Source organism: Hyperolius riggenbachi, chromosome 10 (assembly GCF_040937935.1).
Source record: "Hyperolius riggenbachi isolate aHypRig1 chromosome 10, aHypRig1.pri, whole genome shotgun sequence".
NCBI lineage: Eukaryota > Metazoa > Chordata > Amphibia > Anura > Hyperoliidae > Hyperolius > Hyperolius riggenbachi.
The window spans coordinates 81,902,163-82,152,481 of NC_090655.1; the positions used below are offsets into that span (position 1 = coordinate 81,902,163).

Here is a 250,319-nt window from a genome sequence, read left to right on the forward strand (position 1 = left end):
AGCTCTGAGCTATATAGCTCAGAGCTCTGTGGTCCGTGCAGGATGGTATGTCCCGCCGGCTCTCGCTGCCCTCCCCGCCTCTCCCACGTCACCTATATACATGCTGGCACCCATGGGTGCCAGCATGTATATGGGTGACAGGTGTGGGCAGAGTGGACGGCGGGAGCCGGCGGGGACTTCGCGTAAGTGTATGCGGCGGCCGGCGGGTGAGCGGCGAGTGACGTCGGGTGCGGTGGAGTTACAAAGTAACAAAGTTGTTACATTGTAACAACTTTGTTACATTGTAACTGATTAGCCAATTTCCGAGGATATTGCGTGGGAACTGGCTTTTAAAGGGACAGGTAAGTATTAATGGTTAATTAAGAATATTAAAGGACTTTTTTCGTGGTTATGTTTTTTTGTTCAATTAAAATACTTTTTCTAAGTGTTTGTGTGTTTATTTACTTTTAACTCTTAAAGGAAATGGGTAAGGCTCATTTCTCCTGGGAGGGGGGGTGGGCATCTGGGGGACCCCTTTTTAAAGGGGACTCCCAGATGCCACCATGACCCCCCCCCCCCCAGGAAATCGCGGCCTCCACCTCCACCGCCCATCGGAGGTGGAGAAGAGCCCCTTGTCCTTGGATTGGACAAGGGCTCGGAGGGGGAGGGGAAAGCTTGGCTGCCCCTCCCCTTCCGAGACCCCCCAATCCATGGACCATGCGGGCTGGTATAGTCAGGGTGCGGAGCCCCACGCGGCCAGTGCTCCGCATTCTGGCTATCCCAGCCTGCATGGGGGACAAGGGGTTAAAGAGGTCTGGGAGGGGGGACCCCACGTCGTTTTTTTTTATATTTCCCACACTCAGAACGAAGTAAGTAAAACTCTTCCCACTTGGTGGAATCTATGAAAATAAAACACTATTGTTACCTGTGCAAAAAAAACTGACATTTTCCGCATTTAAAAGACATTTTTGCCCTTGAAACTTAAAAATCGATTTTCTCAAAAACTATAAGGTCTTTTTGAAAAAAAAAAAAGTCCTCTTATTCCCACTGATCCCCTTAATATACCCTGGGAATTTGGTGTTCCTAAATTTTAAGCAGGCTTTGCTATTAACCATTAAAGTCGGCGGGTTTTTAAATGTATATATTTTTCCTTTGAAACTTTAACATCGATTTTCTCAAAAACTATAAGGTCTTTTTGAAAAAAAATGTTTTCCTCTTATTCCTTCTGATCTCCTTAATATATTCTCCAAATTTGAGGCTCTTAGCACTTAAGGGGGCTTTGCTATTAACCCTTAAAGTCGGCAGCTTTTTTATATTATACGGGAGCGTAATATTACGCGATTACGGCAGACTGTGTAATTTCAATAGGAGTTTACTGTCTTACGCGTAATTTGTTACGCGTAATAACGTAACCTACGGTCTACGCGTAATTAATTACGTGTCATACCGTAACCTTACACGTAACACTTATGGTGCATTTGTAGTGAATTACGATGCGTAATTACGCTACTGCGTAATTTCGGCCCAGCACTGGTGTTTTTCTCCCTCATTGTAATCTATTAATAATTACAAACCCTTATTTGAAAAAACAACAGTAATACACCCTCGTGGCAACATATTTCAAAAGCAAGGTAACAATAATTTATGACCTATACTTTTATTTATTTTTTTGGGATGTAGGACTGAGTTTTTCCCTTCCTATTTTTTTATGTGACAGGGGTCCGAGCTGAAAGACACATCAAAATTTATTCCACACCTCATTTTGATTACGTTAAGTCACCTATACGTCATTTGATAACAAACTTGATGCACAGCATTCCATTATTTTCAGGCCAAGTTCACACTGTATTTTGGTGTCAGCGGTGCGGCACGCTCACCGCACCATCAAAAACAGGCCTTCAGGAAATACTGCGTTACTAAACGGTGTTCCCCTTCTGGCTTCTGGCCAAACAGGAAGTACAGTACGGTGTTGGGGAAGGTAGCAGGCACCTCATGGGAGGGTAGGTGGCACAGTATGGTTCAGGAGGAGGGTAGCGGGCACCTCATGGGAAGGGTAGGTGGCTCAGTATGGTTCAGGAGGAGGGTAGCGGGCACCTCATGGGAAGGGTACGTGGCTCAGTATGGTTCAGGAGGAGGGTAGCGGGCACCTCATGGGAGGGTAGGTGGCACAGTATGGTTCAGGAGGAGGGTAGTGGGCACCTCATGGGAAGGGTAGGTGGCTCAGTATGGTGTAGGGGAGAAGGTAGGTGGCACAGGATGGTGTAGAGGGAGGATAGCTCTCCTTGGTGGTTTTGTGGCTCTACTTCCCTTGCTCTTGCTGTTGGTCCCCCTTTACACTTCCATTGATATGCCTGGGGGTTATGAGTATTAATTGGTATTTATATAATGCTGACATCTTCCACAACGCTTTAAATAGAACATAGTCTTGTTACTAATGACTTCAAAAAGGTTTGGAACCACGGACATAGATGGTTGAAGTGTTTTTATTTTTAAAAAACAACAACATTAGTAATAAACAAAAAACACAAACATCTTGGCAAACAAATTGGCCATGGTTAAGGCAACCATATATCTAGCGATGATGAGCCGACCAAAATACAAATCTCTCTGTAACCGAATTTTATTAGAGAGAGATTGATCAGCTAGCCATACACTGAGGCCAATCACCGGTCAATTTCATGCTGCAATGCCACTGTAACATTGCTGAAATTGATCACGAATTGGCCTTGTGACACCGCATCTGGCCACCTCGCTTGTGATACTATATCCCCCATAATGTTAAAGGTCCCCCACCCCATTGCAAGTTATACATTACCTCTCCGCCGCTTGTCCTCTGCTGGCTCCTGGCTTCCTCCATTCTCCGTACACACATGCTCCACGTGGTTGCCTAGTAACATGCCCGCGTGTGTGAAGTCTGACATCACACGCGCGTCCTTACTAGGCAACCACGTGGGTCGCAAGTGTCAGGAGAACGGAGCCAGTGGAGGATACGGACAGGTAATGTGTCACTTGCACTGGGCAGTGGGGGAACATTTAACACTAGGGGAGAATACGCCAGTCGCATTGTCAGTCGTGCATGCACTTGTCGCCACAGATTTTTATCCAATTCGATTATAATAATATAATTGGATAGTCGATCATCCACCAAGTCATTTGATGTATGGTTACCTTTACTGCACTTGTGCACAAAGCATTGCTACAGGTGGTGATAAGTGTATTCCACATTCGAATTACAAGACTTCAAAGGAACAATTACAGTGTTCTCATAACTATTGTTTTTGAAAGTATTTAGAGGTTGCAAGTACTGTCTAGCCAGCAATTACATTTTCACACACCTTTGGAGCCTCAATGAACATTGTACACACAAAAAACAATTGTTATGAAAATGCTAGAACCGATAACAAGTAGCCATTGTTTTGTGGCCTTTTGAAGGGACAAGTAACCTGTTTGCAACATTAGAATATGTCTGACAGCGTACTCAGGGTATGTGTACAAACACCAGCTGAGAGCACTACAACAACTGTGGAATAACTACTTGTTATGGTCAAGAGGGAAAACCAAAAGGGGAACGACTTGGAATGGTCGGGGAGAACAGAAGCGGAACGCCGTGGCTGTGACCATGGATGCAACAGGATCCCCTCCGTTGCAGATGCCCATCTTGCCAGGTCGTCATCGCCTGTGCAAGCACGTGTCCGTGTCACTCACAATTGCGCTCGCATAATCTGGAATTATCTGCGCAGGTGAAGAACTACTGCACCTGCACAGAACACTCTAGAATATGATGAGTGCAATGGTGAGGTGGGCATCTACTTAAAGCCAATGGGAACCGGGGATTAAGGGTGGCCACTGACGATCCAATCTTTTTCATCCAATCTTACCAAATCTATGTAGAGTGGGGCCGAACCTCCGATTTTAGGTTCGCGAACCTGGTTCGCAAACTTCCGCGTAAGGTTCGGTTCGCGTAAAAGTTCGCGAACCGCAATAGACTTCAATGGGGATGCGAACTTTGAAAAAAAAAATTATGCTGGCCACAAAAGTGATGGAAAAGATGTTTCAAGGGGTCTAACACCTGGACCCCCAGGTGGAGGAGTGGGATACATGCCAAAAGTCCCCGGGAAAAATCTGGATTTGACGTTTTAAGGGCAGAAATCACATTGAATGCTAAATGACAGGCCTAAAGTGCTTTAAAACATCTTGCATGTGTATACATCAATCAGGTAGTGTAGTTAAGGTACTGCTTCACACTGACACACCAAACTCACCGTGTAACGCACCGCAAACAGCTGTTTGTGTAGTGACGGCCGTGCTGGACTGGTGCGCACCATGGCGAGAGTACAGTGGCGGGTTCACTGAACAGGTATACAGTGGCGGGTTCACTGAACAGAACAGGTATACAGTGGCGGGTTCACTGAACAGAACAGGTATGCAGTGGCGGGTTCACAGAACAGGTATGCAGTGGCAGGTTCACTGAACAGGTATGCAGTGGTGGGTTCACTGAACAGGTATGCAGTGGTGGGTTCACAGTACAGGTATGCAGTGGTGGGTTCACAGAACAGGTATGCAGCCAGGAACAAGCTAAGCCTAACTAATCTTTCCCTATGAGAGACAGTCTGCAGCAGCTCGCCCTACTCTCACTAACGCAGGCACACGAGTGAGCGTAATGGCCGCCGCTGCCTGCCTTTTATTAGGGGGGGAGTGGCTCCAGGGGCTAGTGTAGCCTAATTGGCTACACTGGGCCTGCTGACTGTGATGTAGAGGGTCAAAGTTGACCCTCATGGTGCATTATGGGGCGAACCGAACGTCCGCAAAAGTTCGCCTGCGGGACCCGAACACGAACCACTGAAGTTTGCATGGAGCCGTTCGCAGGCGAACCGTTCGGCCCAACTCTAAATCTATGTAGTAGAAGAGTAAACTGAGTGATTATACTTGAACAGATACTATAGGCAGGCCCTTCTATTACATAGAAATGGTAAGATTGGATGAAAAAGATTGGATGGTTAGTGGTCACCCTAAAATACAAAGCCGGATACTTACCCCAGGAGAGGGAAGGCTCTGTGTCCTAATGAGCTTTCCCTCTCCTCTCCCGGTCCTCTCGTTCAGGCGGCAGCTCCTCCATTCATTCAAATCCCCTGCTGCACGGGACTTCAGAAGTCTTCAGGAGCCGAGTCCTCCCGAAGACAGGCGGCTCCAAACTGCGCACACACGAGTGCGCGTGAGCAGCCGTTCGCGCATGCGCAGTGTAGAGAGGCCCATCTTCAAGAGCACTCAGGCTCCCAAAGGCTTTTCGAAGGCTCCGTTCCAAACAAAAACACAGCCGATTAAAAATCGCAAATTGGAATTGGATGTAAAACCACATCAAAATCGCAATCGCATAAAGTGTGCAAGAGGACAGAGCCAAAAAGATGAGAAACTTAGTAAGATGGCATGTACGATGAGCTGTCCAGATGCCCACCGCTCTCCCGTTCTCCTCCTTTGCCTGATAAATTAACACCGGCAACCTCTTCTGGGTCGCCGGAGCCGGGCAGCACCACACCTACGCTGGACAGGCTGCGTACACCCGACAGCACTCAAACCCAACTGGGAACTCTCTGCGCATGACATCAAGATGACATCATGTGCAGTGCACTCCTGGCCGCAATTGCGTGCTGTATGATGCGCACAGGTGGGCCAGGGTAGGCGCGGTGCTGCCCATCTTCAGCGAGCCGGGGGGAACTTAGCCGGCAAAGGAGGGGAACGGGGGGAGCGGTGGTTATCAGGAAAGCTCATTGTACATGCCTGTCCCCCCACATTTCTAATAAGCGAGTCGGCTCCGGTATCCTTTATGGTGATTTGCTCTTGGAATTCACCCTGACTGCACAGAAAACAATACTTTACTCTGTGACTGGACACATACTTAAACTCCATGGTAACAGGTCATCGGGACAGATAGTGTCAAGATAATAATAATATATATGGCGCTATATAAATACTAAATAACGATAATATATCCCAACTAAAAAGCGTCTTTGCTCCTGGTAGTTATGTCACATAAAATAGGTCTCTCCTGTAAAAAAAAAAAAAAAATAGACCCCATTCACAGCACGGAAGTGCTGCGGATTAATTACCATTGGAGGGCAGCTCTGCAGAAGCACAGTCTGAGCTGTGCTATGTCTGATTGTGCTGCCTTCTCTCTGTGGAATGAGGAAGTGTTCGCTGCAGAATGAGGAAGTCATGTCTGTCATGGAGGGCAGCTTTGAGGCAGCGTAATCAGACATTACAGCGGCCGCTGCCACTCTGCTTGAGGGTGGGGGGAGCGAGTTCCCCTCCATGTTCGTGTGCGCTCTCTGCCGCTCCTCCCCCCCGGAAAAAAAATAAAATTAAAAAAAAAATGTAAAAGAAAATATATATATATATATATATATATATATATATATATATATATATAAATAAATCAACTATAGGTGGCCGACACCCCCCCCCCCCCGAGGACCCGCCCATGGCACCGGCCCACGGGTGCCTCTTAATAGATACGGCACTGTATGACAAGATTAGCTGTATGCTTGTTTCTGGTGTTTTCAGACATTACAGTAGATCAGCAGGACTGCCAGGCAATTGCTTAACAGGAAATAAATATGGATATTCTTCTCACTTCGGCAGTCCTTTAAAAGGAACCTGGTATGAGAGGAATATGAAAAATACAATATTTATTGCCTTTTAATCACTTAAGGACCACGGGCTTAAATCCCCCTAGTGACCAGGCTATTTTTAAAATTAGGCATGTCAGCCATGTCACACGGCTGTCCCCAGTACAGTGCTGCCGTAAATCGCAGTGCTGTACACAGTAAATAGACGGTGGTTTCGCCGTCTAACAGTCTCCTAGCATCAATCGTCGCTGGGAGACTGATGACAGAGCGGAGCAGAGATGATCTTCTGCAAATCCCTGCCCCAGGACTTTACGCCGATCAGCGTTAGACGGTCCTGGGGCTGCTGCCGCGTCCACGCCCATTGGCATGACGCGGACGCCAAAAGTTAAACAACACCAGTTGCCTAGCTGTCCTGCTGATCCTCTGCCTCTAATACTTTTAGCCATAGACCCTGATCAAGGGTTTCAGGCGTGTGATTCAGACACTACTGCAGCCAGTTGCACTGCCAGGCAACTGGTATTGTTTAAAAGGAAACAACTAGGGTGTAGTAGTCAGTAGTGCCAGACATTATGTGGTGGGCAGTTTTAGGCACAAAGGAGTATAAAGCAATCAGAGATGAAAAACTAACTATAACAAGTAGCTTGTCTATATATCTTATCTAAAGTTTAGATAGTTTACACAGCAAATCTAGCTGCAAACAGCTTTAATAGAATATGATTATTTCTTCCTGTGATACAATGACGGCAGCCATGTTGTTTGTAAACATTACACAGAGGCAGGCTTATCTGCATCTTGAGCACTCAGCCTGTAAAAAAAATTTAATCCTCCCCTCTGCCTCTGAAATCTCTGGCTAGTAATACCTCCCCCTCCTCCTGCCCAGACTGAGCTCCCATGAGCCCTTGCTACTGTTTTAAAATGCCTTGGCTCTCTGAAAACCTGTGGGCGTGGCTTGTTTAGTTTACAGGAGTTTATAGGGAATTAGAGTATTAAAACAAAAACAAAAAAAGTATTTGGCTTGAGGAATGACCTATATAAAATAGGAAAGGAACACAATTATGCAATGAGTAAAAGTTCATCTCGGATCCACTTTAAGTGAGCATGGGTGCTGAGTGGTGCATGGTGATATATATATTTTTTACTAGTGGTAAACACACTTTTTGGGCTCATTCACAACAACTAGGGGTCCAAGAATAGTTCCTGAATTATACCATCGACACTCCTATGTAATAAGTTTTGTTATCACGTTTTCTAAAATACCATCAAGGCATGTAAGCCAAAGTCAATTGAAGTTACTGTACCTACACTAACAGTATCCTGTGTATTTACTTAGCATATAAGACACACAGCTACACACATTGCAGGGATGTTTGAGTTGGACTGAAGTTCGGTTTCACAGCTGTGCTTCCCAAAGACACAAGACAACAATGGTATTTACATGTGCTGAATATAACCTGAACTTTGCTATCTACTGAATAACGAGAGGTGAAAATATACTTAGACTCTAGATTTTTTTTTTAGTTTTTTTGTGAGACCATACATTGTCATAAAAAAATAAAATTATTTTCCCAGAACCCCTATTATTTCTCACATGTTCCATTGCATTGCATTCCATTCCACATTCCACTGGATGGGTCCACAATTCGTTGACGAAGAAGTGTCTGGCGAGTGATTCACACTAGTCCATTGTTCATCCAATCTGCTGCTGCCTCCTTCGTCGTCGTCATCATCACCTATTAGGTCCTCTGCACTCACCACCTCTGGGCTCGGGAACAAGCGCCCGTATATAACGCAAGGCTCCAGCAGAAACATGGGGCTACATTGGAGTGTAAGAGATTAATAGGAATCAGACCTACTAACAGGGTGGATCTCATAAGTCCATCACTGAACAAATGACAAGACAAATAACATTTACATTGCGCTTTTCTCCTGGCGGACTCAAAGCGCCTCAAACGAGAATCCTCCCTGGTGCTAGGGAGGGCTCCCATTGGTCTTTTGAAATCCAACGATAGTCTGAAGCTTCTGCTGGGTTAACAGGGCCGGCACTTCCATAGAGGCAAAGGAAAAAATTGCCCCAGGGCCTGTGCGGCCCTCCAAGGTGCCCCTCCAGCTATGGTGACCCATGAGGGTGGGGATGCTGTGTGTTTACTCTGTTGGAAAAGGAGGAGGTGAATAATGGGAATTTCAAAAATGATTTTTAGGGGACATATAAAAGTCACCTGATAATATTGTGCGACAGGGGAAGGATTGGATCCTGCCTGGCAGCTGGCTCGGGGGCCCTAAGGGTGCTTTGGTTGGAAGGGGGTATCAGGCTGGCCGCCCAAGTTACTTTTGCCCCAGGTCCTCATTGTAGCAGGAACCAGCCCTGTTGGTTAATATATACCGGCACTTGTCCATGAGCCCAGCAGCGATGTCAGTGTGTGTGGAGGACAAAACACACCTCCAGAGTCCAGAACCGCTGGAATGCAATAATGTGTCGGCTTGTTAAATATACAGAGCCACAATAATCCAACATGCATAGACAGTTTTGGATTGGTTGATCCTCATCAGTGCATGGCATGGATTCATGTGACATATCATTGCATTCCAGCAATTCAGGTGTGTTTAGCTGTCAGGGACAACAATGGATGATTTGCATATTCAGTAGTGATGCACTGGGAAACACCTCGGAGCTAAAGGTGGCCATACACTGATAGATTTGCAGCAGATTTAACCATCAGATAGATTACTGTCAGATGCCTGTCAGGTCGAATCTGACAGGAATCTATCTGATTTGTGCCACACACTAGGAACAGATTTCCAATAGATTTCAGAATTAAATCTATTGGAAATCTATAAAAAAAAAAAAAATAGATCTAAGGGCATTACTGAACCATTAGATCCAATGCAGCTATGGGCCATCGATCTGCTGCCGACCTAGATTTTCCATCCTGTCAGATCAAATTGATCGAAATTGGCCATTCGACCGTGCATCGATTTTTGATCGATTCGATCGAATACTGAAATCGACCAGTGTATGGGCCCCTTAACCCCAACCTGAATAATTGCAGATACTTTCTGTTTTAAGGCAAACTTGTTTTTCATAGCATTTTAGTAAGGGCCACACTTAAAAAGCGGTAAAATCACTGTACACTTTTTGGTCCATTGTAGCACCTTACACATTCCTGGGCGTTCTGGTTCACCATGAGCTTGCTGGGTACTCTGTACTCAAGTCCTACCCCATAGAGCCAAATTAATCCATGCCATGGACTGATGAGGACCAACCAGTCTGAAACAGTCTGTATACATGTTATTATTGTGGCTCTGTACATTAACTTAACATGCTGACACTACATTGCATTCCAGCGGATCTGGAGGTTTAGCTTCCAGGGACAACAATGGATGATTTGCATATGCAGCAGTGATGCATCATAGGAGACATCTCAGATGTCACTCCAACCTGAATAATTGCAAATACTTTCTGTTTTAACTACTTGCCGACCGCTCCACGGTCGCACCGATTGGCATGAACGCTGCGGCAGCCCCAGGACCGCTCCACGCATATTGGGGTGAACGGCTGTCAATGGGGCTAGCAGGAGATCGTGCGCGCAGCTCCGCCTTCAGTCTCCCAGCGGTGATTGCTGCTCGGAGACTGTTAGACGTCTAGTCAGGCTGTACAGTGCTGTGATCGAAGGCAGCGCTGTACTGGGGACAGCTGTGTGACAAGGCTGTCCCCTCTGTAGTGCAGGAAGTGATCGGCTGTCATAGACTGAAGCCTATGACAGCTGATCACGGGGATTGGCTGGCGGGGGGAGGGAGGGCGGGCTGGTAAAAAAAAAATGTAAAATTAAAAACAGTCAAATTTATTAACAAAATAAATATTTACACACAAAAAAAATAAACAATGGGGGAGCGATCAGACCCCACCAACACACAGCTGTTGGTGGGGAGAAAAGAGGGGAGGGGGAATCACTTGTGTGCTGAGTTGTGCGGCCCTGCAGCAAGGCCTTAAAGCTGCAGTGACCTATTTACAGAAAAAATGGCCTGGTTTTTAAAGGGGTTTAACACTGCGGTCCTCAAATGGTTAAGAAGGCAAACTTTTGTTTTTCAAGGGGTAAAGTTTGTGAATAATAGCTTTACACTTACATTGTAACTCCAGTAATTGTTGGATTGTTTTATTAAATATTTGCTGGATTGGTTTATTAAATATTACACAATGCAAGACGCAGAAATCACATCTACGGTTATTTATCACTGTATGAATGTAAAACATTGCATGTACATGTACAAAACCCATTAGTGCTGCACAAGAGGGATGATCAATGAGATGCAAATATTTCCGAGTTCAGGCAGATTTATATACATTTTTATGCAAATATATGCAGTTTGAAAATGGACCAATCAATTTAAACCTGGGTGGGACTTGATTGGTCCATTTTCAAGCTGCATTTATTTGCATACACATTTACATAAATCTGCATGAACTCGGAGGCGCTCAAACCTATTGCTATTTTTGCCTGAGGCAGTGGGGTCACACCCACGAAACGCGTCACATTTGTGGAGTTGAATAAATTTGTCAATTCTGTTTTATCGAGACTCGAGTGAGTTTTCTTTTTTTGTAAGAGGGAGGTAAGTCCACCCTAACATCCCCCTCTGCTTTTAAGCGGTTTTTAAAACGTTTGACTCTACTCTGGCGCCTCTGTATGCCGAGTTTTTGCTGATCTTCTAGTCCACCCTGGGTGGAGGGGTGCATCCCCATAGTGTAATGGTTAAGGGCTCAGCCTCTGACACAGGAGACCTGGGTTCGAACCTCGGCTCTGCCTGTTCAGTAAGCCAGCACCTATTCAGTAGGAGACCTTTGGCAAGTCTCCCTAACACTGCTACTGCCTATAGAACATGTCCTAGTGGCTGCAGCTTTGGCGCTTTGAGTCCGCCAGGAGAAAAGCGCGATATAAATGTTCTGTTTGTTTTGTTTGTTACTATCTACAAAGAGTGACTTATTTGAAAGTGGTTGCCTATGGATAACCCGTGTTTGTGAGTATATACACATAAAATTGTATTGAACGCTTCATTTTACCTGACAATACGGCACCATATTGGGCTCTCGATTCTCTCCCTGTTTTTAAGCATCGGAATTATATGCATGTCATTGATCATGCCTACAGCACAAACCATTCTGAAATTGAAGGTTGTTAAAATTACTTTTTCAGTTCAGTTTCCAGTTCAGTTATAACTGTCTAAAAATCAAACTACGCTCGACTTAAACCATGAAAATAGTATAAGGTTTGGTAAACAGCATCTGACATATTTCTTATATCGGTTTGTGTGACTTGTTTAAAGTATCTGCACAATTCAGAAATTAAAGTGAATCTGTAGTGAATATAAAAATAAAAAAACAGATACTCACCTAAGGAGAGGGAAGGCTCTGGGTCCTATAGAGCCTTCCTGTTCTCCTCACAGTCCCTGCGTCTCCCACAGGCTTCACCACTTGGGCTCTTGAAGATGGGCGGCTCTGGAGTGTACGAGAGAGGACGCTCACGCATGCGCAATATGGAGCGGCCCGTCTTCGAAAGCCCGAGAGCTTACGAAGACTCCCCGAAGCCCACCCAACGTGGAAGAGAGCAGCCTCCAACCGACCGGTTGGACACTGCTAACCTGGGAGCCTGCGGGGGAATGCGAGGAGACCGGGAAGACTCTATAGGACCCAGAGCCTTCCTTCTCCTTAGGGGAGTCTCTAGGGCTAATGAGAACTACTTGATCACTATATACATATATCTAAGGTGCCCATACATCTAGCGACTTGGTGGCTGATCGACTATCCGATTCGATAATAAAAGCAGTGCCGCCAAGTGCATGCCCGATTGACAATGCGATCAGTTTCGGCCGAGCATGTAGATCGGAAAAGCTAAATGTCGGGCCATAGTGGTCGATCTGGTGTGCAGTGCTAACGGCGAGCAATATGGTGATAAGCCCCAAAACCCCCAATGCTGTCCCCTCCTAATGTCCAATGTGTCCCCATTGCCCAGTACAGTATACATTACCTGTCTGCATCCGTCGCTGGCTCCAGGCTCCATCCTCCATCCATACACGCACCTCACATGGTTGTCGGTGTAAACATAGGCGTGGGTGTACACGCACCATTTTACTCCAGCAACCACGTTGGGCGCATGTATGGACGGAGGATAAAGAACAGAGACCGGAGCCAGCGGCAGACATGGACAAGTAATATATTCTGCACAGGGCAATGGGGGGATGGGGGCTCAGCAGCAGGTCAGTGAGGCGGCGTATGCGGCATCACAAGGCCGATTCCAAATTAATTTCAGCATGACATTGATCGGGAATCGGCCTGCGTTGTATGAGCAACCAACATATCTCTCTCTAGTAGATTGGATTAGAGAGAGATTTGTCTCTTGGTCGAATCTGCCCAACATCGCTAGATGTATGGCTACCTTTACAGTATGCAGGGCTGACTGTACCAATATAGATGCTGATTGCAGGAATGCAGTACTTAGAACTGTAATTTATAGCAGCTTCCGTGGGTCCCTTAAGGGATTTATCCCTCTTCATCCTTCCAAAACAAACAGCCTGTCCTCTGCTCACCCACTGATTTTAATCATAAGCTTTTTGAAAACATGTATAATTTTGATATTTTTGCAGCCACCAGAAGATACGAAATAAAATGACTCATGTTCAGAATTTTAATAAGACGTTACTTTCCTTGGGACTGGAGTAGCAGAACCACAGATCATTAAAAATCAAATAATTAGTTCAACATTAATTATCCCATTGTCAGGCTGCTCTTTAACATGTTGTGTAATCAGCCCCATTGTACTTCTTTTATCAGAGATGTATTATTTACAAGTCATCTGATAAGGAAGCTAATTAAAAAGAGACACTGTTCTTTGTCTGCTCTGATATCACTATAATAGCGAAAAGGCAAACAAAGCATGGATACTCACTAATTAACAATATGTGTGCAGAACAAGGAGCCAGCAGAAACAGAAACTGATGTAGGTTATGTCAAAATGGAAGGGAGGAGGGGAGAGAGTGTATTCATGGAGAGAAATTGGAGCAACACTAAAGGCGGACATACATCAGGTGACTTGGCAGTCGATCGTCCATCCGATTCGACTATTATAAGCGCAATCGGATGAAAAGCGGTGCTGCCAAGTGCATGCCCGAAAGACAACGTTACTAATTTCGAACTGAAATTGGTTGCATTAATCAGCTAGACATGCTGCAAGATGTAGGGCCGACTTGTTAGATCGGGTGTCTGGTGGTAAGAGCAAGCTATATTGGGACGAGCGACAACTATAATATTTAAAGTGCCCTCTATACATTACCTGATCGAGACCTCCGCTAGTCCTCCACTTGCTCCATCGTTGAGCGCTCCCCATTCAACTGAACGGGCACTGCCAGTACCGTCATTTCCCACAGTTTGCACAAGCACTGCATTTTTATCCCTATTTTTCACATCGTTTGAGCCAGTGGCTTCCAAGGTTGCTTACCGCCAAGACTTCATGTCACTCCACGGTCGTGAAAAACACCAAAATCTGCCAAATTCTTTGCAGCACGCTTGCAGCCTTAACAACCTTTTTTTTCAATATGGCTGTTGGGATCTATTGAGTAATAATCTGTCAACTGTGCACTTTTTTATGCTGAATATTTCAATAAAATAAGTTTTTTTGTTGTTGTTTTTTTATTGTTCACTGGTCCCAGATGTCCATTGCAGCAATGCACCATCAATTCTGCTACCAGTGCCCCTAAAAACTTTAAACACCCTCTTTTTGAGAACTAATTATGGTTTGGCTGCTGTATTACAAATAACAAGCAGTCCTTGTTACAAAAAAAAAAAACAAAAAAAAAAAAAACCCCAAAGTCCCCCTGCGCCCAAAGTACCAGCTGAAGCTCATAAATCAACAAGTTAACATGGGCGCAAATGGCGACACACAATTTTACTGCTTCATCCTGAAACATCAGTGCTGCAGTAGTGCAATAAACTTGAATAATTGTATATATACCTGGCCAACAAGGGCAAAAAGGAATGATTTGCTAGCTCTGCCACCTGTCCACCATAACCTACCTGGGTACCATCTCAATAAAGTCTGTGACCACCGCTCTGCCTGATATAACAATAAATGTTAATGACACTCCTCCAACTTCAGTTCCCAAAGCATGGTGCTTAGGGGCTTTCTCTCTTTTATTCCTCACATTCACTCCCTAACTAGCGTCTGTCAGCTCCAACTTAAAAATATATTTTACATCCAATCTTTTCTCTCTTAGGACAATACTAAAATGTTAGTTCATGCTCTTAGAATATCTCATCGGGACTAATGTTAAATAATACTTTGTGGACTACCAACTAACAGACTAGCACAGCCAGGGCCGGAGCTACCATAGAGAAAAATAGGCAACTGCCCCAGGGCCCCAGAGCCTGTAGGGGCCCCCAAGGTGTCCTTCCCCATCTTAACTGTTGCTCCCCAGGGACTCTGCAGAGTCTGTTAAGTTGGGAGGTGATTGGGGGAGGTTCAGCAGCCAGCTCAGGGGCCCAGGAGGAAAATTTGGCTGTAACAAAGAGCCTCTAATGACGTTTTTTGGTCGGGGGGTGTCTGTTGGGGGGCCCCCAGGCTGTTTTTGCCCTAGGGCCCAATTGTTACTTGAACCGGCCCTGAGCACAGCTTCAATCTGTACTGAACTCAGCTGCTTGTCTCATTCATCTTTCCTCTGCTGCTCCTCTCTGTCAATCTCTTCATTGGCTACCAATTAACCAGAGGATACATTTCAAACTCTTAACTCCAATTTACAAAGCTCTCCACTATCTCTATCCTGCACATTTCCACACTAGATTTCAGATACCAACCCAATCACAAACCTCAGATCTGTACGTCTTTCTTTTGTCCTCTAGAATTACCTCCTCCATATTCACGATTTCACACATGCTTCACCCCTCATCGGGAATGCCCTTCCACAACACATCCACAATTCTCCAACCTTTGATAACTTTAAATGTGTCCTCAAAACTTGCTTTTTCCAACAAGAATACGCTCTACCTTATGCTGGGAATACACGTTATGTTTTTCGCGTTCGATTCTCCGCGCAATTAGCCATTCGATTCTCTGCTCGATTCTGTTATCTTCGTTTTTCTTATCTTTTTTCCATTCACTTCTATGAGAAATGGAGCGGATTAGAATCGAGCGGAGAATCAGACATGTCGGAATTTTATCATCAAAGGCATCTATCGGAACGATTCATCATGAAAAACATAACGTGTATTCCCAGCATTAGGCCATTACCCGTTTCACCTCTGGCCAAGTTGCACTCCTACTAGATAACCTAAAAACACATTGGCCTCAATTCACTAAGCTTATCTCCTGTCTTTAATAACGTTTCTAGAGTTGTTACCATGGTGATAAGGCATGTAGTATTCAGGCAACATTTTACCTCAGGCAAACCTTAAGGCCCATACACACGTCTGATTTTTTGGAACGACGGGTCGTTTGAACGTCCCGTCGTTGGGGCGGATCGCTCAAACTCAGTCTTATCACGCGAACGACAGTCTGTACACACGCCCGATTTTGCGGGCGGACGACTGAACGACGGGACGTTCAAACGACCAGTCGTTCCAAAAAAATCAGACGTGTGTATGGACCTTTAAAGTTAACTCTTCTGTCTTTAAGTTAACTCTCCAATCTTTAAAATAACTCCAGAGTTAAAGACAAGTTGTTAATTAACTGCGTATGAAAATAACTACAGAGGAGGTAAATTAACTATAGAGGAGGTAAAATAACTACAGAGGAGGTAATGTAAGGAATGAAGAGATAAGATAACTCTCTCACTGTGTGGAGGTAAGTTTTCTCTTGCCTTATCTCCAGCATGATCTTAGTGTATTGAGGCCAATGGCTTCAATTCATCAAAGGGTGTTCGATAACAAAATCCCAGTCCTTAAAATACCGCATTCGGTATTTTACACTTCACTGTGCGAATTCATCAATATTTTCCCATGTGTGGTAGAGGTTCGTTAAGTTACCGAAGTACTACGGCTTCAGTTCATCAAAGGCTGTTCCATAACAGCAGAGTGGTGCAGAGCAGCTTGGAATGTCTCTGTGTTGTTACAAGCTGATAACAATAGAAGGCATCCAGACATCCCTTTACTTGTAAACGTGTTATATTTACTGTTACTTATACTGCCTCTGCTGCTCTGAATCTGTCCATCAGTGTTTCTTAACATTTTACTTATTTGCCATAACGTAGATAAACTTCCTGGAGACATTACAAATGCCATGCTTGGTGATTTCACCGCTTGCATCTTTGCATATTCAAACAGGGACTCAAAGGGTTACACCACCGAAGGGTATCTGGGGATATCTTTTGTCCCGTTTTCTCTGCTCACTGCCTGGGGGGTCTGGAAGCTTGTGTGGAGAAGCCTGTGACCTATCAGTGGCACTTGCAGGAGAACAGGGGCTGATTCTCTTGGCTGCCTGCTCCTGCTAATCATGAAAACATTCACACAGAAGGCTTTCGAAGCCTGTAAGGACAGGGGAGAGCTGGAGATAATCACCGAATGTGTTAGCGAATGTGGTAACCTTGATGAATTAACATTTACTGACATTTGCTGACATGTGTTGAGCACATGTCAGTAATTTATCTCATTGCTCTGTCATTTCAGCTTCTCATTCGGTAACTGCTTTGATGAATTAACATTTTCGAAAGTGCTCCGTTAAGTCAGCTGTTTTCAGCATTACCGAATGTGGTAATGCTTGATGAATTGAAGCCATTGTCTCTAGGTATGATTATTACTACCCCACCTCTAGTCTCCCCCGCCCCTTCAGATTGTAAGCTTGCAAGGGCAGCGCTCTCACCTCTTTGTATTTTGAAATGTGTTATACATTTTGTTCATTATTACTTTTATCACTGTAATTAAGAATTTGGTATCTTGTGCCAATTCTGTATTTTATATATTGGTGTATTCCATTGTCTGTATTATTATGTACCCCATGTTTGTTACTTTGTACAGTGCCATTGAATATGTTAGCACTTTGTAACATGTACCCAGCTTTATTATTATTGATTTACTGTATAGTGTACAGTATGTGATAAGCAGACAATTTGTGCCTTTGTACTCTAGTTCAGCGTTCCCCAACCCTTTCCTCAAGGCCCACCAACAGTGCATGTTTTGTGGATCGTCCGTTCTTCCGTTGAGTGCCACACATTGTCCCTCCTCCCTGTTGCCCAGGGGATCAAGTTCCGATCCCAGTGGGCAATAGTCCTTGTATGTGCGGGGCACGCCTTAACAGGGGACAAAAGTTGACCTTTACTTTACTTATTTCAGCCCCCTGTAGTCTTTGAAGCCTCTGGGTCCTCTCCGTTGTGCCACTATCACCCTAATAAAAGTTTCGGACCCGGTTTAGTCGCATACAACACATGCCCTGTCCGGCCATGTGCCTCCTCAATTGCGCTCCCATCATCAGGAGCATTTTGCGCATGCACGGTTACAAGCCTTTACAAACTGTGATTGCCCCCGGCTAGCGGACAACTATGCCAGGTCAGAGACTTATTAGGCTGACAGTGATTCAACAGAGAGGCATAACCTACTTCTAACACTAACCTACCACTATTTAAGCCTAAACTACCCCTCCCTACTCCTAACACTATGCCCCACCACCACCAGACACACACACCAACAGCTAACACTTGCACCTGATAACTTACCCCAAATGCTGCTATCTACGCCACTTTTGGTCCCTTTACAACTCCGACTATACTCATCACCTCCCAAGCAAAAATTGACCACTGGGCACTGCTATAGCTGCAGTTAGTATTGTGGTTTATACAGTGCCCAAATTTCCTAGTGGCCGCAGTCGTCCAAATTTCCCACTTCCCCACCTTCAAATTATTGTTTTACTCCTTGCAGTAACATGCATGCAAAACCACCACCCAACACAAATACTGACCATGCACATCCATAAATGTAAAATAAATGCTTAAATGACATGCAAATTTGTGCAAGGAAGTTCACCATCCTCTCCGTTCTTCAGCCGTGTGCACCCCGCGCCCGGGAACATTCTGGGCCTGCAAGGGCACAAGGGCAGAGGGGGGGGGGGGGGGGGGGGAGGGGGAGTGCGCGCACGGTCAAGCTGCGCATGTGCAGAAGAGCGCGGCTGCCTGGATTACTGGGGAGCATAGTGGCAGAACTGAAAAGTTGGCGGGGGAACCCACGGTCTTTATGGGGCTGGAGGGTAAGTATAAACATAGTTATAAGAGCTCAGTACTATGCTGGGAACAAACAATGCAATTTCCGATTGAGAAAGGGATCGATTTTGCAAAGTTATCATAAAATCAATCCCTTCATCGATTGGGAGCAGTTTGGACATGTACACACGCTACAACTTCCTGTCTGATCACCCGTCGATTGGACGGGATATTGCATCATGTGTTTCCAATCCCAGCATTAAGGTCCGTACACGCGTCGGACTGGAGGCAACGACGGGTCCGTCGTCACCTCCCGCCGGGTGGGCATTCCAACGACAGTCCGGCGTGTGTACGCACTGTCGGCGGACTGATACGGCTGCTTCTGAGCGATCCGCCCACCCGTCGTTGCCTCCAGTCTGGCGTGTGTACGGACCTTTAGAGGCAGAGGATCAGCAGGCCAGCCAGGCAATCTGCATTATTTGAAAAAGCAAACAAACATGTATCCGTATCCCTCTCATCTCGGATTCCCTTTAAGGATGAGTAAATTCACTTATTTTTTAATGTATTCCATTACATATGAAAGTAAATGAAAACATAACAGCACACTCAAACTCAGACAAATTTTATTTTAATTTTTATTAGGCTCAATTGCAAAAAAATGTCACTTTTTTGCATCTCGTACTTAACAAGTAAACTGCGGTGTTAGTATGAATTACAAAATTCAAGCAGTTGCAAAAGCTCGGCACAAAGGATGAGAATCATTGGGAAGAGCTTTGTACGTCTCTTCAGCACACTACAGTAAGATAAAAACAAGAAGAATAATACTCCGGTATGAGGAAGAGAAAGTATTTGCAGGAGAAAAACTGCTCAAAACAAAGGACTTGCGGCTGTTCCAAGATGCAGGGAGGTGCGTAAGGATGGGGACATGCGAAAGGCTTTGGACCCGATCCAATTGACTATCTCCTAATTTTTCTCCAAGGAGATAATTTTCCATCATTGTCTAAAATATTTTTCAGCAAAAAGGTAAAAAAGTATTGTGAAAATAATTCTGAGTATTTTCTTGCTTGCAAGGCATTGTATTGATAAAACATAAAAATATCACCCAGGAGAAAACTCAGGAGAAAAAGTGAGTTGGGCTCTGTGTCATTTATAAATAACAAACCTTTTACTTTAAAATGCACCTGAGATGTAAAGTAAATACAATATATATATATATATATATATATATATATATATATATATATACACACACACACACACACACACACACACACACACACACACACTGGGATGCGAAAGTTTGGCCAACCTTGTTAATCGTCATGATTTTCCTGTATAAATCGTTGGTTGTTACTATAAAAAATGTCAGTTTAATATAATCATACAGGAGACGCACACAGTGATATTTGAGAAGTGAAATGAAGTTTATTGGATTTACAGAAAGTGTGCAATAATGGTTTAAACAAAATTAGGCAGGTGCATAAATTTGTTGATTGGAAAACTTTTAGAACTAGTTATTCGAACTCAAATTGGCTGGTAAGCCCAGTGACCCCTGACCTACATACACAGGTGAATCCAGTTATGAGAAAGAGTATTTCCAATTGTTAGTTCCCCTCCTCTTTTAATTTTCTCTGAAGAGTAGCAACTTGGGGATCTCAACACAACTCTCAAATGACCTGAAGACAAAGATTGTTCACCATCATGGTTTAAGGGAAGGATACAGAAAGTTTTCTCAGAGATTTCAGCTGTCTGTTTCCATAGTTAGGAACATATTGAGGAAATAGAAGACTACAGGCTCAGTTCAAGTTAATGTTCGAAGTGGCAGACCAAGAAAAATCTCAGTAAGACAGAAGCGACGAATGGTGAGAACAGTCAGAGTAAACCCACAGACCAGCAACAAAGACCTACAACATCATCTTGCTGCAGATGGAGTCACTGTGCATCGTTCAACCATTTGGCTCACTTTACACAAGGAGATACTGTATGCGAGAGTGATGCAGAGGAAGCCTTTTCTCCGCCCACAGCATAAACAGAGCTGCTTGAGGTATGCTAAAGCACATTTGGACAAGCCAGCTTCATTTTGGAATAAGGTGCTGTAGACTGATTCAACTAAAATTGAGTTATTTTCACATAACAAGGGGTGTTAAAAAGAACATCGCATTCCAAGAAAAACACCTGCTACCTACAGTAAAATATGGTGGTTACATCATGCTGTGGGGCTGTGTGGCCAGTGCAGGGACTGGGAATCTTGTTAAAGTTGAGGGACACATGGATTCCACTCAGTATCAGCAGATTCTGGAGACCAATGTCTAGGAATCAGTGACAAAGCTGAAGCTGTGCCGGGGCTGGATCTTTCAACAAGACAACGACCCTAAAGACTGCTCAAAATCCACTAAGGCATTCATGCAGAGAAACAAGTACAACATTCTGGAATGGCCATCTCAGTCCCCAGACCTGACTATAATTGAAAATCTGTGGTGTGAGTTAAAGAGAGCTGTCCATGCTCGGAAGCCATCAAACATGAATTTAGAAATGTTTTGTAAAGAGGAATGGTCCAAAATACCTTCAACCAGAATCCAGACTCTCATTGGAACCTACAGGAAGCGTTTAGAGGCTGTAATTTCTGCAAAAGGAGGATCTACTAAATATTGATTTCAAATTTTTTTTGTGGTGCCCAAATTTATGCACCTGCCTAATTTTGTTTAAACAGTTATTACACACTTTCTGTAAATCTCATAAACTTTATTTCACTTCTCAAATATCACTGCATGTCTCCTATGTGATATATTTAACTGACATTTTTTATCATAACAACCAACTGAAATTTATACAGGAACATCATGACGATTAAACAAGGTTGCACAAACTTTCGCATCCCACTATATTCATACCTGGGGCTTCCTCCAGCCCCATTCAGGCTCATCAGTCCCTCGTCGTCTTCCCAGGCCACCTGGATCATCCGCAATTTGGCCTGGTAGTTCTGACAGTCGGCACAGGCACAGTCTGCGTGGGTGGCGGGGAAGTAATGTATTAATTCAGGGGCACATTTAAACTGGGGGAACAGCGGTCACTGTATAATTAACACAGGTGCAGTTTTAAAGAGAACCTGTAACAAAAAAAGTTCCCCTGGGAGGTACTCTCCTCGGGAGAGGGAAGCCTCAGGGCCCCAATGAGGCTTCCCCCACTCCTGTAGCTGCAGGCAGTCCAGCGCTGGCTCCCCCGAAGTGTCCCGGAATCCTCCCTCGACAAGCCTGACAAGCGCTGATTTATGTACCTTTCCTGGCTCCAGCGGGGGCGCTGTTGCAGCTCTCCGCATGGAGATAGGCGAAAATAGCCGATCTCTGTAAGGTCCGCTCTACTGCTCAGGCGCAGGAGACTTGAGCCTGCGCAGTAGAGCGGTCCAACAGCGATCGGCTATCTCCGCCTATCTTCGAGCGGAGAGCTGATACTGTGCCTGCGCTGGACCCTTGAAGGTAAATATTTACATCCCCGCTGTTTGGGGAGCTTTATCTCCGCCGCCGTGGGACCGAGGAGGACGAGGGAAGCCTCAATAGGATCCGGAGGCTTCCCCCACCCGAGGTAAGTACCCCCCCGGGGAGGTTTTTTTCATTACAGGTTTTTTTTAAAGACCACCTGCCAGAACAATTTGTTAGTTAGCCCCCATTTTAGGCACCTGAATGGGGCTAATTAGTCAAGAGAATTTTCTTCTCATTTGAGAGAGATATTCTCCTAATGTACATTTCTGCTAACCCAGGAAGGAAAAGAAATTGAGTTTATTAAAAACAACAATTGCTAATCAGTTACCTTGCAGCAGGTTCACTGAAAGGCAGCTGGAGGATTTGACCGGGTTAACAGAATTCCATCTGTGAGTCATTCGAATCTTGGCTCTTCCTGTTCAATAAGCCAGCACCTATTCAGTAAGGAGACCTTGGGCAAGACTCCCTAACACTGCTACTGCCCATAGAGCGCACCCTAGTGGCTGCAGCACTGGCGCCTTGAGTCTGCCAGGCTCAACATAATGTTCTTGTCATTGGAGATCTATAGGTTTTAGGGCCATATTTCCCATGAATATTTCTGTAAAAAATCCAACTCTTATGCTTGATAAGCAGACTGGACCCCCCGCTTCTTAGAATTCATTCTTGACCATTCCAGCACTGCTACAGCACTCAAACTTGAAGTGAAAAAAAAAAAAAAAATTATGAGATAGTGAATTGTATGTGTAGTACATCTAAGAAATAGAACAATAGTATTAAAGATATTTCTCATACGGTTTTCCAGTACTTGAAGCGCTTCTCTGAGTTCTAAACTGGGTCGAATACAGTCCTGATTTCTGAAGCACTTAGGGCTCATTCACACTAGGAATCGCAAAAACACTAGCGTGACGCGCTAGAGTTTTGCTCGAGTGATTTTACCACGATTAGCGCGGCAAAAATCACTGGACACCTAAACTATTTCAGAGCGATCGCAGTCATCGCTTTATAAGGAATGTACCGCAATCGCTCCAAAAATTCTGCAGGTAAAGTGTTTGCAATTGGTGCTAATCACAAAACGCCCACAATCGGCGCCAATCGTGGCAGTGAGAACACTGTCACAGGGTAGAATAGCACTAGCGCTTTTAAAAACCAATCGCCCACAGCCAAGAAACATTGCGAGACCGCTTGAGATGAGATAAGGTTTTACTGCAGGAAAGTTCAAAAGGTCATTTCTGCTTTGTTTTATGGTTTAAATACAGAAACTGCAACTGTGACAGTATGATGAATTGTTATAAAAAAAAACCCATATAACTAAAAGTACAAATATGAGACTATTTTCTTTGCTACCTATGTTCTATTCATTATCCGCACTACACACACAATTCATTATATCATGTTTTTTTTTTCGATTAAATTTTGCTTTAAGAAAAGAAAAAAATCCCTTGGATCCTCTATAAATATTACATTTGCTGCGAGCACATTTTTTTTTACCACAATGCATATTTATGTACACCACAAATGTATCTTTTATATACATGGCCATAAAATGAACATCACACGCAGTTTGACTGCAGAAGGAAGCATAATCTTCGTATACAGCCAGCAGGCACTTTGGTTTATTCAGGTGGTGAGACAATGTCAGTGAACACTACAGAAAATGTCAGTGAAACAGGCTTAATATAGGCCACACGTATAAATGACACCCGTCAGTGTATGAATGTGCCGCCAGCCATGGCACCTGTCACTGGGGAAGGAATCACTAAAACAGCAGCAGAGTGTTTTAAAGCTTTCTCTGCATCTTGGAAGAAGAGCTTATTCCCAGGATGACCTTGCTCTGGGCACATCTGTATAATGACAGGTCTATTTGAAGTGGGCTGTTTTGAAACATGGAGCAATATTCAAAATAAACAAGCAACGTCCCAGCTGTAATGAGCTCAATGAGAGAACTGACCACAATAACACAGATTTACCATTCAGGACTGGCATTACTTTGGCCGGGATCACCCTTGTTATATGTGCCTGCATTTTTATACACGACAGAACATATCAATGAGCCGTTCACATTGTGCGTATTTTATATTTACACGTTGCTGCTGTTACCTGCACGCTGCATGCGTTCTGCACAAAATGCATTCCCATGGTGATGCGAATGTACTGCACACGGAAAAACACAAGCATGCACACAAAAAAATGAACAAAAGCAAAAAACAAAAACCTATTCTTTAAATATGTATACACTTTGCAGAGCGCAAAATTGAGCTCTGCCTATATGGTTAAAGCTGTAGGATTAGCCATACTATGCCAGGGGAAAAAAAACACATATATAAGTAGATAAATACTTGATCTACTTACATAACACATGTATTGTACTGTCCACATTTTGATTTCAGTGAATTTCATATAGTAAATGAAGAGAATTCTGTTCCTGGTGGGAACCATGTCTTTTGCCCACAGTTTGAGGCCAAATACTGATGTCATTTCTGCCCTCAACGGTTTTTCTTTTCCTTTTCGCCTCCAATCGCCGAGTCACCTCAGCCTTGCTTGTAAACACAAGTGAGGATCGTGTTTCAGATAGGCAGCTAGACAGGGAAATAAATGGAAGAGGAGGAATATATTATAGATAAAAAGAACCCCCAGGATGCAACTGTTTGGCACTGACTATTAAAGGGCCAGTGCCCCTAAGGTATGTGATAACTCCAAACCATAACAGCAGAAAAAGTTTTGAATGCAGGATTAGCATCTTTATCACTTAATACACTCAGACCAATTACTGTTGAAATTTGATTTTTATGGTGACGATCCCGCTTTAAGCTGGAGTTTAAAGCTGCCTGTTTGCACTTTCTTTTGTGTACATGTAAAAAAGTTGCTGCGTTTATTTGAGTTCCAGGGAAAACCATTAATAGAATATCGGTAAAATTACAGATATTCTACTATTGGTCAATGCAGAATATCAGTACTTTTATTGATATTTTACTATCGCTAAGCCTAACCCTTTTCACCCTATTCACCCTCCCTCTATTGACACATAAATCTAACCAACCCCCTGCAGCTAAGTCCGCGATATCAGCTCTGGATACAATAACTAATAACCTCCCTCCACCGATATCCATGCTACCTAAAGAGAATATTTATTGAGCGTCTCTAGTGCCCAAATTACCCCCTTTGCACTGATTTAACCGCAATGATTGCACCACAGGCACCTAAATTACCTGCTTTGTTTTCTTTTATACCTGTGGTTCCACTTAAAGCGGAATATAACCCTGCATTTCAACTTTGCTCTAAAACATTATTAACAGTATATTATATGCAACCAGCATTTTTTTTTTTTTACTAGACCAGCATTGGAAGGGTTACACAGGGCTTTAAAGTTCCTTTAGATTTCTGCAGACGCATCCGAAGCTGAAATAGATACATTTTGTTTACATAATGTATCTAAGTGTTGAATGTGACTCATCTCTCTCACTGAGAAGGAGCTTGGACGACAGCCAAAGAGTGTGTAACTGTTTATCAATAGATACATGTAACTAAATAGAATGTATCTATCTGAACTTCTGCATATCTCTCCAGGAGCTTTAAACCTCTGTGTTTAACCCTTCCAATGCTGGTCTAGTAAAAAAAAATGCTTTTTGCATATAATATGCTGTAAATAATATTTTAGAGCAAAGTTGAAATGCAGGGTTATATTCCGCTTTAAGAGCCTTCAAATTTTATCAGTCTTGCATCTCTTCTGAGCTTGTAAAGATGTGTACATACACACAAATACAGTTGCCCACAGGGATTGAAATTGAAGTCTACACAGATGCCTGTAGGTTGAGAGGCACATTTATACTATGGAGAGGGGTGGTCAAAGATGCGCGGAGCACAAATTAGTAGCACAGTGTGGGAGGAGCAAGGAGGAGAACAATGGACTAATCTGACGAGATGATCCAGCACTTTGGATCTCTCAGTAACACATGCTGTTGCACATACTAGAATTTCCTTCTACGGTGGCCCCGAGAGGCCACTTCAGTGAAGAACTATCTAGTGCGCATACAATGCTTCACAATGGCATGAAACCTGGTGGTTCTGGGCAGAAGCATATTGTACATTGCTCCTAGACATACTGAAAGGCTGAATTTCCTGAGATAAAACAAGTATCTGTTCAGGTCGCCCAATCCCTGTTAACTTTTGTGAATAAGTGAAATACTGAAAAGTGGTCTAAACCTTATTTTGCATTTAGAGATAACCACTGACTGCTCTTTCCATAAACAGGCCCATTCATATAAGGGTAACACCCACTCCATTACAGTAATATGGGATGCTGGGCCTTTCATGTGCATGTTTACCACTGCTAGAAATGGACTTGCGGGAGCAACCACTAGTGGTTATAGAATTGCTATTACTAAGAGCAAGCTAATGTATTTATATCCTTCACACCTGTAATTAGAAGCAATAGGGGGTTCTGACATGTTTGTTTTATTCTGTAAGATTCAGCGGTTAATAATTCTACCTGCAATTAAGAAATTCTGAGAAGCAGCTATTGACTTGCAAACATCCCCTTGTGTATTTATGACTTTGGTAGGCATAATAAACTGTAAACCCTCTCAGGTGAATTTCTGGGACCCATACTGGGCAAATTTACACCCTCCCCCCCGCACAGCAATTTTGCTTTCATCCCCCAACCCACCACACACTGTCAAGGGTCAAGTCTACTGGCAGGCCGGATGCGATAGGTAGCTCCTACCAACAGCAGATAGGGATAGGAAGACTTTAGTGCTCAGTAGGTAGTCATAGGTATATTGTGGTGGCCGGCAGGAAGTGATAGGTGGATTGTGGTGGCCGGCAGGAAGTGATAGGTGGATTGTGGTGGCCGGCAGGAAGTGATAGGTGGATTGTGGTGGCCGGCAGGAAGTGATAGGTGGATTGTGGTGGCCGGCAGGTAGTGATAGGTGGAATGTAGCGACCAGCAGGTAGTGATAGATGGATTGTAATGGCTGGCAGGTAGTGATAGGTGGATTGTGGTGGTCGGCAGGTAGTGATAGGTGGATTGTGGTGGCCGGCAGGTAGTGATAGGTAGATTGTGGTGGTGGGCAGGTAGTGATAGGTGGATTGTAGTGGCCAGCAGGTAGTGATAGGTGGATTGCGGTGGTGGGCAGGTAGTAATAGGTGGATTGTGGTGGCCGGCAGGTAGTGATAGGTGGATAGTCTAGGCAAAAAGAGAATGCAGCAGGCTGGGCACATCCATATAAAATGCCTGTTTATTGAAAAAAACTTTAAAAACATACAGCAGTACACAGCAGAGACTGCATATGGAAAGAGAGTGCACAAGCAGCACAGAGGTGGACAGCCATTTCGCACCCCAGCTAAGGGTGCGAAACAGCTGTCTACCTCTGTGCTGCTTGTGCACTCTCTTTCCATAAGCAGTCTCTGCTGTGTACTGCTGTATGCTTTTAAAGTTTTTTCAATAAAAAGGCGTTTTATATGGATGTGCCCAGCCTGCTGCATTCTCTTTTTGCCTCGTCAAGATGTCTTCCCTTAGGCTTTGAGCACTGCATTGAGCCTAAAAGGTGGGTCTTGTGCACCTCATCTACCTACAATATCAGTGATAGGTGGATTAAAGTGACCAGCAGGTAGTGATAAGTGGAGGGTACTGGCCAGCAGGTAGTGATAGGTGGATTGCAATGGCCAGCAGGTACTGAAAGAGGTGACTTACAGAGATGACAGCAGAAGGGGTGATAACTAAGCGGCAATGACAGCAGAAAGGGGTGATGAGCAGCGGTAAGCAGCAATGAGCAGTGACGAAAGCGACAAGGCGCAACAAGGAGTGATGACAGCAGCAAGGGGCGACGAGTAGTGATGACAGGGTGGGTGGGGTTTAACTTACCCATCTCGCCGCTTTAGCCAATGCACTCCTCGGCTAAGGCGGGGCAGCATGGGTAATTTACCCCCCTCCTGCCACAGGCAGAGCTGCCTAATTTAAATTTTGATTTCGAGTAGCTACAAACTCATAGCTACTTGTAGTGCACATCACTAGTGACCAGAAGCCAAGGCAGCCCTGTGTACATCTGAAAAATGTGTCCAGTAATTTGGGTGCCAAGTAACGCCAATAGTGGAATATTCTACTATCGTCTTCCCTAACCTATCCCTTATACTAACCCTCCCATACCTGCGCCACTAAATCCCACCCCCTACCTACTCCTAACACTAGCCTTTTCCCTACCTACGCCTAACACTAACTGACAGCAGACATACTGCCAGCCGATGTGGGGTATCCTCACCCAGTAGGGGATGGCTACTTCAAAACTGTCATAAAGCAGCCAATAAGTCCAGAATTTATTCTCTTTTGTACAACAGTATGTGAACAACATCCAGACCAAAACAGGTTTGTACACAAATGTGCAAAAGTACAGCATCCATTAAATACAATAAGATTTCCAACTGGTCACTTGCTTCAGTCTTCTTAGCATCAAGCTTTGTATGTTAGCACAATGGGTTCTATTGTTCGTGTATTATATAATACTAGTTTGTATGCCCCTTCCATTAATGGGCGCTAGGTGTGCACCACCTGCATGTGCAGCCCCGGTCCCTGCACATGCGTACTATGATGCAAGGCAGAACACATGGATGCAGGTGGATGAATACACCAGCAGTTTTCTTGTATAGGATAAAAGAAATGTATACATACATGAAAGTGTTATAAACATAAACCTGTCACATTGGTAAAGTTCTGTTCATCTGGAAGAAATATACATTTTACATGTATGCATTTTAAATTTTACAATCTTTTGCAATAGCAGTACTTTAAAGGACCACTATTGCAAAAATCGTAAAATACTAAATAGATGTAAATAAAAAGTACATGTCCTCCAGAGGAAAATGTGGCATAAGTTACTTTTATCCTATGTTGCTGTCACTTACAGTAGGTAGTAGAAATCAGACAAAACTGACAGGTTTTGGGCTAGTTCATCTCTTCATGGGGGATTCCCAGCATGGCCTTTATTCTTTATTAAGACACTCCATAAAAGGATTTATACAAAGATGCTGGCCAGCCTCCCTGCTCACTTTTTTGGCAGTTGGACAGAGCAACTACCATTCAATAATAAAGAAAACCGTGAGAACCCCCCATGAGGAGAGATGGGCTAGTCCAAAACCTGTTGGTTCTATTCAGATTTCTACTACCTACTGTAAGTGACAGCAACATAGGAGAAAAGTAATTTATGGCTTATTTTCCTCTGGAAGACACATACTTCTTAAAACTAAAATACATTTAAATACATAAAATAAGATTTTGGAGATAGTGGTCCTTTAACAGTCTATTATGGATGTTAGTATCTACAGAGCTTCATGCTGATCAGGGTGGAAGGACTGAGCAGGCATATGGAGGTTGCTGAGTAAGACATGCAGATATCTTCTTTTCCAGGTTAACACAGAAAAGGCAACATTTTTTTCATAAACCATATTTATACATAATGGATTTAAAGTAAGTTATATAAAATGCACATAACAACTGTGCCTGAACTTAGAATTAAAGCCAAATAACCATACCAAAAAAAAAAAAAAAAACACCACGCAATAGCAGAAAAAGTAAAAAGCTTCAATGCGAATAGTCTAAGTATTAATTCATCAGCTGCGTTCTCCACCCCGCGGCACGCTCCACCGCCAGCAGTGGCTGTACAAGCATCAAAAGGCATAAATTCTATTTGAACGTAAGCTCAAAGTTTGAGTAGGTACAGTGAAAATAAAGTTCAGAACACAAAACCCTGACAGTAAGAAAAGGAAAAAAAAAAACAATACAAATAATAAATGGCAGACAAAATATCAGAAAACCTCAACACTATGAAAACCCCCCAAAAAGAAAAATAAGGATACAAAGTTGGAAGGTTCATTAGTAAACAGAATACATTGTGCAAGTTTCTGCAAGTGTAAAAAGATAGACCAGCTTTCCTACTACTGTATTACTTTGGTACAGTGTTTGTAAGACAAATACAGCAGACTTTTAGGGCCTGTACACACTGAAAATCGCCAAGCGCAATTGCAAAGTGATTATATAAGCGCACACGGTGCAATTATAAAATCCCATGCTTACGTTTTTGTGATTGGTTTGGATTTTTCAATGCCCTTTTCTTGTGACTGGTGATTGGCTAACGGTCCTTCAACAGGAAGTTGCAAGGTGTCCTGGGAATTGACCTTGAAAAAATGCAATGCAATTGCATCGCCTTTTTTTTTGCATGAGACTTTTCAAGTGCAACGCTTAAAAAGCGCTGCAGTCACTGCAATTGAGATTTTCTAGAATTGCATTGCACCACTGTACAGTTCATCACGTTTTTCATTATTTTTTAAAAAAAAGCTTTGCGATTGAAAAAACACATGTGATTATAAAAACACAACCGAGCCAGTGTGTACAGATCGTAAGGCTTCTGAACATGAACCTATTTAATGTAATCTTCCACTAAAAACGCTTGTAGGGAAAGCCTACTCTGTTGTCACCAGCTACCTTTTATTTGAGAAATAACCCACGTTTCAGAATAGTTATACCCCAAAATAAGTTAATTGTTTATCTCAGTAATAAAAAAAAAATACTTTTTTTACCACTCTTTCTGCCTTTACTTTCAAGTAAAAACCAACTGACGTTTCCTGCTAGATCAGATACTGTAAAGTTCAGCTAGCAAAATAAGCAACTTTGAAAATAACATGACTTGCCGAGTTCATTATACTTGCGCCTGCTCTTGGAGTATTATCATAGTCAGCAGGAAACTAGCCGTCTTAGAATTAGAGACAGACACTCCAACAGAGTCAGAGATCCCCTTTATGCCCCCCCCCAATATGCATGCCCCTTCCAGCAGGTAAACTACTCTGAGCAGGCTGCCAACGTCTTTTTATGATTTGTAAACAGCTATAGTCACAGATGAATGCTGCAGTTTCACTGTAGACATGAAAGGGATTCAAATATACATTACACTAAAGGGAGTTTTAAAGTACTCCTGTACTGCAATTTTATGACCTGTTAAACAAAAAAAACCCACAGCATAACTCACTTACTCCGGGTTCCCTACGCTGTTTTTTCTGCCCTGTCAGCTCTCCCGTTCCACTGCTGGCATTTTCACCGCTATGGTGCTGACCCAGAGATAACCCGGAAGTACTTCCATAGCTGTAAAAATGCCAGCAGTTACAAGAGGACACGGAAGTGGAATGGGAAAGCTGACGGGGCGGAAAAGACAGTAAAGGGAACCTGGAGTAGGTGAGTTATGCTATGTTTTTTTTTTAAACAACTCATAAAATTACAGCGGTACAAATGGGTGTGATCGGGGCATTCCTACAGAGGATAACTGCTATTTCCTCCCCACCCATATTCAATGTTCTAGTCAGTTGAAGATTTCGGGGGCCTAGTTCAGGGTCCCCTGGGGGGCACCGGACTGAGAGGATGGTGCAGGGACATACGACAGCACCATTTACAAAACAACACCTACAGCAATCAAACGCCCTCTCAGTTCAGGGGTACGTTGAGGCAGCTTCTAGGTAATTCTGATCTCACGTTTACTTGTTGTAATACATGTAGGGTCTTCATTACAGAGACGGTAAAGCAGGCACAGAAAGACTTTACAAGTGGCCTCACTGCTTTCTATAGATCAGCAGACATGTGCAGCTTATATCTCTATTAGAAATACCAATTATACAATTATATAGAGACAATCTAGCAGACCTGGTACAATTGAGCAAGGAAGCCCCGTTGCACATGCAGATGTAGTGTTAATTGCAAAGGGCAACTCTACAGAAAGCATTTAAACATTGTCTTCTCAGTTACTGCTACCTCTACCCATTATTGCCCGTTCCATTGTGTCAGCCCCAAAGTTTCAGTAGGAAATATTACAATTCAAGTGGTACAAGCAGGCACAAGAGATGGGCATAGGAAGGTTCAGTGTGGCAGATTTTCACATCAGGCCTATAAAAGTCCAGTTAATCTTGCCCTGTTGATGCCTGGGCAATGTATACCCACATCTAAAAATCTTTAGGCCTCAATGGTCGTCTCCTTTAATAACTATAAAATACTTTAAAAATGAACAGAAGTAGAGTACATTTTGAAGTTAGTACACTGTACAAAAACTCAGTGGTGGATTTTGATGTAAAAACCACGTTATTGCTGTAGCTTTAGTAAGGCATTTAAATATGTGAAACCTACCCATTGTTCATGTAAGAAAATACTTCTCATATAAAATGGTATAAAATAAACCTAGAAGAGGTCGTGTGCGGTTTCATACCTCCCACATTAGCCTATAGCTACTCTTAGATCAGGCTAGTGGCCCAAACTCTTACAAAAGTTAGGAAGTTTAAGAGACAGCTTGTCATGTATTGGAGGAGAAGGCTAGGTAGATCCAATAAACGGGTGCAGTTTGGGAAACATCCCTGAGAGCATAAACAGAGGCATCATATCCATTCACTGGAACGCTGGTGGTGGTTCTGAAATGTACGATATCTCAATACATCACACACAAAGTTACTGCAGCCAGGTCAGGTGCTCCTGAAGAACCAATCAAAAGTAAAGAGGCGGCCTCTTCTTGACTTTTTGCTTTAGAGATCCATATCGTATCTGAAAAACAAGTTTATAAAAGTATATAGTTTAAAACCTTTGCACTGTCTTGTTCACAGAGAGAAATAGATGCACAGTAATAAGGTAGTGTCGATAAAAAGCATACAGTACAGAACACCGACCTCCAGGTCATATAAATTAATTGTTATTGTCACCAAAAAGGTGTGTGTGTGGGGGGGGGGGGGGGGGGGGGGAATTAGAATTTATGTTGTTAAGAGTTAATTTGCATCTTTTTGAGATCTTGTGTCACTTTTCTGAGAGTTGGTGTCAGTGTGTAGATTAACAACCATTGCAGGGAGAGCGGGTAAGCCATCCCCTGTTAGAGGACAATAAAGACTACATTAACTAGTACCTCGATTACACTGGAGTTACTCTTTAACCTCCTGAGCGTTATGCTGCTCAGGAGGTTTTGCTTGCTGAGTCCCCCAGTCTAAAATGAATAGCTTTAATGGCTTTATTGTACGTTAACTAGCACTAGGCTAGCTTGTTTAGGTCACCGGCACCCCTAGATGACCCGCAATCCCGCCGTTATATACATTACCCAGCCTGGTTCCAACGATCGGCACAGCCTCCCCGGACAGCTCTTCTCTTCTCTATGGGGAGGATCGCACATGGCGTCATGACGTCATGTGTGATCCTCCCCATAGAGACCGGAGCTGTGAGGGGAGGCTGCACCGATTGCTGGAACCAGGCTGGGTAATGTATATAACGGCTGGATTGCAGGGATCGCGGGTCATCTAGGGGTGCCGGAGACCTAAACAAGCTAGCCTAGTGCTAGTTAACTTACAATAAAGCCATTAAAGCTATTCATTTTAGACTGGAGCACACCTGAGGCTAGCAATACCCCTGAAGCGGCATGCCCGACACAGTGTCGGGCATACCGCTCAGGAGGTTAAGGCAGTGTTCCCCAACGCTGTCCTCAAGGCCCAACAACAGTGCATGTTTTGTGGAAATCCACAGAGGTAGTTAATCAGCTCTGCTGAGACACTAATTACCTCACCTGTGAATGTTTGTGGTTTTCTGCAAAGCATGCACTGGTGGTGGGCCTTGAGGACAGGGTTGGGGAAATCTGCTTTAAAGGATACCTGAGGTGAACTCCTTTGTACAAATGGAGGGCGCAGGCATGCATGTGCAGGAGTCTTCATGCCCACCACTGCCCCTATTTATCTCTGTCCCCCTCCGTTCTCATGTAAAAGCTCCCGTGAATGTGCCAAGTCGGCCAGGTCACGCACTACTGCGCAAGCCCTGGCTTGGCGTCACTAGATTTGATTGCGCACTATGTAACCACTCATGGCCGGGAATGAGTCCAAGTGCACACGCCATCTAACTAGCGCTTGCACAATAGTGCATGACCTGGCCTCTACTTTTCAGTAAATTTAATACAGAAATAAAGGGAAAGTGTTTCCAGGCATTTTCCATTTTTACTGCCTCTGACTGAAGCCAATCCTGATGTAATTTCCTCCCTTACTCTTTTTTTTTTCCACCCAGAAACATATCAAGCTTGCTTTGTAAACACATGTAAGCACAGCATAGATCGTATTTCAGCAGCTTCTGTAAAAGTTTGAGGTGCATTTCCCTTCTCAGCCTCCTGTCATACTGAACTGTCCTCAGCCAATCACTGAGGAGGAGGAGGAATGTGTGAGGGGAGATAACCAGCTTCCCTCTCCCTGGCAATGTACCAGAACAGAGCCAGGCTGACTGAGATAAGATTCATTACAGCGACACATTTATGACTATATTGGAATGCTTGCAATGCAGGGACAGGTTGCAGGCTGCATAATAAACACAGAGCAGCGGGTAAATGGAATGTGATTTTGTGGCCGACAATCCCACTTTAAGAATATTACTGCTTAATTTCATGTCTGACAGTCACAGGGTCAAAAAGGACTGAATGCAGCACATCTTTCCAATGAGAACACGGACAGCAGAAAAAACTGCACAGAAATTCTAACCTTTCCACCCTCTGTCAAAAACGTACAATAAAAGTTTCGGCTGGAGTTACACTTAAACAGCCCATCAGAAAACAGTACAGTACTTAAACAGCTGACAAGAAACCTGCTAACAAGCAGTCCCAGAATTACACACTGCGATCAGTTATGCCTGACAGGTACATCTGAAGGTAAAACAGCAAGTTTGCCTGGGGATCGCCTCTAGACATCTGACGGACCCATTATCCTAGCAAGTCCTGTATAATTATAATGCCAGTTTCCAGGCATATACAGTGAGGCCAATGCTAGACCTCAGCCGAAGACATATTCTGTCAATTACTAGAAAGTGAATCTTACCATGTAATTATCACTAACAGCTTAAGAATACCCCAAAACTAGGTTAGCGGTAGCTGTGAAATTGACAAAAAAAAAAAGGTACAGAAAGGGAACAAAGGGTCGAAAGCAAATATAATGATGTTTGTTCCATTTCCTCCCCGACAACAGCTTGCCAGAAGCCTTCCCAGAAAAGGCAATAGAATTGTGATAACCTGAGACTGGCTGGAGTGCATCTTCAATATATTGCTGTGAATCATCCCTGCCTCTGCTTTCTGGCAGAGGACCTACTCCTCTATGAACATTTGGAGGAGAAACAGAGAGAGGGGAGAGGGAGTGCAGTTCACTTGGAGTTTAATAAAACACATACTCTATCTGTATCTGCATTGTGCTGTTTAGTGCAAACCACTGCCAAAAGAAACAGAGTTTATCAATGTACTGCATATACAATGCGCGGCTAGCTTTAAAGGACTGGATTAGATCCCCATCGCTTGCGCCCACCCACACCCAACGTGAAGGTCGTGGTGATCGAGAGGTTGAGCAATCCGAAGAAATCTTCTGATTAGAGAGAGAGAGATCAATTACTTTTACACACTGCACACATACTTTCAGTAGATTTCAGCAGGAAATGCAATGGCTGCATGGGTTTCCTAAAAACTCCTACAAGCCAACACGTATTGGTAGTGTAATTGTATTCCCCAAGCTGGATCTAGGCACTTATAGGGAAATTGTATTATGTCTGTGATAGGGAGGGATATTACATTGTAAACCCCTTTTAGGGACAGTTAGTCATTCTGTCTGCTCAGTAAAGAGCTACAGAAAATGTCAGCACTATAGTATACAACATACAGTACAGTATAAATACATAATTATAATAGAAATGGAGGAGCAGCTAATTGTAGTACAATCAAAAATGGGAACTGCAGTGACCAATAGTGATCATTTGTTGTTGTGGGGGTTATTAGCTGGCGGGAGGAGGTTTGATAGTTGAATGCAGTTAGAATTCAGAGAAGGCAGTGGCGAGAACAAACAAACAAACACAGAACATTTATATCGCTCTTCTCCTGGCAGACTCAAAGCGCCACAGCTGCAGCCACTAGGACGCGCTCTATAGGCAGTAGCAGTGTTAGGGAGACTTGCCCAAGGTCTCCTACTGAATAGGTGCTGGCTTACTGAACAGGCAGAGCCGAGATTCTAACCCTGGTCTACTGTGTCAGAGGCTGTGCCATTACACTATCCAGCCCCCAGCTGGAAGACCCAGATTGCAGAGAAGACATGGGAGGCAGTGGCAGCAGAGAGAAGACCCAGAATGCAGAGAAGACATGGGAGGCAGTGGCAGCAGAGGGAAGACCCAGAACGCAGAGAAGACATGGGAAGCAGTGGCAGCAGAGGGAAGACCCAGAGTGCAAAAAAGACATGGGAGGCAGTGGCAGCAGAGGGAAGACCCAGAGTGCAAAAAAGACATGGGAGGCAGTGGCAGCAGAGGGAAACCCCAGAGTGCAAAAAAGACATGGGAGGCAGTGGCAGCAGAGGGAATACCCAGAATGCAGAGAAGACATGGGAGGCAGTGGCAGCAGAGAGAAGACCTAGAATGCAGAGAAGACTTGGGAGGCAGTGGCAGCAGAGGGAAGACCCAGAATGCAGAGAAGACATGGGAGGGAGTGGCAGCAGAGAGAAGACCCAGAACGCAGAAAAGACATGGGAGGCAGTGGCAGCAGAGGGTAAAACCCAGAATGCAAAAAAGACATGGGAGGCAGTGGCAGCAGAGAGAAGACCCAGAATGCAAAGAAGACATGGGAGGCAGTGGCAGCAGAGAGAAGACCCAGAATGCAGAAAAGACATGGGAGGCCGTTGCAGCAGAGAGAAGACCCAGAATACAGAGAAGACATGGGAGGCAGTGGCAGCAGAGAAGACCCAGAATGCAGAGAAGACATGGGAGGCAGTGGCAGCAGAGAGAAGACTGAGAATGCAGAGAAGACATGAGAGGCAATGGCAGCAGAGAGAAGATCCAGAATGCAGAGAACACTTGGCTGTATAGAAAAGCCTAGCAACAGGAATGCTGGATTGGTAGCTATACCAACCTCATCCAGCACACTCTAAACTTTTAGTACTCTGCATTAAAGTGAACCGAGCACCTTTTTTTCACTCAGGACATTTCTATAGCACATGAAAAATGTATGCCGACTATCTGTTTTATTATTAAAATAAACTTTAATTTTACCTTGTATTTTACATTCAAAGTTGTTAAATTGGCCTGTTTGAGCAGACCTGCCGACCGTCCCCATCTGCAGAAAGTTCAGTAACCTCTAATTGTTTTATTGAGCTAATTACCAAGAGGTAAACCATGCCTTTCATCAGCAAAGAGGGTGAATAATTAGGAGTGTGTTTTCAAAGCATGAAAATTAGCTCAATAAATTGGTAATTAGCTCAATAAAACAATTAGAGGTTCCTGAACTTTCTGCAGATGGGGACGGTCGGCAGGTCTGCTCAAACAGGCCAATTTAACAACTTTGAATGTAAAATACAAGGTAAAATTAAAGTTTATTTTAATAATGAAACAGATAGTCGGCATATATTTTTCATGTGCTATAGAAATGTCCTGAGTGAAAAAAAGGTGCTCGGTTCACTTTAAGGAAGGGAGATATGGGGAGTCTCCAGAGAGCACTGTGGCAGGACCAGAAGGAGTATGGAGGGGGAAGCACTCTGCTATGCAATGTTGACAGAGGGACAGGGGCCACAACTTACTAAGCAGAAGACACCAGTGGCTGGAGGTTCACCGAGACCAATGACCATAATATAACTGAGGTTTAAAACAATGCTAATTTACACTTCAGTATACATAGTATGTGTATTTCAATTATGTACTAAAAAGGCGTTTTCAGAATTTGAATTTAACATTAAAAATAATTGCCTGGAATACCTCTTTACGGCCTTTGATGCCCTTTACGGATCTCATGCTCTGTGACCTCCGCAGTCCTTTCTGTGTGTACATTTCATCTTCTGAATGCAGCTCTTCCATGTCCTCATCTGTTTTGTCATCTCCAGCCTCTTTCTTTAATGAGCTGAGCCCTGTGTAAACACAAAGAGAAACAAAACACTGCATAAAAGAGACAAGACGCCCTCCCCAGCACACAGGCTAAACTAATGATACTAATGATTACACACCAAGCATTAATCAATACAGGCGGGCTGGAGAGGGCAGGTTCTGAAGCGGCAATCAAGGGTGAAAGGAACCGCTGAGAACAGCAGAGGCGTAATGGAAGAAATGGCAACGTCGCCGCACTTCAGATCCATTCCGAACAACAAATGACCCCCACCAAGGCCTCAAACCAACCAGAGGAAAAACAAAATCGATACCCGTTGCATATTCTGTCCCCAAAGCACACAGAGTTTTAGTATTCATTCTGGTAATAGGAGCCTAGGCATCGAGTCAATAATGGGGAAAATAACAGTCTGTTAGTGAGAACATATTGTTTTTTTTCTTAATGCTGCCATCATTATCCTGTAAGGTTTGTAACTATTCACATTTTGGAATGCTTTTGGGCTCCATTACTGCAGTCAATGCACAAATATCATCCAATCATAAGAGATCCGGCAAATTTGTCCTGAACTTTAAAGCAGGGATCTCACTTGCCATACAATTGCATGCCTTTTTCTCAACGAAAAAATGCGCATAATGCTATATATAGCAACAAGCGCTGAGATAACTACAATACGGGAGTCAGCCCTGACCAGTAGACTTGAATTGGGAAAAGTATACAGTTAAAGGTACACAGTGCTCTCCTCCATGTTACCTCCTCCAAATTTGGGCTTCAGGCCCTCTTCTGTGTTCCAACAGGTTTTCAAGACTCTGAATATTCAGCACCCTGTTAGGCTTTGAGGTGGTTTGTGTTTTATTAAATTTACATTCATTTTGCATAACATGAATAAAACACAAGTCATCAAGAGTTAATTTCTGCATTACAGAAGCCACAGCATCTATACAGACACTGGCCGTTGCAGCTAGTGACCAGAAAGCGTCTGGTTGCTATAGCCACAGCAGCCATTATTTGTATAGATGCCAGCTTTGAAATGGAAAAAAAGAACTGCTGCTGACTTATGGATTGATATCTCAAATGTTTCTCGCCTAGGTTTATACTCAAGTCAAACTTTTATTGTAACGTCTCTAGGAAAAATAAGTTTTTATTTAAGTATATATGGTAAGGACAGAGCCACAGATTATACTATACATACTGAAGTTGACAGATCAATATCTTAATCAGGGGATAAAATCAATACTGAAATACGGACCAGGGCCCCCGTCAAGGCATTTTAAAGAGGAGCTGTTAGGTATAAGGTCTCAGAGAAAATAAACACATATATCAGTAGCTAAAGATTGGCTGTACTTACATTACATATGCATTTCACTGTCCACGTTTGGATTTCACAGAATTTTTATACAGTATATGCAGAGATTGATGCTCCTGACAGCTCATGGCAGGCTCCATGTTTTTCTGTCAAATGTGTCGTCATGTCCTGCCTGCTTCCTGATCACAGATAAGCTCCTACTTGAACAACACAGTGTGCAGTGAATATTAATGAGCCATGTGGCTAGGAACAATAGCTGACTCCTGCAGTGTACTCTTCCCGCAGAGATTTATCAGTGCTACGCGCTGGACTGATTAGAAGCTCCTGTAACGTCTCATTAGCAGCCGAGGGGAGGGCCCCAGAATGCTTTGCAGTTTAGTATGCGGCTTGCGTCCTTATGGGTCTATAACAGCCTTTAAGATAAGCACACATCAAAGGTAACTGAGATTTTTATCTTCACTAATGGCTTTTGGGCTTCCTTCTAAACTGTTTAACACAGGAGAATAGAGGTTTAAATTAGCTTCTGCAGCCTGACAGTTACTCTTTAAAGAGAAGCTTTTGTGAAGGTGGGTGGGGGGGAGGGGGGGGTTTGATCCACAATCAGCCTGCACATCATCATCTTTACTACTGGCAGACATGAAAAAAAAAAAAGACAGCACCAACTGCCATTATCTATAACTGCACCCCCTAACAATGTGAAACACTAAAGTTTATTTTTATACAGACCTACATATGCACAGAGGGAGATACTGGTTACTTGGCAGTTGGAAACAGCTGTTATTTCCCACAATGCAATAAGGCTCACAGACAGGAAACTGTCAAGACCTAGGTTCTGAGATCACATTCTGGGAGGGCTTTCACAACAATATCAGCCATACAGACCCTCCTGAGGACCAATACAAGAAAAGTAAAGATTTCTCATGGGAAAGGGGGTACCCGCTACCGATAGGGATGACGTTCAATCCTTGGTTACAGTTTTTCTTTAAAGAGACACTGAAGCGAAAAAAAAAATATGATATTATTATTTGTATGTGTAGTACAGCTAAGAAATAAAACATTAAGATCAGATACATCAGTCTAATTGTTTCCAGTACAGGAAGAGTTAAGAAACTCCAGTTGTTATCTCTATACAAAAAAGCCATTAATCTCTACGACTTTCAAAGTCGTGGAGAGGGCTGTTTTCTGACTTTTATTATCTCAACTGTTCCTGGACTATTTACTTTTTCTCTGCTAGAGGAGAGGTCATTACTTCACAGACTGCTCTGAAAGACTCATTTTGAATGCTGAGTGTTGTGTAATGTGCACATATTATAGAATGATGCAATGTTAGAAAACACACTATATACCTGAAAATAAAAATATGAGAATATTTTCTTTGCTGCTAATCTTCTAGTAATTATTCATAGTACACAACCAATTCATTATATCATATATTTTTTTTCGCTTTAGTGTCTCTTTAAGTATGTAATATAACCATATATAGCATATTAAAAACCATAAACAGGATTTCCTACATATAATATTATTGTGGGTTGGTTTAGTTTAGCACTTACATAATGTAGGATTTTTGGGTGGATATTAACACACTGTGTGACGACATTATGGACAGAGCTTGATATGAGGACAGCTGCTTCAGTGCTCTATATTTCATCTTAATATGGAAAGTACACTCTGTAGCCACTCATGGCAAGGACAGATAAGTTAAACAGAGCGCTTTTCTACTCATTCCATATATGTAGAGACATTGTTATGGAAGGATACAGGAGGACATTAATAAAGAAAGGACTGGTATGCTGTATTTGGACATCCCATACAGAAGTGACTAGACAACCTGAAAGGAGAGACGCACAAAGCCCTGCTGGACAATTATTAGCTTTGTGCAGGATAAACATGCTTTCACGGGGAAGCTTCTTGTTGAACTTGGAATAGAGTAAATTATAAAAGGAAGATGAAACACTGCTGAAAGCCAAGACTAATATAAGCCTTAGAGCAGTAAAGGGAGTATGTGGCTTAAACATTTCTACAAGTGTGTTGTACAGTTTACATTAACCATTACCCTTCTGTATAAGCTTCATCTGCTAACACTTCATTCTGCAAGAAGAGATGGCAGATTCACAATGCTGAAAACACTTTGCAAGAAGAGCATTCTTCATTGTTACGTGTGCATGGCCTGCAGTGCCGGTTCTAGACATTTTGCTGCCTGAGGCAAACTTGCCCCCCCCCCCCCCCCCCATGACCACACAGCACCCAACAATATACTCAGCTTCATTTAATGTTCTCACATGACATGCTGCAGCTCAACATAATAGCACACTGGCTGGCTGTGAGTCTATGACAAACAAACCGCTCACCCTCAGCCAGTCGGCCATCCTCCATTCCTCCTCAGTCAGGACAGCAGTGCAACCTCCTCCTTTCTGCTGTGCAAGTAAAAAAAAACACTGCTGCTCTCCTGCCTCTCCCCTCCCCACTCCTCACTCACTGTCAGACCTCTCACACAGCACAACAAGCTGCTTTTCCCCAATGATGACCTCTTCACCTCGCTTGCATTCCTCTTGCTTCTCCGCCTACTCTGACTGTATGCTGTTAGTGTAAACACACAGTACAAACATGCTGCCCCTGTAATATCTGCGCCTGATGCAAACGTTTCACCTTGCTTCATGAGGGAACCGGCCCTGATAGCTCATCACTACTATGGTCTGAGCTAAGCAGAGACTGACAGCTCTAGTACAAAGTGCCTACTCCAACAACTGTCTATATTATTATGTATTTACAGTTGTGCTTGTAAGTTTAACACCTTGACAGAATGTATGATGTCTTAAAGTGACACTGAAGCAAAAAAAAAACAAAAACGTATGATATAATTGTATGTGTAACCTGGATAAAACTGAGCACATTTTCCCGCCCCGCTCTGCACCACCTCTCCCAGATATTCACGTCACTATCAACAGCACTACCACCTGCCCTACCTCCCAGGCCCGCTGCCTGGGCTGGGCGTCACCCTAGACTCTGCCCTCTCCTTCACCCCCCCACATCCAAATTGTTACCAGAACCTGCAATTTCCACCTTTGCAACGTCTCCAAAATCCGCCCCTTTCTGACCCCGGACACTACCAAGCTTCTCATCTATGCACTCATCTCCCACCTTGACTACGGCAATGCCGTACTATCTGGCCTCTCCTTAAAACGCATTGAACCCCTTCAATCAGTCATGAATGCAGCAGCTAGACTGATCCATCTTTCCCACCGCTCTGCTTCCACATCTCCACTCTGCGAAGCCCTACACTGGCTCCCTATCAGCTTCAGGATCAGTTTTAAGGTTTTGTGCCTTACCTACAAATCTGTACACAAGACCTGCCCAACCTACATTTCTGAGCTCATCAACAGATATATACCTGCCCACCTCCTCCGGTCCTCCAATGATCTCCGCTTGACCTACCCACGCATTTCTCATTCCCATGCACGCTTACAAGACTTCTCAAGAGCTGCCTCCACCCTATGGAACTCCCTTCCACTCCCCCTCAGACTCACTTCTTCCTTCAACACCTTCAAGCAAGCCCTCAAAACAAATTTCTTTAACCTCTAGTTGACCGTGTCACGCCGATGGGCCCAGGACCGCCTAACGCCGATCGGCGTAAAGTCCTGGGGCACTGTTTTGCAGGAGATCACGCGCATCTCCTGCTTGGCTCCGCCTTCAGTCTCCGAGCGGCGCGTGCCACTCGGGAGACTGTTAGACGGCGTAATCGCCGTCATTATGTATAGCGTTGCGATCAGCAGCAGCGCTGTACTGGGGACAGCTGTGTGACACGGCTGTCCCCTCCTCAGACACAGAGGTGATCGGCTGTCATAGGCTGAAGCCTATGACAGCTGATCACGGGGATTGGCAGGTGGGGGGAGGGGGGGGTTTACAGTGAAATAAAAAAAAAACAACACACACTTTATCTAAAAAAACAAACAAACAAACAAACAAACATTGGGGGGGGGGGGGGCAATCAGACCCCACCAACAGAGAGCTCTGTTGGTGGGGAGAAAAGGGGGGGGGGGAATAACTTTTGTGCCTTGTTGTGCGGCCCTGCAGCTTGGCCTTAAAGCTGCAGTGGCCAATTTAATGAAAAATTGCCTGGTCTTTACGGGGGTTTAACACTGCGGCCCTCAAGAGGTTAAAATGGCCTACCCCACATCTACCACACTAACTCTCTGTCAATCACCTTTTCCACAGTCCTACCTTATGTTCCCCCCCCCACCCCACCCTTTAGATTGTAAGCCTTGGCAGGGCCTTCCCCCTCCCTTATGCTGAATACACATGGTGCGTTTGCGCACTCGATTTCCCACTCGATTCCCATCGATTCGTTTATTTCCAACATGTTTTATTTGGATTTCGATGGATCGCTAGGTCGATTCGCAAGCAAAGTATGCCAAATTGGCCTAACGATCCATCGAAATCCAAATCGGACATGTTGGAAATAAACGAATCGACGGGAATCGAGCGGGAAATCGAGTGCGCGAACGCACTGTGTGTAACACATTTTGTACAGATCACCTGGCAGAACTAAAGAGGTCACCACCAGTGATCAATTTCAGAATGTAAATCAGGGAGAGAACTGATTTTACAATGGACAAACACTGACTAAATAACGTATAAATGAATATTGTAGACAATAAGCAATTTTATTCATTATGACATTTTCACTACCGTTGCTCTTTAAGTCTATGATAGGAACATAAAACTATGGCTACGGAAGGGTTTAGATTGTAAGCTCCTCTGCAGGACAGTTAGTGACATGACTATGTACTCTGTAAAGTGCTGGGGAAGATGGCAGAACTTTATAAATGCACATTAACAATAGTAATACAAAGCATATATTTCACATAACATGTAAAAGTATGGTGCATATTGTAAAATATGTAAATGAGGTATTTCAGAAACAGACAAAAAAACTAATGTGCTTTAAAACCCACAAATAATTTGGAGAGCTTTAGATTGTAAGCTCCCAAGGGCAGGGCTCTCTCCCCCTTTTGTGTCTTGGAAATAATTATACATTTTATTCATCATGTCACTTTATCACCGTCATTACCAATTCTGTAATTTGTATAGATTCTGTATTTTGTCACCAATTACGTATTTTGTATATTGGTGTATTCCATTTGTCTGCATTATTATGCACCCCATGGTAATTTCTTACGTTGTACAGCGCCACTGAATATGTTGGTGCTTTATAAAACAATAATAATAATACTCTATGCAAGAAGAAAAAGTGGTCCTTATTCCTTCAGCAGGGGTTGGGAAAAGAATAGTAATTCAGCCAAGACCCACAAGGTGGCGCAAGCGGCATGCCATGCTCTCCTGCATACTGCCGCCTTCCCTCAGCACAACCATCTGGGTTATATTATATTCTACTTCCTGCCTCTATTCAAAACAAACCATTCTACATCACATCCATGAACACGCAGATTATTATGAAATGTCCTAAATTATTTGGATTACAATAGCCATATGAATCGCTTTACTTGACGAAACAGCCGTTCCAGCGGCGAGTTCAGGGATTACTTTAGCTGATTTTTTTCTATAACTAAACAGCAATTTACTGGGTAATTCTGCCCACAAGGACTAAAAAACCCAAAATGTAAGAATCTGCTTTATTTTATTTCAGCTCCAGATTCCCTCCAGCGACCTCTCCTGCAGGGACGCGGCTGTCTGCAAAAGGCTGCCATTAAAATTCCTGCTAGGCTATTGCAGAGCATTCTGCATTGCAGTCATGTCTGCACAGTGCTGATCCATTTCCAGCCAGCCTTCTCCCAAATCTTTTTATCTTCTATCCCCCCCCCCCTTCCTCCCTCTTTTTTTCCCCTGCATGCTTATGAATTCACATCTCTTACATTGTATTCTATCAATGTGAAGCCTGCTAGATAGGCTAGTCAAGTGTCTAGGGAAAAACAGCAATATATTAGCCAGGCACTTCACAAATCACATTGAGACTAACACAGTTTCATTATATTTATTTAATAAAGAGGAGACAGTAGTTTGTTAGGGGTTTTTCAAGGGCACTTTAATATAAAGGGCAGATCTGTAGATCGGAATATGAAGGCTGAGGTGTGATAATTACATAACAAAGTTCTACAATGCTAAATTCAATCAGTTTCCAGTCTCTGTATGCTGGGGCCCAGAGGTATATCTCCAAGACTGCAAAGCCGGGCCCACAGGTATATCTCCAAGACTGCAAAGCCAGGCCCATAATAGTTCAGTGTTGGCACTTCGAAAATCATCAATTGAAGATATTTTGATGGAATTTGGGAGCTATGGTATAATACCCATCTAAACCCCAAATTAATTGAGTCATCAGTTAGTTGCTGTGTTATTGAACTCATGTGCATAAGCCACGCTGGGAATCATACAAGGCCGTGCCCTACTTATTTCAACACATTTGGTGGCTTTATCCATTGTGCACAGATCTCTGGGTCATGTGACAGACCCTTCCAAAGGTAATTTCACTGGAACAGCTTCATCAAATATGACAATTGTGTGAGTGATGGCATAGTCCCCAATTTGCACTTACTAACAACCAAAACTTCCAGAGTGTAAACTCAGGTTTTGGCCCTTTAGTAGCCCATTTATTTAGAGGCTTGAAAGTGCTCCAGGCCAATTTATTTTAGCACATTTTTAATTTATTTGTAGATTTTCTTGCTACTAAATAATATTGCTATAATGTGTATTTATGGCCACTTGTCACTAGGGGGCAGTGCGAGACAATAAGAGGACTTATGTATTCAGTTTCTGTATTTTCTGCTAGCAGAGAGAGATCAAAGCATTTCAAGAATTTACAGCACAAACAGTTCTAAAGAGGTCAAAAGCAGTGCATTTCTCTCAAACAAGATAGCTCTATTGAATCTGCTATTGGGTTAAATAGATTGAAGCAGCACTGCTTGAGTTGGGTGCCAGGTAGTCATTTAAATTATCAATGTTTATCAATACACTACCCGGGAAACCCATTCTCAATTGAAACCTCACTTCTAAGTGCCAAACCCCCTAGCTAAACACAACTAATGCCTACTCCCCCCCTGCAAGGACTTAAACCAACCACCACCACCTAATGCTTAACTCTAACCCACCCTTCTCTGAGGAAACCTGAACCTCCTAATCTCGGGACCAAAACGCCCGCTAATTGTAGCCAATCATCTAAAAGCATTCATTCCTATGTAGTAGCCAACTGGATACCACCTGCATCAGGCACCCAACTCGCTGCTTGGGCAGTGGGTTATCGACATTTAACACGGACGTCCATTAGCCGATCCCAAAGCCCAAATGACCTGATCAGTTTAAATAGTGCTATATAAAATGCACATAAACCGGAAACAGCCTGGACTGGGCTTCTAAAATGTGATACATTAAGAAAGGTTCTGCTTTTCTTCACTAAGATGGACTGTTTTCTTTAAACGACTTTAGCTCTGCTGTGAGCCTGGCTAGTGAAAAGCATTGCTGTGGACTCAGTACACTGATCTGTTTATCTTTCCTCTCTTGGAGTCCAGTATAAATATATATCATGCAGATCTTACTGAAGTCAGATGGATACATTTCACAGGACTGTCCTCGCCAGAAAACATACAGTGAACAAAGTGTAGCATCCTACAGCTACTGCATAGACAAGGCTGCGATAGGATTATGTCCGCACTCACCTTGGCCCTCCGCATTGCTCTTGGACTTCCTTTGTTTCTCCGGTAACGAAGGATAGACTCGATCCCCTGCAGACTCACCCCCTTGAATTTCCGTCAAGTCGTGCATGCTGAAGCTTCGTAAGCGCTCTGAAATGGCCCCCTGGCCCTGGGCAAACACACAGGCAAAATTAAAAACCTTATTACAGCAAACCAATGTCATCTGAACAGCATATTTGGCAACAACGAACAAAATGGAAAGAAACAAGATGGACCATGAAAAAAAATGTCCCAACAGCCAGGCAGATTGTTTCTGTTTCATAGTACAGTTTATTCCTGGCACTTGGAAGCGATAGTAAACAAGAGGGAGGAGGTGCAGTTCTACTGCGGTAATGGAAATTAGGACTGAATTCAGCTGAATCTGCATCCATCATGGACTTCCTGAGTAGTTTACCACCAGTGATTAATGCAGTGCTGATCACAGACACACAGAAGCCACACGGGATTAGCACCTACATCCCTCATCTTACACACCTAAATATGACAGGAAGGAATGACCTCTAGTGTTGTGGAAACTAAGTGTCCATTTTGTGGAGTAATGGAAAAGCAGGATACACTACAACATGCTGACAGCCAAGCCTACACTGAGCAAACCTAGGAAAGCTCCCACACTGCCATGGTATCATCAGGGGAGTATCTGGGTAATATGGCGCATAAACACTGAAACTGTGTCTCCCTGGTCCCTTAGATATTAGAATTAAGAAGCCATGTGCCTCCCAATTTAATAAACTTGTCATTAGTCCAGATAAAATAATTAAATATTACCATGCCTCCAAATAAAGGAATCAAGTAGTCACATGCCTCCTGATAAAATAATTAAGTAGTCAGGTGTCTCACGATAAAAAAATTAAATAGCCAGGTGCGTCAACACAGGATAATTAAATAGCCAAGTACACCCTATATACATAAATTAAGTAGCCAACAAAATGAATCTGATCTGAGTGACAGGGAGGCACAGGGGCAGGTATGGTAAAACAGCACGGGGCAGGTGTGGCGGTGCAGCACAGGAGCAGACATGGCGCCCACGGCCTGAGCCTTGCCTGCACCCCTCTAGATACGCCACTGGGTATCATCCCTTTCCTTCCTGATTTAGACCGCTATCTTTGGTGCTTAAGACAGAAGTGGATAGTTTTAGGCTCCTGTCACACTATGGCGTCATGTTGCAGTACTCACTCCCGCCGCTCCCACATCGCAGTGACCATTAATGTCAATGAGACAGGCAACAGTACCCGCAATGCGACAGAAGTGCTTCTGACGACACAGACTCAAGTTCAGTCAGAAAGAAATACATAAGAGGGGAAAAAAACACTTGCTTAAAATCAGTGTAGCTGTCATCTAAATAAGCTTCCTGACATATTTCCTGAGTAATCAGTTTTTTTTTTTAATGATTTATTTTCTCAAAAATTGTAATAGTGTGGCTGGTCTACTGCAGCGAAGGAGACATTCTTGAATGAGACTGCAATAAATTGTGCATGTTTGCCAAAGCTAATAAAGTCTATGGCCTCAATTCACTAAGATCATGCTGGAGAAGGGAAGAGAGTTCCTTAAGTTACCTCCTCTGTAGTTAATTTACCTCCTCTGTAGTTAATTTACCTCCTCTGTAGTTAATTTACCTCCTCTGTAGTTATTTTTACATGCAGTTAATTAACAGCCTGTCTTTAACTCTGGAGTTATTTTAAGGATTGAAGAGTTAACTTAAAGACAGAAGAGTTAAATTTAGGTTTGTCTGAGGTAAAATGTTTCTTGAATACTACATGCCTTATCACCATGGTAACAACTCTAGAAGAGTTATTAAATACAGGAGATAATCTTAGTGAATTGAGGCCTATGTCAGCTCACATATGTGAACTTCAGTGGACTCCAGGTAAGAAAAGGAAAGCCAAATATATTCTAATTTCACATATTCATAGGAGACATTGGAGTAAATTCACAAGAGAATGATAAACGTAAGTGCACAATAAGTTTAGCTGGATCTATACAATTTAGGCAGAGTGTTACACAGATTGCGAAAAGGGAAAACAGAATGATGTTTTTCTATGGGCCTTGATACATATCCATATTTACTAAGTCTGGGGTTGTCCATGACTTGTCCACAATGTGTAAACTCATACTGCATTATTGTTTCAGACAGTGGTTGTGTTGCCATTCATCCAATAGAATGACATGCATCTCCAGAGCAGTAGAGGGTACATACATGGAAAAAAGGCGCCTGAAAAAAAAAAGGGCACAGAAAACTGCGGCTAGTGAAATATCGCTAAAGTTAGCTATATTCTACTGCTGGATTTTGATAGTAAAATATCAGTAATTGTTAGCGATATTTTACGATGGCTAAACCTAACTCTACTCTCACACAGAACCCTGCCCTAGTGGTGCCTAACCCGAAGATCCCCCCCTCCGGTTGGTGGCTAACCCTTAGACCCCTTCCTGGTGGTGCCTAACCCTAAGACTTCCTCCCTCCACTCTGGAGGTGCACGACCCTAAACCTAATCCCCCCTGGTGGAGCCTAACGCTATACCCCCCTTCTAAAGTTGCCTCACAGTTCTCAGGTCATCTCCTTCCCAAGCCATGTAACGGGTTTGTACATTTCTTGTTGAATTTTTGTTTTCATGTTACATTACAAGAAAACAGCCGGTCAATCATACGCCATGGCATGGGGTAGCGTTAGGACAAATACAACACTGCTGGAGTTACCAAGAGGTAAAGCTTCCAGAAACATACTTTTTTGTCAAAATAACAACAGCTGTTCTAGGTTATGGCTTTCATTATTATCTACAGTTAGGGCCCTTTCACACCAGAGGGCTTTTTTGGCGTTTTAACGCCACAGCCGAAGTTGGCGTTTTCCTAGGTAAAATGAAAGTCCATAGACTTTAATTTTACCTTTCACACTTAATAACGCTGCGTTTTGGAGCATTGCGTTTTGAAGCTCCCAGGAGCTTTTTTAGGGCTGACCGCTGCGTTTCTCAATACAATTGATACTAATGTATTGGCGTTAAAACGCCTTAAAAACGCTTTGAAAACGCCTTAAAAACGCCAGCAGCCAAAACGCAGCGTTTTAGCCTTTTACTGCTGCCTGTAGTGTGAAAGAGCCCTCAGTCAATAAGGGTATCTAAAGCTACTTGAGTTATCCTGACAAAAAATAGGTTTCTGTGTTTTTCACAACACTAGACCACATGTTACATGCACCATCCCCTGTAGCTGTGAGGTCAATTTAGAATGGAATGTCCCTTCAAAAAGAACTTTACTGAAAGTAATAATGAAGAAAACTGCTTATATTTTTATATTAATGTATACATGATTTAGCGATATACGATTTAGTCAATTGTAAAATACTATATTCTGATTTACATTCTTAAATATTTCTGTAATGCCAACATCTCTATTGCTGGCAAGGCGAATTACTGTGCAAAGTCCCCCCCCCCCCCTCTGTGTGTAGTGAGTAGAAACATCACTTGATCTCCCAGAGTGCTCTGGGGCAGAAGACTATGTGACATCATAGCCTAGGATAAACATCACTGGGAGGGTGGGGTTACAAATTCAATGCTAAAACCAGGGTACTTAGCATAAACATGGGTATCCTAAATCATTTTTTCTGATCTGCCAGGAGTCATTACTGGGTACCAAAATAAACATTTTCTCGACTCATCAAAACAGATCCTTAGTTTTCGAAAACAATAATATAAACATAATAAATGAGTGAATGAACGCTCAGAAAGTGAACTCAAATGCTCTCCTAATAAATGTTTAGTCTGCTGATGCATGGGCTTATGTGATCCATCTGCTGGCTTTACGAGTAAGCTCTTTGCATTAAGCTTTGGGAATGAAAAAAGGTTTCAATTGAAGTAAAATAAAGACAAACAAACGAAAAACAAATAAAAAACCAGTGGCGTATTGCAGGATAGATGTGCAGAATGACCAATATGACACCATCTTTCCATCAATCACCGCAAATACTTTCCATTTTAAGAAAAAATACTTTTGTATCCCATGCATTTTAGTAAGAGGTCTTTTTGGTCCATTGTAGCCCCTTACACACGCCTAGGAGTTCTGGTTCCCCATGAGCTTGCTGGGTTCTCTGGGTGTTTTTAGTCCTACCCCATAGAGCCGCATTAATCCATGCTGTGCACTGAGGATCAATCAATCAGAAACAGTCTGTATGCATGCTGGATTATTATGCTTCTGTAACATTAACAAGCTGACACATCATTTCAATCCAGCGGATCTGGAGGTGTGGCTGGCTTGCAGGGACAACAATGGATAATTTGCATATTCAGCAGTGATGCTCTGGAAGACATTATATGCTCACTCCAACCTGAATTATCGCAAATAATTTCTGTTTTAAAGGGACTCAGAGCTCAAATAAACAAACAATTTATACATACCTGGGGCTTCCTCCAGCCCCATTTGCTTGGATCGCTCCCACGCTGCCGTCCTCCGTTGCCCCCAGCTTCGGGAATCGGGACCTGTCACTGACGTCAGTCGTGGCCAGCTACGCTGGAGAGGTGCGCCCTCTACGTATCTCTCCAGCGACTGCTGGAGAGATACGCAAATAGTGCACTTCTCTTACGCTAGACTGGCTCAGATTGGCTGGAGGAAGCCCCAGGTATGTATGAATCTTTGATCTCTGGTACACTTTAATGAGTTCTGGTTCACCATGAGCTTGCTAGGTTCTCTGTAACTCCATCAATCTCAAAAACATTATAATGTCAAAATGTAACTACTTTTGTTAAATCCCTTTAGAGAGAGGGAATGATCTTGTACAACGTAAAAACCAATCAGCCCTGCACAATGCATATTTATAGAGACCGCCTGTGCTACACGGAACAGAGCAGGTTATTCATAATACAATATACTGTAGATTACATAAAAACATGATATGAGAAAGACTTTGGGTCTAGACAGTTCGTCTATCAATGTAAATGGCAGAAACGGGGAAGCTAGCAACAAAAGTATGAGATCATATATACATCGAGAAGAGGGCCTCCTAGAAAAAGATTGCCTCTAAGGTCTTGTTTTACTTACTGTATAAAATCATTAAACAACAGGCTTGTAGTGTGTAATTCTTTTGTAACATCAGCTGGGCAATATGTGACACACACAGCATACTTTACTTTAAGGCTAGTTATACACCAGGACGTTGCGTTTAGGGGACGTTATAGGGCACATAACGTGCCCCTAACGCAACGCCTGGTGCTCTCTGGTGTGGACGTCGGAGTGAGCCGCGTTGTGCAGCTCACTCTGGCGTCCGTGATGCGTACTCTTTGACGCATGCGGCATCACTTGGTCCCGCCCGGCCAATCGCCGCACAGAGCGGCCGCTCCAGGAAGTAAACACTGCACGTCACTGAGTGCAGTGAATATTAATTATCCATGTGCCCAGCCGCTCTCCCCTCCTCCCCAACATGACTGAGCATGTGCAAACAGTCTAATGCGGCTTAGCCGCGGAGAACGCACAGCATGCAGCACTTTGCTGCGTTACGATGTAACGCAACGTGGGCAGTGTGAACAGCCCACTTGTGTTACATTGCTGTGCATTGGGGGAGCGTTACAGGCTGCACTAACGTGCGCCTGTAACGTCCTTGTGTGCAAGAAGCCTAAGGGTACATATTGTACTTTAATAACGTTTAGAACTAATATAGTTTTTTTTATTCTACTATTACAATACCAAATATGAAATATTACAAATGCAAAATTCATATCCCTGTACATTTTGAGCGGCATCTTCTGGCTTTACTAGTCAGTTTTGGGAAAGTAAAAAAAAAAAAGTCCTTAGTTTTCTACTGTGTGGTAAAAGGTACCAGCATATAGCACCAAAGCATGGTGCACAACTTCAATTTCGATTGGCCAAATGAGTGGCAAATATGAGGGTCAACAGATATTGAATACTATGAACAGATTATGTAGGTAAACTCTCATACTACATGGAGGTAGTAAAATTGGTCAGTGATTGGCCACAAGTGAGCTGCGGTGGAGAGACAGCGGCGAGATCGTCGGGAGCAGCAAAAGCAGCGAGAACGCGCGGCGCCTGTTTGAAATCTACGCCCTGGCAGCCAGGTAGCCATCAAAACAGGGCGTAGATTTCAATCATTAAGATCCTAAAGTAGTTAATGGTAAAAATCAATCTTATTGGCTAAGGGAACATACAGTGGCTTGCAAAAGTATTTGGCCCCCTTGAAGTTTTCCACATTTTGTCATATTACTGCCACAAACATGAATCAATTTTATTGGAATTGCCGTGAAAGACCAATACAAAGTGGTGTACATGTGAGAAGTGGAACGAAAATCATACATGATTCCAAACATTAAAAAAAAAAATAACTGCAAAGTGGGGTGTGCGTAATTATTCAGCCCCCTGAGTCAATACTTTGTAGAACCACCTTTTGCTACAATTACAGCTGCCAGTCTTTTAGGGTCTGTCTCTACCAGCTTTGCATATCTAGAGACTGAAATCCTTGCCCATTCTTCTCTGCAAAACAGCTCCAGCTCAGATTAGAATGGACAGCGTTTGTGAACAGCAATTTTCAGATCTTGCCACAGATTCTTGATTGGATTTAGATCTGGACTTTGACTGGGCCATTCTAACACATGGATAGGTTTTGTTTTAAACCATTCCATTGTTGCCTGGCTTTATGTTTAGGGTTGTTGTCCTGCTGGAAGGTGAAACTCCGCCTCAGTCTCAAGTCTTTTGCAAACTCCAAGAGGTTTTCTTCCAAGATTGCCCTGTATTTGGCTGCATCCATCTTCCCATCAACTCTGACCAGCTTCCCTGTCCCTACTGAAGAGAAGCACCCCCAGAGCATGATGCTGCCACCACCATATTTGACAGTGGGGATGGTGTGTTTAGAGTGATGTTCAGTGTTCGTTTTCCACCACACATAGCATTTTGCATTTTGGCCAAAAAGTTTCATTTTGATCTCATCTGACCAGAGCATCTTCTTCCACATGTTTGCTGTGTCCCCCAGATGGCTTGTGGCAAACTGCAAACGGGACTTCTTATGCTGTTCTGTTAACAATGGCTTTCTTCTTGCCACTCTTCCATAAAGGCCAACTTTGTGCAGTGCACGACTAATAGTTGTCCTATGGACAGAGTCTCCCACCTGAGCGGTAGATCTCTGCAGCTCGTCCAGAGTCACCATGGGCCTCTTGACTGCACTTCTGATCAGCGCTCTCCTTTTTCGGCCTGCGAGTTTAGGTGGACGGCCTTGTCTTGGTAGGTTTACAGTTGTGCCATACTCCTTCCATTTCTGAATGATCGCTTGAACAGTGCTCCGTGGGATGATCAAGGCTTTGGAAATCTTTTTGTAGCCTAAGCCTGCTTTAACCCTCTGGGCGATAATCCCAAGCTGAGCTCAGGGTAAACAGTCGCAGAGGATTTCTCAGGCCCTGGTGGGCCGATTTGCATAATTTTTTTTTTGTTGCAAAGTGCTAGCTGCGTGTATACACCGATCGCCGCAGCTCCGCGCTGATTCGCCGCTACTCGCCGTGCCGCACCGCCCCCCACACCCAGACCCCGTGCGCAGCCTGGCCAATCAGTGCCACGCAGCGCTGAGGGGTGGATTGGGACTCCCTCTGACGTCACAACGTCGTTGACGCCGATGACGTCATCTCGATCGTCGCCATGGCGACGGGGGAAGCCAAACAGGAAATCCCGTTCTGAACGGGATTTCCTGTTTGCTCTGATTGCTGGAGGCGATCGGAGGGGGTGGGGGGATGCCGCTGCACAGCGGCTATCATGTAGCTAGCGCTAGGCTAGCTAAATGATTAAAAAAAAATTAAAAAAACAGTGCTGCGCCGCCCCCTGGCGATATTATTCTATCGCCCAGGAGGTTAAATTTCTCAATAACTTTATCCCTGACCTGTCTGGTGTGTTCATTGGACTTCACGGTGTTGTTGCTCCCAATATTCTCTTAGACAACCTCTGAGGCCGTCACAGAGCAGCTGTATTTGTACTGACATTAGATTACACACATGTGCACTCTATTTAGTCATTAGCACTCATCAGGCAATGTCTATGTGCAACTGACTGCTCTCAGCCCAAAGGAATGCTGAATAGTTATGCACACCCCACTAACCTGCAGTTATTTGTAAAAAAATGTTTGGAATCATGTATGATTTTCGTTCCACTTCTCACGTGTACACCACTTTGTATTGGTCTTTCACGTGGAATTCCAATAAATTTAATTCATGTTTGTGGCAGTAATGTGACAAAATGTGGAAAACTTCAAGGGGGCCGAATACTTTTGCAAGCCACTGTATATTACCTTTCACCAATTAAAGCTGCAGCGTTCGTGCTGGAGGTTTGCACAGGAGCGAGCCCAATTGTGTACAGTAGTGCTTCAGCTACAAGACTTATATCTACGTCCTTGTGGCTTAGATGAAGTCAGAGGACGTAGCTATACTATAGTGGTGGATAAAGTTAAATTAGATTTAAATTTTATACATAAAATTGTAAAGAGTCATTTCACCAACAAATACCATAATTTTTTTTTTTAATTTTTTTTTTAGAATGGTTTGTTTAGCCCTGTCTATGCTGGCTGGAAGTTCATTCTCTTTGGAATTTATTCAATTCACAATTTCTGTTTTGCTACATTCAGAATATAAAAGGCAAACAGAATATATTATTGAAACTGGTTATAGTTAGAATACAAAAACATCCGCTCATTGTAATATCCACAAGTGTGTAATGTTACGCTTTGTAAAATTTAGGAACGATTGAACACAGCGTGGAAATGTCAGGAAATTATCTTGTTTTTTACATATCCAGATCTGATCCCTGGGCTCAGCAAAACAACAAAGGTAGCATCCACTTCCTCTGCATAGCGGTGCCTGACATGACCCTAATCTGCAGTGACATCCCTTTCATTCATCGGACTGCTCAGCATTATAAGCAGGTGAACTTCTCAGTGTTACATTACCAGCAGGGCCGGTTCTAATCATAATAGGGCCCCTGGGCAAATTTAACCTCAGGGCCCCAAACAAATACTCCCACAACCATAAAACCAGCATTAGGGGCCCTTTGTTGCAGCCAGATTTTCCCTCAGGGCCCCTGAGCAAGCTGCTCCCCCTCCAATCACCGCCTCAACTTAACTGTGCTCCATCAGAAGCCTGCGGGAGGACTGGCATCTCTGTACTGCGCACTACGGAGTCGCCTGTCTGCAGGAGCACTCCCGCTTTCAAAGCCTCCCGTAGTGGAAGTAAGCAGTCTTCAACCCATTGGCCGGTGACTGCTAACAGGGAGACAGCGCTGGTACTAGGGGGCTGTAGGAGGAACGGGAAGGACCCAGAGCCTTCCCGCTCCTTGGGTGAGTATCTGTTTTTTTTTAAAACAGGTTTCAGGTTCACTTTAAATTGCTTTGATAATTGCAAGACCCAGGATTGCAATTACTCATGGGGGGTCCGGTCCAACAACTTACATTAGCGCAGCGCTTTTAGAATCGCCGGCGATTGTGGTGATTCCACAGTGCGATAAAAAGCACTCTAGTGGGCCATAGCCCTCACTGTAGTCACAAAACATTATACAGAATTTAGTGTAATCAGTGTTGTATACAGCGGACTTGTGAAAACATCGCCTGCACAGTGAAGATGTCTCTATACTAGTCATACATCTCAATCAGTGGTATATCAGTGGAAAACCACAAAGGGAGAAATAATAGAGACCTTGATAGTGTAGTATGTTAGCACCAGATAGTGTGTCTCATAAATAACGTAAGAAAGGTACTCACAAAGGTGGGTTATCACTAAGGCAACCGGCAGGTGAGGAGTTAAAAAAGTTGCTCTCTGTAGAGAGGACAAAGCACAGGGGGTAATAACCATCCACCAGTGTGGAGGTGCTTTGGCTGGCTCAGATTTGGTACTCCAGTTATAACCCGATGAAGCCGGTATAGACCCATGAAATGCGTTGCATTTTGGAGTTACGAATAAAAGATTTTTCTACTCACAACTGACTAAGTTGAGTCTGCTTGGGGAGATAAGTCAACGACTACCTCCCTTTTTAAACTGTTCTTAATATATTTTACTCTAATCTGGTGCCCCTATTCAAATATTAGTCAAGTGGCATACGTATGTAAATCTATGGCCACTTTTCTATGCAATATGTAAATGAATTAAAAAAAAAAAAAAAAAAGGGTTTCTGCTTTAGGTCTCTAAAAGAAGAAAGGTTTATTGTTCATCGTGTTCCCACTTAACATGCGATAAAGGCTCCAGATTACACAGTGGCATTGAACAAATACATACTAATGGAAACTTGGCGTTCTCTTAGTTACTATAGCTGTGAATAAGCTGTAATTGCTTTCTCCTTCTCACGGCCAGGAAATATCCTGAGCTCACTGTACTCAGCCTTATTACCGGCCTGAATTCGCTTGCATGTCCCAGTCTTCCTCAATGAGCTATATGATAGGTAACGCAGGGCGCTAGGCACAAACAAATTAAGCTAAATTATTCATTTGCAGTCATGACAGCTACAAAATTTAAGCAGCATGGCACAGTCTATAGAGTGACAGATGCGTCAGGAGGAAAGGTGGGGGGTCTGGAATATAGCTAAGTGATGCCAGGGACCGCAGGGAGTTAGGAACGTTTGACTTTCACAGAACCAATCAAGAAGTGCAGAGTAAATTTCAGAGAGGGCCTCAGAGAGCGGTTTGTTCTTCCTGCGTACTGCTGTCGCCATTGGCAAGACACACAAGTGAATCTAAGTCCATCACTTCTGGAAGTAATGCAAATAGCAGAGGGTTTCCTGCATACTCATTATTACTTTGTCACTGGGCAGTGTGAGAATCCGCTCAGCTGCCTGCGCAGGCAGGCAGCCTTTTGACCATTGTTTAGGTTTGCTTGCTGCAGGACTCTGGAAAGGAGACCTTCTGTCAGTTGTGCAGCTTGTGTTGCTGAGGGATTTGCATACATTAGTCATGCAAATCCGTTACCTGCCTTCTTTTGATGACTGGCACTATAAAAGCATTCTGCTCCCAGAATGCTTGGCTGGACATTTCCCTTCCATGGTCTGTTCCTGATGGACACTGCTGGAGTGTCAGCCATTGCTATCTAGTATAGTTAATTCCTGGGGGTTGCTTTAGGCTCCCCTTCTAGTCCAGTCAGGTTGTATTATCTGTTTTGCCTGTTCCGTCTGTCTTGTGTTTGGATCGTACAAGCCCTAGCGTTAGCGGCTGTGGATCCTTCTGATTGAGTCTGGAGTGTAGGTTGGAACAGCGGTTGTTTCTGCCTACCTCATCTGTTCTGTCTGCCGTGTGTTTGGATCGCACTCGCCCTAGCGCTAGTGCTGGGGATCCTTCTGTTCTGTCTCCTGGGATCGCGCTAGCCACTTTTCGCTAGCGCTGGGGATCCTTCTGTTCTGTCTCCTGGGATCGCGCTAGCCACTTTTCGCTAGCGCTGGGGATCCTTCTGTTCTGTCTTCTGGGATCGCGCTAGCCACTTTTCGCTAGCGCTGGGGATCCTTCTGTTCTGCTACTCTGTCTCCTGGGATCGCGCTAGCTACTTTTCGCTAGCGCTGGGGATCCTTCTGTTCTGTCTTCTGGGATCGCGCTAGCCACTTTTCGCTAGCGCTGGGGATCCTTCTGTCGCTTGTCCCTGTTTTCGTGTGTCTGTCTTGTCTGCTGCGCTTGCTGGAGGCTCAGTGAGGTAACCGTTAAGCAAGCGCTCGCGTCCTCTGTTTCATGTTTGTCTGTTAATGGTTAGTTAGGCGTGCTTGTCTCTATTGTGCTTATCACGTGGAGACCGCGCATAACCGCGTGCACTGTTGCGAATGAGTGCGGTGTTCGCGGTTAGCTAGCGTTTGTTATTTTCCGTATTTCCTTATTGTATTTGCTGTGCCTTTGCTACTCTCGTGCTCCGCTTTGCTGTACCTTGTGTCACGTCTGGTGATCGCACCTCTCGCGATCGCGTTCCTGCTTCTTATCTGCTGTGGTGTGTGCACAGTCGCGGGTTGGCGACTAATTTTATGCACACACACACAATCTGTCTCTGTGCTCACTCTCAATCGCTTCTCTTGCGATTGCGTTTCTTCCCTTCGTACAATTCCTGTCTGGCGTGTGTGGTAGGGCAGAGGAGCTGTTCCTCTGCACTCCACAGCTCCACCTGCCGACAGGAATTTCCCTTTGCAGGTGCATAGCACCTAGCCTGGGTGTCCTCAATTATACGCTTGTGGAGGAAATCCGCCGCGTCAGCGCACGTCTGGTGCGCTGACCACGGAGACGATTCCGCAATCGTTACAGAATGTCCAGCCAAACCAAAATTCCCAGGGCAGAGGGAACCTTCGATTTTGTTCAGATGTCATTGCCTGAGGCAAAGGCATATGTGGATCCTATTATAGGGAGGATCGCACACTACATTAAAGCAGTTAAAAAGTCTGTCCTCGTTCCTGACCCCAACCCATATGGAGATTACCTAGATACTGGGTTGTTTGAACCTCATGGGAGATTGGGGCCTTGTTGGAAGAGTTTGATTTCGATTGGAAAGCCTTTTGCGATTTTTATATCGCAAAGAGCGCGGATGACCTGAATGATTGTCTCGACTCTATGTACCTTTTGATCGATTCTGATGAATGTGATGAGTGTGATGTGGATCTGGTGATTTATGTGTGGCAGACTATTTTGGACGAATTGCACACACACCAACCAATTATTTCCAATAAAGAGACACCAATGTCACATGATTATTCCTGTCTTTCTGGGGTAAAGCAAGTGAGTTTGGACACTGTGCGACCTGAAATGAATGGGTGTGCCTCGACTGTGGACACCTGCGTGAATTCTGATGGAGTTTCTCCCGTTTGTTTAGAGGTTAAATCTGTGCGATCTGATGCCGGTTTCTCAGATGTTCCTGTCGATTGTGATCGGCGTGAGTGTGTCAGGTTTGTCAATGATTTGTGTGATCCCTTGTCATGTAAAAACAGATCTTCTCTCAGTACTACTTTAAGATCCTCCATCTATGATCTTGCTATGGGGAAAATTCCCAAACTATGCAGTTTCAAGAGTAAAATTAATATGATTCCTCATGTTGTTGTCACAACTTCCCCTAACATGGTTCAGTATAACAAAAGTTTGCTTTCCTAAAACAGAAAGAATTTGTGATAATTCAGGTTGGAGTGAGCTCGAGATGTCTCCCAGGCACCACTGCTGAATATATGCAAATTAACCATTGTACCCTTAGAAGCTAAACACACCTCCAGAACCGCTGGAATGCAATGATGTGTCAGCTTGTTAATATGTACAGAGCCATAATAATCCAACATGCATACAGACTGTTTCGGATTGTTTGATCCTCATCAGTGCATGGCATGGATTAATTTGGCTCTATGGAGTAGGGCTTGTAAATCCGAGAGGCACAGACTAACCAGCAAGCTCATGGTGACATAGAACTCATTGGGGTCTGTAAGGGACTACAATGGTCCTAAAAGCCCCCTTACTAAGATGTTAAGAAAAACAAAAGTTTGCTTTCCTAAAACAGAAAGAATTTGCGATAATTCAGGTTGGAGTGAGCTCGAGATGTCTCCCAGGCACCACTGCTGAATATATGCAAATTAACCATTGTACCCTTAGAAGCTAAACACACCTCCAAGGTTCAGTATGAATGCTCAGACCTAGTCAGGTGTGAATGGGAGCCCCCGTTCCAGAAAAAACAGCTCGAAGCGTTGGCGTATGAATTGGAGAACGATTCAGAGTCGTTTTGTGAGTACTACATTGCCAGAAGTGAATCTGTCTTGAGAGCATGTATAAGTTATGCTTCCGCCTTAAGAGAAAAAAAGGGGTGTGAATTTGACTTTGTGAGTCCGCTGATTTGTATGTGGAAAATGATTCTGAATGAATTACGTGTACGTCATTCAGGTGACGTTTGTAAAGGTACATTGTCAGCTGGCGTTTCTGAGATCCAGCAATCCAGCCTGGAGACCTCAGAATCCCTGTCTTTGGAGTGTTCGGTTTCGCAACCTAAAGCGATTGTGGATTCGCAAATTTTGCGTTCTGTCTCCTCGGATTCGACATTGTTAGCCGAGTCTAAGAATGAGACAGCACTTTGGTTTTGTGAACCTGATACTGAAGCACCTTTGCTCTGTCCAGAGAAGATGTCTCTGAGCCTGCCCTGTATCATGAATAAAGACATTATGTCCACTCGCATTGGCATTTGCGAGTCTGATTCTGAAGTAAGTACTGACTCTCCACCCAGTAATCTGGATGAGCCAATATTACCTTGTTTAAAATCTCCTGCAGTGTCCCTAGAGGCTCGTCTAGGTATTGCAACTATTGTTACCTGTTTCTCTGCTATTTTGGAATTGCAGTCTGGTTTGACTGCTATGGAGGAATTTCCCTGCAGTGAAACGAAACTCAGAAAGCCAGAGTTAGTTTCACTAGATATTTCTGTGTATCCCTGTCCTGATGATGAAATTCAGTCTCAGTTTATGGTGGAACCTTCCCTGGGACATCTGCCCGGTTCACAAAATAAAGTTCAAGCCTTGCCCTGTAACATGGATAGTTCAGAATCCTTCTTAGGAAACTTGAAAAAGGATGTTCCTGAGGTCCTGTCTGACCTCCTGGAGATCTCCGAGTTCCTCCCAAAGGGTGCAGAACTTGTAGGAGACGTCTCCTGCCCCCCAAGTCCTTCTGAGGTGTTGCCCACTTCAGTAGGCATTGCTGCCTTGCTGGCTACCTTTTCAGCTCTGATGGAGCTTCACGCCTGTGTAGTCAATGATGATATTATTGTCACAGAAATTTCTGAATTTGTATCCGAGTCTTCTTTTGAAAGTCCAGTGCCTGTGACCTCCACTCATGATGTTTCTCTGCCCGGTACTGGTTTTGGTCTTGACGTGCCGGACTCTGAGGTTGGCAGTTCCCCGACATGTCCTGAGGTTTCTCCTGTGCTGGTGTACCCCAGTGTGCTCTGTGACCCAGAAAGCCCAAGTGTGCCTCGGTTACCAGCGTACTCAGATGCTTCCTCGGTGGAGACATGCTCTGATATGGCCTGCCTGCTTGCATGCCCAGAAGTGGTCCCTGAAAGTCTTGATCTTGATGGGTGTCCTCGTAATTTTGAATCCGGAATTGTCATTGGTTCCATGGGGGTTCTTGGTAATTCTCCATGTGAGCCTGGTGATTGTTCTACCCTCTTGGGATCTCTGTGGAGCTTCAAAAGGTTCTGGGAGATTCCGGGAGAGATTTTGCTTGGTACCCTGGATAAGATCAACGGTGGCTTTTGTGTTGTAAGGAACACTTCGAACAGGTATTGTGGCAGGTTTGGTATTTTCGGACGCTCCTTGGAAGGTGGTGGGTATTGTCTGGAGGGTGTTGATGGCTTCTTCTCTGGCGTTCACAGTCCTGATGGGTGTTATACTGAGACTGGTAGTACTGATGGGCATGTTTCGGTGGCTTCTGTTTCCGATGAGGTCGGTTTCGGGTGGACTGACTCTGGAATTGGACCTTGTCGGGCTGCCCCGACCTTCATGAGTCTTCTGTTAGAGTGGTTTGGAGATATCAGTTTTGAGGGTCGTCTGGAATTCGACCCTAGGAGGGGGGGTACTGTGAGAATCCGCTCAGCTGCCTGCGCAGGCAGGCAGCTTTTTGACCATTGTTTAGGTTTGCTTGCTGCAGGACTCTGGAAAGGAGACCTTCTGTCAGTTGTGCAGCTTGTGTTGCTGAGGGATTTGCATACATTAGTCATGCAAATCCGTTACCTGCCTTCTTTTGATGACTGGCACTATAAAAGCATTCTGCTCCCAGAATGCTTGGCTGGACATTTCCCTTCCATGGTCTGTTCCTGATGGACACTGCTGGAGTGTCAGCCATTGCTATCTAGTATAGTTATTTCCTGGGGGTTGCTTTAGGCTCCCCTTCTAGTCCAGTCAGGTTGTATTATCTGTTTTGCCTGTTCCGTCTGTCTTGTGTTTGGATCGTACAAGCCCTAGCGTTAGCGGCTGTGGATCCTTCTGATTGAGTCTGGAGTGTAGGTTGGAACAGCGGTTGTTTCTGCCTACCTCATCTGTTCTGTCTGCCGTGTGTTTGGATCGCACTCGCCCTAGCGCTAGTGCTGGGGATCCTTCTGTTCTGTCTCCTGGGATCGCGCTAGCCACTTTTCGCTAGCGCTGGGGATCCTTCTGTTCTGTCTTCTGGGATCGCGCTAGCCACTTTTCGCTAGCGCTGGGGATCCTTCTGTTCTGCTACTCTGTCTCCTGGGATCGCGCTAGCTACTTTTCGCTAGCGCTGGGGATCCTTCTGTTCTGTCTTCTGGGATCGCGCTAGCCACTTTTCGCTAGCGCTGGGGATCCTTCTGTCGCTTGTCCCTGTTTTCGTGTGTCTGTCTTGTCTGCTGCGCTTGCTGGAGGCTCGGTGAGGTAACCGTTAAGCAAGCGCTCGCGTCCTCTGTTTCATGTTTGTCTGTTAATGGTTAGTTAGGCGTGCTTGTCTCTATTGTGCTTATCACGTGGAGACCGCGCATAACCGCGTGCACTGTTGCGAATGAGTGCGGTGTTCGCGGTTAGCTAGCGTTTATTTTGAGGATTTCCTTATTGTATTATTTGCTGTGCCTTTGCTACTCTCGTGCTCCGCCTTGCTGTACCTTGTGTCACGTCTGGCGATCGCACCTCTCGCGATCGCGTTCCTGCTTCTTATCTGCTGTGGTGTGTGCACAGTCGCGGGTTGGCGACTAATTTTTTTTTTTTAAAGATTCTTTATTTATGAACAAAGTTTTACAGAGATATAGCATCCCACAATAACATCATATGCACCTCACAGTCAAGAATTAGATATTGAACACATAAAAATGCAGCTTACCAGTGCCGCCAGCGTACAGTATTCAAGAGGAGTGAAGCACCTTTATTAATATAACGTGCAAATTCACAGGAGGCCATACACGCCTGGGTATTAAAAATACATTCTAGATTTATCAATGTATAGGATAGGTAGCAAGTTAAGTTCACATGGCTGCCCCCATGTGAGCGTAAAAAAGTCCTATACGTTAAATCTCCATATAGGAGGGGTCACATAAGTGTGGGTCCCTCGAGGCCCATAGGGATCATACACTCGAGGGGCTCCGCTATATCAGGTTGATATGGACTTTTATCTCATTATACATTGAAAGGGGAAACGGAAAGGTGTATAAGACCTAATATTAGGTGGGAGAATGAAGTAGTTGGGTTTTAAAAGATAGAAAGGAAGAGAGAGAAACAGAGAAGGTGACATAAGGAAACGTCAAGAGGTGGCGGCGCGTCGGGGCGCGGGGCCCCACACCAGGACCCAAGCCGGGGCAACCTAATTCTAGTCTCAAGCAAGAACGCTAAAGAATGTCTACACGGGGGAGCAAATGGGTGTAGTCCCAGGGACTAAGTGTTAAGTATTCTAGTGTAATCCCCTGATTCCTCATATTCTGACCAAGGAGCCCAGGTACGGCTAAACTGCTTATCGCGGTTGTATATTGACTGGGTAAGATTTTCCATCATTTTAATGTGCTTTACTTCTCTTAGCCACTCCGCTGTGGATGGAGATTGCGTTGATTTCCAATGACGGGCTATTACCAGTCTGGCGGCGTTTATTAAATGTTTGGAAAGTGATTTTTTGTATCTACCCAGACTCCTAGGTGTGTTATGGAGCAGATAATATGAGGGATCAGAAGAAGTCTCTACCCCCGTCACGCTTTCCATTATAGATTTCACCGATTCCCAAAATAGTGATAGATTCGGGCAAGTCCAAAAGATATGCAACAGTGACCCTTGTGTGCCTGACATCACCAACACAGGGGGCTAACGCTGGGGTACATCTGATGAAGCCTTTCTGGGGTTCTGTACCAGTGTGTAAGGAGCTTATATCCCGATTCTTGGATGTGTGCCGCGATTGAGGCTTTGTGGGCTAGTATGACAATATTTTGCCACTGTGCATCTGAGAAAGTGGAGCCCAGAGAAGATTCCCATTTGGAGCGTAGAATGGAGCTAGGATCCCTGGAGGTGATTAGCATATTATATATTAATGATATGGCCCTTGTCATGGGACCGACTCCGGAGCACATGGATTCGAATTGTGTTAGTGGACGGGAGAATTCAGTTTTAGATCCCATGCTGAGCAAAAAGTGTTTAAATTGGGAGAAGGCCCATATGTCCAGGTTAGAAGATCCCAACTGGGACTGTATATGGCTCAGGGAGTTCCAGTTGTTATCTGTCAACAGGTGACATGCTCGTAAGAAGCCAAGGCTCCTCCAACTCCTATATGCTAATCCACAGGTACCCGGTGGAAAGCGAGGATTATCTAACAGGGGAAGAAGGGGGGAGGGCCATGGTGCTAATGAGGATGATTGGCTATGTTGAGCGAATAATTTAAGAGTGTTCACAGTGACAGGGTGCGAAATACCTCTAATCCATGGACGCTTACTAGTCCAGCATAAGTTTTTAAGGGCAAAATGAGAGATATCATGTTCCATCGATACCCATTGTTTATGAGTGCTATTTCGATGCCAGTCAAATATTCTGAGCAGCGAAGCTGCTGTATAATATAGTTGCAAATTTGGAATGGCCATTTCCCCATACTCCTTTGGTAAGGTTGTGATATGATATTTTAGTCTCAGAGGTTTACTTTGCCAAATGAAGCGCTGTAGGGCCTGTCTAATTTCTTTGAAAAAGGAAGTTGGAATAGCTATAGGGAGAGTCTGGAAGAGATAGAGGAATCTGGGTAGCACATTCATTTTAACAATGTTGACACGACCGAACCACGAGAACCTGTACTGTCCCATCTCTGCAAGTCATGTTTTATTGTTGATAAAAGAGGCCTATAATTTAGGTTAAATATATCTGAGAGATCGGCAGGAATTTTAGTGCCCAAGTACGTTAGGGCTCTGGGGGACCACTTAAACTGAAATGTGCTTTCTAAAGAGCTCTGTACAGCTGGGTCCAAATTCACGTTCAATGCCTCGCATTTACTGTAGTTAATTTTGAAATGTGAGAGTTGGCCGTATAGTTTAAGCTCTTTTAGTAAATTAGGGATTGAAACATGTGGTGATGTAATGTAAAAGAGGAGGTCATCCGCGTAGGCGGCTATTTTATGTTCTGCGGAGGGCAATTTGAGACCTTGAATATTAGGGTTAGACCTGATTGTACGGAGTAAGGGTTCAAGTGTGAGGGCAAAGATAAATGGGGACAACGGACAGCCTTGGCGTGTCCCGTTAGCTATCCCAAAAGGCTGTGATAGTTCACCGTTTACCTTTACCTGTGCTGTGGGATTAGTATATAGTGCCATTATCCATGAGAGCATATTGTTAGGAAGACCAACATGTTGCAGGGTGGATTCAATAAATCTCCAATGGACGAGATCGAAGGCCTTCTCTGCATCTGTAGATAAAAGCATCATTGGTGAGGCCCTCGATCGCGCCCAGTGTACCGCCCCCAGTGTTCTAATTGTGTTATCTCTTGCCTCTCGGGTTGGGATGAAACCTACTTGGTCATAATGCACCAAACCCGCCATGTGAGGCGACAACCTGTTTGCGAGAATTTTGGCGAAAAGCTTTAAGTCTAGGTTCAATAACGATATGGGGCGATAATTGGCACAGAGCGCAGCGTCCTTGCCCTGCTTGTGAATCACCGTGACATGAGAAAGGAGCATATCTCTCGGGAAGGACGTGGGGGTGTCAGTGTCAATTAAGGAATTATAGGCCCTGAGGAGGTGGGGGTGCAAAGTGGTCATGAATCGTTTATAATAGTCTAAGGAAAACCCATCAGGTCCCGGGGCCTTTCCCGATGGAGTCTGAGAGAGTGCTAATTTAAGTTCGTCTAGAGATATGGGGTCCTTCAGATTTTCCATAGCTTCAGGGGATAGAGTGGGTAAACCTGACCTGATGATGTATTCTCGCATCTGCTGCTGTAGTTCAGATTCATCACCTCCTGATAAATCTTTGGGGATGTTATATAGGGATTCATAGAAGCTCCGGAAGATCCGGGCAATAGACGAGGTTCTGTGGTGCTTATGGGAGTGAGTGTCGTTTATATGGGGAATATAATTCATCGTCTGCTGTACCCTGAGAGCCCTAGCCAGCAAGGAGCTACATTTATTGCCATATTCATAATAGTGCCTTTTGCACCGTGTGGCAGCGTAGCGTGCTTGGAAAAATAATAAAGATCTAAGCTTTTCTCTCTCTGTTTTTAAGGCCTCCAGGTCCACAGCAGACGAGGAGGATCTATGAGTTAGCTCCAGACTCCGGATTTTAGTGAGAGCGCTTTCAATAGCTTCATCCCTCTCTCGTTTCTTTCTACTCCCCTCTGAAATAAGTACTCCCCTAATAACGCATTTGTGTGCAGCCCAGAGAGACATGGGTGACATGTCCTCTGTATTATTTGTGAGGAAATAATGATCAAGCGCCTTGGATATCCTCTCCACCACAACTCGGTCCTTCAATAACGAGGCATTAAGACGCCAATTTGGTGGTCCACGACGTCCCTCTAAGATAGCGAAGGACATTGTGGCCGGGGCGTGGTCCGAGATTGTGCTCGTTAGGATATCTGCATCAGTGACTGTGGACAGAAGATTGTGGGAGGAGAAAACATAATCAATGCGCGTGTACACTTTGTGTGGATGAGAGAAAAAGGTGTATTCTCGTCCAGTGGGATTGAGAATACGCCAGGGGTCAACTAGCTGTCTAGCTTGTAGGGATAAGCGGCATTTTTGTAGGATTCTGTAAGGTATAGTAGAATTACCAGAGGAGGTGTCGAGTGATGGGTCTAGTGCAACGTTAAGATCACCTCCAAGGATCACGCTCCCCTCTGCAAAGGTCTCCAGCTCCCTCAGAAAGTGTTCCAGGAAGGGTTGTTGCCCTGTGTTTGGAGCATAGAAGGTTGGCGACTAATTTTATGCACACACACACACACACACACACACAATCTGTCTCTGTGCTCACTCTCAATCGCTTCTCTTGCGATTGCGTTTCTTCCCTTCGTACAATTCCTGTCTGGCGTGTGTGGTAGGGCAGAGGAGCTGTTCCTCTGCACTCCACAGCTCCACCTGCCGACAGGAATTTCCCTCTGCAGGTGCATAGCACCTAGCCTGGGTGTCCTCAATTATACGCTTGTGGAGGAAATCCGCCGCGTCAGCGCACGTCTGGTGCGCTGACCACGGAGACGATTCCGCAATCGTTACAGGCAGTAGCTTGGGGTTTTGAATGTAGCCCCTGCAATAATGTCTAACAGTCAGGCTGGTTTCACACCAGAAACCAGCATCAGCGATGTGGTGCGTCACGCCTGACGCACCGCATCACACCTTCAAAAACAGGCCTTCAGGGAACGGTGCTCTTAGCAGAGATACAATCTAATATACTTTTTTGTCTAATATCCTACTAGGTTCCCCCAGTATAGGTTAGTCAGGCACAGGTGACCATAGTATAGGTAGCCAGGGATACATGCCCCCACTATAGGTAGCCAGGCATAGGTGCCCCCAGTATAGGTAGCCAGGCATAGGTTCCCCCAGCCAGGCATAGGTGCCCCCAGTATAGGTAGCCAGGCATAGGTGCCCCCAGTATAGGTAGCCAGGGATAGGTGCCCCAGTACAGGAAGCCAAAAAATAGGTGCCCCCAGGACAGGTAGCCAGGCATAGATGCCACCAGTACAGGTAGCCAGGCATAGATGCCCCCAGTACAGGTAGCAAGGCATAGGTGCCCCCAGTACAGGTAGCCAGGCATAGGTGCCCCCAGTACAGGTTAGCAGGCAAAGGTGCCACCAGTATAGGTAGCCAGAAATATGTGCCCCCAGTATAGGTAGCCAGAAATAGGTGCGCTCAGTATAGGTTAGCAAGGCATAGGAGCCCCCAGTATAGGTTAGCAAGCTATAAGTGCCCCCAATATATGTTAGCTAGGCATAGGTGCCCCCAAGTATAGGTTAGCTAAGCATAGGTGCCCCAAGTATAGATTAGCTAGACATAGGTACCCCCAGTATAGGTTAGCAAGGTATGAGTGCCCCAGTATAGGTTAGGTAGGCATAGGTGACCCCAGTATAGCTAAACCAGGCACAGGTGTCCCCAGTATAGGTTAGCAAGTTTTAAGTGCCACGAATATAGGTTAGCTAGGCATAGGTGTGCCCAGTATAGGCTAGGCAGACATAGGTGCCCCCAGTATAGGTTAGCAAGGTATAAATAACCCAAGTATAGGTTAGCTAAGCATAGGTGCCCCCAGTATAGGTCAGTTAGGCATAGGTGCCCCAAGTATTGGTTAGCTAGGCATGGGTGCCTCCAGTATAGGTTAGCTAAGCATAGGTAACCCCAGTATACGTTAGCTAGGCATAAGTGCCCTCTGTATAGGTGATGGAGGGTGGAGCCGTGGCCACATTGAGACTCAGCTGTGGGGAGGGTCCTGACTTCTCCCTCCCCCTCCTTGTGCTCTCCCCACCACTGCAGAGTAAACGCAGCAGAAGACTTGTAAAACAACTCGCCTACCTCCCGGCTCCAAGCATCGATCGCGTGCCGCTAGCCTCCTCTGTCTGCAGCGTCTGTTACTCTTACTACTTCCTGATTTGCAGGAAGTAGTGAGAGCATGCCTGCGCCCTGGGCAGACACCCCCTCGCCCACAGCAAGAAACGGGGCTGATCTGTTAATACACATTTCTCTGTCTGCATCTGAACTACTGAAGTAAGCAGACCTGTGCTGTGTGTGATTTTTTCCTGAAGAGCGGATACGTTTCCCATATAGCCTATGGTTGAAAGGTGTGTGCCCCGGGCTCCAGCCAGACCACAATGAACCATCAGAGCGGAAACTACACTGTCTGCTCCCGATGACTGTTCATGGTCGGCTGCATGTGGGAACCCAGCATCACTCAGTGCCCCTCCTGCCCACAGCAGGGCTGTGGAGTGAGTATAAAAATCGTACGACTCCGACTTCTCAGTTTATGAAACCATCAACTCCAGATATCCAAAAATTGCTCCAACTCCTCAACTCCGACTCCACAGCCCTGACCCACAGCTTGAAAAAAGTCCTGTATGCTGCATTTTTTTCTTCTTGTGGTGCCAGCATCCAGTGAAATATCGCAAATCGGAATTGTGATTTGTAGTGTAAAAGAAGCCTAAATATCCATGAAGAGAGCTAGCTCATAATAAAATCATAAAAATAATAGCCAAAATAATAAATCTGACTGAAAGGTCACAGTAAACTGAACCTCTGCAAATGCCGATGTACTCGACTGTTCTATAAAAGACGTCATGGATAACCGATGTGGAAAATCGTTCCCTCGCTCAGTCAGTAATAATGCTCTGAGCAAGCTGCTGGGTAGAAAGCTCCAGCCACCTTTTGTTAATTCCACTCACAGCTATTATATTTTTAATTAACTAAACATGGGTGGCTGAGGTAGAAAATAAGTGCCTGCCACCTGACATTTACTGGCCAATTCCTGTTATTTGCAAAGTGATTCATCTGCTAATTACAGGAGTGACTTTATTCTGCATTGAACAGAACACACAGTGATGGCACTTCTAGCAGAGCCCGCTTTCATCATTCTGTTACGGCTTAGGTACAAGCATGTACATAATATTATATACAGTGGCTTGCAAAAGTATTCGGCCCCCTTGAAGTTTTCCACATTTTGTCACATTACTGCCACAAACATGCATCAATTTTATTGGAATTTCACGTGACAGACCAATACAAAGTGGTGTACATGTGAGAAGTTGATTGAAAATCATACATCATTACAAACATTTTTTACAAATAAATTACTGAAAATTGGGGTGTGCGTAATTATTCGGCCCCCTAAGTCAATACTTTGTAGAACCACCTTTTGCTGCAATTACAGCTGCCAGTCTTTTAGGGTATGTCTCTACCAGCTTTGCACATCTAGAGACTGAAATCCTTGCCCATTCTTCTTTGCAAAACAGCTCCAGCTCAGTCAGATTAGATGGACAGTGTTTGTAAACAGCAGTTTTCAGATCTTGCCACAGATTCACGATTGGATTTAGATCTGGACTTTGACTGGGCCATTCTAACACGTGGATATATTTTGTTTTAAAACATTCCATTGTTGCCCTGGCTTTATGTTTAGGGTCATTGTCCTGCTGGAAGGTGAACATCCGCCCCAGTCTCAAGTCTTTTGCAGTCTCGAAGAGGTTTTTTTCCAAGTTTGCCCTGTATTTGGCTCCATCCATCTTCCCATCAACTCTGACCAGCTTCCCTGTCCCTGCTGAAGAGATGCACCCCCAGAACATGATGCTGCCACCACCATATTTGACAGTGGGGATGGTGTGTTTTCAGAGTGATGTGCAGTGTTAGTTTCCCGCCACAAATAGCGTTTTGTATTTTGAATAAAAGTTCGATTTTGGTCTCATCTGACCAGAGCATCTTCTTCCACATGGTTGCTGTGTCCCCCACATGGCTTGTGGCAAACTGCAAACGGGACTTCTTATGCTTTCTGTTAACAATGCCTTTCTTCTTGCCACTCTTCCATAAAGGCCAACTTTGTACAGTGCATGACTAATAGTTGTCCTATGGACAGAGTCTCCCACCTGAGCTGTAGATCTCTGCAGCTCGTCCAGAGTCACCATGGGCCTCTTGACTACATTTCTGATCAGCGCTCTCCTTGTTCGGCCTGTGAGTTTAGGTGGACGGCTTTGTCTTGGTAGGTTTACAGTTGTGCCATACTCCTTCCATTTCTGAAGGATCGCTTGAACAGTGCTCCGTGGGATGTTCAAGGCTTTGGAAATCTTTTTGTAGCCTAAGCCTGCTTTAAATTTCTCAATAACTTTATCCCTGACCTGTCTGGTGTGTTCTTTGGACTTCACGGTGTTGTTGCTCCCAAGATTCTCTTAGACCACCTCTGAGGCCCTCACAGAGCAGCTGTATTTGTACTGACATTAGATTACACACAGGTGCACTCTATTTAGTCATTAGCACTCATCAGGCAATGTCTATAGGCAACTGACTGCTCTCAGATCAAAGGGGGCCGAATAACTATGCACACACCACTTTGCAGTTATTTATTTGTAAAAAATGTTTGGAAACATGTATGATTTGCGTTCCACTTCTCATGTATACACCACTTTGTGTTGGTCTTTCATGTGGAATTCCAATGAAATTGATGCATGTTTGTGGCAGTAATATGACAAAATGTGGAAAACTTCAAGGGGGCCGAATACTTTTGCAACCCACTGTAGGTATGCATTTGCATTTGGATTGGGTGCTTAACTGAAAGAATATTTGAAATGTATAGACTTTACATTTGTTCAAATGTAAACATTTTAAACACTCACTCTAAACAGATGACCAACTCACATATATGAAGGAGTCTGAGGGTAACCTGAGAGTTTCACTTACCTGTAGTTTCTGCCAGCTCCCTGCAGCCGACCTGTGCCCTCGCAGTCCTGGACCGATCCTCTGTTCCCCCGCCGCGGCTCACTTTTTTTCCTATGATGGAGGTCGACTTGTAAATTGACCTCCATTGTGCCCTGGCAAGGTGTATCCTAGTACGCGTTCCTGTAGCCAGGAGCGCCCTGCGAAGGTGCAGTACGAGAAAGTCTCTACTGCACCTGCGCAGTACACATCCGGCTACGGGAATGTGAATGAGGAGGCCCCCAAACTGCGCGAAGTGAAAGTGAGCCGTGGCGTGGGACCAGAGCAACAGTGAGTGGCTAAGCTGGAACAGGTCAGCTGCAGGGGGCTGGCAGAAGCCCCTTAAGCAATTTACAGTTCCACTTTGAATGACAAGACAATATATTCTGTACAGCACTGCGGAAGATGATGGCGCTATACAAATACTATAAAAAAAAAGCACCTTAAGTAACCAATAGAGGCCTTTAGTGTTCTGCCTGTGGCGTTTGTCATGTGACACAGGCGCCCAGGAAGAAAAGAGACAGGGAGGAGCGCCCGGCAGCGGAAAGAAGACGCGCGAAGTGAGCTATGGTACAGGTGAGTGTAAGCTCTGCTGCCTACATTGCACGTCGCATAAACTCCCCCACCGCTACAGCCACGCTCTCGACCCACCACCAATCAAGCAATATCTTCTGTCTAGGGCTATCGACTGTTTTGATCAATGTCGTTCGAAAAATGATAGATTGAGCATCATTTGCAGTATCGATTTTTAGCAGATCTGATCAAATGTCTGAATTGGGCAGATATCGACAGAAACAATCGAGTAGTGTATGACTAGCTTTACTAAAAGCTGCTGTGCTGAGGATCAAATGATTACCAGCAGTGAATAGTCCAACTGGTTGAAAATGCACATAAGCTGGAATATTTTGACTCCACTGTGACCACTGGCAAAGGACTGTGACTGCACTACTGACTGACTGCTGATAGAGGACTAACTGCCCTGTGGCTGTTGACAGAAGACAGTGACTGCATTGTGACTCCTGACAGAGAATTGTGAATGCACTGGGTCCATTGACCAAGGAGTGTGACTGCACTGTGACCACTGACAAAGGAGTATTACTGCACTGTGACCACTGACAGAGGAGTATGACTGCTCTGTGACCACTGACAGGGGATTGCAACTACACTGTGACCACTGAAGTTCTGGGCTCCAAACAGTTCCCTGGTACAAAAGTCCCTTCATTGGCAGCCTCAAGTGGAGATGGGCACTTTACACCCGGCAAAGCACAGTCAGTGTATTGCACCTCAAGGTGACTCTAATATTTGGTCATACAGTATGAAACAATCTGTCTCTCTACCCATTTCTCTCATTCCTAGCTATTAGAATGCTGACTAGAGCCAAAGAGACAGATTCACAAAACATTGGTAAAACTTGCACAGAGCACACTTAACATTTATTGCTTTTAAGCAAACTACTTAAAGAGACACTGAAGTGAAAAAAAATGATGATATTATGATTTGTATGTGTAGCACAGCTAAGAAATAAAACATTAAGATCAGATACATCAGTGTAATTGTTTCCAGTACAGGAAGAGTTGATAAACTCCAGTTGTTATCTCTATGCAAAAAAGCTATTAAGCTCTCTGACTAGGGCTGGTTCAGACGGACGTTTGCAGAGCGTTTACAGCCAGCGTTCAGGGCTTGGTGTTAAATGCTCCCATTCAAGTGAATGGGAGCGTTTGTACCAAGCTTTCAAGCGCGTTTACACAAACGCGGCGTTTGGGTCCCGATTTTCCCTGGCGTTCAAGGAGCCCCTGGAAGCTACATGTAGCTTCCAGGGGAGGTTAACCGCGACGGCTAATGTCCCCCTAGGGGAAGAAAAAACGCGACCGCATCCAAACGCACACGAACGCTGCTGAACGCGACGCCAGCAAACGCAACGCCTCCAAACGTCCGTCTGAACCAGCCCTAACTTAGTCATGGAGAGGGCTGTTATTTGACTTTTATTATCTCAACTGTAATTGAACTGTTTACTTTTCCTCTGCTAGAGGAGAGTTCATTACTTCACAGACTGCTCTGAAAGACTCATTTTGAATGCTGAGTGTTGTGTAATCTGCACATATTATAGAATAATGCAATGTTAGAAAAAACACTATATACCTGAAAATAAAAATATGAGAATATTTTCTTTGATGCTAATCTTCTAGTAATTATTCATAGTACACAACCAATTCATTATATCATATATATTTTTTCGCTTCAGTGTCTCTTTAAGGCATTGCCAGTGGCACAGCTAAGAAGCTATGGGCCCCAGTAAAGTTTTATGCTGGGAATGCACAATGACATTTTTGGCAGATAGATGGCTGGAGAGATACATTCTATCAAGTCCAATCTAATTTTGATCATTTTCCGATCGATTTTCTCATAGAAGTGAATGGAAATCAATCAGAAAACAACAATTAGAAGAAAAAAAAAAAAGTCAATCAGCCAGTAAATCTGCCAACAAAACTCATATTACCAGCATAACATTGGGGCCCCCCAAGCACTCTATACATAACAATCGATACGGCGCACCAAAACCTGCCAAGGACAACCACAGTGTCAGAGGTGCAAGAAGGGGATGAGGAACAGTTAATTATTACTAATATTCAAAGCATCTATAGAAGTGATTATTACCAGCATAGGACCAATAGAGAGCTAATACTGCGATTGAGGGAGGGCTCCTTTGGCCCAAGGGCGCCGGTGCGGTCGTAACCTCTGCACCCCCTATTGATATGCCACTGGGCATTGCGGAACGCACACTATATACACACAGGCACATTGGCGTTTTATTCAAATACCATAATACTCATCACATGAGCTTGCACATTGTGAGTTGCGCCATTTGTCTAACGCCCGTTAAACAGTTTGCATAAATGCTGGTAAACTTAACGTGCATTGTGTACGCATGTAGGCTCCACCGGTATATATTGGTTTTAGAAGATGTACCACCTACAGCAGCTGAAAAGGTTTGGCCTACCACAGAATTAAATAGTGCAGTTCTATCATCCAATTCGAAAGACAACAACCAAAATTGCCTCTGACCCCTCTCACTCCATTTTCCAACTTATGCCTTCAGGAGTGAGATACTGATCAGTCATAACAAAAACTTCCAGACACGGGAACAGCATCTTTCCTCAGATGGTGGCCATGTTTAGGGCCTGAGCCCACTAAGGCCTCGTTCACATCTAGCCAACGTAGATGGCTGTGCGATCAGAACGCAGCGCATCCGATCGCACGCCATCTGTGCCGCTGCCCTTACACCATCTGTCCCGCTGCCCTGCTGAGCCCATCCATTGACAGTGATGGGATCAGCTCTATGCTTCCGGCCAAAATGCAGGCAGCAGTACGCAAGCGCTTCCCAGCGCATCGTACTGCTGCGCAGCGCAGTAGATGTGAACGGTAGAAGGGCAGTCTATCCTCTTCTGCCGTTCCTGCGTTTCAGCACATCATACGCGCTTCCATATCCGCACGGAAGCGCGTATGATGTGAACGAGGCCTAATACTGCATGTGTCCGCTTTTCAGCGACACATCAATGTTACAGATGATGAAAAGCGGGCAGAAGCGGATACAACTGCCCACAACTGCGTGAGTGGGCTCAGGCCCTTAACGCGGAGCCACGCTAGAACTTATACGACTTAAATACTACTTTAACTCATATACTGTCCTTGAACTGTTATATCTATTATTGTTATATCTATTACTGTTATATCTGTCCTTGTATCATATTGTCAGTGTCCATTAAGCAACTGCCAAGTCAAATTCCTCTAAGTGCAAACTTATTTGGCCAAATAAAATGAATTCTGATGCTTTGTGTATCTGTCCCCTAGTTTAACGACTATTCTTGTTGATCACTTCTAAAAGGCAAACATATTTTAATAGGTATAAACTACAAATCTTACTTGATTCAGTTTAGTACAATACTTGTTGCCAAGCTGCAGCCTGCTGGTGAAACTATGTACACCACGTTTTATCAAGCACAAGAAGGGAACATTCATTACTTTCACAGAATGCATCTCTGCAGAGGAACAAACACAACAAGCAAACAGGTGACTGAGCACATGATGTTGCAATGAGTGTAAACAGAGATAAGCTGTAATCCTCTATTTAATGGTCAACTTGACATACCAAAGTACAAAACGCCACAGACAAGGGAACTTTAGGATTTAACGTGTTACTTAATTTATACGGCTTCATTAGTCTCCTATATTTGACAAGATGTGTCAAAAAGCAAGTAGCTCTATTACTCCAGCGACCAAGTGTCAGATTAACCATCACAAAGTTTAATGACTCCTGTTTTTAGTAAGCTGCCTTAAAGAACAAGCGACACCCATGCTAATCTAGAAATAAAAAACACATATATAAGTAGATAAATACTACTTCTACTTACATAACAGATGTATTGTGCTATCCACGTAATGATTCCTGTGAATTTTATAAAGGAAAAGCAGAAAATCCTATTCTAGGCAGTGGCCACCTTGCCAAGCTAATGCTGACATCATATTCTTTCTGACTCTTGTTTTCCCCCCTCCCTTCTCTTGCTCATGGTGTATTCATTAGCTGCCCTCCTCCCAGAGTCTTCAGACACTCCCACTGAGGTGTATACTAGGAACTGCACTGTCTTTTTTTATTTTACACATCGAATCACTGAGTCACCTCAGCCTTGCTTGTAAACACAAGTAATCAGAGGGTGTTTCCGATAAGCAGCTAGGAAGGGAAATAAATGGAAGAGGAGGTATATATTATAGATGAAAATAACTCCCAGCATTCAACTCTTTGGCACTGTTTGGCACTAGGGCCAGTGCTCCTGAAGTATGTGATAACTCCAAGCCATAACAGCAGAAAAAGTTTTGCAAGTTTTGAATGCAGGATTAGCATCTTTATCACTTAATACACTCAGACCAGTTGCTGTTGGAATTTGATTTTTATGGTGACAATACCTCTTAAAGTGTGATAAGTACTTTGAGTATGGCTAGGTTTCTAGAAGTGGATGTTTCATGCTTTCTCTTGCAGACTATTTACCTTAGATGTGTTGAGAGAGAACAGAAGATAGATTGCTGTATTCTTAAGTGTGACAATACTAGCCAAGGACAGCAAAATAAAAAAGGAGAGAAAGAGAGAGAAAGTCATTAAGAGCTCCCTTCTGACAGATTCCCCCCTCCCCCTCCAGATTGCAGTTCTCAGGTAATGTGTGCTTTTAGGCTGGAATATACGCAACAGTGCCACGTTAATATTTAATTGGATTCACTCTGAATATTTGCTAAAATTAGAGTTTAGTTTTAAGCTCTGTACACACAGTACAATTTTGCATCAGATCAACAGGTGATCTGATAAGAAGTTGCACCATGTGTAGAAGTCAAAGTTCCTCACGATCGATAATGCGATCAATTTTGCGTTAACTACCCAAAATCAATGGCGTGATCAATTGGGATCCGACTAAACCTGTTGGAAATAATCGGGTAGATCGCATGGAAAACTGTGTGTACCCAGCTTTAGACAAAAAATGACTGATGACTGATGACTGCTGCCTCTAGTCCCTCCTTAATTAGCCTTCACAAATCTTTTCTGCTTTCTTTCTTGTTATCTTATCTGTGATCACCACTGCATCCTCCCCTATACCACTCCCCTCTACCTCCTATCTGTGATCACCACTGCATCCTCCCCTATACCACTCCCCTCTACCTCCTATCTGTGATCACCACTGCATCCTCCCCTATACCACTCCCCTCTACCTCCTATCCAAATCCAAATCCAAAAAAGCTTTATTGGCAGGACCAAATACATTTAGCATTGCCAAAGCAAAACAAAACAAAACATTAACATGGGGGGGGGGGGGGGGGTTGTGGGAATAAGGGAAGGCTATAGGGAGTTGGGGTATATAGTCCATAGGTGTGTGGATGATGTAAGGGACAGCATGGGGGACTGGGATATACAGTCCATAGGGGGGTATTGGGGGGGAATACAGTCCATGTGGTATCATGTTCCTCTCAGTTGGTGGCAGGCTGTGACATATCGGGCAGCTATTTGCACGGTTGTTTCCTCCTCCCCCAGTAGGATGTAGAGTTTCCGCTCCTCATCTGTGGAGGTAAAATCCTGGATGTGGGCGGAGAGTCTCTGGAAGTGGGCGGTCCTCACAGGTGCAAATTTGCTGCAGTGTAGCAGGAAGTGGGCCTCATCCTCCAAGACCTCCTGGTCGCATTGTCTGCACAGTCTCTCCTCCCGGGGCTTCCATGTCTGTCTGTGCCGCCCTGTCTATCTCCAGGCTGTGGGCACTCAGACGGTACAAACTCAAGACCTGTCTGTCTTTGTGGTGATGTAGCCTCCCCAGATATGGAGCCATTGTGTACTCCCTCTGTAGTGATTGATAGACAGCGAGTTTCTTGGAATTCTTTATGTCACTTCTCCATTCCTCTATGTATCGTTCCTTGCAGCTTTCTATAGTCTGTTTTATTTGGGCTTTTGTCAGCCTGTGTTGGTGGCCTTGGCTGGGCTGGCTGCTGATGCTTTGCTTGAGAGCGCGTGGTATGGCCTCGCCCCCCTGGCTCAGTGAGGCTTTATGGTGGTAAGTGCTGGGGTTGCTGCTCTGTATATGCGCCCAGTATGAGAGTGCCCTCTGCTGGATAGTAAGCCATAGTGGGAACCTGCCTAGCTCTGCCCGGCAAGCTGAGTTTGAAGTGCTTCGATGGACTTGGAGGAGATACTTGCAGAACTCTAGATGGAAGATTTCTGTTGGGCTGGAGTCCCATTTTGATTGGTCAGGGTAGGTGACCGGGCCCCATACCTCACTGCTATAGAGCAGGATTGGGGTGATGATGCTGTCGAATATCTTTGCCCACACTCTCACTGGTGGTTTTAGGTGGTAAAGCTGTCTTCTGATGGCATAAAATGTTCTGCAGGCTTTGTCTTTCAGGGCCTGTACTGCTGGTTTAAAGCTTCCTGATTGGTTGATCTCCAGCCCCAGGTAGGTGTAGCTGTTAGTGGACACCAGTGGGGATCCATTTAATATAAATGAGGAGGTAGGGGTTTTATTTCCATTCTTCCTCTGGAACACCATCACTTTTGTCTTCTTTGGGTTGATGGGCAGTGCCCATGTGGTACAGAAAGTCTCCAATACTGACAGGCTGTCCTGTAGTCCTTTCTCTGTTGGGGAGAGCAGCACAAGGTCATCTGCATACAGCAGGAACTTCACCTCACGGTCATGCAGGAGGAGGCCTGGAGCTGGGGAGGATTCCAGGGCTACAGCCAGTTGGTTAATGTATATGTTAAAGACTGTTGGGCTCAGACTGCAGCCCTGCCTTACTCCTCGACCCTGCTTGAAGAACGCACTTCTCTTCCCGTCTACTTTCACACTGCATTGGTTCCCAGTATATGAACTCTTGATGACATCATAGGTTTTTCCTCCTATTCCACTCTCTAGGAGTTTTAGGAAAAGGCCTGGGTGCCACACTGAGTCAAACGCCTTCTTAAAATCAACAAAGCAAGCATGTATTTTGCCACGTGAGTTGTGGACATGGGTCTTGATGAGGCTGTGCAGTGTGTAGATGTGGTCGGTTGTGCGGTGGTTTGGCATGAACCCGGCTTGGCTTTTGCTGAGTACGTCCTGCTGTGTGAGGAAGGAGAGGATCCTCTTATTGATGATGCTGTTAAACAGTTTCCCCAGTGTGCTGCTGACACAGATTCCTCTGTAGTTTGCTGGATCATATCTGTCTCCATTCTTGTAGATGGGTGTTATGAGGCCTTCACTCCAGGCCTGAGGAAAGGAGCCCGCACTCAGGATAAGGTTGAATAGTCTTGCGAGTGCCTCATGTATGTCCGGGGGGTTGTATTTGATCATCTCTGGCAGGATGCCATCGGTACCGCTAGCCTTCTTACATTTTATCAGCTTTGTTCTTTCTCTTATTTCCTGCACCGTGATTGGTGTATCCAGAGGGTTTTGAAAGTCCTTGATTGTCTCCTCCATGTCCTTCAGTTTTGCGGCTATTTGTTTCTGCTCCAGGGTTTGGGCATTTTCTGGGATGTCTTTGTAGAGGTTCCTGAAGTAGTGGAGCCAGATGTGGCCATTTTGGATATGAAGAGGGCTTTTTTTAGGCTTTGCACCGATATGGTTCCAGGTCTCCCAGAATGAGTTGTCTTGGAGGGAGTCCTCCAGCTGTTGGAGTTTGTGGGAGATGTGGCTCTGTTTTTTCTGCCTGAGGGTGTCTTTGTATTGTCTCTGTAGGTGGTCATGGGTTTCCCTTAGGTCTCGGTTGTTGGGGTCTCTGTGTTTTTGGTTAGAGGCTGCCCTTAGCGAATTACGTAGAGCCTTGCATTCACTGTCAAACCATTTTTGGGACTGTTTATTTGTGGATCTCTTGAAGTTGGTCTGCTTGAGGCCTGCTTGTACTGCCATGGTATGTAGGATGTTACTGAAGTCCTTCACTGCATGGCTGACACCTTGTTGGTTTGGTTCATATGGGTTGTTATAAAAGTTTGTCAGCAGTTCTTGGATTTTGGCAGTTTTGGTCATGTTGGTGTATTCGGTGGCAGACTGTTTGGGCCATTTGAGGGGTGGTGGCAGCTTGTAGAGACCGGTCTGATGAGGCTGCTGTGTGGTTGGTTTGTCGGTGGATTTCAGGTACAGCAGGATTTGGCTGTGGTCTGACAGGTGTGTTTCAGGGGTGACTATGAGGGCATTGATGTTTATGGGATCTGTGTCTGTGACAGCATAATCTACCACACTGCTGCCTACGTGTGAGTTCATAGTGAATCTCCCAAGAGAGTCACCCCTGGTTCGCCCATTCATTATGTATAGGCCAAGGCTCCGACACAGGTTCAACAGGGCTTTCCCGCTTTTGTTTACTGTCTTGTCATAGCTGTTTCTTGCTGTCTGCATTGGTTCCTGGTAGTAGCTCTCTCCTCCAAGTATGTATGCGTTTCCCTCAGAGGTCAGATAGTCCTTCTCTGTGCCTGTTCTCGCATTGAGGTCTCCATAGATGAGTACTCTGCCCTGAGACTGGAAGTGGCTGGCTTCTCTTTGTAGGACCTCATAAATATCAGGTTTGTGATCACCAATGCATTCTCCCCTATACCACTCCCCTCTACCTCCTATCTGTGATCACCACTGCATCCTCCCCTATACCACTCCCCTCTACCTCCTATCTGATCACCACTGCATCCTCCCCTATACCACTCCCCTCTACCTCCTATCTGTGATCACTACTGCATCCTCCCCTCTACTACTCCCCTCTACCTCTTATCTGTGATCACCACTGCATCCTCCCCTATACCACTCCCCTCTTCCTCCTATCTGTAATCACCACTGCATCCTCCTCTATACCACTCCCCTCTACCTCCTATCTGTGATCACCACTGCATCCGCCCCTATACCACTCCTCTCTACCTCCTATCTGTGATCACTACTGCATCCTTCCCTATACCACTCCCCTCTACCTCCGATCTGTGATCACTACTGCATCCTTCCCTATACCACTCCCCTCTACCTCCTATCTGTGATCACCACTGCATCCTCCCCTATACCACTCGCCTCTACCTCCTATCTGTGATCACTACTGCATCCTCCCCTATACCACTCCCCTCTACCTCCTATCTGTGATCACCACTGCATCCTTCCCTATACCACTCCCCTCTACCTCTTATCTGTGATCACCACTGCATCCTCCCCTATACCACTCACCTCTACCTCCTATCTGTGATCACCACTGCATCCTCCCCTATACCACTCCCCTCTACCTCCTATCTGTGATCACCACTGCATCCTCCCCTATACCACTCCCCTCTACCTCCTATCTGTGATCACCACTGCATCCTCCCCTATACCACTCGCCTCTACCTCCTATCTGTGATCACTACTGCATCCTCCCCTATGCCACTCCCCTCTACCTCCTATCTGTGATCACCACTGCATCCTTCCCTATACCAATCCCCTCTACCTCCTATCTGTGATCACCACTGCATCCTCCCCCTATACCACTCCCTTCTACCTCCTATCTGTGATCACTACTGCATCCTTCCCTATACCACTCCCCTCTACCTCCTATCTGTGATCACTACTGCATCCTCCCCTATACCACTCCCCTCTACCTCCTATCTGTGATCACTACTGCATCCTCCCCTATACCACTCCCCTCTACCTCCTATCTGTGATCACCACTGCATCCTCCCCTATACCACTCCCCTCTACCTCCTATCTGTGATCACCCCTGCATCCTCCCCTATACCACTCCCCTCTACCTCCTATCTGTGATCACCACTGCATCCTCCCCTATACCACTCCCCTCCACCTCCTATCTGTGATCACTACTGCATCCTCCCCTATACCACTCCCCTCTACCTCCTATCTGTGATCACCACTGCATCCTCCCCTATACCACTCCCCTCTACCTCTTATCTGTGATCACTACTGCATCCTCCCCTATACCACTCCCCTCTACCTCCTATCTGTGATCACCACTGCATCCTCCCCTATACCACTCCCCTCTACCTCCTATCTGTGATCACCAATGCATCCTCCCCTATACCACCCCCTCTACCTCCTATCTGTGATCACTACTGCATCCTCCCCTATACCACTCCCCTCCACCTCCTATCTGTGATCACTACTGCATCCTCCCCTATACCACTCCCCTCTACCTCTTATCTGTGATCACTACTGTATCCCACTGCATACCACTCCCCCCCACCCCCACCTGTTCCTTCCCACCCTATACATGCTCACCACTGCATCCTCCCCTATACCACTCAGCAATCATTACTGCATTATTACCTATGCTGCCCCACTACCACTTCTACCCTCTGCCTCCTTTCCACCATACTATTAGTAATTGTCATTGCATCCTCCACTATAATAATCTATTACCACTGATCCCATCTATCTGCTCTTCCATTCCATAACTATCACTACTGCATCCCACCATATACTTCTCCACTGCTACCCCCTGCCCCTTCCCACCCTACCGTCATGACTTCTCTCTAATTCTCACTGCACTACCACTGATCCGCTCTTCTCCTTATTACACCAACATCACTTGCAGGGCCTAGTAAATCAGTGCATAGGTGTCATCAATGTATTTAGCCTGGAGGTCATTTTTAGCGAGATTTGTTTCCATGAGGAAGGTCCAAAACCCCTCAACAAGTCAGCTAGTATTAATTACCACAGGGACCCTTCTAATTGGTTCTGGTTTTACAAAACAACAAAAATAAGTTGCCAGTTAAAGGTGAATTTTTTGGGGGACATGCCATGATAAAAAAACCTTATACCTTGGATAAAGAAGACCTTTCACATGAACACTGAGTTCAATGGTGTCCCAAAACCAGCACTGCAGCTTATAACACGCAAAGGCAATTCAGAAACGCTTTCCATCTTATTTTGTTTTATTTGCATGCATTGAAAGTAGGAAACTGGTGGATTATGATCAGGAAAATCCTTGCAAGTCAATGCGGGTGGCATGAGGACCTAGCGATAGCACTGTCGCCTTGCATCGCTGGGTCTCCAGTTTGAATCCCGGCCAGGGCACTATCTGCATGGAGTTTGTAATTTCCCATGTGTGCGTGTGTGGATTTCCTCTGGGCACTTGTTTCCTCCCACATCCCAAAAACAGAGATAAGTTCATTGGCTTCTCCCTAAATTGGCCTTGAGCCACATCTACACAATACAATTGCACATGCAATCGATCCAATCGATTAAATCCAACATGTCCGATTGGGATTTGATCGATAGTGTGGTCAATTTTGCTTAGTTATCAATGAAAATTGACCACACTACCCATCAAATCCTGATCGGACATGTTGAATTTAATCGATCTGATCGAATTTGATCCAATCAAATTCGATCAATGGCACGTGAAATTGTATCGTGTAGATGGGGTTTAAGACTTTGATGGACATTTGACTATGGTAGGGATTAGATTATGAGCTCCTCTGAGGAACAGTTAGTGACAAGACTATATACTGTCAGTGCTATATAAATACTAAATAGTAATAATAACATAAGAGAAGAGGAAATTTCCCTTCATGAAGGCAACATCCCATTTGAGATACTTCACAGCAGACTGATATTTTCGTCACAACATTGGGTTATTCAAACTAGAAGACCACGTTCACAGTGGCCGTTGCGGTCCTTGTGACAGCAGGAATGCAACGGATCGGGACAGCAGGAATGCAACGGATCAGAACAAGTGCTCCCATACCCATCTTCTGGCCGGCATCTATGCGTGACGTCACTCGATGGCACACAATGGGCACGAATGAGACCTCAAGCGATGGTGGTGCTTTGCGTGGGAGTCATCGGGGATCTTAAAGATCCGATCCGCCATGATGGTAATTATCAACTGTATCCACATCGCAAGAAACTGTATCCACATCGCGGAAACAGACGATCTTTGCTCAAAAAAAAAAAATTATCGCTGGTTGTCTGAAAGATCGCAAGGTGGGTACGGGCCTTTAATGCATGTGTTTATGCATAACGCACTGCATGCAGTGCGTTACGATGCGGCAAACCATTATACTCCCCAGCACTGTGAACGTCACATAGGTGGTGCTCTGCGGTGCGATAGGCCGCGTTACAAAGCAATGTAACACACCACTGTGAACGTGGCCGAATCAAAGTTCTAGCTTCTGGCTTACCTATCTGTAGCATTGTGAAATTACCTCTCACAGTGTTGAAATTCCTTGGCTGTAAGAACGATCCATTAGCATTAACAATGTTCAGTAATTAGACAGTGATCTTTACGGTGCTCTGCTGGGAGGGAGAATTGTCACATGCGCTAGCAGGTAATAAAAGAGAGCTCTTACCTTCACAGCGGCAGTCACAGCGGCGGTAGCAGCGAGATTCAAGCCTTGCTTGCCAAAGTTCACCATGGTTTTATAGCCCCTTTCTTTGGCTTGCACGATATATTCATCAATCTCCTGTTCGGGGAACGCAGAACAGATGCTGCTGTTACTCGCACACTTATTAAAATACATGACTGCAGGTAAAATGAGAGCATGGAAACCTTTACCCGAATACAGCGTTTCTCACTTTTCATTCAGCCGACAAACCACTTTTATAAACTCGTATTTCAAGTAAAAAGAAAAAATGATGCTCCAAGGCATTTAACTTTTTCTATATTAAAATTGATCTCCATGCTTTTCAATTCATAACCCTGACATCATAACCTAATAACAATGCCTTCAAGTATTCCATTCTTTGCCATCTAGTGGGAAAATCAGCATTTATTGCCGGATAGACTAGCTGGTGCTAAAAAAGAAATGTACATAGTCTGTTAACTTCGTTCACGGCCTTAGCTATTCCTCTGAACTCTCCAGTACCTTTCCAAGCACATTTTTTTCATTAACACAAAGTGTTAAAACTACATGCACAATTTAAAGAGGGACTGTAACCAAGGATTGAACTTCATCCCAATTAGTAGCGGATACCCCCTTTCCCATGAGAAACCTTTACCTTTTCTCAAATAGATTATCAGAGGGGGTCTGTATGGCTGATATTGTGGTGAAACCCCTCCCACAGTGTGATGTCATGACCAAAGTCCTGACAGTTTCCTGTCTGTGAACCTCGTTGCATTGTGGGAAAGAACAGCTTTTTCCAACTGCCAAGCAAGCAGCATCTCCCTCTGTGTACAGAAGTTTCAGTAATGAACATTCCGCAGAGATCACCTGGCAGAACTAAAGAGGTCACCACCAGTGATATATTTCAGAATGTGAAGCTCAATTCACACCATGCAATTTCCCATCAGATAGATGGATCGAATAGATCATTTCCGATTGTTTTTCTGATCAATTTTTTATAGAAGTGATAAAAAAAATCGATCAGAAAAACGATCGGAAATCAGATCGGAATTGTTGGAAATAATCTATTCAACCCATCTATCTAACGGGAATTTGCATATTGTGTACCAAGCATAAATAAGGAAGAGGAAAGATTATACAATGGGCAAACACTGACTAAATCTAGAAACTAATACTGTAAGAAATAGGAGGAAGGATTCCACATAGCTAAACAGTCTCTAAGCTAAGCATCATGTTGCCCTCTATGCTCATGTTGCCATCTGTCTGAAAATGCCTATAAAGGGCATGTGAGCTTCAGAACTAGACCATGGAGCGATGGAGGATGGAAGCAGTCTAGTTGCAGTGTGTAAAAATGTAACAGGACATCCTGATCTGGCACAAGCACAGGTGTAAATTTTCCTAGAGCAGGTAGAGAAATGGGTAGCTATGTACAGAATCAAAGGGGACAAAGCAAGTGGGAGCAGAAGTTTCACTCATTACTGTTGTTTAGATTTTTGATGAAAACTGATAGAGCTCAAATGGAGCAAAGCAGTTAAATACGCTATGATCAGGGAGTGAATGATGGCTTGCTGAAGTGTACTCTGGCTTGCTGAAGTGCTGCCAGAAGTAAACTAGTGAGAATGCCCCCTCCCCTCCCCCCAATTTTGGAATGATTGCTCAGCGCCCAATAATTTGCAATGCACGTTATAGCTACGGTGAGCACCCCCCCCAAAAGGCAGGCAGATAGCCAGGTATAGATGCCCCCAGTGTAGGAAGCCAGATATAGGTTGCCCCACAGTATAGGTAGCCAAGGTATAGGTGCCCTCAGTATTGGTAGCCAGGTACCGGTGCCCCCAGTATAGTAAGCCAAGTGTTGGTGCTCCCAGTATAGGTACCCTGGTATAGGTGCCCCCAGTATAAGTATCCAGGTATAGGTGCCCCCAGTATAGGAAGCCAGGAATAGGTGCCCCCAGTATAGAAAAACAGGTATAGGTGCCCCAAGTATAGGTAACCAGGAATAGGTGCCCCCAGCATAGGTAGCCAAGAACAGGTGCCCCCAGTATAGAAAGACAGGTATAGGTGCCCCCAGTATAGTTGCCACTGCCTGGGTGGGAGGAGGTGGGTGACCAACATTATTCCTCCCTCCCTATGCCCCCCCCCCCCCCACACACACACCTTCTAAGAGTGGCACAGCAGTGATTTTTGTAAATGACTCATCTGTTCTGCTGCAATGCAGGGAGTGACAGAGAGGAGCAGCCAATGCAGGGAAATTTAGAGAGATAGGGCACAACAGGGAATGGCAAAGAGGAACAGTGCACTCCAATGCAGGGAGTGACAGAGAGGAGCAGCCAATGAGAGAGTGACAGAAGAGCAGCCAGGGCAGGGAGTAAAAAGGGAGCAACCAATGCAGAGAGTGACAGAGAGATGTCAATGCAGGGAATGGCAAAAAAAGACAGCCAATGCAGGGAATGGCAGAAAGACTTAGCCAATGCAAAGAGTGACAGAGAGACAGCTGGGTTCAGAAAAGTCTGGAGTGCTGCCATCCTGTTTAATGTCAGTGCATACAAGAGGAAGTCACCTGGACTTTTGTAGATGAATGCTATTGCATAGAAACACGTTTGGTTAAAGGACAACCGAGGGTGACATGTGACATGTGACATGATGAAATAGACGTGTATATACAGTGACAAACATACAAATGACTATGCTGTGTTCTTCTTTCTCTGCCCGAAAGAGTTAAACATCAGGTATGCAAGTGACAGTTTCTGTCCGGGTCGTGACTGGGTCGGACTATACCATAACCATCACTGATAAAAAAATATTACAGCCATAAAAACACTTTCCAGTCAGTAAATGGCTTCTGAGAGAAGGAAAGCTATAAAAAGTGTCAATAGTTCATAGGTTTGAGTTCTGGCATACTTCAATGCATGTGTCATTGAGCAGACAATGGCACAGCAAAAACTTAAAAACTAGATTTAAATATAAAATAAAACTGGGATATTTTAGAAAGTCATTTTTAGAAGGAGGAGGATCGATACAATGGTTTCTCTCATCAGTTTATTTTCACCTAGACTGTCCTTTAAAAATGTACACTTGTGTAGAATATAAGAGACACACTTTTGTCCCCAGAAATGCTGCCACCTTAGGCCAAAGCCTAGAATGCCTTCCTATACATCCTGCCCTGTTTATAACCGGTTAGCTTTCAATAAACGTTCTGTATATCTGACATGAGGACAGGACTTACCTTTTCTTTAGACGACAGCAGAGGATGCAGAAACTTCCTGTACAACAAGCTGGCTCCACGCGTGTAAGGCGATAATAACCATACAACAAAGGCAATCTTCAGCTCATAATATAAAGGGAACCTACAAACAAAGAACATGCTAAGTAAATTGTAGACTCATAATGTACACCAACTGCATGAACCCGGCAACAAAATATGCTGCACAGATACAGCAAGTTAAACAATAAAAACGCCTTAAGATTTATACAGAGGAGTAAAATATAGATGAGATCTGTGATTATCTGCAGTGTTCAGTGTCTGGTGCTGGAACTGGCAGAGTACAGGAGGTCAGCTGAGGACAGCCAGTCTGATGAAATTCTAAAAAAAAAAAAAAAGAAAGCTGGAAATGTGAACTGTGTCATATGCAGACATGTTTTGATTGCTTGTCAGAGGAATAGCGCCATCTAATTATATGCAGCATGCCTGGTGACCCTGTCTGCCTACTTCAGTAAAGAGACATGGCATACTCCTAACCTGTCATGCTTTCAAGCTGCTGTCTCACCTGCCCTTTCATGTGTCACTACTGGTGGATGAGAATACACACATCAGCTGTGCAGCTGGGGTCCTGGAGAAGATTAAAGCTCAACCTCAAACAAACAATGGAAATAGAATTTAACCCTGATCTACATTTATTTAAAAGGCATTTATTTTCCCTGATAGTCTACTGTACAGGTGCCCATGTATCAGACGATGTATGGGGGGCAGATCGACCAAAAGAAAGATCTCTCTGAACGGAGAGAGATCTGTTGCCTGCCCATACACTACAGGCTGATTCCTGATCAATTCTAATTGTGCTAAAATCGATCTGGAATCAGCCCAACACTGCCCCCTCTAATGGGGACAGCGGCGAGGGGTTCGTTGAGTTCATCACTCGTCCTTATATCGCTCACCATTACTGCCGTGCAGCAAGGTATTGCTGGCGGCTGAATAGCACTGGTTTTTTTTCCATAATTTGGGCTCTGTCTTTTGCCAAAATTACCCTCTGAGCACCACTATAGCCGTAATTCACATTACAGCCTATGGCGGTGCCCAAATGTCTGGCGCCCTTTTTACCTGTCTAGAGGGGGCAGTACATTTGTAGTGTGTAAAGGAATTCTGTCTCGGATACATATATATATATATATATATATATATATCAAATCGACCACATGTAGTGCCGACGCCACCATATGGGCAACCTGGGCAATTTCCCCAGGGCCCTGAGCTGGCTGCGGGGCTACACCAGGTCATCTTCCCTCCCCAACTTAACTGTGCTTCACAGCGCCCCTGCAGAGCCTTCAACAGAGTAGAAACTCACCTGTCCCAATGTGGGCGGCACTCCTTTGTCAGTCTGAGGATCCGCATTCCCCATCTGGCTACATCTTCTCTGTGACTCGCATCATGTTATTACTTGGTAACCTGCCCCGGGTCATAGAGGAGAGGAGCCCCAGCAAGAACTGACAGAGGGGCGTGCCCCCACCGGAACAGGTGAGTCGCTATTCTGCCGAAGACTCTTCAGGGGAGCTGTACTTGGGTCCCTGGGGAAGAATTGGGTAGCAACAAAGGGCCCCTAATGAGGCTTTAGGTTGGGGGGGGGGGTATGTCAGGTGGCCCCCTGTGTTAGTGATGCCTGGGGCCCCACTGTTCCTTGAACCGGCCGAGTCCACATGCTCCTCCACAATTTCTCTAATAGGATTATTTATGTAGGAGACATTGATCATTCCCAGCCATTAACTACGCCAGAAGCAACTGTAAACACGACTATTAACCATCACCAAACAGCTGGTAAATATATGACTTAAACGTTACAATTCCTACATGGACTTCGGTCTGTAGATGAATGCTGACAATTTGAACTTGGCTAGAGAAGGGACAGATCAGTTAGATCAGACTTTCTCAACCTTTTTACCTTGGAGGAACCCTGTAAATAACTTTTGGATCTCAAGGAACCCCTGCAAACAATTTTTTGGTCTCAAGGAACCCCTACATTTATTTTTTAGAAGGCATGGTCTTTAAGTAGGTTAGGCTGCTAATTTCACTATCTCCTATTACACTGCCACTCATTATACTGTCTCCTGACCCCCCAATTTAGTGCTTCTTGTTACAGTACCACCTATTATAGTGTGCTCTATTATACTTCCCCCCACGATGGGGTAAAATGCCAAGGAACCCCTGCAGAGTCCTCAAGGAACCCTGGTTGAGAAAGCCTGAGTTAGATACTAGAGACTTCATCCAGGCCAGCTCATTATGTATTGTGTGGGCCTTTGGAAAACCAAGTAGGGTGTGTCGTGCATGGAAACAATGGATAATGTTTCTAAACTCTCTGGAGGACCACGCAATAAATCCCTGGAAGAGAGAAGTAAATGTAGAAAAGCCAAGAACTTGTACTTTCCTAAAGCAATGTATACATTTACTGCTGATTACTCAATGGTATATAATCAGACTCAGGAAGAGGAAATGAATAGTTTAGATTGGTTTCATATATCACCCCTCAGCTGTAAAAATCAAAAGGTTGTACAACATTTTAAATCCAGAATTAATGCAAGAACATTTAGGAAGGGATCTGGGATTCTAAAGCATTCTACGCTCACTGATCACTCTACTAGGAACAACATGGTCATTATGGTTAGGGCACCCTTATGCCATTCAAAGCAGTTTCAGCTGTTCATGACATGGATTCCACAAAATTGTTGGAAACCTTTATTAGAGATTTAGACAAACACTGACATGTTTGCACCACACAATGTCTCCTGATTAACCAGCTGTGCGTTCCTGCTACTAATTTCCGACGCCACCACATCCTAAACCATCCCCAGCCTGAGGCAGCTGACTCCAGGCAGGGGTGGGTATGGATTCACGCTGACCCCACCATCTGCATTCCTCTGGAGAAAAATAAATTCTTTGGACCAGGCTAGGTTTTCCCAGTCTTCAGCTTTCTGGTTTTACTTAGCCTGTGCTCCCTGAAGCCTCAGCTTCCTGTTCTTGACTGACAGAAAAGGGAACTACTGTGGGTTAAAATGTTGTGTATTCTGAGATGCTCATTTTCTCACCACAACTGCAGGGAGTGGTTATGGGAGTGACTGTAACCTTTGTCAGCTGGAATCAGTCTGACCATTCTATTCTCCCCTTTCACAACAGTAAGGGCCCTTTTCCGCTTGCAATCGCTAGCGTTCACGCTGAACGCTAGCGATTGCTGAATCGCAATTCCGCCGATTCCCCGACGTTCGCGGCCGCGATTTTGCTATGCTATGCACTGCATAGCAAAATCGCGGCAAAAGTCGCTCCGCGGCGCGATCGCGATCAAGTAAAAAACGAATCGCGGTAGTGGAAATTTCCTATGTTAAAAAGCAAACCGTAGCGATTGTAAAATCGCTAGCGGTTTGCGTTTTTGCGATTCAGCCAGCGCAAACGCGCTGGTGGAAAAGGGCCCTAAGGGGTTTCTATCCACAGAACTGCCACTCAGTGGATGTCCTTTCTCACCATTCTGAGTAAACACTGGTGGACATGGTAACTGAGGGGGTCATCCACTGTCAAAATCACACATTTTTCCCATCCTGATGTTTTATGGCACATTAGTACTCATGAAGTATAATGTATAATTTAAAAGAAACATGAGAAAAAGTGCCCTGAATGGGTACTCCACTTCGAAGAAGAAGCCACTGGCTCCAGCAGCGGCTTCCACCGTCCTCCCCGGCAGTGCTTTGCCCGTTGCTAAATCACTCATGGGGAGTAGAAATGACTTGATTGGGCTTCAGCAGAAGAAGCCAAGTCTGATTAAGTCAGAGCTACTGTGCATGTGCAAGCCACCCGTGCAGCAGTAAGGACCCGATCAGGCTCTGCTTTTTCCAAAGAAGCCCGATCAGATCCGTGCTACAGCTCCGGTGCAGTGCAGCTGTGCTTTTGAGGGTCCTTGTTCCTGAACGGCTTGGTGGAGGAACATGGGGGAATTCTCTGGAGGATCCAGAGGCGTACCCCTCCTGATGTAGGAATCTGTTTGTTCTCCCTGCAAACCTTACAGGATTGTTTTAATGCCCATTTTCCAATACAGTTAGGCATCAACCTAAACTGGTCATAACAAAACTATGCAAAACTTCAGCGGCCATCTATAGTATTGAACCTTTTTAGGGCAGTGGAGAAAAAGCCATGGAGTCAGAGGCAATTACTGGGTAGCTAGATGTGGAGTCGGTCGGCACCTAGTCGTAAAAATAGCATAACCCTCACTGAAGGATTTACAGCCATAAAACTCTTGCTTGGCAAAGAACAGCTTCTGCATGCAAGAGTATGGATAACCAAGGTCGATAGTTCATATATTTTATCTATGGGTGACTAAACTGTAACTCAACTGAAACAGTATTATTCATATGAGACATACTGAGGATATCTGCAACAGATGTTTCTTTTTCTAAAAGGACAGGAGGAAAACAAAGAAATGTACCCTGTATGTATTTAGAGAGTTTAGCCTGTCTAGTTACCCCTCATGTGTGGCTAATCACCACTGTAATGTGGTCTCTTCAGCTTTGTCAGCTCAGGAATCACCTCTGCCAGGGCAGTCCTGCTTTCATGGAAACAGACAAATATTAGCAGAGCTGTAGTAGACAGACTGTAGATTTATTGCAGGATTTGTGTCAGCTGTAACAAAAAATGTTTTTTAAAATTATAATGCTGTTGAGCATTTTTAAAGCAGAGAGGAAATTCTGAGTTCAAGTCTGCTTTAAGACAGTCCTCTGTCTTGTTGCAAAGGGCAGCCTGTTGACTAGTCAAGGTTCTCCAAGTTCTTCTCTGAATTTGGCTATGCAAAACTGCAGGCATTCTTGGGTAATACTGTTCTCTTTAAAACTAGAGACAAACCGCTACACAAGAAAGGTCAAATATTTATGCCTAGACTTCAGCTTAAATCTACACTTGAAACTTTTCATAACAAACATGCTGAAATCTGGGCTCTTTCAAAGACTATAAAAACCATTATTCTCTACTTGTATAACCGCTAAAATTACAGTGAAGCATTCAACTGTTTTAATATTACACAAAGGACTACATGCCAAAAATATCAGATGGCTAAAAATGTGCAGAGACTCATCTGCATACAAGGAATTGTCTTCTGTACTCAGAGACAACACAAGAGTGCAGGAATTTGCATGTAAGCAATACAGTATATTTTCAGAGCTGTGTGCAAGTAGTTTCCCCTTTTCCCACAATGCAACTCCACAAAGCGCTAGATTACTGCCCCCTAGCTGATAATGACAGAAAGCTAAACTTACCTATATGCTGTGCATTGTATAGTGCACAGCTTTCTAGGGAGTTTACGCCTCAAATGTCATTTGCATGCTTAAGATTGTTATTAAAAATGAATTTGATTACATGGGGAAAAAAAAGGAATGGGAATACATAACACAAAGACACTATAAGGAAACAAAATGGCGGGCAAACAGTCCAGTCAAGTTATTACAATCACAGACAATGGAAAAAATGCTGGTTAGTTCATGAGCTGTTCATTTCTGCTTTATTATTTGGTATTTTTCTGAAACGGTACTTATTTTAGTCTAACCTTACTAAACCACATTTACCGACAACCCATAACTACCTCAGACTCTGGGCTCCTACAGCCTACGGCATAAGTAGTTTAGGTACTATACACACTGAGCATTTTATCAAGGACACTATACTAAAACTGAGTGGGGGACTAACTATAGGTGACTGTAATAAGTCCAACCCTCGGGGGATACTTACTTCAGGAGGAGGAAACCCCTGGGTCCTACTGAGGCTTCACCCACCTGCCTAAGCCTGCAGGATCCAGTGCTGGCAGCCACCAAAATACAGCAGACAAGCATGTCAGGTGCAGTAGAGTGGGCCAGATAGGGCTCGGGTGTTTCCACCTGAGCCTGATCAGAAAGCTGCTACTGCGCCTGGGCTGGATGGCGGCAGGTAAGTATTTACCTCACCCGTGTTTGAGGGCTGCCACCGTTGGATCCCAAAGGGTGGGGAGAACAGGGAAGCTTCATTAGGATCCAGTCGCTTCCATCTCCCGAGGTAAGTGTGTGTATGTGTGTGCATGTGTGTGCGCGTGTGTGGTGTGGTTGAATCACAAAATTTCAATACAATGTCTTCATTCTATCTCATCCTAAACCACCACTAGCCTCGACACCAGGCAGGTTGGGCTCATAGATTCAAGTGGTTGATGCCAAATCTTATGCCACAATCTGCGTGCCTCAGAAAAAAAATCAAGAGTCATCAGACCACACTATGTTTCGCCAGTCATTAACAGTCCAGTTCAGCCAAAAATAGAAAGCAGCAGAATCACTGAACACAGGCTCACCAGAAGTGGAACCCAACAAGGTTTAATGTAGTGTGCATTTCTGCTCATCATAGGTGTAAGAGATTACCTGAGCTACCATGTCCTTTCCATTAGTTCAAACATGTTTGGCCATTCAAAATTATAAAGCACTGCAGAAATTGTGATTTTAATATAAAACAACAATATGCCACTGCCCTGAACCAAAATAAAGCAGTTCTATGAGTGTTAAAACAGAAGCATCATATACAGAAGATAAAATGTATACTTAATACATAATAAAGAGAAGCTTACCATGAAACCGTGAGATCCGCCACGGTTTCAGATACAGTGTAGAGGGCGAATACAATCCAATACATCATCCACCGCACCTAAAAAATAAAGCACAGGCTGCAATTTTGTGTTTTTTTTTTTTTTCATTTCTGCAATAATCTAAACAAGCAGGACCTTTGTCGTAATGAACGTAATGGTGTAGTATGGACCCAACATCTGTTCTATTGTTTCTAGTTGGATGGAGGAATGAAGCTCTTGGCACCCCTGATAACAGACTATTTATTTATTGTATTTATAAAGCGCCAACATATTACGCAGCGCTTATCCTTATCAGTTATTCTTAAAAACACGAACGCAATAGCTGCACAAAGCGATTTTGTGAGCGTTTGCGGTTTTCCTATACCTTCCATTGAGGCAAAATCGCCTCAAAAATGGCTCAGGCACCGCTTTTCTGACTGGAATGCGGCTGGAAAGCTCCAACCTGAACTACACCATAGAGAAGCATGGTGTAGCAGCTTTCCGCGCTTAAATTTGGCCAAAAACGCCTCTAGTGTGAACAAGCTCTCAGAGGTCTTTAAAGGTGCTGTTAGATCATGTCTGATTCACAAAGCTACATACACTCTGGCTGTAACATGTCCGTTTGTGTTGCTGGATATCTTGTCCCAATTGCACAGAGTTTTGAGAGTCTCGTATCTATGTTCCCCACTATATGTTTTTTACTATGCACACCACTATTTGTTTTGTACCATGTACACCACTACAGAAGATGTTGGCGCTTTTTTAAATAAAAAATAAGAAGAATGAGATTGGAGGGAAAATGAAAGCAAATATTTTAACCATTTCAGGTATTTTTATATATAATCGTGTGGCTAACCTATAAGGGCCTGAGTCCACTGACAGAGTTGTGTCCGCTTTTCAGTTACACATCAATGTTAGAGATGCTGAAAAGCAGACAGAAGTGGACACAACTGCGTTAGTGGGCTCAGGCCCTAAGGCTGTGTGCACACATAACATAACATGGAATGCAGCGTTTTATGTTAGGTTTCATTTTTATGTTGTGTGCGTTTTTACTGCGATTTTGGTGCATTTGCGTTTTTACCGCAGATGTGTTTTTCAAGCGTTTGGCGTGTGTTTTAATGCATTTGCGGTTCGCATATACAAAACGCATATGCTATTTTGAAGGTTATGCAACAAAACCTGAGTTTTTAAAAACTCATGCATGAAAAACGCATATGCTTTTTTGATATGCGTTTTTTCCCTGCGGCCCATAGACTTCCATTAGCGGCAAAAACACAGCGTTTCCCACAGCGCTTGCGTTTCTGCTATGTGTGCACCCAGCCTGAGCCAGGGGAGTAAGGGAGGTGATTGGGAATTCAGACATAAACAGCTCCAACCTTGTGCGCAGCCTTGGCGTACTAATCGATGGGGAATTGAGTTTCAGAAACCAAATTTCATCTGTAGTTAAATCTTCCTTCTTTCATCTGAAGAACATTGCAAAGATTAAACATCTGATTCCCCCAGAGGATCTTCAAACCCTAGTCCACGCCTTCATCACATCACGGCTGGACTACTGCAATGCCCTTTATGCTGGCCTCCCCAAAAAAGACCTGCGCCGCCTGCAATTAGTGCAGAATGCTGCTGCCAGATTGCTAACAAACCAGCCTCGCCACTGTCACATTACACCGATCCTTCGCTCACTGCACTGGCTACCAGTAGAATGGAGAATACTCTTCAAGATTGGACTGCGGACATTCAAATCCCTGCACAATCTGGGCCCTGGATACATGAAGGACTTGCTGAAGCTGCACCACACCTCTCACAACCTCAGATCAGCAAGTTCTATAAACTTGGTCACTCCCAGAGTGCACCTCAAAAAATCTGGAGACAGAGCCTTCTGTTATGCTGCCCCTACTCTTTGGAACTCCCTACCACACCCAGTAAAGACAGCACCATCCCTGGAGCTATTGAAATCCAGACTGAAAAGCCACCTGTTTAGCCTGGCATTTCCAGATTTATAAAATTCTTCCTCTGTACCACGATGGTCGGAGCCATGCTTATGCGCTTTGAGTCCCACGGGAGAAAAGCGCTTTACAAATGTTATTTGTTGTTGTTGTTAATTGGGACAGGATATTGTTTTATTAATAATGTGTCTGAAGAAATCCTTACATTTCAGGGGTTTAACGATTAAAGAAAATAAACTTCCTCCTTACTGTGTGAACATTACAGTGAGCTACAACATGTAAAACTAGCGAGTGCAAACTCATCATCTTTATTCAAATAACAGTTTTTAATTATTTACTAGGGATTACAGTAAGTTACCCATAACGTGTCCCTACCTCTCCCTCTAGATTGTAAGCCTTTGGGCAGGGTCCTCACTCCTTTTGTGTCCTACCTGATCATGCACCTCCATTACTGTGAACCCATGCTATGCATCTGAGTGAACCTAACTTGCCTAACTCCATGCTCCCATCCAGTGACTGACTAAGCATTACCTTGTACTCATACTGTGCTGTGTGATCTGGTTTTCTTGTATTCCTGTATTGTCATATTGCTGTTTGTCACCCCTAAATATTGTCTGTAACCTAAATTAATGTCCAGCGCTGCGTAATATGTTGGCGCTTTATAAATACAACAAATAAATAAAAATAAATAAATAAACATGAAACAGTGGCTGGAAGATTACTATTCTTCACAATGATAGAATCACGCATACTGGTGAACAGGTCTATATTCTGATGAGGGGTATCCAGTCAATGAAATTCAGGTGACGAACCTCATGAATCGGGAAAGCAAAAAAGAAACAAAAAAAAATGACACCAGGAGCGCCAGATTGTGTAGTATTTCCAGGCAATGAAATAATGTGTTAAATACTACTTACAAACCTGGGGTGCTATTAGACAACCACAGTATTAGGCAGTAGGCAGGTGGAAAATTCCATCTCCACAAAGACTGGGTATTCTCTTCAGGATAGGTTGTGTCGCACTCCAGAAAAAAGGACCCCTGGATAATGATCTCAGGGGACACCCCTGGGGGGAGGGAAAAGCTGTACACAAAATGGGAGGAGGCACACTAAAGAAACAGGTGCTCCCAGTCCGTGCTTGCAGCTGCATAAGACACCGTACTGCAGATGTGAGAAAGCGGGTAGGTCACGCGAAACGCATCATCTTTTCCTGTGTCCAATAAAATTATTATCTTTAAAGCTCCTCCTGTTTCATTACCCATGTCTACATTCTGCATGAGTCTACAACTTGCCAAATTCTGCAGTACACAAAATGAAGGGATTCTAGAGGCTATTGTAGGGTCCTAACCTACTCCGCAGGTTAAGTCCCATAGAGGGAAATTGAGCAAGCAGGTTGGAAAGACCCGTCTGATGGCTATGGTTCCCTTCTGATAAGAATACTATGGGTTCAATTCACTAAGCTTATCTCCTGTCCTTAACAACGTTTCTAGAGTTGTTACCATGGTGATGGTAGTCAGGAAACATTTTACCTCAGGCAAACCTAACGTTAACTCTTCTGTCTTTAATTTAACTCTTCAATCTTTAAAATAACTCCAGAATTCTAAATAATAGGTACAGAGGAGGTAACTTAACTACTGAGGAGGTTACTTAACTACTGATGAGGTAACTTAACTACAGAGGAGGTAACTTAAAGGATACTGCAGCCGAAAGGCTGCAGAGAGATAAAACCTGCATTGTGTAGGTAAAGAAAAGGACATAATCACCGCTCCCCTCGCTCCCTGCCGTCGGGTCCCGCTCGTCAGCCACAGCTCCCGGTACCGGGCGACTCTCCTGACCCGGACATACTGTGCCGCACATGCGCATTATGTCCTGTAATCTTCGCTTCTGGCGTCGCATCATGACGCCAGAAGTACGAACACTCCCCCGCCTCCTGCGTGTGCGCTCCAGCGGCTCCACTATAAAGCTAGCATGTAGCTTTATAGTGGAGCCGCTGGAGCGCACACGCAGGAGGCGGGGGAGTGCTCGTACTTCTGGCGTCATGATGCGACGCCAGAAGCGAAGATTACAGGACATACTGCGCATGTGCGGCACAGTATGTCCGGGTCAGGAGAGTCGCCCGGTACCGGGAGCTGTGGCTGACGAGCGGGACCCGACGGCAGGGAGCGAGGGGAGCGGTGATTATGTCCTTTTCTTTACCTACACAATGCAGGTTTTATCTCTCTGCAGCCTTTCGGCTGCAGTATCCTTTAAGGAATGAAGAGATAAGATAACTCTCTCATTGTGTAGAGGTAAGGTTTCTCTTGCCTTATTATCTCCAGCGTGATCTTAGTGAATTGAGGCCAATGTCTGCATTCTACTACTCTCCTATCTTCTCCAGAAATTAAAATCCCTGCATGAGTGGGTGGTGGTTAGTGCAATAATGACACCATAAAAAACGTTATTTTCCCATAAAGGTTTATAGTTTTTACAAGAATTATTACAGCTTATACGACCACTTTAGATCCTCACAGTTCTTAACGGTGTTCTTTAAATTACTCAAAATCTCACAAAACACAGAGGAAATAATTAAAACAAGCCCAGGATATCAGAAAATGGTTCTAGACGAAAGACTTGATTGCCTCTTCAATTATTTAGAAATCTATTACCTAGCACTGTTTAAAAGCACAGATTTCCCATAGTTTGCTCTCGGCAATAAAATATTCATGGGGCAAACCGCATACTGAAATCAGCTTTATGCACATATTTTAATGAATAGGAAACAAATACCAGACAAAACTGCCAACTATGACAAAACATTTATAAACTCAAATATAGACAGGATACTGAGCCTTTCTTTTCCTCCAGAGTTAAAGTAGAACAGAGTTATTAAATACAAATAATAGAAGTATTACTGTAGAAGCAGCAACAACATGATAATAAATAGCAACAACCAACAACCACAGCACTGATAAACATCCTTTACTAAATAAAATCTGTTTTAAAATTAAAGTGTACCCTAGTCAACATGCGACATGATTTTTGTTTTGTTTTTTGTTGCCTGAAAGTGTTAATTTCTAGACATGGAAGTGACAGTTTCTGTCTTGAAAGTATCTTGCCTGGAACATCGTAAACCTCACTGATAAGCAAATTGCAGCCATAAAAGTTTTCCTGGCAGAGTACAACTTTGGAGGGCAGGGGAGAGATTGAAAAAGGCCAATAGTTCATGTATTTTTACTCTGAGACACTTAAGACTACCATTGAGAAGAGACAATGAAACTTATAATCTACTTTCTTAGTGTTTAATTATTAACATGGGATATCTATTTTTAGAAGTAGGAGGATAAATGCAATTGTTTATCACATCAGTTTATTTTCACCTCTGGTTGGTTCACTTTAAGGACCAGCCACTGCAGCTAAAGCAAACCTGAACTGAAAGTAAACTTGCAATACCTAACAATACGTGTAGTAGTAATGGAAAGTAGAACTTCTCTGAAACAGCGGCCATGTCACTGTGATATAAAAACTGGTTCATTCAGCTCCCACACAAAGAAAAAAGGACCTTTTGAACTTTTCAGCTGTATTCTGTTATTAGGAGTAGGGATGGTCCACAAGATGCAAAAAAAAAAAAAAAAAATACAAGTTGATGGAAAGTTTTATCCAAATTTCATGCAAATTTTTGTATCTTAAAAATGGACTGATCAGATGGATCAACAGAAGTATCTGACTGGCCCATTTTTAGGACTGCATAAAATTAGTATAACATCATCTTGGAAATATTTGCATCTCATTAAAGAGAACCCGTGTGTCATAAAGTAAAAAAAGTAAATACTTACCTAAGGAAAGGCATAGGTTTCCTATGCACAGCCATACTGCACCTGTGCGAGCATGGGGGCAGCTGCGAAGCAGCACTGCTTACTGTGCAAGCGTGGCTGCACTCGTCCTTTTAAGCAAATCAGCTGTTTTGGCGCCCGGATCTGAGAGCCGAGCGCCAAAACTGGGCGCCCCATAGCAGCAATGCTATGATGCGCGCGCCCCGCGTAGCGGTAATTCGGGGTTCTGGCAAATGTCAGACCCCGAATTACATCTCCCTCCGAGTTGCAACAACTCGGAGGGGGAATAGTATTTAACGCCGCCTCTGAGTTTAGCGGCAGCGGTGAGAGCCGTCACTCGGCTCTCACCGCGCCAAACTGAGCGGCGCCGAAATAATATGCAACCCTTTTAAGGCGTATGTTCTATATCCAGCTTACCATCTGATACTCAACCCCCCGCCTTCAAACCACATTCTGCTGTGGGTTTAACCTGTAGGTACATTATCAAGGCATGCCAAAAGGATAGAAGCTAAAGACTCTCAAAAAAGTCTTATAAAAGCCTTAAAGAGACTCCGTAACAAAAATTGCATCCTGTTTTTTATCATCCTACAAGTTCCAAAAGCTATTCTAATGTGTTCTAGCTTACTGCAGCACTTTGTACTATCACAGTCTCTGTAATAAATCAACTTATCTCTCTCTTGTCAGACTTGTCAGGCCTGTGTCTGGAAGGCTGCCAAGTTCTTCAGTGTTGTGGTTCTGCTATGAACTCCCCCTTCCAGGCCCCTCTCTGCACACTGCCTGTGTATTATTTAGATTAGAGCAGCTTCTCTCTTCTCTCTTATCTTTTACAAGCTGGATAAATCGTTCTCTGAGCTGGCTGGGCTTTCACATACTGAAGAATTACAAACAGGCAGAGCTGTTTGCACTCTGCTGGAAGAAACAGCCTGACACTTCAGTGGAAGATAGCTGCAGGGGGAAAGAAACACACAAATGATCTCTTGAGATTCAAAAGGAAGGGTGTATACAGCCTGCTTGTGTATGAATGTATTTTCTATGTGTGGACATACTGTACATCAACCTACTTCCTGTTTTGGTGGCCATTTTGTTTGTTTATAAACAAACTTTTTAAAACTGTTTTTAACCACTTTTAATGCGGCAGGGAGTGGCGAAATTGTGACAGAGGGTTATAGGAGATGTCCCCTAACGCACTGGTATGTTTACTTTTGTGTGATTTTAACAATACAGATTCTCTTTAAAATACGGCCTTGATCTACTGTAGATGTACAATTGAAATGTTTGATAAACACATCCCACCACAGAATGGCAATATTTGCCAGCCTCTATTCCATAAGCATAACAGTTAAAATGCTAAAGAGCACAAATCGCTGTGAGCGCAAGTGTGCCAAGTTCCAAATGAAGCCATCTTCCCAGTCATTGAGAAATTAAAGTAAATGGAAAGGAATTACATATGAGTTCATCTCGCAATGACAATGATGAGAAGACGACATTCCCAACAACGTGGCAAAAACCAGCAATTTCACTGTCATAATAATTCAGGCAGAAGCGCGATATGTTGGTCGATAATGCTTCCTTGAGCTAAGGAATCCCATTTATATTTAAATGCCTTGTCACTCATGTCATGGGTTTCTTGCTAAAACAGTCACCCTCCAACCTTCTATTGCGCCTCAGACATCTCCAGACTGATTGCCAATGGGTCATGTATAAAATGAATTAACTGCAATGTCAGATGGAATCTAAGGTAATGTGGTAGCAAATAGCACTTTCACAACTAAATGTGATGGCTTCTCATCCTCCGGAGGCGTACAGCAACTATGGGAGCCCGTGAAGAACAAAATAAGAGGATAACATTTCTACAGAGAAGACAATCATAAAAGGCTCACCACAAAGTAAGGCCATAAACGACCATCTCAGAGTTACAGATTGCCTAGCAAGCTCATGGTGAACCAGAACTCCTAGGAGTGTGCCTGAACTCTATATGCATATTCTCAAATTTCTCGGAAAACATAACGGATAATCAATATTAAAATGGAAGGAGGCTTCCTAAATTCCACAAATACTCAGAACACTTAAAGAGACTCCGTAACAAAAATTGCATCCTGTTTTTTATCATCCTACAAGTTCCAAAAGCTATTCTAATGTGTTCTTGCTTACTGCAGCACTTTCTGCTATCACAGTCTCTGTAATAAATCAATGTATCTTTCCCCTGTCAGACTTGTCGGCCTGTGTCTGGAAGGCTGCCAAGTTCTTCAGTGTTGTGGTTCTACTATGAACTCACCCTTCCAGGCCCCTCTGTGCACACTGCCTGTGTATTATTTACATTAGAGCAGCTTCTCTCTTCTCTCTTATCTTTTACAAGCTGGATAAATCGTCCTCTGAGCTGGCTGTGCTTTCACATACTGAGGAAATTCAGACACAGGCAGAGCTATTTGCAGGAAGAAAAGAGCAGCCTGAAACTTCAGTGCATGAGAACTGCAGGGGGAAAGAAACACACAATGATCTCTTGAGATTCAAAAGGAAGGGTGTATACAGCCTGCTTGTGTATGGATGTATTTTCTATGTGTGGACATACTGTACATCAACCTACTTCCTCTTTTGGTGGCCATTTTGTTTGTTTATAAACAAACTTTTTAAAACTGTTTTTAACCACTTTTAGTGCGCCGGGGAGCGGCAAAATTGTGACAGAGGGTAATAGGAGATGTCCCCTAACGCACTGGTATGTTTACTTTTGTGCGATTTTAACAATACAGATTCTCTTTAAAAAGGGAACCTGAAGCGAGGAAAATTATTTAAAATAAACACGACATAGCTGCAAATGTACAGTATATTACATACTAACCTAACTGTCAGTTCCTCTCAGAAGCTCACCACTTTCTTCCTACAGTAATCCCTTCCAGTTCTAACAATATTTTGTCAGAACTGAAATATACCAGTTGCTGTCAGTTATATATCAGCAGCAGTCAGTTACAACTGAATGTGCAAGGTAATCCCCATGTTTCCCTATGGCTCAAGTGGGTGATCTTACAGTTTAACAGTGTGCTGACCAGGAAGCTGTTATGGGGTAATGGACATTTTTTAAAATGGAGGACGGAGAAATCCAGTGATCACAGTGGACAAATGGGACACAGGAGAGGAGAAAGAGGTTAAGGAGTAGACTACACAGGAGGCAAGTATGACCTGTGTATGGTTATTTTGACTTTTTATTTTCAGTTCAGGTTCTCTTTAAGGATGTGGAAACCCAACTGTATGTTACATAAACTGATGCATCCCCAGATTCTCTCCTTATATGCCCGTCCTTTCTAACTCTGTAAAAAGAAGATTTATGGTGACCGTACACTATACGAATTTCTCATAGGTGTTAGATGCAATCCAATAGTGATCTCACATGTCCAATCCTGTAGGGGCCTCCACAGCCTTTTTGCTGTAATAGACACTACACAGTTAGCAGTGAGGGTTGAAAAACTGATATTAGACCAGATCTATTGCTGAAATCTTGTCTAATATCTACAGGTGCAAAGTGCTTGAGTTTTTTAAACCCTCAAAATCAGGCAGCTATATCAATTGTTTACCTAATATACCACAAATCGAATGACTAGTGTGTGGCCAGCATTAGGATACTTTAGCTATCAGAGGTTAAACACATATGTAGACTCCGTATTTTAGTTTTGAAGAAGATGATTGTCACATGAGACAACTGCTGGTGTGTGAGAATACAAAACTGTACAGTATATGCGTAGAATTTTGCAATAGTATACCTCTGGCAATAGTAACCTCAGTCCCCAGGTCCCAACTATGCTCCTGTATGAAAATACAAATGTATGACTAATCCTGATATACAATAGTAAGTTACTTGGCCAGGCCCCTTGAAGTTTACTAAAAGGGGATTCTGTAACAAAGAAGGAGAGGGATTTAGTCCCAGAATACATGCCCACTGCCTGAGCCTGGGCTCCCCAACTGCCTTTGTTCTCAAGAACTGCATTCATATCTTTTGCATTCCCTTTTCGGAAAGTAGCAGAGGTATGGGAGTGTCATGTAGGCAATGTATGCTGCACATGCTCCATTTTGGACAACAAATCCTAAAAAATAATTCTAATGTTAAAATGACATTCTAGTATGAGGAGTGGAAATCACTGAGATATTTTAGACCACCGTGTAGTTACTGCACTTGTTTTACAAGGATAATCGAAGTGTAGCCTGTCTCGCCTTCTAAAGCAAAAATGGAACAGTCTGAATCGGTGTGAGAGGTCAGCAGCCTATAACACAGTTGTGCAGGAAGTGGGCAGGTCTCTGGGCCCCATGTCAGTAATTAATTGGACATCAGCTACTTAAAGAGCTTCCACCCAAAACAAAACCAAGCTCTGTAACGGAGGACCTGTACAAATCAAAGAAAACACCTGTGCATGGAGTATAAAGTACCAAAGCTGTTCCTATTAAACATGCAGTCACACTTCACGGATTTCTCCTGTAATACAGGATGAGGCGATGTCACTCAGATGGCTAAACCTCACAGGCTGTGGAATAGCAAAGCACAGCAGTTTTTCCTTGGCTAGAGACAGCGTCCAACAATCGCTACAATAAATGGGATTCCGCTGATTGTTGAATCTGTCTGCATTGTTGGCTGATCTTACCGTAAGGCAGGTGGTAAACAGAGAATTAGTCATTTTGTCTTCAGGGGTTTTTCTTGCTGACTCCAAACTGTAAATACAGCTCATTAAAGAAAATCCTAAAGCCACATAGAGGAAATGTATTTGCTAATCTTTCCTGATCACTTCAGGTGGCAGTTTAATCATCATATCCCGTTGCAGTTTTTTTTAAACTGCTCACAGGAATGTATTGCTACATTCTACTCTGTTGGCAGGGCTTGTGTAAGCAAGCCTCTACACTCCTTATCCCCTAGTGATCAATATCAAGTAGTGAACAAAGCTTGGTAAACACGGAGGAGAGGGTACAAAATGCCTCTAGTTTCAGTGGCATAGCTAAACATTATTGGGCCTCATAGCAAAATGTTTTTGGGGCCATATCTAAACAACACTCTTGAGCAATGCTACCGCCTCCCACCCTATGGATATGACTTGATTCACCAATTTACATTCTCTTGCAATGCACACTGTGTATAGTGCATGAGCACTTAGGTAAGGTCAGAGGGTGGAGCAACAACTCACAATTAATAATGAACACATCAAGTACCATCTGCACCACCCTCTTCTCCAGGGACCCATAGCAGTTGCTATGGCTACTGATACACCCCTGTCTAGTTTAAACTTCAAGCGCAAAGTAAAGCCAAGGAAGAAGCTCTACGTGCAAAACAGCCGTCATCCATCTCATTTAGCGATCAATTAGCCAGATCGCTATGCATCATTGGCGGCAGACATACTTGTCAGATACGCAACCAAGGTGTCACAGTACAATCTCGGCCAGGACAAGATTCTCCAGCACCAGAGGCAGAGATTCCAAAGGTCGTCCCCCTCAAAAGCATGACCACCCCAGTATAGCTAGCAAATGTGCCACCAGTATTATGAAGACCCCCAAGTATATGCAGCCAGATGTGCCCACAGTATTAGCTAGCTCCCCTCGGTAGTATACATAGCAGGATTGCTCCCCATATTAGGCAGTCCCCCTCCTCAGTATAGAGAGCAGGATGTGCCCCCAATAATAATCAACAATGAAAACAAATATATCTTTCCTGATATGGGTAAAGGTGGTCAGAGAGATGCAAATCATTCTGGCTTGGATGCAAGTTTCATGCAGATTGTATATGGAGCTTAGAATTGGGCCAGTCTTTCTTAACAGGAAATTAATCGGATTGGTCAAGTACCAAACTGCAAATTATTTGCATCGAATTTGCATGTGAGTTGGAATGATTTGCATTTCATTGACCATCTCTAAACGTGTAGATAATGCAAATAAAAATGACAATAGTCATATTTCCAACCAATGAACAACCACTTGCCCACCATTACAAAGGCAGAAACCCCCCACAAGGACAGAGGTCTTGCACTAGGGGAGGTTCACAATGGATGGATAAAAAACTGATCCATGTTTGATCCGTTCCGTTACCGAGGTTGTCAATGCGCCGCTCCGGAATTATCACAGCCTCTCCAAACTTGCGATCTGTTGGACGGAAAACAAAGAATGGATTCGTACTAACATAGCAATGTGAACAGATCCATAGGTTAGCTTTCGTTAACATCCCTTAGGATCCATTTTGGTATGGTCCTCCAAACGGACAGTTTAAGCTGCTAATGTGAACCAGGCCTGAAAGGGAATCTGAGATGTAAAACAAATAAACATTTTTTTTACATACCTGGGGCTTCCTCCAGCCCTGTTTAGGATCATCGGTCCCTCACCATCCTCCTGTGGTGCCTCCTGAGTTGGGGGAACTGTACATGCATGGCTTGGCCAAGCACGCCCTTATTGTGCTACAGTCACCGGCAACGGGAGCATGTGCAGGCAGACTGCACCGACTAGACGAATTACCAGGCCGAATTACAAAGGATCCAGGCACCGCAGGACGGGGAGGAACCGATGAGCCTGAACGGGGCTGGAGGAAGCCCCAGGTATGGATATTTTTATTTATTTTTTACCATCTCTGGTACACTTTAAACACACATGCAATGCATGCAAACCCTCAGTATATCTCCAGGTTATTAATATGACATTACAGTAGCTTTTGTTTCTCTTTCTGTCTTCACATAATGAAAGGATTGCAATGAAGGCAGAAAATCCTGCTTACAGTCATGTGCAAACAGAGCAGGGCAGGCTCCTAAGCCAGCCTGCACATAAAAGCTGTATTTAGAGCCCAGGTCAGCTCGGGGTTGCGTGAAGAGGCTCTGAGGGCTGAACTGCACAGCTGGCGGGACAAAATTACAGTCATTTTGTAGCAGAAAACAGCGACTACCAATACATACACACACCAGAACCAGTCATTTCAGCTGGAGAGGGAAACCATGGGGTCTGCAAGGCACACATTACACCACAGCTGTCAGGAAGTTTAAGGGCCAACAGCATTTTAAAGGGAGCCTGAAGTGAAAGGAATATGGAGGCCACTATAACAGATAATTTCTAACTCTGCAACCCCAAATTAGCGCCAGAGAGTTCAATCAGAAAACCCAGACCCAAGGGCCACAGTCCAAACTGCAAGTCTAGAGACCTGGGACTATGTTTGCATGAACATCATAGTACAAGGCACAAGGGTTCGGTCAAGAAGGACCTTTTTTCAAATTCACCTGGAAAAGGTCCTTCATAACCAGTGGTGTAACAAAAGAGCTTAGGGCCCCAGTGCAAGTTTTACATGGGACTCCACAAAGATTCCCAGTTCCCAGTCATATTTGCATCGTTTCTCACCGCTGGCAGCAAATTTAAAATCCCTGCGTCACCCATTGACTTACATGCATTCAGCCACCATGGTAACGTGCTGTTGACTTTACAAGCGGGTCAGCAGCTGATTGGGAACTTGTGGCGCAGCGCGGTAAGTGTGATATGCCCCATTGCCTTGCATTGTCATAGCGTTATCCTGTGGCAACAAAGGGTAACGCAACGCACACTTGCAGGGGAAGTGTATAAGGGGCGTCACAGATTTGTCCCAGACAAAATTAGTACTGGCAGGTTATCTTTGAAGAATGATTATTTACTGAGCATACTACAGCCAGTAGAAAATCTAGCTGATCTCCCAGAATGCTCTGGGGAGTAGAATTCTGCATAATAAAAACCATCACTGAAAGGGCGGGGCTACAGACCAACACAGGGCCATATATAGCTATAGGAAGGGTTTCTGATACTGAAACCAGGATATTTAACAAAAAGTTGGAATCCTGAATAATTTACTGCATTCTACTTTATGTTGTTGCAATTCCTCAACTTCTCCCCACGGCATTAGTGCGAGATCCATGCCAGAAGTTCTGCTTTAACGGTTGTAGCGCGCTCCCATTATAGATTATTCCTAAGGTAATGCAGAGAACAGAACACACAGCGACTGGAAGCATCTGGCACACAGGCAAAGCATCATAATCTCCTGTGAGTATGTACCCTATGGACATAAAAAGGCTGTGCATATTTACATAAGAGCCATATACATATAATTCCTCATTCACATCAAGAGTCTCACTACAAAGCTTTCTGTACTACTACAAAAGGAAGTAACTTTCCTGGCATCAGGCCACAGAAATTCCCCTGTTTATTTATCTTTAGCTGAAAATCTTGCCCTATTATTCTAACAGCAGCCAGACTCTGCTTGCTGAGACAAAACCAAGACTGGTAGTATTTTCCTTGTAGAACTATTTTTGTAGTTGTGCCAATAATTATTTAAGGTGTTTCCTGGTTTTGCTAACTTCACCCACTCCCAAACCACACCGATTAACAAGCAGCTTTGTAGTAGATTGACTTTCCGGATGTTGGACAAATTATCATTTATGTCAGCACATAGACTGAGGGGACACAGCAGAGAGTGCTGTAAATTCTCCTCAGTTACCTAATAGAGTAAAGATGGCCATACATCAGGCGACTTGATGGCCAATCGACCATCCGATTCGCTTATTAAAATCGAATCGGATGAAAATCGGCGTCGCCAAGTGCATGCCCAATCTACCATGCGACCAATTTGAGTCCAAAATTGGTCCCATGAATCGGTTGTACATGCTGCAAGATGTAGGGCAGACTTGCTCGATAGAGGGCACAGCGGTAACGGTGAGCGATATCGGGACAAGCGACAAGCACGATGAAACCCCCGACGCTGCTCCTCCTATTGTGCAATGTGAAATGTAACCCCACCCCCGGTGCCCAGTGCACTATACATTACCTCTCCATGGCCGCCTGTTGTCCTCCGCTGGCTCCGGGAGCTCTCCTTCATCCATACACCCGCCCCACGTGGTTGCCAGAGTAACGCAGGCGGGTGTGACATCACTTATGTGCCCACGTGTAGTCCGGTAACCATGTGGTGCATGTGTGAAGAGAGAGCCAGCGGTGGATATGGCCAGGTAATGTATAGTAATGTTCTAAGTAAGCTACATTACCTGGTGGTGGTGTAGGATTTATTTCTGCACGTAGACCACTCTGATCCATTATCAGGTACCCTTCCTGCAGAATGACTTGTGCTTCATCTATGTGGTCTCTAAGACCAACTCTGCATGATCTTGTATACTGTACCTCGTTGTCTGTCACTCAATTTCTCTATTGTTTAGCTTGGTGTAATGTTATTGCTTTATAAATACAATAAATAATAATAATAATAATGTCGTCTGTAGGACACATCATTCCCAACTGTCAATCTCACTTCCCATACAGCAAACCACACACGTTTGCCTCTGCATCTCTTCCAACACCCCACAGACTCAGGTCATTGTGGCTAGATAGTGTACTGGTTAAGGGCTCTGCCTCTGACACAGGACTCCAGGGTTTGAATCTTGGCTCTTACTGTTTAGTAAACCTGAACATTTTCAGTGAGGAGACCTTGGGCAAGACTCCCTATAACTGCTGACTCCTATAGATCGCACCCTAGTGGCTGCAGCTCTGGCTTCTGTAGCTTTTGATACTGTAATAAATTCATTAGATTTAGCCTGTGCGCTCTATAATGCAGGCCATAGGATGCAGCTGCAGCAAAATAACAGCCCACAGTGGTGTGTACACCAAAGTTAAAATACATCCTCTTCACAGCAATAATGCCCGCCCGCTGCATCCCATAATGGCAGACTGAAGCAGTACATTGCGAACAAGCATTTACATTCTCTGTGGCTTTACTAACCATGTTTTCTGTGGGGCTGTACAAAATATACTAACATAAACACCATGTTTATGTTTTGATTCGCTGAGCCATAAAGCTAAGCAGCCAGAGTGATTAGTAAAAGCTGCTTTCCTTGAGCCAGCTAAACTTCAGCATTGTTGTGCTCTCTGATCTACTTTCCTTTGGCCCAGATACAAATTGAAGCATGATGAGCATTCGGTTTCAAATCCCAGTCAGTCTGCAGTCGTCCTTTTCACCCCGACACTTCCTGTTGTCTCAGAGCACAGCTGTGAAATACTGATGTGACAGAAGCTCCATCAAGGAATGCACAGTCTGGGTCATGCGAGAAGAAGCAATTCCTCTGCCCATGCATGGCTGTAAAAGCAGACCTTAAAGGAAAATACTGTGACTGAGATAAATGGTTAGATCTATAGTCCTAATCCTAAATAGACCTTTCCTGGAATCCCATAGACTTATTTTGGTTTCAAAGGTTGAAAATCCAAGTTATGACTGCCTCAGGTGAATGGTAATGTTTATTTAGCTCTCATACAGACAAATCTTAAACGGTTGAAATTGTTGTCTGTTCCTTGCGCTCACAAGTGTGTTTCTTGTTCACATAAGGACTTTATGGCCTGTTACTATTTATCAGTGATGCAGTATGGAGTTTCAACCGCAGACTGAATGCAGAGAAACTGTGTTTAGAGTCCTGCATTCCTAGCCATTACAGTACATTCGGAGAAGAGACCATGTGCTGTTTTGTTGTTTTATACACAGACATACATGTGCGTGCACACATATGCAGACAAACATGCGCATGGCACACATATGCACACATCCGTGCGTGCACACACATACATACTTAAAAGTGTGCACACATACACACATGCTCACGCACACATATGCACTTACACACACACACACTCGTGCAAACATATGCACCCACACACATATACATGCGCGTGCACACATATGCACCCACCCCACACACATACATGCGCGTGCACACATATGCACCCACACACATACATACATGCGTGTGCACACATACACACATGCGCGGGCACACAAACACGCACATGCATGTGCAAACATATGCATACACACACACATATACTGTGTATGTGTATGCATATGTTTGTGTCCTACATGATCATGCACCTCCATTACTGTGAACCCATGCTATGCATCTGAGTGAACCTAACTTGCCTAATCTCCATGCTCCATCCAGTGACTAAGCATTACCTGGCACTCATACTGTGCTGCGTGATCTGGTCTTTCTTGTATTCCTGTATTGTCATATTGCTGTATGTCACCCCTAAATATTGTCTGTAACCTAAACTAATGTCCAGCGCTGCGTAATATGTTGGCGCTTTATAAATACATATAATAAATACATGCACACATACGCACCACCCCCTACACACACATACAAACCAGCACATAATTTAACTTAAAAGATTAAAAAATAAATTTTTAAAAAAATTGTAAAAATCTAATTTTAATAATAAAACAAGAAATGAATACAATTACATAAATAATAATCAATGCAACATTAAATACTGCAGCACTATTAAACACAATTAATTATTCAATAAGAAGTTGAATAAAATGTAATCCTATTGAAGGATAATAATAAGCGGGTAATACATGCTATAGTGTTCATTGTATCAAAAAGGATAAAAATGCATTAGAAATAAAAATGGCAAATCTTTATGTAATTTTTGTTTATTCAATATAGGGATTAAATATTTGGTTAAAAAAAAAAAAAAAAAAAAAAACACATCAGTCTTATGTCAGGTAAACAACATATCAGCTGTGATCATAGAATGTGTTGCACCACTAAAAGCAGAAATTAAAAAAAAAAAAAACATGCATTCTTGCTGGTGGTAGTCAAGAGGTTAACGCTCCTACGGACAGTAGATGTTTCAGGTGTTATCTTCTATCTGCTGCAAGTGGCAGCAGTGCTGAAAGGAGCACCAATCATATTGCTCCTTGGGGATGGAGGAAGACGCTTATCATGCAGCATCTCCTGTGAATGTCCTCACCACACTGACATGTGTAATGGAAGTGGCATATACAGTACAGCCAGCTTGGTCATTTAACATGTCAGAGCTGTACACATAGCCATTATGTGCACCACAGAAGGCAGTCATTTCACTGGAATAAAGGAAATCAAAGGAGGGAATCCTGGTCAGAAAAATGGTGTAGTACTTTAACCCTTCATCATACCCTCATTAAAGGGCCAGATAGTTTTCCTCATAGCTCTGCCTGTGCACCAGCCTCAGCTTCTGACAGCCAGCAATGATCCCTACATATATCTTATAGCAATCAGTTGTACCATGGACAAAGCAGACCACACAACCTCTATTGGGCTCTGCAGACAGAGCAGGTAAAAAGAGCACTGGAGGCACTCTGGTAAAGTCGTGATTAGCGGCTATAAATGGTAATTTGGGTGCCCGGAGGCACCAGATAAAATAGCAGGGGCCAGCTGCTACGCAAATTGCAGCTATTTATACCCCCAATTTACATAGCGGATGGCCCCAGTGTCCACCATTTATAGTATAAAGCAGCTATTTACCTTCATAGACGCTAATCAAGGCTTATAACATATGGGAGTTAGGAGACAGGGGTCTTTAGTGTTAGGGGAGTGTATGTGTGTGTGTGTGGGGGGGGGGGGGGGGGTGGTCCTTAGGTGTTAAGTTTAGGCATCTCAGAGGAAGGGGGTGGGGTGTTAAGGTTAGGCACCAGGGGGGAGCTGGGGGTTAAGTTTAATGTCGGTAAAGATTACCAATATTTTACTATCGTAATTAAGTAGTACAATATCAGTAATTTCCCCGATATTCTAACGCCATCTATGGCACCCTTTTCAACCGGGTGCCTTTTTTTTTTACAACCGGGTTCCTGTACAATGTGGAAGCATAGCAGTATACAGCCTCACACTAATTAGCTTTCAGGATATAAAGGTATCCATAGGTTGGGTTACAACACAAATAATGATTCCAATCCCAGGTTCAAACCTAGTCAATATATTAAGAACACAAATTGGATAATAATGCTCCCATTATTCCCTAAATAATAAGAATAATGGTAGCATTACTATCCTGTTGTGGGCTTTGCAGGGTAAGTTTAATAGGATGATCGATAAATAAGTAGTTCAGCCGCTGATTCTCTAAACAGTGCCAAGGTAACAGTCAAGAACAATAAAACCACCCTTTACTTGAATCCATTCAAAATAAACAGCAGAGGTCTCGAGCACAATGTAACAATAATGAAATCATTGTATACATGTGAATAACTGTAAGTCACATACAACACATTTTGATCATCATGTTACATTTGCCACGGTTATTAATATCATTTCCGTGTTATGTGCCAATGTTGATTTTTTTGTACCTACCATTGTTTGTGTTATTATGTACCCCATGTGTGTTTATTTCTCTGTACAATGCCACGGCCAGTGGTGTAGCAATAGGGGTTGTAGTGGTCTCGACCGCACCTGGGCCCTTGGGCCAGAGGGGCCCCGTAGGGCCCTCCTTCAATCGCAATATTAGCCCTTTATTGGTCCTCTACTGGTAATAATCACTTCTATAGATGTTTTAAATAGTAGCAATCATTAACAAACTGTTCCCCATGCCCTTCTTGCACCTCTGACACTGACTGTCCTTGGCAGGTTTTGATGCGCCATATCAACTGTTATGTATAGAGTGCTGGGGGGGGGGGGGGGCAATGTAAAACTTGCACGGGGCCCATGGCTCCTTAGCTACACCACTGGCCACAGCATATCTTGTAAAATATAAATTTTTTTGTCTTGCAAGAACACCCCACATTTAATAGCACTGTATCTTTTTCCTTCACCTCCATACGGCCGAAAGCTGTCAGCAAGTGTCGTTTTTATGCTAGACAGCTGTTTGGAGCTGCCACCCCATCACCTACCCGCCTGGGCATTCTACAATAAAACTCCCAGTTTGCTGTGAGCACATTCATGGAATACAGTATACAGCACAGATTGGGGTTTTCCATTCCCTTCATTCTCTTACTCCAGATGACACCACACTGGGCATCTTCAATGGGCATCTTCAATGGGCATCTTCAGGCATCTGGGGTGATCACTGCCCCCGGCCCCTAAACCCGCTATTTGCTGCCCCAGTTCCTAAACTCGCTATATGCTGCCTCCAGCCCCTAAACCTGCAATATGCTGCCTCGAGCCCCCAAAGTCGCTATATGCTGCCCCCAGCCCCTAAAGCCGCTATATGCTGCCCCCAGCCCCCAAAGTCGCTATATGCTGCCCCCAGCCCCTAAAGCCGCTATATGCTGCCCCCAGCCCCTAAAGCCGCTATATGCTGCCCCCAGCCCCTAAAGCCGCTATATGCTGCCCTCAGCCCCTAAAGCCGCTATATGCTGCCCTCAGCCCCTAAACCCGCTATATGCTGCCCCCAGCCCCTATATGCTGCCCTCAGCCCCTAAACCCGCTATATGCTGCCCCTAAACCGGCTACATCTTAAACATTTTGTCCTGCAGCTTAAGACGGTTATAGATTTTGTCCCCTTATGTGACGGAGTTTGACACCCCTGGTATAGAATACACACTAGAGAGAGATTTATTTTTAATTATTGTATATTAGGTTTATTCATAAGGTATAGATACGACTGAAATTGCATATGCAAAGCCTCAGTCTCACGTTTCTGTTGTTTATTGAACAACACGTAGTGACTATGAAAGCAATCAGTAATCCTTTGTACGTGTCAGCAGGACTGTCTGTGGGCTGAGCGTTCAGTACTAACAGGTTTTCTACGGTTATTTTGTTAAGATGGATAAAAACGTATCACAGCTAGGAAGAGCAAATCCTGACGAATTATCCTTCATTCTTATCCATGAAATGTCTCCACCAACATTTCATTTTGATTTTTGTTTTTTGACAAATAATATAAACCTTATTAATATGGCAAAAGATAAAACACTGGATCACTGAGTGAACTATACGGGAAGCAGGAAATGTGGGTGACAGCATCAAATGGACTATTTGGACTATTTAGGCTCTAATGGAAAATATCAGCTATTGGGCCCCGAAAGCACCGGGCACATCTAACCGAAATTCTTCATTTTGAGAATTATCCGATTGAAAATTATTGTTTTAAAATTCATTTTGAGCCTTATTATTTTGTAAAATTATCGTTCTGAAATTTATTGTTGTCGAAATGTATCAATTTTTTTAAATTTACGTTATTTGCGGCTGAGGAAGGGGATTTTAAGGTTAGGCCTTAGAAAAGAGGGGGGGGGGGTTAAGGTTGGGCGTCAGAAAGAGGGGTCTTAGGGTTATGGGTCAGGAAGGGGCATTAGGGTTAGGCACCACCAGGGGGGGGGGTCTTGGGGTTAGGCACCACCAGAAGGGTCTTAGGGTTAGGCTACACCAGGGGGATCTTAGGGTTAGGCACCACCAGGGGGATCTTAGGGTTAGGCACCAACAGGTAAGGTCTTAGGGTATGGCACCACCAGGGCAGGGTCTTAGGGTTTTGCTTTCGGATGAGGGAGAATTCTGTGTGAGAGTTGTGTTAGGTTTAGCTGCAGTAAAATATTGGTAATATTTACTAATGTTTTACTATCCTCCTTACAACCGTACACATTTCTTTATTTTCATTGTTCTAGACAATATTTTGCATTTTTTCCCATAAAAAGGCTAACTAGTAAACAATACTATAATCAAAGGGAGAGACTACAAAGAAGCAAGGTTTATCTCAAAAAGGAATTTGTCCACCTGGGATAAAATGAGCAAACAAACCTATTGATTGCCCTATATCAAGAAAACAAAACAGAACCTAGTATAGACATTTGTAAATATAAATCTCCACACACTACACAAATCACCTCAAAACCAGAGCGTAAAGATTACTCAGGGTTTTATTTTAGTGCCCTATTATTTCTTTATAGCAATATGAATCTGAAAGAAGGAGAATCTGTCTTATTGGCTTTTGTTTGGCCACAAGGGGGCAGGCAGATCATCAGAAAAGAAAAAAAGGTTGTTCTGAGCAATGACTACTAGAAGCTATATACAGAATAAAGTATAGGGCTACAGATACTCCATTTAATGCCCCCCATTTATTTCAAGGCATCAGCACTTCCAAAGCTTACCGGTATATCAATATTACATTTCTCCTGAAAATGTATGTAGATCGACAAAGATTACCGTAGCCTATTAGCCTATTCTACATTATTATCATTAGTATTTTTTTACAAAGCTCTGTAGCACTGTATAGAATACAATATAGACAACAGTGGGTAAGAAATTATTTTACGCTCAGTCGCGTAACCAAGGAGCTTTGGGCCCCGATGCAAGTTTTACATTATCCCCCCTCCCCTACAGCACTCTATACAATAACAATTGATGAAGCACACAAAAATCACGAAATCATGACATCATGACAACCACAAAATCACAACAACCACAGTGTCAGAGGTGCAAGAAGGGGATGAGGAACAGTTTGTTAATGATGACTACTATTCAAAGTATAGCACAGGACCAATAAAGAGCAAATACGGCAGATAAGAGAGGGCCCCTCAGGGCCGAGGTGAGGTCGTAACCCCTGCATCCCCTATTGCTACGCCACTGTTCATGCACCGTACCATAGGAACGCTCACAGTACGAGTATGTTTTGGTAGAATTATACGTTTCACAACATACAACCTTCAAGCTGTTACAACGTGACAAAGCTCATGCTTTCATGAAAGGGTTATCCCAATGCCACAAACTCGCACAACAAAAACACAAATCATTCACTCGGTCCTTGTTCAAACAGATACAAAGGAACGAATTGCTTTGAATTAAAGATATCAGTGTAACTTAGTAGTCAGTAACTCAGTAACGTGGGATAGAGACCTGCAGCGGGTCGGGTACCCGCGGGTAACCCGAAATGCGGGTCTGGTTCGGGTACCCAAATTGATTTAAGCTGCGGGTGCGGGTCGGGTGAGGGTAGAAAGTTGCGGGTAGCGGTCTGCGGGTCGCGGGTAGTGAAAGCAAGCTAAAAACTTTCTTTAGCTTTGGTTTGTGTATAAAAATAGGTTTCATGAACTTTACAGCTCCCCAATGTTACTTTAAATGTGCAGTTTAGAAGAAAATGTAAAAAAGCGGGTCGCGGGTAGCGGGTCAGATAGCGGGCCTGCGGGTTGGTTGGGTGCGGGTAGTGGTTCTGCGGGTGCGGGTCGGGGGTATCAAATTCACCCGGTGCGGGTCGGGTGCGGGTAGCGGGTATGAAAAAGTGGACCCGCGCAGGCCTCTAGCGTGGGACGTCCGCCTTTAACACAACATACAAACTCAAAGCTTGTAAGGCTGGTGCCCACAAGCCAGCAGCAACTTTTATTAATAAAATTACTGGTAATAAAATGTTAAATTTTTCACTGATATTTGGATGACCTGACTCATTGGCCTCAATTCTGGTAGGTTTTTCGGGCAAATTGCCGCATGCATGGTAATTTACCGCATGTGGTAATAACATTTAGCAGTTTAAGACCTGCCTGTACCTGGAGGTAAAGTCAATTTGTATACATTTTGCAGTTTTTAGTGGAGTTCCTATTGCTGTTTTGGTGGAGTTCCTATTCAGGCTGTGTAACAGTAAAGAACAATAGAAATAAACCTCCAAATATTTACTGGATTTTTTTTGTTTGTTTTGTTTTTATAGGGGATGCCTATAAATATACTTTTCATAGGTAGCTACATAATCAAATACACCTCTCCCCCCTCAAAAAATAAAAAAAATCTTCCAAAGACTATCCTTACTTATGGAAGACAATTAAAGACTACTATTATTTATTTACCGCATGCTTAACGCTGAAATAATGAACTTTTTACCACACTTTATTCATTTTCTGCAAGTTTTACCGCATGTTGGGAAATATCTTTCAGAATAGCTTTAAAAAAAAAAAAAAAAAAAACCTTCAAGAGGAACTTCGGCCTAAAGAAACATACTGTCATTAAGTTACATTAGTTATGTTAATTAAAATAGATACCGTAGGTAATATAATTTCTGGGGGCATTGAGAAGCCTCCCCGTGGCGCTCCTGGATAGTGCTAATGTGGCATGAACTAATTCCCGCAGGGCGACCGCTTTGCGGTATTCGTTTTTTGACCCTGCATAGTTTGGCGTGCGAAAGCAAATGCATATTTGCATGAGCATTGCCTCATGAATAGCCAATTGAGCCAGATTTGCAGAGCCAGACTTGCTAGGGTTAAAACTTGGTGTTAGAGCACGCATACATTTTCCTCAGGTAAGCATGTAATATAATCTCTTACCCACCCGGTTTTAAAAGAACAGGCAAATGTTTGATTTCATGAGGGCAGCCATCTTTTTGGTTGAAAGGAGGTGACAGGGAGCATGAGAGACAGTTCCAACTGTCCTGTGCCCTGAGCACCTCTCCCAGTTGCTAGGCAAGGTAAATGACAAAATAGAAAATCCCATCATGCTCTGCACAGCATCAGGGGAAAAAAAGCCCAGGCTTTTTTTCTTTGATGGGTGGAGCGTAGCTAAAAATGCAGCTAAAAATGATGCTTTTATTATTATTTATTGAATTTATAAAGCGCCAACATATTACGCAGCGCTGAACATTAATTTAGGTTACAGACGATATTTAGGGGTGACATACAGCAATAGGACAATACAGGAATACAAGAAAACCAGATCACACACCATAGTATGAGTACCAGGTAATGCTTAGTCAGTCACTGGATGGAGCATGGAGATTAGGCAAGTTAGGTTCACTCAGATGCATAGCATGGGTTCACAGTAATGGAGGTGCATGATCAGGTAGGACACAAAAGGAGGAGGACCCTGCCCAAAGGCTTACAATCTAGAGGGAGAGGTAAGGACACGAATGGTAGGGGACCAGAGTTCAGCTATGGGTTTAGAGCACTTGTGAGGGGTAGTAGGCCAGAGTGAAAAGGTGAGTTTTGAGGGCTTTCTTGAAGATGTTGAAGGAGGGGGCTTCCCTAATGGGTGGAGGTAGGGAGTTCCATAGTGTTGGAGCAGCTCTTGAGAAGTCCTGGAGGCGTGCATGGGACTGGGTGATGCGGGGGGCGGTTAGGCGAAGTTCATTGGAAGAGTGGAGTGAGCGGCTAGGTGTGTACCTCTGAGTAAGATCGGAAATGTAGGTTGGACAGGTTTTGTGGACAGATTTGTAGGTCAGACACAGTATCTTGAATCTGATTCTGGACTGGATAGGAAGCCAGTGGAGGGATGGGAGCAGTGGATAATTCTGGCTGCCGCATTCATGATGGACTGCAGTGGGGCTGTTCGGGTCATAGGGAGACCAGACAGCAGGGCATTGCAGTAGTCAAGGCGGGAAATTATGAGGGCATAGATGAGGAGTTTGGTGGTGGCAGAGGTCAGGAAAGGGCAAATCTTACAGATGTTACGAAGGTGGAAGTTGCAGGACTTTGTGAGGTTTTGGATGTGGGAAGTGAAGGAGAGTGCGGAGTCCATGGTGACACCCAGACAGCGGGCTTGAGAGGTAGGGCGAATGGTAGTGTGGTTAACAGTGACATGCACATCTGGGAGGTTCGTGCATGGCTGTGGTGGGAAGATCATAAATTCCGTTTTGTCTAGATTTAGTTTCAGGAACCTAGCGGACATCCAGGAGGAGATGGCTGATAGGCAGGAGGAGGCCTTGTCCATGGTAGTGGTGGATATGTCAGGGGTGTGGAGGTAGACCTGGGTGTCATCTGCATACAGATGATAGTTAAAACCCATGGAGGAGATAACCTTGCCAATGGAGGATGTGTATAGGGTGAACAGTAGGGGGCCAAGGACCGAACCTTGGGGGACTCCCACCGAGAGGTGGTTGGGGGTGGACGAGGACTCATTGAAGGCGGTTGTGAAGGAGCGGTTGGAGAGGTAGGATGAAAGCCAGGACAGGGCGAGATCGTGAATGGAGGGACTGGAGGAGTAGGGGATGATCTACTGTGTCAAAAGCTGCTCACAGGTCAAGGAGGAGGAGAATGGAGTATTTACCTTCAGCTTTAGCTAAGGCAAGGTTGTTGACCACTTTGGTGAGAGCAGTTTCGGTTGAGTGGGCAGGCCGAAATCCAGATTGGAGTGGGTCTAGCAGTGAATTGGCATTGCGGTACTGGGTCAGGCGTTTGTGAACCAGACGCTCAAGGAGTTTTGAGGCAAAGGGCAGAAGGGAGATAGGACGGTAGTTGGAGGGTAGCGAGGGGTCGAGGGAGGGTTTCTTGAGCAGGGGTAGTACAGTGGCCTGCTTGAAGTCTGAGGGGAAGGTGCCTGTGGATAGGGAGAGGTTGAACAGGGTAGTGAGGACTGGGGCCAATTCCGTGAAGTGAGGCTGGAGTAAATCAGAAGGGATGGGGTCAAGGGGGGAAATAATGGTATGGGAAGTCTGCAGTAGGTGGTTGACTTCCTCGGTGGTAGTAGGAGTGAAGGTTTGAGGGGAGGATAGGGTGGAGGAGGAGCTGGTTGGGAGGGGGTGGGAGTTGTAGATTGGAGATTTCCTGGCAGATAGAGACAATTTTGTTGGTGAAGTGGGTGGATAAATCTGTGGCAGAGAGGGAGGAAATGGAGGGTGGGGGGTTGGGTTTAAGCAGGGAGTTGAAAGTGGCAAAAAGACGCCGGGGGTTGGAAGCTTGTGCTCCGATGAGCTTGGTAAAGTATTCCTGCTTTGCCTGAGCAAGGGCAGTGTTGAACTGCAGCAGGTTGGTCTTGTACTGTAGGAAATCCTGGTTAAGTCTAGTTTTTCTCTATTTCCGTTCAGTGGCGCGTGTTTTCCTCTGGAGGTTGCGAGTATGGGTAGTGCGCCAGGGCTGGGGGTTAGGGGTCGGTTGCGGCGAAATATTGGTGGAGCAGCTTTCTCTAGGGCTGATGAGAGAGTTTGACGATACTGAGCTGCAGCAAGATTAGGACAGGTTAGGGTGGGGAGAGTGGAGGAGAGGGCATGGAGGGAGTCAGCAAGGACACTAGGGTTGAGCTTGCTAAGGTCTCGCTGCCATCGACCAGGTGGGTGGGTGGCTAATTTGGAGGTGCCTTCCGTGAGGAGGTTGAAGGTGGGAAGGTGATGGTCTGAGGGTGGAAAGGGTGCGATGTCAAGGTCTGCAATGGTGGTGGATTTAGTGAATATAAGGTCAAGAGTGTGACCTGCAGTGTGAGTGGGGGTGTTGGCGTGTTGTACTAGTCCAAGTGAGTTGGCAATGGTGAGTAGCCGGATCACAGCGGAGCTCTGGGCTTCATCGATGGGAATATTGAAATCCCCAAGGATGATGGTGGGGAGGTCAGAGGAGAGGATGTGAGGGAGCCAGGAGGCAAGGTCATCGAGAAATTGTGGGGTGGAGCCCGGAGGGCGGTATAAGACCGCAACAATGGCAGGGAGGGGGTGGTAGAGGCGGATGGTGTGGGTCTCAAATGATGTGAATTGTAGAGAGGTAGGTGGGGTGAGGACACGGAAGGTGCAGGATGGGGAGAGGAGCAGACCCACCCCTCCCCCGGTCCTGTTGTCTGGTCTGGGGGTGTGACTGAGGTGAAGCGCCCCATAGGAGAGGGCAGCCTCTGCAGCAGAGTCAGAGAGGGTGAGCCATGTCTCAGGGAGTGCGAGGATGGTGAGGGATTTGGAGAGGAAGAGGTCTTGGACTGCTGTAAGTTTGTTGCGGACTGATCTGGCATTCCAGAGACCGCAGGGTAGGGGGAGTATATGTTTGTGGGTGGGATAGATGGAAATAAGGTTGGAGCGAGGATGGGTGTTGAGGTTATTTGTGGACAGAGGGCTGTAAAGTGTATGAAGCAGGTCAGCAGGGGATGCTTGTCGGGCAGCAGGCTGTGGCCCAGGATTGGGTGATATATCACCAGCTGCAAGTAAGAGTAAGAGGGAGAGAGTAAGCAAATGTGAATGAGATTTAAATGTTTGTGAGGTTTGCTTTGGTAAGAAAAACAAAGTTCTGATGATGTGAAACTGTTAAAGAAACACCAAGCCTTTTCAGTTCTGAGTAGATTTTTAGTCCGGCGGTTCACTTTAAGGTAGTCATACATGAGGTTGGGCAGATTCAAGCAAGAAACAAATCTCTCTGTCAGCTAGCATACACCGCAGGCCGATACCCGATCAATTTCAGCATGAAATCTCTTGGGAATCGGCAGAGCCCGCCACATCCGCTGCCTTGCCTCCATTACTCTAGTGTATAAATGTGCATGTATGTGTGTATGCATACATAACCTGTCCTGTGTCGCGGTGCCCGCCCATCTTCCAAATCCGCTGCTCTTCATTAGCCCTGTACACGCCCCTGTATGGGGCTAATGGAAGAGCAGCGGATTTGGAAGACTGAGGGGCACCGCGACACAGGACAGGTAATGTATGCATACACACATACATGCACATTTATACACTAGGGAAACAGCTCCAGGGGGTTAGTCACTCGTTTCCATAACGCTCGCTGATACCGCTGCACACCTGATCAATCACGACAGCCTGACATCAGCAAGCATGACCAATCAACATGCTCAGCCCAAAATTACATCGTAGATCAGGTGTGCACTTGGTGGCACTGATTTTCATCCAATTTGATTACAATAATCAAATCTAATGGTCAATCGGCCACCAAGTCGCCTCATTTAGATTAGCATCTTTTGGGACGTGGGGAACCTCATCTACAATCCTTAATACTACTCATACCTCCCAACTTTTTGAGATAAGAAAGAGGGACACTTAAGCCCCGCCCCTAATCACACCCCCGCCACAACCCTAGTTATGCACATCATAATATCATATTTCATAAGAAAAATGTGTTTTATAATTCAAACCACACCGCTATGTTCTATCCTGGTGCATTGTCCTGCATATTAACATTTTAAAACAAGAAATATATCAATTTAAAGGGAACCTGAACCGAGCAAAACACAAATACAGTAACTTCAAATGAACATTACATAGTTACCTTGCCACCAGTTCCACTCCGAAGCTCACCATTTTCTTCTGACAATGATCCCTTCCAGTTCTGACAACATTTTGTCAGAACTGAAATATATCAGTTGCTATCAGTTATGGCTGATAGGACACCTGATGTGCCAGGTAATGTCCATGTTTCCCTATGGCTCAAGTAGGAGATATTACTTAAGGGCCCATTCACACTTGAGCATTTTGCCGGCGATTTTAGCAAAACGCTCAATCGCTAGCGCTTTTGAAAGCGCTAGTGCAGTGAAACCTTATGGGCTCGTTCTTACTTGGGGCGATTTGCGCTAATCACCACAAATCGCTAAACGCAAACGCGTAGCCTGCACCATTTTCAGGCGATTTCCTGGCGATCGCGTTTCAGTGCCTAGCAAAACGCGATTGCGAAAAAAATCGCCAAGTGTGAATGGTGATTTTTTTCCCATTAATCGCACAAAATCGCTATAGCAAAATGCTAACAAAAGCGCTAACGTTTTGCGATCAGCAAGTGTGAACGGTCCCTTACAGTGTGCTGACCAGAAAGCTGTTATGGGGTAATGGCCATTTTCAAAATGGAGGACAGAGATTTCCACTGATCACAGTTGACAAACAGGACGCAGGAGAGGAGAAAGAGACTGAGGAGTAGACTACACAGGAGGCAAGTATGACCTCTGTATGGTTATTTTTACTTTTCATTTTCAGTTCAGGTTTCCTTTAAAGGGTGGAAATATAGTTTAGAGTAAAATACATTTTCAGTAGATACAATACATATATTTACATAGATCTGTACAAGAGTCCTTAAAGAGGGACAACTGAGGAAGAAAGAGGGACAGAGAGATTGGGTTCCCAAAGAGGGACTTGTCCCTCCAAAAGAGGGACAGTTGGGAGCTATGATACTACCCATTTAGACTTACTAGGGTCATGGTTTTTCAAAATCGGCAAAAATGAATCAGATCATAAAGATTGTACAGTGTTCGGTAAAACATGCAAAAGCAGCACTGCTGTTAAACTCTACTGCTGCAAATTCTGCCTGTATGAGAAACTGTAGACCTAAAGTACCACAGAGCCCCCCCCCCCCTCCCCTACCTTCCCTAGCTGATGAGGAAGGGGGGAGGATTGCCTATATGCAAGTCCATGAGCCATTTGATTTTCCCTTGGCTATATGCATTAGAGCACATTCACAATTTCCAGCCAATAAATCTCAATCACTCCTCCGCAGGCTTTCATTTTCTGCATCCATAAAAGTATAACCTTACACAACATCAATACCATCTGGCCATCCGATGCAAAGCAATAGAAACACTTCTTCAAATATCTATATAGGAGAAAAAAAAAAGTAGTAAGGAATAAAAGACGCAACCAGAAGGCGTTCCTGATGGAGGAGGCGCTCAGTAATTGGATGTTCGACGTGTATGTTACATAATGCGCTCAGTGGGAAATGTTATTGCAAACCAATGAAACCCTCATAGACATGCAGTATGTCCTCAGGAATTCATTACACATTGGTCTCATGCAGCTGGAAGCAAATTGAAAACCAGACACAATGATGGCGTGTTGAACAGAGGAAAGGGGGGGGGGGGGGGGGGACTGAATGCTGAACTGAATTATGAAAAACAGTACATTTCATTATTTCTCCATCCAGGGCTCATCCATCATTCCGTGCCAATCTTCAGCAGACATCAATCAAGACTGCTTCTTAATTAAAAAAAAAAAAAAATCCCGGCAAGATTATTATAGGTTCACTATTTAGGTTTAGAAAAAGGCGTCTATGAATGTTCTGCATGAAAATCAGCCAGCTATTGTTCACCTGATTGAATGTAGCGCCACTTGAAGCGTCTCGGCAGGCATGGCATTGATGCACATGTGACACTGGCTTCCTAATAGACACGGCTATAATGGAGAAAAGTGTGGAGAGAAAGGAAATTTCCGACAGCACGTGTAGACGAACACAGATAGGAGCGCTGATCGGATCTCAGGCAGGAAGACCCAAGAAGGGTCCTTATAAGGACACTGTGAGATTGGGTGATGCATGAATATATCTATGATAGGTAGATGGATATTTTATACGCCTTTACACAGCAAAGTAATTTTCTTTTCTTTTATTTCTTAAAGTGTACCTGAGATGGGGATTATAAAGAAAATATACCTACCTGGGGCGTCCTCCGACCCCGATCGCTCCCACGCCGTCCTCTTCTTCCTCTCTCTGTTCACCCGCAACTGGCACTGGAAAATCCTGCAGTAGAGGCCAGTCGGAGCAGGCTCAGTCCAGCCAAGGTACGCTACCCTGTCTCGCTCCCATCACCAGGAGCGTTCTGCACCTGCGCAGTCATTTTCCAGGTCCATTTGGGGGTGAACGGAGAGGCAGAAGAGTACAGCGTGAGAGCAATCAGGCCAGAGGGGGGCTGGAGGAAGCCCCAGGTATGTATATTTTCATTATAATCCCCCATCTCAGGTTCCTTTAAGCAAAATAGCAGTAGCGCAACTAATGAGCTTGGAGCCCCAGGCACTCTATTGATATGGAGCCCCAAAACCTACCAAGGACAGCTGCAGCGTCAGAGAGGTGTATTTCGAGTTAGGAAACAGTTTGTTAAAAGGGAAACCGAGGTGGGAGGGATATGGAGGCTGACATGTTTGTTTCCTTTTAAAAAGGAACTGTAACCAGGGATTGAACGTCATCCCAATCAGTAGCCAATATCACCTTTCCAGCGAGAAATCTTTATCTTTTCTCAAACAGATCATCAGGGGGCTCTGTATGGCTGATATTGTGGTGAAATCCCTCCCACAGAGTGATGTCTGGACCTAGGTCCTGACATCACACTGTGGGAGCCTTGTTGCATTGTGGCAAATAACAGTTACTTCCAACTGCCAAAAAAGCAGCATCCCCTTCCACAGAAACACCTGCGAGCAGTAAAGATGGCCCCATGTGATATATTTCAGAATGTAATTAAGGGAGATTAAAGATTTTACAATGGGCAAACACTGAATAAATCATAAATCATTTATAAATAATGATTGTAAAAATTAAGCACTTTTTTTTCATTAAGTTATTTTCACTGCAGTTCCTCTTTGAAGGAACACTATTAAAACAAGTGTTCTAAAATGACAATGTACAAATAATGTTTAAGTAGCTGTGTAAACATGTTCCTACCGCTCATGTTAAATATCAGAGGCAAAAGCTGTAATTCATTGTGTGTAGATTTTAGGTACGTTTGGAATGTCTCATCTGCATAGGTGAATCTCTGAAGTCTGACATGCTAAGAACAGAGTAATATTGAAGCAGAGTTATATTAAAAGCTTGACATGTTTCACACACACAATTAGAAATGTTTATGTTGCACATAAGATACATTTCCTCTGCTCTCTGCAGACAGCTCAGTCAGAGACACAGGCAGAGCTTTCTCTCTCTCTCTAACACACACAGAGTTAACAGATGAAGTGTGAGGGAATTCCCCCTTCCCACATGGTTCAGTCTGCCTTCAGAATTGCATCAGAAAAGTGTGAAAGGAATTAGATAATAGTAAATAAAGAGATAAGTATTCAAATGTGTACACCAGTCCTTAGCAGCCCTTCCCAAAAATTTCCTATCTCAATTGAAAAAAAACCATGTTAATCGATAGTGTTCCTTTAAGCAAAATATCAGTGGAGTAACTAAGGAGTTTGGGGCTTCAGTACAAGGCCATACACAATGCTTGTTTCAGGTGTGTGATTCAGACCCTACCGACCAGAAAGATCAGAGGGACTACCAGGCAACTGGTATGGTTTAAAAGGAAACAAATGTAGCAGCTTCCACAGGTCTCACACCTCAAAACTATGCAATGCCCATAAAGAGGTGACCATGGTCAGCATAACACCAATGAAAAGCTATTAAGATTGATGAAGCAGGAACCCAGTGTGCCCTGCTGGTCCAGGGGCCCCAGTGCAGTTGCAACCTCTGCATTCCCTATTGCTATGCCACTGCAAGATAGAGGAGAACAGATAGCTTGACAGGATGCTATGGATAAAAGAAAAGCATTGCTCATTTTACTAAAAATAATTTATACAATAAGTGTACTTTGTTTACTGAGAGTTCTGAAGATATACGTGGTATCCCAGAGTGCTCTGGGAGGAGAATACCACATAGCTAATCAGCCAAGGCTGAATATCATTTAACCACTTTATCCACCATTACAGTATATCTACGTCCTCGGTGACTTCATCTAAGCCACGGGTCAGTAGATATAAGTCTTGTAGCAGAAGCAGTGCAGTGCAGGATTGGGCTTGCTCCTGTGCACATTTCTGGCACTATCTGATGCAGCACTAATTGGTGAATGGGAATATATGTTTCCTGAGCTAATGAGATTGATTTTTACCATTAAAAATACTTTTATTTTCTCATTTCATAGTGAAAAATACACACTGTGGCCTGGAACACACCAGAGGAGTTTTTCTGAGAGTTTTGAGTTTTTAAATCTGCTGCTAATGTTATCCTATGTGTCTGTGCACACTGGAGCAATGAGGTTTTGTAAAAAAACCCATAGCATTACATTGGGAAGAGCTTTTAGAGGTTTCAAAAGCTCTTCCCAATGTAATGCTATGGGTTTTTTTACAAAACCTCATTGCTCCAGTGTGCACAGACATATAGGATAACATAAGCAGCAGATTTAAAAACTCAAAACGCTCAGAAAAACTCCTCTGGTGTGTTCCAGGCCTTTAGCATTATTTCAGAATCAAATATCTTCACCATAAATTGAGACAGGAACATAATCTACGTTTTGTGATAAGCGGTAAGAATAGCCAAACAAAATTTGTGTTTTTCATCTACAGTAGCATTTTTTATTTTTAAACTGGAATTGGTAAAACTGAGAAATGTGTTTTTTCTATTTTTTTCCTTGCTTTCCCATTAAAATTCATATAAAAAAAAAATTGTTTGAGAGAACAAATGGCATACAATGAAAGCCTAGTTTGTCTTGAAAAAAAACAATATATATTTCATTTCTGTGTCATTAGTAGGGATAAAGTTATTTCTGATTAAATAAGGACATAGCTAAAGTGTCAAAACTGCTCTGGTCCATAAGTGGGAAACGAGGTCTAGATGTGAAGTGGTTAATATACCGAAATATATAAAGGATGTGTTTCCGATGCTGAAACCAGGAAATTTACCATAAAAGTAGGTATCCTGAATAATTCACTGCATTCTCCTATATGCCACCAAAGTGCCTTTAATAGCCAACACGATGCTGGGTACTCAAAAACTACAGTATAACGGAAAAAGCCATAAAATGTGTCACTATAATGAAGCAAAAACGAACAGGCATGTTACGAGTCAGAAGCAATCGGAATCTGCATTTCAATGAATTATTTCCTATATCAATCAAGGTACAGTATTGCTCTGCCAGCACTGCCATATAGAGTTCATTCAGCCATAGCAACACATCAGCTGGGCCAGCTGCATGGTATTTCCCCAGGAGCCCAAATCCTTAGCAACCGCTGAAATCTAAAGATCTAAAGGTTCTCAGATCTAATCTCCAATTCCACTGACATCTGCTGCTTTACTTTAACTACAGAAAAACAAAACAAACGATAAATATGGCCTTTTTTGGGTGACCCAGACAAGCTAGTTTTACAAACAATGACACAGCCATTGACATGTGTGGAAAACCCTAAAAATGGGAAAGCTCAGCTATAAATTATACAAGGATTCCAACAATATGATTATTATTTATATATGAAGCTCTGTCATATTCTGTGCCATGTATTCTTATGTGCAATAATGATCAGAAGTTCTACACAAGCCAGCCTTGGCAACAGTGCATGAAGCAATGTGTGGTCACCATAGCAACCACAGTGGAGTCTACTAATCAGCTGACTAGGACACCAAAGTCATAATGTTCTCCCTACTAAAAATCGCCCGAAATTGCAAAATGGAAATTAAATGGCAGTTCCAAAGCATTGTCTAACCAGTAAAATACATCAAGTGTTAATAAAATAGCAGTTAAAGTCCAATGCATCAAAAGTAACTATCTAAAAAAAAAAAAATGTTTAATGGACTTTTCTCTTCAGCACACCTATAAAATATGTCTAGTTTACTATTTGAAAAGAGAAACTATGCCAGCAATACAGAAATGAAAATAATCCCTCTGTGAGGAAGTCATAAAGCAGCCCATTCCAATCAATAACTGCTCTGATGTTTCTGAGATGCAGCTATAATAGTAACTTCATTATAAAACAAAGATTTTTTTTTTTTTACCAGCAATACACTCTGAGCTGTAAGGATAGCAGTCTGCAAGGATAAATTGTGCGGTAACAGGCAGGCCCATCTAGCTTGGCTATGCCTATAATCAGAATAACCATGTGACCCAGGGCCACCATCAGAAAGGTTTGGGCCCCATACTGGGCAAACCTACTGGGCCACCGTCACTCCCCTCTGCCCCCACATGGTAAATCCCAATCTCTGAAGGCCTGAACACACTAACGTCTGTGTGTCCGCTTTTCACTGGCTCCCATGGCTGGGAGCATTCTGCGTATGCTCAGTTCTGACTGTAACTGCACTTGCACAGAATGTTCCCAGCTATGGGAGCACGATGAAGGAGGCACATAGCCCAGAACAGTTCATGTGCAGCGCCCCACAACCCAGCTGGATTGAGCAGACTTCACAGGAACAGGAGCTTGTATTGGACTGGAAGGGTATTGAGGGAGCTGATGGACTACCGGGGGCTGGAAGGAGCACCATGTAAGTAAAAATTCTTTTCTCCCATTCTTCTCACGTTTACTTTAATCACTGACTAAAGTCACTCAAGGTTGCCCAAGGTTTCCTCACAGAATAGGTGCAGGCTTACTGAGCAGGAAAAGCAGAGATTCGAACCCTGGTCTCGTGGCTGGATAGTGTTATGACACAGGAGACCTGGGTTTGAATCTTAACTCTTCAGGCCTGAGCCCACTAATGCAGTTGTGTCCGCTTCTCTCCGCTTTTCAGCATCTGTAACATTGATGTGTAACTGAAAAGCGGACACAACTGCGTTAGTGGGCTCAGGCCCTTCCTGTTTAGTTAGCCAGCACCTATTCAGTGGGAGACCTTGGGCAGGACTGGCTAACGCAGCTACTGCCTATACAGTGCACTCTAGTGGAGCTCTGGTACGTTGAGTCTGCCAGAAGAAAAGCATGATATAAATGTTATTTGCCTTGTCTTGCCTCCAGTGTCAGCGGCAGAGCCCTTAACCTGTACACTGTCAAGCCACAGTAGCCTCAGATCACTAAGCTTTATCAAACACTTTATCAAACGTTTGATAATTTACCTCATGGGTAAAATCTAATTTTTAATTCACTAAAGTTTTATAGAGTTATTGAACGTTTTATTGACAAAACATTCAATAAATATATAACACCTTAGTGAATTGCAAAATTAGATTTTACCCATGAGGTAAATTATCAAACGTTTGATAAAGTGTTTGATAAAGCTTGGTGAATTGAGGCCAATGAGTCTGTGGGATGTTGGAGGTAATACAGAGGCCTCTTACGTGAACACTTTATTTATTTTTTGAAGCAAGGTCTACTTTAACTAAAGCGGTATCTTACACTGTCGGCCAAGTAGCTCCATGTCTGCCATGTACACCGCCTCCCTCTTGGAAAACCAGTCTTGTAAATGTGACGATTAATTGCTTTGTACAACTACCAACAACATAATACAGAAAAAATAAGCTTAGAAAAGACAGACTTTTCATAATTGCTACTCTTTTATGGCGCTTCTTTAAACATGATTGATCATTACAAGGCTAGAAGCTAACAGGAGCCAACACTAGCGGGACAGCTAATTTTCACCTTACCATCAAGTTTCATTTACGCCAGTTTCCATGGCAACCTAGTAACGAAAGCATCAGCCTAGTTTCCGTATCCTAGCAAAATGTAATTTTATCATTGAAGAGAAAGGATGAAAAAAAAAAATCTCCAGTCTCCATGGAGAGATGTTCCAGCAGCATTCTCATTCGTCCGTTTCCTTCTAGCGTCTGCAGAATCAATTTACAGTACACAAACAAGGGCATCTACTGAATGGGCCACACGCTATTCCTATCTCTAAATATACAGCGAGTGCCGGAAGTCATCAGCTGTGGCGGAAACAAAGTACAATGTGCTGAGACAAGGCAGCGGTTATTGAGTGCGCTCATTCACCAGTAATAAGCTGCCATTAGGCTGAATCTGGCCATTGCCACAAATCAAACTCATTTCGTCATACAGCAATTCCAGAAGCCAAACAAACAATACAGACAGGGAGCAGGGAGGTTAGAGTTTCTGTAATCGTCACAAGAATCTTCAGTGACTGCTGAACATTTTATAAAAACATTATTTTAAATGAATCATGCACATAAAGGTTCTATAAAAAAAAAATTGTTGCACTGTTATATATTAGCGTAAGTGCTGCACCAGCTCAGAAATTCTCAGAAAAAGCCAACTCCTATTGCCGGCTGTCAGGGGGTAGCATGCGACACTGAGCTCTCATGTAAAGAGCATCTGTAACCCAGTATTGAATTTCCTCCCAAAAAGTAGCCGATACCCCCTTTCCCACGAAAAAACCTTTACGTGAATAGATCATCAGGGGAGGTCTGTACGGCTAATATGGCGGTTGAACCCCTCACACAGTGTGATGTCATGACCATGGTGCTGACAATTGGCTGTCTGTGAACCTCATTGCATTGTGGGAAATAACAGCTGTTTCCAACTGCCAAGCAAGCAACATCTCCCTCTGTGCATATGTAGATCTATAAATAAAAAAAAATAAAAACACTTTTAGCCTATTGCATTGTTAGGGGGGTGTGGTTATAGATAATGACAGTAAGTTCTGTCTGTTTTTTTTATGTCTGCCAGTAATAAAGATGATTACATGCAGGCTGCTGATTGTGGATCAAACATGAACAAATTATAGGCGAATATCAATTATTTCTTGATCTCACTTCTATTTTTTAACTTCTCACTTTGTAATGAATTGATTTTTTTCCCCTTTTCGCTAAAGTTCCTCTTTGAAAGTATATGAGAGGTGAACCTTGCGTACAGAAACAGATCCTTACCTAAGAGGGAAGCCTCTGGATCCTACAGAACCTTCCCCGTCTCGCGTTGCCATTAGCGGACCCCCAGAAGATTATCGGCGAGGGCTTGTCTGTAGGAACTTCGAGGCCGGGCTCCTCTTCAGGCACGAACACAGCTGTACTGCGTCTGCGAAGCAAGCCTCACGCATAAGCAGCTCCATGCTACTGCACTCAAGCCAGAAGAGGAACTTGGCCCCAATGTTACGGAGGGTCCTGGCCAGTGGCAGAGAACAGTGTGAGAAGCTTCAGGAGGAACCAGAGGCTTCCCTCTGCTTATGTAAGGATTTACTTTAGGACATTTATTACATCTTGGGTTATCTTTGAGCCACATATTACCATCTTAAAATTATTTCCAGAATGCATTCCTTCCTCACATCAGAAGCTTATAAAATGCAAGTGCATATGCTCTACTCATTTCCCACCTCTACTATTGCAACATCCTACTCTCCAGTCAAAAATTAGGCTGTTCCCTCTTCAGACTTTACTGAGCTCTGCTGCCCATCTCCTCCACCTCTCCTCCTGCTCCTCTGAGGCAGCCCCTCTATGCCCATTTCTCCATTGGCTGCCAATCACCCATAGTATCCAGTTCAATCTCCTAACCAAGTCATACAAAACTCTACAAGCGGTCCCCTTCATATATTTCCACACTAATCTCCACATACCCACCCAGGACATTCACTCATTCCATGAAACCCTCCTGACCTCTAGCCTGGCCTCCTCTGAAACCCAGGACTCCACACAAATGTCACCTCTCCATCTCCCATTGCTTATCTTATGTTAAGAGACTGGAAACTTTCACTTGTACCGTTAAATTTCATCTCTTCATAAACGTTTATCCTTTGACATAGCCAGATGTTGAGGATCACTGTCTCATCTGCTATCCCCTTCATAACTTTACTTAGTGTCTCCACCCCACTACATTCTAGATTGTAAGCTACAAGGGCAGGGCCCTCCATAGTGTTTGCGGTTTCTATTGTGCTTTATCAAACTAAATTGGGCAAGTATTGGACCCTTAACCCAATTTTGACCAAACAATGACCAATTTTAATACCTCCCTGTAGTATGAGAGTTTACCAACACAATCTGTTCATAGTTTTCAAAAATCTATTGGCCCTCATACTACATGGAGGTGGTAAAATTGGCCAGTCATAGGCAAAGCCAGATTTATACTTTTTCCGCCCCTACGCCAAGTATGTTGAGGCTCCGCTTCCATGTTCAGCAGTGCACCTCCCATTTTATGTGCAGCCCCCTCTTCCATGTGTACCATCCATGCATGCATGCAGCCCCTCTTATGTACAGCTCCCTTGAGCACTAACTTCCTTTTTCATGTGCTACTCCCCATCTGCAGCTGACTTTTTATTTTCATACGTAGCAACCACATTTCTTGTCCAGGTGCCTCCTTGGGCTGTACCCGCCCAAGGCCCGGGCCTTTGTGGGCTGCCCAGAAATCCGGCCCTGGTCATAGGTCAATCAAAATCGAAAGTGTGTACCTACACAAAACAGCTCTAAAGACCAGTTAGTTCAGCAAACAATTCAGGCTATTTTTCCTTTATTTTGCCATCAATCGGGAGACATAGCAAGAATATTCCTTAAAGCATTTAACCAAACCCTCCCATTACAGAGATTAGTACTGTGATTGCATTGTGGTAATCGGGCCTGGGCCGCACATATAAACTTATCATATGGACAGCTGGAGACCTCATCAATCAGAGCAGCCGCCACACAATCCTGACCTGGATTCTAAGACTATTTATATGTAAATGAAGCCTCCTTACTCCTCAGCAGCAGCCTCTCCCCGTTGTGTGCTCTCATGCTATTTGTCTCCAGGAATGTGAGCCCTGGTGGCTTCCTACGTCCTCTGGATTCCTTCCAAGACGCAGGTCTTATGAATTATTTACTAGAAACATCTCTGCTGCTTGCTGGAGAGGTGCAATGCTCCATCCTCCACCAAAGGATCAATCCCCGGTCCCTGAGAGGGAGCGAGTCGGGGCACACAGGACGCCTTGTTTATAAATCATGGAGGAAGAGGAGCCGAGCCGCTTGCTTTTATTTAGGAAAATGTGTTCATCCAGCTTGACGTGAGGGGGAAATTCTGCCTGGAAGAGCTCTGCCTAATCCTCTTTGTTTCTTCTTATAAACTGACAATGTCACAGGAAATGTATTACTGCATTTGAATTAGGCCAGGAATTATTTCTTCTAATTCCATATAGCATGGCAAGCTGTTTTGCCTGTAATAATACTCACGGTTCATTCCAGAAGGTGGCTTGGAACGGTAATACCATCGCAGGGCAGGAAATGTAGATAATTCTGTGCAAGGCTGCAGCAACCACTGTGCTCACTGCAAGGGATCTGGTGTCTTCTTTGTTCTATTTCAGGGTGTGATTGGGAAGGAGATCAGCACTATGGAAAGTATGGCCAGTAACTCTGCACCTCAGGACAAGAGAGGGCTCATTCACATTATACAGTGCAGGTGGTTATACGCTGTACAACAACGCCAGAGCGCTTGCAGTCCTGTGCATCGTAATGATGACCTCATTTATTAGGGCCTGTTCACCTATGAGCATTGCGCTGGGTAAAGGCATGGCAACGCCCTCTCTCCGTTGCAGAATGTGTCCCCTCAGACTATGGGGTATATGCAATAAACTGCATTAAAGTAGTATTGTCAGTCAAAAAATAAAATTCCATCTACCCACTGCTCTGAGTTTATTATGCAGTCTACAACCTGACCCTGCATTGCAAGCATTCCAATATAATCATAAATGTATCTGCTTTAATGAATCTTATCTCAGTCAGCCTGGCTCTATTGCCGAGGAGAGGGAAGCTCGTCATCTCCCCTCTCCTATTCCTGCTTCTCACTGATTGGCTGAGGGCAGTTCAGTGTGACAGGAGGCAGAGACGGGAAATACACCTCACCCCTCTGCAGAAGCTGCTAAAATACGATCTACGCTGTGCTCACATGTGTTTACAAAGCAAGCTAGATATGACAGTGCCGTTTTTAGAAGGGAAAAAAAAAAAAAGTAAGGGAGGATTGGCTTCAGTCAGAGGTAGTAAAGATGGAAAATGCCTGAAACAGTTTTCTCTTTACTCACAATATAAAATTCACTGAGATCAAATGTGGACAGTATAATACATATATTATGTAAGTAGAACAAGTATTTATCTGCTTGTATATGTGTTTTTTTCCTGTGATTGTAAGGCTGTCCCTGCTGCTTTAAGCAGTATTGCGTGTGTAAAGTCTTAGCGTACGATGAGTAGAGCGGAATGGTTTGCATGTAACATATTGTATTCTGCTCTATTCATCATGCGGTAAGATTTTACACATGTAATTCAGTTTATTGCATACGCTACTATGTGCTTTATGGCACATTATGTAATTTAAACGCTGTGCTGCATGCATTTTGCTGTACAGCATGCATTATAATTAAAGTGGCTGAAGATACATTATGATTAGAGCATCCCCATTAAAACACAGGCATAATGCACAATGCATGCAGTGTAAATGGGTGCTCCTCACTAAATGTGGTGCACACAGTGTGAACCAGTCCAAGGCCATTGGGTTTCCCCTTGCCAATATTCTATGTTACGCTGTCTACATAATTGTATCTGTTATTGAAGCCTCTACTGCTGGATTTTTATTTTGTTTTTGTTTTTTTTTTATTATGATTTTGTTGGTTGCTTCCAGTTTCCTAAAGTGTGATTGCCATATACTCCCAAAACTAAAATTTCACTTTTTTTTTTTTTTTTTTTTTGTAAATAAGCAAACACATTTGAAAGTATTCCCAAGCTTTTCCTGCGTGTAAAGACGTTTACTTTCACTGCTACAGAGAGCAGTAGAGAGAAGTAGAACCCTAATTATCTCTGGTTCATTGACAAACGTTATCATAAGTTACTGAAATTTTAATTTTGTGAGTATAATCCCACTAAAGTTTGATATGTGATGACAGGAGCTGTGTCTACAAATCATTTGGATTGACAAATATTGCCCATCTGTGTGTATCTTAATAAAGGGTGGGAATCTTAACAGAATAATCGTGGATAAACCTGTCTTCACTCTAACAGGCAGCCTCTGGCACCCCTATCAAGCTCCAAGCAAAGCCAACTGTCAGAGCAGTTGCCTGGAGCTTGCCCAGTATGAAGTGGCTTTGCCCTGTATACTAGATGTTCCTCAAGAGGGGAACTAGTCAAAGAAAAAAATAAATAAATAAATAAATAGACAGAGGTAACTAAATCGGGAGTAATGCAAGTACAGACACCCTTTTACAAGAGCCATTCTCTGTTTAATATTTTTATCTGCATTTAGGGTGTGCCTTAATTTGGTCATTTTGAAGTCCGTACGAATTGCATGGAAACCAGTTAAAGACCTTAACTGCCATCATGCCAAAATTGACCAGACTCTCAGAACAAGGTTTTTAACATTTCGTGCAATACGTCTTAGAAAAATGAATACACATATTGCTCACTTTATATACACAATGCAATTTCAACACACATACCCAAATGCTCACATCTTGTCGAAATGTGAGACATTTTTCAGAGCAGTACAGTTAAAGAAATCCAAACAAGCATGAATTGGAGACTTATTTTCTAAATAAAGATATAACCAAACACAACAGGCAGTCATAACAAACACAGAAAAGCCACAAACATGTCAATCTACAGCAGTGACAAAAGCCCACACTTCTAAAGTCTTGATAATCCCACAGCCGGTTTTCCTCAGACCCAACAAACGTCTTGGCAGAACACAAAGACATGTTGGGAGACGGGAAGCAATCCTTCGTTAAAATGATGACTCTGAGGCCCGAAAAGGGAGTTTTGCTCAATTATTATTGGCAAGAACAGTTTTGCTTGCATGAGTGTTAGGGCTGCCACAAGCTTCGCATGCAAAAGACAGACCATCTGGCTTCCTTGTCCTTGGGAATTGTGTGTTCTCATGTACTGCGAACAACTTGGATCTCTCAGGAAGTCTACATATTCAACTGTGGAAGTGTTAACCCAATAATTAACAACTGGTCCGGAAACTTAGAACTACAAGAGCCAGTTTACAGTGAAGTGCTTGGAGTATATTTTAATGGATCCCAAAACTGAGATGAGTGCTGCAGGGTGCCCCATAACTGTAGTGTTTGCTGGGGGGGGGGGGGGACACAGAGGTAGATAGTTAGGACCCCGTGTATGTGCTATATCCAAGTTACCTCTACAAGAAGTTCAGATTCATGCCAGAAAGGTATAACAATCGGACACGACCACCACGTATGCTGAAAGCACCAATTTTTACAAGCAAAAGAGGTCTCATTTTATCTCTGCTATCATATTAGTCATAGATTTTTAATTTGGCACAGCATTTGATATGCATTATTTTTATATTCTGATCTAGTTCACCCCATTTAAACCAGGAGGCTGATGCTGTGGGTGAGAAGGCAGGGTTATCTGCTAAGGCTGTAAGCAGGAATATACTCCCTTGTCAGGATCCCACCAATACGGTATCCCCCCCATCTTCCCTAATGTGATTGGGAGCCAGAGGGGGGTAGTATATAGCAAATTAGTGGTGGGAGAAAATGTGGGCCCAGAAAGAACGAGAGCAAGTACATATATTTACACAGCTTCCCTGCGCTCTTCAAGGGGGAAGGGAGGAAGAGGAAAGAGGAAAGTATAGGGGAATAAAAGTGACCAAAAAGCCCTCCTACTAAATAGCAACATCCCGTGTAATTAACCTTCTTAAAAAAAACCTGTACTGAACAAAAGTTCCCCAGGGGGGTGCTCACCTCGTGTGGGGGAAGCCTCTGGACCATACTGAGGCTTCCCCTGTCCTCCTGTGTCCCACGGCGGTCTTGCTGCAGCCCCCGGAACGCACAGGCGACAATTGTCGGGCTGTGCAATATTTACATTTTCTGGCTCCAACAGGGGCGCTGTTGCGGCTCTTACCACAGAAATAGGCAAAAATAGCCAATCTCCGTCGGGTCCACGCTACAGCGCAGGCGACTTGCGCCTGCACAGTAGAGCGGCCCGACGGAGATCGGCTATTTTCACCTATCTCCGTGCAGAGAGCGGATACTGCGCCTGCACTGGAGCCAAGAGGTAAATATTTACATCGCCGGGAGGATTTTTGCCGTCGCCGTGGGACCGAGAAGGACGGGGGAAAACTCAATAGGAACCCGGAGGCTTCCCCCACCCGAGGTGAGTACCCTGCAGGGGAGGTTTTTTCATTACAGATTTTCTTTAAAACAGAAGTTATTTATGATAAGTCTACTTTAAAGAGACTCTGTCAGAATAAAAATAGACCCTCTGGGGGATACTTACCTCAGGAGGGGGAAGCTTCTGGATCATAACGAGGCTTCTGGCTATCTAGCGCTGGAAGCCCCCAAAACCACAGCTGACAAGAATCTTAGCTGTGGCGCCAACAGAAGCAGCTGTCCGCTCAGGCGGAAATAGCCGAGCATCGGGTCTACTCTATTGCACAGGCACCAATCGTCTGCGAAGTAGAGAAGATCTGATCCGGCTCAGCAATTTACACCTGAGCCTGATCACAAAGCCGGTACTGCACTAGATTGTGGTAGGTAAATAAATTGTGTTCGGGACCTTCCAGCGCTGGATCGCCACAATGGGGGGGAAGCCTCACTAGGATCCAGAGGCTTCCCCTCCCGAGGTAAGTATCCCCCAGAGGGTTTTTTTTTTCTTACTGATTTTCTATAACTGAGCAAATGTGATTTCCCACAATGTATCACTACTGCAAATTATCTCCTCATGCCCCAGAAGCCAGTGTATACACTTGCTGGTGTGTAGCAGGCGTTTAGCGGAAAACAAAATATGTCCCTTTTTTTTTTTTTTTTTTTTTTTTTTCTAAATGTGCTCTACCAACTCTGAACAAAACCCCCAAGTCACCCAGACACTAAAAGATAACTTACAGAGAAACCAAGAATTGAACTTCATCCCAATCAGTATCGGATACCCCCTTTCCTTTCCTTTTCTCAAACGGATCATCAGGGGGCTCTGTATGGCTGATTTTGTGGCGAAACCCCTCCCACAGTGTAATGTCAGCGTCACAGCTCTGAGGTCCTGAGATCACACTGTGGGGGCCTTGTTGCATTGTGGGAAATAACAGCTGATTTCAACTGCCAAAAAAGCAAGCAACTTCTCCTTCCAGTGACATCACCTGCCAGCAGTAAAAATGTCACCATATGATGAATGTCTGAATGTAAATCAAGGAGAAGATTTTACAATGAGTAAACACTGACTAAATTGTTTATACATAATTATTGTAAGAATTAAGCACTTTTATTACATTATTTTCACTGGAGTTCTTCTCTTTCTCCTCTTTAAGTAACTTCACTTTAACCAGTTAAAGAGACGCTGAAGTCTCATTAAAATCAAGTTTTTATATTAAAAAGGTATTTAACATGATTGCCCTAACTAAAACGCTGCATCCCCATGGCTGAAATCTAACTAAATCCCCCCAAACTCCCCAGGGCACACTGCGGGGAGCACTTCCATGAGAGGCAGAGCTTTCAGCTGCAGCTCTGCCTCTACACGTGTCTATCAGCGCGTATCTCCGCCTCTCCCCCGCCCCTCTCAGTCTTCCTTCACTGAGAGGGGCGGGGGAGAGGCGGAGATATGCGCTGATAGATGCGTGTAGAGGCAGAGCTGCAGCTGAAAGCTTTGCCTCTCACGGAAGCACACAGGGCAGCAAAATCCACGACCAAGAAAGTCGTGGATTTAGTGAGGGGGAGTTGGGGGGGGGGGGGGTTAGTTAGATTTCAGCAGCAGGGATACAGTGTTTTAGTTAGGGCAATCACGTTAAAGACATTTTTTATATAAAAACTTGATTTTAATGAGACTTCAGAGTCTCTTTAAGTTAGTTAAGAAAAATGATTTATTTTCTGGTCACAGTCCTAGTAGTCACAGTGGTCAGTTGCATAATGCACGCCTTATAAGGAGTGTGAACTGCAATTGAGACTGGACATAGACTTTAATACAAAGCCTGCATACAGCAAATTAGAATAACGTGATGCGTTACAACGCAGTTCTGTGAACAGGCCTTTAGAATTGTACGGGCAGTGAGTTGACATGCAGAATTGAATTATTGTGCAACGCAACTGAGCACCATGAAGCTAGCCTTATAGGTCTTCAATAGGTTATGTTACATTTGACTGCAAAGAATCATCATTGGGAGTTTTGTAGTGAGAACACCATTATTTGCATGCTATTTACTAACCAAATGAGCACTCAGCCATAATTGCTGCTTGTGTGCCCAACAGAGATGTTTACAGCACACGAGATACAACGCTAATTATGCAGCGTTGCTAGAATTAGAATGAGTTGCTCATTTACCAGTTTCTGTTGTAAATCCAAGCCATAAACATGAATGGTGTCAGAGTCATCATGTAGCTATCCAATGGTGTACAGGACACAAGACTCAGAACAGTTTAATGCAGTCCACATCATCTCACACAAAACACAGTATTTAAGATCTGTCCGAAGTGCTTCAGAAATAAAAGATCAAATGCAAACCATAAACATCCATGTAAACCGGCATGTACATGACATCTGCTAACAAGGGATTTTATAAATGTACGAAAACCAGGGCCGGTTGTAGACTTTTTGCTGCATAGCACTCGACAATTTACTCTGCTTCATTTAATGTTCTCACATGACATGCTGCAGCTAAACAATAGCACACTGGCTGGCTGTGAGTCTGTGACAAACAACTCACACTCAGCCACTCTATTTCACTTCATCCAGGACAGCAGTGCCACCTCCTCCCTTCTGCTGTGCAAGTCAAATGAAACACTGCTGCTCTCCTGTCTCCCCTCTCCTCACTCACTGCCAGACTCCTCACACAGCACAACAAGCTCCTTTTCCCCAATGACTACCTCTTCACCTCACTCTCCTCTTGCTTTTCCTCCTTCTCTGACTGCATGCTGTTAGTATAAACATGGTACAAAATTGCTGCCCCTGTAATCTCTGTTCCTGATGCAAATGTGTCACCTTGCTTCATGAGAGAACCGGCCCTGACAAAAACAAGCTCTGTCTCCAAATGCCTACACAGGGCTAGGGAGGCTGGGTCCACACTATGCTCGATGCTCAACTGAGCAGATATGCTGTGTCCCATCAGTGTCCATCAACTCATTGACATTACTCACTGTTGTGCATCCAGTTCACCGCTACCATTTTGGGTCCACTGCCACCACAAACACTAGGCTCCACTGCACGGGACAAGCGCCAGTATAAAGAACCAGCTCCCGGCAGGGGGTCAATTCATTCCCAGTGTGGGCCATCTCTGCGTCAGGTGAAGCAGTAAAACGACTTACCGGTACCCTGCTACTGTACAAACTCTGGGCCTGGTTGTAGCAACTCAGGGGGGACACAAAATTCATGCACCATCTATTTTTTTGTGTGTGCAATACTGGGAAAAACTCTGGGCGCCTAAATCAGGCAAGCAGCTCTGGCACTGAAACAATCGGCGCAGCGCTGCACTGAAATGAGCTGGTTGGCCGGCGGGAGCATCAGGATCCACAATTGTTCTCTATTGCAGTATTGCAGCACTGATCCCATTCAGAGCATTGTAAGAACACTGCTGCGCAATGCATCAGAGGGGTCATTCTATGCCCTTCTGGTAAGTATTGCACAGTATGTGTGCTGCTAAAATGCAAACAGCAATGCTATTAATGGGTACGAGCCTATATGGGGGAAGGGAGAGGGGAGAGCAGGCAATATAATAAAATGTTTCAGTGTAAAGAGGTCCTTAAGGCCCACTTTGTTCTGTAATGCAACTAACTATTCAGTAAACCAACCTGTCAACAAGAACTATGCCCCATGAGTTGGACAGTCCATCAAGCTAAGACCGCTAATTCCCAGCAGCCAAAGCCCCAACAGAAGTTTACCTCTGTCGTACAAGGAGTAAACTACACTCACATTGCTTACATGATAAAGTACTGCTATGAAAGCCCCTGCTGTTACAAACAACCTAAATATGGTACAGCTCAGAAAACTCTGGACAAAAGCCTGTTGATTCTGACATATGCACTTTATTATATTGGAGAAGGAAAAAGTCATTCTCGCTCCATGTGCCAGTGTGTTACTTACATATTCTTTCACATTTTTCGTCTTCACAGCCTTGTAAGAGTTATATGCCGGGTACAGCATACCAAACACCAGCCTGAAAGGAAAGGAAAGAGACTGTAAGAAAATAGACAGAATGCCAGATCTAAAATAAACTGATCAGATAAACAGTTGTATCTATTCTCCTCTTAAAAATATATCTTTTTTTTTTTTTAGATATTTCAGTTTTATTTCTATATATACAGATAGTCCCTGGTTAACGAACGAGATAGGGACTGTAGGTTCGTTCTTAACCTGCATCTGTTCTTAAGTCAGAACATTGTGCCATCTCTGTCCCCGTACCTCCTCTGTGTCCCCCTGTGTGTCCAGTGTCTTCCTCTGTGTCACCTCTGCCCCTTCTTACACAAGTTTACAAGCCATTTTTTCTTTGAATTTTTTTTTAAAGTCGAGTTTCTCAAAAACTACAAATCCAATTTGATTTTTTTTTATTTGACTTGTTCCCATGGAAACACAGAATCCATGCCGTTCGTATTGGAAGGTCGTTTGTAAGTCGGGCGTTGGTAAGTGGAGGACTACCTGTACACTTTTTAAGTTTTTCATTGTCAATTTTAAAATAGGTTATTTGATTTCAGCCTGTCTGCACTGAAATCTGTACAGGCCCATCATTGAGTCTACTGTTGTACTTCAGATATATTACAGTACTGTAGCTACAAAAGGGTAGTAAATGCTCCAATGACATAACACTGGTCCAGCTAGGCGTTTTTGACAGCTGAACCCAGGAAACATAGGATTCGTAGAAAGGAGGCTTTTTGGTCCCCTTCAGCCCCTTACACACTCCTAGGAGTCCTGGTTCGCCATGAGCATGCTGGGCTATCTGTAACTCAGGAAACAGAGATGTTGCAGGAAACAACAACTTATCAAAGTTGTGTCCGGCTATAAATCCCTCCCCCACCTTCTTCTTTCAAGGGATATAGAACTCACTGCAACCTGCCTAGAAAACATTAAAAATGAGAAGGATGAAGAGCAGTCACACATTTGCAGTCACACACCAGCCACCCACCAGACTTGCCAGACCAGGAAGGAAGGGAACTGCCTATAATCTCAAATCGTAAACTTTGTTTTTCAGTGCTCTGCATTATATTTACCACATAAGGCACAAACCTAAACCCGCACACACATGAAACAAAGCTTGTGTCCTCAGAACGTACAGCAACTCTTTATTTACCCGGCCGTCTTACTGCACATTCAGACAATAGCGGTGCATGGATTTTAAATACCAGCTGGAACAAAGCAACTTTTTTTTTCTTCCTTTTTTTTTTAATCTGGAAGCTGGTTTCAGCTGAATCTAATTTATTATGTTCCGCACTGTGAGATTTATGGCTGGTCTTGCTTGGCCTTGTCTGGCAGTAAAATGCCCTGCTTTCAGCTTCCCCGGCTGCACACAGCAATTAATGTAGCATTCTTCCACTGCAGCCTAACCTTAGAAAACCTTGACAGCGTGTTCCTACAGAAATGCGCAGGGAATTCGTTTTCACAGCGTCACTTTTTATAAATGACTCCAGGCTAACATATTCATGATTGTTCTGCACGGAAATGTGTTACGGTACAATGAAAGAGTCTGGCTTTTCTTTTTTTTGTAATAATTCAGATTTGTATTAATTTTAGATGAACACTGATGTTTGGAGACTGAGGAGGAAGGAGATATTGTTCTGACAGCTCCCAGACTTGCCCTGGGGGACCGGTCCGAGCAAATGGACGGGGACACCAAGCAGGATTTTGAACCTAATAGGGCTACTGTAGGTCTTCAGCAGCATGAGGTGTCCATGTAAAGCGTCGGACAGGTTAGATAAGGACATATTACTATTACTATTGTGTGTGTATATAGAGCTGACATTTTCCGCAGCACTTTACATAGAGTACACATTTAACCATCCATCAGAGCATAGCAAAGAAATGAACAGCGCTACTTAAAAACAGATGAATGCTTACCTGCAAAAAAGTGCAAACCCCACTCATGGGATAAAATACACAATGAGCATACACATGACCTGTCTACCACTTGGAGGATGTTAGTTTCCACTAACAGCTTGCATGCAATTTGTTAGGTACTCGTCCCTCCCACTGTCGAAGAAGTCTTTTTTTGCGCAATTCTCAATTTTACTGGTAGCGCGCCCAGGCTATGCATATGCATAGGTAGAATTTAGTTAGTGTTAGGTCCCCTCCCATGGAGGAAAGACTTCTTCGACAGTGGGAGGGACGAGTACCTAACAAATTGCATGCAAGCGGTTAGTGGAAACTAACATCCTCCAAGTGGTAGACAGGTCATGTGTATGCTCATTGTGTATTTTATCCCATGAGTGGGGTTTGCACTTTTTTGCAGGTAAGCATTCATCTGTTTTTAAGTAGCGCTGTTCATTTCTTTGCTATGTTTGATTGATTTATTTCTGGTCAGCTGCTCCCACTTAATAGTTTTCTTTTGGTGTATATGCAGAGCCTCTGTTTGGGTTCAAGGTGCGTTTGTAGTCTCTGGGGGGGCTCAGCGCATCTCTGAGCTGAGGCCATTCAGAGGCGGCCTGGTGATGCGCTGATCCCACTTTTTTTGTGCATCCATCAGAGCAGCTCATATTTGAATTCCTTTTCACCCCATTAAAATTTTTATTGAATTTTTTGAAAAAGTAACCGGCATTGAGAAGCCATCAAATGATACCAGTTACAATATTTCTCTTCGTACAGCACAAGAATACTAGCAGGCTATCAAACATGTGGAAAACCAATTTTATCTGTGAATAAAACTTAGTTGCTTATAGTGAGTCATCAGTTGCTAACTTAACTCAAGGTACAGGCAATAATGGAGGCAATTCAGGACGAGTTGAAAAGAAAACAAAACATTAAAGAGACACTGAAGCGAAAAAAAATTATGAAATAATGATTTGTATGTGTAGTACAGCTAAGAAATAAAACATTAGGAGCAGAGACATGAGTCTAATATTGTTTCCAGTACAGGAAGAGTTAAGACACTCCAGTTATCTATGCAAATGAACTATTGAGCTCCAAGACTTTCAAAGTCGCAGAGAGCATTGTGTTCTGAAGGTTGTTAACTCAACTGTCAGTCACGGTATTTTATTTTTCTGTTTTCAGTTCAAAAGTTCACTGGCCTGCTCTGTAAAATCATATAGAATGCTGAGTAGTGTGTAAACTGCAAATATTAGAAAATGATGCAATGTTATAAAAAAAAAACACTATATAACTGAAAACAACAATATGACAATATTTTCTTTGCTACTAATGTTCTAGTAATTATCCATACTATACAACCGATTCATTATATCAATTTTGTTTTCGTTTCAGGGTCTCCAAGTAAAATAATATACATCAATTCTCACTTAAAGGATACCTTAGTGCTAATTAAAATGCCAGACTGATGCCCAGTGTGTGTGGGGAGTAGTGCATAGCCTTACCTCACCTCCCGTGGCCCGGCATCAGTCTCAGTTTGCTTGCTATGCCTCCCATTCTGCGATTCCCGGTTGGCGCACTTTGCTCCGGACATTTGACCCTATGTTCGGGTCAAAGAGCGCCAACCAAGAAGCACAGAATGGGACACATAGCGGGCAAACTGATGCCGGGCTACGGGCAGCTGTTTGGCATTTCAATTAGCACGAAGGTATCCTTTAAGCATGAATCCTGTTAGTTCTAAAGACAAGAAAGGAGGAGGACCAACAATTATTGTGCATCAATTATTACATTACTGTACATCACTATAGAAAAAAAAATAAAGTGGCAGCAGAAGTGTTCAGTTTTATTGTGAAATTAAGACTAGAATTTCAGGGATTTTGCCACAATTATCATAATTATACAACAGCCCTAAGAAGAGGGCATGTGGTGGGATAGGGTCTCCTCACCCAAACATCAGTTGGTAGACATGTATAGTCATACACCTGTGCTTGTTGAGATCAGGGACCACCATACACTCACTAGATTTGTGGCAGGTGGTACTGAATGCAGAGAACCATATAGCATGGCTTACACAGTGAGGCCGCGCTGGTTTACATATAGGAGCATGGCTCATAACCTTTTAGAGGGTCCCAGGCAGCGGTCTGGATGGATCCAGAGGCTTCTCTATCACTAATAACCTGACACTTGAATGGCGGTTCTTGGCTTTGCTTAAGGACCACCATCGCGAAAATTGTAAAATTTAAAATGCATTTAAACACATACAAATAAGAAGTAGGTTTCTTCAAGAGTAAAAATGTGTTGCGAGCAGGGTGGCTGGCCAGCATCTTTATATAAATCCTTTGCAGGAAATGTCTTTACAAAGAATAAAAACCTTGCTGAGAATCCCCCATGAAGAGATGGACTAGTTCCAAACCTGTTGCCTCTGTCAGATTTCTTCTGCTGTAAGTGACAACAACATAGAAGAAAAATAATTTATGGCTCATTTTACTCTGGAAGAAATGAACTTCTTGTTTGTATGTGTTTATATGCATTTTAAATGTTATGATTTTAACGATTGTGGTGCTTTAAAAGGAAACAAAAACACCACTTTTTTTCCTGGTTTCTAAAAGCTATAGAAACTGCCATGTTTCCCCCTCCCATTCAAGCTGCCAATAATTTATCCAGAGGAATATGTGAATAAGTATCTGTGACTTCTGTAAACTCTTTGAAGCACAGTGTCCAATCTACCCTCCAGCCCCCCCCCCCCCCCCCCCCCATCCACTTAGTGATGAAAGCTTTTTGTTTTCTCTCTGGTAATGTGCTCAATAAAATAATTATGTGAGTCCGTATCTACCTGAAAATTCTGTGGTCCGACAGACCTTAGAAGCAGACTAATAAAACCCTCTGCTAAACTTTTAAATGTAAAAAGAAGAGGTAATTTTTTTTTATTAATGAGCCACATTGTTGGCATGCATATTAAATGTGCTATTGAGATGCCCTGCGTGCTAAAATGGTGCTAATGCTCAAATCACTCATGTCTACCCTTTTACTAAACTATTTCTACAGCAAAATACAATCTGTGATCCACTCTCTAAAGAGAAGGTATCACAACACAGTCTGCATGCTACTAACACTGAATAAAATGAACATTCTGATTGTTCTATAAGTGTCTGCTCCACATTGTATTATATACAAATATTTCACAGTATGTGACAATCTCATTTGCGCAAAAGAAAAATAAGGTGGGGGCTGGAGACCGAGTCTGTTTGGCTGCTCCTCTATTATATATTGTTCCTCTCCTCTTGTAACACATAAAACGCATGCGAGACATGTCTGTGCTCAGCAACAACAAACTCTTCCCCTTTCCTCCAGCAGTCATTCTAATAGAACTAATAAGCACAGTTATTGCATTGTTTGCAGCTGTCATTACGCACATCATAAAAAGGCTCTCGCTTCATTCACGTTCTGCTTCACGCAATCTTCTCCGGTCAAACAAAGGGAGCTAGTAAAGCCTCGGTGCAGACACAGTACATTCTTAGACATTTCATACAACATTATTTTAACTAATTGCGCATAAAAAGAGTTTTGTACTTCTTGCAAAATAGAGAAAAGTATTGGTGCTAACAAATCTTGGGCTTGATTCACAATGCATGAGATAAACAAATAAGGAGAGATAATTCATGAGATAAATAGATAAGGAGCGCTAAACCATGAGTTGTGCCAAATAAGGAGAGCTAAACCATGACTTATGTGAAATAAGGAGAGCTAAACCATGACTTATGTGAAATAAGGAGAGCTATACCATGAGCTAAACTAGATAAGGAGCTGTAAATCATGAGATCAGGAGTATAGACATTTAAGAAGAGATAATTTGTAAGTTAATAAATAAGGTGAGATAATTTAATAGAAAAGCTTTGTGAATTAGGCCCCATATCCTCGTCTACTCCTCTAGGACCTAAAGCTGCCTACTCACTCTGAAGCACCCCCCCCCCCCCCCCCCCACACACACACCCTTTGTCACATGGGCCTGCAGGAGGAAAAAGTATTGCTGTAGCCATTTTGCTTTGCTGCCCCCAATGGCTGTATATTGTAATGGGTAAGGCATCTGCCAAAGGAGACCTGGGTTCGAATCTTGGCTCTTCCTGTTCAGTAAGCCTGCAGTGAGAGACCCTGGGCAAGAGCTTATACAATCACAAGGGCTTAGAAAAGTGCTGCCAGTGGATCCAAAGTCCTATACATTGCCTGCACCACCCCCCCCCCCCCCAAAGCCCCAAACACTGCATATATATGGTGCGTTAGTGCCCATTTTTAGTGCAACGTTCAGGGGTGGGAGCAATATGGATCTTACTATGTGCTGTACCCAATTCAGCGACAGCTAGGTGGGAGGCAACTGCATTCCAGATGTGGAACGTGTTGAACTGCAAATCAAAAGCTTGGTTGATCACTGCTCAGCAAAGGCTGGCTTCACACAGCTCAACCATCCATCTAAACAAAGTGACAGGCAGAACAGAAAATTGCAGTGGTATCGATAATGCAGAAGTCAGGTCAGCTAACACCTAGATGAAAGAACTAATAAAATATCGTTCCTTGAAAGGTTTGACACCCCAACACCTTCAGAACAGCCTCAATCTAGGTGGACTGACAGATCACAACTTAGGCCTTGAATCCATGGTCCTTAAATATAACCACGATGTCTCAGCCGCTTTTGACGCCATAGCTCCCTTAAAGATTAAACGTTCCGCACCATTACATCACGCTCGCTGGTTTGACAACTCTATAAAGGAACTAAAGAAACAGGGACGCAGACTGGAACGAAGGTGGCGCAAACAGTCTCCTGATGACAAACTTTCCCTAATTGCTCACCTGAAAAAATATCAAACGATGATTAACAAAAAGAAGTCCTTATTCCTGTCTCACGAAATTGCAAATGCAGTCAACAGACCTGCCCAACTCTTCCGCACGGTTGACAGTCTCTGCAATCCATCTTGCAGGAAATCCAGCATCAGACCTTCACAGGAACTGTGCGAGAAATTTGCCCACTTCTTCTCAGACAAAGTCTCCTCCATACGATCTGCCATTCAATTCACAGCCCCAGAAACCCATGCAGAGCCATATAACAGGTGCAAAAATAGCCTACCACCATTTTAAGGTAATCACTGAAAAAGACATCTTGGATATCCTCTCAAACCTTCGCCAGACTACCTGCGATCTGGACCCTGGCCCCACTAAGTTCATGTTGAAATGCCCTGAACTATTTACACCGGCATTCCACAAAATAGTCAACGGCTCCTTACAAGAAGGGTGGTTTCCCTCTACTCTGAAAGAAGCAATCGTCAGGCCTCTACTCAAGAAACCATCCTTAGACCCAGATGCTCTAAACAGCTACAGACCTGTCTCAAACCTCCCCTTTCTGGGAAAAGTTATTGAAAAGGCTGTCTGTCACAAGGAGCCCTCAGTGGCTGACCGCACTTAGCCTTCTAAACGGTGCCAGCGCACAGATCGTGCGAACTCTGGTCGCAGTCAATGCGCAGGAACCGTTAAGAATTAGCAGCAGACAACTCAGAAGGGAGCCTGTGAGACACGGGTAATTACAACGTCACCTACTGGTTCAGAGTAAACTGCCACCACCGCGGTTACTATGGGACCGTGGGGCCCACTAACTGACTGACTAATCCTGCGAATAAAACGGTTAAACACACGATATTCTGTCTAGCCAACAACAAACAAACAGTAGCGTATCTTCAGAGACCCGGGATCATTTCTGTGTGTGCTGATAAGCAGGGTAGCGAAACAGTGAATGACTTGGGGAAAGTCGTTTATTCACGCAATATAAATAATTAATATATACAGACAATTATGAAAATCAACAATTATTAAAACAGTAATAGCCAGTATGAAAAATAAAAAAAGGTAGAAAAATACTTAGTTCCTGGAAAGATGTCCTTATTGTGGGAAGAATCATAAAGTTCTTGGTTTCAAAGTCCAGAGTTCAGACCAGGTGGATGCCAGCATATCCTCAAGCTGGCATCTGATGAGTGCAAGATGGTTCAGTGTGGAGGACACTGAGTTTGGGTCCTCAGCCATTCTTATGCCCCTGCTTCAGTAGGAGGGAGTGAGGGCGGGGAGCCATACACCCCCTTCAAAGATGAGATGAGCCCTCCCCTTGTACAGGGGCTAGAAATCATATCTACCCATATATGGGCTCTATCTCACAGAACCGTACAGGTCAGGGCAGATTTATTAACATTTTCAGGTCTGTCTCGATTTACCCAGCGCCCTGATACCAGACATGAGGGGTGGGACCCCTGTGGTATCACCAGGGCACTTTGAAACTGCCTAGCTGGCAGTCCTTACCTCCGAAGGTTCTGAAACTTCCTCAGAACCAGCACCGGGGCTCATGCTACACTTCCCCCACGTTTGGTGAAGCTGCCATCTCAGGAACCCCAGAAATATTACAGATCTGGGAAGTTATGGATTATGCCAGGATGAGACTCAGGTTTATTCAGGATGTTCTAGCTGCTAACAGCTGACTTTCCTTTGATCTTTAGCAGAGAGCAGAGTGTCCAGACCTCCCGTGGATTCGTAGCCTGCTTGGCTGCACCTAGGCATCCTTTGGTTAATTAACATCTCCATGAGATCAGCTAAGTGTCACCTGGTTCCCAGAGCCAAAAGGGAAATTGGGCCTTCCACAGGGAATATGTCCAAGCTAATTAACACCTCCCCCCAGGCTTTCACTCAGCTAAGACAGATTCCCCAGCTGTTTTAAGCAGAGGGATACTACACGTCAAATCTTGGTTCTATTGATCTGAGGCGCACTTGATGCAGGAATCGAGTGCGATCGTTCTTTTCTTCACGGGCGTCCAGGACGCGCCTGCGTCCCCGCAATCGTCCGTGACACTGTCTACCTCCAACTTGAAGCCAGGCTCTCCAGAAACAACATCCTTGACCCTCTTCAATCTGGTTTCAGGAAATATCACAGCTGTGAAACAGCCCTCACCCAGATTTGCAATGATCTGCTCATTGCAAGAGACAAGGGTCAATGTTCCATCCTGATTTTGCTCGACCTCTCATCGGCTTTTGACACAGTCGATCAAGAAATCGTACTCAACAGGCTACAAGAGTACTGTGGCATAGATGGCATTGTTCTCCGGTGGTTCAACTCCTTCCTGGCTGGCAGAACACAAAGGGTAGCCTTAGGGCCCTTCCTCTCCAACCCTGTACCACTAAAATACGGTGTACCTCAGGGCGCAATATTATCCCCTTTACTGTTCACCATATACATGCTGCCACTTGGAGAAATCATACAAAAACATGGCCTGACATATCATTGCTATGCTGATGACACCCAGCTATATTTGTCATTCAAACCTGATGTCACAGACCCTACTCCACAAATAAACGCATGCTTAGCTGAGCTTCAGGAGTGGATGAATAATAATTGGCTAAAACTTAATGCTGACAAAACTGAGGTTCTTGTTATCGAGGGCCAGGGCTCAACAGCAAAGCAGCCAGTCTCAACCAACACCGCTAAGGATAGGGAGCTCAGACCTGAACAACTCAGACTGTGTGCGCAGCCTGGGAGTACTGATTGATGGGAAATTAAGCTTCAGGAATCAAATCTCAGCTGTTGTGAAACATGCCTTCTTTCACCTAAGGAATATTGCAAGGATTAAACACCTAATTCCTTCAGAGGATCTTCCAACCGTAGTTCATGCCTTCGTCACATCAAGGTTAGACTACTGCAACGTCCTCTACACAGGCCTGCATAAGAAAGACTTACGCCGCCTGCAATTAGTACAGAATGCCGCCGCAAGGCTGTTAACGAGCCAACCCCGCCATTGCCACATAACACCAACCCTGAGCTCACTCCACTGGCTACCGATAAAATGGAGAATTCTGTTTAAGATTGGCTTACTGACATTCAAATCCTTGCACAATCTGGGCCCTGGATACCTGAAGGACTTGTTGCAACTACATCACACCCCCCACAATCTTAGATCAAAAGGACGTAACACCTTGGTCACCCCCAGAGTCCACCTCAAAACCTTTGGAGACAGAGCCTTTTGTCATGCTGCCCCTACACTTTGGAACTCCCTGCCACACCCAATCAGGACAGCCCCATGCCTGGAAGCATTTAAGTCTAAACTGAAAACCTACCTTTTCAGTCTGGCATTCATGAACATCTGACTATCTCCTGTGTAACACAACCCAGCCTGAAACCCTGTATTAATCTGAGACACAGCTATGCGCTTTGAGTCCTATGGGAGAAAAGCGCTTTACAAATGTTATTGTATTGTATTGTAGATCTAAACAGACAAACCATAAAACACCATTAAAGGATACCTGAAGCGACATGTGACATGATGAGATAGACATGTGTATGTACAGTGCCTAGCACACAATTAACTATGCTGTGTTCCTTTTTTTTTTCTCTCTCTACCTGAAAGAGTTAAATATCAGGTATGGAAGTGGCTGACTCAGTCCTGACTCAGACAGGAAGTGACTACAGTGTGACCCTCACTGATCAGAAATTCCCCTTTTTACCTCGTTCTTGCTCTCAGAAGCCATTTTCTGCTAGGAAAGTAATTTATAGTTGGAATTTCCTATCAGTGAGGGTCACACCGTAGTCACTTCCTGTCAGCCACTTACATACCTGATATTTAACTCTTTCAGACAGAGAAAGAAAAAAAGCAACACAGCATAGTTATTTGTGTGCTAGGCACTGTACATACACATGTCTATCTCATCATGTCACTTCGGGTATCCTTTAAACTGCAATACAAATGAAACCAAGGGCAGACAAAACACAAATACCGTAGAGAAAAAAAAGTCAACTCCCAGCTGCTGGATCATGGTCATGTTGTGGAGGAGAGGGTCAACAGTCATTAAAACCCTTCATGACCATAGATGAAAAGTCATCACCTCTTACTGGTTTGAGCATGGTCATGTTGCAGAGAGGGTCATCAGTCACTGGAACCGTTGACTCACTCCTTGAAGGATCTGCCTGAAGGTCTGTTCATTTTAATACAAAGAACCAGGGAGAGGTAAGGAAGGCTTTTAAAAATGCAGCCTATTTGTATATTTTTTACCATTACTTATGTCTACCTTAACCTCTATACTACCATGCTGCTTTGCCCCTTAAAGTAAACATGAGACAGGGGAAACAAGTTCTATCTTACTTACTTGGGGCTTCTTCCAACCCCCCTGCAACCTTACAGGTCCCTGGGTTTCACAACAAGCATTCAGTTCAGCCACCCTTGGAAAAGACGCCTTAAAGAAATAAGGAATTCATTTCTAGGTTTGCATAACAATAAAGCCACTTTGTGAACAAGGACTGGACCACAGACTGAACCTGCTCAGCCAATTTTAAGTTATACTAAATAAGATTGTTTCCAACCCAAACAAAAACGCAAACTCTAAACAAAATTGCAAAAACACCTAATTATCACCCATCTAAAATTGTACGAGAGGTTTGTAAATGCACTCACATTCGCACCCGGACCTCCCCACGCAGAGATCACATTTGTTTTATGCCCTTGTAACACCCAGAGCTTAATTCTCTTTTCTGCTGTTGCTTTGGCAACCCGAAGAACAGCACAGCAACAATGGCCTTTAATTCACGACTATAGGAAACAAGAGAGAGCATGGAGCTGGCCAGACTCCAGGCTCTGTGTTTGTCAAGGTTTTATCGACATGGGGGGGGGGGGGGGGGGGAGAAGGGAGGAAAAGGAAAATACACACCTGGAAAAATAGGGAAATTTAAACCATTTTCCCTCCTCAATAATAACATTCAAACAAAACACAAGAAACAAAATTCACTCTTGAAAAATCAATAACTCCCAAAAAATGTAGAAGCAAATCTAAAAGCGATAATTAGGGATTTCGATGACTTGCAAATAATTCTGACTTGATGCAGGATTATGTTAATTTTGTATGCAAATGTATGCAGCTTGAAAAAGGACCAAAGTCATTCTGGTAGACAGTGGTGTAACGGAGAAGATTGGGGCCCCAGTGTTACATGGGGCCCCAAGTACTCTATGGATGTCCAGCCCCATAATCCACCATGGACAGCTGCAGTGTCTGAGTAGTAGAGTAAGGAAACTGTGAAGGTTTACCACTATGCAATGCACATAGAGGTGTTCAATACCAGCATAGCACCAATTAAAAGCTAATAAGATGGATGAAGGAGGGCCCCCAGTGGACCCCTTTGGTCCAAGGGCCCTGATGCGGTCACAACCTCTGTCTGCATCCCCTATTGCAATGCCACTGCTGATAGAGGTTGATCTTTAGCCTACCCTTGGTAGAGGTGCCAGAGTCTCAAATGTAAATGCCTGCCGCGTGGTACCGCTCAGCAACACACTTCAGAGTCTGCCTCTGCGCCGTCGTAAGCACTTCCTCCGCATCACACCACGAATGGGAATAAATGTGGTTTACATGCAAGTGGTATGTAGTTAGAATTGGGCAAATTAAATGTACTTCCTGCAAATTCACAGCTACATACACTTTCAATAAGTTTGCATGTAATGTCATTGTCCCATCAAGCGCATCAAAATCAGAAGGCGTCCATAGTCGTTCCTACTTTGGTGGACCAAGAACGCCAACACAGTCTGCTGCTCATCTTACCAGATGAACAACTATTCACAGCCAAACACACTGCCTGCAGGCCGATAGTCAAGCTAATACTCCATAGCTATTGCAACTTTTTGGGTTTCGGTATTTGAATTTGACATCTGTATCCAAGATGGAGTTTCTTTGTGGGATGCTTTGCGGAAGGTGGCAGGATCAGGCTCACATTTTTAATTCTCTCAACAAGGAACAGATCCGCAAACTTCAGTTGAGAGCATAAAAGCAGGTTATCTTTTTGCAAAAATCCAAACATAAAACAGACATCCACAGGGTCAAACTGAAGCGTATCAGGCTCAAGGTGTGCCCTTAGTCATAGTGCCACAGTGAAACTATGACTAAGGGCACAACTTGAGCTCGAAACGCGTCAGTTGATCCTGTGTATTGTTGATGTCTTATGTGTGGATTTTTAAGGTAACCAGCCTTTATGCACAACCAAAGTTTGAAGTTCCCTTCCTTGCTTTTTACTACGGCCTAGCCCACCAGATCCTGCACCAGTGAGTACGTCAATGGGGGTTTCAGAGGGTTTGGATTTTTCTCTTGATTCCATTTAGTACTCTAACCTATTGTTTTCTATGGAAGCGAACCATGTCCTGGGAGACGGGGGTTACAATCTATAAAGATGGAGGCCAGGATAGTGATAGGAGACAGCCTGCTGATAAAGAAGGGGATGGGGGGTGGGGGGGGGGCAAGGTTGTTGCAGGTGAGAATGAGGGATATTTGGGGGATGTCATTTTTGTTAGCTGGGGGACTGGGAGATCATTTTAGGAGAAAAATAATCCCGTTAATAGGCGTTAAAAGCAGAACCATATTCATAATACAACATATGTTCCATTTAATTATCAGACTCATGAGCGTCTTTATAACATGATTCACTTACCAAGAGACACCAGACACCCAAAGCGAAAAACATAAAAAAAACTTAAGACGGTATGGCAGAGACACAATAATATATGTAGAATGATTAATATGGCAATGAGGAATATGCTAAACACCACGTATTACCACCCATTAGGTATGCAGAACGCATCACCGGCACAGATTCCTCACTGGTAGTCATTACACGACTTGTCATTTATCTTCACGGCAGAGTCCATGTGCTCTGCATACCAGATTTGTTCAATACATCAGACAGCTCATAAAAAGATGTCATTCAATACAAGTTATAAAAGAGCTCCAGGACCTGCTGTTCAAAAATCTACATTCTGAAAGGATTCAAGAGGGAAAAAATACAGTGAAATACAACAGGATCCGTTCAGGTCTAAAAATAAAATCCTGACTTATAACATATCTACCAGACTCTACCTTCTATTCTTTACAGCCCAACTCAAACAAAGATATAAATATTCTATTTCACAGTAAAGTAAGAAAAGTGCCCAAATTGTGCCTTTTACACATCAGATAAAACCTTTGCAGCTAATAGTCCTTTTTTTTAAAAAATGCAGTCCATTAGCCTGAAAGAACTAATTTGGTGGGTATCAATGGGCGGCAGACTTCCCATGGTGCAGTTTGCCAGGTGAATCCAACGCGAACGCCCATTTGGTAAAGCAATCTCCATCCCTATTGGCTATTCCAACCCAGTTGATCTTAAAGGATACCAGAGGTGACATGTGACTTGATGAGATAGACATGTGTATGTACAGTGCCTAGCACACAAATAACTAAGCTGTGCTCCTTTTTTTCCTTTCTCTGCCTGACAGAGGTAAATATCAGGTAAGTGCCAGTTCCTGTCCGAGTCTGGACTGGGTCAGACTGCAATGTGACCCTCACTGATAAGAAATTACAACTATAAAACAATTTCCTAGCTGAAAATGGCTTTTGAGAGCAGGAAATAGATAAAAAGGATCAATAGTTTATAGTTCATATAAAACTGTGGAATATGTTAAAGTCATTTATAGGAAAAGGAAGATAGATACAATTGTTCATTTCATTCGTTTATTTAATTTTAAAGGTCATGCTGGGTATTATGGGAGAAGAATTTCCTGCTGGAGACACAAGTAGTAGTTTGTGAACTTGAACAGTTGTGAACATGCAAATTCCAATGCAAACACTTTGCAAACTCCATTACTGCTCTTGGGATAGTGCGTATCAGTTAAAACCATCCCCAAACCATATTTCAGCCTTTGTCTTCCTCAGGTGTACATGTATCCCAAGAAAGTTTTAAAGTAAACATGCAGAATACAGCCTGAGCTTAAAGAGGACTTAAAGTCTCCCACAAGAGAGAGGGAAAACACAGAGAACCCCACCCTGTTAGTATTTAGAGAAAATGTCTAATTCTCCCTTATCTGCAAGTAATGAGGTACTGTAATTTAGCTCTCTCTGATCTGTGCCGAGGTTTCTGCTGTTCAGACGGCTATGTGTAAATACAGGGAGTTAACCATTTCTGTGCTTCCATGAAACCAGGAAGTAACTATAGTGTAGAATCTCAGTAGGGGTTCTGTGGGCTGTAACAAATAAATGTTTTTCTGTAAAGGTTATTATGCTGCGGCTTATGTTTTAGAGCAGTGAGGAAATCCTGGGTTTAGGTCCGCTTTATTAATGTTGTGTGTGGTCTGCACCATTTGTTCTTTATTTCTTTAAATTTCATCCTGTGGTAAACAAAATTGGACAGGAAGACATGAATATTGCTGAGGAGAGCTGGGGAACTACCCAGAGCGAAGTCTTGCGAGAACCAATGGACAGCGGGGAATATGGGGCATTTACAAGTACGAATAGGGCTGTACTGATACTTGTGGTGGTAAAGCATAATTAGCTGACTGAGAACAGGAATTTCAGTATAGGATGATGGGACAGCAAGTTGGAAGAAACCGCTTCTCCATAACCAGGTTCTATAAATGGGGAGGATGCACAAAAAGCTCCACGATATTGCTTGCATAGATAGAGCATGGCAATAGTACCGTTACCTCCAGCAGCGTGTACTGTGACTTACCTTATTAGTGTATTCCGTGGTACTCTAGTAGCGTGACCGTTGTTATAGTATCGCATGTTACCATTATTAACACTTGTTACCATAGCAATGGTCATGCTTCTAGAGTACCGCAGATCACACTAATAGCACAACTCCCAGTACACGCAGCCAGAAGTAACGGTAATATTAATGTGCGTTGTCTGTGCATGCAATATTACCATGCTTTTGTCTCCATTGAGCAAAGTTTCTTCTCAATTCTCCGATTGGGCCCGATCCTTTTCACTTTTCCTTCTAAATTTTCTCGCAGGTGATATTTTCACATCTTATCAATAAAATGCCTTTTAAGCCACTGCTAGCAAGAAAAGTTATTTTAAACAGAAGATGAAAAATTTTCTCCTAGAGCAGTGATCTGAAAACTTGGCTCTAAAGCTGTTAAGGAACTACAAGTCCCACAATGCATTTGCCTTTATGAATCATGACTGTGGCTGTCAGACTCCTGCAATGCATTGTGAGCTGGAGAGCTAAGTTTGCAGATCACTGTCCTAGGAGAAAACTTGGGCCCATTGTGCAAAGGTGTGACCAATCAACAAAAGGTGGGCTATGGACCAAGTTTCCCCAAAAATAAGACAGGTTCTTGTAATAATTTTTGCTACAAAAGATGTGCTTATTTTCCAGGGCTGTCTTATTTTTCCCTGAACAACACACTACATTTTGCTCTTGAACGAAAAAAAAACATTAAAAAAAAAATCTATACTTGTTCAAATATAGTCTTGTGAACACAATCTGTAACACCATCATGAATTTCTTGTGACTCTACTTCCTTTTTCCATGTTTAACAATCTACATTTACCAATATTCAGTAACAAGAATAAACATTTATTCAGATACCCACTTAGGACCGGAAGCAGCCACAACGTTCTAATATAACATAATGGGCTCTGGAGTGGAGTGATGCCAGCAGAACTACCTGATCTGTGTGTAAGAGTCCAGCACTTGCCAACCCTTACGGTACTGTTTTTGGTCTCATTTGAGGGCATCTGCTTTCCTTGGTGGAAGGACAGATTACCCAGCAAGCTCATGGTGAACCAGAACTCCTAGGAGTGGATAAGGGGCTGCAAAGGACCAAAAAGCCCTCTAACTAAAATGCTATGCAAACACTTTGCTTCCTAAAATAGAAAGTATTTGTGATTAAATAATTGCAAATACCTTTTTTTTGTTTAGTATAATATCTTAGTAAGAGAGCTTTTTGGTTCTTTGTAGCACCTTACACACTCCTAGGAGTTCTGGTTCACCATGAGCTAGATGGGTAATCTGTAACTCTGGGTGCTTCAAGTCCTACCCCGTAGAGCCACATTAATCCATGCCATGTACCGATAAGGATCAAACAATCCAAAATAGTTTGTATGCATGTTGGATTATTGTGGCTCTGTACATATAACATGCTGACACATCATTGCATTCCAGCAGATCTGGAGGTGTGTTTAGGAACAGGAACAACAAAGGATGATTTGCATATTCAGCAGTGATGCTTCATGAGAGACATCAGATACTCACTCCAACCTGAATACAGGTAATCACAAATACCTTCTGTTTTGGTGAAGGGTGGTCAGTCCTGCTGCATTCTACCGTATTGCCAACTGATTTTATCAGTTTACATGTATACCATAGCTGTCTGGACACTATTGGCATTGACTTTTTATGAACTGTAACTAGAGCTTATATTTGGAATAGGGCTTATATTTTCAGCATCCTGAGTTCAGCAACATTTTACTTGTATTTTCACTTGACTCAATCTAATGACTAGCAGATCTTCCTTTTAATTATCCATAGATTTATATGCAGAATGAATAATATTGAGTTTACAGTTTATATTGTTGACTATCGACCTTTTTTATTTGTTTCCAGAACTCAGAAGTGTTTCTCTTGCCAAGTAAGAATTTTATGGCCTGTAATTAGTTATCAGCAAGAACTGTGCTAAAATCAGATTGAATTTTAACCTTGGATTTTTAACCCGTACAGTGAGGGGGTGTGACAGTTTTATGTATGCTCAGGACTGTACACATGCATGTTTATCACATTGCGTCACATCGCTTCAGCTACCTGTTATTGCCAAACACTGTGCTGATGCAGCGCTCTCTCTATACGTTCAGTGTTCAGAATGCACTTTGAAGGAGCACAGACTGAACACCCTGAGATGATTGCCCACAAAAGCATAAACAGTCGGTTTGCTCTTAACCAGGTATTTTAAAAGTGAATGCTTGACCAAAGACCCTTTGCAGGATCAAAGCAAGCTCTTCCCCAAAGTGCCTACACTAGAATCTGTCCATTGGCTACCTATAACCCAAAGGATCCAGTTTAAACTTCTCATACTATCATACAAAGCTATACATAAGCTGTCACCACCTTTTACTTGCTAATCTACATATACCATCCCACCCTGAACTTTCACGGCTCCCGGGAGGCCCTCTTGTCCTCTAACTTAGCCACTTCCTCTCACACCTGCATCCAGGACTTCTCACGAGCATCATCTCTCCTTTGGAATACTCTCTCCCAGCCTGTCCACCATGCTCCAAGCCTGGAAACCTTCAAACATGCGCTCAAAACACACTTGTTCAAACAAGCCTATAATTTGTTACAGGTAGCATTGGAGGCTCACTGCCTTATCCCCTTATCCCCATCCTTCCCAAATGTCTCCAACCCACTAGATTGTAAGCGTTCAAGGGCTGGGACCTACTCCAAGTGTTTCTTAATCTGCCGTAATTTATCATATAAACAACTATGTATGCATTTGTATAGCTGGATGTCTCGAGTATACAGAGTTTTGAACGTCTCATGTATCTACGCTCCCCGCTATTTATTTTGTACAGCGATACGGAAGATACTGGCGCTATATAAATAGGAAAAACAATTATAATAAAGGAGGAGGGGTGTGAAATGATCTTGAGAGATGCCACAACACAGAGGACATCTGTAATAAACAAATGCATTACTTTGAGCTTACGGATTTCATACCCTCTAATGGACGGAGTACTTACTGACAGCACACACGGAAGACATTGTTTTTCTGCGGTTCACTCGCGGACTTCAACATCAAAACTGAAGTTTCGTACTAGAAGATCAATCTTTTTCAGTGGGAAAAACTGACAACTTGGAATATTAATATCTGTCCTTTACGCACACTCTGAAGACTGCCAGTCTGGAAGCTGAAACAGCATGAGAATTTCTATCTAAAGGTGCGAAATAGGCCATCATGCATGATTATATATGGGCTGCTACCCATCTCTTTTTAATAAGCCACCTTTCAAAGTTGGACATGACGCCGTAAGAATGATCTTAGTCAGGAATGGATAAATGACAAGGGAAAGATGGCCAAAAAAAAGGCAAAAAGTTGCCTTTTTAACTACACAAGAATTTTTATTTTAAGAATAAAAGAGACAGAAAGGAAAAAATGTTGACAAAAAAAAAAATCTATAGCGACACCATGGGCAGTAAGAGGTGCCTCCATGAATATCTTCCTATTTTGCCGAATGTTGCCCAATAGTTCTAAGACTATAGAAGTACACAGAAATACACATATTTTAATATGTAGTTTATTGGAGTTTCGACAGGACTGTGTCCAGGACTGTTTCATCTTTGGTAAAGCGTATAATTCTAAGTCTGATGAGCAAGGAATACTTGGCTTCTAAGTCACATAGGGTCAATGGACCCGTATGTTTGAAAATGTATAAGCTTGTCGCATGTAGATAGAATAGCTTTGTTTAGGCCCATTTCCCCCTTGTGTGTTTCGAATTGTGTTTTCAGCATGCACGCTTTTGTTAATGAATGGGAACTGGGAGACACAGAGCATTACGACGCATGCAACACGCAAGTAGGGAAGGGGCCTTAAAGGGTGAAAAACTATAGGTCCTTTTTCTCGTGGTTGGTGGGATTCAAGGTGCAAAAACCAGTCTAACATTACAAATGTGTTCTTCGAACTATACTTTGTTTTCCAGTCCATGAAGCCAATCTAGGATTGTAGCCAATTTTGCTGCAGTCTCATAATTTAGGATCTAGAATATCTTATCTCCCTCGCCTTTTGAGCCAGTTCACCCGGACACTTGCATGATGTTTACAGCTGACCCTAGTGCTTGTCGCTGCTCATCATTAAGCATTTACTGCCATTTCGGCATTCGGTGCCGCACTCCCGTGTTCCCGAGGGACTGTAGTACACCGAAACCTGCTGGAAGCCACCAAATGGTTTTCTGGACACTTAGGGCCCGTTTCCACTAGTGCGGTGCGAATCGCTTGGATTCCACCGCTGACAAAATCGCATGCGGATGCGATTCCGCATGCGATTTTTGCCGCGATTTCGCATGCGATTTCGCATAGGCAGGCTATGAGCGATTTTAACCATGTCACTGCCTGGTTCAATTTGCATTAGTTTTCGTGCGAATTCGCACGTGAAATCGCGGCAAAAAACGCATGTGCGTTTTCCCTATTAAATACATAGCCTGCGAATCGCCTGCATTCCTCACACAGGCGAATTCTGCAGGCCCTACCGTGCAGAAAAATCCTGCACAGAAAAACGCACCAAAAAACTGACAAGTGGAAACAGTCTCATCCACTTGTATTGGTTATGCGAATCCGCATGCAGACAACGCATGCGGATTCGCTCTAGTGGAAACGGGCCCTTACAGAAAAGCATTTGCGTGGGACATCGGGCAGCCGGTTTAAACACCCATCTGATCCAGCCCTAAAGTTTACACAATGTTCGAAGTGCGATACCAGTATCCTTACCAGCCGAAAAAAAAACGTTTCCTGTATGCTCTACAGATTTCAAGGAAGAGCTAGGAATGATGGGCATGCCTGAAGACTATACTGTAAATTGGATAGCGGATTCATTTTAATGTTATTGGATATACACAAACTAGGGAAATTTCATAGTGTCCCATTTCTGGTGATCATTAAGGATAGAGGCCTAAGGAACAAAAAAGAGTTGGGTCGCTACTGTTCCAACCTGATAGATCACTAGCGACCTTCTCAGGGATGTCGTCTAGATGAGCATTGTGGCAGCTCTGGAATGCAACACACTGTATAACTGCACTACTTTTCTATTCTCCTCTCTTTGTTATGACAGGTTGGATCAGTGTCACAGGTAAAAGCAGAGTACCTCTCAGGCCACACTATGAGGCTCCTCCCACCAGCAGTTGACAACCTCTTAGCTAAACCAACAGCTGAGCACATATATGTATATCTTGAATCACTGTGTAGGGCAAAAAAATGTATAATAGCAACCAAAGGAGGAAAAAAGAACCCTTATTTGAGTTAAAAATACACCAAACTGCAAATTCCAAGTATACAAAAAAATGTATACATTTATAATTCAAACAAGATAAATGCTTAAAACAATGTTAAAAGATCCCCACGATCTGATTGTAAATCAGAATCCCTGCAGTCCACCAATGTAAACAATATATTCAATATCCTATCTAAGGGCCGGTTCACACGGACACTTGGCGGCATCTACTGCCAAGCGTTTCGGGACCCATCGGCTAAACACTCCCATTCAAGTGAATGGGAGAGTTTAGTATTGCGCGGTTACCATCGATTGCATAAACACGGCGTTCCGATCCAACACGTCGTTTCGGCCATCCCTAGAAGCCGCATGCGGCGTCCAGGGACGGCTAGCCGACGCGGCTTCATATCCCCCTGCGGGGACGAGAAACGTCGATCGCGACGATCTCCATACTGCCGCCACCGAACAAGACGTCACAGGACGACGCGACTTCCTGGCGACCCAAACGCCGCCTGCCGTCCGTGTGAACCGGCCCTTATGCTGGAAATACACGGCTCGATTCTGAGCCATTTAGATGGCTCCATAGATCATTTCCGACATGTCCGTTCTCACGCCCGATCGTTTCCGCGCCCAATTCCACATCGAGGACAATGGAAAATGATAAGAAAAACGAGCAGAAGATAAGAGAATCGCCTGCGGAATCGAGCGAGGAATCGAGCGGCAAACTCGAGCCGTGTATGCCCAGCATTAGAGACAAACACTGGAAGCCACTAAAAAAGAAAAAAGTGCTATGTGGTGCTGTATCACATTAGGCCATGAAAAGTGTTGTGCAAAAAAAAAAAAAAAAAAAAAAAACCATGTGCAACCAATACATGATTGACAATATAGATACCTTCAAACGAAACTACTAGTAAAAAACTGCAGACTGACTGAAGCAACCAAGTGTGAACCTCTTAGCTGTCTTTCCAAACGAAGAAGACTGCCATGGCAGTTTTTGAGAAAATAGGTATGGCTAACCAACAAACATGGATTTTAAGGTTCAAGTGGTCAGTTTTTAGAGATTTCAAGCTACAGTACTCTGTTATAATAACTTCTGCTGCCTGTGCTTATATAGTGTAGGTATTATTTTTTATACCTGAGGTCCGCTTTGAGAAATTCTAAAGCAGGAGACTAATTACGGTATAAATAACACCATAGTTTACAATCAAGAAGCAATGAAAAGAACACGTAAAATGTCACCAGGTAATTCCTTTTTGTAATAATCCATCTTATTTTGAGACAACAGGACCTAGCATTTCTCTCTAATCAATGTGTTATTGTCCAATTTGTCTTCTCTCCTGACTTCTCATTCATTGCCTTTGCAGGGAAGATATTTCCATTTGCTCTTCTCATTGTAAAGCTGAGGGTGAAGCTGAATATCTGAAAAGATACCGATCCCAACAGCTGGAATATATCACTAGTCCTCCTGCCAAGTGCTGCACAGAGCTGGAAGTCATGAGAATACTAATGGCAAATACAACCTTGTCCAGAATCCAAGTCAACGTTATTTATCCATAATCCTCACCTAACAGAAGGTCCTATGCCTCTTCTGCTTACACCCTTCTACGCAGCAAAGAGTAATGTGAGCACGCACACCTACATATGCAGACACACAGGCAGGAGGCTTTACCAGACGGGGAACATTTGTGTTTAGGCAAAAAATAGAATGCAGTGTTCTGACTCTTCAAGAAGAGGGGGGGAAAAAAAGTAACACTGTTTTCCAGGAAAATCCAAGACTCCAGACCCAGACAACCACCCAGATGACATTCACAAATCCAGACCTATTCTTTTCCCTTGTGGAAAGGAAATCACGCTCTACACAGCAAAAGCCAAAGAGCTCTGAAGTTTGAATGCAGAACAATGACGCACAAACTTGCCCTACTTATCTGACGAAGGAGGAAAGCCACACAAAGACAACTGATTTCCCACTGCATCGTTTTCTCAATACAGAATTCAGCAGAAGTTTAAAGGTGCGTACACACGTCCAACTTCTCCGACCAAATATTGTTCAAACCTGTTGGTCAGACGGCAAGTTTTACGTGTGGATGCCTAAACCACCAACTGATAAGAGGCGGTTTGCCCGATCCGCCTGGCGGATCTGTAGGGACAACTATCAGGCAAACAACTTTCAAGCCAGTGCCTGTGCACAAACAACTTCTAGTCGTTTGTCCAACTAATAGACGTTCAAACACAGCCGTTTGATCAGTCGTTTAATCTAGTCCATTGTTCTATCGAGTCCACTGTCCATTATCAAGTTGGTTAAACAGCATGTAAATTAGGATATCAGCAGCTTTGTTGGTCAGTGTGTACAGGACGTTTGAACGACTTGTTGCTTGCACTTCAAGTCGTTCAAATGACCAGTTTAAACAACAATCAGGTGTAAAGTTGGACGTGTGTACGCACCTTTAGAAATGAAACGTTCAAATCGTTATGGTTATACAGCTCGATATCATAATTTGCTATGCAGCCCTTCAATACCCCACTGCTCCTTAACTTGTTCTGTGAAGATTTTTTAGAATGCTTGATCACAATTTTGATCATTCATTATTCCAGCAGATTTAATAAAAGTAATGTAGTTGGAAAAATTGATACATGCACGGTTAGTCTTACACACAAGGACACATGAATGTTGCCCACAGGACTTGATCCCTCGGGCAACAGTTCAGGGCTAAGTGCTGTACAGATGCGTCACAAAGCTACAGCCTTGACACACATCCTGTTGCTATGGAGGGGGGGCAACAGAGCGGCTTCCAGTAAGGAGGAAAACAATGCACTTAGCCAAGACGATGTGGCACACTGGATGTCCTGGCTACACACTGGGGACACTGTACACATTGCTAGATTCTCAGCAGAGATGGGTCTACCATCTGCATCAGCTGAGAACCCTCTGGGTCTGTTTATGGGGCTTAAGATGGGTTCAAATGGACTTGTGAGCACTATAAGAAAACGTTTGACTCTAAAGCTGTGTATTCATGCTAGAGGAAACTCGGCCAAAGTGGCCAATAACGACCGCCTCTAGAATCTAAACAGAATACAGCGGCTGCAGATACCACCCAAAGCCTCAGCCAGCGATCAGCCCAGCGGATTGACTCGACTGACCGCATTGTTTTCCTCACTCACTCCATCCGCCGCATGAAGTCACTCCCACACCACTGTCGGCCCTCCTCCTCCACACATAGCAACAGAATCTGTTGCTAGCCTAAATACTAGTGACACGTCTGTACAGCTTCAGACCAGAATGTCACCAAAATGCACACAGGAAGTCCAGAACAGAGTGCCAACAGCAGGTGAAAAACCCTCACAAATGCATTATCGCCACAGCAGCACTGCTTGCAAATGTCAGTAGGGTTCTTCTGAGTAGTAGTCAATAGCAGATCAAAAAAAACCAGTAACCTGGCCCATCACTGCACTCCATGTGACCACTGCTTGGCCTCGGTATTTGTATACCCGGAAAATTCATGGAACCACTGGAGCCAAATGGAGACCAGTTAGTCCCACCCACAAGTGATGATGAAGTAGATGCTGCAAAGTGTGCAGCTGTACCATCAGGTAGGTAGGTATACAGCAATCTACTACAGGATCACTTTGTGCTTTTATCATGAAATCTATAACCTTCCACGACTACTTGGAAGGATAAAGACATTCGCAGTTTATAACACGATTTCCTTTCTTCGGAAGGTTATTGAGGATGTTGGTTATCATAAAGCGCAGCACGTACACTCCTCATCTCCCACTGGGTATGTGTGGCAACGGTACTGCAGTGAATGCTGAACAGATATTTCTATTTCTAATTCAATTTGTCATTCAAAATGCTGGTGCAGCAAATTGTATAATCATGTAAACCTATGAAAGGGTTTTATTGTGAAGAATTAAACGATTGTTAAAAACCCATCGGTAGTTCATTGTTGTGCCAATAGGGCACCAGGCTGCACTTGTACTGAGTAAAAGTCCCACCTGGGACCCAGAATTTTCTTGGTGAAGCCGTTTTACCGAATACTCAGATAGCTTATGGTGACCCACTAAAATGTGTACGGAGGTTAAAAGTGAGCAAAAAGTCCACCTACAGCAAATCTGTAGTGAGGAACAAGAAAAAAAAAATCAGATACTTACCTATGGAGAAGGGAAGCTCTGGATCCTATAGAGTCTTCTCTGCCTAGTCTCTGTGCTCTCATTCCAGTGCTGTCCCGCGTTTACCTTGACGCCTCTGTGAGCCCTGGGAAGGCCTGGAGAGCATCTGTACCACAGTGCTCCTGAAGATGGACAGCTCCATACGGCATCTTCAGGAGCACTCAGGGACACGTGGGCACCTAAAGCCTTCTGAGGGTCCCCAAAGGCATGTTGGACCACTTGGTTAAAGTTATGCAATGGAGTTGCCAGGGCTAGAATGAGGACGCCGAGAGGAGACATGGAAGGCTCTATAAACCCACAGGGGTAGTTAATCAGCTCTGCTACAACACAAATTACCCCACCTGTGATTGTGTGTGGTTTCCTGCAAAACATGTACAGTCGGTGGGCCCTGAGGACAGGGTTGGGGAACTCTGCTCTACAGGATTCAAAGCTTTCTCTCTCCATAGGTAAGTCTGTGACTTTTTTTTTCCTCTTTGGTGTTACTTTAACACACGTGGGTCTGTAAAATGCATAAGCTATAGACCAACTGTACACCAGCGGTTCTAAATGTGCAGCCTTTCTTTCAAGTGCATAGCAAGATGTTTTGCATATTCAGGAGTGATGCATCATGGGAAACCACATCCCTCACTTAAAGCTGAATTATTGTAAATAATTTCTGTTTTAAGACGGTAACATTATATTCATCAACGCCGTTATATGATTGGAAGATTCCTTATCACTCAGTAAATCAGATAAACAATGCCACATCTGGTTCAACATCAATATATAAATAAATCCTTAAAGGTTCTGGTTTAATGGACGTTACTTTTTCACAGTGTACTTTACACTGAAATCTCATCATTGACATCACATATCCACATCCTTTTCCCAGGCTTTGAGAAACAGCAAACTGTTGGCTAAACAAAGCATTCTGTAGGATAACAATGCCAAAACAATTACAGCACTTTAGGGTCAGAGGCCACATCTCCATTTTTATTGCAAGCAGTGCAAATGACCTTTGACCTGGAAATAAAGCAAAAGTGTTGTTTCCTGATGTCTGTGGTGGAGGTTAAAGCTACTTACACATGCTAAATTAACATTGTCTGGGAGGGGGGGAGGGAGGGGGGCCCAATAAGGAGCACTTGGGTCGACAATCTAGCATGTCTACAGGAGCTCCTCACATCACTGTAATGCTGGATACACACTGTGCGTTCGCGCACTCGATTTTCCCGTCGATTCGTTTATTTCCAACATGTCCGATTTGGATTTCGATGGATCGTTAGGTCGATTCGCATGCAAAGTATGCCGAATCGACCTAACGATCCATCGAAATCCAAATCGGACATGTTGGAAATAAACGAATCGACGGGAAAAATCGAGTGCGCGAACGCACCGTGTGTATCCAGCATAAGATACAGCATGACAGGATCTTTAGCATCATCTGATGCCCAAGCAATCCTCTCTCCCACTTACCCTTCCCGCTGAAAGGTTCTCCCTTGTGTGTCACACATCGCCCCTCCTACCTACTCCATAGCAATAGGCTATGGAGTAGGTAAGACGTCTGTACAGTTTCAGACCCTCATCCAAAGGTTTGAATCTTGATCCCTGCTGGGCAACTGCCCTCATCTGCATATGCAGCTTTAACCAATCTTGGATTGGATTGCTGTAATATACATTGGTGGTAAGGCACCATACTACATAGCCTTACCAACCTAATTGTTCTTTTTCTCATCATAATGGGGATCTTCTGTGGACTGTGGGCAAAAAAATAAATAAAAAAAAAAACGCTGGCTGGGTGGAGTCATGGTTGGTCTTCCACCACACCAGTAACTCCAGCAATGTTCAAGGTACCACCTGAGGCTCAGTGGCTCACTTCCTTAAGCCAACAAGAACAAGGATGGAAGCTCCAGTGTGGCATCAGGGTTGGAGGAGGACATTTATGGGAGAGTGGTCCTTTATTAAGATAAAGAAGATGGGGAGAGAATGTGTTAATCCTGAAGATGGGCTTTAAGAACAGCTACAGAAACACGGTTTGCTTAGGTTCAGACCTTTTGCACACTTCAGCCATTAACATTACAAGGCTGTTTCTATTCGACCCAGACAGCAAACAGCAGGAAAAGCATACCAGAAGTGTGGAGTCAGCAGAAAGAGCTGCCTTCTGCTAGATAGCATCTAGTCCAAGAAATTAGAACGCGCTCTCCACATGCTCTCATTCCAGTAAACACAAGCTTTCAGAAGCTGAGCCAAGGCTGAAGAGACTTCCCAATAAGCAGGTCTAAAATTGTAGGAGGAGGGTCACACGGGGAGATGAGGAAATACAATTTCAGCCAAGAGGATTCTACATTACTTTCAAGTTAGGGGCATTCATAATTTTTATAGCTATTAAGGTGCCCATACATCAAGTGACTGTCAGCCTATTGGACCAAAGTGCGGGGATCACGTCCTAAACCGCTACAGGACACGACAGGGCGGGAGTAAAGGAGTGGCCACTAAATACAAGGGAGCGTGTGCAGAGGATTTTAACTCGCACTACTCAAACTAAGCTGTGCTGCTAAGTGAATCAAGCCCATTGTAACCTATTGGGTACATAGTTTTGCAAAGTTGTGCTAGCCATAATTAATCTTATGGTTAGTGTGAAAATATATTTGCAATAAATTACAATTAGGCAAAGCAAACTTTGAATCTGTAAAATTTGGAATTCCGCATGAAGTTTCAGAATTTCGTCAGTTGCAGAATTCGGCAATTCCGGCAATCCCGGCTTCATAGCAAAGAAACAAAAAGGGAACACAGCTGTGTATGCTACTAAATCTGAAAATAGGTTCACATCATTGTAGCTGAATGTGAGCAGTTATTCTTTTAAGTGTACAAAAGTGTTTTATTGAAAAGTGCAAATACGATAACAAGGTAGTATAAACAGAAGACAGTGTGTAGAAAACCAGTCCCAAAACAGCCATTAACAAATAAGAAAAAAATTACAACCTTCTTCAAGAGACAAAAAAAGGAGAAGTGTATTCAGTAATTTTAACTTTCACTTAAAGAGGAAGGGGAAAAAAAATAAATACATTGCAAAGTGAGAAGTTAGAAAATTGAAGAGCGGTCAAGAAATAATTGATATTCACTATCTAATTTGTTCATATTGTTTGATGTACAATCAGCCTGCATCTAATCACCTTTAAGTGAACCAAAGACGAAGTACCCTCATGTATTTTACCATATATATCAGTGGGAACATTAGAGAAAACAGGTACCCTGCTCTCTGTTTCATTCTTCACTGCTCAGCTTGCTTCTAATCAGCCCTGATAAAATCCCCGGCTGAGCATTCAGCCTGGCTTTGCTCAGGAATCATTATAGAAGAGTCTGTCTTCTCTGATGTCTTTTCAAGCCCAAGCCTGCCCCCTTCTGGCTCTGCTAGAATGACTCCGCTATAATGAGTCCTGAGCAAAGCCAGACTGAATGCTCATGATTTTATCAGGGCTGATAGTAAGCAGGCTGAACAGTGAAGAATGAAACAGAGAGCAGGGTAGGTGTTCCCACTGATATATATGGTAAAATAAATAGGGGTGCCTCATCTCTGGTTCATTTTAACTACTAGCACACATGAAAAAAAAAAAAAACAGACAGAACCAGCTGCCATTCTCTATAATACATAGGCACAGAGGGAGATACTGGTTGCTTGGCAGTTAGAAACAGCTGTTATTTCCCACAATGCAACAAGTCTCACAGACAGGAAACTATCAGGACCTACTTCCTAACTCCACACTGTGGGACGGCTTTCACCACAATATCAGCCACACAGACCCCCTGATGATCTATATGAGAAAAGGGAGATTTTTCATGGGAAAGTGGTTATCAGCTACTGATTGGGATGAAATTCAAGCCTGGGTTACAGTTCTTCTTTAAGTATTCGGACATTGGCCTCAAGTCACTAAGCAAAACGCTGATTTTACAGATCACCTTCCCAAATTTCAATTTACTAAACCTATTTCTGCACTAAAAATTAGAAATACTGACTAGTGAGGTAAATTACCGACTTGTGCCATAAATGCCAAGAAATTCACAAAGATGTAAGCATTCGGTAAACAGGGAAAAAGTGTTTATTTTTCTCCAGCTCTGACCAGCCGATAACTCACGCTCGCCATGCGGTAGATTTAACAGACAGCCAATAGGGAGAGCAAGGCAGCTAATAGGGAGAGCCACACAGCCCTGCTTCTCAACTGATTTGGTCCAATAACCTGGAAGGCGGGACTTCAGTCTGGAAGAGAAGGGGAAGGAGACATTTTTGGAGGCTTTTCTGCATCCCTTTAGATATGAAAATCTGTATTCTGGCATGCAGAAGAGCTCCTCCTGGCGGCTGCAGCACATCTAAAGGGATGTCGGGGATGCACTGGACAGAAAACCGCGACTCATACACACAGCTCCCTGCCTCACCGCTGACCTTGTCCATGGCTGGTAAATGACACTTACCGAGCAGGGCTTGGTGAATTGAGGCAATTGTATGAAAAAAAAAAAGAAATGTTGAGTGACAATGAAAGATTATACTATAAACTCTGTTACAGGTTCAATATAACCTCCAACCAAAGTTATCTATGCAAAAAACATAACAAGATTACAGGTATAAAACTCTCCAATAGCCTACTAGAATAAGAGGACATTGACATCATGACATACAAAAAAGGACCACAAGAGGGTCGACCAAACCAGGATAAAGGGGACAGGGGCGTAACTAGAAGTCATCGGGCCCCCCTGCAAAAATTTGGATGGGGCCTCACACCCCCCCAGGCCTGCTCCAGGCCGTTTTGAGGGGCAGGATGGGTCGAAGCATGAGGAGAGAGCATGTCGGCACATCGGCGGGGAGGTGGGACAACCTCCTCACCTTGGGCTCTCCCCTTAGTGCACTCCCCTCCTCATCAGAGGCAGCGGGCGGCGGCACAAACACATACCTCCATCCACTGAGGAGATTCCGATCTCTAAGTGCCTCACGCCACTTCCTGTTTAAAGAGGAAGTAGCGTCAGACACTTAGAAAGCGGAACCTCCGGCGCGTGGAACACATGGGGGGTATGTGTTCTTGCCCACTGCCACTGATAATTGCAGGAGGGGAGCACGCTGAGGGAGGGGTGCAGCTCTGCTCTCTCCTCATGCTGCAACCCCTCGTGCTCCACCAAAGCGCTATCAGTGTCCATTACCCTAATCCTGAAATCTAGAATAAAAATAAATCCACTCTTCCCAGTAAAACTAGGACAGCTTTTTTTTATTAAAGTGAATGGGAAACGCATTAAAAAAAAAATGAGACAGATACTTACCCAAGGAGAGGGAAGGCTCTGGGTCCTATAGAGCCTTCCGGCTCCTCTCCTGGTCCCCTCGATCCAGTGCTGGCTCGCCCGGTAGCAGTATTTGACTAAATTAGTCACATACTGCTTTATCTGGCCAAAGGAGGCTTCAGAAGTCTTCAGGGAGCCTGAGTGTTTCTGAAGAAGGGCGGCCCTGTACTGCACCTGCGCAAGCACGCTCTCTTGCATGCTCACGCCTGTGCAGTTTGGAGCCGCACGTCTTCGGGAGGACACGGCTCCCGAAGACTTCCAAATACCCTTTCGACGGGGGATTGAAACGGGGGGGGAGGGGGGCTAGCCAGCACAGGATAGAGAGCACCGAGAGAGGAGACAGAAGGCTCTATATGACCCAGAGCCTTCCCTCTCCTTAAGTATTTGCTTGACTTTTTTTAAAATGCGGTTCCCATTGTGTACATTTTTGTCACATTAAGAGCACCTAAAACAGAAACCTAAATTATTTCCAGAGGAACGCATTACTTGGCAGCGGACCAGGAAGAGGTAACAAAGACGACATATGGATTAATATGGATAAAATGTATAACACTGCGTATATACACATCTCTTCCATTAAGTAAACAGTCTGTTCCAGCAGCCTGCACACAACATGCTCCCCTCTGCTGAGAATTTAGATGAAGCTGTTTGGCCTATTTCTGCTCTCAACGCTCCCTGGAATGGATTTTTCAAACAATTGCTTGTGAGCCATTGAATTTTCCATTATCATTTTCTGTGCACAAGGGAGTTTAGAGGAGGACAAGAGGAAGAATGGAGCAAAATATTCCTGCCTGCAAAACCAGCTTAACCCTCTGGTGTTTTCCCCTTTGTAGCAAGATATAGCCATGTTTCCATTCATTATTTAAAAGATTAATTTACTCTGAAGTTACACTCCACATTCCCACCTTCCCAGGCAGAATCTACCTCCAGCTAAATGGTCCTCTGCTGGGAGATTTATGAAGACAGATGCAAAAACTAGAGTAACCAGTCGGGGTTCAAACTGAAAATGAAGAAAGGATTCTGATTGGCTGGCTGCTCGGGTTTTCTCTGCAGCAATCTTCATACATCATCCCTGACATCTTGACACATTTTTAGAAGTCTGGTAAATTCTCTAAAAGGGGTCTTAATTGGCAGACCGTAGTGAGTTCATATAAACAGAACCAAAAAAAATGTTGGACATCAGGTTATTATGGAATCTATAGAGTCTTAAAGGGAACCTGAACTGAGTAAAATTATTTAAAATAAACACATAATGTACCTGTAAATTAATATTACATGCGTAACTCGCCATTGGTTCTTCTCAGAAGCTCACCATTTTCTTCTTACGACGATTCCTTCCAGTTCTGACAAGATTTTGTCAGAACTGAAATATACCAGTTGCTGTCAGTTATATATCAGTTGCTGTCAGTTACAACTGAATGTGCAAGGTAATGTCCATGTTTCCCTATGGCTTTTGGGGTAATGGCCATTTTCAAAATGGAGGACAGAGAATTCCATCGATCACAGTGGACAAACAGGACACAGGAGAGGAGAAAGAGATTGATGAGCAGACTACATGGGAGGCAAGTATGACCTCTGTATGTTTATTTTGACTTTTTATTTTCAGTTCAGGTTCTCTTTAAAGGACAGCTGACCCAAAGTATCTAATCTGAGCACAGAGTTATGTTCCTGATGGATCTACATACTTCTGTGTGTTGTCGGTTCCTCTTCTCATTTCCAGCAACCCACCCCCTACCCCCCTGTAATCCAGGGCCGTTTTCTACAAGAAAGCAGATCTATGCACCGAAACGTAGCTAGAGACGTTCCAGAGAATTTCGATAAACAATGTGTTGGGACAGTCTAACTTTTAAGTATTAGTGTACCTCGGTTTTTTTTTATGTAAACCAGAGATGAATTGTAACTAAAGTTACGATATTGCTATAGAGTAGCTGTTAAACAGAAATCAAACTAGTCCTTGGAAAAAGTACTTGTAGAGGGTGAAGACAGGAACAAAGAACATCGATTGGGCCCTAGGCAATCTGAAGGTGGCCACTAACTATCCAATTTCTACCGAAAATTTGTTCGAGAGATCAGATAATTCTGATTGGAAGAAAAAAAAATTCACTACGCCATCAACAAACTAATCTTTGCTTCCTATCTATGACAACCAACGAGAAAATCCAAAAATTTGGTTTGACGAAAATTCCACCACAGCTAGAGTGCCAAGGGTTAGCCATCTCTGTCCTAAGCGCGTCGTTCTTCCACTTACCTCATCCCCCAGAACCCGTTCCGTTGTGCGCCAAGTTGTCCCTCCATCCCACTCCATAGGAACAGGCATATTGCTAGCCTCTAGACTAGAGACACATCTGTACAGAGTTTGTGTTCAAAGGATACAGATCTAAAATGTGTTTCGTCAAGTTCCGTTGCATTCGTAGCTCGTCCCGATATCGCACGTCGTTACCGCCACATACCGTAATCGATTAAGCATGTTGGACCTACATCTTGCAGCATGTCCCATCAATACATGTGACCAATTTCAGGCCAAAATCGGTCGCATCGACGATCGGGCATGCTCTTGGCAGCACCGATTTTCCTCTGATTATAATAATGAAACTGGATGGTCAATCAGCCAAGTCGTCTGATGTATGGCCACCTTAACGCACAAAATAAAATTGGATAACACTTCAGTAATCTTCATTTTAGTGGAGATTTGTGAAAAGCCATGCACAGAAATCTTCCATGAACCTATCAGATGTGCGCTGTCCACAAAGCTTGTTGTTGTAACGCACAGACTATCTATAGCGAGTCTTCAGGACCCCAGTTACTATACCAACATGAACATCTGTCACACACGTCAGCAAAGTCACAATCCCCTGTGGTGGCAAAGGCTGCTGTTACCAGCTGAATCTGAAGGTCACGGCAGCGGATGTCGCAGACACAGACACACCGAAGAGAGACGGGAAGATTAGATTCACTAAGACAACTGGGAGATGAGTCTGCTCCGCTCTCATTGGCTGTACCCTGGGTTCTACTTCAGAGTACTGCCATGGAAACAGGCTTGCAAATCAATGAGAAGGCATGAGTGGAAAAGCTGGCAGGGAGGTGCTGCTCCTCTGACAGAAAGAAAATTGAAGTCTAGCATTAGCTTTGTGATAGAGAGCTGGAAAACATTAACAAAAGGGTAGAAACTTAGAAGTGAATGTGTGCAGAATGCCTTCACTCCCATAAAAGAAAAATGCCAAACTGTGGGAGAAATGCTTGAGAAAGCAGACAGTGTGACTGACAGCAAGGAACGCTACTTGTGCTCGATCCACAAACAGCAACCAAAAGATCTACAAAGATAGGAATTAAAGGCCCATCCCATATTGCCAGAATAATGCCCTTCAATCTTCTAATTAAAGGGAAACATCAATTCATTCTGCTTAGAACCGATAGACTCTATTGAGTCTATTTATGAAGTCTGGTATGAAAATAAGATTGGCATCTTTGTGTTCTTCACATAGGAGTGGGCTGTAGAGTCAGAGCAATTTTTGGGTACCTGGAGTCGGAGTGGGAGGTTTCATAAACTGAGGAGTCGGAGTTGGGAGTCAGATGGTTTATTTGCCCACTCCATAACCCTGAAAGGACTGTGGAGTCGGAGTCAAAGCAAGTTTGGGTACCTGGGGTCGAAGGTTTCATAAACCGAGTCGGAGTTGGAATATTTTGTACAAACTCCACAGCCCTAGTAACTACCCCACCTGACGCCCAACTTATGGCGCCATAATACGTACTCAGTGCTAACCACTTAACCACACAGCATCTGAAAAGAGACATTTTTGCTGGTTTTGTAATCCTGCTACAGCCTTCTCTAGAAGACCATTGATCAAAATTTCTACACCTATTTCCTGCAGCAACACTTCAGCCTTATTTACAGATATCATTGCTCACCATCACTCTTTTTCTAGGTGGGACAGTCTGTCCTTGAATCCTTCTTAATAATAGACTCAGTAACATGCTGCTTACTAGACTGCATAGAAGAAGCAACAGAAAGAACCGTTTCAGGAGTTCTGATCCAGTAACATAATTTATGTCCCGTTAGAGATTTTTCACAAGTAAAAGGTCCATTACTTTTGCAGGATGTCACTACAGCCTGTCAATATAAAGGAGCAAAATCACAGGCCTTCAAATCCAGAGAGCGTCAGTGTGCCATAATGCACTAGAAATGGAATCTGCTACATTGTGAGTCGAGGCCCTGGAGACATTCACTTCCATATTGGGAGTTTTGTTATGAATTGGCTGTCCTTGGTTTACTCTGATATGCAGAAACGCAGACGGTGAGCAGTGGCAGCATATTTCTGCTGCAGTACGATTTCTCTTTGTTTGTGCAAGCAGCCCGTTTCCAGTGCACACCTCGCTGGAGTCACGCGTAAAGCAGGGATTTGTTCCCAAAGCCGTTCTTGGAGCATTTGTTTTATTATAGCAATTAAAGAGGAACTGTAGTGAAGAAAATGTAATGAATTCGATTTCTTACCTTTTTACAATATTCATTTATAATTACTTAGTGTTTTCTCACTGTAAAATCTTTCCTCACCCTGATTTACATTCTGAAATGTATCACAGGTGGTGAGAGCTTTTGTCCTGTCAGTGGAATCACAATATGGGGAAAGAAGCGGCCTTGAGTATGTATAAAGCCATTTAAAAACAGAATAAAATGGAAAAAAAGGTTGAGGTGGCTTACCTCAGTGACGAAAACCTTTGTGTAAACAAAAAGTTTATGTTTTGCACAGGCAACGCGTTTCGTGGGTCTGAGCCAGCTTCCACTGTTCTGTGATAATATGTAAACACTGAAGTTTAACCCTTTCTATGCTCCCAGGAATGTGCAGCTAGATAACACTGCCAGGTGCATTTATGTAAAATGGGCACCAGGACACTTGGGCGCAGGGTGAAGCCGAAAAGCGGCACTCAAATTACCCTATGAGCGCTGCTATAGCCGTAATTCACATTACAGTCTATGTTGGCACCCAGCAACGCCAAAACGTCTGACGCCATTTTTTTTTCTCGCTGCTTGGGTTGACACAAAAAAAATGTTTGTCTTGAAAGGTTATTATGCTGTGGCTGTTATTTTAAGACCTGTAAACACGCTTGACCAAACCGCCTGGTTGTTGTCTGACTTTGGTCTGTTAGACAACCATCACAGATGTGTACGCTTGTCAAACGACGGATAACAGATGGTTTGCCCGGTCCCTCCGGCGGATGTTTGTGCACCTATATGGAGCTTGAAAATAGACCAATTGAGTCCCACCCAGGTTTAAATTGATTGGCCCATTTTCAAGCTGCAAATTTTGCATAAAAATTTACATAATTCTGCATGAACCTGGAAATATTTGCATCTCATTGATCATCCCTAGTAACTAACTCTCAATTCTAGTCTAGCTTCCTCTTTCCTTACCACTAACCAGCACAGTGCATTATGGGAAATTGAAATGCAGTCATGTAGCCACACACAGTCGGGTCATGTACACCCTAGGTTCTCAACGTGTGGTACGCGTAGCCCAGGGCAGGGGCAAACCCAGGATTTTCAAGGGGGGGGATTCCTGAAAGGTCTCCCTCAGCTACACACAATACAGTCAAATAATATGGTAGGGCATCATGCTGGTAGGACATAATGCAATTTCCTGTCTTTTCCGACCAACCGACAACAGGATTATCAGGAGCAGTTTGGATGCAGATAATAATGAGGATAGCCAACATTGGTAATGAAAGGGAAAGTGAAGCATTCACACAGCAGGGCACAGGGCTGTGCTCATACCTGGCTCTGTTAAGTTCCCCAGAGCTGCTCCATTGCTTTGTCCAAAGTCAATTGTAGCAGGGAAAGAAAGGGGGGCGGGGCTGTAAGCTGCAGGATGCCTGCAGATATTCTAGAGTCTCAACTTGTGCCTGTCCCCAGACAAAGCAACCCCTGGTCTGAGGGGGGATTCTGGGCAGCTGTAATCCCCCCTGCGTTTGCCTATGCAGGGGGTACTTCTGATGTTTCCAGGGGGTACTTGGGCTTGATATAATTAACCAAGAATAACAAATTTAGTTTTAGAAAATTAAAAATGTAAACACCAAATAAGTATTTTAGCTAATTAAAAGCAATAGTAAATGCTTGGAAATGGTTTGGAGCCAATTATCACGTACTATGATTAAAAACATATTTGACAAGGGGTACTTGTGATAATGTTTACTATGCTAGGGGGTACATGGAGAGTACAGGGTTTTAAAAGGGGTACATACCAATAAAATGTTGAGAAACACTGATGTACACCATAATAGATAGGCCTTTATTTAAACACCCTACAGATCGCTGCTGAATCACGCTAGTGGAAAATAGGAGAAACACAATCACGTTTCTCGGTGTAAAAACGGGACTTAGGGCTCTTTTATTTATACTGAAAATCGCAAAACGTGATTTGTGATTTTTACAATGCAATTTTATTGCGATTTTAACTGGATACTAGGAATATAAGAAGAAATATATAAGGAGAAAAAAATGCTGCATGTGGGATCATGTAAAAAATGGATCGCACGATCATAAAATGGTTAGTGCAATTTTCTATTTCAAAGTTTTTAATCGAAATTTCAACAATCACAGAGAATAACAATCATAATTTAAGAATCATCAGATCAAGGCTAGAAAAACACAATCTACATTCACATCTTAACAGGTTTTACTGACCTATGATATACAGATAAAAGTAATAATAAATAGAAATAAAGCAAGCAACAGAGATCCCGATAAACTGTCCCATACAAAATGTCTGGACTTGATCTACAAGTCCTAAAAAACAGGGAGGTCTTCTGGCCCAGAATGGCCCGTCGCCCCTATAACGTAAGTGTAGGAGAACCCAATGAACAGAAAAAAGAAAGAAAGAAAAGGAAAAAAGACAACAAAAAGAAGAAAGAAGGAAGAGAAGGTAGGCCCCAAGTCAGGGAGGCGTCCCACTCCATCTATACCCCACTATACACTAGATATGTAGCTTGAAAATGGACCAAACAATTTAACACTAGAATTACCGAGTTTTCTACTTTCTGTTGCAAGGCTAGAGGTGTTATTCACTCCTGCTGAGATGTTCACAGGTCTTCAGGGTTGATTATCTTCAATCTATTGTTGTGCAAACCACCCATTACCTAAGGCCTTGCACATTTGTTTACACAAAGTAGCTGTGTGAGACTTGGATGGAAACCTTCAGACATGCCTGCCCTATCATATTACGCAGCACTGTACAGAGTATATTGTCTCGTCACTAACTGTCCCTCAGAGGGGCTCAAAATCTAGTCCCTGTCATAATCATACAGTATGTCTATGTATGTATCATGTAGTGTATGTATCGTCATCTAGGGCCAATTTTATGGGGAAGCCAATTAACTTATCTGTATGTTTTTGGGATGTGGGAGGAAACCGGAGTGCCCGGGGGAAACCCACGCAGACACTGAACTCTGTTGCCGATTCATGCAGCAAAATGCAATCAGAGGGCAATTGGCACTTTTGGCAGTGTTCCATTGACATGACAAATGATGACAGACTGAGGCATTCCATTGCCATGGCATTGATGGCAGTATGGCAGATACTGTAATGCAATTAGGCTGGCTTTTCACAACATATGAATGCTGTAGAGGTGGCCAAAAGGTGTGATGCTGTCCTGTCGGAGGGAGAGAGGCTGGCAGAGAACGTGGTCATGAATCTGATGGAGCCATTTTTGGATGATGGGAGAAATGTCACGACGGACAATTTCTTGACTTCACTGTCGCACAGACTGCTGCGGCGCAAAACAACGCTATTGGGCACGGTGAATAAAGTCCGGCGTGAACTTCCTCAGCTTGCAAACGACACTGCACAGCGAGAGGTATTCTCCACTTCAGTGCTTAGACGTGGCAGTGTCTCCTTGACAATTTATGCACCTAAAAAAAACAAGACTGTGTGTGTTCTAAGTTCCATGCACCAAGACGTGACGATCAGTGACGGCAGAAAGAGGAAACCCAACGCGATAACAGACTATAACCACATGAAGGTATGTGAATGTGTGTATAATTTTACCATGGCCGTTTCTAGGGCCGTGCAGGCGCCCTGAGCGCTGTTGGGAGGGGGGGGCGCTGTGATGGAGGGGGGAGCTGCAGCCGCGGGGAGGGCAGCCCGACCTCTCCCTCCCTGCCCTCCGTGCTCCCTTCTCGGACTGCAAAGCAATGGGCAGGGAAGCGCTATACAAAACGACTCACCTCCCTGGTTCCAATCGCTACTCTCTCGCCGCCAGTCTCCTCTCTGCACAGAGTAGACGCTGATACACACACAGGAAGCAGCGTGTATATCAGCGTCTATGCAGAGAGGAGACTGGCGGCGAGTGAGTAGCGATTGGAACCAGGGAGGTGAGTAGTTTTGTATAGCGCTTCCCTGCCCATTGCTTTACAGTCTGAGGGGGGAGCACGGAGGGCGGCTGGGGAGAGGAAGGGAGGGTGAGGTTGGGCTGCCCTCCCCGCGGCTGCGGCTCCCCCCTCCATCATGGGGGGCACCTACCTAACCTATACTGGGGGGCGCCTACATATCTAACCTATCCTGGGGGGCACCTACCTATCTAACCTGGGGGGCAGCTACCTAATCTAACCTATACTGAGGGGGCAGCTACCTAATCTAACCTATACTGGGGGGCACCTACCTATCTAACCTATACTGGGGGGCACCTACCTATCTAACCTATACTGGGGGGGCAGCTACCTATCTAACCTATAGTGGGAATATTAACTTATCTAACCTGTATTGGGGGCACCTACCTACCTACCTAGCTAGCCTATACAGGTGACAACTATACTGACTACCTATATTGGAGGCACCTACCTAACTAACCTATACTGGGGGCATCTACCTATCTAACCTATGCTGGGGGCAACTATTCTGGCTACCTATATTAGAGGCACCCACCTAGCTAACCTGTACTGGGGGCACCTACCTATCTAACTTATACCGGGGGCGCCTGCCTATCTAACCTATACTGGGGGCAACTATACTGGCTACCTATACTGGAGGCACCTACCTGACTAACCTATACTGGAGGCAACTATACTGGCTCACCTATGCCTGGCTACCTATACTCGGGGGACCTATAGCTGGCTACCTATACTGGGGTACCTATTCTGGGCTACCTATACTGGGGGAATCTATACTGAGTGCAACTAGACTTGGCTAACCTATACTGCGGGCACCCATACCTTGCTTTGGGGGGGCGCAATTTTTACACCCTCGCCCTGGGTGCATTTTAGCCTAGAAACTGCACTGAATTTTACACCAGTGCTCAGTGGCGTCGCTATCGCTATTTTGGGGGGCCCTAGCGGACACCGCTGATATGCGGAAGTGACATCACTTCTGCATATTTGCGCCCGGCGCCCACTCTAACTGGTAAGGTCGCTGCTGGCTGCGAGGTGAGGGGCGCCTGTCACTCACTACCTAACGGGGGTCCCTGCCACTCACTATCTAACCTGGGGTCCCTGTCACTCACTATCTAATGGGGGTCCCTGCTGTCACTCACTACCTAACAGGGGTCCCTGCTGTCACTCACTACCTAACTGGGGTGCCAGTAATCAAAGAGACAATGCCCCGAAATAGATTAATTTCAATTATGCAACACCTTCGATTTGATGACAAGTCAACTCATACTGTGCTGCGTGATCTGGTTTGCATGTATTCCTGTATTGTCTTATTGCTGTATGTCACCCCTAAATATTGTCTGTAACCTAAATTAGTGTCCAGCGCTGCGTAATATGTTGGCGCTTTATAAATACAATAAATAATAATAATACCTCTCGCTGTGCAGTGTCTTTTGCAAGCGGAGGAAGTTCACACCGGACTTTATTCACCGTGCCCAACAGCATTGTTTTGCGCTGCAGCAGTCTGTGCGACAGTGACAGTGAAGTAAAGAAATTGTCCGTCGTGGGTTTATATAAATATCATATGTATTATGGCAATGACAAACCTTAGCAGACTCCCATCCAGTGACTGACTATGCATTACCTTGTACTCATAGGCCTGGTGCACACCAGAGGAGTTTTTCTGAGCGTTTTGAGTTTTTAAATCTGCTGCTAATGTTATCCTATGTGTCTGTGCACTGTGTCTGAGCTGTTACCAGACAGCAGCGAGCAGTTACCAGGCAGCAGCGAGCAGTTACCAGGCAGCAGCGAGCAGTTACCAGGCAGCAGCGAGCAGTTACCAGGCAGCAGCGAGCAGTTACCAGGCAGCAGTGAGCATTTACCAGGCAGCAGTGAGCAGTTACCAGGCAGCAGCGAGCAGTTACCAGACAGCAGCGAGCATTTACCAGGCAGCAGCGAGCATTTACCAGGCAGCAGTGAGCATTTACCAGGCAGCAGTGAGCAGTTACCAGGCAGCAGTGAGCAGTTACCAGGCAGCAGTGAGCAGTTACCAGGCAGCAGTGAGCAGTTACCAGGCAGCAGTGAGCAGTTACCAGGCAGCAGTGATCAGTTATTAGGCAGCAACAAGCAGTTACCAGGCAGCAGTGAGCAGTTACCAGGCAGCAGCGAGCAGTTACCAGACAGCAGCGAGCAGTTACCAGGCAGCAGCGAGCAGTTACCAGGCAGCAGCGAGCAGTTACCAGGCAGCAGCGAGCAGTTACCAGGCAGCAGCGAGCAGCAGCGAGCAGTTACCAGGCAGCAGCGAGCAGTTACCAGGCAGCAGTGAGCAGTTACCAGGCAGCAGTGAGCAGTTACCAGGCAGCAGTGAGCAGTTATTAGGCAGCAACAAGCATTTACCAGGCAGCAGTGAGTGTCTGTGCACACTGGAGCAATGAGGTTTTGTAAAAAAAAAAACTATAGCATTACATTGGGAAGAGCTTTTAGAGGTTTCAAAGGACAGAATTCTCTGGTTGTGGGGGATGGGAGGTGGGCAAATAGTAACTTAGACCCAAGGTGGTTTAGTTCAAGTAAACAAATGGAAATGTGCTTGTTTTCAGAACAAAAGAAAGAGAACAATGGAGTTGATAGCATGTTAAAAAACTCAGCAGGGGTGATACTAGGTGTGAGCTCCAGTGAATTAACGCAAATTTGCGCAACCCTGGTAAATCTAGTGTTAAACCTGGGTGGGATTTGCTTGATCCATTTTCAAGATGCATATACTGTATTTGTATAAAAATATACATAAATTTGCATACACTTTAAAAATATTTTGATCTCCTTGATCATGCCTACTATACACCCATCCAATACAGAAAAATGTATAATAATAATCCAAACATTTATATAGCGCTTTTCTCCTGTCGGACTCAAAGCGATCAAGAGATGCAGCCACTGGGACATGCTCAAGAGGCCACCCTGCAGTGTTATGGAGTCTTGCCTAAGGACTCCTTACTGAATAGGTACTGACCCTAGCCAGGATTCAAACCCTGGTCCCCCATGTCAAAGGCAGTGCCCTTAACCAGTACACTAGGGTTCCTGCAAATTTTATTATTTTGCTTAAAGGGACACTTAAGTAAAAAAAAAATGAGTTTTACTCACCTGGGGCTTCCAATAGCCCCCTGCAGCTGTCCGGTGCCCTCGCCGTCTCCCTCCGATCCTCCTGGCCCTGCCGGCAGCCACTTCCTTTTTCGGTGTCAGGAGCTGACAGGCTGGGGACGCGAGTGATTCTTTGCGTTCCTGGCCACAATAGTGCCATCTATGCTGCTATACCATATATCATATACCATATAGCAGCATAGAGGGTGCTAATGTGTCTGGGAACGCGAAGAATCACTCACATCCCCAGCCTGTCAGCTCCTGTCACCGAAACAGGAAGTGGCTGCCGGCGGGGCCAGGAGGATCGGAGGGAGACGGTGAGGGCAACGGACAGCTGCAGGGTGCTATTGGAAGCCCTAGGTGAGTAAAACTCATTTTTTTTTTACTTAAGTGTCCCTTTAAGTCCTTGCATTTTGCGATTTGCATGTGAATGTATAATGCAGAAAAATGGTGTTGAGTATAAAACAGCCCTTAATCTGATCCCAAGAGTTTTTATGTAATTGCTGAAATACCGCTGTAAGATTTCTTACACTGGCGCCAGAAAGGGTTGCTATATTTATGGCTGTCGCATATTAATATTTTACTGACATTCTGAAAAGCACTGCAAGTTTTGTACTTTATATTCCAAATCCAATTCTCAGAGTTTGTCCTTGGAGTTCTTTTCAACTATGTAAACCTCCGTGTGGTCCTTTCATTTTCACTCCTTTCCAGCTGGAATAATTTGCTTGATCTAGGAAAAGCTGCAAGCCCGAACTTATGATGCTTAGCATATGTTACAGCAAAACGAGCTGCTCTGTTGCTCTCTTCGCAACATAAACTTAACAACTGTACATAGATTATAGGACACAGAGGCATGTTCTCTGCATAATGACATGCCTCTGTGTCCTTCTGATGCCACGGTCAGTCCCCCATAGACTCTGCTGTCCCCCCTCAAAGCTAGTGACAATCTGATTGTCACTAGACTCCTTTTCCCCCTTCCAGCCATCACTCACTTAGTTCCTTCTGCTCCATCAGTTTGCTGCCCCGCCTCTGCCACCTTCCTCCAATCAGCGCTAAGCTGTGACCGGACGTTACACCGGCTGCGGAGGATGAACGGGGCCACGGAGAGCAGCGTGGAGCTGCGCAGAAGCATCCAGGAGGCGGAGTGGAGCAGGTAGTATTTTTTTTTTTCCCCTCACAATTTTCATGTCACCTCAGGTTCTCTTTAACCTCCCTGGCGTTCAATTTCCCCAGGATTTCTGTGCAAAAAGTGATAAAATTTATTTTTAAAACTTTTTTTTCCTGTAACTTGCCAAAATGTGTCATGCAAGGGTCTAAAATACAGTGCAGGAGAGTATTGATGTGTATGTACGTTTATACTGTTCACAGCATGTTTTTATGGACAGATATATCTGTCCAAACCGCTAGGGATGGTTAAAGGATACATGACCTAAAAATGGACATGGGGCTTCTTCCAGCCCCTAGTTTATCTGTCCCACACTAAAGTCCAGCCATGCTTGAAAGCGACGCGGTCTACTCCGCAAGATCGCAACCTACGGCTGGGTCATGGTCTTCGGCACATGCGTGGGGGTGGGCTATGTGGCTCTTCCAGTCTGTTTTTTTAGCTCATGTATGCTTTAAGGGACCACACCAGTAAAAAAAAAAAAAAGTAGGCCATTAAAATGTGACAGAACTGACCGGTTTTGGACTAGTCTATCTTCTCATGGGGGATTCTCAGGGATTTGTTTCCAAAAGCATTTCCTGTACGGCAGATGCTAAGTCTGCCAAAATAGTTTGCAAGTGAGTATGGAGGCTGGCTTGTATATTACTATATTATTTTAAACTGCCATTGAGAAAATGCTTTTGAAAACAAAGAAAATCCTGAAAATCCCCCATGAGGAGAGGGACTAGTCCAAAACCTGTTGGTCTTGTCAGAGTTTAACTGCGTCCTTTTTTGTTAGAGGAATGTCTTTAAGAAAAAAATACCAGATTACAACCTATAACTGCAGTTCAATCTAATGGACTGTGTGTTTGAGAACTACGCACAATCTGACATGGCTTGAATGTGCCAATTATCTGTGGATGTAAATCATGCAGAAAGCACTGGCAACTGAAATCTGGTGCCTGCATCTAATACTACATATCACAGTCATCTGTTGTCTAGCAATATACTGTAAGCTGCTTGGGTAGTTTACAAAATGTGACTTGTAAAATTCAAGCCTCTCCCAAGCCATCCTCTTCACATGCCTGCCTACTGGTCTTTTAATATAGTAAGGTTGCTTCACAGATTGTTCCTTATCTGCAACCATCCTCAGAGATCTATACTCCACCCGCATGTGACACTCACCAACTTTACTGCTCATCCTTGACCTGGTTTCCTCCACAAGTTCCACATCTACTTGACCTTTGTTTTACCTGGATTTGGTCTTGCTTCTGCAGTCCTAAAGTCCTCTTTAGGTTAGAAGTAGCACCTTTGGTCAATGTCCTACCTTTCCTATGGAATGATGTCAGGGTTGCACTATAAGCTTCCTGCCTGCTGCTTATGAGCTTGCTGGTTCAGATAGATGCTTAGGGGTGGTAAATGTGTCGTTTCCAGGGGGCGACGCAAGCAACGCTTAAAAGGGCTCAACCTCCACTTCCATTAATATAAATGGAATCAGTTATTCAAAGGACGGTACCAGCATTTCCCATCTTTCACATAAACGCTACAGCAGATCCTGTCTCGTAACATCCGAGATTTGCTACGTTCGGAGGTTTAGTCTCCCCCTGCAGAGGGGAGAAATGCCCGGAACTGCCGCCGAAGGTTGCCAAATGCTTTTCTGCTCAGTAGTTGTAGGCTGCTTTCATAAGTAGTGGCGCAGCAATATGGAATGCAGAGGTTGCAACAGCCCCGGGGCCCCTGAACTAGAGGGGTCCACTAGGGACCACCCTTCATCCATCTTTTTAGCGTTTGTTGATGTTCTGCTAGTAATGATCACCTCTATAAGTTTATTGCATAGTGGTAATCCTTAAAGGAGAACTATAGTGAGAGGTATATGGAGGCTGCCATATTTGTTTCTACAATACCAGTTGCCTGGCTATCCTGCTAATCCTCTGCCTCTAATACTTTCAGCCATAGGCCCTGAACAAGCATGCAGCAGATCAGGTGTTTCTGACAATTTTGACAGATATGACAAGAGTAGCTGCATGCTTGTTTCTGGTGTGATTCAGACACTTCTTCAGCCAAATAGACCAGCAGGGCTGCCAGGCAACTGTTACTGCTTAAAGAGACACTGAAGCGAGAATAATTCTCGCTTCAGAGCTAATAGTTAGCAGGGGCACGTGTGCCCCTGCTAAACCGCCGCTATCCCGCGGCTAAACGGGGGTGCCTTCACCCCCAACCCCCCCCCCCCCCCCCTGCAAAATCAACGACCAAATTGGTCGTAAATTTTGCTCTTCCTGGAGGCAGGGCTAACGGCTGCAGCCCTGCCTCTCAGCGCGTCGATCAGAAGCGCATCGCCGCCTCTCCCCCGCCCCTCTCAGTGAAGGAAGCCGCGCGGGAGGCAGGGCTGCGGCGGTGAGCCCTGCCCCAATGCGGAAGAGATTCCGTGATGTACGGAGGGGATTTGGGGGTGAAGGGACCCCCGTTAAGCCGCGGGATAGCGGCGTTTTAGCAGGGGCACACATGCCCCTGCTAACTATGAGGTCTGAAACGAGATTTATTCTCGCTTCAGACTCTCTTTAAAAGGAAATAAATATGGCAGCCTCCATATACCTCTCACTACAGTTCTCCTTTAACCAAAAATGTTTCCTTACCCTAAACACACTTCTCTGACACTGAAGCTGTCCTTGGTAGGTTTTTGGGCTCCTTATCACTAGAGTGCTTGGGGACTCATGTAAAACTCGCACTGGGGCCCCAAGCTCCTTACCTATGCCATTGTTCCTAACTATCCATTCCATAGTAAACTGCAGAAAACAAAAATACACAGCGGTTCATGCAGGGCAGTGGCTGCAGTTCCACGCAGTTAGTATTCTTTTAACACGCGATTAACTGCGCAGTTTCAGTCAATGGGCTTGATTCACTATTGTGTGATAACTGCTATAACAGCAGTTATCACATGATCCCCAGTTATCACGTGAAAAGCACCCGTGATCATGCGCAAACCTTCGCTTATCACGCGAAGTAACGCCATTCGTTTGCGTGCGGTGGATCGCGTGATAACTACTGTGATAGCAGTTATCACACAATAGTGAATCAAGCCCAATGACTTCAGCAATCTGCATTTTTGGAAGTAACGATTAATGACATTTTGAGTTTTGGTTTTGAAAGACAGTAAAGTGAGCTCTAATAAACACAAGTCATAAGGGCCACAACATGTTTTAAACCAATTTTCATTTTATCTTATTTTACAGGGAACCTAAAGCGAGAAGAATATGGAGCCTGCCATATTTATTTCCTTTTAAAACGAATACAAGTTACCTGGCAGCATTGCTGTTCTGTTTGGCTACAGAAGTGTCTGAAACCCACCAGAAACAAGCATGTGGTAAATCTGAGATTTGACAGAAAAATCAGAAACACCTGATCTGCACATGCTTGTTCAGGGTGTATGGTTAAAAGATCAGCAGGATAGCCAGGCAACCGGTATTGCTTAAACGGAAATAAATATGGTAGCCTCCATATTCCTCTTGCTTCAGGTTCCCTTTAAATATATTACCCATGACACAGCTGTAGTTAATCAGGTAATAGCAGTCACTCAGCCTCCTGTGACACACCAGATATCAATCAGCCTGCTATGACGTATAAGCTATCAATATGTATTCTTAGATATAAATCAGCCTCCTATGACACCCCAGATATCAATCAGCTTCCTGTGACACCCCAGATATCAGCCAGCCTTCTATTATGCGCCAGATTTAAATCAGCCTCCTGTGATAGGTCAGGTGTCTATAGTAGGAAAACATTGTAGTCACCTAAACTGTAAATCCTGTGTAGCGTGACTCAGCCTCATGTAATGTAGCGGTCACTGAGGCAAGGCAGTAAACTTTATGTACAGTTGAGCCTCTGCACCTCACTTCAGGAAAAAAAAACAGAGGAGAGGTCTTAGAAATGTACTACTGTAAAAACAATGGACAGCAATCATCCAGGATAACCCAAAAAAACATCCTAACAAACTGCCACTTCTTCCTAAATGGAGGAGCACCTACAATAGGTCTAAAGTTCCCCAATAATACTATAATAATAATCCAAACATTTGTTTTATAGAGCTCTTCTCCGGTCAGACTCAAAGCGCTCAAAAGCTGCAGCCACTGGGTCGCGCTCAAGAGGCCACCCTGCAGTGTTAGGGAGTCTTGCCTTGAACTCCTTACTACAGCACTGCGTAATATGTTGGCGCTTTATAAATACAATAAATATTAATAATAATAATAATAATACTGAATAGGTACTGACCCTAGCCAGGATTCGAACCCAGGTCTCCCATATCAGTAAACTATGCAGCCACTGGCTAAACAACCATTAAATAAAGTAGACGCTTCAGTGCAGCTCAATATAAAACAACACATGTGAGAAGTAAATGTCCCAATTTTGAAAGGAATACAACAGGTGAAAACAAAAAGTTATAAAACTACCAATGGCCATTTGTTGAAAGTGTGCTGCCCCCTCACCATCCATATCACAGATTATTGAGCAGTGATAATTCTGATTGTAAAATGTCAGTACATTTTACTATGGCTGAACCTAACCTTGTTCTCACCTGAACCCTCTACGGATGCCTAACCCTAACCACCCCCACCTATGTCTAGCTCTCACCAAACTTGCCCCTCCATCGATGCCCAACCCTAACCAACACCCCCCAACAATGCCTAAATCAACCCCCCAATCAATGGCTAACCCTAAAAGACCCTCCCACCAATGCCTAACCCTAACCAAACCCCTCCTCCACCAATACCTACCCTTAACCAACCCTCCCACAAATGCCTAACCTGAACCAGCATGCGCCACCACACCAATTCCTAACCCTATCCGAGGCTGCCCTCCATTTAATTGGGCTTTTCCATTAATAGCTAATGGATACATAGCCACCTATGGTACACCCAAACATCTGTATCGCATTTGGCACCTAAATTTCCTGTTTTGACTACTCACAGCTCTCCATAAAAAAATAAAAGCCACAGAGATATCCTCATGCTTACAGTTCAAGGCTGCGGAGTAGGAGTAGGAGCAATTTTTGGGGTACCTGGAGTCTGAGTTGGAGGTTTCATAAACTGACGAGTCGGATGATTTTTGTACCCACGCCATAGCCATGCAAGTGCTATGGAGTTGGAGTCGGAGCAATTTTTGGTGCCTGGAGCTGGAGTCGGAGGTTTCATAAACTGAGGAGTTGGAGTCGGATGATTTTTGTACCAACTTCACAGCCCTGTTACAGTTAGCTGAGATTCTACCCCAATAGTAGCCTGTAAATAGACATCATGATCATACTGATCATAATCCAACTGAAATTATAGTATTTAGAATATTACTACTCTCTGATCCATGTTGTAACCTGGGAATATTGCTCGATGATCAGATCAGTTGGTTACTGGGCTGGCCTTTGAATGGCCCGGTTTGGAATTGATCCTTACCAACAGCCAACAAAATAAAGTCTTTTCTTTTTAGATTGCGGAAACTTTTTAGATTACAGAACCTGCTGTGATTCTGCATTACGCTGACTGTCCCTGTCAGGTCTGTTTGTCTTTCTCTAGTGTGTAACTCAATCCTGCTACGTGGCAGACTATCTAAAGAGAGAAAAACCACAAATCTTTCCAGTGATTTCAACCCCTGCCATCCCTAATCCTGGAAAAATGTGTCGTTGCATTTCCATCACAAGAGCTGCAGCAACTAAAATCACATTCAAATACCTCCACACCCATCATGTGCTCAAGAAAGCAAACCTGTGCATCTGAGCGCTCAGCACCTCATCACACAAGTGTGCTAGGCCCTAAGGTTCCCACAAAGGATTAACCTAATACTCTTCCTAAATGTTAGACAGCAATTGACTCAAGAATTTTATCATCATATTTTTGTGTAAGTTCATATTTATATGGATCATGTTTTTTTTCTAAAGGAAAAGAAGTTCATTTCCGTAGACTTGAAGAACACAGATTCTCAGTACGTAATGGGCGTAGCCACAGACAGTTCTTCCAATGATTTTCGTGGTAGAATGAAATGTTAAATTAACCAAATATGTATTTGTAGTTCAGTGTAGAACTTCAGGATGCATTACAGCGAGATTGTCAGTCATAAATTCAAATTCCATTTACCCACTGCTCTATGTTTATTATGCAGCCTGCAACCTGACCCTGCATTGCAAGCACTCCAATCTAATCATACATGTTTCTGCTGTAATAAATCTTATCTCAGTCAGCCTGACTCTATTTGGTACATTGTCGAGAAGGAAGCTTGTCATCACCTTTCCCACATTCCTGCTCCTCACTGATTGGCTGAGGGCAGTTCAGTGAGCTGTTGAAATACGATCTATGCTGTGCTCATGTGTTTACAAAGCAAGCTAGCTATGACAGTGCAGTTTCTAAGGAAAAAAAGGGAGGAAATGAAATCAGGATTGGCTTCAGTCAGAGGGAATAAAATTGGAAAATGCCAGGAACAGTTTTCTATATTAACTATATAGAATTCACTGAATTCAAAATGTGGGTAGTACAATACATATGTTATGTAAGTAGAACAAGTATTTATCTACTTAATGTTTTTTTTCTTTTTCCTGGGATAGTATGGCTGTCCCTGCTGCTTAAAAGGGATCCAGTAAAGGATGATTGCAACATCCTGAACTGCAGGTTAGGCTACACATGCAAGTGCTGTCCAAATCCTCAATGGATTGCTACAGCAGCTTCCCAATTATTTTTGGGCGTGTAATTTACCCACGCTCCTTCTGACCACGTCACACCCCTCAGACACATCATAGCTACAGTGCATAGTAGTACGTAACATACGTAGTGCATATGTGGGCCTAGGACTAGCTGAATCACCTAAAAGCCCTCCACTGAGGCATTAAAACAACCACGTCCTGCGGCGTGCGCATGCGCGTGTATGCATTTCAGCAAAATGGACATTTATTACGTGAGCTTTTACTACTGCTAATACAGACACACACATATATAAAACCATCAGTAAATTATGCAGGACTGTACAGTAATAGTAGGGAAGGGTAAAATTACTAACCTACATGAAACAAGTAGCAACAGAGTATCTGTAACGATCGGTGAAGCACAGAGAGGATCTGATTACCAGTGATCTGCAGTATCACTGGGAATACAGATATATAGTCTAGGTACAGGCAGGGTTCGGCAACAGGGTATCAGAAATATCGAGGTACAAGCAGGGCCGGCCTTTGACCTGAGCGACCGGTGCGATCGCTCAGGGCGCCGGCTTCCAGGGGGCGCTCCTGTCCCCTGGCCGAATGTTTTATTAAAGATTGCTCCCGCTCCGCCCCCTGGTGCCGCTGCTGGGGGTGATGGGGGCTGCTGGGGGTGAAGGGGACAAACATGTCCGTGCACCGTGATGGAGGGGGGAGCCGCAGCGCGGGGAGGGCAGCCCGACCTCTCCCTCCCTTCCTCTCCCAGGGCTGCCCTCCGTGCTCCCCCCTCAGACTGCAGCAGAGATAACTCACCTCCCTCGTTCCGATCGCCGGCGCCTCTCACTTGCAGTTGCCGCTGGTCTACTCTCTTCTACATAGTTACTGATGCACACTAAACTTTAGGAAGTTTAGTGTGCATCAGTAACTATGTAGAAGAGAGTAGACCAGCGGCAACTGCAAGTGAGAGGCGCCGGCGATCGGAACGAGGGAGGTGAGTTATCTCTGCTGCAGTCTGAGGGGGGAGCACGGAGGGCAGCCCTGGGAGAGGAAGGGAGGGAGAGGTCGGGCTGCCCTCCCCGTGCTGCGGCTCCCCCCTCCACTATGAGGGGGGGCGGGCACCTACCTACCTACCTACCTTATACTGGGGGCAGCTACCTATCTAACCTATACTGGGGGGCAGCTACCTATCTAACCTATACTGGGGGGGCAGCTACCTATCTAACCTATACTGGGGGGCACCTACCTATCTAACCTATACTGGGGGGCAGCTACCTAATCTAACCTATACTGGGGGGCAGCTACCTATCTAACCTATACTGGGGGGCAGCTACCTATCTAACCTATACTGGGGGGCAGCCACCTATCTAACCTATACTGGGGGTCGGCTACCTATCTAACATATCCTGGGGGGCACCTACCTAATCTAACCTATACTGGGGGGCAGCTACCTATCTAACCTATCCTGGGGGGCACCTACCTAATCTAACCTATACTGGGGGGCAGCTACCTAATCTAACCTATACTGGGGGGAAGCTACCTATCTCACCTATCCTGGGGGATACCTACCTAATCTAACCTATACTGGGGGGCAGCTACCTATCTAACCTATACTGGGGGCGGCTACCTATCTAGCCAATACTGGGGACACCTACCTATACTGGGGGGCACCTACCTATCTAACCTATACTGGGGGCACCTACCTATCTAACCTATACTGGGGGCACCTACCTATCTAACCTATACTGGGGGCAACTACCTATCTAACCTATACTGGGGGCAGCTACCTATCTAACCTATACTGGGGGGCGCTACCTATCTAACCTATACTGGGGGGCAGCTACCTATCTAACCTATACTGGGGGCACCTACCTATCTAACCTATACTGGGGGCACCTACCTATCTAACCTATACTGGGGGCAGCTACCTATCTAACCTATACTGGGGGCAGCTACCTATCTAACCTATACTGGGGGGCAGCTACCTATCTAACCTATACTGGGGGGCAGCTACCTATCTAACCTATACTGGGGGGCAGCTACCTATCTAATCTATACTGGGGGCACCTACCTATCTAACCTATACTGGGGGCAGCTGCCTAACTAATCTATACTGGGAGCATCTACCTATCTAATCTATACTGGGGCAGCTACCTATCTAACCTATATTGCAGGTACCTACCTATCTAACCTGTACTGGGGGCACCTACCTTTCTACCTACGCACTACTAAGCCCCCCCCCCCCCCCCCCCCCATTAGTGTATGTGTGTGGTGCGCTCACCCGTGAAGAGGATGAATGGGGGGGGGCGCCAAAGTTTGGTTACGCTCAGGGCGCTGTGAAACCTAAGGCCGGCCCTGGGTACAAGATCAGGAGGCAGAAGCAGAGTCTAAGGACGAGCCGGGGTTCGGCAACAGAGTATCAGAATGGCAAGGTACAAGATCAGAATACAGGAGGATAGTCAGGCAGGCAAAAAGTCATAACAGATAATCACAATCAAACTAGTACTTTAGCTATCAACAGAATCTAGCTAAGTGTAGGATTACAGCTCCAGCTGGTCCCGACACACTTAAGGATCTGACTACAGGTCTGATTGCTCCCACGTATGTGTTCGCAACGCCAGACAACCAGCAACTGAGCATCCTGCAGTATATATACACACAAGGGGCTGCCCAGCACCTCCCATAGTGCTGGGCCAATGAAAAGGGGAAGCCAGTGTCAGCTGACCAGCCTGGTCAACTGACTACTTCTGGCTATCATATATTCCCTGCCTGAGTGCGCGCGCGCGCGTCACTCTAAATCTAGAGGGACTATGTGTCCCAGCCACACCAGCACCGCTCTGCGGTGCCTCCCCCGTGGGGCCATGCGCACTAACCGCCGCGTCCAACGCGGCGGTTTCTCCGCGCTGCGACATGCCCTGCACGGGGACAGCCGCCTCAGACTGAGTGGAGGCGGCTGCCTCCCCGTGCTCTGCCCCGCCATTCGCGGAAAGAGCCGCCTGCCGCTGACTTATGGCGGCGGCTCTTCCGCGTTTCTTGACAGTATCACACTGCGTTTCAAGTCTCATGCACAATCCAGTTCTCTATCAAATCCAATAAAGGAATCTAATGGATTTCAAAAGCTTTTATTAGAATTCTATGGAATTCTATTGAGTCAGCCAATAAATAGTATAAGCTGCACGAGAAGACCCTTCAGGTGTTGGATAACTGTAATTATATTCTTAGAGGGGCACTATGGCGAAAAATTGTAACATTGAAAATATGTGCAAACATAGACAAATAAGAAGTACGGTATTTCCAGCGTAAAATGAGCCATACAATACTTTTCTCCTATGTTGTTGTCACTTACAGTAGGTAGTGGAAATCTGACAGAAGTGACAGGTTTTGGACTAGTCCATCTCTTCATAGGGTATTCTCAGCAAGAGAATTCCCTAAAAAGGATTTAAACAATGATGTTGGCCAGCTTCCCTGCTCGCTACACAGTTTTTTGGCAGTTGGACGGAGCAACTGCCATTCACTAAGTGCTTTTGAAAATAAATAAATCCCTGAGAATCCCCCAATGAAGAGATGGACTAGTTCAAAACCTGTCGCTTCTGTCAGATTTCTACTACCTACTGTAAGTGACAGCGACCTAGGAGAAAAGTAATTTATGGCTCATTTTACTCTGGAAAAAACGCACTTCTTATTTGTATATGTTTGCACATATTTTAAATTTTACAATTTTTCACCATAGTGCCCCTTTAAGGTACATACACATATCAGATTACGGGACTCGATCCCTTGGATGGAAAGTTTGGGGCCAAGTTCTGTTCAGATTCGCACTAGGGCAGCAGTGAAGGAGAGGAGAGGTCTCTGATCGCAGCGGCCATTGATGGATTAGGTGAGGTGCGCAGCAGCTGTTTCCGTTTATTCGGCGGGAGTAGAGGAGGACACAAGGGGGAGCAGAGGAGACAGGGGGACAGTACAGGCACTCCCAGGTGCTCTTGGTGGGTCGCGGTTTGTACTGGCTTGTGTTCGTAAGTCAGGGACTCCCTGTATGTGGCATATAAGACACAGTGACTGTTTCTCCCTATTTTTGGTGGAGAAAAAAAAAAAAAGTGTACCTTATATGCTGAAAAATACAGTAAATGTCAGCCTCCCTATATCTCTTGCATCAGGTTTCCTTTAAAGCGGATCCGAGTTGAAAAACTAACTATAACAAGTAACTTGTCTATATATCTTATTCCTGTGATACAATGAGGGCAGCCATGTTCTGTTGACACACTGTCACAGGCTGAGGGCTGAAGATGCCATCAGCTTGCCTGTGTGTAAATGCAGTCCCCTCACCTCCTCCATCCTCCCCTCTGTCTCTGAAATCTCTGGCTAGTAACCTCCTCCTCCTCCTGCCCAGACTGATCTCCCATAAGCCCTTGCTACAGTGCCAAGGCACTGTGAAAAGCTGTGGGCAAGGCTTGTTTAGTTTATAGGCAATTAGAGTATTAAAACAAAACAAAAAAAAAAGGATTTGGCTTGAGGAATGCCCTATAAACTATATGAAAGGAACACAATTATGCAATGAGTAAAAGTTAATCTCGGATCCACTTTAAGCCATTTATTGTACATAAACCTTGGCTAAGATAATCATTTAAGCGGACTTTGCCAAGAATGTAGCATGTACAGTTGCCCCACAATGTTGCAATATTCTATGGTAGATTCCTAAACAACAAACAACATACACATGAATGGACTTCTTTTGTATCCAGTGACACAGGATGCCACTCGCTTGTTTACCGCCCATCATTTCTCATTCTCCTCCCCTCTCCATAGTGCAGTACACTTTAGATGGCTATAGCCGAGCATTGTGTTTGTACAGCGCTTATTCCCAAAACTGTCACCCTAACGCTTAACTTCTAATTATTATTATTACCAATAATAATAATAATAATCATAATCATAATGTGAACACGTGTATATCGCTTTCTCCTGTTGTACTCAAAGCACTCGAGCTACAGCCACTGGGACATGCTCAAGAGGCCACCCTGCAGTGTTAGAAAGTATTGATCATTGAGAAGACAGAAAAAAAAAAAAGCGTTTATATGAGACTTTCCACTCTCTGGATAGGAAAGCATTTCAGAAGTAACAATAATATTTATATAGCGCTTTTCTCCCTGGGGACTCAAAGCGCTGTGACCCTGCATTATGCAGTCTCAAAGGCTAGGGAAAAGAGGTGAGTTTTTAGCCTTTTTTTAAAGCTGTCCAGAGAAGGAGCCTCTCGTACTGATTGTGGAAAGTATGTGTGTGATTGCACTTTAAAGCAGACCTGAACTCAGAACTTCCTCTCTGCTCTAAAAAATAAGCAACAGCATAATAACCTTTAAAGAAAAAAATTTTGTTACAGCTTACAGAACTCCTGCAATAAATCTGCAGTGTCTACTTCCTACTTTCATTGAAGCAGACAAAGGGTTAACATCCTGTGTTTACATATTAGCTGTGTTTGCCGTGGACTGGCAAATTTGTGTGCCGACAAAGCTGAGAGATCAAGTTACAAGCTCTTCTCTCTAAAAACACACAGGGTGCATTTCAATCCATTTTCCTTGTGTCCTATGCAAGAGTTCAGGTCCACTTTTAGACCGGTCACCGTTCACATATTTTCCTGCCATCATACGTACAATCACTCTAGATGCGCACACACAAAATCCAATACACCTTTTCCATTTATTCTAATGTTCTATGGCTAGAGCTGGCTGCAAAAGCCATTTCTCTACAGTCATTTGGGGTCAGTCATTCTCCCCCCTCCTCTTCTAGACAACTGAAGAACTCATTACAGTACTGCTAGAGGTCATCAGCCAAACAGATTTTCACTCCTATCTAAATCAATGGCATTTTGATCCTGTCTGACCTGCAGTATTCCTGGTGAATATAAAGGAATGGGATGCCTTATAAAGACATAATATGCTTCAAGACTATGTCATACTCACTCAGACCTTAAAACGTTCAAAATCATTTTGATGCATAAGAATGCAATATCCAGGAGCCTATAGAATGACCTAGCTTATGAACTGCTACATCTCAATATTCGGAAAAATAATACAAAATGAAATGGATATACTGTAAAGTAGGCAGAAAAGGAACAGATTACGGATCGCTGGGGTTTCTGAAAATTGTAGGATTACCACTATACTACTAATTACACCGAGGGGGAGGGGGGAGCAAACCACACAGGGGAGCCGGAAGCACACACGGGGCACACTGGGGACAGGAGGGGGCACACTGGGACACATGGGGGACAGAAAGAGGAGAACATAAGTGCATCTTATGGTCAGGAGCATCTTATACAGCAGAAAGTACAGTACATTATATTGACAAGTTGTGAAAATATCACTGAGAAAACAGGAGAAAAAGTTACAGCATTTTTCAGAATATAAGACACACCAGGCTTAGTATTTTTTTTCCCTTGGTTTTGACCTCTAAACCTAGGTGCAACTTATAGTCGGCTAAGCCAGCACCTATTCAGTAGGAGACCTTGGGCAAGTCTCCCTAACACTGCTACTGCCTATAGAGCGCGCCCCAGTGGCTGCAGCTCTGGCGCTTTGAGTCCGCCAGGAGAAAAGCGCGATATAAATGTTCTGTGTTTGTTGTTTGTTTGCTTACGTAAAAATATATATACTGAAAAATACGATAACTGCATATGGGCCTCTGTATCTATAGATCTAATCAGATTCAGCTTCTTCCTGTGAACACGTTGCTTGGGGTAGATAATGAGATTTCTCCTGGGCAAATGAAAAGGATTTGCTTTTAGAAAAGGACATTCTATGGCACAAAAATGACTATTATTATTATGAAATGGAATTCATAGCAAGCAATGATTGGCTGGCATGTATCCGCCAAGAAGGTTCTATTCTGAAAGGGTTATATGAAAATGCAAGTGCATCAATGAAATTCAGAAAAGATTGAGAACTATGTCATAAAGTATTTTACAATTGACAAGATGGATCAATAAACTTGAGGATCACTATATTTACCCCTTGGGTATTAATTATCCTACTTAAGTTATTCGTGGTTTATGCTTAAACGTTCAGAGACATGTGTGTATTCCTTGGCTCACACGGCCATGGGCAGAAATGTGCAGCTTGCAGCAATAGGAAGGGAGATGGTCAGGCCTGGGACACACTAGAGCTCTTTCAGCAGCGATTTAGAATTGCAGACGATTGCAAAAGTCGCTTTGTCAATAAAAGTGGATTGAGGCAAGTCCAATGGAGCAATTGCAATTTAACCACATTGCCATCGCTCTGCCTGCAGCATTTTGCTAGCGATCATGATTCCATGTTAAATGTAGGTTCGCTGCAAAATTGCTTTTCAATCGCTATACATAGCGAGTTCCCTTTCAGAACTTGAAAACGTAAATCACTAATCACAATTGCTAGCACTAGAATAAAATCACTACAAAAACCACCGCAGCTAAAAATCACTTGACAAAACATCTAGGAAAAATGCTGAGCGACTGCGAGCACCGATCTCCAGTAGTATACAGTGTTCCAACTGCTGGTATTTAGTGAGTATAGAGATATATATATATATATATATATATAGATATAGATATAGATATAGATATAGATATAGATATAGATAGAGAGAGAGAGAGAGAGAGAGAGAGAGAGAGAGAGAGAGAGAGAGAGAGAGAGAGAGAGAGAGAGATATGTTACGGCCAGAACCCGAAGCTCATGCGGCCAATGTGGGAAACGGGCGTCAATTTCGGACTTTGGCCGTCCAGAACGTGTTGTGACTTCACGTGGCCGGCCAAGTCCCGAAGCCCCGCTCACCGCCGCCAGGAAGCTCCGCTCACCTCTCCTCTCCCGCTGCCGCTACATATACTCAGTCAGACCTCCGACCTCCGATAGCAGGGAGGCAGAGACAGGCATGGCAGGCTGCCAGCTCACGCGAGACCCGCACACTTCAATGCAGAAGTGACGTGACGTCATTGAACACTTCTGCATATGAAGTGTATGGGTCCGGGCGGGTAGCGTGCGCGCTGCTCTGCCTTTCTCCGCCTCTCTGGTCGCCCTGATCGGAGGTCTGAATAGCGCCTCCAGGAAAGCTCCCCCAGCCCAGCAGAGCACCCACAGCCATGCACAGCCCCCCCAGCAGAGCACCCACAGCCCCCCCAGCAAAGCACCCACAGCCATGCACAGACCCCCCCCCCAGCAAAGCACCCACAGCCATGCACAGCCCCCCCCCCCCCCCAGCAAAGACCCCACAGCCATACACAGCCCCCCCCCCAGCAGAGCATCCACAGCCCCCCAAAAAGAACCCAGCAAAGACTCCCCCCCCCCCAGCCATGCAAAGCACCCGAGCATAGCACCCACAGCCATACACAGCCCCCCAGCAGAGCACCCACAGCCATACACAGTCCCCCAGCAGAGCACCCACAGCCATACACAGCCCCCAGCAGAGCACCCACAGCCATACACAGCCCCCCAGCAGAGCACCCACAGCCATACACAGCCCCCCAGCAGAGCACCCACAGCCATACACAGCCCCCAGAAAAGCACCCACAGCCAGGCACAGCCCCCAGCAGAGCACCCCCAGCCATGCATCCCCCCCTCACCTGTGACTAATCGCCACTGTAATTTGATCTCTCCCCTGTGTCACCTGACTGCCACAGCAGAGCAGAAAATTTAAAAGCACAGGATGGTAACAATATGCCTGCTCCCAAGAAAGCAGGAAGTAGACACACTGCTGATTTATTGCAGGATTTGTATCAGCTGTAACTAAGAAATGCTTTTCTAAAAAAAAAAAAAAAAAAAAAAAAAAGATTATGCTGTATCTTTCAGAGCAGAGAGGAAGTTCCGAGTGCCATTCATGGTGACCGGACAGGACCCGGGATGTTCTGGGATTTCTGCGTTTTGGACTTTGGCCGACTGACTTTGGCCATTTCTAGAACTGGCCGGCCAATGTCAGAAATTCCCAGCATTTTGGACTTTGGCCGGATTTCTGGTTTTGGCCGTAACAAGTGTGTGTGTGTGTGTGTGTGTGCGCGTCTGTGTGTGTGCGCGTCTGTGTGTGTGCGCGTCTGTGTGTGTGCGCGTCTGTGTGTGTGCGCGTCTGTGTGTGTGCGCGTCTGTGTGTGTGCGCGTCTGTGTGTGTGCGCGTCTGTGTGTGTGCGCGCGTCTGTGTGTGTGCGCGCGTCTGTGTGTGTGCGCGTCTGTGTGTGTGCGCGTCTGTGTGTGTGCGCGTCTGTGTCTGTGTGTGTCTGTGTGCTGCAAGATTAAAAACAAGTCATTTTAGTCAAGTAAAAGCTAGAAGCTACTGAGCAACTGTCACGGCTGCTGGGTAACTAATCAGCAGGTAACAATGAATAAACACATGATATGATTGTTATGTTAGGTACACACCATTTCTTAGATTTACCTGCCAGATCGATTTTTTTCCAACATGTCTGATCTGAATTTCAATTGATTTTTTGATTTTCCAATTATTATTTTTTTATCGTTTTTGTAACGGATTTTCACTAAACAAAAATCAATAAAATTAAAAAAAAAAAAAGGTACTTATCCGTTAGCCGAGCGCATCCTCTAGGTGGCGACAAAACTCCACCAGAGTTACATCTTTCCCTACTATCCATGTCGGCCTGGAGGGGGAATAGTAATTAGCGCCACCTGCCGGATGCAGATCGAAAAATTTGGAAAAAAAAAAAATCGATTTGGCAAGTAAATGTAACAGAAAATTGTATGGTGTGTACCTAGCATTAGCCCCACAAAGGAGGCATAATTTGGGAATAACAAATCCCAGCTTCTAGCAGCTGATCCAGTTGACCAGCACAAGACATACTTGCTAGGTGATTTGATAGCCCCACCTTCAGATACGTGGGAATTCAGGGCTGACGTCGAATGTCAGAAAAACAAATGCCAATGCTCTGAGTACCAGCAAAGCAATTACTGATAAACTGGTTTTCAGGATATGCAACCATTTTTTCAGTACATCTCCCCATCACTCACCTAGCCTTAGCCAATTTCAAGAATGTTAACTCCTTCCTAATATCATAACCTCTTAACAATAATCCCTGCCTAACACTCAATCTCTTCCGACACTTAACCTCCCCACTTAACCTTAATCCCTTTCTGACAACTATCTGCAGGTGTGTGTATGGGCCTTAAAGAGAACCCGAGGTGTGTTTAAAGAATGTTATCTGCATACAGAGGCTGAATCTGCCTATACAGCCCAGCCTCTGTTGCTATCCCAAACCCCCCTAAGGTCCCCCTGCACTCTGCAATCCCCCATAAATCACAGCCGTGCTGTGAGGCTGTGTTTACATCTGTAGTGTCAGTCTCGGCTGCTTCCCGGCCTCCTGCATAGCTCCGGTCCCTGCCCCCATCCCTTCCCTCCAATCAGCAAGGAGGGAAGGGATGCAGGCGGGGACTGGAGTTCTGCAGGAGGCGGGGAGAGCAGCAGACTGACACTATAGAGATAAACACAGTCAGCTCTGACAAGCTGTTTGTCAGCAGTGTGGCTGTGATTTATGAGGGATTGCAGAGTGCAGGGGGACCTTAGGGGGGTTTGGGATAGCAACAGAGGCTGGGCTGTATAGGCAGATCCAGCCTCTGTATGCAGATAATATTCTTCAAACCCACCTCGGGTTCTCTTTAAAGAGAATCTGTATTGTTAAAATCGCACAAAAGTAAACATACCAGTGCGTTAGGGGACATCTCCTATTACCCTCTGTCACAATTTCGCCGCTTCTCGCCGCATTAAAAGTGGTTAAAAACAGTTTTAAAAAGTTTGTTTATAAACAAACAAAATGGCCACCAAAACAGGAAGTAGGTTGATGTACAGTATGTCCACACATCGAAAATACATCCATACACAAGCAGGCTGTATACAGCCTTCCTTTTGAATCTCAAGAGATCATTTGTGTGTTTCTTTCCCCCTGCAGCTATCTTCCACTGAAGTGTCAGGCTGTTTCTTACTGCAGAATGCAGACAGCTCTGCCTGTATGTAATTCCTCAGTATGTGAAAGCCCAGCCAGCTCAGAGGAGGATTTATCCAGCTTGTAAAAGATAATAGAGAAGAGAGAAGCTGCACTAATCTAAATAATACACAGGCAGTGTGCAGAGAGGGGCCTGGAGGGGGGAGATGCATCACAGAACCACAACACTGAAGAACTTGGCAGCTTCCCAGACACAGGCTGACAAGTCTGACAAGAGAGAGATAAGTTGAATTATTACAGAGATGGTGATAGTAGAACGTGCTGCAGTAAGCCAGAACACATTAGAATAGCTTTTGGAACTTGTAGGATGATAAAAAAACTGGATGAAATTTTTGTTACGGAGTCTCTTTAAGGCTAGCAAGTAAACCTAACCCGCAACGCCAAGGCTGCAATGTTCCCATCAGATCAATGGGAAATTTCCAATCCTTAAATAATTTCCAGCTTGTCCCATCTGCTTCCGATCAAATAATGGATCAATTGTGAGATCAGTACTACACGATACCAATCCCTTTCTCGGGAAGCAGATCGAACATGATGGAAATTATCGAACAGCGGGAGGAGAGGTGGATGAGTCGTGCAGCAGAGTTCATAATGGACTGTAGCAGGGTTAAACGGTTAGTGGGGAGTCCACAGAGCAAAAAGTTGCAATAGTCTAGTTGTGAAATAATCAGGACATGCACCAACAGTTTACTAATGTCCTGCGTGAGAAAAGGGAGATTTTTTGTTTGTTTGGGGTTTTTTTGGTAGAGATGACACGAGGAGGATCATTTGTCAATGTGTGGTATGAGTGAGAGACTCGGGTCTAGTATTACACCTAGGCAGCAAGCCTTGGGGACAGGTGTTACTAAACTGCCATCAACAGAAATAGTGATGTCAGGCAGGTGCATTGCATTGTCAGGTGGAATGATTACTATATCAGTCCTGTCCATACTGAGTTTTAGAAAACAGGACGACATGAAGGAGAAGATTGCATTGAGGCAGTCAGGGACTAGGGATGATCAATGAGATGCAAATATCATGTAAATTGTTATGTAAATATATGCAATATACCAATCCGTTTAAAGTAGGGTGGGACTTGATTGGTCCAATTTCAAGCTGCATATATTTGCATAGAAATTTATATAATCCTGCATGAACTTGGAAATATTTGCATCTCATCGATCATAGGGACACAAGCTGTTACTTGTATCCAAGTCAGGAGCTGAAAGGCAGATGTGGGTTTCATCAGCCTATGTACCTATTATTTGCCTAGGCTAGCTGGCATATGGATGCCTCTGTTATTTCTCAGCATTTTTTTTATGAGCAGGCTCTGCTCTCCCTTTGCGACACACATCACAAACAATGCAGGAACAAAGAACACGACAGTACGCCCAGTCGGCAGAATGTCTGTTTACACGAGAGGAGATGATCTGAATGTAGAAAAGAATTGTCCTTTTTTGCAGTGCAGAGGTTTTATGTAAAATTCACAGGCTGCATTCCAGTAAAGGGAGTTCCTGCTATGAGAGGTACAGAAAGCAAGCACACAGCTCAGTGCTGAGAGATATAATTAGCTTCTGTGCTCCTGCATGCCCGCAGTCTGAATACACACAGCCAGTGAGGCTTTGTAACTGGTCAGGAAGCGACAGCACATGGCTAAGGCATGAAAAGGAACATTGTTAACATGCACAGACTCATTCGCTTCAGATGTAATCATGAAAATCACATTTCAAGCTAGGAAATGTTTCATCTACAAGCAGGGACAGGGTAAAGGGAAATATAATGAGATGAGCTCTTTGTACTGGCTGAGCTTCACAGTGTAACGCTTGTCATTCAGCCTATTAATATTAAACTGAAGAATATTACCATAGAATCTGATGCAACAAGGCAGCAACAACCAGTTTGGACTGTGAAATGTCTTCTCCTGTGTAAGGATGGCCTAATACAGAATGACTGATCAATAATTGAACTTACCCGGGGCTTCTAATGGTCCCGCGCTGCCGCTCACCGATGCTCCGGCCCCGCCTCTGATTCACTTCTGGAATTTCCGACTTCAAAGTCGGAAAACCACTACGCCTGCGCAGCCGCGCCCTCCCTCCCGCTGATGTCACCAGGAGTGTATTGCGCAGGCCCAGTACGATCTGCGTCTGCGCAGTACGCTCCTGGTGATGTCAGCGGGAGCGAGGACACGGCCGAGCAGGCGCAGTGGTTTTTCCGACTTTAAAATTGGAAGTTCTGGAAGTGAACCGGAGGCGGGGCCGGAGCATCGGTGAGTGGCTGCGCGGGCACAGGATGTCTGTGGGGGACCATTAGAAGCCCCGAGTAAGTTCAACTTTTTTCCCCCCTACAGTAGTCCTTTAAGTCAGAACACTGTGCCTGCTCTGTCCCCTGTACCTCCTCTGTGCCTCCAGTGTCCCCCTCTGTGTCGCGTACGAGAGGTATCGGCGCAGGAGACTTGTATGGCTTATCCTGCTCCTGCACAAATTCCCATCAATGTTAAACACTATTCCCCCTCCAGGCCGTCATGGATGGTGGGGAATGAAATAATTTGGCTTCCAGCGATTGCTGGAGGCCGAATTATAGTGTTTTATAAGTAACTTCAGCTGGAGTGACTCACTGCTGCGCCCAAGTCTCCTGCGCTGGAATGAAAGTGTTCGTCTGTGTCACCTCTGCCCCCTGTACCTGCTTATGGACGGTGTAATGGTTAAGGGCTCTCACAGGAGACCGGGGTTCGAATCTTGGCTCTGCCTGTTCAGTAAGCCAGCACCTATTCAGTAGGAGAACTTAGGCAAGTCTCCCTAACACGGCTACTGCCTATGGAGCGCGCCCTAGTGGCTGCTGCTCTGGCGCTTTGAGTCCGCCAGGAGAAAAGCGCGATATAAATGTTATTTGTCTTGTCTTTGTCTTATACTTTTCTCAAAAACAAGTCCAATGTAAAAAATGTTTGACTTGTTCCCACAGAAATCACAGAATCCATGCGGTTTGTATCGGTGGGTCGTTCGTAAGTCGGGGACTACCTGTATTCAGTTCTAAGGGTCCGGCTTCATGCTGCAAACCAGCGGTAGCGGTGTGATGTGATCGTATGATTGTTCAGCCTTCTGGGATTTCCGCGTTAATATGCGGTAGTCCCCCTTCTGGCTGAAAGCCAAACAGGAAGTGAGGCTCATTAGGGTAACGCCCCGCAATGAATATGTCCCAGTGTGAAAGGGGCCTAAAGGGAAAGCAAACTAACTAAAATATGTGTCCTAGGAATCCTCTTTGTGAGAAAAGGCATCCAGAGGAGCTTATGTTTCCAAAGGGAGTTCCTCGGTTAATTTACACTTTTCAATGTACCTGAAGTGAGGAACACTTCTGTAAATAATGGTTATGGGTGAGTTCTCCTCACAAAATCAATCCAACACATACCCATTGTTCCATTGTTTGCACGTCTTAAACGGATTCAAGTAAATGACCAAACTGTTTACAAAACTGAGCTTGCCAAAGCTGCTGAAGCACTTCTCAAGGTGCGTACCACACCTATGATGGATGTCGGCCCATCGGCGATCTGGATCCGATCTCTTTGGGCGACATTGCTGGGCTGCACAGATGCGAGTCAGCTGTATAACTGGCAACACGCTGTGTTGCTATGCAGCGGGATGATGAGCGGCACGTGAGTGATGTCACATGACAGGCGGGGAGCAGCATGATGAAAGAAGTAGGCCGTCCCTGGGGGTGAGGTGATCGACCGGGTGGATCACTTATGGGTTGGGGATAGAGTGCCTCTGTACACACGCCTGATTATCGGCTGCCTCAGTCAACTTTGATCAAGCATGTGTAGAAAAGCTTTAAACTTTCTGTCACCTTCTAATCAGAGATGGTCAATGAGATGCTAATCGTTTTAAATTGATGCACGCAGTGTACAGTTGCCCCCTAGTATAAAAAACGGTAGCGCTTACGTCCCAACAGTAATTGTGCTCATGTTTGCACCTTAATTGTATAGAATCAGAAAAATTGTCATATGAAGGTAATGTAATTTGCAGGATTTGGAAAGATGGCTACCAGGAGGCCTATGACCGGACTATTTAAAGGAATTTTAAGCAAAGAGCGGGCATTGTGTGCATCTGACTACATTATCACATGTGTTTCACAAATGTGGCTTGTATGGGAGGATCCAGGGCTGTGGAGCCAGAGTTGAGGAGTCGGAGTAATTTTGGGTACCTGGAGTCAGAGGTTTCAATAAACTGAGTCTTCGGATGATATTTTAATCAAATCAATAGGCTTTGTAAAAATTAGACTAGGAGTCGAAGTCAAGGAGTCAGAGCAATTTTGGGTACCTGGAGTCTGAGTTGGTGGTTTCATAAACTAAGGAGTCGGATGATTTTTGTACCGACTCCACAGCCCGGGGAGGATTGCGATAAAAAAAAAAAAAAAATTAAAAGGACGCTCCTCAAGAAAGTCCACACAAAGTCTCCACTGAACTTTTGCCAAAAACCACCAAGACTCTGAGTCCAAATTGAAAGAGAGTTATAGTCAGAGAAGACCAAACTATGGGGCCTCAAATTCCAAAAAGTATATGGTACAATGCCAATACCTCTCACCATCCAAAGAACGCTATGCCTAGGGTTAAGCATGGAGAAGGTGGCATGGAAGGCCCTTTTTACACTATTTGCACTTTTTCCGGCAATATACATAAAGTATAAACATTAGTACTCTCGCCCTGCAGCGCTGAGTCCCTGGGAACTATCTGCACAGAGTTTGTATATTGTTACCGTGTCTGTGTGGGTTTCCTCTGCGCACTCCGTTTTCCTCCCACATCTCAAAAACAATTTCTATCTCATCATGTCACCTCGGTATTCCCTTAATTATTAATCGAAGGAAAAAAAACCTGCAGTTGAAAATAAGCCCAATGAAAGAAGAGGTCAGGCATACACAATTGTGTAAAGACGAACGTCCATCGCCATAATGCCACATTTACAACCTTAGCAGCTGTCACCCTCCGCAGACACGTCACAACGGCCACATATAGAAGCATACTTATAGTGGAGCGTGCCAAGCTAAAGATGGAACAGAGTTATACATTTCAATAGAGAGGTTTGCAGTGACAACTGACCGCCAGACAAACAGGTATTATATTTCTGAAATGGCAGAAAAACAATAGACTCCATTCCTGGTTGCCTCCCAGGAGAGTCAGGGCTTCGGAGATGGGATAAAATATACTGTACATTAATGCAGCAAATAAACGTGTGGCTGAGCAGGTTACGGCTTGCCACATTCCACATCCCAGAACAGAAATAAACATTACATAACCCACGTGCCTCCAGCCGGAGAAAGGTTTAGACAAACTTGAGTGACAAAAGAAAACAAGTCACTACAAAAAGTAAAAAAGGGACTGAATTACTAAACCCTGAAAGAGGACACATTCTTGGCTTCCAGCACCATGGATTTCTGCCCATAAAGGTACACCAGGTGCCTAGTTTAGGCACCGGCGATTGGCTGTGATATAGATACATACCAGTCATCAACTATACAGCGCACTGCTGCTAATACTGCACACTGGTGATTGGCTTTGCCATAACCAGGGAATTGCATAGCTGGTGCCCAGCTACTATATAGCCAAGTGCCAGCTATCATTACGACACACCGCTAGATGAAGAGGTTAAGTGTTAGGCATAGTATGCATAGGTGTAGGAAGGTTAGGATTAGGAGAATGTTAGTTACAAGTGCCTGATGGTACAATATCAGTAACTGAATATTACCAAAAGGGTTAGTCAGCATCACCCAGCATAAGCAGTGATTGTGTAAATGTAGCTTATCAGAAAGTAACACAAACCCCAAACATAATGCTCACATACTAAATGATATACCGTATTTTTTGCACCATAAGGCACAACTGCCCATAAGACACACCTAATTTTAAACGTGAAAAACAGAATTCTGAACCAGGTGCATTTTCAGGGTGCAGGGGTGTTTTCTGCAGTGTTGGGGCCAGCGTCAGGTCTCCACCCAAGCTGTTTTAGACTCCAGGTCTACACCCTAAGCTGCCAGGTCTCGCTCCCAAGCTGTCTCCAGTGCCAGGACTTCCCCTCCAAGCTATTTCCCCCAAACAACACCATCCCAACAAGTTAACAGTGATCGCACTGTGGGCCCTGCAGAATGTGGCAGCAACAGAGCGCTCACTTGTCTGGGACGCACTACATCCTGTCTGTGACTTCTCCATCTTCACTGGCGACTGTTCCATGACCCAACAACATGTACGGGAGTACACACATGGCCCAATCACTGAACGTTGATGCAGAGAGGGGTCACAGACAGGAAGGAGCACATTGGCTAGACAGGTGAGTGCACTTTGCAGCAGCTATACTCTTCAGGGCCGTGGCACTTTGGGGGGGTGCCTACTGTATAGTCGGCCCATTGGACGCACAGAAATGTTCCGTCCCCCTCTTTGAAGGAGAAAAAGTGCATCTTATGCAGCGAAAAATAGGGCAGGTTTAGTTTGCCAATTTAGGGGTAGAGGATTCTTCCTCTGCTTCCTTCCTCATAACACAAGACAAATGGTTAAAAATGTTATGACAAAAAGCAGACCTAAATTCTATTTTTGGTGCTCCACATGTACCCCAATCATGATCTTGGCTAAGTTTGGAAAACATGTGGGAGTGTACCATTTCCTATAAGTTCGCAGGTCTTACCACTGTCCCAGCAGGTAAGAGGCAAAGATGTTTGGCTAAGAGAACATTCAGAAGTTAAGCTTGCAACGCACAAATGTGGCACTCAAGTGACAATTCCTATACCTCTGAACTGCATCACTCAGAACACAGCTAGCAGAGAACAATATGATCTACATTCCATCAGATGTTTGACATCTATAAAGTATCAAGTGAGCATGGCAGCAATAACAAACAATCGATATCAGTCAGAATTCAGCCAACTCAAAGAAAAAGATCAAAGCAAAAAACACCTATAGGTAATACATAAAGGACACCTGAAGTGAGTGGTATATGGAGCCTGCCATATTTATTTCCTTTTAAACAATGCAAATTACCTGGCTGTCCTGCTGATCCTCTGCCTCTAATACTTTTGGTCATGGACCCTGAACAAGCATGCAGATCAGATGTTTCTGATTGAAGTCTGACTGGATTAGGCACATGCTTGTTTCAGGCAGGGCTGTGGAGTCAGTACAAAAATCTTCCAACTCCGACTCCTCTGTTTATGAAACCACCGACTCCAACTCCGGGTACCCAAAATAGCTCCGACTCCTTAGTCTAATCCTTACCAGGGCTGTGGATTTTGTACAAAATCATCCGACTCAGACTCCCGACTCCTCAGTTTGTGAAATCACTGACTACAACTCAGGGTACCCAAAATTGCTCCGATTCCGACTCCTCGACTCCAACTCCACAGCCCTGGTTTCAGGTGTGTGATCCAGACACTACTGATGCCAAAAAGATCAGCAGGAGGCCAGGTAACTGGTGTTCTTTAAAAGGAAATAAATATGGCAGCTTCCAGATCTCTCGTCCTAATATAGCAGCCAGTTGTGATATTGCATAGAATACAGAAGCCATACTTTTCATTTTTCTATCTGCTGTGTACTATTTCATATGTGTATGTATGTTAAGAGACCAGTCTGGCAGCTGGCTTTGGGGGTATAATTGTCACCTGGCTAAAGGAAGCTGATAATGTGATGGTCTGTATGGCAAGTACCAGGGCTGTGGAGTCGGTACAAAAATCTTCCAACTCCTCAGATTATGAAACCACGACTCCGACTCCAACTCCGGGTACCCAAAACGGCTCTGACTCCTCGACTCCGACTCCTTAGTCTAATACTTAACAGGGCTGTGGATTTTGTACAAAAATCAGACGACTCCGACTCCTCAGTTTATGAAATCAACGACTCCGACTCCAACTACGACTCTGGGTGCCCAAAATTGCCCCGACTCCGACTCCTCGACTCAGACTCAGACTCCACAGCCCTGGCAAGTACATTTGCATTCTGCTTCCCAGGGCTGTGGAGTCGGTCCAAAAATCCACCGACTCCGACTCCTCTAATTTGCATATTACAATTTTGTTGATTAAAAGTATGTAACATGAAATTCGTCTCTTAACTGCCAACGCTTAGGAATTTTACAAGACAACTGAAGTGAGAAGGATATGTAGACTACTATATTTATTCCCTTTAGACTAAAACTAGTCCTTGGTAAGAGTACTTGTAAAAGGTACAGACCAGAACAAAGAACATCTATCAGGCCCTAGGCAATGTAAGTGTGGGTACATGTAAGAATGATGTGCAGGTACTCTGCAGGGGAATGAGGAGATTGTAAACAGACAACACCTCTGTGTTCAATGTGCACAGCATTCTCAGTGGATTCCCTGCAGCTCTGTGGGGAGTGCATATGTAGAGTATAGTACTACTGTGTAACAAAGTAAACCTGAGACAGATGAAATTAAAGTTTTATACATAACTGGGGCTTCCTCCAGCCGCCTTCAGGATAATCAGTCCTTGGTTGTCCTCCACCACCAACTGCATCTTCTGCTATGAGTCCAGGTACTTGAGCCAGTCTGGCGTAGTGCGCATGCACACACTCCGCCGCCAGGAGCATACTACACCTGTGCAGCACTATTGCGCAGGTGCAGAATGTTCCTGGCTGTGGGAGCGGCATGCGGCCGGACTGCGCTGACTGGCTGAATTACCAGGACTCATAGCAGAAGATCCGGGTGGTGGAGGACAGCGAGGGACTGATTAGCCTGAAGGAGGCTGGAGGAAGCCCCAGGTATGTATAAACCTTTACTTTTCATCCGTCTCAGTTACCCTTTAACTTGTAGTCACCAAACCAAATTTTAATAACATATCAAATTATTTGATTTCATCAGCAAAGGGAGTGCATACATTTGCATAAATCAGCATCAATGCGGAATTATTTCCATCTCGTTGACCACCTCTATTAGTGACACAGCTACACATCAGGCTTTATTCTTACAGCATAGGTGTTATTTAGTATATATATATAAGAGATTCCTGTGTACACATCATATATACAGTCACAATCAGATATGTATATCTGACCTTAAAAATACGAGGACTGCTTTATTGAAGCAGCACAAGTAACTCATTTTGATTGGTTTATTTAATTTTTGTGGACAAAGCGCAGCTATTACTGTATATATACACATTATTTTTAATGACTTATCTGGGAAATAGAACATTTTATCATATTTTCTATTTTAATTACAGTTACAAATTCATTAGGAGTCGGTGCATTTTTTCCCGACTCCGACTCCAGGCACCCAAAATTGCCCGACTCCACGACTCTGACTCCACAGCCCTGCTGCTTCCTCTGGACACTAAAGCCTGCTAAGAAGCCGCCATTTGTGGTCTGGACAGTTGAAAGCTAAAACAGGAACCTTTGGAATTTGCATATCATAGCAAGCAAGGATGTCCTGTCACACCTGAGGAAATTGGATTATTACTGGATCTGGACATTTGAGTGGCCCCAGGCCACAAATCTTGCTATAAAACATCAGCTAGGAAGAGTTAGAGTTGTAGTTCACTGGAGATAGCAAAGACGCTAGAACTGCCCTGGTCCAACCAGCCGCAACGTTCAGATCTTTATGCTGGTAACGTTTTATTCCAGTTTTTATTTTTGAGCAAACTGTCTTGTTGTATGTCTTTGTAATTTTGTTTAATGTTTTTGTAAATCTTTTGTATATATTACTTTCTGCACTGTTTCACTTGTTTTCTGGAATATTAAATATTTATTTAATAAGCTTGACTTTTGATGTACTAGCAAAAACTCATAGCCTGGGAAGAGACTGCAGTGTAACTTACGTTAGACGTTCAGTGCCCGATTGTGCCTTGCTGTGTGATTGTATTGTGTGTGTGTGGCGTTCCCGTATTTGGCCTAAAGCACAAAGCTGACCCAAATACGAAAACACTGGACTGAGTGCAGGCCCCTCGACAGCAGAGTGGGAATTGTTGGGAGTGTCTAGCAGCAGCTAGTGGTGGCAGTGAGATGTTTTTTTTTAGGGGTGACAGCCTTGTGTTAGCTTGAATAAGGCTGCTTCCCCTTGCGATCTGGGCAAACCACCAGTCGGGAACCGTTTCTGCAGGTGTGCCGTGGGGCCGGTTCCTGACATCTCTCACTTCAGATGTCCTATAAGTGCCAACCTCTATTAAAGCGGACCTGAACTCAGAACTTCCTCTCTGCTCTAAAAGATATACAACAGCATAACTTTTAAAGAAAACATTTTTTTTGTTACTGCCGATACAAGTGCTGCAATACTTCCTGCTTTTATGGAAGCAGACATATTGTTAACATCCTGTGCTTTCAAATTAGCCTCTCTACTGTGGCAGTCAGCTGACACAGTTGGGGGATCAAATTACAACATGTGATTAGTCTCAGATGAAGAGGAATTAGACAGGCTAAACCAGGCATGGGCAAACTTGGCCCTCCAGCTGTTAAGGAACTACAAGTCCCACAATGCATTGCAGGAGTCTGACAGCCACAGTCATGACTCAAAGGCAAAAGCATTGTGGGACTTGTAGTTCCGTAACAGCTGGAGGGCCGAGTTTGCCCATGCCTGGGCTAAACTCTATAAATACATACAGGGTGCATGTCTCTATGTTTTCCTTATGGCCTGTGCAAGAGTTCGGGTCCACTTTAAACAAAAGGACTAGTGCTCCTAGTGCACTATGTAAAGGATAAAAAGCATAAAATCATAACTGGACATTAAAATAAAACAACATTATGTACTACAGGATAACACAATATAGTACAAAAACATAAAAGTATGACATAGCAATGTAATTCAAAATATTATAACTTCCTATAAAATACCATAGTAAACAAAATACACATTAGTAAAGGTCTCTTGTAACAATGTTACATTCATTGAAATACTTGAAAAGTTGAAGGGGGTCACTATAAGAAAAAAACATTGCTACGTTGTTAAAGAAATTAGCATTCTCCTCACACCTGACTCTGCCACCAAGTGTGTGAGGGAACAGCTGGGTTCTATTCACAGTGTAAAAGGAGAAATTGGCATCGGTTATCTGACACTGACCGAGGTAACAGGTTTGACAGGGTCACATATGGAGTCACACATATCATGTGCACAAGGCACTGCATGCAGTCTTCCAGTTACTGTACAAGAGCCCATTCACACCTTTGTGTTTTATGGCCAGGATCTAGGTTCACATTCTGACACCCGTAACACATGAAGGTATCTTTACCATTGTTTTCAATGAAAACTAGATAAAATAGGCTTCTCATATACTGCAACTTGCAAAACGATTCGAATTTGCAATTTTCACTTCATGCTAGCAACACAAACAATTCCCAAGAGTCGGTACAGGGAACTGTAATGTGCAGCATGTTTCCCACAAGGGGAAGGACCCTACAGTTCCACCTTAAAGAGGATCTGTACTAAGAAAAAATGCCCCTGGGGGGTACTCCCTTCAGGAGGGGGAAGCCTCTGGATCCTATCAAGGCTTCCCCCGTCCTCCTGTGTCCCATGGTGGTCTCGCTGCAGCCCCCTGAACAGCGGGCATATAAAAATATTTACCTTGCAGGCGCAGTAGCAGTTCTCAGCTCCGAAATAGGCGGAAATAGCCGATACCAGTTGGGCCTGCTCTACTGCGCAGGCGCAAGTCTCCTGAGCAGTAGAGTGGACCCGACTGAGATCGGCTATTTCCGCCTATTTCCGAGCCGAGAGCCGCAACAGCACCCCCGCTGGAACTGGGAAAGGTAAATATTGCACAGCCTGACAAATTGTCGGCTGTACATTCAGTGGGCTACAACGAAACCACCGTGGGACGGAGGAGGATGGGGAAGCCTCGATAGGATCCAGAGGCTTCCCCCTCCCGAGGTGTGTACCCCCAGGGGTGTTTTTTCTTAGTACAGAGTCTCTTTAAAAATGAACCTTTATTGCGTATTCATTAAAATCAAAATTTATCCAACATTTAACAATTTTGACTAAATACTAGAGAGGTGTACGTGAGAAACACAATGCACCGCCTACCCAAGGGTTGATAGTTGTCTAGTGTCACACATAAACTCAAGAGATTTGTTTAGTTGCAAACGACGAATCCCAAAGCCATCACTTGGCCTGCTGGGTTGCAGTCCAAGAGGAAATGTCTGGTCCAACAGGCAAAAAAAAGACTATTTGTGCAGGTGCTACACAGACACAGCTAAACCCAACATGTGTCACTCAAAAATAGAGCTTCGTTAGAGGAATAAAGTGCAATGTGCTATAAACCAAATAAATCACCCACCATTGAAAAACTATAAAGCCTCTGAGATATACATGTAGCCCAAGTCAGATCGCAAGACTTTTTTTTTTTAATATCACATACAAAAAAAAAATGAAATAATATTGAAATGGCGTGTAAAAAAATCGCGTCAAAATCAGATGTGGTGTAAAAGAGCCATCAAGTGCATTACATTCAAATATAAAATGCACATAATGCAAACTGCATGCCAAAGCAAGCATTCAGTGTTCTCCCCAGGCTCTTTAAACCGGGTGCTCCACCCGGCTTATTTTGGTGAGCACCCGGCTGTCGTCAGCTTGCCTCCTCATCCTCTAATGCTGCAAGTAGAGTTGCACCAGCCCTGCATTCCCACATTGTGCACCACCCGGCTACTTTTTCATGCCACCTGGCTGGAAAAAAATTCTGGAGAGAACACTGAAGCATTCATTATTGCAGCTGGAGTGGTGTGAACAGGGTGTGAAGCTACTGTAAGTACACAAGCTGAACGAGTGTCACTTGTTAGGATCATGCTCATTCCTTCGGATCATTCACGGACGGTGTACAGAAAGGCACGGGATCCGGGGAGCAAGTTGAGAAGGGGGATCAATGGGATTGTGTGATGAAACGCGGAAAAGCCGCTGTCTCTCAAGGCGAGGCGGCTGTTTCCGCGTCCAGCATGGCGTCACAACGCGGAAAAAACGCCGCATGCCGCTTAGGCAGAGCGGCGGAATCCGCATTGGAGGCGGCTCCCGCACTCAGTTCACTGGATACATTGCAAGACAGTACTGGTGTGGCTGGGACTGATAGTCCACCAAGATTCAGACTTACACGCGCGCGAGCACAGAGGCAGAGTTTAAATAGCTGTTAGAAGGGAGTCGGCTGACCAGCTGGGTCAGCTGACAAATTCCACTGCTCCCATTGGACCAGCAATTAGGGAGGTCCTGGAAAGGTCCTAGAGTATATATACTGCTGGTTGTTCACTTGCTCTTTGTCTGGCGTGCGATCACACACGTGGGAGCACCCAGATCCGTAGTTAGATCCGCAAGTGTGCCGGGACCAGCTGGAGCTGTAATCCTACACTTAGCTAGATTCTGTTGATAGCTAAAGTACTAGTTTGATTGTGATTATCTGTTATGACTTTTGCCTGCCTTGACTACCCTTCTGAACTCTGATCTTGTACCTCGTTATTTCTGATACTCTGTTGCCGAACCCCGGCTCGCTCCTAGACTCTGTTTCTGCCTCCTGATTTTGTACCCCGATATATCTGATACCCCGTTGCCGAACCCTGCCTGTACTTTGACTCTGCCTTTGTCTGCTGATCTTGTACTTTATCTGTCTGTGTGTTTACGACCTGGCTTGTCCGACCTCGAGAACCGACCTTACCGTTAGAGGCGGTTCCTCGCTCTGTTAGCGATCCTTCCTCCTGAGGGTCACTTTCAGATATACCTTCCTACTGTCAGTCTGACTCCTCCCGTCTTGGAGAGCTCAGGTCTGCGGAAGGAATCTGTGCAGTACTCCTTGCTGCATTGAGGCCTTGTCCTCTAAGTGTTACAGTTACACCAAACACTACACTCTACTCAGGTGAACAGAGGTTAGGTTGTATATCGGATTATCGGTGAGACTGCAGATCACTTATAATCTGGTATATATCTGTATTTCCGGTGATACTGCAGATCACCGGTAATCAGATACTCTCTGCGCCCACCGATCGTTACAGAACGCCAGACCAAATACAAAATGGACGCAAACACTGATTGTCTGGGTGTACTTGCCACTTCGGTGGACAACATCAATCAAGTACTGGGCACCCACATGACTCTTATTGATGCCCTATCAGGGTCTGTACAAATCCTCCAGACATCAGTGGATCATGTGCGATCCTCTCCTAGCTCTGACATACGTATGATGCCTGTACCTGAAAGCTTTTCCGGCCACAGATCTGACTTCCGGAATTTTAGGAGTAGAGTATTGTCCTATTTTGAGTTGAGACCCCAATCTTCGGGTACTGAGACCCAGAGGGTCACGTTTATAAAGACTTTGTTGTCCGGCGACTCCCAGTCTTGGGCATATAGCCTGCCCGCCGGAGACAAAGCTCTTACCTCTGTAGAGGAATTCTTTAACGCTATGGCAGTAATTTACGACGATTCGGACCTTGCTTCGACTTCTGAGCGGAAGCTCAAGCTTTTGCGTCAAGGCGAAGGTCCGGTCGAAGATTACGCGGCCGAGTTTAGGAGGTGGTCAGTTACGGCCAGGTGGGACACTTATGCCCTATTAGATCGTTTCTTGTCAGGGTTGTCCGATGAGGTCTCTGATTTGATGTTAAGCCAGCCCGAGCCTAGAACAGTCGATGAGGCCATCTCAGCGGCCATCCGAATCGACCGCAGACTGCGCTACCAAAAACAGACCAGGGGTAGTTCCCGTGTCAGAGGGGTATCTTACACTACGGTCCCAGTGACTCCACCTCCTACTATTGCACCTTCTCCCGTCTTGCCTCCATCCGAGCCAATACAGATTGCTCGGTCAAAATTGACCCAGGTAGAGCGAAGACGGAGAATGACCGAACAGCTGTGTCTGTACTGTGCTGAAGGGGGACATATAATACAAAACTGCCCTAACAAGCCGGGAAGATGCTACCGTTTAGGAGTGGTAGGGGGTAGCACCCTAGGTGCCCGGCTCATACCCTTAAACGAAAAACGTTTGCTCCTTCCCTGTATGATTACATGGGGGGACAAATCTGAAGCCACAGAAGCCTTTGTTGATTCAGGCTCCGCGGCTAACTTTATGAGTTCAGAGTTTGCAGAAAAGTTGGGCATTCCGCTCACCTCAGTAAAACCACCTATCCAGGTTACTGCTGTGGACGACTCCCCGCTGCAAAGGGACCGTCCGCTGTCTCAGACACCAGAGGTGGAAGTCACTATTGGGGTTCTGCATAATGAAAGTCTAAGTTTCTTTGTATTACACATGACCACCTCCACAATTGTTTTAGGAATGCCCTGGCTGCAGCTCCATTCGCCACAGATTAATTGGGCTACAGGACAATTAACTAGTTGGTCAGACTTCTGTTCCCAACAGTGTCTAGGGAAGGTGACTTTAGGTCAGACCAAGTTGCATGTGGAGGGGGTTCCCGAGCAATACTCCGAGTTCTCGGATGTATTCTGTCCCAAGGCTGCTGACAAGTTACCTCCTCATCGCCCTTTCGATTGCCCCATCGATCTCCGTGCCGGTTGTATGCCCCCTAGGGGTCACTTGTATAATTTGTCTGGACCAGAGAAAATAGCGATGCAGGAGTACATTCGTGACAATTTAGCCAAAGCTTTCATTCGCCCCTCCCGGTCGCCTGCAGGGGCCGGTTTCTTTTTTGTTAAGAAAAAAGACGGAGGGCTGCGACCATGCATCGACTACCGTGGCCTGAATAAAATCACGGTGAAGAATCGTTATCCGTTACCATTGATAGACGATTTATTTACGCAAGTCACGAACGCTAAGATCTTTTCAAAATTAGATCTGAGGGGTGCATACAACCTGGTCCGCATTAGAAAGGGTGATGAATGGAAGACGGCCTTCAACACTCCCGACGGGCATTACGAGTACTTAGTGATGCCCTTCGGGTTGTGCAATGCGCCAGCCGTCTTTCAAGAATTAATCAACGAGGTATTCAGGGAGGTGTTGGGTAGATTTGTACTAGTATACCTTGACGATATACTAATCTATTCCAACAACCTCCCCGAGCACAGGGTCCACGTTAAATTTGTGTTGGACAAATTGAGGCAAAATATGCTGTATGCCAAGGTGGAGAAATGTATTTTCGAGGTGACCACTGTCACATTTTTAGGGTATGTGATCTCCACCTCAGGCCTGTCAATGGATCCTGCCAAGGTCACAGCTGTCCTGGAATGGCCACAGCCAGTGGGGTTGAAGCCCCTGCAAAGATTTTTAGGTTTTGCGAATTACTATAGGAGGTTCATAAAGGGATACTCCACGATAATTGCCCCTCTTACCAGTCTCACAAAAAAGTGGGCAGATACCAACCACTGGTCTCCTGAGGCTGTGGCAGCTTTTTCTCACTTGAAAAAATTGTTTTGCTCTGCACCCATATTGAGACACGTAGACACCTCTTACCCATTCATTGTGGAGGTTGATGCCTCAGAAGTTGGAGTAGGGGCTGTGCTGTCTCAACGCTCTGGGCTGCAGGGGAGGTTGCACCCGTGTGCCTATTTCTCTCGGAGGTTTTCACCGGCAGAGAAAAACTACGACATAGGCAACCGGGAACTTCTGGCCATTAAATTGGCATTTGAAGAATGGCGCCACTGGTTAGAAGGAGCAGAACACACGATCACGGTGTATACTGATCACAAGAATCTGGAATACATCGAGGGGGCTAAGAGACTAAGTCCCCGACAGGCCCGTTGGTCGTTATTTTTTACGAGGTTCAGATTTATTATCACATACACTCCAGGCAGCAAAAACATCAAGGCAGATGCCCTGTCCAGATGTTTCGAATTAGAGACAGCACAGCCCCCCGCTCCTGAGTCCATCATCCCGCAGAGGCTGGTGTTAGCAGCCACAGAGACCTGGGAGGATTGGACAAAGGTTTTGGGTCCCTTTCAGCAGGATGTCCCTGAGGGGAAACCGGAGGGGGTCTTGTTTATCCCACTGTTTTTTCGTCTACAGGTCTTACAAATGTTTCACGCCCATAAGAGTGCTGGTCACCCTGGTGCTGCCAGAACGCAGGATCTGATTGCCAGGTGTGCTTGGTGGCCTTCTATGGCAACAGACTGCAAGGAATATGTCAGGGAATGTGCGGTATGTGCCAAAAGTAAACCCTCCCGGCAGGCACCTGTCGGTACCTTACAGCCTTTGCCCGCCCCGAGTGAACCATGGACCCACTTGTCCATGGATTTTGTGGGTGAGCTCCCCAGGTCTGAAGGCATGTCGGTCATTTGGGTGGTAGTCGACCGCTTCAGCAAAATGGCCCATTTCGTGCCTTTGAAAGGACTCCCCTCGGCCCAAGAATTGGCTGACCTATTCATCGTCCACATTTTCCGGCTGCACGGCATTCCGGAGAACATTGTGTCCGATCGGGGAGTCCAATTTATCTCTAAATTCTGGAGGGCATTCTGCCACCAAATGGGCATGAAGCTGTCTTTCTCGTCAGGCTACCACCCACAGACGAATGGGCAGACTGAACGAATTAATCAGTCTTTAGAACAGTTTTTAAGATGTTACGTTGCGGAGGCACAGAATGACTGGGTGAAGTTTCTGGCTTTTGCAGAATTTGCGCAGAATAATTTAAAGAGTTCTTCTTCTGGTTTTTCCCCGTTCCAGATTGTGACAGGGAGGTCGCCCAAGTTCTCCCCTTTGCCAGTTGCCTCTTCTCCATTCCCAGCACTGGAGGATTGGCAGAGGTCACTCAGGGACAATTGGGGAATTGTTAGAGATAATTTGCAGAAAGCGTTCCAAAGTCAAAAGGGTCAAGCGGACAAGAGACGTTCCATGGAATGGAAGTTTCAGCCAGGGGATTTAGTCTGGGTGTCCACACGTCACTTGACCCTGAAGCAGCCTTCTGCCAAACTGGGCCCCAGGTTTGTGGGTCCGTTTTCTGTGACCAAAAAGATCAACAACGTCACTTATACCGTTGATCTCCCCGCCAGCATGCGTGGGGTGAGATCATTTCACGTATCCCTGCTCAAACCAGCAGTCCATGTGGGCCCTACTCCTCCTCCTCCTCCTGTCCTGGTGGATAGTCATCCTGAGTTCGAAGTAGAGAAAATTTTGGACTCTTGCATTGTCCAGAACTCGGTACAGTATCTGGTACACTGGAAGGGATATGGCATTGAGGAGAGACAGTGGGTACCGGGGACTCGTATGCATGCGGATGAGTTAAGGAAAGAGTTTCATGCCTTACACCCCGAGAAGCCTGGTAGGAGTTGTCCGGAGTCCACTCCTCGGGGGGGGGGGGTACTGTGATGAAACGCGGAAAAGCCGCCGTCTCTCAAGGCGAGGCGGCTGTTTCCGCGTCCAGCATGGCGTCACAACGCGGAAAAAACGCCGCATGCCGCTTAGGCAGAGCGGCGGAATCCGCATTGGAGGCGGCTCCCGCACTCAGTTCACTGGATACATTGCAAGACAGTACTGGTGTGGCTGGGACTGATAGTCCACCAAGATTCAGACTTACACGCGCGCGAGCACAGAGGCAGAGTTTAAATAGCTGTTAGAAGGGAGTCGGCTGACCAGCTGGGTCAGCTGACAAATTCCACTGCTCCCATTGGACCAGCAATTAGGGAGGTCCTGGAAAGGTCCTAGAGTATATATACTGCTGGTTGTTCACTTGCTCTTTGTCTGGCGTGCGATCACACACGTGGGAGCACCCAGATCCGTAGTTAGATCCGCAAGTGTGCCGGGACCAGCTGGAGCTGTAATCCTACACTTAGCTAGATTCTGTTGATAGCTAAAGTACTAGTTTGATTGTGATTATCTGTTATGACTTTTGCCTGTACCTCGTTATTTCTGATACTCTGTTGCCGAACCCCGGCTCGCTCCTAGACTCTGTTTCTGCCTCCTGATTTTGTACCCCGATATATCTGATACCCCGTTGCCGAACCCTGCCTGTACTTTGACTCTGCCTTTGTCTGCTGATCTTGTACTTTATCTGTCTGTGTGTTTACGACCTGGCTTGTCCGACCTCGAGAACCGACCTTACCGTTAGAGGCGGTTCCTCGCTCTGTTAGCGATCCTTCCTCCTGAGGGTCACTTTCAGATATACCTTCCTACTGTCAGTCTGACTCCTCCCGTCTTGGAGAGCTCAGGTCTGCGGAAGGAATCTGTGCAGTACTCCTTGCTGCATTGAGGCCTTGTCCTCTAAGTGTTACAGTTACACCAAACACTACACTCTACTCAGGTGAACAGAGGTTAGGTTGTATATCGGATTATCGGTGAGACTGCAGATCACTTATAATCTGGTATATATCTGTATTTCCGGTGATACTGCAGATCACCGGTAATCAGATACTCTCTGCGCCCACCGATCGTTACAGATTGGGCTTCATTTGGCTATCGCTAAAGATTCGCAATACCAGATATCTATGCAGCATTGCGGGACGCGCACACACACTAGATTCTTGGCCAAAACAGTCCTGGACAGCCGCTTCAATAGATGTATACATCGGCCAACTTGACAGCCAATCGACCCTCCGATTCGATTATTATAATGGGAAGAAAAAAAAAATAAAAAAATCGGTATTGTCAAGAACATATTCAATGAAAGATGCAACCAATTTTGGCCTAAAAAAATCACTTCAAAAATTGGAATCACGTGTAAAATCATATCAAAATCAGAAATCAGAATTGCATGCCGTGTAAAAGTGCCCTAAAGGAGTAAAAACCACCATTCACGAAAATTATACGCTTAAGCAAAATAAATAAATAAATAGATAAATTAAAAAAAAAAAAAAAAAAAAAATCTTCAAACCTGACCATTCAGCATACAGGGGAAACATAGCCAGCCAACAAAGAAACCTCCCATGTGATTAAATGGATAACACAAATCGCCTTGATTCCATTAACAGATAATCAGTTTTAATCCCCATTTCCTGATCCAAAAATGACCATCATGCTACTTATGCTTCAGAATTCCCGGAATTCCTGCTGAAATCTTATGGGAATCGGTGTGCAGTGTGAGCAGGCAATAGATTCCGCTTTTCTTTGATCAGATAGAACCAGAGAAGGATCTAATCTAGGGTCTCTGCTCTAAAAGCCCAATCTACACGATACGATTCTTTGTATGATTAGATTACGATTCTATTTACGATTCGATTAAATCCAACATTTCCGATTGGGATTCGATTCAGTTCGATTTGCAATTGCAAAACATTGGCAAATCGAATTGCATCGAATCGAATCCCGATCAGTCATGTCGGATTTAATCGAATCGTAAATAGAATCGTAAAAATCGTACAAAGAATCGTATCGTGTAGATTGGGCTTAAAAGATACGCAACAGCATAATAACCTTTAAAGGAAAACATTTCTTTGTTACAGCTGATACAAATCCTACAATTACTCTGCAGTGTTTCTACTTTCATGGAAGCAGACATATTGTTAACATCCAGTGCACAAATGTGCTTATCTGCACTGGCTGTCAGGTGACACGGGAGAGTTGAGATTAGACACAAATGAGGGGGAATTGGACAGGACAAACTCTCTACACATACAGGCTGCATTTCTCTCGGTTTTTCTTCTGTCCTCTTCAAGAGTACAGGTCCACATTAACCACCTGGCGGTCTATTAAAAACCGCCAGGGGGCAGCGCAGCAGGTTTTTTTTTTTTTAAATCATGTAGCGAGCCTAGGGCTCGCTACATGATAGCCGCTGTGAAGCGGCATCCCCCCACCCGCTTCGATTAGGAAATCCCGTTCAAACAACGGGATTTCCTGGAGGGCTTCCCCATCACCATGGCGACGGGCGGGATGACGTCACCGGGAGTCCCGACCCACCCCTCAGCGCTGCCTGGCGCTGATAGGCCAGGCTGTGCAAGGGGTCGGCGCGGCGGATCGGCGGCGATCGGCGTGCACACGCAGCTAGCAAAGTGTTCGGTAAGCCTATGCACAACTCCCCACACAAGTCGTCAATTTGCAGGTATTTTTAGAACTAAGGTGTCCTTTAACAGCACTGCCCACTTCTGAGGCACAAGTTACAAAAAAACAGTGAGACTCCAGGTCAATAAAATAAAGCGGGTCTTTAAAAACGGACAACAGACATCCAAAAAAAGTCCATGGACATGAACATGTGCAAAAATATTAGGATAAAGCTAGTCAAGTGTATACAGTGTAAAAGCATCTACAGGGTATCACCCATCTATTAATAAGCTAACTACTAGCACCATGTAAACTATTCAGCTGTACTATATCATCACTACTTCACCAGCTGTCAACTTCAAAGCAAGATGTCAAGCTAGGAGTGTTACTGAACATGCTCCAAACACCTGATTTATGAACTTCAGAACTTCAGAATGACAAGTTTAGGGAACCGTGAGACAAAGAAAGTTGTAAACAAGGCTGTTCGTTCTGGAAGTCTTGTGTAATCTTATACTGCCTGTGTCTGTAAATATATGATATGATGGGTGTAAGCCCATAGCGAGATCAGGGAAGATAACACATATGACCAGAAATTATGTACGGCACAAGTCACAAGCGGTTTCTCAGAGCTATATAAAACAACAATGTCCCAGCCTCTGGGCTTCATAATATTGACACTATGTTAACACGAGGAGCTAATAACAGTGCTGAGAGCACAACTGTAAAGGAAATCCTGCTTCAACATCCTGCTAACAGCTGGTTGCTATAGGCAACCACACATCAATATGTAAAACCGTGACCAAGAATTGAACTTCATCTCAATCAGTAGCTGATACCCCCTATCCCATGATAAATCTTTTCCTTTTCTCAAACGGATCATCGGGGGCTCTGTATGGTTAATATTGTGGTGAAACCCCTACAACAGTGTGATGTCAGGACCATGGTCCTTACAGTTTACTGTCTGTGAACCTCATTGCATTGTGGGAAATAACAGCGGTTTACAACTGCCAAAAAAGCAAGCAGCGTCTCCTTCCACTGACATTACCTGCCAGCAGTAAAAAGGTCACCATCTGATAAATGTTAGAATGTAAATCAGAGAGGGGAAAGATTTTACAATGGGCAAACACTGACTAAATCACTTATACACAATTATTGTAAAAATGAAGCACTTTTTTTATTACATTATTTTCACTGGAGCTCCTCTTTAAAGTAAAAAAAAAAAAAAAAAAAAAAAAAAAAAAAAAAAAAACCACCTAGGGAGAGGGAAGGCTCTGGATCATATTGAACCTTCCCTGTCCCCTCGTTCCAGAGCAGTCACCCCCTTTTGAGCTATTCGACCAACTGGTCAAATACAGCTCCATGAGCTCTCGGGAGAGTTTGGGAGCCCTCAGTGCTCACGGAGAGTGGAGCTGTCCGTCTTCGGGAGCACTCGGGAACACAAGTGCTCCAAAAGCCTTACAAGGACTTTGAGAAGGCAATTTGGAATAGGGACGACGCGGTGGGGGGTGGAATTATGCAGGAACTGATGATGAGACTGCCAAGATAATAATCCGATACGAACATTTGTATAGCGCTTTTCTCCTGTCGGACTCAAAGCGCTCAAGAGCTGCAGCCACTGGGACGCGCTCAAGAGGCCACCCTGCAGTGTTAGGGAGTCTTGCCTTGAACTGAAGATGAAGCTGCAGTCCAGGCCACAAAGAGTTAATCTCATCAGCACAGAGAGTAAAGTGGGCATGGTCAGGTGATCAGCTCTGTGTTTACAGAAAAACACTGGCTGAAGCTTTCTCTTAGCTCCTTCCCAAGTGCTTTATGTCGGTAATGACAAGATTTGGGGAGAAGACTTTGGATGGCTCACAGGGAGCTCGTTTTTCCAGACTCAGTCAATAAACATAACAATTAATAAGAAAAAAAATGCAGTGCAAAAATTCATATATCATACAATATGCCTTAAAAAAAACAGCCTAGAGAAGGACATTAACTTAAAGAGACACTGAAGCGGAAAAAAAAAAATATGATATAGTGAATTGGTTGTGTACTATGAATAATTACTAGAAGATTAGCAGCAAAGAAAATATTCTCATACTTTTATTTTCAGGTATATAGTGTTTTTTCTAACATTGCATCATTCTATAATATGTGCAGATTACACAACACTCAGCATTCAAAATGAGTCTTTCAGAGCAGTCTGTGAAGTAATGACCTCTCCTCTAGCAGAGGAAAAGTAAATAGTCCAGGAACAGTTGAGATAATAAAAGTCAGATAATAGCCCTCTCCACGACTAACATACTTTGCATGCGAATCGACCTAACGATCCATCGAAATCCAAATCGGACATGTTGGAAATAAACGAATCGACGGGAATAGACGGGAAAATTTATTTCTTAGCTGTGCTACACATACAAATCATAATATCATCATTTTTTTTTCGCTTCAGTGTCTCTTTAACATGATGACGTCCATGGTTTCTGGCCTCTCCTACCAATTAATCAGCTAACAGTAATCATCCATTTCCTTTTCCTGGTCAGGACAAGATGGACTTTGAGACGCTACATGGCACAATTTCATTTCAGTACAGAGTATCAAAAATATTCCTTGCAAACCACACAGCTCTTACTTCAACTTTGTGCTTAATTCTTTTCCTGTATGCCCTCTAACAGTAGCCTGACCGCCATTCTTTTAAGGGCCCTCTGCCATAGAGATGGTCAATGAGATACAGGTTCTTTGAACTGTTGAGTTTGATTGGCCCATGCATCATCAGCTCTACTCCCCTCAACTGTAAATTCCATCTTTAAGCAATACTTTAACTCTAAAGCTTGGCGGTAGTGTAGCTCGTAATCGAAATTACGAGTACAACTTTCTGGCAGCAGGATAGGGGGGTTAACTTACCCATGTCGCCGCTTATAGTCGATGGGTTTCACTCGTGTACCATGTCCCTCCCATGCTTCCTCACGGTATGCATGTTGCCAATATTTTATTTGGAAAATAAGGTGTATTTCTTCTGTTTTGTGTATATATATATATATATATATATATATATATATATATATATATATATATATATATATATATATATATATATATATATATATATATATATATACATACACACATATACACTATATCAATTATTGCAAGCCCTCATTTGCAAAAATAACAGTAAAATACCTTGTTAAAAAAATCTGAGTCCCTAAGGTAATTATTTATATATTTTATTTAAAGAGGGAAGAAAGTTAATAACTGATGGGGGATTTAATTTATTATGTATTTTAAATAAATTAATTCTTATCCACTAGATGCCCCCACACCTTGTCCGGTGTACCGTGAACAATACAAAGGAAACAATGTGTATGTGTGTTTTTACTTTTATTGTATGAATGGCTACAGGCCACATCATTCCTAACAGGCATTTTGATCAGCTTTGGGAACACATGTTGCCATTCACCAATCAGTGCTCGACGGGACAGGGACATGTGTGATCATACGCTGCGCACGATAATAAGGAAGTACGCATATATACGCCCCTGGAGATGAAGTGAAGTTTTCAGGGGCGTATATATGCGATATAATGGAAGGCAAGTGGTTAAGCAAGGGCCCTACCACACTTCAAGAGCATAACCCTTACGCCTCTTGTTCATGATTAGAGTCTACTCTAATAAGAACTGGTGTCTCCCAATAGTTACCTGGATTTCTCACCAGGCATCATCAGATGTTCAATCAGAGTTTAGCGAAATCTGATCAAGTAGGAATTTTAATATCACCACTTAGATAACCACAACCTTCCCTAACCAATGTTCAATCGATATTTTTGGCCAAAAATAAATTAGTCAAGGACAATTTGTAAAAGAGTTTTATTATTTGTTGCAATGCTTTAATCGAATCAACTGTCTAAACTAGTAAAAACAACTAGCAGTGTAAAACTTCTTCATTCCGATCACATATAAATACCCAGTCTCTAAGGGCTCGTTTCCACTGTTGCGGTGCGGAATCGCCTGGATTCCAACGCTGCTAAAATAGCATGCGGATGCGCTTCCCCATGCGTTTTTTGCCGCGAATTCGCATAGGTGAGGGTATATGCGATTTTAACCATGTCACTGCCTGTGTGAATTTACATCGTACCTATGCAAATTCGCGGCAAAAAACGCATGGGGAAAACGCATGCGATTTCCCTATTAAATACATTGCATGCGATTCGCATGCATTCCACTCTCAGGCGAAATCGTTGGCTCTTTTGTGCGTTTTTTCACCGCTGAAAAAAAACGCACATCACCAACGCAACAGTGGAAACAGGCCCATCCACTTGCATACCATGTGCGAATCCGCATGCGTTGGACGCATGCGGATTCGCGATAGTGGAAACGAGCCCTAAAGCCCTGTACACCCCCTATAGGAAACAAGGCCAAGGCAGTGAGAACCTAGCAGGAGTACAGGTGTCTCACAAATCTGTAAGCTACAGCATCAAAAGACAGATAGACAGGAGCATTGCGCTTGTGCCTACCCTGCCTATCAGAAGACTCTCCATCATGGCTCCAATCGTCCCTCCCCCCACTTCATTGAACTTTACTCGCTGCTTAGCAATAGCCAAGCGACAAGCCTGTACAGCACTTGTTTTCCACAGTCTTACCCTAACAATGTAGCTCACTATGGGAGACACTTATTGTACATTTGGCAGCACTGGTATACGTATAGCTTATGCGCTTACTTCAGTCAGCATACATTTTGTAGATTTTCAAAGTTTTAGTTTAAAAAGTTACTTGGGGGTTATAGCTGCTCCACTTGTCTTGCCAATTGCAAATGATGGTTGGTGATAGGAAACCAAGGGCCTGCCACTTATGTGAATTAGTGAGTTCTACAGACACACAGATAAAAGCCAATTACACTAGGCCACCTCTGTGAGTTGTACAGTACAATTATCCTGATGGGCAGGCCCCCACCTTCCATACAGCCCTGCTCACTCATCTCATCATCATCTAATGCCTCTAATGACTGGACCAGAAATAACCTTTATGTAACATTCCATCTCCACACTACAACATAGCTAAAGGAGTAAACACATCCCTGCCTGTACTGGACCTCTGACTATGAGCATAGGGAGAACTGTGTACTGTATATACACCTATATATGTACACCTTGGTATTGGAAGCCTGATACACGTACAGACAGATCTGTGAATGGATTCCATCTACACACATACACACAGCTGGATTGTTATTTGTAAACACAGGTGAGGTTAACCCTTCACCACCCCAGCAGCTGGCAGCTACAGCACAGAGATCAGTGAGGACAACTTACACCACGGCCTTTGAGATGATCCACGACACCATGTTGCTGGCTGGCAGAGGTGCCCTCCTGGCACGCCGGATCCCGCGGTGTCCTGGCCCGGGGAAGGGTCACTGGTGATGATGATGATGCTGTCGCTGGTAGGTATGCCCGGTCCCGGGGAACTATCATACGTCACCGCCCCACTCGCCAATTCTCCGGCTTAAAAAAAAAAAAAGAGAGAGGATAAAAAAAAAACTGGCGAAAGGCGAAACCCCGCCCCTCTGCGCCCTTCCGAGATCGTCGATTGGCTCGGGGCGGGGTTCCTGGCAGCGCAGTATAGGGAGGGAAGGGGGCGGGGCGTGTGCGGACTGTCAGCCAGGAGAGCTGTGCGGTGTGTCTGCGGACAGGTGTCTGCCTGCTGCCCCGCCGTGACGTCACGCTGCACCCCATGTGTCAACAGGACCGCATGTTATGGAGTGTATGGAGAGGTGTGCTCTAAAGCTGTCCTCAAAAGTGACCTAAAAGCAAGTCTCATGCTTGGACTAGAGATGTCCCTTGAGAGATAAACTTTAAATCTGTATCTTATGCTAAGTACACATGAGATTTTCTGGCAGATTTAATAGATGGATTATTTTTATCATATCCGATCTGATTTCAGATCAATTTCCAACTGTTTTATCGGAAATCAGATCGGACATGTTGGAAATAATCGATCTGACAATAAATCTGCCAGAAAATCTCAGTGTGTGTACCTAGCATTATTTTTTTCATGTTGAATCCAAACGCCAATTAGTCTAATGCTGGGTACACACGTTGTGTTCCCGCATCGAATGCGCCGCTCGATTCCCAGCGATTCGATTATTCCTGAGCATTTCCAAGCGCTTTTCGATGATTTTTAGGTCGAATGCCATGTAAAGTATGGAAAATCGACCTAAAGATCCATCGACCGGCGAATCGGACATGTCGGAAATAAACGAATCGACGGGAATCGATCGGCGCATGGACGGGAATCGAGTGCGGGAACGCAACCTGTGTACCCAGCATAATGCCTGGTACACGCGATACAGTTTCCCATCATATTGACAGTCAAATCTAATTTCCAATTGATTTTGTGATCGTTTTTCTAATCACCTCTATACAAAATCGATTAGAAAAGCGATCGTAAATCAGATCGGACCTGTCGTAAATGATCGATTCGACCGTCAATCTGACGGGAAATTACATCATGTGTACCAGGCATTAAAGTGTCCATACATCTAGTGATGATGGTCAGATTTGACCAAGAGACAAATCTCTCTCTGATGAATGATGAATCTGATCAGAGAGAGATATGTTGGTTGCTCATACTTCACAGGCCCATTCCCGATTGATTACAGCATGAAATCTTTCAGGAACTGGCCTTGTGACGCCACTTTTAGCCGCATCTTTCCCTCCAAATGTTTTATGTGCCCATGCATTTATACTTTAGCTGTCACGCCATCCCTGAGTGTCCACACTGTATTTCCACATTGGCACCCCTTGTGGCTGTGGGCATTACAGGTTAAAACGGATCCGAGATGAAAAACTATTAACAAGTAACTTGCCTATATATCTTATCTAAAGTTTAGATGGTTTACACAGCAAATCTAGCTGCAAATGGCTTTAATAGAATATGATTATGTCTTCCTGTGATACAATGACAGCAGCCATGTTGTTTGTGAACATTACACAGAGGCAGGCTTATCTGTATCTTGAGCACTCAGCCTGTAAGAAAAATCTAAACCCCCCCCCCTCCTCCTCCCCTCTGCCTCTGAAATCAATGGCTAGTAACACCTCCTCCTGCCCAGACTGAGCTCCCATGAGCCCTTGCTACTGCCAAGGCTCTTTGAAAACCTGTGGGCACGGCTTATTTAGTTTCTAGGGAATTAGAGTATTAAAACAAAAACAAAAAAGTATTTGACTTGAGGAATGCCCTATAAACAATTGGAAAGGAACACAATTATGCAATGAATAAAAGTTCACCTCGGATCCACTTTAAAGAGTAACTGTCAGGCTGCAGAAGCTAATTTAAACCTCTATTCTCCTGTGTTAAACAGTTTAGAAGGAAGCCAAAAAGGCATTAGTGAAGATAAAAATCTCTCTTACCTTTGATGTGTGCTTATCAGCAAAGCTGTTAGACCCAAGAGGACGCAAGCCGCATACTATACTGCAAAGCATTCTGGGGCCCTCCCCTCGGCTGCTAATGAGACGTTACAGTAGCTTGTAATCAGTCCAGCGCGTAGCACTGATAAATCTCCGGGCAGAGTACACTGCAGGAGTCAGCTATTGTTCCTAGCCACATGGCTAATTAATATTCACTGCACACTGTGTTATTCAGTACGAGCTTTTCTGTGATCAGGAAGCAGGCAGGACATGACGACACATTTGACAGAAAAACATGGAGCCTGCCATGAGCTGTCAGGAGCATCTATCTCTGCATATACTATATACAAATTCTGTGAAATCCAAACGTGGACAGTGAAATGCATATGTAATGTAAGTACAGCCAATCTTTAGCTACTGATATATGTGTTTATTTTCTCTGAGACCTTATACCTAACAGCTCCTCTTTAAAGGGACACTTCCAATAGCCCCCTGCAGCTGTCCGGTGCCCTCGCCGTCTCCCTCCGATCCTCCTGGCCCCACCGGCAGCCACTTCCTGTTTCGGTGACAGGAGCTGACAGGCTGGGGACGCGAGTGATTCTTGACGTTCCCATACACATTAGCACCCTCTATGCATTCCTGGCCACAATAGCGCCATCTATGCTGCTATAGCATATATAATATACCATATAGCAGCATAGAGGGTGCTAATGTGTCTGAGAACGTCAAGAATCACTCGCGTCCCCAGCCTGTCAGCTCCTGTCACCGAAACAGGAAGTGGCTGCCGGCGGGGCCAGGAGGATTGGAGGGAGACGGCGAGGGCACCGGACAGCTGCAGGGGGCTATTAGAAGCCCCAGGTGAGTAAAACTCATTTTTTTTGTTTGACTTAAGTGTCCCTTTAAGGGGTGAGTGTGTGTCATCTCACATATGCGCGCCCACATGCTATATGCGGAAGTCATGTGAGGCACCAATTTGGAAATACTGCGCGGACAATAGCAGTTGGCGTGACAGCTAAAGTACAATGGCGTAGCAATAGGGGGTGCAGAGGTAGCGACTCATTGGGGCCCTTGGGCTAGAGGGGCCCCGGAGGGCCCACCCTCAACTACAGTATTAGCTCTTTATTGGTCCTGTACTGATAATATTCCCTTCTATAGTTGTTTTGAATAGTAGTGATCATTAACACACAGTTTCCATCCCCTTCTTGCACCTCTGACACTGTGGTTGTCCTTGATTGGCTTTGGTGCGTGGTATCAATTGTTATCTATAGCATGCTTGGGGGGCCCCAACGCTACACTTGCACTGGGGCCCATGGCTTCTTAGCTATGCCACTGCTAAAGTATAAATGCGCAGGTACCAGAGGGGCATATCAAATATTTGGGAGGACAGCAGCCGGGGGTTTCCATCACGTTTGTGATCATCACACGCTGTTACCACCATGCACCCGATCGACCATGTCGGCCCCAGATTTCCCAGCATGTCTGATCCATACATTCGGCCATAAATCAGGAGAATCATCGATCGGGTATGCTTGTGGCAGCACTGATTTCTCCAGATACAAAATCCAACTTTTCAATTGATTATGTCAATATTCTCCACATACTGCGTGGTTTTCTGTACAATTTGATGCTAAATATCTGATAGAAATATTGCATCTGAGGAGAAAATTGTATTTAATATTAATGGTCACCTTTATAGGGGAAAGAAAAAATTTATTGGTACATGATTACAACATTTATATAGGACATTAATTGAATATTCAAATGAATAAAAACACTAAAAACAGACCACATATTCCCATACTGAACAGCTGCAAACAATCCTGCCAAATGAATGACCTATACACTGAAATAGTACATATATATGTATGTGTGTCTTCCTCAATAGTGTGTATATGGACCACTACAAAACATATGTGTATAGATCAGGTCTTGAGTAAAAATATTAGATGAATAAATATACCTTGGTGGGCATCAATAAGAGCCCAACAATGGTTGAACCCGGGTTCAGTAAAGTGCAAAAAGTGAACAGTGTAAAGATGCATACAAAAAACATTAGACCATATGCTGTAAAGTGCAATGCAAACACAAGTGAAATTGACAAACAACGGCTGCAAATAAATAAATAAACAATGTATATGTTTTGGAGCAGCCTATATCTAAAGTGCATGAGAGGAATAGCGCAAGGAAGATACTTAGCCCAAGGAGTAACGGAAATAGACCAGGCAGTGCGGCTGAAGATGGGAAAAGGGGTCCCCTCAGAACATTCCCAGCAGCTCCGCGGGCGTTACCCCGCTTTGAAAGGAGGAGAGTCACAGAGCCCGGGGTAAAGCGGGCTAAGTATCTTCCTTGCGCTATTCCTCTCATGCACTTTAGATATAGGCTGCTCCGAGACATATATATTGTTTATTTATTTATTTGCAGCTGTTGTTTGTCAATTTCACTTGTGTTTGCATTGCACTTTACAGCATATGGTCTAATGTTTTTTGTATGCATCTTTACACTGTTCACTTTTTGCACTTTACTGAACCCGGGTTCAACCATTGTTGGGCTCTTATTGATGCCCACCAAGGTATATTTATTCATCTAATATTTTTACTCAAGACCTGATCTATACACATATGTTTTGTAGTGGTCCATATACACACTATTGAGGAAGACACACATACATATATATGTACTATTTCAGTGTATAGGTCATTCATTTGGCAGGATTGTTTGCAGCTGTTCAGTATGGGAATACGACCTGGTTCATCAGGCAAAACGGGGAGTATATGGAACAGGTGTTGTTCAAACCAAGCACCTCTGCCCATTTACCTGCATTGATCTTCATTGCAGCCCTGCCCCCATTACCTAACACTGAATTGGGCCCACACAAATGCACGCAGCACAACTGTGCCCATCAGACGGTGCTGCCAGGATTCGAATCTCGGCTCTGCCTGTTCAGTAAGCTAGCACCTATTCAGCAGGAGACCTTAGGCAAGTCTCCCTAACACTGCTACTGCCTATAGAGTGCGTCCTAGTGGCTGCAGCTCTGGCGCTTTGAGTCCGCCAGGAGAAAAGCGCTATATAAGTGTTTGTCTTTGTCTTTTTTGTCTTTTGCTTCTGCACGTTGCTGAAACCAGCACAGCAACCCAACGGTGTGCCCGACTGTGGGGGAGATTTTTCCACACCCGCCCTGAGAACTATTTAGCCTAGAAACTGCCCTGATCATAATGTATAATTAAACAGCACAAAGAGTTTCTCATCATAAAAATCCTTTTTATGACAGGCTGTGTTACAAAATCACAGCAAGTTTTGTGTAGGTTGACACCTCCTCACCATTGTTTGGCTTAGTTCAAAAGGATCGGAAGCAACCTACTTCAGTGTTGCGCTTTTTTTGTTCTTTTTAAGTTAGTTTCATCAGCGCAGGGGGCCTCATGCAGCTAGAAGACGGACGGAATTAGCATTTTATACATTTAGCAAATTTGTTTTGTTTTATATCGCTTTGAAGATGAATTATTCATGTCCTTCAAATTTCAAGAGTGCTCTTATTTAAGGATCTTGAATCTAACAAAATCATTCATTTTATCCCATACATTATTAAAGAGCAGCGAGATGTACAATGACAGTTCATAAGGGGACAGTCTCACTGTAGTTACTTCGACTGAAGTCCTTGAATTCCCCTGAGAGCAGAGAAAATTACCAATCTGATTACTCCCCGCTTTGATTTCATAAAAACAAAAAAAAAATCTTTGTACTTGGGAGGTGATGTCACTGAAGAGGCATTTCATTATGCAGAGAATTAATAACTGCAAGTAGAGCGCTTAATACATTCAATGGTGCTTCTTAAAGGGAACTAAGCACCCTTTTTTTCCCCCTGGAATGTCTCCTGGTTTCTAATAGCTATAGGAGCTGCCATGTTCCACCCCTCCTCTTCTAACTGTCTTTATGGTATTTGCAGAAGTCACAGATGCTATCTTCACACTTTCCCTCTGAATAAACTATTTGAAGCAGTTGTCCTAATTACCACCCCCCTCTGTTGTTGAAAGGTATTGTTTCCTTCATGCTAATGTGTGCAATACAACAATTACATTAGTCCTTAGCTGCCTGAAACCTCCATGGTTAGGCAGTCCGGCTGAAGTAGGTTGATAAAACCTCTGCTAAACTTTTCATTGTAAAAAGAAAAGGTGAAAATGGAAGTTTTTTTTAATAATGAGACACATTGTTGGCATGCATTTTAATGTACTATTGAGATGCCTTGGGTGCTAAAAATGCTCGGTTCACTTTTAAGCAAACTTGAACTAAAAAAAAAAAAGTCAAAATAAACATACACAGGTCATACTTACCTCCCATGTAGTCTACTCATCAATCTCTTTCTCCTCTCTTGCGTCCAGTTTGTCCACTATGATCAATGGAATTCTTTGTTCTCCATTTAAAAATGGCCATTACCTTATAACAGCTTCCTGGTCAGCACACTGTTAAACTGTAATATCGCCCACTTGAGCCATAGGGAACCATGGACATTACCTTGCAACTAATATATGTTCATTTTGACAAAATCTTGTCAAAACTGTAAGGAATCGTTGTAAGAAGAAAACGGTGAGCTTCTGAGAGGTACTGACAGTGAGGTAAGTATATAATATTCATTTGCAGGTACATCGTGTGTTAATTTTAAATATTTTTTCTCGGCTCAGGTTCTCTTTAAAGTGGCCAGTTATATCACCTGTTTTTTTTCCATCTTGGATTTAGTGGGGGAATGGTTTGAACACCTGTCAGGGTTTTATTGCTGTAAAGGACTTCCTCTGTTTTACACCACTCTATTTATTGGTTTACTAGGTGAGATAATCTTCTCATCAGGGATACAGACAGCAGTGAAGATGTATTATTATCATATAAAACATATACTATATAATTATACTATACTATATAATTCTAGCCATTCCCTATACTGCTATAATGATTTTGTTTTTTCTTGTTTTTTTTATGTCCTAAAAATGTCACCATGTAATAAATGTCAGAATGTAAATCAGGGAGAGGAAAGATTTTACAATAGACAAACACTGACTAAATCATTTATACACAATTATTGTAAAAATGAAGCACTTTTTTATTACATTATTTTCACTGGAGTTCCTCTTTAGGTACCAGCAGTAGTCTCTGCCTCCTTAAGGACCAGAGACTGCTGGTAAAAAAACGGGGCTCACCGATGTCACACCGCATGGACCCGTCGTTCTCGCTGACCCTGTGATTAGTTACTGTGAACCAATGAAATCGGCTTCTGACAGACTCACGGAGCTTTACTGCCATAGTGTTGGCAGAGTGAATGGGCTGCAGCAACTGGAGAGTGATGCAATCAGCAAGAGTGTGCAACGTGGTATTTGCAATCTATGCCCTGGCAGCAGTGGCATAGCTAAGGAGCTGTGGGCCCCGGTGCAAGTTTTACATTGGGGTCCCCCAAGCGCTCTTTACATTACAATTGATACGGCGCACCAAAACCTGCCCATGGCAACTACAGTGTCAGAGGTGCAAGTAGGGGATGGAGAACAGTTTGTTAATGATAACCATTATTCAAAGTATCTATAGAAGTGATTATTATGAGCACAGGACCAATAAAGAGTTAATTCTGAAGTTGAGGGAGGACCCCGATGCGGTCGCAAACTCTGCACCCCCTATTGCTACGTCCCTGCCTGGCAGGGATAACAGGTCCCAAACAGGGCGTAGATTTCAATTAGCTATGTCCAGAAACAGTTAAAGGAGACCTGAGACCGTGAAAAATAACAAATTATACATAACTGGTGCTTCCTCCAGCCCCTTCAGGCTGATCGGTCCCTCAACATCCTCCCAGGCTGCCTAGATACTCCGCTAGGTGGTCCAGTAATTCATCCAGTCGGGGTGACCTGCGCATTCATAATGAAGTGTAACAGTAGTGGTGAGGAGGCTGAGGTGAGCCTCATTACTTACCTACATGGTGCTCCTCTTCTGGTCCCCAACCCAGGATGCACCATGTTCTCCGTGGATGGATCGCACCTGCTGCATTTTGTAGTTTCGGGGAGTCTCTCTCGCTCGCACCACAATACATGCCAGGAGATGTAGTCTGTGGCAGTGAGTACTCTGTAGTAACCAACGGCTGAACTCGATGGTTTGGTGTAACGATTGGTGTCAGCACGCAGAGAGAATCTGATTATTGGTGATCTGCAGTATCACCAAGAATGCAGATATATACCTGATTATTGATGATCTGCAGAATCACCGATAATACAGATATATTACTAACCTCTGGACACCTAAGGGTATGTAAGTGTTTGGTGTAACAGTAGTACTTTGAGTAATGCACCTGCTGGGCAGGTGATATTAGGCAGTAAAGGAACACTGCTCGGAGAGCACAGGAACCTTCCAGCAGCCTGAGACTCTCCAAGGGGTGGAGTCAGGCTGGAGACAGGAAGGGCCAGAGAGTGAGTGACACCTGAAGGTGGATGTCACTCTCTGATCTGGAGACTAGCTCTTAAGGGGAGAGATAGCTCTCGAGGTCGGACACGCCTGGTCGGTAACACACGGACAGATAAAGTACAAAGACAGAAGGCTGATTCGGTATCCAAGGCAAGCAGGGTCTGGCAACGGAGTATCAGATATGCGAGGTACCGAATCAGAGGACAGAGGAGTAGTCAAGAAAGCAATAAGTCATAACAGATATCAAACAATGCCTAGTCTGGGTGTGAGGTCCTTGGTCTCTCCACCCTGGAACTAGTCTGGAGTATAACACAAATGACAGTTCAAGTAATCTGGCTCAGTGCGAATTCCCAGGTCCTCCTGGTTCAAACACACTGTTGGATCTGACTAAGGTCTGAGTGCTTCCACGTAGTGTTCGCAACGGCAGACAATCTGCAACTGGCCAGTAGTAACTATATATGGAGTAGTGCTCTCCAGCACCACCCCTAATTGATAAACCAATAGTATCCTGCTCTGGAGTCAGCTGATCGGCGTGATCAGCTGACTCTCTCTGCCCAGTATAAGAATTCTGCCTCTCAGCGCGGGCGCGCGTATTCCTAAGCCTGTGTGCACTAACAGACTCAGCCACACCAGACACACGCTTCCGCGTGCAAACCGCCGCGCTGGACGCGGAACCAGCCGCCTTACTGTTGCTGCATGCAGAGGCTTTTCCGCGTTCTGTCCTGCTACCAGACACACGCTTCCGCGTGCAAACCACTGCATTGGACGCGGAATCATCCGCCTCCTCAGTAGCACACGCGGCAGCTTTTCCACGTTCTCTCACATTTGGCCAGTGGTTACTACACCAGAATATTACCAGGAGTTTGGGCCAAACAGGCATATTGAGCACCAGTGCTCAACTTGGGAGCCGACACCCCACTTCGGTTTTGGCTGCGGTGAGTGCTGGGTGCTTGGCTATAGTATTGCCGAGTGCCTATGGATGGGTAGTTTGAGCGCCGCTGGTTCAGCTACCAGTACGTCTATAGTATTTACGGGGATGGGTAGTTTGGGCACCAGTGGTTAGGCTACAGGTGCAAGATGCCCAGCTTTATTGCTGGGGGTTCAGCTACCAGCCCAGGGTGCTCAGCTTTAGTATTGCCGAGGGACAGGTAGTTTGGGCACCGGTGGATTGGCTACCAGCGCAATCCCGCTTTAAGGGTTCTGCCTCTGACACAGTCGACCTAGGTTCGAATCTTGGCTCTTCCTGTTCAGTGAGCCAGCATCTATTCCGTAAGCAGTCATTGGGCTAGACTCCCTAACACTGCTTCTGCCTACTGAGTGCACCCGAGGGGCTGCAGCTCAAACTCTTTGAGTCCGCAAACGAAAAGCGCAACTTAAAGAGACCCTGTAACAACATTTTCAGCCTTATTTCTTCTATCTTATAAGTTCCTATACCTGTTCTAATGTGGATTACTGCAGCCTTTTCTAGTTGCACTGTCTCTGTAATATATCTAATCTTCTTTTCTTTGTCAAGCTTTGTCGACCCAGAGAGGAATGCACTGCCTCTGCTGTGATAGGGAGAAGTTATGCACACCTCCTCCACACCCCCTGCAGGCTCTGTGTGTGTGCTTTGTTTATTAGTCACAGACAAGTCTCTGCTCCCAATTTCAGCTTGTCTGAGGGGGTAGGGAGCCGCCCATGCCGAGAAACTGTGAGAATCACTGACCGGAGTGAAGATAATTCACTATGTAATAATGTTTTTTATTGTACAAATCGGACAGTACAGAATTAAATGTTATTTGTCTTGTCTACTTGGAATGCCACCTACTTGATGGGACAGAAAAGTCATCTTTGAGTGCCAGTCTCTCTTTCCGTATACCTGTTTTACATGTATGGATTTGGTGTGGGGGGCTAACACTGTTAAAAATGCTATGACTGCTGTTATGTTACCAAAAGGTAATAAGAACTATTTTTAGTGATCGCTTTCCGTACAGGAGACCCTCTGTGTTTGGTGGCATTTTAAATATTTCAACTGAACAAAGAATGTAAATCTCTGTTTTGGACTGTACTAGTTATGAATTTAGAGTAAGTTAAAAACATACGATAAATGTTTACACAGGGAAAAGATTATTTCATTCTTTTGTTTCATTCAGGACTAGACATTATTATTTACATAGGCTGGTTTGGGTTCTTAAAACAGAAGGTACTTGCGATAATTCAGCTTTAAGTGAACATCTGTAGTTACCCACAATGCACCACTACTGAATATGCAAATTATCTATATGCCCCTGAAAGTCAGGCTAGCATCCAGAACCGCTGGTGTCTAGCAAGCCTATAGCTTTAAATTTTACAGAGCCACATCAACCCCACAAGCAGACAGCCTGTTTCGGACTTTTGGGTCTCATCAGTGCATGGCAGAGATTGATATGGCTCTATGGGATAGGGCTTAGAAGCTATAGGCTTGCTAGACACCAGCGGTTCTGGATGCTAGCCTGGATTTCTGGGGCATAAAGAGATAATTTGCATATTCAGTAGTGGTGCATTGTGGGTAACCACAGATGTTCACTTAAAGTTTAATTATTGTAAATTCCTTCCATTTTAAGAAGGCAAACCAACCTAAGCATTGCTTTTTAGTAGGAGGGCTTTTTGGTCTCCTTTAGTCCCCCCTACTCTCCTTGTGGTTTTGGGTCACCCCAAGCTGCTTGGTTACTATATTATTTATATAAAAATGTTTCACAATTCTACATTGTTCATATTGCTTGATTACATATTCCTATAGTTTAGTGTACCCGTTCTGTATACATATTAATATGCAATTTATGTATAGAGATGGCCCGAACGGTTCGCCGGCGAACAGGAACTGGCGAACTTCCAGGGTTCACAATCGCAGAGAACCGCAAACTTTACCGGAAGTTTGATTTGCCCCCATAGTGCATCATGAGGGTCAACTTTGACCCTCTACATCACAGTCAGCAGGCACATTGTAGCCAATCAGGCTACACTCCCTCCTGGAGCCCCACCCCCTCCCCTTATAAAAGGCAGGCAGTGTCAGGCTTTTCACTCACTCGTGTGTGTGAGATAACGCGGAAAAGCCGCCGCGTGTACTCAGAACGGGGCGGCTGATTCCGCGTCCAACGCGGCGGTTTGCACGCATAGGCCTACATCCAGTAAGATGGCCGAATGCGGAGGAACCACCACATGCCGTGATAGCGGTGCGGCGGATCGCACGTCCAGCACGGCAGGTGATTTGCAACACATGTCTGGTGTGGCTGGGACTGATAGTCCACACAGGTTCAGAAAGACGTGCGCGCGCAGAGAGGCAGAACTTTTATGACAGCCAGAAGGGAGTCAGCTGACCAAGCCGGTCAGCTGACGATTCAACCAGTTCCCATTGGTCCAGCACTTAGGGGAGGCGCTGGAGAGCGCTTTGCTATATATACTGGGTGCTGGTCATTCTCTGGTTGTCTGCCGTTGCGATCACTACGTGGAAGCACTCAGACCTTTTGTCAGTCTCTGTGTTATATCTCGGTTATACTTCAGACTAGTTCCAGGGTGTTGATGATCACGGACCTCACACCCAGATTAGGGACTTGTGTTATATCTCTGTTATACTTCAGACTAGTTCCAGGGTGTTGATGATCACGGACCTCACACCCAGATTAGGGACTTGTGTTATATCTCTGTTATACTTCAGACTAGTTCCAGGGTGTTGATGATCAAGGAGCTCACACCCAGATTAAGGACTTGTGTTACCAACCTGTTATACATCAGACTAGTTCCAGGGTGTTGATGATCACGGAGCTCACACCGAAACTAGGCATTGTATATTATCTGTTATGACCTTCTGCTTTCCCGACCATCCCTCTGCTTTCTGATTCGGTACCACGCATATCTGATATCACGTTGCCAAACCCTGCCTGTCTTGGATACCGAATCGGCCTTCTGTCTTTGTACCTTATCTGTCTGTCTGTTGCCGACCTGGCTAGTCCGACCTCGAGAACTATCTCCTCTGTTTAGAGATAGTTCACAGATCTGTCAGTGACACCCCACCCTTGGTGTCACTCACACTCTGGTCCTTCCTTCACTCGGCCTGACTCCCCCCCTTTGGGAGCCTCAGGCCGAGGAAGGAGCCTGTCCTTCAGACAGTATACCATACTGCCTTGTATCCCCTTTACGGGGACCCTCCTCAAAGTATTACTGTTGCACCAAACACTCATATTACTCAGGTGTCCAGAGGTTAGAGATATATCTGATTATCGGTGATACTGCAGATCATCAATAATCGGGTATATATCTGTATTCTCGGTGATACTGCAGATCACCGGTAATCAGATCCTCTCTGTGTTACACCGATCGTTACAGTGTGCCTGCAGGAATTAGAGAAGGGAGAGCTGGCACAAACTGCAATGGGAAGACCACCTGAGGAAAAGCAGCACACAAAAGAAAAGCCCCTCTCCGTCTCCTCTTCCTCCTTCAGGTGCATCATCTTCAGCCGCTTTCTCCCTTGCACCTTCACAATCAGAGCCACCCTCTGCCCACAGCAGCAGCCAGGTGTCCGTGAGGGAAATCTTTGAGCGGAAGAAGCCAATGTCTGCCAGTTACCCCCTTGTCCGGCATTTGACAGCTGGCTTGGTGGAACTTTTAGCTCCCCAGCTGTTACCATACCAGCTGGTGGACTCTGAGGCCTTCCGAAAATTTGTGGCCATTGGGACACCACAGTGGAAGAAACTAGGCCGCAATTATTTCTCAAAAAAGGCGATACCCAAACTGTACCATGAAGTTGAGAGGCAAGTGGTGTCATCTCTTGCACACAGCGTTGGGTCAAGGGTCCATTTGACCACTGATGCCTGGTCTGCCAAGCACGGTCAGGGCAGGTACACTACTTACACAGCCCATTGGGTCAACCTGGTGACCGATGGCAAGCAGGGAGTACGTGGCTGTGCAGCGAAACTTGTGACACCTCCATGGCTTGCAGGCAGGCCTGCTGCCACCTCCTCTCCTCCTGCTACATCCTCTTCACTGTCATCCTCCTCCTCCTCCTTGGCTGAGTGGTAGCTCAACTCTACTGGTGCTGCCATCTCCTCTCCAGCTACACAGCCCCAGCTCCCCAGGGCCTATGCTGCATGCCAGGTACGATGGTGTCACGCCATATTAGACATGTTTTGCCTCAAAGCGGAGAGTCACACTGGAGCAGCTCTCCTGACTGCTCTTAACAAACAGGTGGATCAGTGGCTGACCCCGCACCAACTGGACATCGGCAACGTGGTGTGTGACAACGGCAGCAATCTAATTTCAGCTTTGACACATGTTCCCTGCATGGCACATGTGCTGAATCTCATAATTCAGAGATTTGTCTCTAAGTACCCAGGCTTACAGGACGTCCTGAAGCAGGCCAGGAAGTTGTGTGGGCATTTCAGGCGGTCTTACACGGCCATGGCACGCTTTGCGGACATTCAGCGGAGAAACAACTTGCCGGTGAGATGCTTGATTTGTGATAGCCTGACTCACTGGAATTCGACCCTGGTCATGTTTGACCGCCTGCTACAACAGGAGAAAGCTGTCACTCAGTATTCTACAACTACAGTAGAAGGACACAGTCTGGGGAGATGGTGAACTGGACACTCATGCAAAATGCCTGCAGGCTGATGCGGCCGTTTGAGGAGGTGACAAACATGGTGAGTCGCAGTGAAGGCGCCATGAGCGACTTGATCCCCTAGCTTTTTTTCCTGGAGCGTGCCATGCGTAGAGTGGTGGATCAAGCTGTGGAGGAGCGTGAAGAGGAACAGGAGGAAGAGTTGTGGGATCAATTCTCATCAGAACCAGATGTTTCCACAACACCTGCGGCAGCACAGAGGGGGGAGGAGGAGGAGGAGTAAGAGTCGTGTGGGGAAGAGGAGTCAGACTCAGATGATGAGGAAGGTGGGTTTTTTTTAGGGGAGGAGGAGGCGGCAGAAGAACAACCGCAGCAGGCATCGCAGGGGGCTTCTGCTGCTCAACGTTCCCGCGGTATTGTTCGTGGCTGAGGGGAGGAGGAGAACTTACCTGACGTCACTGAGGAAGAGCAAGAGGAGATGGATAGTCTCAATCCAAATTTGTGCAGATGGCGTCTTTCATGCTGTCCAGCCGGTTGAGGGACCCCCATATAAAAAAAACTCAAGGGGAATGAGCTGTACTGGGTGGCCACGCTACTAGACCTTCGGTATAGGCACAAAGTGGCAGAGATGTTACCAACTCACCTGAAGGCAGGCAGAACAAGCTGGCAACTATGCTTTACAGTGCGTTTAAGGGTGATGTCACAGCACAACGGAATAAAGGTACCACTGCCAGTAATCCTCCTCCTATGTCCTCGCAGGCAAGGACAGGACGCTCCAGCGATCTCATGGTGATGTCGGACATGCGGACATTCTTTAGTCCAAAGCCTCGCCTTAGCCCTTCCGGATCCACCCTCCACCAACACCTGGACCGACAGGTAGCCGACTACCTGGCCTTAAGTGTGGAAGTAGACACTGTGAGCAGTGATGAACCCTTGGACTACTGGGTGCACAGGCTTGACCTGTGGCCAGAGGTGTCACAATTTTCCATCCAACTTCTGTCTTGCCCTGCCTCAAGCATCCTGTCAGAAAGGACCTTCAGTGCAGCTGGAGGCATTGTCACTGAGAAGAGAAGTTGCCTAAGTCACAAAAGTGTTCAGTACCTCACCTTTATTAAAATGAATAAGGCATGGATCCCGGAGGGCTACTGCCCGCCCGAAGACTAAGTCAGTCCCCACACACAGCATCTCTGCCTGCATGCTGTATGACTGCCTGCCCCAAGACTAAGTCGCTCCCCACACAGCATCTTTGCCTGCAGGCCGCTTGACTGCCTTCCCCGCCACCATCAACAGGGTCCAGGACTCCAGGCGGATTCCCGAATTTTTACGGCCGCTGCTAGCAGCGGCCACTATAATAATTTTTCTGGTGCGTGTACATGCCTGCCTAATTTTTCTGGCCGCACTGTAGCTGCAACAACGACACAAAAGCAATGTACACGTGTCAATTCCCCTTCGTGATCATTACCTTGCCACGGTGAGGGGGCTTGCGTATCACAATGAAGCGATGACCGCCGGCTACCTCAGCCCGACCATACGGGCTTGAAAATTGCCATTGCCTGCACTCTGGCCATGGAGCGCACCAGTCCAGCACGGCCGTCACAACACAAGCAGCTGTTTGCGGTGCGTTACACAGTGAGTTTGGTCTGTCAGTGTAAAGCAGTACTCTAATTACACTCCCTAATTGATGTATACACATGCAAGATGTTTTAAAGCACTTTAGGCCTCCAATTTAGCAATAAAATTTGATTTCTGCCCTTAAAACGCTGCTGTGCGTCAAATCCTGATTTTTCCCGGGGAGTTTTGGCGTGTATCCCACTCCGCCATGCCCCCTCCAGGTGTTAGACCCCTTGAAACATCTTTTTCCATCACTTTTGTGGCCAGCATAAATGTTTCTAGTTTTCAAAGTTCGCCTCCCCATTGAAGTCTATTGCGGTTCGCGCAAACCGAACGTTTGTGGAAGTTCGCGATCGCGGTTAGCGAACCGAAAATCGGAGGTTTGAGCCATCTCTATTTATGTATATATAGATACATTATAACTGAGATTTAGCGCTAGTGTTTGTACAGCAATGTCCTGGAAACATACACAAGAGGCACAAAGCCAGTGTGTGCTATCAGAAAGAGATAAACATACATTACAATGCAAAGTTAATAGCCTATTTCTCTGCTACTCACATATCTCAAAAAGATAACGTGAGCTGGAGAAGATAGTAAGCTACTTATTTTTATGATAAATCAAAAGAAAGCTTTGCTCAGGAGATGGAATATCTGATTTTTTTATTTATTTTGTTTGAACCAATACTAAAGGATCTATTTATAATGTAACAACAGTAATGCAGCCCTACAAATTACCCCTCTTCATTGTACATTGCAGACCTTCACAAGAGGAAAAAAGACTAGCTATCAAAGTTCCTGTTGTGATAACCACAATGGTGTTGCTATGACCACAACCAACAGGTAGCACAGTTAATGTGGACCTGAACGTCCTCTCTGCTCTAAAAGCAAAGCACCAGCATAACCACCTTTAAAGAAAAACATGTCCTTGTTACAGCTTACAGAAGTCCAACAGAGATGCTATGCTGCAGTGTGGTTACTTCCTGGTTTGCTGGGAGCACGGAAAGGGTTAATCTCTTGTGTCTACAAATTTGACAATTACACAAACATGAATTAAATTAAAAAACACAATTTTACCTATCTGAAAACATCTTAAAACTTATTTTTTAATAGATTTGATTAAAATGCCCTTCTCTGCAGATATCTCAATGCTATTCAGGGGAAGGGATTGGGAATACCTGAAAAACATGCATAGCCTTTATTTGGCTCTAATCAGTATTATGGTCTACCCCTTTTCCCCAGACTGATACATACTATACACAAATCACCCCACCACAACCCTTGTATGTAATTCACTCCCCAGATTAGTATTGAGACATCTGCAGACAAATGCGCTGTCCCCCAACTGACAGAAGTGACGGGACCTGGTTCCCGAAGCTGCAGACAGCAGAGGACGGCGGCGTGGGAGCGATCCGAGCAGATGGGGCTGGAGGAAGCCCCAGGTATGTATAAAACTTTTTATTTTCAGGAGTTCTGGTTTCCTTTAAAGAGAAACTCCGACCAAGAATTGAACTTTATCCCAATCAGTAGCTGATACCCCCTTTTACATGAGAGATCAAAACAGACCGTCAGGGGGCGCTGTATGACTGATATTGTGGTGAAACCCCTCCCACAAGAAACCCTGAGGACCGAGGTACTCCTGGCAGTTTCCTGTCTGTGAACCTTATTGCATTGTGGGAAATAGCTGTTTACAGCTGTTTCCAACTGCCAGAAAGCATGCAGCTGATACATCACCTGCCGGCAGTAAAAATGTCACCATGTAATAAATGTCAGAATGTAAATCAGGGTGTAACGATTGGTGTCAGCACACAGAGAGAATCTGATTGTTGATGATCTGCAGAATAATCAACAATACAGATGTATACTTGATTATGGATGATCTGCAGATTTACCAATAATACAAGTATGACTAACCTCTGGACACCAACTGAGTGAAGTACTGGATGAACTGAAGGCTATCTCCCAAGGAGCGGGAGATAGAAGTGGCTCGGCCAAGAGCCACCTGAGGGGCAGGTGGCCCTGGGCAGTGCATAAACTATCTCCTAGATAGCAAGGGCCTGGTAACCAGGGATCAGATGGTAAACTGTACTGCAGCCAGAGGGAGAGACCACTGGCTGCTAACAGGCCGGTCTCTCTGAGGAGCGGGAGTCCTGTATGCAGCTGACACGTGATGGAATGGTGTTACTGCTAGTACAGATCGACTGAGCACTCTGGGAGAGTGACAGCTGGAGTGGTCGGGCAGGCCAGGTCAGCAATACACGAGCAGATTAGGTACAGAGAGAGAGACTGATTCGGCAACCAGGTACAGGCAGGGTCTGGCAACAGATAGGCAGATATGCAGAGGTACCGAATCAGAAGACAAGAGCAAGGTCGACAGAGCAAATGGTCATAATATATCAGTATAACAAAATCCTAGACTGAGGTGTGAGTTCCTTGGTCTCGACACCCTGGAACTAGTCTAGAGTATAACACAGTATTGGTTTAGTATTCCTAAACTTGAGTGTGTGGTCCTTGGTCACAACACCCTGGAACTGGTCTAAATGATAACACAGCAATGACACAGTATCCCTAAGCTTGGGTGTGAGGTCCTTGGTCACAATACCCTGGAACTGGTCTAAAGTATAACACAGAAATGACACAGTATCCCTAAGCTTGGGTGTGAGGTCCTTGGTCACAACACCCTGGAAATGGTCTAAAGTATAACACAGCAATGACACAGTATCCCTAAGCTTGGGTGTGAGATACTTGGTCACAACACCCTGGAACTGGTCTAAAGTATAACACATCAATGACACAACGTAATCTGGCTAAGTGTGAATTCCCAGGTCCTCCTGGTTCTAACACACTGTGGGATCTGACTGGTCTGAGTGCTCACACGTTAGTATTCGCAACGGCAGACAACCAGCAACTGACAGGCAAGAAGTATATATAGTGCAGCGCTCCCCAGCGCCGCCCAGCCCCACTCAGCCAATCACTCACTGCGCTGGGATCAGCTGACAGTCCTGATCAGCTGATCCTTCTCCTATTGGCATAAAGGTCCTGCCTCCAAGCGCGCGCGCGTAGCTCTCCACCTGTGTGCACTACTAGGCTCAGACACACCAGACGCATGCTGCTGGGCGGAAATCGCCGGTCTGAACGCGGAGACAGCCGCCCCGCTGCCAGACCGTGCGGCGGTGTCTCCGCAATCCATTACACAGGGATTTAAAAGGTTTTACAATGGGCAAATACTGACTAAATCATTCATACATAATTATTGTAAAAATGCAGGACTTTTTTATTACATTTTTTTCACTGGAGTTCCTCTTTAAGTCAGAGCCAGTTGTGGAAGATAGTGTGGGAATGTAGTGGGAGACAGTAGTGCAGATAGTTGGGAATGAAAGAGGCAGATAGTGGGGAATTTTAAAGGCAAATTTTAAAGTGAAATGTGCATCAGTACCACAATAAATTTTGGTATGTGAAAATGGGCCAATTCACTGCAAAATAAAGTATAGAAATTTTGCCTGTTCATCCCTAATTATAAGCATGAAAAGTACCCACAATCATAGAGAAGCAGATGCTGCACAAGGAACATGGGAGCAAAAGTGAAGCAACAGATCACTGTTTCATTTTATGGCTTAAATCTGGACTGCTCCACTTTCTGTTCAAGGTCTCTTAGCAATGGGTGTGATGTCAAATATGAATAGACCTTTGCTACTGCTACTAATGATACTATACATTCAGAAAAGTGCTTAGCCTTCCATACAGTACCAGATTTTCCATAAGGCACTGTAGGCTTGTGCCTACAGGCGCCTCATGGTGGAGAGGCGGCTCACTCCCCTCCCAGAGTACTTCCCTAACTCCTTCCCTATTCAGATTCCCAAGCAGAGCGTAAATGTGAGGTTACTCACCCGACTCTTGGCATTCCACTTACGAGATCCCCCTTCAGCCGGGGGCATGTCAAGCTACCTAATACTTGGGGGAACCTTCCGTTACTTGAGGGTACCTCTGGCTATCTACCACTAAGGGGGACCTGTGGCTACCTGAGTACATATTATGGCTGAGAAGCCACTAGGCAATCTTGGGAAATATAATAAATATGATTACCTAATTTCTTCCTCTGGGCTTGTAATTTGGGGTCCAGCTGTTGCTGGTACCCGAATTACAGTAATTCAATCGCAATTCAGGCTGTGTCACTATAGCTATAATTAACATTATGCCCTATGGTAGTGTACAAATCAGGCCCTGTGCGGTCCGAGCAGGTACCGAAATGACCTGACTTGGGCTACCTACGTTGGGCGGCAGGGGAAGTAGGAGAGAGGTGACAGCTGGGCCAGCCAGCACACTTGTGGTGCACTTCTGCAAGGGTTTGTGGGGTCCTGGAGGGTGAAGTCTATGCTACCAGAATATCTGTGTCTAAAGTGGTGTAAATCCAGGCCAGCTTCCATATAATTTTCTACATATCTTTCACTGCGTCCAAAGCTCATTTGGATTCAAGTGTTGTACTCTTCCTCCTTTGGCAGTAGTTTCTCCAACTTCTCCTTACAAGTCAGTCGCCTTGCTCTATAACACTGCAGGTCCTAAATCTAATAAGACCGAATGCTTGATAGAGCTTTATAAACTCTATGTGAAGAGTTGGGTACAATTTGATTTAAACCCCCCACACACACATCCAACCCCCCCCCCCCCCCCCCCCTCCTTATGATGAGGACCAACTTATTTTGAGCATATGATTATTGTTAGTAGCACTGAAAGTCTGTTACGATTTTGATTAATGTCTGTGATTATTGCTCAACTCTGGGAGCAGCTGCACCTCTTATATATCCCTATAATTTGCATCTTATTCCTGCTGGCATTGCGGTGTGACTGGTAGTGATGTCACATAGATTTTCCTTGGTATAAACTGTCTGCCATGGCTCAGCAATGCTTCTCTGTTTACTTTTATGGTAATTTTCCTGGTTTCAGCAACAGAAACACTTCCTATATCCAGGGCTAGATTTACCATAAGGCACTGTAGACACATGCCTACAGGTGCCTGATGATGGAAAGGCACTCACACTGCTCCTCGAGTGCCTCCTTCTTTTTTTAGCAGAGTTCTAAGCAGAGGGTAAATGAGAGGTTACTCACCATAGCCGTTACTCAGACGTACCTGTCTTTCGGCATTCCACTGACTGATGAGATCTCTCTTCAGTCGCGGGCAACTTAATACTGAGGGTACCCCTGGCTGCCTAATACTAAGGGGCACCTGTAGCTTCCTATGATGGGCAAGGAAAGTAAGGGAAAAGTGACAGCTGGGACAGAGAGCACTTTTGCGGTGCGGTTTGGCGGAGGCTTGTAGGTTCATGGAGGGTGAAGTCTATTGTGCCAGGACATCTGTGCCTATAGACTCCTGTGATGTAAATCCGGGCCTGCCTATATCTATATATTGTTGTATATATATAGCCCTACCTTCCCTGTGATGTTTAGCCTAGGATAATTAGCTATGTGGAATTCTCCCTTCCTAGAGGATTCTGGGAGACCAGGTATATTTTGAACTGGCTTGGGCATCCTCAGTAACCAAACATTGCACAGAGATCACCGGCGGAACTAAAGATGTTGCCACCTATGATACATTTCCAGATGTAAATAAGGGTGAGGAAATATTTTACAATGTGAAAATAC

The 250,319-nt window shown here is 44.4% G+C and overlaps 1 protein-coding gene across 1 annotated transcript; it reads right to left on the minus strand.

Annotated features, from left to right (window-relative positions):
• Positions 1 to 32,224: 32,224 nt before the first annotated feature.
• Positions 32,225 to 229,209, minus strand: REEP3 (receptor accessory protein 3). The gene is made up of 8 exons (XM_068255117.1): positions 228,986 to 229,209; positions 142,501 to 142,573; positions 95,003 to 95,079; positions 88,402 to 88,522; positions 85,185 to 85,298; positions 47,080 to 47,224; positions 37,986 to 38,134; positions 32,225 to 32,804 (listed from the first exon to the last, which is right to left on the minus strand). The coding sequence occupies exons 1-8, from the start codon at positions 229,015 to 229,017 to the stop codon at positions 32,748 to 32,750; spliced, it is 768 nt and encodes a 255-aa protein (XP_068111218.1). The 5' UTR covers positions 229,018 to 229,209; the 3' UTR covers positions 32,225 to 32,747.
• Positions 229,210 to 250,319: the final 21,110 nt, after the last annotated feature.

Bases quoted from the DNA above. Each gene is read 5' to 3' on its own strand.
- REEP3 (XM_068255117.1), bottom strand. From the start codon at position 229,017: ATGGTGTCGTGGATCATCTCAAAGGCCGTGGT. The intron at 95,080-142,500 runs GTAAGTAACACA...TTTATTTTTTAG, and splicing joins CGAAAAATGTGAAAGAATAT to GTGCGGTGGATGATGTATTG. The intron at 88,523-95,002 runs GTAAGCTTCTCT...CTTTGTTTGTAG, and splicing joins GCGGATCTCACGGTTTCATG to GTTCCCTTTATATTATGAGC.